The sequence below is a fragment of the Eulemur rufifrons genome, chromosome 21 (assembly GCF_041146395.1).
Source record: "Eulemur rufifrons isolate Redbay chromosome 21, OSU_ERuf_1, whole genome shotgun sequence".
NCBI lineage: Eukaryota > Metazoa > Chordata > Mammalia > Primates > Lemuridae > Eulemur > Eulemur rufifrons.
In genome coordinates this window covers 15,337,000-15,590,355 of record NC_091003.1, presented here as the reverse complement: position 1 = coordinate 15,590,355, position 253,356 = coordinate 15,337,000, and the positions used below count along the sequence as shown (strand labels likewise).

General features: G+C 47.0%; 5 protein-coding genes across 14 annotated transcripts; 3 read left to right on the top strand and 2 right to left on the bottom strand.

The window, feature by feature from the left end:
• The first annotated feature begins 106,989 nt into the window (after window positions 1-106,989).
• Window positions 106,990-111,870, top strand: C21H12orf76 (chromosome 21 C12orf76 homolog). The gene is made up of 2 exons (XM_069497255.1): window positions 106,990-107,262; window positions 110,615-111,870. The coding sequence occupies exons 1-2, from the start codon at window positions 107,130-107,132 to the stop codon at window positions 110,698-110,700; spliced, it is 219 nt and encodes a 72-aa protein (XP_069353356.1). The 5' UTR covers window positions 106,990-107,129; the 3' UTR covers window positions 110,701-111,870.
• A 2,060-nt stretch (window positions 111,871-113,930) lies between these two features.
• Window positions 113,931-144,186, bottom strand: ANKRD13A (ankyrin repeat domain 13A). Its single transcript, XM_069496738.1, has 15 exons — window positions 143,833-144,186; window positions 134,240-134,372; window positions 133,307-133,431; window positions 131,415-131,460; window positions 130,136-130,279; window positions 128,609-128,798; window positions 124,691-124,757; window positions 123,271-123,352; window positions 122,297-122,358; window positions 121,470-121,600; window positions 120,786-120,943; window positions 120,249-120,362; window positions 118,884-119,044; window positions 116,761-116,828; window positions 113,931-116,009 (listed from the first exon to the last, which is right to left on the bottom strand). Exons 1-15 carry the CDS (start codon window positions 143,926-143,928, stop codon window positions 115,817-115,819), a joined length of 1,770 nt encoding a protein of 589 aa, XP_069352839.1. The 5' UTR covers window positions 143,929-144,186; the 3' UTR covers window positions 113,931-115,816.
• A 2,464-nt stretch (window positions 144,187-146,650) lies between these two features.
• On the top strand, window positions 146,651-195,233 carry GIT2 (GIT ArfGAP 2). Of its 10 annotated transcripts, none has more exons than XM_069497479.1 (20): window positions 146,697-146,838; window positions 150,911-151,044; window positions 152,575-152,687; window positions 153,315-153,420; window positions 155,376-155,462; window positions 155,573-155,703; window positions 158,083-158,177; window positions 163,802-163,847; window positions 164,958-165,009; window positions 168,612-168,684; window positions 168,937-169,034; window positions 170,358-170,469; window positions 173,163-173,305; window positions 175,164-175,268; window positions 179,054-179,302; window positions 180,935-181,024; window positions 185,637-185,719; window positions 186,759-186,947; window positions 191,237-191,300; window positions 191,818-195,233. In XM_069497479.1, the coding sequence occupies exons 1-20, from the start codon at window positions 146,787-146,789 to the stop codon at window positions 192,028-192,030; spliced, it is 2,235 nt and encodes a 744-aa protein (XP_069353580.1). In that variant the 5' UTR covers window positions 146,697-146,786; the 3' UTR covers window positions 192,031-195,233. The 10 variants fall into 10 exon arrangements, with proteins under 10 accessions (XP_069353588.1, XP_069353589.1, XP_069353580.1 ...); XM_069497478.1 differs by having other exon boundaries at window positions 175,164-175,313; XM_069497483.1 differs by lacking the exon at window positions 175,164-175,268 and having other exon boundaries at window positions 164,961-165,009.
• An 8,676-nt stretch (window positions 195,234-203,909) lies between these two features.
• On the bottom strand, window positions 203,910-217,530 carry TCHP (trichoplein keratin filament binding). Its single transcript, XM_069497058.1, has 13 exons — window positions 217,469-217,530; window positions 215,932-216,119; window positions 214,661-214,871; window positions 214,025-214,081; window positions 211,956-212,024; window positions 211,206-211,379; window positions 210,259-210,371; window positions 210,052-210,118; window positions 208,484-208,656; window positions 207,615-207,696; window positions 206,062-206,247; window positions 205,394-205,537; window positions 203,910-204,386 (listed from the first exon to the last, which is right to left on the bottom strand). The coding sequence occupies exons 2-13, from the start codon at window positions 216,117-216,119 to the stop codon at window positions 204,354-204,356; spliced, it is 1,497 nt and encodes a 498-aa protein (XP_069353159.1). The 5' UTR covers window positions 217,469-217,530; the 3' UTR covers window positions 203,910-204,353.
• A 14,273-nt stretch (window positions 217,531-231,803) lies between these two features.
• Window positions 231,804-253,044, top strand: GLTP (glycolipid transfer protein). Its single transcript, XM_069497019.1, has 5 exons — window positions 231,804-231,980; window positions 247,166-247,224; window positions 248,286-248,419; window positions 249,892-250,042; window positions 251,882-253,044. The coding sequence occupies exons 1-5, from the start codon at window positions 231,878-231,880 to the stop codon at window positions 252,062-252,064; spliced, it is 630 nt and encodes a 209-aa protein (XP_069353120.1). The 5' UTR covers window positions 231,804-231,877; the 3' UTR covers window positions 252,065-253,044.
• Window positions 253,045-253,356: the final 312 nt, after the last annotated feature.

Genomic DNA, 253,356 nt, shown 5'->3' with positions numbered 1-253,356 from the left:
TAAGAAGTGGAGGTGGAGGGTGGGATGCTCACTGACTGCAAAGACAGGGTCTTTAAGGAGATTTGACCGGGTGGAGAGAGGATTAGGGCGAGACAAAGGGTGACATGTGCTTAACTTTTTCACCAACTGTCGAACTGTTTTCCACCGCAGCTGCACCATTTTACATTCCCACCACGATGCCTAAGGGTGCCAATTTCTCCACATCCTCCTCGATACTTGTTATTATTTTTTTAATTTTTTAAATTATAGACATACTAGTAGGTATCAAGTGGCTATTACGCTGCAGTTTTGATCTGCATTTCTAATACCATGACTAATGATGTTGAGCATTTTGCATGTGCTTGTGGCCATTTGTATATCTTCTTGAAGAGATGCATATTCAAGGGCTTTGCTCGTTTAAAAATAATGTGGTGTTTTTGTTGCTGAAATGTAGGATTTCTTTATATATTCTGGATATTAATCCCTTACCAATATTTGATTTGCAAATATTTTATCCCATTCAGGGTTTGCCTTTTCACTCCCTGGATAGAGTCCTTTGATGCACAAAAGATTTTAATTTTGATAAAGTCCAACTTATTTTTTCTTTTGTTGACTGTGCTTTTAGTGTCATAGTTAAGAAATGAGTGCCAAGCCCAATATCATGAAGCCTGTCCCCTATGTTTGCTACTAAGAGTTTTATAGTTTTAGCTCTTACATTTAGATCTTTTTTGTGTGTGTGTGATAAACATTTTTTTATTTCAGCATATTATGGGGGTACAAAAGTTTAGGTTACTTATATTGCCCTTGCCCTCCCCCCGAGTGCGAGCTTTAAGCATGTCCATCTCCTAGACGGTGCGCATCGCATTCATTATGTATATATACACCCTTTAAATTTTTATTTTATTTCAGAATATTATGAGGGTACAAATGTTTTGGTTACATAGATTGCTGTGGTACTGTTTGAGTCAAAGTTATAAGTGTGTCCATCACCCAGACGATGTGCGTTGTACCCGTTAGGTGTGAATTTACCCATCCCCTCCTCCCCCTCCCACCTGCTGGATTTCCGATGAATGCTATTTCCATGTGTAGACATAAGTGTTGATTGATTAGTTCCAACTTAATAGTGAGTACATGTGGTGTTTGTTTTTCCATTCTTGTGATACTTTGCTTAGAAGAATGGTCTCCAGTTCCATCCAGGTTAATACAAGAGGTATGTATTAGTTCACCATTTTTTATGGCTGAGTAGTACTCCACAACACACACACACACACACACACACACACACACCCCATATTTTATTATCCACTCATGTATTGATGGGCACTTGGGTTGTTTCCACATCTTTGCAATTGTGAATTGTGCTTCCATAAACATTCAGGTACAGGTGTCTTTTTTTGGTGCAGGTGTCTTTTTTTACAGAATGTCTTTTTTTCCTTTGGGTAAATACCCAACAGTGGCCTTGCTGGATCAAATGGCAAGTCTACTTTTAGTTCCTTGAGGTATCTCCATACTACTTTCCATAGAGGTTGTACTAGTTTGCAGTCCCAACAACAGTGTATGAGTGTTTCTATCTCTCTACATCCATACCAGCATTTGTTGTTTTGGGACTTTTTGATAAAAGCCATTCTCACTGGAGTTAGGTGATATCTCATTGTGGTTTTGATTTGCATTTCCCTGATGATTAGAGATGCTGAGCATTTTTTCATATGTTTGTTGGCCATTAGCCTATCTTCTTTTGAAAAGTTTCTTTTCACGTCTTTTGCCCAGTTTTTAATGGGGTTGTTTGATTTTTTTCTTGCTGATTTGCTTGAGTTCTTTATAGATTCTGGTTATTGGCCCTTTAGCAGATGTATAGTATGTAAATATTTTCTCCCATTCTGTAGGTTGTCTATTTGCTGTATTGATTGTTTCCTTGGTTGTGCAGAAGCTTTTAATTTAATCAGTTTCCATTTGTTCATTTTTGTTGATACTGTGATTACTTGTGGAGTCTTATTCATAAATTCTTTGCCTAGGCCGATGTCTGTAAGAGTTTTTCCAACATTTTCTTCTAGAATTACATTTAGATCCTTGATCCATTTTGAGTTAATTTTTGTATATAGTGTTAGGTAATGTTTCAACTTCATTCTTTTGCATATGGATATACAATTTTCCCAGTGACATTTGTTGAAATAATACAGAAACAACTTAATGTCCATCAGCAGATGCATGGATAAAGAAAATGTGATGTGTACCTACAATGGGATATTATTCCTTAAAAATGCAGGAAATTATATGTGACAACATGGATGAACCTTGAGCACATTATGCCAAGTTCTTTCCTCCTTGAATGGTCTGGTATCTTGCAGAAAATCATTTGACCATATATGCAAGGGTTTATTTCTGGGCTATATCCATTTGTCTATATTTCTGTCCTTAAAAAAGTACCAAACCGTTTTGATTAGTGTAGCTTTGAAGAAATCAAGAAGTGTGGGTCTTCCAACTTTGGTCTTCTTTTTGAAGACTGTTTTGGCTATTCAGGGTCCCTTCAGATTCTGTATGAATTTTAGGATAGGTTTTTCTATTTCTGAAAAAATCACTGTTGGGATTTTGATAGGCATTGTATTAAATGTACAGATCACTTTAGGTAGTACAGTATTGTCTTCTTAATGATATTAAGTCTTCCAATCCATAAACATGTGGCACCTTTCCATTTGTTTATGTCTTCCTTAATTTCTTTTAGCAATGTTTTATTGTTTTCAGTTTATAAATATTTCTCCTCGTTAGTTAGCTAATTCCTGTATTTTATTTTCTTTGATGAATGTAAATATGAATTTTTTCTTAATTTTTCTTCTGACTTGTTCATTGCTTGTGTATAGAAATACAATTGGTTTTTGCATATTGAATTTTTATACAGCAACTTTGATGAATTCCTTTATTAGAGCTGTTTTTTGGGGGGGAGAAATTTAAAATTTAGGCATATAAGATCATATCATCTGTGAATAGAGATAATTTTACTTCTTCTTTTCCAATCAGGATGCCATTTAATTATTTCTATTTTTTACCTAATTACTCTGGCTAGGACTTCCAATACTACGTTGAATAGAGGCAGTGGGTTAATTTCTAAAAATATATAAGAAACTCCTACTACTCATTAGCAAAATCCCCCCTAATAACCCAATTAAATATGGGCTAAAGACGTGAGCAGACATTTCTCCAAAAAAGACATACAAATGGCCAACAGGTATATGAAAAAAGGTTCAACATCACTAATCATCAGGCAAAATGCAAATCAAAGCCACTATGAAATATGCCTCATACCTGGCTGGGTGGCAATTAACAAAAAAACAAAAGACTACAAGAATTAGCAAGGATGTGGAGAAATTGGAACCCTTATACACTGTTGGTAAGAATGCAAAATGTTGCAGCTGCTATGTAAAACAGTATGGAGCTTCCTCAAAAAGTTAAGAATAAAACTATTAACACCAAATGACCTAACAGCAATTTCATTTCTGGATATTTATCCAAAAGAATTGAAATTAGCATCTCCAGGAGAGGTATGCACTCCCATGTTCATAAGTAATATTTACAGTAGCTAAGATACAGAAACAACCTAATGTCAATCAGCGGATGGATGGATAAAGAAAATATGGTATCTGTCTGCAATGCAGTATTATTTTTCCTTTAAAACGCAGGAAATTCTGCAATATGTGACAACATGGATGCATCTTGGGGACATTATGCTAAGTGAAATAAGCCAGTCACAGAAGGACAAATAATGCATAATTCCACTTATATGAGGTATCTAAAATGGTCAAATACATAGAATCAATGAATGAAATGGCAGTTTCCAGGAGCAGTGGAGGGGAGGAGGAAATGGGGAGTTGCTAATCAACAGGCATAAAATTACAGTTAAGCAAAATGAGGAAGTTCCACCATCTGCTGGAGAACATTGCACCCATAATTGACGGCACCATATTGTACACTTAAAAATTTAAACGAAGCATATAAGAAACCGAAACACAAATACTGCATGCTCATTTTATGTGATTGATATCACAAATTGCATCTTTGTCTGTTGTGTACCCACTCACATAGATTTATAATTATTTTTAATGCATTTGTCTTTTAAATCCTATAGAAAAAGGAAAAGTGGAGTTACAAACCAAAATGACAACAATCCTGATTTTTATACCTGCATGATCTTTATATATGCATGTATACATCTATAAAAAAATTTAAGCTGCCCAGCGTGGAGAGAGGGTTTACCAAACGCCCTCATTGACCCTTGGGATTTGGCCAGGACTGATTCCCACCCTGTAGACAGCTGTGAAGACTAAGAAAAAAGCAACCTGCATTGGGGGAGAAATGAGTGGAGAAGGGGAAGAGAATGAGGCAGAAGCCCCCAGCTCAGATCCACAGGGCCAAGGACTCCCTGTCCTGCCCTCCGAGCTCCATCTCTACATCTCCCAGCACCACCTCCTTTCCTCCCTGAAGACCTTGCACAGGACACACCTGCCCAGGTCCTTCCCCTGCCCCTGGGCACCACGAGTATCCTCACCTGCAGTAACTTCAGCCTCTGTGCATTTCCAGGTCATACCAGGATTGTGTCTTCTCAAGATGGGACCCATCACCTACTATTACCTGAGGGAAGCTGCCACAACTTCAACATCTCCATATATATCTAAGGATCGTCCTTATATGGGGTTTGTGTCCCTGCAATGAAGTTACACCTGGTAAGCCCAGAGATCTTTTGAAAACTCAGATTGGAGGCTGGGCAAGGTGGTTCATACTTGTAATCCTAGCGCTTTGGGAGGACAAGATGGGAGGATCATTTGAGGCCAGGAGTTCCAGACCAGCTGGGGCAACATAGCAAGACCCTGCCTCTTAAAAAAATAAAAAAATTAGCTGGCATAGTGGCACACACCTGTAGTCCTACCTACGCGGGAGGCTAAGGCAGGCTAATCCCTTGATCCCGGGAGTTTGAAGCTGTAGTGAGCTATGATTGTGCCACTGCACTCCACCCTGGGGGACAGAGTGAAGGCCTGTGCCAAAGAAAAATAAAAAAACAAAACCAACCAAACAAAAACAAACTCAGATTGAGTCTTGGCACTCCTCTGCTTAAAATGCTCTATTAACTGACTCTCCTTTTGCCTATAATGTCCTGCACAGACATCTAAATGGTCAAAAGTGGCTTGAAAAATGTTATGTTTATTCTTAGAATTCTTAACATTTTGTTGTTATTAAAAATGTTATTTTTCCAAATAAAATTTCTGATTATTGGGGATAAAAAACGTGTAACTATTATATGATGCTCTAATTTCAGCCACCTTGTCAAACATTTATTAATTCTAACAATTATTTCTTAGATCCTTTTGTGCTTGGGACTTGAAAGAATCTTATTCCTTTCTTCCTAGTCCTCATATATATATATTTTTTTCTTGCTGGCTGTAACCTGCAGACCACTGTCGTATAGAGTTGGTGGTGTTCATCTGGTGGGAATGTAAAGTGGTGTAGCCAATTTGGAAAGAGTTTTTCCGCTTTTTAAGAAGTTAACATAAACTGCCATTTGACCTAACAATTCTGGCCCTAGGAATTTGCCCAGAAGAAATGAAAATGTTTCTTCTCAAAAAGACACGAATGTTTTCAGCACTATTATTCATTATAGACAAAGGTGGAAACAACACAGGTGTTTGTCAACTGGTGAATGGATAAATGAATATGGTATATCCATGCAATGGAGTCCTACTCAGTAATATAAAGGAAAAAAAAAAAAATCCACAGATACATGGTACAATATGGGTGAAGTTCAAAAGCATTATATTCAGTTAAAGAAGTAAAATTCCATGAAGGAAGTTGTTGGGTGATGGAAATGTTTTTAAACTGGATTGCGATGATGGTCTCTACGTTTATGAAAATTATTGAATTTTACACTATTTACAATTGATTAATCTTATGGCATGACCATACCTCAATATAGATATTAAAAATAAATTGATGTTGTACATATTCTTATCTTGCTTTACCAGAAGCAGAATTATCCCTTAAAGCAACATTAACTACAATGTCTACTCTAAGTTGTTTAAAGATGCTATGAGTAGTTGTCTTATAAACTTACGTCTAGTGTTATCTCATTCTTTTCTGAATTGTATTATTGATTTATTGGGATGATATTGCTTTCTCATTTAATCTCTAAAACAGATGAATTATATTTATTTAATATACATGCATAAGAAATATCTATTGAATTCCCAATGTTAACCCATCACTGCATTTTAGAGGGAAAACCTTATTGGTCAGAATCTATAGTATTTATATGTCACAGAATTCCATTTTCTATTTTTTAAAATCTGTGTGGTCAATAAAACTTACATGTTGTTTATATTTCTGTCTTATGTCATTTTTTTGTCATGGTTTTCCATGCCACTGAAATTAGTTGTGGTGCATACACTCTTGTATTCAGCAGAAAATGTTGTGTCTATTTAGAATTACGTGTTCATTGCATATATGTTAGACTTTCTCTCTTTGGATGTGGGTGTGAGTTGTAGTCCTTGGGAAATCATTCTAATTACTCATTCCATGTCTTCAATGGGTATAGGATTAGTCATGCTTTTTGGTCTACATTTGGAGAAGGAACTTCGCCCCTCTGCAGATTTATCAGTTTGGACTAACTGAACAAACGTCAGTTAGTGCTTGGGACGTGTGCAGGAACCTGGGTGAGGTTACAGCTGGGTCCGTTGAGATTTTAGTATCCTGGCATTTTCAATGACTGAAATAATGTAAAATTGGATTAGGCCTTTGGTTGTTCATACATGTTAACCTTTTGCTTCCTGCCCAGAACCCTTTGTTCTCTCAGTAATCCTTACCTGCTGGGGTACTGGGGTACTGTTTTTTTTTTTTTTTTTTTTTGCCAAGCAGTATGAGGTAACTCCAGAGTCACAAGAAAATTTTATGAGTTTGTTTTGCAGAAGGAATGAATGTCTTTGAGGAGATTAGCTGCCGATGCTTACAAGTCTGGCTGCTCAGGGTGCTACCTGAGACTGAAGAAGCACAGACGTCACCTTCAATCACCTGGGACCCCCTCCTCCTTACTCACAGGTGACCCCCTTCTCCTTAGTCACCACATAAAACCTCCCCACCTCATGCCTGTGACAAGCCAGATCTGAGAGAGAGTCTCTCCTGTCTTCTCACTTTGGCCAAACTGAATACAACTTTGTCTCCAAGCACTGGTGTCACAGTGTTTGTTTTGGCTGCATGTTGGGTACACGAGCCTGAATCAGGTCTTTGGGGGAACCCTGAGAGATGGTAAGTCACCCTGGGAAGGAGGGCAGTGCCACCGCACAGCTGCTATTGATGCCACCTCCCCTAGACTTCAGTAGAAACCTCCAGCTTTAGGCACCCGTGTTTTAAGAAATAATTTCAGGCACATCATGCAGAATTGGGAGAATAATGCGCATGAAAGAGGTCCTGACTGTGACCTTGGGGAAAGACAGCTGTGATGGGACCTTCCCCTAGGAGCACCTCGGAGCTGTGCAGAGGTCTTACCTGCTGAGTGGTCATAGTCTGCCCAGAAGACATGACTCAGTGACATGTGGGTCCAGGCCACCAAAAAACATTTAATGAATGGCAGTGACAACTCAAAATAAGTGGCCGGGCCAAAATCTCAATCAATGGAGGTTTATTAAGCCAAAGGTGAGGACATGCCCACGAAAAATACAAACCACAGACAAATCTGCGGCTGTTTTTCTCAAGGGGAATTTGGAAATTTCATTGTTTAAGGGGAACAGAGCATACAGAAAGGAAAAAAAGAGTGGGGGGTGGGTGGGTAGTGAGACAAATGGTTACATTCTTGTGAGACTCAGGAAAATCTGCATTTTACATAAGACAAGGTGAATGGTAGAAGAGGACAAAGGGAGTGAAGGAAACATCAATTATGTAGATGTCCTTGAGTAGGTGGAAGGATGTTTGATCCTGTCTTGTCTCTGTTCTACACCTGGGAAGATTAATTTGTAATTCACTATTAGTGTGGAATTGAACAGACTTTAGTTTTGGGAGCTGGAGTAGCATGCAAAGATCTAAAGGTACAATTTGCATGTCCTTGCTTGTGGGAGGCCAGTGAGGAATTTCTTTGCTGAATGACCTGTGGGGCCAAGTCCTTCACAGGTGCCGCCTTCTCCTTTGCACAGGAGTTGGGGGGGGAGGTGAACTGAGATTTTTACTTTCTTTTATAGTAGCAGGACAGGCATGTCCCAAGTAACTGACATGAATAACACTATTTATCCTCAAAAATCCCCCCTTGAGGATGGTGGTCCAATACCATCACTCCTCTTTCAGCGATGAGGACACTGACTCGGAGACCTTGATCCTGCCTCAGGTCACATGGCTTTGGTGGCAGAGCTGGGCATTGAGCAGGCCATATACACTCAGATTCTGTACCCTCCCCTCTGTAAACGATTGTCCTCAGTTGTCTGTATCCTGAGAGCCTCGGTCCTGTCTGCTTAACCTGTACCTGGAGGAACGTGCAGTGTGGCACAGGAAAGTAAGAATTTTACATCCTCTGCCTCCACAGGTCTTAATTATTATTGGGAAGATACACGTAAAATAGCCACACAAGAAAAACATCACCTAATGTGAGATCCATGAAACATTTTGTGTATAGCCCTCAGCAGGGAGATCGCAGAGGCTTTCTGGAGGTGCTGACTGAGCCCCCATCTGCAGAATGCCCAGAGAGTGAGTGGGCTGGAGCCTGGGTGATGGCTGCTGGGGGTGGGTGGAATATTTCCTGCAGAGAGAGCAGCATATGGTTGGAAGCAGGAGGTGATAAGGAAAGTTTGAGGAGGAGGGCATGGGAGGCCAGTGTGATTGGAGCTTTTTCTTTCTTTTTTTTTGAGACAGAGTCTCACTCTTTTGCCCTGGCTAGAGTGCTGTGGCATCAGCCTAGCTCACAGTAACCTCAAACTCCTGGGCTTAAGCGATCCTGCTGCCTCAGCCTCCTGAGTAGCTGGAACTACAGGCATGTGCCACCATGCCCGGCTAATTTTTTTCTATATATATTTTTAGCTGTCCAAATCATTTCTTTCTATTTTTAGTAGAGACAGGGTCTTGCTCTTTCTCAGGCTGGTCTCGAACTCCTGACCTCGAGCGATCCTCCCACCTTGGCCTCCCAGAGTACTAGGATTACAGGCGTGAGCCACCGCGCCTGGCCGGAGTTTTTTCTTAATCGGTGAACAACTTGTAATCAATTAACTATGCAAATGGCAGGATTTGCACACTACTGAGACTCAACTGACTCAGAGAATTGTGACTATTACAAATATTCAAGAAAAATTAGTCATGACCTGAGGATATTCAAAAGAATATCATTTAGTGAATGACTTTAGCAGCAAGGGCAGGTTAGAACCTCCAGAAATTCTCTCCTCCAATAAAGCAATGAGAAAACTGAAAAAAAAAAAAGGTCACCATCAACATTTTCAGAGCTCTGGAAAGTAACCCAAATCTGCAACAATAGAAAAGATGTCGATTCCAGGAAAAAAAAAAAATAGCTGAATTTCTGTAACAATTATGAGTTTTGTGCTGTTTTCACTTTTCCTAGCCTTATCCCTCGGGCTACAGTTCCAAAGTAGCTCAGAAAACTAAAAGCCACGTGCAGGGTTGAAAACCAGCAACTTGGCAGCCCCTGGCGGGAGAAGGATGGGTCTGGAGCTCCCGCAAAGCCTCATTCCTAGAGAATCATCGCCAATAGACCTGTCTGGGGGACCCCCGTGAGACTCCACTTGCTGTGTTTACCCTGAGTTGGAGCTTGCCCAGAACAAAAAGGCTTTTCCCCGGTGCAATTGTCACAAATCAATTATAGGCCACTGTTCAACTTTGTGACAGCCTGAGGTGCTGATTGACAGTTGGGGCAAACAATCGACTAATAAAAAGCTGACTCTTGAATCAACTTAAGGGATTGAATTCCTGTGGTGACTTCAGTAGAGTGGGTTGTGTGGGATCATAGTTGAGGCTCAACCCTATTCTCTGGCCCTTTGCCCATTTTGCTGGTGCTGACTGACTCCTGGGGACAGGCAGCACATTTTCTTCACTGAGGATCAATCCTTCTGTGCAACTTTCTTTGAATCCATTCATTATTATCTTTTTCTTTTCTTTCTTTTTTTTTTGTATTCCTGCAGCAAGGTACTGGAAATACATTCAGAGGAGCTACCTGAATCAAAGTAGGGCTTAGGAAGATCTTGCTGTTTGGGTGTCCACTTAAAATATCCCATAAGACTGATTGTGTGGGAATAATCACTTTATTTAGATGAGACAATGTAGAAAGTCAGCACAACACAGTGACTGAGAGTGTGGGAGCTGGTGCCTGATGGCCTGAGATCAAGGCCACGTGTCCCTGAGAATGTCCCTTAGCCCCTCTGTCCTCAGTACCCTGTTCTGGGATGTGGAAATGTGAATAGGGCTTGCTTATTACTATTATGTTAGAAGGTTCAAAATCAGTAAATACAGACAAAGCCTGGAGAAGAACGACTTGTACTCTATAAGCGTAACCTACATAAGTGTTCAATTTTTATATTTCTTGAAGAATAAGCAAGACATGTAGCACTGATGACCTCCAGAGAGGGAACATGGACCGTGACAGGTCAGGGGAGGATGGAGCCTCACTCTTCCACATGAGCAGGGTCTCATTCTTTTTTTTTTTTTTTTTTTTTTTTTGAGACAGAGTCTCACTCTGTTGCCCAGGCTAGAGTGAGTGCCGTGGCGTCAGCCTAGCTCACAGCAACCTCAAACTCCTGAGCTCAAGCGATCCTCCTGTCTCAGCCTCCCGAGTAGCTGGGACTACAGGCATGCACCACCATGCCTGGCTAATTTTTTCTATATATATTTTTAGCTGTCCATATAATTTCTTTCTATTTTTAGTAGAGATGGGGTCTCGCTCTTGCTCAGGCTGGTCTCGAACTCCTGAGCTCAAACGATCCGCCCACCTCGGCCTCCCAGAGTGCTAGGATTACAGGCGTGAGCCACCGCGCCCGGCCTGGGTCTCACTCTTTATAGCTCATGGAAAAAATCTATCTCATGTGCTGTAGGGTGGGCAGAGTAGGGGCTGTGACTACCATTTTTGGTTCAGGGAACTGACGTTTACAGAGAATAAGTGACTTTCTCAGAGTCACGACACTGATGACTGATGAGTCTAAGGCAGAGAATGTAGTTGGTTCCCTGGAGATCCCTGAACACCTGAGACCACTAGGTCACTCTCTGGACACAGAACCTGGAACCCTCCTCATTCCCTTTCCCAAATCCTCCTTCCCCCAAGGATGCTGCAGGGAGACAGGTGATGCCCTGGGGGAGGTGCCTGGCCCAAGAGAATGGCCCAAATCTTGTCTCATCTCCTGGCTTGACATTTCAATCCTTGACCCCAAATGCACTGCTTTCCCCCAAATTTGGCCCTCCGGAGGGACCAGGAGCACCCAATTTTGTGTCCATCTCCCCAGCACTTGACCCTATAAGCTGCCTTGTGGTGAGACTTCCCTGTGATAAGGTGACCTCCCTGATTGACTCGTGTCTCCTCCACTCCCAACTGACGCAGAACCCGGGACATTCCGAACCAACTGCCCACGTGACAGTTGCCCAAAACACAAGCTGTGCCTTCAACTGGCCAAACTGGGAAGATGAGCAGTTACGACCATTTAACTGAAAAACTGGCCTGTTGGGCTGGTGCTTAGGTGGGCCAATGAATAAAGCCACCAAGCTCCCAGTGTCCCTCTGACTCCAGTTCTGCCAACTGTCAGAGCAGCCTGAACCCAGGCCTGGCTGAGAAGGGTCAGTGGCGGCACCAGCTCTGAGTGTCACCTTCCTGCCCACGTCCTTCCTCACCAAAGCTCAGTCCCTGCTGTACAAACTGTAATCCTCACTCTGCTGTCTACCTAAGGGCTTCACGTCCACAGTCCCTTCCATGGAGCAGTTGGCAGGGGATGACATTTGTGGCTGTACCCTGTTGTGTGGCCAGAAGGGGATTTCAACACACTTCTGGGGAAGGGCAGTAGATTTCCTTGACCACAGATCATTTTCTGGTGTATCCTGTATTTTAACCTTTCATGACCTTTTTTTGTTCTATACCTGAGCCACGGTCCTGGGAAATACATTCAAAATAGATATAACTATTGACATCTTATTGGCAGAAGACCACAGGAAAGGGTTAATAATCTTTCCCCAGGTCACACTTTGGTTCCCCAGCTGCCTAGGGGAGCCACCTGAGTCCACGCTGGGCCTAGGAAGAGGGACCCTGCAGTGTGGTGTGCAATTTACACACCCAATGGGCTGATTGTTAGGGGACATAACTCTATTGAGAGGAGACAATCCAGAAAGGCAGCAAAGCCACAGTGACCAAGAGCAAGGGCAGGTGTCTGATGGCCTGGGGACAGATCCTGTCACTAAATTAGCTACTATGGGGGAGGACAGGAGACTCCTGTCTGATTTAATCTTCCCCAAACTTGTCAAGCTCCAGGTCCTCTCTGGGCCAGAGTGAGATCTGCGTATCACGGCCTTCCCAGATGTCACCACGGGAGTGTGCAACAGAGACAGGGGTGCAGGGGTCCCTGGGGAGGCAGAGAGGGAGGAGAGGCTCACTGGGGTGGGTGTGCAGGACCCAGAGAGCTCCTCAGGCCCAGGAAGGGGGTCTTGGGCCCTGACACGCCCAGGGTCAGGTCCACGGGGTACTGAGGCCTGTTTCCTGGCCCTGCCAGCACCCACAGCCTCTCCCTGGATTAAAGCAGCCCGTGGGGGGCTTAGCTGAGCATCCTTAGGGGCTTCTATAGAGCGGGTATCTGTTCCCTGGGAGGATGTTTTCATCCTTCACTTGCCTGCATGAATTTTTAGCATCCTTTGATAAGCATATTTGCAATTACACCCAAGACCAGCGCTCTCCTCAGTCATGCTGGTTTTCCTGCTGGGGCAACAGGGAAGTCTGGGAATCAATGGGAAACACGTACACTTGTTTTCCTTCCCCTCTTCACGCTGCCTACTCCACTCTCACATTTCCTTTTCCTGAGCTGCTCCATCTTTTATAGCCTCCATCTCTTCTCCGGGATGCAGGACTAAAGAAATTCTTGACATCTTGAAGGAGGAGAACAGCTATGCACGTCCAGAGCCCCCAGGGCAGGAATAGCCCTGTCGGGGAGGGCGCCTAGAGCAGACCCACACTCACTGGGGGCCCCTCCAGCAGGGTGGGCCCAGCTCCCTGGACCCCAACCCAGCCCCCTGCCTGGAACATTCGGGCTGCTCAGCTTGGGTCCCAGCTGCAGCCTGTGGGGCAGCAACCAGGGCGATGTAGAGGAAGAGGGGAGGAGGCTGGAGAGAGACTTATGGACAGTGAAGGCCCAAGGACCCACTGCCTGGATGTGACCAGGACCTTCAGGATGACGATCATGAACGGAGGGAAAGAGGGACTGGGGAAGGGGTACCCAGAGGAGATTGTGATTAATAAACAGGAAGTTTAAAAAAAAAAGATGCAGAAAGAGGAGTCATTACTACTGATCACACAGACATTAAAAAGATAATGAAGGAATACTTTGAATAAATCTATGGCCACAAATATAGTATCTTAGATGAAGTTGACCAATTCCTTCAAAGGAAGAAACTACCAAAACTCATGTAAGGAGAAATAGATAATCTGAATAGACCTGTATTTATTTCAGAAATTAAATGAATAATCAATACCTTATCAAAAAAAAAAAAAAAAACCCAACGATAAAAAACCCACACCAGATCCAGACGGTTTCACTGTTGAATTCTACCATATTCTTACAAAGGAGATCACAGTCTTACCATACAAGCAAGTGACCATAATCCTAAGTATTCACCCAAGTAAATTAAAAAATCATGTCCACACACACATGCACAGGAAGGTTCATGGTAGCTTTATGCACCAAAACTGGAAGCAGCCAAGATGCTCCTCAAGAGGCAAACGTGCTAACAAACTTTGTGACGTCAATCCAGGGGCCTGTTAATGAGTGGTAAGAATCATTGAGCTATTAAGCTACAAAAAGATACGAAGAAAACCTTAGGTGGATATTGCTAAGTGAAAGAAGTCACTCTGAGATAGCTGCACACACTATGACTCCAACCATATAAAATTCTGGAAGAGAAAAACTCTAGAGATAGAGCAGATATTTTTGGTTCCTAGGGGTTCTAGTGAGAGGGGAGGGGGATGAACAGGTGCAGCACAGGTGATGTTGGGGGCACGACACTATTTTGTAATATTAATGAATGGCATGAGCGCATCAAAATCCACTGTGCAACCCAGACGCAAATCCTGGACTGTAGTTAATAACACATCAATGTTGGTTCAGTCATTGTAACAAATGAGCACGTTAACGTAAGATGGGTTTTAAAATCGATTTCACTGATCAACACCTAAGTGCACATATAGGAATAACACGTATCGGGCATCGGGTGGATGGGAGGGGGGAGGAGGGGATGTGTGTATACATCGCAGTTTCATGGCTGTGCCCTGCTAACTGGGATACAGCCATAAATCTTCACCCCCTTGCACCCCTAACAAAAAGTCCGAGTAGCCGGTTTTCTAAGCCAGTACTTTCTTCCTCTTTCACTTCTGTGCTGGCCCTTTTTCCATCTGGAAAAAGTAAAATAAACCTTTCCTTTTTCTATCAAAACTCGAATTCACCAGCTCACACCCTAACAGTCCCATATAGGTTTGTTTTTTTTTTAATATGGTACCAAAGATGGTTAAGAGGCAGGAACAGGGCCCAGTAAAAGCAAGTGGGAGCAGATTTTAGCCGGGACAAACAGCTGCTATTTCTGGCTTTTGAATTTTTTTTAACCAAAGATACATTTTAAGTTAAGCTTAACCAAGGTTGTGACTTAACCAAGGCCATAGGAGGTGTTTGCAAAGTGGTGGAAAGCAGTTTTCACGGGATCCAGAAACACCAGAAAACAGCACTAAGAAAGGAAAGTTTTGCCAGCTACAAACGGGGTACAGCCCACATTTCTGCCCTGCCATCACTGAAACCGCCCTTTACAAATTAATAAAGAGGTGCAAGGTGAGAACTGTGGTAAGGGTCTAAACTTTGCAAAGGCACAGGCGTAGCTAAAAGTAAACGATAATGACCAGACCCTGTCCCCTAGTTTGCTTTCGAATAATTGCTACTCAGGAGTCACACAGCTGATGGTCTTAAAGATTCTTAACTTTCCCCATTGACGACGTCACCCTTGTGAAACCCAAGGCTAGTTTTCGCACCCCTTCCAGGCCCTGCGTTCCAGTGGAACAGCTGACCCGCCCAGACCAGTGGCCCATATCAAGAAACTGACTCAACCGCTATTGCGACCCCCACCCAAAAACCGACTCAGCAAAGACAAATTCTACACCCCTATGGTTCTACTCTGAACCCAGCCAACTAGCTGACCCAATTCCCTAGCCCTTCGCCTGCAAAACTATCTTGAAAAACCCTTTCTCCCGAATTTTCAGGGAGATGGATTTGAGAACTTCCTCCCACCTCCTCAAATGGCACCTGTGATCTTAAACCCTTTCTCTGCTGTGACCCCTGCTGTCTCAGCGTATTGGCTTCCTCTTGAGCAGCAGGCAGTGAGCCTGGTTGGGCTGTAACAGGTCTCCAGGGTCTCAGGGTCTCAGCTGACTGTCTATACACAAAAGCCCAAAAACTTCACGTGCCTCCCACAGGCAGAAAAAGCAGGAAATTAAAGCTGTCCAAGGAAAGGAAAAGGATCAATAATAAATGAGTACCTCAAAAAATCAAAAGTTACACAAATACCAAACCAAAAGAGACTCACTCCCTGACTGGGAATTGAACTCAGGTTGTTGAGGTAAATGAACAGAATTTTAACCACTAGGCCACAGGATGAACTGGCCTTTGTCATTATTCCTACAGCAGCACCTCTTCCCACAGGGGCAGCACACAAAGGATTTCATCTTTGTTTTAGGTCAGATTTTTGCTCCTTAATTTTGTCAAGATAAGTTTTAAGGCTGGTCATGACATTATTATGTGTCTTTCTGTTAATAATTCTATCAATACCAATAAAGTAACGGTTTAGAATAAGGATCTCTAAAATCTATTTTTTTGAAATTGAGGAGTCTTTCTTACTTAAAGGATCCATTTGTTTTTTGCCATTAATTTTCAATCATGTATTTATTCCAAAGCAACTTAATCCAATAGCCTCTTCAGAGAAGAAGCAATCCCAAAGATTCCCTTCACCCTCCCAGAAATAGGCTAAGACAGCAACAAAGGTTGAGATGACAAAAGCCCCTTGTGAATGGAACTTCCTGTGACAAACATTCCCCAGAGTTTGACATGTTTGAGACAAACAAACAAACAACCCTGGGTTCCCAGTCATTTTCCTGCTGGCCACCAGATGCCACCTGAAAATTGCATCCACCAGAGGGTGGAGACCAAGAGAGCATTCCCGTATGGTCACAAGTTCTCAAGGACATAAAACAAGACGAGAGGGAACTTTATCTGATATCCCTCTTCATGAGCAACACAGAAAAAAAGACTAAGACGACGGAGATGGCTCTTTCTGGGAGGAAAGGAATCAAACAATGTGACATTATACCACAAAGTCTCAGAAGTACACCAGTCTCTGCAAATCCTCTTTCTCCCATTAGTCAAAACCTTGTAAAGGAGACAAACAGTGATCTTTAACATCTGTTTAACCGGATTGCACAGAGAGAGACCAGGAGCCCGGCTGGTAAGAAACTCTTACCATTTTTCCAGCAATCTGGTTCCTGGGTTCTCCTCGATGCAGCCTTCCAGAAGAGGAGAGCAGCCTCGGTGATCCTGCCATTGTTACCGAAAGCTCGGCACTTGTCCCCGAGGCTGCATCAGAGGAATGAGGACAAGTGCGTGAGGAAAAGGAAAGAGGAGTTTATTAATCTGCCAGCAAATGAGGAGGATGGAGACTCCTATCTTAAAATGCCATCATCCTAATCGTAGGAGAAATACAGAGCTTTTAAAGGGAAGACTTTCGGTCTTAGGGTATTCTGATCTGTCCCATCTCCTGCAAAGACAATCTCCGCCCAGACCTCCGCCCTCCAGGACCTCCTGACCTCACCCAGGCAGTTCTGCTGAGCCATCTCCTGTAGCACAAAGAACAAAGGATGCTCCCCTGCCCCACCCCAAACACTCGCCTGAGGAAGGGATGCAGGTCTTAATTCTCAGAAAGAGTGGGGGAAGTTCTTAAAGAGGCAGAAAACATTTCTGCCCTTTTTTTCAGGCCATTCTCTCTGTTACATATTCCCCATTGTCAATTTTACCCTTTCTCATCTATGGGAGGAGGGGTGACACAGTCATCAAACTACTTCCTGCTGAACTGGGGCGATGTTTTAGACGGTAGGTGTAGATTACCAGGTAAAGAAGGACATATGCAACAATTACAACCGTGAGGATTGACAAGGTGAAATGGACTGTCGCCTTGCACACGATGTCCAGTACAGGGCTGGGTGAGAAGAGAAACACGGGACCTCTAAGTGCAGAGCTATTAGTTGCAGCCTCTAGGTGATCCGAGAGACTAGCTTCTGCAAATTCAGAAATCATAACAAGGGTTAGGATGACAAACCCAGCCACAAGACAGATCCACAGAAGACGTGATAGCCTGGGGAAATCCTCACTAAGGAGGGGTCTCTCCATCCTGTAGACAGAACAAATAATCAAAGAAAGGTTAGCAAAAATACCAACGTTTTCATTTTTGCCTTTCCCTTAAACAGATACTTTAGATCGTCTAAAGGCTGGCTCCTCCACTGGGGGTTGGGTCCTCTTGTTCCATGGAACACCTCTTTCCTCTGGTACGATGGACCCAGAGTTTTCACTCCTGACAATTTTAATGAGGTGGACATTGTTAGAGGCACTCCATAGGTCCCTTTTGCTTCTCTGCTCCCAACCAGGCCAGGGACCTGAAAAGGCAAACTCATGCGTAGTGGTTAGCACCTGACCCGCTCATTTGACATATTGCTTTACTCTGCTTTCTTTACACAGGCTTATATTACCGTATTTACCTCAGGGTGCTAGAAAGGGTCTCCCATTAACTATTTTATCAGGGGCTTAACTTAAGCTTGCTTCTGAGGGTCCCCTTCTCTGGGCGGGGAGCAAGCAGTACACCCAATCCCACTTCCCTCCATCAATTCCAAGATGCATGCAATTTCCGTTCTAGATATAGGGCTTTGCTGATTTGCTGGGTTACCTCCGATGCAAACAGGAGAGTCCCTTATCACTCTTGCAGAATTCCCCGGGGTCCGTGGAGTGTGTTCCTGGGTCCTATCCACAATGCGGCCACCAGTCCAGAGACTGCCAGGTCTCTACGTTCTTGGCCTCGGCTTTCTGCAGCTCGGCCGTGCTGTTGTGGTGCCTGCTGATGTCCTCGCTGTAGGAGGAGGAGCTGTTGAGCTGTCTCTGCAACTGCCTGTCTGTGGTGTCCATCACCAGCATCCATTCTCCATCTGCTTGGCCTCTTTCGCTGGACCCTTGATGCCTGTCATCCTGTCATCCTCTGAGGCTTGTTCCTGCTCTGCACTGGCGTACAATGAGCAGGAACTCGGCGAAGGCCCTGTCCTTCCATTTGGGTGGTATAAGCCTCTACTCAGCCTGAAAAGGTATCTACTAATACAAGTTTAGGCATCTGAGTGAAACTGCCAATCATAAAATGGGTGGGCCCCCACAGGTTGGGCTCCCTGCGCAGTGGGTCACCTTTCTGTCCTTGGACTGCCCTGCGCACATAAACAGTTTGTTGCAAACGGGGTCCTCCCAAATGAAGCCCCAGCAAACCCATCAAGACATCACACTCTCAATGTGCGCCTTCATACAGGCGCCCCACAAGAGGCTGAACCAGGAGGAGGCCTTGGGCAGGAGAACGAGTCCAAGAGAATTCTGTCTCCATTTAGCTCTGCCATCCCAAATGTCAGAGCCCCAGCCTTTAGTTTTAAAGGGGATATAAATCTAGCTGGGGTATCAAGGCCCCGAGGAACAGATCACTTCCAGCGACCTCCGTAGCAGCTCTACCAGTGGTCTGATTTCTTTTTGCCACGCTGGCCGCCTGCTTGCACTTAGCCACAGCCGGTATCCGGGCCATTATTTCAGCGGCATACTTAATATCTTCATGTCCCGCTGTCAGGAGTCCTGTCTCCTTGCAAATGACACCATGAGTATGCACGATCATAAAAGCATATTGAGAGTCTGTACAAATGTTTACCTTTTGCCCCGGGATAAGTGCAGCTCAGCTTCCTGGGCTGCGGTCCCAGGCAGCAGTGCATTCCATGACTGCCGCGTATCCAGCCCTTTGTCGTCCATAAGCTGCTCCCGTCGGTGAAAAGATCTTAATTTGCTCTGGTATCCACTACTGGACAGATCCGTCCTGCTAGAATAGACAGCCTCCAGAACTGCTAAGCAGTCATGCTGCAAAGGCTCATTCATTGTCTTTGGCTGGTGACGGGGTGGCAGGATTGAGGGTCCACGCAGTCTTTAATGACAACTCATGAGTAGCTGCTGTTGCCCGGAGGCAAGCAGGCCATCCTCTCACAATATTGCCCAGTGGCTTTGACAAATATGCCCCTGGCCGTGGGGTGTCTCCCAGCATCTATACTAAGACTCCGAGGCTCATTCTCCAAGTGCCCTGGGTCCTGCGGGTGAGGGCAGGTGGGCTGTTCCATTTCCTGCCACACATTGCTCCTTTCCCAGGGGCTCTAAGGAACCCAACTGCCCGCAAGTCCCTGGCAACTTCCCAGTTAGAGGAGAAGTGATGGAGGGGGTGGAAAGAGCCCTGTGGGCTGTGAGCGGGGTCGGGGAGGAGGTAGGAGGGTCATGGGGCTGGGGCGGGGCCCTGAGGGTCAGCACCTGGCAGGGGTATGTGTGTGGCACGGGGGGTGGGGGAGTGTGTCCAGCGTCCATCAGAGGGTGCTGTGACCAGTGACTTTGCTCCAGAGCTGAGCTGCCCCTTCCCACTCACCGTCCTGTCTCATGGTGAAACCCAGCCGTCCTCAGCGGCCTCCATCTTGGGTGGGAGCCCAGGCATGGCTGGGAGTCATGGGTGGGGCACAGGTGCCGCCTTGGTGAGGACAGCTGCAGGGAGAACTCCAGCTTGGCGAATGCAGGCATCAAGATGAGAGCATCTGGTGCCCCAAGCCTGCTGTGCCTGTCCCAGAGGCCAACTTTGGGGGTGTCTCCACCATGGCCTGGGCTCATCTCTTCCAGACCCTGCTCCCTCTGCCAGGCCGAGGCTCCCAGGGGATCCTGTGAGGACCCCTGGTGGTCTGCGTAATCAGGCGCTGGGCCATGGTTGGGGACCCCCTTCTCTCTGTGTCTCTCCTTCTTACTGTGGCCCCCTGCTGGGAATAAGGTCATAGTCTCCTGACTCCACATTCCTGGTAGCTTGATTCTGCCACCTGCCCTGGTCCCAGCAGGCCCCAGGCCATGCCTGACCATTGCCCGCTGTGCAGTGAGAGCAGCTGCACAGCCACAGTGCCACAAGCCCCCAGAGCCATGAGACAACTCACCCTGGGTACTTTCACTTGGAAGTGGCCTTGACCAAGGCACCAGGGACTGCCTTGTCCTCTTGTGCACCTTAGACTTGGACGTGATGGTTCATGGCAACAGCTCCAGTGTCCTCCCATGCTGGGATTCCTTCCCCAGCGTCCTGCAGCTCATTTCAGGGGCAGGTGGAGAAACAGTGTTACAAGGAGCCCTTGCCATTGAACTTACACCTGACATTGCATTACTCCTGAGCCTGATTTTATTATCTTGTCAGGATTCCATTTTCTAACAAGGGAACATGGGGGTTATGGAGATGTTTATTGTCTTGATAGTGGCATTGCTTTACGGGGGTACACATATGTCAGAACTTACCAACTTGAACACTGTAATAAGTGCAGTGGATTGTAAGTCACCTGTGCCTCAGTAAAAGTGCCATGAGTATATTCCAATCTCGTCACTATCACAGAGAAAGTTCCTGCCCTCTGGCACCAACTGCCCTCCCCACAGAGCCACCTCTATGCCATCCAACCACTGAAGTGGCCCCGTAAGCTTGGCAGTCGCCTCAGCAGCCTGGGCTTTGGTGTCTCTGTGATTGCACACGCAGCCGCCTCGAACATTCCTCTTCCTCTAGGAACATGGTGTGCTCCTTGGCCTCGGCGAGGACAGCTGCTCTCCTGTCACACCCAGGTCACAGTGGCCTCCTTCCCTGGCCCCTGTGGATGGAGCTGCTCAGGCCTTTGCTCCCAGAGTCCTCCCCTCCCTGCACCTTCCTCACATGATAAGGCTGTCCCACTTTCCACTTCATCTTCTAGCAGTCTTTGAACTCCCTCAGTGGCAAAGGCTGCTTATGAATACAGCCTGCCTTGGAACACAGCACGGCTGTGCCCCACGGATGCTGTAGGCTGACGGTCCCCAGGCTCCCAGACCTATGCCCCGACACGACCCCCAGAGAGACTCTGAAATTTGACCAGTGGACAGCAGGGGGCCCTGTGTGTCTTCCCGGGGTCTGCGCAGGGAGCGCCCAGGGCTCCTCAGGGTTGGGGCTTTGATGCCTGTGTTTGCTGATGGGGACTCAGCAGCTGCGACCTCCCCTGGCTGGGCAGAGTCGCCTGCTCAGAGGTCCGTGGAAGGTCCCAGGGGCTGCTTCCTCCTTGACCCTCCCACAGAGCCCACTCTGAGTCTCACCCACCGACCTCATTGGTTTAAATAATGAAAACCCTCAAACTGTAGCCTGTGCTCAGCGTTGTGCAAAGGCGGCCAGGAGAGGAGCCGCATTCATGGGAAAGGCCCCTCCTCTTTCAGTGAAGAAGATATAAGCAGCCTCGCATGACAGAGCTCAGCCTGGGGTGACAGCAGGGCAGTGCCCACGGGGCCTGGACCCCCCCCCCTCGTGCTCCTCTCTCACTGCACAGGTGAGGCCACGTCCTCTGAGACCCCGAAAAGTCCCCCAGGCTGTGTTAGTTCACCTGGCTCAGACCCTCAGGGAGCCTGACTCTGGCCCCTGCCCCATCATTCGTGGGTGTCTGTGTTTGCAGGTTCCCTGTCCCAGCCTGTGCTGACCCAGCCGCCCGCCCGCCCTGCAGCCCTGGGGGCATCTGTCAGACTCACCTGTACCCAGAGCAGTGGCTTCAGTGTTAGTGACTTCAGGATACGCTGGTACCAGCGAAGCCGGAGAGCCCTCCCGGGTACCTCCTGAGCTACTACTCAGACTCAGATACGCACCAAGGCTCCGGGGTCCCCAGCCGCTTCTCTGGATCCAAAGATGCCTCGGCCAATGATGTGCGGGGATTCTGCACGTCTCTGGGCTGCAGCAGACGACGAGGCTGACTACTATTGCGTGACATGGCACCGTAGCACTAACGCTTACACAGCGCTCCGGCCCCTTGAGGAAGTGAGGCCAAAAAGCTCCTTCTACTGTCTTGGCCTGGTGCAGTCACTGTGCTGGTGGCACTGACCAAGTCTAGCTGAGGGGACGAAATTCTGCTGTCAAATCTTCAGCCAGCACCTGCTTGTCTTTGGCCCAGGAGATTTGATAATATACACTTTTTCAGCCCAACTTTTAGAGGACTAATACTTTGTTCATGTTTTCAGAGGAAGACATGCCTTACCGAGACATAAAACCTCTCGATGAAGACTTTGGAGGAAGGCAAGAGAGGCCGATTGGGGTCAAGCCCCGCTCAGCGGAAGCCCCTCCAAAGTCAGCCCAGTGCTCCCAGGGGACCAAGCTGCCCAGAGAGGAGAGCCGGAGTCCAGCTTACCAGCACTGCTTCTGGCCGTGCAACTGTGGACACGTCACTCCACCCGCTGAGCCCGGCCTCCTGTACGGTGGGGCCGTTGCTAAGGCTGGCGCTCCCTAGGGTTTTTGGGAAGTGGGTGGAGCTTGGAGCATACAGCAAGTGCTTCATGAATGTACCCGTCATCATTAACCCTCAGAGTTGTTGCAGGATGGGGAAACTGAGGCCTGTCTTCCACAGATGGGGAAACTGAGGCCCAGAGAGGGCAGTGGCTGGTGCAAGGTCACAGGCCTGTATCTTGCTGGTTTCGGCTGAGGCCCTAGGCATTCTCCCTGCTCAACCCCAAACAGCCGGCAGGGCTGGGTTCCGGGGAGACCAGGCAGGGGTCTCCCTGGGCTTAGCGGGTGGGATGGGTAGAGGTCGATGAGCTTCAGCAGAAACAGCCCCCTTTGCTGAGGGCCCACTGGGTTTCTCACTGAATCCTGAAGACACTGTGAACGCAGTCTCGTTGTCACCTCCATTTTCCACACCAGGGGACTGAGGCCCAGAGGGGTGAAGCCACTTGCTCAGAGCACAGCATGCTGGGAGGGAGGATCTTTACCCAGCTTCAGATCTGTCTGCTGGATGAAGAGATAGTGGATGGTCCAGGGGCCACAGCGAGTGGTTTGGGGGGTTCAGTCTTCTGCCTCCCCGAACATTACAATGGACAGGGGCCACAATACGGGCATATTCCAGGTTTCTGGGTCTTTAGAATCTCCCAAACAACCAGAAAGAGGAAACCCTAATCTCACCCTCCCCACCCCACCGCCCGTGGGCAGAAGCCTTCCCTTCCTGTGCTCAGACCCCAGGACCAGCACATGGGCTGTGGGAGCATCTGTTGCCCCCTGGGATGGGTTGGGCCTGTACTGCCTCCCTGCACCCGCCCCCTGTAAGCCTGTCCCCAGGGGACCCACTGGGCCACCCTCCTCTCCGTGCAACCAGGTCCTCCCTGGGTCTTCCCAGGACTGCCACAGGCGCCCCACCCTGGCCAGGGGCCTTGGCAGCCCGTCACACAGGGGACAGTCTCGTCCCAGCACAGAGGAGGTCACACACTGCCTGCTCCTCCTAGAGCCCTTCTGCCTCCTGTAGGAGGGTCCCTGCAGGCCCCCAGGCCCACTGGCTCCTGTGCAGCCCCCTTGGGGACACCAGGAGCCACCTTGCCTCCGATTCCACTGGCGAGGACAGGCCAGTCCCAGGGTCTGGGGAGCAGAAGGCAGAGCTCCCCACCCAAAAAGGTGAGCACCTTTGGGGGGCTCCCTCCCCTCCACTGGACCTAGAGATTCAGGAGCAGTTTTCCCCGGGGGACATTCATGGACTTGAATTCTCACTGTTGCCACCTGCTCACCCTGTGGCTTCCGACACACTTCTCACCCTCTCTGACTCCCCATTTCCTTAACTCTGGACTCCCCATTTCCTTAACTCTGGACTCCCCATTTCCTTAACTCTGTCATGAGTAGCTGGACTTTGATCTTCCAGCCCTAAAACTCGGACTTCATTTCTGTGGGAGGAGGCTGAGCTGTGGGGCTGTGACCACAGTGTCTGGTCCACAAAAGCCGCCCCCTCCGTCCTACAAGCTGCAGGTGCAGAGCTCCTTCTGGGTTCCAAGGTCTAACTCCCACAGTTGCGCCCCCTCCCCAGCCCAGACAGGTGCTCTTATCCCCATTTTACTGATATGAAAACTGAGGTCAGGAGTGGATGAGGTGCAGAAATGGGACCTCCCCCAGGCCTGTCTGAATTCAAAGCCCTGTGTTCTTTCCACTAAAAACGCTGCCTCCTCAGATCATTTCCTTCAACACTAAGAAGGCTGGATTCTCAGAGGGAATGGCAGGGTCCCTCCTCTTCATGTTGGTCACCGTCCCTCAGCTCTCTGAGCCCACCTTTGTGCATTATCCTTGGGAGTCCCTGGGGAACATCTCTGGTGGGTGGGGCAGCCGATGTGGACCTTGTGTCACTGTCACCACCCAGCACCATGACCCAAGGCTTCCCAACAGAAGGGAGGAGACCCCCCCCACAGAAGGCCAACAGGGACCCAGGATTTGGGAGTTGTGAGGGGAGTGAGAAGTGGGCAACTGTGTTCCAGGCAGATCGAAGAGCTGGTGCAAAGGCCCTGAGGTGCTCCGTCCTCGGCAAACTCTAAGTGAACAGTGTGACAGACGGACAGCCGGGCAGGGCAGTGGGCAGGGCACGGACCATGCAGAGCCTTGTAGGTCATTGTCAGGAGTCCGGACGTGATCCAGAAGCCCCAGGGGACCCACGAGGGGTTGCAAACTATGGACAGATGTGGTCAGCTTTTCCCTCTAGAGCTGCACTGTCCAATATGGTAGCTGCTAGCCATGTGGTTAATTTAAATTGATTTAAATAAAACTGAATAAAAAATTCAGTTCCTCAGTGGGATGTGCCGTGTTTCAAGTGTTCAATAGCTGCCCGTGGACAGCACACGTAACGAGCATTCCCATCATTACAGAAGGTTCTATAGACAGCGCTGTGCTGGGCATCTCTGAGGGTTCTGGGTGGAAGGTGTTTTTCAGAGAAGGAGACCAGTGAGGATGGGCTCCAGCGATTCCGTGAGAGATGCTCGTGGCCAGAGCCTAGCATGGTCCCTGAACACAGTAGGTGTCCTCAGAAATGACAGCCTGTCTCTCAGATGACCCCCAGCAATCCGTGCCTACAAATATCCATGTCCTATGTGATCACCTTCCAAATGAATAGGAGCTGACCTGAGTGGACAACAGAATATGGCGGAAGTGACAGTGTGTGAGTTTCAAGGCTACATCATAAAAGGCTCTGCAGCTTGTCCCTTGGTCTCCTGAGTCTCTCAGTCTGGGTGAAGCCAGCCGCCACGCCATGAGGACACTCAGCCAGAGACCCCAACGGATGAGGCACTGAGGACTCCCGTCAGCAGCCAGGACCAGCTTGTCCACCACGTGGGTGAACCGCCTTGGAGATGGGCGTGGACGTCAGTCAAGCCTTCATCTGACGGCAACCTCACCAGGCACCCTGAGCCAGGACCAGGCAGCTGAGCTGACCCCAGGCTCCTGACCCACAAGAGATGCAAGACGACAAAAGATTTCAGTACTCCGAGCTTCTGTTTCTTGATTTATAGAATAGTTTTAATCAATGTCCTTGTGGGGTCACTGTCCAGATTAAATGGGGCAATGAGTGCACGAGGATGGTTGGGCATGGCAGACCCGTGACATATGGGAGCTGTTTTATTAGTTGAGAAGATGACGGGAAAAGCCACATGATGTGATAAATGCTGGAACAGAGTCTTTGCATAGCTTTGGATGCCTGGACGCGATTTCTCAGGAATCAGGCTATGATCCATGTGTGTAGCCTGGACTGAAAGGGCAAGTCCTCATTTGACCTAAGACAGGAACTCTGGTCCCCAGAGGCAGAGCCCCGTGTGGTGGACAGTCTGGAACTCCCAGGAGTGCAGGGTTGTGACTCAGACTCTGTCAGACCAGGGCTCCCCACTGGCCTGGCTCCACCACTGACTGAGCTTCGTGAAATTAATCAGTGAAGTCACCCTTTGAACCTCAGTGTCCTCATCTGTGCAAAAGTGTTGATGCCGATAGGTAGCCTGCAGTGAGTGCCGGCTACGTGCCAGGTCTTATTTTAAGTAATTCACATCCATTAACTAACTTAGTCTTCATAAAAGCCCCAGGAAGTAGGTGCTGTTACATCCCCATTTTATAGATGAGGAAAGTGAGTCACAGAAAAGTTAGATTGCTCGCTAGCAAATGTCCAAGCCAGGATTTAAACCCAGGCAGAAAGTGACTCCGTGTGTCTCTCAAGGTGATGTTTGAAAAGGCCAAGGACCTCTGCCTGGCTCTCTCAGGTCACTCACCTGGGAAGCCCTTGGCCACCAAATCAGAGCTCTGAGTGCCCTGGGACCTCTCTGCTGCCAGGAAGCCCAGGCCACATGGGGAGGCCACCTCTAGGTCCCCCAGCCAAACCCAAATTCCAGTGAAGACCTGTGAGTGACGTCACCTCCAGATGAGTCCAACCCCTTGCTGTAGACGCGACCCCGGCCAGCAAGGCGTCTCTGCAGCTCCCAGGCACGTCAGCAAGCGGGAAAGAGCCATCTCCACTGCACGTGGCCTGAGTCCCTCTCCCTGAGGACCAGAAGCAAGATAAAACGGTTGTCTGAAGCCACAATATTTTTGAGGGGCATTCATCTTTTGAAGAGAATTTCACAGCGAGAGGACAAGAATAACACACTTGTAGGAAATTCAAAAGGTACAAAAACATGAGCATTAAATCTGGGTTTTCTCCCTTCCCTCTTGTGCAGCCTACCAGGTTCTGCCTCTACAAGTAACAACTGTGAAACTGTCTGTACATCCTCCCAGATGTATTAAATGAGTAATTACACAGCGCTGGCACTGCCGCAAAGCCTTCTAAGGGCTCTGCCTACATTTACTCATTTATTGTCCATCTGTTGCGCACACTCAGGAGGCAGCAGGTAGGAAAGTCCCTTGTTCAGTCGACCAGTTGTCTACGAATGGGAGTCTGAACTGTTCTTGGTTTCTGCTTTTAATGTGTTGTTACTCTGATCAGATGGTTTCTCATTTATTAACATGTCCCCTAATTCTTTTTCATTTTCTCCCTCCTGGCATTCCAAGACCTCTCTCTTATACATAATATCTATTTATCTATCTATCTACACAAACACGCGTGTTATATGTGTGCATGTGTGTGTATATATATATGTATATGTCAAACACTCCCGCATATACACACATTTTTCTATCCAGCTGGGGACCATTAAAAGTCCTCCAATTAGAACAATGTAACACCACCTGTTCCTTCCCACACCCTCTCAACCATCCCCTCAACTGGATAATCCCTGGAGAAAATCTGGCCACATCTGTATTAATGCAGTTTTTATACCTCATCAATGTCTTATTTGATTTATTAGTTCTAGAAACTTGGGAAGAACCGGCAGTGATGGAGGTTTGTACTGAGAGTCTCTTATGTTGAAGGGCAACTCCTTTTTTTGAAACAAGGCAACTGTTTCCTTTTTATCTTAATAATTTCACCTGTTTGTTAGTTTGGGGGCTTTTCCATTCCCTTCCTGTACCCAATATTCATGACCAAATTGTAAGAACAGGTGTGACCAGTGGTTGACTTATGAGCTCGAACACGTGTTCAATCCCAGAGCTTGAGATTATGCAAAACTCTCTATTTAGAAAATTATTAATTATATATTTTCCACCAAGCAAAGGGTGAATGTATGACAATCCTTTTTTTAAAAAATTACTCAGTGGTCAGCCAGTCTTTGCCATAAACAATGACAAAGAAATTGCTCAATGAGTTCACAGAGCTTGTTAACTGCGAGTACATAGTCTTAGTTGCACAGAGCAAAGGAAATATACACAGGTGATAAGGGAAGGATTTATATCATTCGACAACTAATGTGTCTCAGAGAGGCACAATGAATTTTTAAAATCTGTTTATTTATCTACTGGCACAATTTTTAAATTACTAGGTTGAGAAATGTCTGGTGAGTCAGAAATGCTATCAATGGATGGGGATGGTATTTTCAATCAAGAATGGAACTTATTTTTATTTTTAACATGTTAGCTTTGTCCTTCCTCCCCCTGAAATTTTCACTATCAACTTTATTTGGGGGAGGGCTGGTCACTTTTGCTCACGTGTTTTCATAAACAGGGGATAATAATGTGTGAGTCTGAGATTGAGTTTTTGAGGAGAAAAACCCCACATACTCTTAAATGATCCCCTTGTACATGTAAAAATACACTTGTTAGAGAGCAGCAGTTGGACCCCATTGGGTGGCCTTTGTTTACTCTGGAAGTTCTGTGATGACCTGTCGCCATGGTAATGTGGTGATGTATATCTCCCTGACATCTCACTGTTAGTCTCAGCTGAGAAGTTGATACTTCACAGCAGTCCTAGAAGATCTTTCCTTGATCTTTCCTTGTTCATTGGTCCAGAGTCCTTCAACATGGGAAACGTGAATTCCTGTTGGACAGGTGTGCTGACATTGACCTTCTGATTGTCCTTTCTTCAAACGGGCCAGTTATTTATTTTCACTTCCCTTACTTTACTTTGTGTACAGATTTACAGATGTGTGATAGAGTTTTGTCCTATTTCTCAATTTATAGTGTTGATTCTTCTATAGAATTAGTTGCTTTAAATAGTTTTGTAAATTTAGGAAACTGTACTATTTTGTAACGCCAGTTTTGTACACAGTCTTCCGGAGAATAGGCACGGAAAAGGGAAACACCCACACGACCTTCATCAGATTTGGAGAATCCTGACACCAAATACAGCAAGAGACACTACAGGGAAGGGGAATTAAGGCCACACCCTTCTGAATGTAGATGTCAAAATCCCAAACCAATTTTTATTACACTCTGAAACCAGAGATTTTCAAAAGAAAAGAAGCTGAGATTTCATGGGGAGGTATCTAAGGGGTGGATGAGAACAGGGTCATGGGCTGTTTGGGGGCTGCCAGGAAGAGCAATGAGAAGGGACAGTGCCAAGGGGTTAGTGGAAAGGATATTTGGTAAAAAGGGAAGGAGAGCCTGTGTGGTCCTCAGGGAGGGCCCTGGGGTGGGGTTCTCCAGTTTGTATCCATGGCCAGGTCCCTCTATGAGGAGACGGGACTCTGCCCCTACCCCGTAAGGTGGAGGGAGGGATGGGGAGTTTGTGAAGAATTAGTGGGGAAGGGTGTGAGCAGGGAGGTGCACACTCTGTGCTGGCGCAGCCACTGCTCCTTCTCAACCAAGGCTGCTCAGGCAGTGGCTCAGGTCAGAGGTCAGCGAGACAGTGGGGTGTCACACACTTCATTCATCAAACCACTGAGGCACCGCCCAGATGGCCACACTCCCAGTTAATTCCCATGGGCTGCTCCTCCAGGCTTGGCCAGCGGAAGGGAAGTTCATTCCTGGCATAGCCATCATGTGGCAGTGGGTTTGGAACATCCAGGATTCTGAGCCAGCTTGGGAGCCAAGGTGACCACTGGTCACACGGAGTGGCCAACTGGCCATGGCGAGGCTCACGCCAAGGCAGCTGGCGGCGTGAAGGTGCTGGGGGAGGAGGCCACACACTGGGACTTGCCTTTCAGACAGGCTTTGTTCGCAGGAAACTGTCGCATTTTAGGTCAGGGATAGAACCCTAGAGGGAAGAGGCCGAGTCACGTTTTGAGCCCTTCTCTTGACTCAGCCACCTCCTCCAGGGCTTCGACCTCTCTGAAGAAAGCTTGAGGCAGGACGGGAGAAAGAGCGTAAGAACAGCTCTTGCTTCTCATTCCAGGGCATGGTGTAGAGGTCGCAGGTGTTCGGAGATCTCTGTAACCCGAAAATCAACTACGCTCTTGTCCCAGATCCACCACTCATCAGTGCTGTGACTCTGGGAATGTCACTTAAAATCTCAGTTTCACTTTCCTAAACTGTAAATTATGGGTTGTAGCCCCTGCTCTACCTGTCCCTCAGGGCTGATGTTGGGTGTCACGGAAAATCCCAGATAGTCTGCGTGAGCTGGAAAGCATCACAGCCGTGGGAACGATGAAGTGAACTTCCAGCCCGCACTGCCCCGCAGCCATCCAAGCTCCCTCCCTGTGTTCAGCCACCCCCAAGTGTCTGGCTTATCCTTGCACATGTTTGATGATTGAATATTTCCGGGCGCTTATGAAGCACCTGTCGTCTCAGGGCTTTACATGCATTTAATCATTTTTAGACGCATTAACATGTCCACATCTCAGAGCAGGGAACCTAGGGACGGAGGGGTCTCTCTAACTTTCCCAGGTGCATGCAGATTGTAAAGGGAATTCGAACCCAGGCCATTAGGCACCAGCCCTGTGTTCTTGGTCACTCTGCTCTGCTGCTCTCCTACATTGCTGGGTCCACGGAAAGGGATTTGCCTACATAATTAGTCTGTTGGGTTTTCAGTGCAACCCACGCTACAAGATCATCCTAAAGCCCAACTCTGGGTCAGGTGACTTTGCCAAGCAGATGCAGAAAAATGGGATCGAAAGTTCAATCAGTGAATAAATTATTCTAATTTCTCTATGGTCTTCTGCCAACAAGATGTCCACAGCTGTCTTTATTGTAATACATTTCTCTGGATCTCACCTCCACGATATAAAAAGACTCTCTCTTCTAGGGACAAGAAAATCTGCTGGCTCCAGAAAGTGGGTCAAAAGAATCCAAAAGTGGCCATTGAAGAGAGTACACCACAGAAACAAACCAAATGAAGGTACTTTTTAAATGAAATTATTAAGTACATTCAAGAATAGTAATTAGATTTATTCAGTGCCCCATATTTAAGATAAATTCTAAATGTGTGACACTATATTTTTTATTTGCTGTGTGTAAATTTATAATTATGAAAACAATCACTAGTGATACAGCTACAGAAATAAAGATATATTTACAACGTAAGCTTTCGCACACTTTTAATAGAAAACAGCATCACATCTCAATCTAATATTCAGAAATTTGGCTCAGTTTTAAATATGACCTGAAATGAATTTTTTCCTGAAACAGTGTTGCCAGATGTTCAAAAATTAACAGACATTATGTAGAAAGGTTTTAGATTAATGTACAAATTGAACAGAGTGTACAGAAAGTTGTCCTACTCCTCCCCCCATGGCTTTCTTTTTTTAATCATGTCCTTGATTGATGTGGTCCATGTGTTGTTATCAATAATACAATGACTGAGCCTATATTGATACTGAGGACTGAAATAAAAGTCCTAAATCCCTTGAGCAGACTAATGGACCCTCCTTTGGCTAAAATATCCAAATTTTAGAGCTCCTGGCCATGGCAGGATGGAAAGATGGTCATGTTCCATTTTTCCACCCCCCCCCCTTACTAATCATTACCAGGTTTTACTAAAGGCCAGTGTGAGAGACCAAAAGGCAGGAAGATCCCTCTGCTTATGTCATCTGACCTTGCACACTCTTCCCATTTTTATGTGTCCAACATGACATCCATTTTAAACCACAAAGAGTTTCTTCTTAATAAGCAGCTGCAGGTTGTGGAGTGGTTCTGGCTGGTCTCCTGAAGGTGTGAAGTTCATGGACTCATACTGGACACTTGACCCTTTTATGCATAGGACCCAATTATAATGCATTTCAATGTTAAATCTCCATCCCAAAGTGATCACGAGATGTATGTTGATACATGTAAACCTAATACGCATGTGCACAGGTCTCTGTCTTTATCATCATCAGTATTCATAGCTCCTCCTGCAACCTGCTCCATATGGACACCTGACCAGCTTGCTCAGCATAAACTCCGGTCTTACCCTCCCTCCCTCCAAGTGCCTGCCACCTGGTTTCTGCCGAGGCTGCACTTCCCTGCCTTTCATGATGACCCGCCTGCAGGTTGTGAACTTTTCTAAGAAAGAAAGACCCCTTTCTACATTTATAGACTGTGACCTTTTCAGTTGACCATATATTATTATTATTGGCTAAAGTCCAGACTTTGTGTTAAGGTTCACTCTGCGTTGTACAGTCTAATGATTTTGACAAACTCATAATGTCCTTTATCGCCATTACAAAATAGTGTCATGCCCTAAACATGACCCATGCCTTACCTATTAGTCCCTCTCCCCTTTTGCCAGAATCGCTGGCAACCACTGATCTTTTTACTGTCGCTTTAGTTTTTATTTTTCAGAACTGTAGATAGTTAGAATCACAGAGGATGCAGCTTTTCAGACAGACTTATTTACATTGCAATATACACTGAAGATTTTTTATATATGTTCGTAGCTTGCTATGTCAGTGGGTTTTATCACTGAATAATATTCCATTGGACCAATGTAACAAAGTTTGGTGGAACATTCACCTCTTGTAGGACGTCCTGGTTGCTTCTAGATTGGGCAGTTATGAATAAAGCTGCCATAGCTTCCTTGTACTTTTTTTTGTGTGGACATTGTTTTTCAATTTAGTTGGGTAAATACTTAAGATTATAATAACTAACTTGTATAATAAGACTGTGTTTTCCTCTATAAGAAACTGGTAGAATTCACAAGTGAAACCATCTGAGACAGTTGTTTTGTTATTGTCATTGTTTTGAAAAGGTACTAGTTATTGATTCAATTTCTAAAATAGATATAGTCCTATTTAGTTTATGTATTTCTCCTTAGGTGAGTTTTGGTAGTTTCACTCATTGAAGGAATCGGTCCACTTTCTCTAAACCATGCAATTTATGGGCATGGATATTCACAAATATTCCATTGTTGTCTTCTTAATGCCCATGGGATCAGTAGTGATGATTGCTCTTTTATTTATATTATTAGTACGTTATGTCTTCTTTTCTGTGTGGTGAGTGTGGCTAGCACCTTTTCAATTTTATCAATCTTTTTGAAGAATCAGTTTTAGGTTTTGAGAATTTTCTCTGTTGTTTTCCTATTTTTCCATTAGATTGAATTCTGCAATCGTTTTTTTTTTTTGCTTTACTTCTCTTTGCTTTACATCACACATCTCTTTTTATGTCTACTTTCCTAAGGTGAAAGCTTATGTTATTAGATTAAATTCTTTCTTATTCTCCACACAGATTTAGGAATGTAACTAATGCCACTGATGTGTATATTTAATAACTAAAATAATAATGTGCATATTTCACCACAATATTTTTTTTGGCAATCCAACAGAAGTGATAATAACTGCAGGAGCAGCATACGCAGCTGCACAGAAGCCAAATGGTCTTATAACATGTCACGAAATAAATGTGTATTGCCTGGGTTTCAAAATGAGCAAGAGGAGTGAAGAGGCCTGGTCTTTGAATAATGATGTGGATTTTCATATTGGCCTGTGTGTAGAATGACCATTTCACCTTGCTTAGGTAGCCCTAGATAGAAAGAGAAGGCTCTGTTTCACCTTTCCCACTCCTCTCCTTTGCCTCCCTTCACCGTCAAGGACAGCCCAGCCGCAGCCCAGTCTGTGCCGTTAACCACACACCTGCACACACTGCAGCCCCGTGTCCACACCACGCCAGGCCCCCTGAGTGAGTCTTCAGCAACACCCGTGTGCTGACAGTCCCTCTGTGTTTCCCCAGCGTCCCCGGAGGTTGTGGTGGAAGAAGTGGGCAGTGCGAACTCAGAAGAGGGCCTGTCTTTCGTGAAGGTAAGTTTGTCTTTCCTTGTCAGGGACGGAAATGCTTTCTCTTGGTTTCTTTCTTTTTCACTTGAATTAAGATATGAAAGTCTGACCATGTCCATTATAAATGATGCATAAAATTTCTTGGTGGGGAGGAATGTCAAGTGAGAGTTTATTACCAGCTGAACCTGATTGAAGATGGCATTTATAAATGACAACATCAGTTACAAACTGCATGGTAACGAGCATTTTCCTCGGTAGTGGTTTTCCTTCTTGAAAAAGAATTTTGCATTTACCAAAATGGACTTAATAAATCCTCCTGCAAATCTTCTGCTGTTGCGCAAGCATCTTCTGTGCTTTATTCTGAGGCCATGGCCTCAATCACTGTTTCCCATCTGGTTTTCTGATGTTAGCAAGCGAACAAAGACTTCTGCAAGCAGAAGACAGCAAGGGCTGATCCTCATAGTGTTTTCCTTTCTCTACCTGCAGGTGGACTCCAGGGCAAATATAAACAGTACATATTCTGGGGTCAACCTCTGGCTGTGGAAAAATCTAAGTGATGAGAAAAGTGGGACTGGCTTGCTATTGTCTGTAGAGCCATCTGGTTCCGGCTTCCTGCTGGGGACTAGGACTGGGGTGTGGGGCAGGAAACTGATGGTCCAGCAAAGAACTGTGACCCTCGACTAGAGACCCTGCAACACCTGAGTTATTAGCTGGCATGGGCACGTGTGCATGAGGGTTGGGAGGCACCGAGGGGTGAGCTCATGTGCAGTGATTACTAGTGTGGTTGTGAGTGTGTGTATTGCCCAAGATTTGCACCTCCATGCACAGCACAGTGCAAGGGTCACTTTTCTTAAAATAAAATCCCAACATGCCCTCCCACTTTACATGACTCGACTCTGTCATCCCTCACCAAAGACACATTTGAAGGTTGGTTTCATATTGTCCCCCCTTCAGTGGAGATGGTGCAGACATGCATGGCTCAAGATCTTAACCTAAGCAGAGGCCAGTGTGAACTCAGCTCTAGGTCACACTGTTGATGCTCTGGGTCACTGAACTGAAGTCATCACTCGCCTGTAGGGTCCAGTACCTTACCTACATGACAGGGAATCCCAAGTGCACACCTGGAAGTGTTGTAGTCTACAAACATCCCAAAGACTGCCCATCAATATAAGGTGGCCTCGGTGGTCACATCACTCAGGGTAGCAACAGGTGCATTTTACAGCGAACTCGGGTGTGACTAGCAGTGTGAAGCACACGTGGAAAGCTCTCAGGATTCTGATCAGCTGGCAGATTCTGAGCAGTGGGAGGCACCACATGGCAATGCTGAGGTCACTCCTCAACACGTGGGCAAAAGCAGAGAAGCAGCAGGGAGATGCTGTTTGGTACTGAATAACATCATCATCACAAGCCTTAGAAACACTCAAATCCAGCAGTGCACAAACTCCAAGGACGCTTCCAAATAAGAATTCAAAGGACGATGTGGTTGTCAGCCTGGTGCCCAGATGAGATTTCCTAGTTGTGAATGTCCTACAGAGCTGGGCCAGAGAGGGTCCGCACTCCCCACATGCTGACCCCACGCTGCACTGTCCCATGGCCAGAGGCTCCGGTGAGCATGAGCAGCAGCTGATCCATGGACACACACGATATATTGAACAGGAATCCAGAAAGGAAAATGGAGTAGTGGTTATCTCTAAATTATAGGAGAGTTCTGTATTTTCAAATCTTTTTCATTTAATTATCCTTGTAAGAAAAGATGTGTATATTCCAAAATATACACATCATGGAATATTTTGCCTAGAATTGCATCCAGTCACCCAATAAAGATTGCTTGTAGCAAGCGTAAAGTCTGCTAGAGGAGATGATCTAGATAATAGCAGCACGGGTGGATCCTGGGGGAAGACAGGATCTTGGAAGGTATCAATAAGGTAGTGGCATTTACCTCGGCTTCCCAGTGGGCAGGAGGAGCCCTGAGACTCTGTCACTAACAAACAGATTATTGCCCGTTGGTTAGGTGGCCTTCAGCTGGACAACCACAGGCTCTGTTTCTCGAGCCTGTCCTGTTCCATGCATTTGCCTTTTCTCTCGTCCCGTGTCCACGTCAAGCAATGTCCCCTTAATGATCCATGACCGACACCTGCAAGGTACTGACATTCACTCTGTCTTCTAGTTCCATCTGAGGACCCACAGATTGAGCTTGCTGGCACCAGAGCAGACGTAATGACATCTGCGTCCAAGGTCAGGCCACCTGTCTTTGTCTGAAATGAAAACGTTCCTTTCTTGGTTTCTTTCTTTTCCAATTGAAAAAACATATGACAACCTGAAGAGGGATATTTGAGACGTCTTATGTGTTTTCCTTGGTGGGTGAAATTGTGGCTGAGAGTGTATTGCCAACTGAGACCTGATTCAAAGATTCAAGACGTCGTTAAAATATGACGGCATCAGTTACAGACTGTATTCTAGTGAGATTTTTCCTCAGCAGCATTTTTATCTCTTTGGAAAGTTTTTGTAATTGCCAGTCAAAATGGGCTTGAGGGATACGCCCTCCACAGAAAGGCCGTGACTTTAGGCGTGAGCAAGTTTGCTTCGTTCTTGCTTTTGGGGGTCCCTTGCCTTCTTCCCCCCTGTCTCCCGTCTGGTTTTCTACTGTCACCAAGTGCACAAAAGCCCTGTGCAAATAGGACACAGAATGGTCTCAGGCTCATGCTAATTCCTTTTCTGTAATTACAGGTGGCCTCAGGAGTCAAGAGAGAGAGTACGTATTCTAGAATCCCCCATTTGCTAAAGAATGACTAAAGGTGGCACTACCCTGTCAGCCTTCCTGAGGGGAGGCCCCGATTCCAGCTCTCTGCTGTAGGGGAGGATTGGGGGTGTGATGATAGGAATTGATTTTCCCAAGAACCATGGCCACTGTCAATAGTCCTGGAAGCCGCTGTGTTCCCCCTAGGTGGTGCAGGGCTGTGTGCATGCGGTGGACTGTGTCTGTGTGTGAATCCAGTGGTTGGATTTTGAGAGTGTGTGAGTGTGTATTTTTGCATGTTTTAGTGTTTCTCCAGATACATGTTATCCTAGTTATGAGCGTCTACATTTTTTTTTTATTTCAGCTTATTATGGGGGTACAAAAGTTCAGGTTACATATGTTGCCCATGTACCGCCTATCCCCCCAAGCCAGAGCTCCAGGTGTGTCCATTCCCCAGACAGTGTGCATTGCACTCATCATGTAGGTATACACCCATCCCCTCCTCGCAACCCCCCCTCCCCGAGTCAGCACCTTCAAGCGTGACCATTCCCCAGACGGTGCACAACGCACTCATCATGTAGGCATTTTTAATTTAAAAAATCCAATTATCACGGTAGCACAATTATAAGCATTTATAAAAATTCATAAATTTCAGGCCGGGCGTGGTGGCTCACGCCTGTAATCCTAGCACTCTGGGAGGCCGAGGTGGGCGGATCGTTTGAGCTCAGGAGTTCGAGACCAGCCTGAGCAAGAGCGAGACCCCATCTCTACTAAAAATAGAAAGAAATTATATGGACAGCTAAAAATATATATAGAAAAAAATTAGCCGGGCATGGTGGTGCATGCCTGTAGTCCCAGCTACTCGGGAGGCTGAGACAGGAGGATCGCTTGAGCTCAGGAGTTTGAGGTTGCTGTGAGCTAGGCTGACGCCACGGCACTCACTCTAGCCTGGGCAACAGAGTGAGACTCTGTCTCAAAAAAAAAAAAAAAAAAAAAAAAAAATTCATAAATTTCAAGCTTTACATGTTTGCAATTCATTGCATGCAGGATGTTCCTCAATTAACCTTTAAAATGAACCCAATCTACATCTGGAAATTGTTCATTAGTTTCTGAAAGGATTCACCTTGTGAATCCCTGCTCGTGTCAGTTACAACTTCATTGATTTAATAATCTCACTTCTTTATAGGCCTTTCTGTTTCTTCACGAGGTGTGAGTGATCATGACACTTCACTCTTGCCACGTCCCTCCTTCACAAGCCTTTTCTAGGAGTGACCTCAAAATTAACCTTCCAGAACCGTCTTCAGCACAGAGAGTGGGGCAGGCTCCTGCCTTTGCAGTTAGACCCTGGTACAGCCACGTGCTGGACCCAGCTCTTTCAGGAAACTGCACAGGAGGGGCCCGCAGGCAGAGTGGGGGAAAATCACTCCAACTTTCTCCACTGAGGTCTAGCATGAATCTTCAGATATTGTTGCCCAGAATAGGAAATGCCACGTTCACGTGGACACTCAGTCTCCCAACACCGAGCCTCCTCCCACTCGTGGGCCATGGCCGGTCACTGCAAGGGCAGGGACTGGATCCTCCTCATCTCTCCCTCTTCCAGAGCTCAGCCCTGGGAAGCCGGTTAGGCCCCATGAGCAGCTGAGAGATACACCCCTGGGCTGGGAACGAGCTCAGGTGGGGAAAGGCTCCCTCCTCAGCGTGTCCAGCCTGTTGGCCCCACAGTAGTCCAGGTGCTTTCCCAGGTTCCAGTCAGGGTCAGGAGAGATGAGGGTGGGCTCCTGAGGACAGCGAGGTGTCCCCCTACTCTCTGTGCTGCCTGCTGTGATCCTGCCCCGGGAGTGTGTGCAGGGCCATGCTCCTCCTCTCTGTTTGATACAGCACCTCTGCAGGAAACCCCTCTGATCCTGCACGCTGTCCTCACTGTCACAGCGTCCCAGGGTCACAGAGTGCCTGGCCCTGATACTGTGCCCAGGAAGTGCCCATCAGTGAATGACTGGATCAGAGCAGCCAACTGTTCTGCAAGGACACACCGGGGAGCGGAGTCCCGTTTTCGTCATCTTTGGATCCTAGAGCTGCGCTACCCAGTCTGGTCATCTGTAGACAGCTCTGCCTGTTCACGTCTTAATTCATTAAAATAAATAAACTTAAAAATTCACCACTTCATTATACGAGTCCTATTATACGTAGCCAAAAATAGTGTGTCTCTACCCCAGAGAGCAATTCCATCGTCCCAACATGTTCTCCTGGGCAGCCTGGCCCGGCGTCTGCTTATTGAACTCACCTAACTCACAGCGCGTGCGGGAGTTAGGGTTTCAGGTTGCGGAGAGTGGACTTAAGAGCTATGATGCTGCAGTGGAAATGGGGAAGTGAGATGAGGAAGGGGGATCCTCTCACCTGATGGCTTGCAACTGTGAGCAGAGCCTTGTTGAAGCCCTCTGACTCCACTGGGCCCGGGAAGGTCTGAGATCCCAGAGGAAAGAGCAGGCTGATGCCGTGTCATCCAGGTGGCCTTACCTGGAATAGGAGGCATGGGCGTGGCAGTCCCTTGGGCAACATCCTTGCTCATGTTTGTGTCTCTGCAGAGTGGACATACAACATCCAGTATCCCTCCAGTGATGAGGAGGAAGACTCCGCAGGTAGGGAACCACCTTTGAGCCAGGTCCCAAGGAGCGAGATTTCTGGGGGGTGCTGGCTTCCTCCAGCTGCCCGGGATACTGAGGCAGGGGGCATGGAATCCTAAGAAAAAGAGAAATATGAGCTCTTTTCCTACCGCGCTGACATAAGAATAGGAACTGTTATGTCTACGGGCATTGAGCATACCATTTGTAGCCTCTTTTTTGCTTTGTTGAATGATGATAATCTTTCCTAAAAGACCTATTTTTTCTTGTTTCTGCCTCTGCCAAGCATGAGAGCCTTTAGCTTTCATTGGTCAGCAACTCTTGGGAGATGTGCCTGAGACTTTATGGTTTGAATGTTGACTGTTGACCCACACTGGGAAAATCTGACAGGAAACACCTCCCCCACCAGCACTATGGGAACCTCTGAATGTGCCAGGTGCGGGGCAAGAAGTCCACTCTCTCCCTGTGCATCTTCGGTACTTACAGTAGCACCTTCGTGTTCTGTCCTGTCTACTCCTGGGTGAAAAGACGTTCCCGGGATGGGAGAGGTAAAGAATTCTTGCTCTGGGATTACTGCCTATGCCCCGGCTTCCTGGAGACATGAGGGAAGAACACGATCTTGAGCAGATTTCTGGCCTCTGCTCCTCACCCAAATGCCAACTCCTGATCTGGGAATAAAATCCGGATTTGCTTCCATTGGAGAGACCCGTGTCCAGCTGCCTCTTGAGACCCTCCAAGGCCAGGAGGACTCCAGAGGCTGCGTGAGGGGCTGCTGGGCTTGCTGCCCTCACTGGCTCTCACAGTCCCAGTGACCTAATTCCTGGAATAGACCAGGACCAGGACAGAGCCTCAGGGCAGCAGGGGCAGAGGTCACTGCTCCTCTCAGACCCACTGCTCCAGCCAGACAGCGCTGCCCTGGTCCCCACCCTCCAGTCAGACCCCACTGTTCCCTGTCCTCAGGCCTGCCAGGTCCCCTCCCTCCCAGCCCTCCCCTGGCTTGGTACAAACCTTGGCAGGTCCCCTGTATCAATGTGGCAACAACTGCTTGTCTCACTTGCAGACTACGGGAATTTAGACACCCTATTTTTTAAAAAAGTGTGTTCCTCCCCTCTTATTGCTTAGGGAAGGTACGGGGTTGTTGTGAAGATCAAGTGCTTCCAAAGTTCCTAAGGTCATCTCAGGTCAATAAACCGGGTTTGGATTGATCGATAATTGATTATTTGATTGATTAGGGTGGGTGGCAGGGTAGCCTGGATCTTTCCACCAGTGTTCCCATGTGAGAGAAAAATATGATGATGGAGGGAAATGGCAGAGGGAAGGCAGTGCCATGCATAGGAGGCCATGGGGACAGTGGCTGTCTTTGGCAGGGACAGGATGACACAGGCATCCCTTCCTGGCTACAGTGATAGAATTTAAGCTGGATAAGGGGCTCTGGAGAGCCACAACCCATTACTCACTGCAGAGGTGAAGGAATGAGGTTCTGGGACAAGTTTGCAGAGATGGGGAAGAATTGGGTTCTGTCACTGGGAGATAAAACATGAGGAGCAGCAGGGTCCAAGTTCTTACCTCGAATCTAACTCTGCCCTTTCTTTCCCCAAGGCCACCTTGTAACGATCGTAGCTCTGGTGCATGCGGAGGCAGGGTTCTCAGATGAAGAGTAGACCACCAGCTGACATGTAATTTATTTCCTATTTGCATTGCTATTTTATTCTATTTCCTATCCATCAACTCCTGCTTGTGGCTCTTCCCCATGCCCTCTTTCCCTCTTTTCATGACTGTCTCCCTGAAGGGTCTGGTCTCAGCAGGCAGTTGATATACTTGCATCTTTAATGCATATCAAATCTCCCTGTATTCTGAGTCCTGCACAGCCACCACCGAGAGCCCTGCTCCCCATCTCTGTGCCTCCCGAGTGGTCCCTGCACCTGTGTCTGTGCTGCACAGTCCTGGGCCGACACCCGGGCAGGCCGTGATGTGCAGGTGTCAGCCTGGGCCCCAGGGGACCTGCAGCTGGCACAGGGTTGGGACGCTTGAACCAGACACGAGGCCACAGAACAGGGGCCGGTTCCCTGTTGTCCTCCCCAAGTCAGCTGATGTAGCTCCAGCTATTTCATTTGTGAATTGTATGTATTTAGAATTATCTTTAGTGATATTTTATATTTAATGCTCAACTTTGTTTCATTAAACCATATGTATCTATTACAGTTTTTAAAACCTTTTCATAAGAAATAAAATTGATATGTAGAAAAGCACCCAGAGAAAGATCTTAATAATTTATTAGAAGGCAATCACCCTAGTGACCACCAGAAAGATCCCACCCTCTCATATCGCACTCATTTAGACTTCGTTGTGCAAATAACCAGAAATTTAGTACTTGTGATGCATCTTATGTTTATGTCTTTCTAGGCATTTTTTGGTCTGAAGTTTCTTCATTCCTCTGGAAGAGATCATGGAGATAATATTACTTAAGGTCTTCCATGACAATGTGGCATCGCAGGGTCTTTTTCACCTGAATGTTAGTTTTGCTGAATGTGAGATTCACAGCTCACAGTTTCTCTTCTTGAATACCTTGCGTGCACTATTGCATTGCTTTTAGGCACGAAGTATTGCTCTCAAAAAGGTAGATGAGATTCTCATTTGCTTTTCCTTATATGTCACTTATACTTATTTGTCAATAAGAGCTCCATGTTCCTAAGCTTATGAACTCAGAAGACTAGAAGTAACTATTTTTTTTTTTTTGGATTGATATGGGCCAGTGTTAGCATACAATTGATCCGTTTTTGTATAATTTATGATTATTTATTGAGCACCTACTATGTGCCAGCCATTGCACTTGGGCTAGGGAATATTTAGTAAAACAGACGCACGATTTTTTTTTTTTTTTAATTTCTTGGAGCTAAGGTCTAGTCTCCTGAGATAGAAAACAAGCCACATGCATATTAAACAGGTAAATGAGACAGGACCTGGGGAGGTTGCCATTGCTGTGGTGACAGAAACACAGCAGGGACAGGGCTCAGGACAGCCCAGGTGGTCCCGTGTCTTAGGCCCATTGAGGATTGGCTAATGCTCCTGTGGCTTTTCTCCTTCCTGACGCGTGGCAGCATTTTCAACAACAAGGGAACGTGACCCACAATTTACACATCCATCCACCTCTTTCCACACTGTGTCCTAGGAGGCCAAGGTGCGTGAGCGGACAGACAGAGGGAACTGGAGGATGAAACAGCCACAGTGTTTAAAATCCCTCAGCTTTCCCCACCCATGACTGTGCAGCAGAACCACCCATGACGCTGTGTCCTCTCTAGTCCTCTACTTCTAAAGGATGACAAGAGCCCTTGCCCAGAGGAAGATGATATGGCAGCACCATTTCCCTGAACATCAGGGTCCAGCAGATATTCTCTACATTTATATTTAAGACTAAAATTCTGTACCAGATCATTCTCGGATCACCAGAACACACACAGGGAACTCCACATGTTGATGTACAAGTAGATTAGGTTCATCCATGTTCCAGAGGACACTTTTATATTGGAGTGACTCTGGTTTCATTTCTATCTATGCCTCATGGGTCACGGTGTCCGGCCACTACCCAGAGCTTACACCTTCCTCTGGCCCCAGGACTGAGAGGCCCGATGCTTCTGGTCATGTTGGCCTCTCACGATGCCCCTGACCTCCATCCTCAACAGCGCCAGCACCCTCTTTTCTAAGCTTCTACACCATGCTGGCCTAGCATATGGTCTATCCTTAAGAATGATCCATGAGCTGAGGAGAAAAACGTGTGTTCTGCAGCTATTGGATGAAACGTTCTGTAAATGTCCATTAGGTCCATTTGGTCTCTAGTGCAGATTAAGTCCAGTGCTTCTTTGTTTATTTCCAGTTCGAATGGTGTGTCCAGTGCTGGAAGTGGAGTGGTTGAGGTCTACAACAATTATCGTATCAGGGTCTCTCTTTCTGTAGCTCTGGTAATATTTACTTTACATATCTAGGTTTTCCAGTGTTGGGTGTATGTATATTCAGAATTGTTATATCATCTTGCTGAATTGACCTCTTTATCATTATATAAAGGTGTTCTTTCTCTCTTTTATGTTTTTTGTCTTGAAATCTATTTTATCTGATAGGAGTATAGCTACTCTTGCTCTTTTGTGGTTTCCATGTGCATAGAATATCTTCTTTCATCCCATTAGTTTTCGTCTTTGTGTGTCCTTATAGGTGAAGTGGATTTCTTGTAGTCAATAGATCGTTGGCTCTTTTTTTTTATTCATCCAGCCACTCTATGTCTTTTGATTATAGAATTTAGTTTATTCACTTTCAATGTCACCATCAATAGGTAAGGATGATATTACTTACCATGTTGTTCTTTGATTCCTGGTTGTTTTGTGGTCCTACCTTTCCTTCCTGTACAAAGTCTTTGTTTCTCATTTTAAATGGCCTTGTAATAGTGTACAGAGTGGCTTCCTTTTGTTGCTTCACCCCCACTTAGTTACTCTCCCTCCCCATTTCATTGCAGCCATACTGGCCTTCTTGGCATTCCTTTAACACAGCATGCTCATTTCTGCCTCAGGGCCTTTGCACTGCTTCCTTCTTTAATTTCTAAAGCATTTTCATGGTTCTTTCATTGCCCAATGGGGGTTGGGGGGCGGAACTTGGAAGAAATTTCTGAGTTGTAGTCAATGGTTTCTCTGGATGATCAGGAACTTGGAAGGGACATGGTTGGAAATTGCTGACAAGGAGGTCTGGAGAAGTGGTCTAAGGGAGGAACCTCTCTAAATGGACAAAAACCAAGAAGATATTTGGTTGCAATGTGAATGTTCACATCGCAAACAAATACTCATGGAGTTAGGATGTCCTTTTATACTCATGGAGTTGGGATGTCCCTTCCAGGGTGTACTTGTCAGCATCTTATCCCAGACACTCCAGTCATTGCCTAAATGTTCATGGCACAGTGGCCATAGTGATGGGGATGGAGGTGACACAGGCACAATGACTTATACCTCACTTGGAAGCAAGGAGTCAGGATCAATCACAGCCCATGCTCCCCAGGAAGGAGTCAGCAGCACCAAAGCACTGAGAGTCAGGGCTCCTCTTTGCTGCGGCCAGTGGGAAGCTGACCACACACCTGGCCTTGTGCTCGCTCCACAGGAGGATCCATGACCACTGGAAGATTCAATAAGACCCAAAGTCTCATAATATCACTTCTAAAATGCCCAAGATACAATAAAAATAATCACACATCATAACAAGATCCAGAAAAATCACCAGTTGAATGAGAAAAGACAGTCAGTAGACACCAACACTGAGATGCTGGAGTTACTGGAGTTCTGTGACACACATTTTAGGGAGGAAATCATAAAATCACTATGATGAGCAATAATAGACACTTTTTCACATACGGAAAATGAGAAAATCTCAGAAATGAAATATAAATTATGCATACAAAAAGTAGAAATTAGAGGGCTGAATATCATGATAGATAAAATAAAATCTCCCTGTGTGGACTCAGGGACAGGTAACACCTAAATATTATTCCAGAGATGTGGGAAACTATTTAACACAACCAGAGAACAAAAATCACTAATAAGAATTAGCTAAAGACATAAAAAACAGTGAAGCTGGTTTGACCTGGCAAGCGAGGCAGAAATGTTTGATAGATTAAACATCATTTATTTGTTAGAAAATAAAGATGACTTTTCAGTCTGCATAGCACTCACCGCCATTAGCATTCTCTGGAGGGTGTCACCAGGGTGCTACAGGTCTACTGATGGGTGAGCAAGGCCAGAAGCAAGTTCAAGTTCAGTGGGCCCTGGGTCCCTGCTCACTGGCCTGAGTTAGAGGTCACAGCAGCTGCTTCCTGCCCAGGGAAACGCTCAGAACTCACACTCACCAGAGCCTCCTGACACTGGAGCTACAACTGGGCCTGGGGACACGGAACAGTGTGGCTGCGGGTGGGAAAGGGCTCAGACTGGAATAAAGCACCACCCAGAGAGAAACTCTGCCCCCAGGGAGCTGAGGAGAGATAAAAGCCACCACAGAGGCAGCACCAGCTGTGGGGCCAGAGTGTCCTTGGCACATCCCCGTGATGGCCTGGGCTCCTCTCCTGCTGCTCCTCTTCACCCTGCTCAGGTTCATGCAGAGTTCAAACCAGCATGTGGGGTGATCCTCTGTCCTCCTTCCTCACTCATGACATGTGCCTGTTTTTGTTTCAGGGTCCAGCTCTCAGGCTGTGAGGACTCAGGAGCCCTGGCTGATGCTGTTCCAGGAGGAAACAGTCACTCTCACCTGTGACTAATCTCTAATATGCACGATTACTAAAGTTGTCTTTTATTTTTTGACATTAAAATGCCATTGTTTCGTGTTTTTAGCCAACTCTGTTTTCTATGCAATCGTTTTTTTTCTTTTCTTGCCTTAGCATTTATACTTCATGGTCTTTAGGCTACAGTTTTAGCTTTAAAAACTTAAAGCATTATTTTAGGTAAATATTAAAGATAGCAATATATCATAGATTCCAGAATGGACATTAAAGTCATTGGTTCTTTTAAATATTGAAGAAATCTTCCTAGAAGAACTGATGGAAGTAAAAATTCTAAAAATCCTATTCAGACGAGGTCGGGTGTGTTCAGGGTGTATGGCCGTAGACAGTTTTGGATTTTCTTTTGTTTAGATGGGGCTTCCCACCCACCCCCTCCACTCACATGGGGCTGTTTGTAGCTTATGTTGGGTAAGAACCTTTGGCTTCGTTTGTGAGTGCTCTGATGGCGATCCATGTTCCTGACAGATGCCTTAGTTAGGGATAATCCTTAGTGTAATGGTTTTCTCAGGTGCTAGTTGCTCGTATGCTCTAGCAGTGCTGAGCTGTGGGTGTGGACAGAGTCCCTGTCTCTCTTTCATGAGAGAGGATGGAGGCCTTGGAAATCCTTTCTTTCCCCAGCCCTGTGTTCTAATTAGCACTGTGAATCCTACTGGCACAACCAGTTTAATCTCTGAGACAGTAGGGGTGCTTGTGCATGAGAATCGATCTCATCCTGTACGACTGAGTCAGTAAATGTTGTAAAGGGCTGTGCAAGCTGACCTCCCTGTCAGTAGATGGCATTTGCCAGAAGAAACAGGCTGCAGTGTTATTTTTGTGACTGGCCCTACTCCCTCGGGAGAAGCCCCCAATGCCCCAGGTGGTGGGTGGGGCCCTGGAACTCCCAGGCATGTCCTTATTCTCTGCCTCAGAGGCGGGTGGGGGAGTCAGGCTGGGTGGGGCTGGGTTGCCTGGGCTTGCCCTCAGGCTCCACAAAAGCTGGTAAGGTAACTATTTAGGCAGGGCTCAAAGGTCTGCTCCCAGCTTCTGGGGAAAGCTGCCAGGGAGGGGCTGAAGAGACCCTGCTGAGCCGGAAAGTCTGATTGTGGAGATGGGACTCTCTGAGATTCACAATCTGACTGTCCAGCTCTCACACTCCCCCTGGCCTGCGTGCCTGCCCCGCTTGGGTGCCTCTCTATGAAACACCGGCAGGCAGGGCACTCCAAATTGGGCACCCCGGGTCCACTCTAAGTCCACAGAGGAAGAGGCGTGGACCCTACTCTCTGTGGATGACTCAGCCTGGAGTCCGCACCCAGTGGGAGAGGGAGCTGCTTGCCAAATTCTTGGCATGAACTGCTCTCCTGGTTGGAATGGGTGGGAGAGGGGCTGCTGCTCCCGGTCTGCCCCAGGGCCTGAATAAGATGTGCCTGGTTTCCATGGCTCCCAGAGGTTGGGCTCCTCCTCACTGCAGAACCCGCCCCAGTCAAACAGGGTGGTTTTCCTGTGTGTGTGTGGGGGGGGGGGGACATCTCTCAGCTCCCCACCTCCCAGAACCCCACAGTATTCTACTGTCAGGTCTGTGCACACAGGCTTCCTCACCACCCAAGTCCAACCCATACACCTCCCCACTGTGTCTCCAGCAACCAGCTCGAGTCCAGGGGGCAGGGAGTCTGGCCTGCTTGTCTAACCCACTGGCATGTGACTCCCCAAAACATCGCTGGGCAGGGAATTCCTGAATCAGGCACCCCGGATCTACTGCAGGCCCCAGAGCGAAAGATGTGGGTCCCACTTTGCACAGAAGCCTCAGCCTGTTGCAGGCACCTGCTGAGGGGAGGCAGCCGCTTGCCTACTTCTTGGCACCAGCTGCTCTCCTGACTGGCTCCCAGTCAGCCCCAGTGTCTGAATGAACCATGCCTGGTTGCTATGGCACCCGGGGCTGTGTTCTTCCTCTGGTAGAACCCACCCAAATCAAACAAAGTGGTTTTCCTATGGGGGAGGGGTGGGCAGTCTCCCGGCTTGCCATGTCTGCGAGCCCACAGTGTTCTGCTGTCAGACCTGTCCACACGGGGTCCCTCACCACCCGAGTCAGACTCACAGGCCTCTCTGCCTCTTGCTTTTCCCCAGGGGTCTGAAGAACGAAAAGGGGAAAACAAACTGAACGTGGGAGGTGTTTTGTGATGGTCACAGAACAGGGACACTTGTAAGCTCTGTGCTGTCCCCGCTAAGGGTCTGGTGCCGATGGAGCCAGTAGCCACTGGAAACAGCAAAGTCGCTGTAGGGGAGCCCTTCGGACCTGAGAGTAGACGTGAGCGCTCTCTCTTTTCCCCTTCCTTCCCAGGTGCGAGAGATTGACGGGATTTTTCTTTTCTGTGAGCTTGGGAAGGAACCTCAGTGAGGGGCAAAATAGGTTGGCTGTGGGGGTAGGCAGGCTTGCCTTCGAATTCCAGTTCTGTCACTTGTTGTTCCTCACCCCTTCCTGCCCTACCCTCTTCTTGGTTTCCAATGTCCTTTGCATCTCTTTTTTTTCCAAACGTTTCCATTGTTTAGCTCCCAATTATCAGTGAGTACGTGTGGGGTTTGTTTTACTCTATGACTGTACGTCACAGAAGCATCACTATGGTGGAGGGAGGGAGGGCTCCGTGGTTCATGGACAAATTTTGTCCTAAGTCTCTTCGGGTTTGTTAGGAAATTATGTAATCAGGGTCTTTGCTTAGCTATTGCTGTGAGCAGCTGCCTGGACCCCTTATCAAAATCCTTGATAACCAATTTGCCCCTTTTCCCCCCTTTCTCTGCACAAAATTCTCTTGAAATGTTGCATTTCCACCATGGTAGTGTTGTGTGTCTCTATCTCACATGTATGCTGGGCATCGCCCCAAATTTTGGTGCATCAGATGGTGAACAGGAGTAATTGGGAAGAAGGGAAATGCCTCTGAACCTTGTCCTGTCTATAGGTCACTGCTCTCTGCTCAAGGGTGTCCCAGTCAACCACTGACACATCTGGGTCAGTGTGCACCAAGGCGAGGGTGGAAGGGTCTTTGGTGGGGAAGCAAAGTGAGAGCCCTGGTGTGTTGGTGGGCTAGAGCACATAGGAGAGCCCAGGCCATTTGAGTGAGTGTCTTGCAAGCACCAAGAAGGTTTTCCACATCCTCTGGGGACTTGGGAGGAACTGGCACTGCACGGCTGGGATTACCACACTTTGCTAATGGTCATTTTGAAGCCCCTCACCATGCCTGAGCCCCTTGGCATCCCCGAGGGTCATGAGATGAGGAGCTACAGCAGCAAAGGAGGCAGCAGCAGATAAGGCACCTGCCTCGGCTGCACTTACTCTTACAAGGCACACAGGGACTCAGGTGCAGTTACCTAAATCATGGCTTCGGGTTAGGCAATTTGACGCTGGGTCTACTTACTGACAGTGAGACCAGTGTCATGCTACCCTCTCTTGCTGGGGGGAGTCGTTGCTCCCCTGGAGCCTGGTAGCCCAAGTCTCTACCACTGATGAAACAGAGGTAGAGCTCCCCCATCCTGCCCTGCTCACTCTGGCTGGACACGAGGACTTGGCAATGTATATCCAATGCAGTCGTGAGCATTACTGAGACCCCACGTCCCTGGAACCCTAACCCTAACCCCTAACCATAACCCTAACCCTGACTCATCAGCCACCCCCTTCCATCCTGGGCTTTTTAGTGCCCAGAGATCTGTCCCCTCTAAGAAGTGAGGACAGATGCTTCTGGAGTGATTTTTGCCTGGCCTGTAGAGCCAGCACATCCCAGCCCGTCCCCTTACGGCCCCTCCCACCTGCGCAAAGTTACCTACCCACCTATCGAAAGCCAGCAGCTAACCCAGAGAGGCCTCAGCCCTGCCCTACCTCACTTTTTTGGAAGTCCCCCACTCCACCCATCCCAACCAGGACACTGCTCGGGGTCTCTCCCTCCAGTGTTAAGTAGGAGATGGCTTTTCTCGATGGGGGGTTTCAGCTCCTGCCTATCAGGGAGGTGGCATTTGGGCTGGACCAAGATGAGCTGGCGCTGTCCTGGGACTGGCTGGCTAATGAGGGGGCTCACAGAAGTGGCAGTCATAGGCCTCTGGGACGTTCTCCGATCCCCTCTCTGCAGGTTCCTGGTGGGAGGACTTACTGGCCACCATTAATGTGTGTGGACGTGTCTGTGTGCTTTTAAAGATTTTTTTATTCCCTTTCATGTATATGTCATAATTTACAACTTTATGTGGTCTATGTGTATTTTTCTTACATGAATAGAATGTGTAGTGATCAAGTCAGGATATTTAGGGTACCCATCGCTTTGAGTGTTTATCATTTTTATGTGCTGGTATCATTTCAAGTTCTCTTTTCTAATCACTTTGAAATATACACAATATGGTGGCTAAGCAAAGAGGGACAATTTGATTCCCTCTTTTCCAATTTGGAAACCTTGTGTTTCTTTTCCTTAAAACGGATTCATCTGGCTAAGACTTCCAGGGCTATGTTGAGTGGGAGTTGAGAAAGTGGGCATCCCTTTCCATTTCTCAACGGAAAGGCGTTCAACTTTTCCCATTCGCTATGATGTTAGCTGTGAATTTGTCACACATGGACTTCCTTGTTTTGAGATATAGTTCTATGCCTAGTTTGTTCAGAGTTTTTATCATGAAGCAGTGATGAATGCTGTCGAATGCTTTCTCTGCATCTATTAAGAGGATCGTCTGACATTTGTACTTGTCTGTTGAGGTGATGATCTATCATGTTTATTGATTTGCATATGTTGAATCATCCTTGCATCCCTGGAAAATATCCCACTTCATCACAGTGTGTTATATATTTGCTGTGCTGTTGGATTCAGTTTGCTAATACTTTGGTGAGAATTTTTGCATCTATGGTCATCAGGGATATTGGCCTGTAGTTTTCTTTTATTATTTAGTTTTTCCTCATCTGTTTTCTTTTTTTTTTTTTTTTTAAGACAGAGTCTTGCTTTGTCGCCGCAGCCAAAGTGCCTTGGTGTCATCATAGCTCACTGCAACTTCCAACTCCTGGGCTCAAATGAGCCTCCTGCCTCAGCCTCTTGAGTAGCTGGGGCTACAGGTGTGCACCACTGCACCTGCCAGCAGTTAGCTACTCTCTCAGCAAAACAGGTCCCAAGGCAGGATCGTCACAGAGGATTTGGAAATAATAGGAAATAAAGAAATAATATAGACAGAGAAATGATTGAGTTGGAGACAAAGTGCAGTTTAAATGATGGGGTAGTTAGGGGTCCTCCAGCATTCCTGTGAACTGTGAGGCCACAAGTGAAGTCTCGCATCAGTATTTATTGTTACAGCAAATAGTTGTCTTTTGTTAGAGAATTACGTGTACAGTTCATTTTTTGAGGTTTCCAGGGGAACCTTACCTAATTCTGTCTACAAGAATAGACGGTTACAAAATTCTTCTAAGATAAGCATGTTAAGCTCTAAGTTAGAAACAGACCTAGCTGAGCATACAAATTAAAGACAAAATGTGTAAAATGAGAACAACGAGTCTGTGTTCTACTCTAATCTACTTCTTCTAAACACAGAGACATGTAGTCAGGAGTGAAGCAGGAATAGCCTTGAAGTCTGGATAGTTCCAGCTGCACGTTATCTGCTGGGCAGGTATTTTAATCAGCTTCTCCACCAAGGACCCAAACCGAGTTTCTGCCTTGCAAAAAGTCTCAAGGTGATGGCCGGCAGCAAAGAAGAAAGGTTGCTTTGCAAACGTCCTCTGACGATGCTTCCGTTGTTGGAAGCAGCTTCTATTCTGTGAACTAACATGTCCACAGATTCCTTCAAGGCAAAACCCTGCAAAACCCCTGAAACTTTTCACGTCTCTCAGTCTATTTCCCAGCATGCACCTGGCTAATTTTTCTATTTTTAGTAGAGACAGAGTCTCACTCTTGCTTAAGATGGTCTCTAACTCCTGTGCTAAAACAATCCTCCTGCGTCAGCTGCCCAGAGTGCTAGGATTACAGGTGTGAGCCACTGCGCCTGGCCCTCTTGTCTGATTTTTGTATCAGGGTAATAATGTTGACATCTTAGAATGAGTTAGGTTCGGTTTTTCAGAATAGCTTCAGTTTTTCAGAATAGTTTAAAGAGTGTTGATATTAGTTCTTCTTTATGCATTTGGATGAATTCATCAGTGGAACCAATGCAGCACCCGCAGATAGCTCAAAATATCAATGAGGTATTTGGAAGGATGTGGCTGATGAACACACAGTATGTTGATGGTTTGTGAAGTTCTGTTCTGGTGATTTAAATCTTGAAAATGAGCCACGTGGGCGACCTGAGAGCAGGATGGATAATGATAAGCTGAAAGCTGTAGTGGAAGGAAATCCATCTCAACACCTACACATGAATTAGCAGCAAGGTTTGACGTTACTATTCCAACAATATTGGATCATGTGAAATGAATCGGCAAGGTAAAGAAGCTGGATAGATGGGTACTCCCTGAATTAAATGAGCATCAGAAGAGAAATTGTCTCGAAGCTTGCCTTTCTTTGCTGTCAGGACATAAAGGTGAACCATTTCTACACTATATTATTACGTGTGATGAAAAATGGATTTTTTTTTTGACAATTGCAAGTGTTCAACACAATGGTTGGATAAAGATGAAGTACCAAAACACAGTCCAAAACTGAATATTCACCAAAAAAAGCTAATGGTGTCTGTTTGGTGGTCCAGAGCTGGTATTATCCACTACAGCTTCATGAAACCTGGTCAGTCAATTACAGCGGATGACTGCTGCAACCAGTCAGACAAAGTGATGAGGATGCTTGCTGTTAGGGTGGAAAGCCCAGTAGGTGTTTTACCGAAAGCTCGGCACTTGCCCAGGAGGCCACATCAGAAGAACGAGGACAAATGGTTGAGAAGAACGATAGAGAAGTTTACTTTAACGGCAAAAGAGGAAAATGGCAGACTCTATTGTCTGAAAATCCAAATTCCTGTACATATGCAGAAATACGGGGCTTTTAAAAGGTTCAAGGCTATTGTTTTGTTGATAATTCTAGTGGTTACATCTCTATGAAGACAAAGCCTGTGACCTCCACCCACCTGGGAGGCCCACCCAGATCTCTGCCCAGCCAGGTGCTGGGCCTGGGATGGAGCCACAGTTCAGCTGAGCTATCTCCTGTAATACAAAGAACAGCAATAGAGCCCAAGAATTGTGTTCCTGTGGAGGTGTTATATTTCCTTGCTTTTTCTTGCTTGCCTTGTCTTTATGTTGATATCTGCACATCTGGTGTAATAGTTCCTTCTTCCAAGTTTTTGAATTTGCTTTCCTAGGAGAGGACTTTTTCTTGAAGATGTATCAGTGGTGTTGGTTGGGTGGGGCTCTTTAGCTTTGATTCTTGGTGCATGCAGTAGGGTAGTCTTTTTATAACTTTTTTAGCTGTAAAGAGTAGTGTGTGTGATTTCTTCAGACATTTAAGGTGTGGTTATTAGTGCAGGCTATTATAAAGTTTTGCTGGGGACAGGGATGCGAGGTAGGCTAGTCTTCAGGCCCTAGGAGTAGCAGCAGCGGCCTGAGCATTCCTGTTCCTGGGTTTTGAGGTGGTGTACACTGGCATGGGTGTTAGCAGTACTAGGTAGGCCCCTTCTTGCTCGCATACTGGTAGTGGTAGCAGTGAGCTGGAGAGGTGAGCTGGTTCTCAGATCCCTGGGTAGCTGGCATAGTGTAGGCAATGGCAGTAGCACTGGCAAGATGATCTTCTGGATCCCAAGCAGTGCACGCTGGTGTTGGTGGTGGATCCCACAGCGCCTTTGGGTCCAGCAGTGCTATGTTGCTGTGCCTTCTAGGTGAACACTGTGGGATGTCAGTGGGAGATCCCAGGATGTGGAGATATGAGGACTGCGATTCCTAGGGCGGGACGTGGCCCCACGGTGGCAGTGCTCTCACAATGGCACCCTTCTGTAGCCACTTGGGTCTCAGGGGGTGGTGAGCGACCCGGTAAAATTTCTCTGTCTGGTGCAATACCCTCATGGGGTCTCCAAATCACCACTCAGGCTAGTGTCAGGGTCCATGTGAATAGAGGAATTCTCCCATGGTTTGGATTGGGGGCAGGTGAGATTAGAGTGACAGGGCTTCCTCTTTCTGGTTCTTTGGAAGTTTCTAAAGACCCCAAAGCCTAGAATATGCTGGCACTGTGGCCCCTCACCATTGCAGGGTTGGGGAAGGCAGAGTGAACTCCCAAGCCACAGAACTCGCTGTGGCCCCTGGTCTACACACTGTCTCTTTCTTCATTCACCAGACAGATCTGAGGCTGGGTGAAGACCCTCCCTCCCACCATGCTGTGCCCCAACCAAGTGGCTTCACCCTTCTGAGCTTCAGTCCCCTGGCGTGTAAAATGGAGATGACAACAGGACTTTCACAGTGTTTTCAGGATTTAATGATAAAACAAGTAAAGTGCTTGGCACACAGTAGGCCCTCAGCAAAGGTGGCTGTTTCTGCTGAAGCTCATCTACCTCTACCCATGCCACCCCTCAGCCCAGGGGAGACCCCTGCCTGGTCTACTCAGAAGCCCAGCCCTGCTGGTTCGGGGGTTGAGCAGGGAGAATGGCTAAGGCCTCAGCTGAAACCAGATGAGCAAGATATAGACTCTATGACCTTGGAGTCACTGACCCTCTCTGGGCCTCATTTTCCCCGTCTGTGGAAGACAGGTGCTGTCCTGCAAAAGCCCCAAGCAGTAGCAATGATGAGTACATTCATGGAGCACTTACTGTAGGCTGCAAGCTTCACCCACTTCCCAGCAACCCTTTGGGGCCGCCAGCCTTATCAACAGCCCCGTTGTATAGGAAGCGAGGCTCAGAGAGGTGGAGTGACACGTCCATAGTCACACAGCTACAAGCAGTGCTGGTAAGCTTGAATCCCACTCTCCTGTCTGAGTAGTTTATTCCCTTTGGGGCACTGGGCTAACTTCGGAGGGGATTCCACTTCCCCAGTCCTCCCCTCTCCTTCCCACCCTTGTACTTGTGTGTCCATCAGTTAGTTCCAATTTATTAGAGAGTACATGTGGTGTTTTCTTTTCCATTCTTGAGATACGTCACTTAGCATAATGGTCTCCAGTTCCTTCCAAATTGCTGCAAAAGGCATTAATTCATCCTTTTTATGGCTAAATAGTACTCCATGGTATACATACACCATATTTTGTTAATCTACTAATGAATTGATGGGCACTTGGGTTAATCCCACATCTTTGCAATTGTGAATTGTGCAGAAATAAGCATTCGAGGGCAGGTGTCTTTTTGATAAAATGACTTCTTTTTCTTTGGGTAGATACCCAGTAGTGGTATTGCTGGATCAAATGGTAGATCTACTTTTACTTCTTTGGGAAATCTCCATACTGTTTTCCACAGGGGTTGTAGTAATTTGCAGTCCCACCAACAGTGTATAAGCGTTTCTGTGTGCATCATAAGCGTTTCTTTCTCTGTGCATCTGTGCCAGCATCTATTGTTTTGGGACTTTTTAATAAAAGCCATTCTAACAGGAGTGAGGTGCTATCTCATTGTGGTTTTAGTTTGCATTTCCCTGATGAGTAGTGATGCTAAGTATTTTTTCATGTTTCTTGGCCATTTGTCTATCTTTTTTGAAATGCTACTGATTTGTGTACACTGATTTTATATCCTGAGACTTTGCTGAATTATTTATCAATTCTAGGAGACTCTTAGAGGGGGCTTTGGAGTTTTCTAGATACAAGATCATATCATCAGCAGAAAACGATATTTTGACTTCCTCTTTTCTGATTTGAATACCCGTTATTTTTTTCTTTTCCCTGATTTCTCTGGCTAAGACTTCCAGCACTATGTTGAATAGAAATGGTGACAGTAGGCACCCTGGTCTTTTTCCACTTCTTATTAGGAATTCTTTCAACTTCTCCCCATTCAGTATGATGTTGGCTGTGGGTTTGTCATTTATGGCTCTTATGATATGAAAAGGATATGATATCCTTTTATGCCTAGCTTGTTGAGGATTTTTATCATGAAAGGGTGCTGGATTTTGTCGAATGTTTTATGTCTAATTTATTGTATGCAAAGCATACCTCAATAAATAAGAAAAAATACTTTTGCCATACAGAAAAATGTTTGCAGGGTTCTAAATGGACAAATGGTGTCTCAGGATCCCTATTACAGGGCAAATAACAACTTCCTTTAATAATAAATCTCAATTATGAGCAGGCCTTTACATTCCCCTCATGGAATTTTGATTGATAATACGAAAGAAAAGAGTCCATAACTATTTATTTGACTTATGAGTAAAGAGAAGCTTGAGAATGTGGATGAATTCTGCAGAGTCGCACACCCAGCGAATGAGGAACCAGGCATTGAACATTAACCCATTCATTCCAAGTCCCAAGCACGTTCTCCATGCCTCTACTTCCTGAGCGAGACCCTGACTTCTTGCTCCCAAACCTTCCTGTGTGGGCCACTTGTGAGATCAGAGACTGCAAGTACCCCAGAGTTTTGCCCCTCAAATACTTTAGTATTTCAAAGGCTATTTCCCCCCATTGATGCTTCATTCCTGTGCCTCTGCACATTCCCAGAGCCTTTTTACTACATGAAGGCTCAGATTTAATCCTCATCCCATCTCAGAAGCAAGGAGAGCTGGGCAGGGCTCCCCCTTTCCTTCTGCAGGGAGCCCCTGAGGGAGCCACATGCCACCCCCAGTTCTGTCAGAATCTGGGAAAGGAGGAGCCTCCTGGCTGAGTCGGGGCGATTTCAGTCCAACTTTCTCAATTGATGTCTAAAATATTCCATTCCAGATAATGTTGCTGAAAATAGGACATTCCATTTCCACACGGAAAGCCTGTCTCCCATGACTGATACCAACCACAGTTGCTGTGTGGTGGGGCCGCAAGCACTATGCAAAATGAATAGAGAAACGAGAGGGCTTCTTCAGGGACTGGGCGTCCGGGAGGGCACGTGGCTCCCTTCCTAGAAGGAGGACACAGTCGGTCATGCATTGCAAGGTGAGGAAAGGTAAACTCACCCAGGGGGCACAGAACAATCCCCACTCAGGGACCTGTTGAACCTGTTAAAATACTCCTTTGCAAAGAAACAAGTCAAGGTGTTTGTTTAAGTAAACATAAATATAAAATGAGGCCAAGTATGGCTTGAGGATCCTTTTGGATCATGAATACTATGTGAAATACTTTGTATTTTCATAGAATTTGATTGCCCTGGCGTTGCTAATATTTTTTTCCCATGAAACAAAAAGATGGGGCAGCTCAATTGAAAAATGTCACTCCCCCCATAAACATGCTTTTCATCACTAGACTGTCCTAGAAGTCCGTAAACACTAGAACACCGTTTCCCAGTATTCAAATGAGTGATGCCAAGACCAAGGGCTCCAGGACTCCAGAAACAGCCACCCAGTGGATTCCACGGGAGGAAGCAGGGCTCAGGCCCGTGGGCTGGACCTTGAGAGGGAAAAGACATAGAGGGGCAGAAGAAAGTTACAGGAACGCTCAGGCCAGATGAGGATGAAGTGGGGTTGGGAGCAGGTGGATTCCAGGGTTATAAGTTCAGGAGAAGCTGTACAGCCTCATCGCCTGAGCCCAGCCACAGCCGTCTGCACAGTGAGTTTTATGGGCCTTCTGAGTGAGGATGAGCAGGATGCAGGTCTCACGGATCCAATAAGCTCTGCACGGACATCTCGATACAGCGGCTTCTTTCTTGTTCTGTTGTCATCTCCTGTGACACACCAGGCACTTTCCATCGTGGAAGGTGGTAAGAGGCAGAGAATAGGAGCCAGGTCTCCAGTGCTCTCACCCAAACCGGAAGGACGTAGGTCAGCATGGACGGACTCAAGGTCAGGCCAGATGCAGCGAGGTCCCCAGGCCTGTTCTCCCTGGGGCTGGGACAGAGGCCAGTTTCCATTTTCACCCGCTTCTGGAAGGTGCTTTGCAACCATCCCTTGGGTAGACACCATTATCCAAGAATTATCTGGCCCTGAAACACCTTTAAACTCAAGGAAGAGGGAGGGACACCACCCAGCCACAGCAGTCGCCACAAGCTCCAGTTGTAGGGGAGGTGGGGACGAGGACAGGCCACAGGCCCGGGGCGAGCCCCCGAGGGCCTGGAGGAGGAGCCTTTACTGGCCCATCAGTTTCTGACACCACACAGGTCAGATGGGGAGGTCCTGTCCTTTGTCAAGGTAATGTCACCTTTCTTGCTCTGAGATAGAAGCGTTGTTTTCTTGGTTTCTTTCTCTTTCAGTGGGACTGAGCTATAAAAATCTGACCTGGTCCATAAGAAATGACTTCCACAATTTCCTGGTGGGGGCCATGTCAGGTGAGAGTCCATTACCAGCTGACCTGATTCAACAGGGCATTCAAAAGTGACAGCATCAGTCACAAACTGTAGGTAGTGAGCATTTTCCTCAGTAGTAATTACTCCTTCTTGAAAAGGAAATTTGTAGTTGCCAGGCAACATAGACTTAAGAAATCTTTCGTGGAAATCTCCTGTCTTCACACAAGCCTCCTGTACGCTTTATCGGGGGGCATTGCCTCGACCACTGTTTCCCACCTGGTTTTCTAATATCATCGGGTGAAGAAAAGACCCCTGAAAACAGGACACGGCACGGCCTGATCCTCTTGGTTTTCTTGCTCTAATTTCCGGTGGACCCAAGAACAAAGGAAAACGGTACGTTTTCTGGGATCACTCCCTTGCTGTGGAAAAACCTAAGTGATGAGAAAAGTGGGACGCTCTTGCCTGCGTTTGTCTGGAGAGCCACCCCGGTTCCAGCTTCCTGCTGGAAACAAGGATTGGGGGTGTGGTGCAAGGAACCAATGGCCCAGTGAAGACCTGTGACCCTCAAGTGGAGTCCCCGGAAACAGCTGCGCCATTTGGATGGCACGGGCGTGTGTGCACGAGGGGTGGGGGTATCTAGGGGTACGTCTATGTGTCAGTGGTTTGAATGAGTCTGCGAGTGTGCGTATTTCCTCAAAAGATTTGTACCGCACAGTCCAAGTGTCACTTTTCTGAAGGAAAAAATTGCAACACCACTGCACGCTTTGCATAAAACAACTTCATGAGTCCTTCAGCGCAGACACAGCTGAAGGTTAGAGTAATGGTTTCGCTTCTTAGGTGGAGATGGTGCACAGTTGAATGGCCCAAGCTTTTACCCTGAGAAGGGGCAACTGCAAACTCAGACTTAGGTCCCACTGTTGATGCTCTGGGGGACTGAACTGCATTCATCACTAAGCCGTGGGGTGCCCTGTGCACGCGCCATGGAATTCCATGCGTGCATCTGGAATTATTATAGCCAACAGAGACCCATCATTGTAAGGTGGCCTCAGTGGTCACGGGGTAGCAGCAGACACGTATTACGGCAAACTTCGGCATGGTCGTTCATGTGAAGCACACATAGGGAGCTCTCAGGGCTCTGGTCAGCTCACGGATTCTGAGAAGTGGGAGGTACCACATAGGACAGTGTAGGTCAACACCTGTCAGTGCTGAGGTCATTCCCCAAAGCAGAGAGGATCAGGGAGATACTGCATGATCACCACCAGCCTTAGAATGCTCCAGTCCATTAGCACGCACACACAAGGGACAGTGCCACATGACAACTCAAGTGAGCCTGAAGCCCCCCACGCTAGGTGGAAACCTCCTGTAGACCCCGGTCAGAGAGGGGCAGAACTCACCACGTGCTGGACCCCACACTGCACTGTCCCATGGCCAGAGGCTCATGTGAGCACGAGCAGCAGCTGATCCAGGGACACACACACACACACACACACACACGTTATACTGAAAGGGAAAACTGGGAGGAAACATATCACAGGCCCGGTAGTAGTGGTTATCTAAGAAATGCTAGAAGAAGTCAGTATTCCCAAATCTTTTTCATTCTCTTTATAACAAAGGTTTGGCAGATAAATATCATGGAATATTTTGCCTAGCATTGAATTCAGTCTCCCAATAAATGTTTCTTGTATAAAGTAAAAGTCTTCTAGAAGGGATGGGCTATACGGTAGCTGCAGGTGTGGATCGCAGAGAAAGAAATAACCCTGGAAGGTGTCAGTAAGGTAGCGGCATTTACCTTGGCTTCCCAGTGGACAGGAGTCCTGAGAGTCTGTCACTGAGTCACAGGAAGCATGCTAGTGTTTACTTCCGTTTAGATAGATTATTTCCCATGGGTTTTAGGGGCCCTTCAGCTAGACAGCCAAAGGCTCTGCTTCTCATGTCTTTCCTATTCCTTTCATTTGCTTTTCCCTTGTCCCCTGTCCATGTCAAGCAATGTCCCTGAATGACTCATGACCGACCCCTGCAAGGGACTGACCATCACTCTGTCTCCTAGTTCCATCTGAGGACCCGTGGGACGAGCTCGCTGGTACCAGAGCAGACGTAATTACATCAGCGACCAAGGTCAGACCACTTGTGTTTGTCTGAAATGAAAACATTGCCTTCCTGGATTCTTTCTTTTCCAAGTGAAATGACATGTGAGAATCTGAATGTGGGTACTATAGATGTCTTCTGCATTTTCCTTCGTGGGGGAAATTTCCACTGGGAGTGTGCTACTAAATGAGACCTGATTCCAGACATCATTTTAAAAAAAATGGTAGCATCAGTTATAGACTGTGTGCTGGTGAGGTTCTTTTCCTCAGCAGATTATTATTTTTTTCTGTTTTTGGAAAAGGTTTTTGTCGTTGCCAACCAAAATAGGGGACCTGAGAGATTCAGCCCCCAGAAGAGCTGCCGTCTTTTGGCCCGAGGAGCTTTGCTCTGCTCTTGCATTCGGGTTCCCATCCCTCGCCCACTGTTTCCCACCCGGTATTCTGATGTCACCAAGTGAACAAAGGCCCCGTGTAAGCAGGACGGAGCATGGCCTGACGCTCATGCTAATTTTTTTTTTTTTTTTTGTAATTACAAGTGGTCTCAGGAGTCAGGGAAAGTGGAACGTATTTCCGGACTCACTCCCTTGCTGATGGATAATCTAGATGATAAGAAAGCCGGCGCTAGCTCGCTGGCTTTCTTGTGGACAGGCACACTGATCACAGCTTCCTGCTGTGAGGGAGGATTGGGAGTTGGATGGTAGAAATTGCCTTTCCAGGTAGAGAACTATGGCTGCATTCAGCAGGCCCTGGAATCAACTGTGCTCCCTTTAGGTGATGTGGGGCTGTGTGCACAGGGTGGATGGAGTATGTCTACGTGCGAATCCACGTGGTGCAATTCTGCATGTGTGTGTGTGTTTTGGCATGTTTGTGTGTTTCCCTAGATATATGTTCCCCCAGTCACCAGTGTCCACATTCTCAGTTAAAAATTCCAATTGTCACTGTAGTATAATGACAGGCATTTGTAAAAATGACACAAATTGGGAGTTTTACGTGTTTGCACTTCCCTGCATACCACGTGTACTGCAATTAACCTGTGCGAACAAAATCTAATCTGCTCTTAGGAAAATTTCCACAGGGTTCTAAAAAGACAATACTGTACTTCAGAATCCCTGGCAATGAATGTGTCAGCGACAACTTCGTTTATTGATACATCTCACTCCTTTCGATTTTTCTCGTGGCGTTTGAGTGGTCATGACACGCCCGCTCTTGACACTTCCCTTCTTTGCAAAACTTTCCTAGGACAGGCCTCAGGATTAATCTTCCAGAACCATCTTCAGCATGGAGAGTGCGGCAGGCTCCTTCCTTTGCGGTTAGACCCTGGTGCAGCCACACGCTACGCCCAGTTCTTTCAGGAAACTGCAAAGGAGGAGCCTGCAGGCAGAGCTGGGGGGAATCACTCCACCTTTCTCCACTGAGCCACGTTCACGTGCAAACTCAGTCTCCCAGCGTGAGCCCAGTCATGCTGTCTGTGTGCTCTTCCCAGGAAACCCGTTAAAATGGGAAGAGAAACAAGAGGTTCGCTTGAGGGTCTGAGCAGCAGAGAGAGCACGTGGCTTCCTTCCTAGGAGGGGGAAAGACAGGTTGTGCATTGTAAGGGCGGGAAAAGTAAGTTCAGCTGTGGAATAGGAGAATCTCCACAATGTTCCTGCAAAACCTGCCAGTTGAACTAGGTTCTTGTTTGCATCTGAAGACCTTTGTGGGGAAAAAAAAAAAAAGTCAAGGTAGCTGTTTTTAGTCAATATGAACACAAAATGAGCCAAGTGATGGCTTCAGTTTCCTTTTAGAGCATGCATTCTGTAGAAAGACATTGTATTTTTATAGAATTTGATGGTCCCACGAAACAAAACCAAGACAGAGCTTGATTTTTAAATGGCAAAACCCTAATTTGATTCCGTTTGAAAGCCCCATGTCCAGCTGCCCCTGGTTACCCTCCAAGACTGGCTGGAGTCCCAGGGGACGTGTGTGAAGGGCTACTGGGCTTGCTGCACACACCGGCTGTCACAGTCCCACTGGCCTCATCTCCTGGAATCAACCAGGTGCAGGACAGGTCCCCTGGGCAGCAGGGACAGAGGTCACTGCTCCTCTCAGACCTACTGCTCTGGCCAGGTGGTGCTGCCCTGGTCCCCACACTCTTGTCAGACCCCAGATTGTTCCCTGTCCTCAGGCCTGCCGGGTCCCCTCCCTCCTAGCCCTCCCCTGGCTCGGTGCAAACCCTGGAGAGTTCCCTTTATCTGTGTGGCAGCAACTGCCTGCCTGACTTGCAGACTAAGGGAATTTAGACACCTTACTTTGTCTGCACGTGTGTTCATCCCCTTTCATTGCTGAGGGAAGTTATGGGTTTGTTGTGAAGATCAAACACTTCCCAAGTTCCTAAGGTCACCTCAGGTCAGGAAAATTCCTTTCCCATGCCAGGTAGGTTGTACTTCTCTCCCACAGGACCCAACGTAATCCTGCGCCCATGACAGGTGCTCCCTGGGTTTGGACTGATTGGTAATTGATCAATCCATTGATTAGGGTAGGTGTCAGGATAGCCTGGATCTTTCCACCAATGTTCCCATGTGAGAGAAATGTGATGAGGGAGGGACATAGGAGAGGGAAGGCAGTGACATGCCCAGGAGGCCATGGGGACAGTGGCTGCCTCCGGGCAGGACAGGACGACACAGGCATCCCTTCTTGGTTATAGTTACAGGATTCGACCTGGAAATCCTAGACCCATTCCCCATTGCAGAGATGAAGGAAGGAGGTTCTGAGACAGGACTACAGAGATGAGGAAGAATCGGGGTCTGTCATTGGGCTGTAAAATGCCAGGAGCAGCAGGGCCCAAGTTTTCTCCTCAAATCTAACCCTGTGCTTCCTTTCCCCAGGGCCACCTGGTCACCATCACTGCTCTGGTGCATGCTGAAGCAAACATCCTTTTCTAATAAGGAATAGACCCGCAGTCTGCATGGGATTTATTTTCTATTTGTGTCTCTTTTTTATTCTATTTCTCATCCATCAACTCCTCTTTGTGGCTCCTCCCATGCCCTCTTGCCCTCTTTCCATGACGCTCTCTCTGGAGGGTCTGGTCTCAGCAGGCAGTTGATATACTTGCATCTTTAAAGCCTATAAAATCTTCCTCCGTGCTGCGTCCTGCACACCCACCCCGGAGACCCCTGCTCCCCATCTCTGTGTCTCCCCAGTGGTCCCTGCACCTGTGTCTGTGCTGCACATTCCTGTGCCGACACCCGGGAAGGCCGTGATGTGCAGGTGTCAGCCTGGGCCCCAGGGGAGCTGCAGCTGGCACCGGGTTGGGAAGCTTGAATCAGACACGAGGCCACAGAACAGAGGCCGGCTCCCTGTTGTCCTCCCCAAGTCAGCTGATGTAGCTCCAGCTATTTCATTTGTGAATTGTATGTATTTAGAATTATTTTTAGAGATATTTGACATTTAACATTGGACTTTGTTACACTAAACAATATCTATTACAGTTGTCTTTAAAAACCTTTTTATAGAGAAAATAAAATGCGTATGCAGAATAGCACCACAACGCAGGTAGGACTTTATAAGTTATTATGAGATGCTCATCCTAGTGACCGTCACCCCGGTCACACCCTCTCATCACACCCTCATTTAGTTTTAGGTGTACAAGTAACTGCAAATTTAGGGCCCACGATCTGTCCTACGTCATTGTCTGTCTAGGCACTTTGTTGTCTGAAGTTTGCTCATCTCTCTGGAAGAGACCTACACCTCAGCCAATCCAAAATCTTGGGAGTAGGAATAAAACCTCTGTTTGCTGCCATCTGAGAGCCCCATGTCCAGCTGCCCCTGGTTACCCTCCCAGGCCGGCAGGAGTCCCAGGGGACGTGTGGGAAGGGGCTGCCAGGCTTGCTGCACACACCGGCTCTCACAGTCCCAACGGCCTCATCTCCAGGAAAGAACCTGAGACAGGTGCCCTGGACAACAACAGCTGTCACTGCTCCTCTCAGACCCAGTGCTCCAGCCAGACAGCCCTGCCCTGGTCCCCACCCTCCAGTCAGGCCCCCGCCTCTCCCCTGTCCTCAGTCCTGCCAGGTCCCCTCCCTCCCAGTCCTCCCCTGGCTCGGTGCAAACCCTGGAAGATCCCTTTATGTACGTGCCCCAAAGCCACCTGCTGTAGGGCCCCTGTTGCCTCGCGTGCGGTGAATCTGGTCAAGTTGCTTTACCTCTCCTTTCATAGCCACGCTCTCTAATGAGCTAGAAAACTTCATGGGGTGGTTGTGAGGATTATATATTTCCCAAGGACCTAAGAACATCCCCGGGACACGACAGTCACTAGACATGTGCAATTGGTTGTCCTTCTCTTCCCAGAGCTCAGCATAAGCCTGGGACCATGACAAGTGCTCCCTGGTTGCATGGCGTGGGTGATACATCAATTGATTTGAGTGGAGAGGGGCGGCCTCAGGCCCAGACTCGTTCCTCCGATTTTCCCATATTGCAGAACAACAGAGTTGATGGAGGTTGACAAGGAGAAAGGAAACCAGTAGTCATTAGGAGACAGGAAAAGGCCAAGCATAGCGAGAGGGAAGAGAGAAGAGCGAGGGGAGTCCATGTCGTGCACAGGGAGACACGGTGACAGTGGCTGCCTCCCGGGGAACAGGGTGATGCAGCCATTCCCGCCTCCACACAGTCACGGCGCTGGAGGGCTGGAAGGGGCCCCTGGAGGTCCTAGACCCCCTCCCTCATTGCAGGGGCTCTGGAGACCCTGGGAGAGGACTGTGGCGATGGGGACAGAATGGGCTCTGAGGTCAGGCTTTCTCTTGCCATGAGCTCGAGCTCGGGCCCCACGTTCTCACCCTGCCCCCACGCCCCCTTCTCCTCGCCCGAGGCCACCGCAGCACCTCGCTGCAGTTGCACGTGCCGAACTTGACTTTGCAGATTTTGAGGACTCTGACAGAGAAACAGTCTGCCTGGAATTTTTCACCTCTTTTGTGTCTTTTGTATACGTCCTGATCCTTAATCGTAAGCTACTCTGGGTACCCCTTCCCCAGCCCCTCTTTCCCTCCACGTAACTGTCATCCTGAAGGTCCTGGTCACATCCAGGCAGTGGGTCCTTGGGCCTTCACTGTCTGTAAGTCTCTCTGCAGCCTCCTCCCCTCTTTCTTGGCATCGCCCTGGTTGCTGCCCTGAAGGCTGCAGCTGGACCCAAGCTGAGCATCACGGAATGTTCCAGGCAGGGGCCTGGGCTGGGATCAGGGGAGCTGGGCCCACCCTGCTTGAGGGCTCCCCAGTGAGTGTGGGTCTGCTCTGGGCCCCCTCCCTTGACAGAGCTCTTGCTGCACTGCAAGGCTCTGGGCACGCACAGTCGTTCTCCTCCCTCCAGGGGTCAAGAAACTCTTTAGTCCTGCAACCAGGAGAAGAAATGGAGGATATAAAAGACGGAGCAGGTCAGGAAAAGGAAATGTGTGGAGCAGGCAGCGTGAAGAGGGGAAGGAAAACAAGTGCAATTGTTCCCCCGTGATTCCAGGACTTTCTTCTTGAACGAGCAGGAAAACCAGCATGACTGGGGAGAGCACGGCAGTGGCTGGTCTTGGCCGTGACTGCACATGTGCTTATAACATGGTGCTAAAATCCATGCAGGCCTGGGAAGGCTGCCCTGAGAACATCCTGCCAGGAACGGAGGCTTCCTGCATGGAAGGCCCTAAGCCTGCTCCGCTAAGCCCCCCACGGGCTGCTTTAGTGGGGGGAGGGGCTGTGGGTGCTGGGAGGGCCACCATGTGCATGACTTCCCAGGGGAATCACTGTGTTCCTTGTGGACATGCACTAGAGTTGGTCAGTGTCTTCCTCTGCAGGACCCAGCCCTGCCCACCCCACCGCCTAAAGGCAGCAGGAACATCCCCAGTTAATCATGAGGGGACATTAGGTCTGACCCACCCTGACCTCCCCTGTTTTAGGCCTCCTGGGGAAAGTATGGGGACAGAGGCACCTCAGGGCCCTTGTCCTGCAAACAAGCAGCCCACCCAGCCCAGCTGCGCCCGCCTGTGGGCACCTAGTAGGTCCTGGCACCAAGTAGGGCACACTATGGGGTCCCAGACCGTCTGGGATTTTGCCCAACCCCTGGGGCCCCACAACCTCGGTGGGGCACCGTGTTTCAAGACGAGGTTCTATAGATTTTTCACGTGTGTATAAAAATCAAAGGAAACACACACACACAAAGGAAGGAAATGAAGGAAATTCCGTGCAGTGCTTTCTTGGAATATGTTAAGGGGGAAGAATTACAAGTTACTTGTGCTTATTTTATTATTCCTATGTGTCAATAAATATAATGGCTTTTACTGCATTTTAAATAGCAATGTTTTCCGTATCTTTCTCACACTAAAACTCTTTAAGCCATAAAATGCATTTTTTTTAGTACCACAACATTTTCTTTTGGTTGAAAGGCATAGGCAAGGTCTGGTGGTGGTAGCAGAGAAAGAAAAGAGCTCCAGGAAGCTGTGCGTATTCCCTGTGCAGGTCCCCTGCTGGATTGTGTCCAGGGTCCGGGTGGAGGGGCAGGGTCACCTCTGCCACCCCTGTGTCATCAGACCTCCTGCTCCTCACAATGCCCAGGTGCACGGGCCTCTGCCTTTTCACCCTGGAGTCCCAGAGACCTCCCCTTCCTTCTGCACCTGTTTCACCATCCAGGGATCCATCCCCTGAAGTCTGCCCAGGTGAACGCTCATGCTAATCCGCTTCTGTAGGACATTTATAGACACTCCCTACGGACACACCACAGCCTCATCAGAGAGCAGCAAACAGGCCTCCATACCCCGTGACCTGACTCCAGGGATGTCAGGGGCCAACGTCGCTGTCTGGGCCCGAGGAGCCTCCTGGGTCCTGCACACCCATGCCAGTGAGCCCCTCCTCCCTCCCTCTGCCTCCCTTGCAGTCCCCGCTCCAGAGTCTGTGTTGCACATTCCCAGAGTGACACCTGGGAAGGCTGTGATGTACAGATCTCACCCTGGCCCAGAGAGGACGTGGAGCTTGACAAGTTTGGGGAAGATTAAATCGGACAGGAGCCTGCTGTCCTCCCTGACATGGGCTAATTTAGTGACAGTATCTGTCCCCAGGCCATCAGGCACCTGCCCCTTGCTCTCAGTCACTGCGCTCTGCTGCCTCCCTGTATAGCCTCCTGTCAATAGAGCTATGTCCCCTCACAATCAGCCCCTTGGTCAAGTTAAGTGCACATGCACAGCAGTGGCCCTCGTTTGACTCAGGTGGCTCTCCCCTAAGCCACTGCAGAAAGGAAGTGTGACCTGGGGAAAGATTATTAACAGTTTCCCATGGTCTTCTGCCAAACAAGATGTCAACAGTTATCTCTATTTTGAATGTATTTTGCAGGAACGTGGCTCAAGGATGCAACAAGAAAAGACCACGAAGGATTCAAATACAGAGAAGTGTCTGCACTCAAGGAAATCTACTGTCCTTCCCCAGAAGTGCGTCAGCAGCGTTGACATCCCTGTCCGGCCACGCAGCAGGGTAGGGACACAAGCATCATCCCCTGCCAGCTACTCCATGGAAAGTGCTACGGAAACGAAGCCTTGAAGTAGGTTCCAGAGTGAGGATTGTAGTTTGTACAGCAGGGACTGAGTTTTGGTGAGGAAGGACGTGAGCAGGAAGGTGACACTCAGAGCTGGTGCAGCCACTGCCCCTTCTCAGACGGCCCTGAGTCCAGGCTGCTCGGACAGTTGCTCAGATCAATAGTCCAGGGGACGCTGTGAGCTTGGAGACATCATTCACTGACCCCCCTAAGCACCAGCCTGCAGGCCTCTCCCCAGTTAATTACCCTTCACCGCTCATCCAGAGTTTTTCACTTAAGAAGCTGATTCTCTGTGGATTTTTCTTGCGGGTGTGGTGGGTTTGGAGGTCCTGGGTTCTGAGCCCGTGGGGAGTCTGTCCCACCACCAGTCACTCAGGTGGTCACTTTCCCACCAGGAAACCTGCCCCCGAGGCATCTGATGGGTGTGGATGCTGGCAGAGGAGCACACAGAATGCACACCCTGGTCCTATGACGGGCCTTCGTTTGGAGCCAACTGCATCATATTTGGGTCAGAGATTACAACAAAGAGACAGGAGCTGGGTCAGGGACCTGCCCTTCTTTTGGGTCAGATGCCTCCTGCAGGCCATCAGCTCTGCCTGAAGCCACCTTTGCCAGGAAGATGTGGGAAAAGGCATGAGGACAGTGCTCGGACCAGTAGTTCAGAGCATGGGGGGCTTGGGGTTCAGGGGTCTCTGTCCCCCAGGACCAGCTATACTCCTGCCTCAAGTCTGTCACTCCTGTGTTGGGGCTCTGGGCAAGTCACTTAACCCCTCTAAATTTCAGTGTCCTCAACTGTAGAATACAGGTCACAGCCCTGCGCATCACGCCCCACCTGTGGGGATCGCAGGAGATGACAACAGACACCCCTCCGAGCTATAAAGCCCCCGCCCACGTCAAAGCTGCAAGGTGACCTCCCACCTTCCATGACTTGAAGCCATCCCAGCTTCCTCCCGGGAGGCAGCCACGACTCCATGTCTGGCTTCTGCTTCCAGACATTTAACATTTGAACAGTTTGGGAACACTTAGGGAGTGCCAGTCATTTTTATTCCATCTTCATTGGTACGGGCTCCTGATAAGCTTTGTTAACATGATACTGCTATGTAGGCCCCATTGGCATTTCCAAAACACACCGCAGGGAACCGAGGGCACAGGAGTTAAGTCACTTTCCCAAATTCACGTGGCTTCTGAGTGAGATCCAACCCCAGGCCACCAGGCACCTGCCCCTTGCTCCCAGTCCCTGTGCTCTGCTGCCTTTCTGTATTGAGTCCTCTCAGTAACGTCCCCACGCGATCAGCCCATCTGGTATGTTCACACCACCCTGCAGCGTCCCTTTTCCTAAGCCCAACTTCCATTCAGTTGGCTCCTCTAGGCGGCTGGTGACCAGAAGTGTGACCTGGGGAAAGATTATTCACACTTTCCCAGGGTCTTCTGCCAACAACATGCCAATAGTTATCTCTATTTCAAATGTATTTTGCAGGATCACAACTCAAAGATACAAGAAGAAGAGGTCAGAAAGGATTCAAATAGAGGACACACCAGAACAGTGTCTGCATTCAAGGAAACCTTAACTGCCCTTCCCCAGGAGTGGACCAGCAGCATTGTATAACCAGCTCTATAAGCAAAAAAAATATATTTTATAGTTTTTTTATATTTTAAGTTTTCAGGCCAGTATGATTTATTGACCAGAACTTTGTAAACATTCTTTAAAAAATGACTAATATTAACTAAAAATATATAATGTTCTAAAAAATGACCAGTGATGCTCACTGGCCTCCTGTGTTATTCACTTCGCCTCCAAAAAACTGCCCCTGACCCTGTTGGTCAGTGAGGTTGATTTGAGGCAGTTCATTCCTCCCCCTCCCAGTTGGCACATCCATTGAAATAAATCCTTTCTTGACAACCCTCACTGTCTCAGTAATCGGCATTCTGTGCAGCTGGCCACACTGAACCCTCCTGTGGGTTCATTAACAATTGACATCCCCATCTGGCCCCCACAACAGGGCAGAGCCACCAGTACCATCCCCTGCCAACTGCTCCATGGAAGGGACTGTGGACATGAAGCCCTTAGGTAGACAGCAGAGTGAGGACTGCAGGTTGTACAGCAGGGACTGAGCTTTGGTGAGGAAGGACGAGGGCAGGAAGGTGACACTCAGAGCTGGTGCCGCCACTGACCCTTCTCAGCCAGGCCTGGGTTCAGGCTGCTCTGACAGTTGGCAGAACTGGAGTCAGAGGGACACTGGGAGCTTGGTGGCTTTATTCATTGGCCCACCTAAGCACCAGCCCAACAGGCCAGTTTTTCAGTTAAATGGTCGTAACTGCTCATCTTCCCAGTTTGGCCAGTTGAAGGCACAGCTTGTGTTTTGGGCAACTGTCATGTGGGCAGTTGGTTCGGAATGTCCCGGGTTCTGCGTCAGTTGGGAGTGGAGGAGACACGAGTCAATCAGCGAGGTCACCTTATCACAGGGAAGTCTCACCACAAGGTAGCTTATAGGGTCAAGTGCTGGGGAGATGGACACAAAATTGGGTGCTCCTGGTCCCTCAGGAGGGCCGCATTTGGGGGAAAGCAGTGCATTTGGGGTCAAGGATTGAAATGTCAAGCCAGGAGATGAGACAAGATTTGGGCCATTCTCTTGGGCCAGGCATCTCCCTCAGGGCATCACCTGTCTCCCTGCAGCATCCTTGGGGGAAGGAGGATTTGGGAAAGGGAATGAGGAGGGTTCCAGGTTCTGTGTCCAGGGAGTGACCTAGTGGTCTCAGGTGTTCAGGGATCTCCAGGGAACCAACTACATTCTCTGCCTTAGACTCATCAGTCATCAGTGTCGTGACTCTGAGAAAGTCACTTAACCTCTGTAAATTTCAGTGCCCTGAACCATAAAATCGGAGGCATAGCCCCTACTCTGCCCACCCTACATCATGCGCGAGAGATTTTTTTCCATGATCTATAAAGAGTCAGACCCTGCCCATGTGGAAGAGTGAGGCTCCGTCCTCCCCTGACCTGTCACCTCCCATGTTGCCTCTCTGGAGGTCACCAGTGCTGCATGCCTTGCTTATTCTTCCAAAAATTGAACACTTATGTAGGTAACGCTTATAGAGTACCAGTCATTTTCTTCAGGTTTTGTCTGTATTTGCTTATTTTTAGCCCCCTCACATAATGGTAACAAGCAGGCCCTATTCACATTTCCACACCCCAGAACAGGGGACTGAGGACAGAGGGGCTAAGGGACATTCCCAGGGACACGTGGCTTTGATCTCAGGCCATCAGGCACCAGCACCCACACTCTCAGTCACTGTGTTGTGCTGACTTTCTACATTGTCTCATCTAAATAAAATGATTATACCAACACTTTCTACATTGTATCATCTAAATAAAGTGATTAGTCCCACACCGTCACACTGAACTGCAGGGACCTTCCCAAGCCCTACTTTTTTGGTTCAGGTGACTCCGCCGCAAGAACACAAAACAGAAAAGCAAAAGCTAATAATGGATTCAAACGAAGGTTGCACATTGATCCTTGGTGAAGAGAACGTGCTGCCTGTCCCCAGGAGTCATTTGGCAGCATTGCAATGAGCATGTGGCCCAATGACAGGGTTAAGCCTCAGATGCTATCCCATACACCCCGCTCCACTGGAGCCACTGTGGGAATTCTTTCTCTAAGCTGATTGGAGAATAGGCTTCTGTTAGCCAGTCGTTCCCCGCAGCTGTTACCCACCACCTCAAGCAGTAACAAAGTTACACAATTGTCTGTAATTGTTTTTTGACATTTGTGCCCAGGGAAAGGCTTTTTGCTCTGGGAAAGCTCCAAATCAGGGTAAATACAGTCTAGCAAGTGGGGTCTTACAGAATCTACCAGACAGGTTGATGAGTGGTGACTCTCTAAAAGAATGAGGCTTTGGCCGGGCACGGTGGCTCACGCCTGTAATCCTAGCACTCTGGGAGGCCAAGGCGGGAGGATCGCTAGAGGTCGGGAGTTTGAGACCAGCCTGAGCAAGAGTGAGACAGCTGTCTCTACTAAAAAATAGAAAGAAATGATTTGTAAAGCTAAAAATATATGTAGAAAAAAAATTTCTCCCCTTTAAACTCGCCCCTCCATCGTGAAAATAGCCTCAGGATGCTGAGGACCAGCCTCTGCGTGCTCTTTGGAATCTCTGTCTTTCTCCTTCTTACCTAAGCTGTTATATTTTGAGTGCTGCAAATCCCTTCTTTTAAGAGAAATTCGTGTTCTACTGAAATTCTTTCTACTGGCTTCACGTTAGATAAAGCAGGGGTCCCCAACCTTTTTTGCACCAGGGACCGTTTTCATGGATTTCCAGGGGGAGGGGAGGATGGAGGGGAGGCAGGAAGGGGCGGGGAGGGAGGAGGAGGGGGCGGAGGCAGGGAGGGGTGGGGAGGGGGGTGGAGGCAGTGATGTGTGTCATGGGGAGCGGCTGTGAATACAGATGAAGCTTCCCTTACTCGCTCACTCGCCCACCCACACTCAACTCTCCCTGGGCACTTGTGTCGCATGGCTCCTTATATAAAACTCCCTGGAAATGTGAAAATTTCTTGCTATTTTGACATGATGTCCAAGATTTGCATTTAAATTATGTGTGACTGAGTGGTAAAATGAAGCCCCTTAAAAGCTCAGGGCAACCAGAATTTGGCATGAGAAATCAATTATTTCTGGACTAATGGAATTTAATAGTATGTTTAAAATAAAATTGACTTTATATATACTGAGTAAAGCAGATACCTCTGTGTTGCTTTCTAACCTATATCACATATGTGCCCTGAATGAGAATTAAATAAATCTTGGAAACGGGTAGTTTTAAGGATGAGATTGGGGAAATTAATTTAAAATAAAATACAGCTAATTTTATTTTAGATCTATGATTTTCCTTTGCTTCAAGTAATCACTCTCACCAGACAAGAAGTAATTTCCATTTTAATGATGAATTGGGGTTATTTAGCTCTATATGTATATCTGATTTAAGGGATTCCAATATGTTTTCAACCCCAACATTAAAAAGAAAAGATTTTTATTAGATCTCACTTGCTATTTGCAAAACAATGTTGAGCAGATTTAGTGCTGTGTCTGAGTGTGTGTGTGTGTGTGTGAGTGTGTGTGTGTGTGTGAGAGAGAGAGAGAGAGAGCCTCCGTAGCTGGGACACTCCGTAAGGACAAGGCCATGGTTTCCAATCAGGAATGAAGGGCGATCATAGTCTCCATCACCAGTAACTCTACTTGAAACAGGTTTTGGCTTTAGCCTCTCTTGAAAGGACTCTTTAAAATAACTCAGCAGAGTCTACATAACTTAGATTTGTTTGTTTCCAGTGGGATTTCCCGTATCTTGGGGTGATGATTCTGCTGGGGGTTATAGTTTTCTGCATGTGGCCTGTTCCCCAGGTGAGAGTCCTTGTCCCTCGTTGGCATGAAAGGCAGCAGCTGACTGCACTCTGCCAGCTCCTCGAGGCCTCTTGGGCACTTGTGTCCTTTTGCTCAGGGTTGTGGGCTTATGCTGCCTTCCAATTGTGCTTTGCTCAGGTGTAGTCATGTGGGCGAATGTCCCTGCCCAGACGACAGGCTCTGCTGGGCAGAGACGCGTGAAGGCAAAGCTCAGCATTCTACAGAGTCTGGGACAGCAGGACCCTCCAGGTTAACCTTCCCTTTGCTAGCGAAGGAGCATGTCTTACTCCATGGGTCACTTGGAAAGAAAGGGGCTGACTGCGTTGTGGTTCCACAGACCCAGGCCCATCAGAAGGGACAAGGCAGGAATCTGGGGCCGTCTGTGGGAGGCTGGGAGGGGCCCAGGGGCACTGACATTGGCACCGTTAACCACCCGTGGGCTAAACAGCACTTCTGCTGTCCCAGTTGTCTTCCTTTTTGGAGATGTGGAAATGATAAAGCAACGTGTTCTTCTTCAAGCATTTACTGGGAAACATTTGTTGTAATGCTTGGTTCTTTGTGTCTCCAAGGGCTCTGAGAAAGAATATCAGCTGAGTGTCAGCCGTGGCAAGAAAGGAGCCCCACAGCCACTCGCTGATGAGTGTCAAGGACAATCTAAATGGGAGTGACTGGGTTCAACACTGGAACCCTAAAGTCTCAAAGTATTGGTTGTTTAGTCTTAAGCTTAAATACCCAGAAAAGTAAAAGATCTCATGCAGCATTCATTCATACGTTTAATAAATAATTACTAGGCACTTCCTCCATCCCAGGGACCTGACAGCATGTCTTCATTCAGCAACTAATGGTCTGGTTGGGGAGAAAAAGATGAATTTTTCCTGTCTGCTTTTTCACTTGACAAACGGCTTTCTTGACAAATTCTCATTTTTTGTTATGAAATTAAAATGGATAGGGATTTCTTTCACTCTGTGCAATTATTTTTCATATTTCAGGGCTGAAGTCCTCTGTTCCATTTCCTATTTAGGTAACCTCTATTTTGGAAGCATCTTATAAAATCCACTCCTGCCTCTTAATCCAAGTACAAACATTTATTGAACACCTGCTCTATGGGCAGAACTTTTCTCAGCATCATAAAGATAATGAGAGAATCACATTCAGACTCCTGAAGTCTTCCCTGCCTGACCAACCTGTACTTTGCCATTTTTTAGGTGGAATTTTCTAGCATTTTTTCTTGAGGTTATTGATAAATAGATTATATCTCTCTCAAAATAGTGATCAGAACACCTTAGCTAAGAAAAAAATAATTCTTGGATCAGTAAGTTTGTTCCGTGTGGCTATAGACACAGAGAGATTAAAACAAGGGAAGGACAGCACCGTGAGGGGGTGGTTTCTGTGGGAAATCACAGTGTAGACCCTTTACCTGAGTTAGCTTTTGTTTTTATCCCTTCAACAATCCTATGAGGCCATTCCTGGTAATTCAGGATGTTTTCAGGTGATCCGAAAAATCTAAAATACCAAGGTTTTTTTTCTATGTAATATACATCCTAGTCTTAGAATACAGGGAATAACCAAGTATATAGCTGAGGACAAAATCCACCCACTTATGTCATGGGTGTGTTTGTTTTTTTTCTTTTTTTTCTCTTTCATTAATATTGACATCTTTGTAAAAGTGTCAGCAAAAAAAATAGGAAAAAGAAAACAAGTCCTGGAAATATACTTATTTTAATACAGTGCACTAATTTGGATAAAACATTGTCCAGATGGTAGATAACGTTTAGGCTTAGAACAGCTCCACTGGTCATGGCCAGCTCCAAGGGACCCTAAGAGCCGTCACTCACGGTGGCCCCTTAGCCATTCTGAATTCTCACTCATGGATTAACTCCTGGTCATCCTGATGATTTGATTTTATTGTCTTACTGTCATGGAAGCTTCTGTTGCCCTAAAAAAATGAAATTGTTGTAATTTTGTTCTGAACGAAGCATGCCAGACACAAAGGAAAAGCTAGAGCTCACCGAGTTACATGCGGTGATCAATCAGAAATGGAACAAAGAGAACTTTTACTCTATTATTAAAATCTGAAATCCGCGTCACAGTGCGTCATCTACAGAGAGGAAGCAATTTAAAGCACGAAAGTGCAAAACAAGTCCCTTGGCAGGCAGCTCCCGTTGACGGCTGTGGTTCTCCATCATAAACACTGTTTCACACGTTCCTTGCGGGTTGCCGATGTCCTGCAGCCTTCCCTCTGCTGGTCCCTCTGAGGACCCCCAGGAGGGCAGCCGTGGGAGGGAAGGTCCATGGCAAAGGCCCGCTGCTCTCGGGGAGCCCTGAACACAGAACTGAGAAAGGGAAGTGAAATCTCTAGTAAACCTACACCACGTGAGAGGATGGTGATCACAGTGATTCTTGACATGCATAGTCCAATTATTTAAGGAATACCAACCACCAATGATTATTAATGTGTTTTCTTTTATCCTCTTCAGTTTGTGTGATAGGGAGAGTAAGTGTTTAAAATGATGAATGTCAGGCTAGAGGGGTCAAGCAATGTGCCTAAGATATAAAAGTCTAGTCAACATCAAAGCAGAACCCAGACGGCCTTAAATATTCTCAGATGGAAGCACAGCCAAAGTCACCGCCGTGCAGTGCACATGGCGTCCAAGTGAGGCAACACGTTTGCATTTTTCTCTCTTTACTTTCTAAAAGTCTTCTGCTTGCGCACCTGCTTGATGCAGGGTCTCCCCAGCGAGAGTGCACACGCTGCTCACTCGTTCCAGAAGCCCCAGGAGTGCAGCCTGCTCTTGTGTGGTGCACGTGCTCAGGGTAAGGTAGGTTTGATCACACCCATCCCCACTTGCGTGATCTATATTTCGACTTTTCTCTACGTAGGGCATGAACATCCGTACAGCATTGCGCTACACTGTCTTCAGGCCGCTGTGCTCCTGCCACAGGGACCAGGGAAGGCGAACTCTCCTTCCTTCCCGGAGTGGCCGTCCGCAGACGTCCAGGCCCGCTTCGTGCTGAAGCTCAGGCACTCAGCCAGACAGAGGCGCGGTGAGTCCCTTCCCTTCCTCCAAGTGTCTGCTCTGAGCTCACGTCTCCATTCCTGAAAAACACGCATGACACAGAGCTATTCTCCGTGGAGGGAGAGGAGGACAGTACAGGCAGGCACCCAATACCTGCCCAGAGTCAGGCTCAGAGGAACCTCAAAGGGCTGAAGTCAAGACCTAACTCGCTTCTGGGAAGATTTTTGGCATTCCTTTAGGCAGGTGGATGCTCTCTTCTCTGTGTCCCCGGAGCGCTGTGCACGCATAACCACGGCGTGCACTCTGCGGGTCTGGGTGCAGCGCGGTTGCTGAAGGCCTGGGAACTTGCACCGTCCCCATCCCAGGGCTTCGCTCAGTGTCTGGGGCACAGAAGGTGGTGATGAAATGACTGCCCAACTTAGACACACCCAGAATAAAAGATTTTGATTGGAGCAGGGTTATGGAACCGGATTGGAATCTCTTCTGTGCTGGGGCTGAAGTGCCCTTGAGGTCCTGGGTTAAATTAAACTCTCAATGCTACCCCCTCCCCAAGGCCAGCTTCCTTGACAAGTGTGCATCAGATCCAGGTGTAGGCTGGAACTGGCTTTAATGCTTATGGCTGGGGTTTAATTTAATCTTCCTTCTTGCCATTTTTTCCGTACCATCAGAGGATTCTCCCGTCGCTACTGCTTTCTCTGGAGAAAATGTCTTACTAACTTGGAACATATTTTGGCAAGAATAGAATTTCTACTTGAAGTCTTTTTATTGTTGTGACTGTTAGTCCATAAGCACAAAATTTCAAAACTTTAATTTTTTAATATTCATACCCTAATTCAAGCATGAGCAAACCACTTACCCAAATCTTTCCAGGACTGTTGAAGGAAGGCTAGGTTTCTATTTCATCCCCCCATATTTTTCATCGCAAAAACATATGTTTTCACTGTTTACAGAGGCAACATGAACTCTTGCCCCAAATAATGCACATTCCAAAAGGTGCAGCTAAGCCTGAAAATATTTTTTCAGAAAGCACAGGACTCAGTGTCTCCTTTGCTCTCTGGCTTTGTTCACAGAGTAGCTGGATACACAGCTTTGTTTCAAGGGATAGAGCATCCTTTTTAAGAGCATTCTTTTATGAAAGCTAAATAATAGAACACATTTGGATAGTTTTAGAAGCAATAAAATCAGGTTAAGAAGAGGGAAACCAGGTTGCGTACGACAACTCAGCCTCCATATTCACGTGGATTATGTTCAGCATTTGTACATGTTGACATAGAGAAATATCCTTGTGGATTTAAGAATGCATTTGTTTTCATCCTTACGTCGTTAGGAAACGGTAGGGGTATGAATGTCAGGTAGAGTGGTAGCCTCCTTGGTGACCGCACACCTCCTGGAACCCACTAAGCCAGATGGGGAATGGGAGCGAGGTCTGCTCTGTGGGGGGGAGACTGGTGTCCAGGGTGCCTGGGGCCATCTGAGTGAGGAATAAAATCACTTTTATCAAGAATGCTATGATCCACGCTTTGTGCTGAGTAGTATGTTACATTACTCCATCCAGTGAGGCATAGATAGTATCATTGGTGTCACAGTTGGGCAAACTGAAGCTCAGACAGGTTTGAGTCACTTGTCCAGCTGAGTAGCGCAGCAGGAGTCCGTCTTGGCCTCTCTGACCCAGCGCCACGAGCGTCGCCCCAGGCAGACGCACATGGCGATTCACCCAATGTCCCAGAAAAGCCACGTGGACAGGAGTTGAAGGACATTTGGTGAAATGTTGCTCCCGTGTTTATCCTTCTACAACTTGGCTCCTCTGTTGACCTTTTAGTATTTGGTACAAGTAGGTTATTTAAGACAACATTAAGGTACCTTCTTAGGAAAGCATTTGCAGCTGAACAGTAGAAACTTTGAACCCAACTTTTTCTTGCTGATCACCTTCTCTTTGAGAAGTTCTTCTTTCTCAGCATGCCTTTGGCAGGGCTGTTGGGTAGATAGAAATCATCTTTGGGTAGGTTGGCAGGGTGTCACAAGGCACAAGTCCACCTGGGATCTTACCGTACAACCAAGGCTGACTAGAGAACAGGGAGTCGAGTCATGCATGGAGCTGCCTGAGAGCTGCAGCCTCCACAGTGAAGGGGCCAGAGGCCCGCTGAGAAGTGGGGCCAGGCAGGTCATGTCATGCCGGGCAGAAGATCCCTTTGATGGGAGAGAGTTGACCATCGTTGGGCACTCCGAAAGCCAAACAGGAGATCTGAGTGGCAGGGGACTCACAGATGATTATTAAACTCTGCTTGATTTGAATACCAATATTTTTAGCTTTTAAAGTGGGATCTGGCACCTGAACCCACCGATCATACTTAACACAGAAATCTTGTACAACTAGATAATAAATAGCTCACGATGCAATGCACCAGACAGCAGACAGCACCATCTGAGGAGTGTTACCACTGGAAGAATGGAACCTCTGTCTGATCAAGCCTCTAGGTTTAACTACCAGTTGACAAGGTGTAGGGAAGGGGAATACGCTAACACCACGAGGATGCAGTTAGCCAATGTCAGAATGTGGGAGATTCTACACAACAAATGGTTCGGTTTCTCTCTCTTCTCGCCATCGCAACAGACATGCTATCCAATGGCAACAGTGGGAGTAAGGTTAGTGAATTTAACCGCTGCATCTACTGATCCCACTTCTTGCTTCCTTATTCAGACCAGGAGGCAGGTCCAAGCAGACGTTCTGTCATGAGCTGGGCCTTTTGCTGGGGCTCCCGCCCTTCCCAGGACGAGCCGTGCACGGCCCCACCAGCCCCAGCTACACCAGCCCCGGCCCCGAAGCCGGGACAGCTTTTCCGAGTTCCGCTCACGGACCTCTGTGAGGATGGCAGCCTGCCCAGCGCTCTTCTGGTAGGTCTGCTTTGGGGGGTCTGGGAGCCCTTTTGAGGAGAGAGACCTCTGGGGGTCAAGTGCTGTCATCCCAATCTGTGCAGATGGAGAGATCATGAGACAGCCCCTAGCTTTGGCTGGGAAGCTTTGTCAATGTTACTTCCAAGAATAAAAATCTGATTTAGGCATTGAAGAAGCACGAGGCAAACACAGCAGGAAGAGATGGTCTTTTCCTGGTTTCAGAGAGGGCAGGTGCCCTGGCTCAGACACGTCAGGGTGGGCTCTGTGTGTGTGACGCTCCGCGAGTCCTGCTCCTCCTGTCCCCTTTCAGCTTCTGCCTTGACCCCACACTAGGCTCGAGTCTCCTTTAATCGTGTCTTCATCAGAGGCCACTCAGCCTCACGACTCACAATATCCCACGTGTATTTGATTTGTATTGCAAGGACTTAAGCATAAAACCCCCTCCTTGGGCCTGTGTGACTCTGTTAATCCTAACACAATGTTTCAGATTGAAGCCACACAGTTTGGGCTGTGTTATTTCAAGTTAGTGTATACAGTTGTCAGTGGTGACACTTACTGCGTGTCCAGTATCTCTCCAAGCACCGCACTAGATGTCGGGAATTTTATACTAGATGTGAAAAGATTGTATCATTTTAGGTGCACGCTAGATACTGCCCCATCCCTGCACCTTTCACGGCCAGTAGGCAGCTGTGACTGTCATCCCCACTTCACTCATAAAATAAAGCCCCAGTAAGAATGTCCTGTGCCCGAGTCACACAGCAAATAAGTGGCATCATAGGTCATAAATCCCTCCAGTGCCCTGACTGTGACACCTGGTCTGTGTCCACACTGCAAGCAAAGGACGTGAGGCCAGGGCAGAGAGAAGTGAGAGCTGGCGAGGAGAGAACGTGGTCACAGAAGCTTCCTCGTGGGGGAGGCAGGTCTTCAGCCTGGTTCCAGCAGAGCCTGGGAAGTGCAGGAAGGAGGAACGGGGCAGGCAGTCGCCGAGGGGAATAAACAGATGGGACGAGTGTGGCAGGAAGGGTTCCCTGCGTGGGGAAGAACGCCCGTGTGAGGAAACAGCCAGGAAAGGACGGTGAAGTGGGAGAGGGCGACTCAGCAGAGGTCTTGAAGCAGAGGAGTTTGATGTCACAGCGTCGATTCACTGACAAGAAACATCTGGTTAGAAATGTTCAGTGTTTGGCTATAGAGTGCATTGATGGGTAGAAAATATATTGACACCAAAAAGCAAAACAAAATTCAAAATAGACTTCATTCCTTCAGCCTCGGCACTGTGCCCACAACCTTGCCCAGCGCGGCTCTGTGCTCGGAAAGGCCGCAGCTCGTCCTCTGGGCGCGGGCATCTGACACGCCGTGGACTTTTCCTTCCTTTTCTTCCCATAGGATGTGCTGTCCTTTATCAATGAGAAAGGGCCGCCCGGGGAGGGCATCTTCCAGATATCGCCCAGTACAAAATCATGTCGAGCCCTGAAGGAAAAACTAGATTCTGGAGACAAATGAGACTGGGACAGTGAGTCCATTTGTGTGGTGGCATCTGTCTTAAAGGTGGGTAAAGTTCTAGCGTCATCCACTCACAGCGCAACTCTGATGCTATACGATTGGCTCCTTCACCGCGATCGCCCAGGAACAACAATAGCTATGACAGAGAATCTGAAACACTGGAAAATGCATCACAAAGTCACAATTTCAGGAAATTAGTTTCCTTGATTGTTAAAAGCCCCATACGTTAGATGTGCTTTCCTTTCTCATCACACACCACCCCCCATCTTCACTCCTGAACACTCATACAAAATGATAATAATGATAATTAGTAATAATAAGAAATTTTAAAATACACACTTACATATACAGAGTGTTCACCGAATCCAGCATCCTGCATTTGATGACTTCCCACTGCCTTCCTGATGAAGGAAACATTCCCAAAAGAAAATTCTTACAAAACTAATGAAAATAGTTCTAATAGTTACAGAAGTTTTCCATAGTCAGCCAACATTTACCTCGTGATGAATCAAAAGAAAATGCTCACGGGGGTCACCAAAATCTCCATTCGTTTCTCATCATTCCTTCTCCGCTCTCTTAAAGCCTTTACTTTAAAAGTGAGGTAGGAATGACTCCACTGGTTCGTGGCTTCTGTCACCTTCACACCTTTTGGCATCCTTTGTTAATATTTGTTTTGCTGAACCCACCACCCACAGTGACAGTTATACAGCAACCAGCTCCTACCACAGGCCTCCTAGAAATCTGACTTTTAAAATGTTTGGAATTCTGAAAATCAAATCAATTTATATGAAAAGCAGGTAAGTTTTGAATGGATACCACTAAATCACAAGGATCCAGGTACATTTCCATAAGGGGAAACAATAGAACAGAAAAAGAATTTAATAACTCTATTTTGATTCCTGTTAACAGCTCTGAATAAAAATATGGTAAGGTGGTAACCACTACAAACAGGTTTTTAAAATTGTCTTCGGGCCGGGCGCGGTGGCTCACGCCTGTAATCCTAGCACTCTGGGAGGCCGAGGCGGGTGGATCGCTCGAGGTCAGGAGTTCGAGACCAGCCTGAGCAAGAGCGAGACCCCGTCTCTACTAAAAATAGAAAGAAATTATATGGACAACTAAAATATATATATACAAAAAATTAGTCGGGCATGGTGGCGCATGCCTGTAGTCCCAGCTACTCGGGAGGCTGAGGCAGGAGGATCGCTTGAGCCCAGGAGTTTGAGGTTGCTGTGAGCTAGGCTGAAGCCACGGCACTCACTCTAGCCCGGGCAACAGAGTGAGACTCTGTCTCAAAAAAAAAAAAAAAAAAAAAAATTGTCTTCGAATCTCAGTTACACTTGGTCTTGATATTACCATGTCAGATAACTGGAGTGTTGGCCTAAACCAGAAATGAAAATATGATCAGCCCCGCATTGTGTTTGCCATTGAGCTGTCTATGAGCAGAGGTCGAACAGCAAATGCCCTTGGCGTCCTCTGCTGGGGTCATGCTCTGGCTTCGCCACGCAGCTCCCCTGATGGACTCTGCAGCTCAGGGTCCAGGAAACCAGAGAGGAGACACGTGCTCTGAGTGCGAGCAAATTCCGTACACATGAGGCCAACGTGTTCCTCCCCCTCCCAGGCTCCCAGAGTCAGCCAGAGTCTCTCCAGACACACTGGGACCACCCCATGGGAAACACAGTGAAAATCCCTAAGTACCATGGGCGGGTTTTGTACACCAGTGACATAGCAAAGGTGTAAAAGGACTGAGACTTTGTCCATTTTCTTCTAGCACAAACAGCAGCTCCATAAATATTAGAACGAGTGAACCATTCCTGCACTATAGTCACGATGGCTGCCTAGAGGCATTTCCTGAACTAGTTACTGTTGAGAGGAATCTTGGGCTATTTAGTGAGACCAGTGCAAACAAGGTCTGTCTTTGAAGCTAGCAAGGTGCTATGACAACCTTCCCTCATTCTTGCACCCAAAAAATTAAAAGCTTCCTAACTTTTAAAAGGCCAAATTTTGTAGTATTAAGACTTCTTTATCAGCCATATAAAGTGACAGATTCTCCAGGCCACCACAGGGGAAGCTTGCGTCTGCATGCCTCGAGCTCTGGCACTCAGGGACCCGAAGTCGGGAGTGATCTCGGTTTCGATGAGGCTTTCTTTGTGTGCAGGGGATGTGTGTTCCAACCCAAGGGGTCGTTAAGGAGTAACATGGAGTTACCCATTCACTGGGGCTTTGGGTGTGTAGCCAGCAACTTTATACTTACAAGTTTAAAGAGTTGATTTTTGTATACAGTTAAAAGAAATGGGGCCGGGCGTGGTGGCTCACGCCTGTAATCCTAGCACTCTGGGAGGCCGAGGTGGGCGGATCGTTTGAGCTCAGGAGTTCGAGACCAGCCTGAGCAAGAGCGAGACCCCATCTCTACTAAAAAATAGAAAGAAATTATCTGGACAGCTAAAAATATATATAGAAAAAAATTAGCCGGGCATGGTGGTGCATGCCTGTAGTCCCAGCTACTCGGGAGGCTGAGGCAGGAGGATCCCTTGAGCTCAGGAGTTTGAGGTTGCTGTGAGCTAGGCTGATGCCACGGCACTCACTCTAGCCTGGGCAACAGAGTGAGACTCTGTCTCAAAAAAAAAAAAGAAAAAAGAAATGAAGAATGAAGCTATAATATTAGAAACATTTTCTCTTGAGGAGCTCACTTAGCCCAAGTCAGAAGTCCCCGTCCTCTCATAATATTTGTGCTTGAGCGCACAGGTGTGTGTTTAGCTCATTTGTCTCAGAAATTTTCTTGCTAGAAATTAAAGGCACTGTGTTTAAATAAACAAGCAAAATGTGTACGTTTATTTCTTTTCATGAAAATAATAGCTTTAAGGATGATTTATCGCCAGGCCTTGTCAGTTGGTACTGGTTTGCTAAAATGTACATCAGGAATTTTCAGAGGCTGGGAGGAAACTCCATCTTCATTCCCAGCACTGCCCAGACCCTCCTTTGATGCTTCTACTTTGAGCTGCAAAAAATCCAAGCCTGTGCCTCTGAGTGTGCACGTCAGCAGAGAGTTGGAGCCAGCCTCTGTGTAGGTCGCAGGGTAGCTAGGGAAGAAAGTAAAATACATCTTTGAATGCTGGAAAATAAATTTTGCCATTAAAAATTTTCAATTAAAAAATTTTTCAATTAGATGTTTTCTCTGTAATTTCCCCAACGTATATTTGTCATGCGAATAATATTTTTTTAAATCTATGTAAGGATTTCCTTCGGAATATCCAAGGGAGCATATTTTCATCCCATCTCTATGATAAATGGCTGGGTGTTATGGATCACGAGGACGAGGAGGAGAGAATAACTGCGATCCAGAGGTAATGATGCTGCTCTGCTTACAACACTACGACCCGCGTGTTCCTTAACACACATCAGCTTGCATTTTACAGTTGTGTTCACTAAAATGACGACCAACGCCAAAGGGTTCCATTTGGTCCCCCACACAGAGGCCAGTTTAAAAATAGATGTATATGTTAGTATGCTTCTTGCTTTTCTCCCAATATTATTAATATGGAATCCTTGGTAACTGTACATTCTGAATATATGACATTGACAGGAGATGAAATCCATTGCTCCAAGAAAAATGATAAAGGACCGATCTGGCAGCGGTATGATCTTAACTGTGTCAAATAGTGAACTAGCCAGAGACGTTCATATCTCATGCAGGAATTGCATTCAGTGAAACATTTTTGTATGCATCTGTGCCTGGGATGAGTATCTTAGATAACAGATAAGCACTGGGCTCTTAGCACAAGACAGCATTCCTGTATTGCCACCTTAAAAAAAGAAGTCTTTTAAGATTAATTGTGGTTTAATTCCATCACTAAACCCTTAGCTGAGCACACATTGAAATGTTACATGAGTTTTAAATATATTTATATGCGATATTAATAAAGTTTGTCCAAGTGAAAACACATTGTAGTGGTTTCAGGGAAATATCCTCAGCAGTGTTTTTAAGACCTATTTCTCCATTCTTTCGTATTTTCATTGGGTTGTATAAATGGCATACAATAAAAGTACTCTGTTCTCCTCCTCTGTCTTTACAACTTCTTGTGTAAAATTACACGCTTTAAGTGTGCGTTTTTCTGTGTTTAGCCTTTTAGATCAGCTGCCGAAAGTGAACGTTGTCCTTCTGCGACACCTTTTTGGAGTGCTACACAGCATCGAAAAACATTCCACTTGGAATCTCATGACATCCTATAATCTTTCGGTCTGTGTAGCCCCAAACGTCCTGCGGCCGGCTGAATCCTACGGCTCGGCTCGGAATCCCAAGATGAACTCGCAAAAAAGGTAATGAGATCTCTCACGCCCCGGGGAACAGAGTCCCCACTTTGAACAGGAAATTCAGGAGAATAACTCTGACAGACGTTGGTTTTGTTTTTAAAGTGCACACTTTAATTACACTCCTCCGGAGTGACAGAGCCATTTAGCCTTTGCTTGGGGTGGGGGTGGTGTGGGAAGGTGGGTTCAGCAGGAAATTAGGAGCAGCGAGTCATTTACTCTTTGCCATCCTGGAGACAGAGCACTAGACTGACTGAACCATAGAGATAAGAAATGGGTGTGATATGACAGAAAAGAAATTGGGACTTTGGAATTCGACAAACCGAGGTTCAACTCTCGGTCTCAGCACTGAGGAATGTGGAACTGTGGACAAAGATTCCAAGCCACGGTTTCCTCCTCTAAACCATGGCAGTAGTTGGTCACGCCCAGCTCCTCTGGTCACGACCGACACTGCCCAGATGGTCTGGGTGACAGGAGCACCCGTGGCTCCACACGTCGCTGTCCTCTGTCAGTTGTGGCTGACAGTTGACATTCAGAGAAATACGTGGCTGCAGTTTTGTCTCTGCTACTGCAATGAGAAAACTAGGGAAAGATTCCAGAACATCCTCATGGAGCTCTAGTGTGCCTAAATAAGATGGCGGCTCTTCCCCAAGCTCACCCAGAGAGCCGTCCTGAGGCAGGGCGGTGCCTGGGCAGGGACTCCCGCTAGACAAGAAGACCTTCTCTCTTTAGCCACCTCCTTCCTGCACAAATGACCACAGGGCAGCTCTGCTTCCCAAGTTCATGATATTTCACTTAAGAAGTGAACTTCACAACTTTCCGTCTATTTGGTTGCTTTGTAAATTTTAGTTAGAGAATATATATCTTCCCCCCAAACATCCTATGTGAGTTACTTGAAAATTGTCCTACTTTTAAAGATGTGGCCATTGATATGAAAATGTTAGCTGTTGAGCTAGACCACAAGTTATAACTCTGGTCCACTGATGATGAGTATTTTAAGATCTGTGCCCTAAATACTCATTCAAGTATCATGTTTGTTTCTGTGAGAAAACAAATTCAGATGTTTTCATATCAACTCTGATTTTTTTCTCAGAATTCTGAATTTCATGTTTTGTGTAAGCTCCAAGATTCGTGTATGAAATGTGATTTATGACTATGTCAAATGAAAAAGAGCCCCCTGCTTTTGCCGTTTTGTGTTACAGATTTCTCTGATTCAATTTATCATTGAAAAATCCCTCTGGGTATTTGGAGCGGACATGGCGTGCCTCTTGGGAAACAGCTCAATGAGTTGTGACGCCAGTGAGACGACGTCAGGTACCTTCACTAATGTGGCTGGCTTTGGTGACAGACAGCAGGGCTGCCAGGGACCTTAGGAGAGACGCTCAGGCGGTGGCTGTCTGGAGCCGAGGGCCTGGCATGCCCCAAGGGCGGGGACAAGACGCACTGGCTCATGGGTCAGGGGAGGTTTTCCAGTATCTTGAGACCGAAGACGGGATAAGACGAGGTTCTTGACTTCAAAAAGTTGCTGGTGCAAATCATACCAGCATCGAGAGACATCACAGTGTGACCCAGTGTTTGACACTTTCTCAAACAGAACTTGAAATGGAACCTCATGTAGCTGTAATAGGTCCACCGTGGGTGCAGCTGGCGTGGGGGGCCTGTTCTGTTTCTCTTCCCTCTCCCCGCTCAGCGGTCCCTCAGACCCCACAGCGTTACAGTGCTCTCTGAAACGGTTAGAAAAGAGCCGGCGTCATCGAGAAAAAAGGAGTCAAGCAGTCTTTCCCCAGTGTAGACCCCTGTGCCCCCGTTTCCCAGCTGTGCTCTCTTTGGCTGACTATTCTAGCTCAGCCCGTTTCCGTATCTCTAAAATATGGTTCACAATAATATCTATTTTAAGGATTAAATAAGATAATGATGTAAAATAAATTGGGAAAAAAAAATTAAAAGGGCTAGAAAAGGTTTCCCTGAGACTAGAGCTAGTATTCATTGGCCTTGGCTAATCACAGCTCACTGCCAGCAAGTGGTTCGTAGGGCAGAGTTTAGACCCAGAACCTGGGGCTGTGTGTCACGAGTCCCTTCATGTTTCTGCCATTTCCTGTTTTTATGACATTTCCATGTCATTGCTTTGAGGACATCTTTAGGAAAATTCATTTCATCAGGAATCTGAGAATGTTTACACCAAGACTTTTTGTTTTTCATTCAACAGTGAAAGCAGAGCAACCTCTCGAAGGCTCGGAGACCTCCGAAACAGGAGGAGCCACAGGCATTAATCCCAGCGCACAAGTGCAGGATGACGCCGAGGCCCCACCTAGCCTGGACCCTCCCAGTTGCTCGTCCCCCGTTCTCCTTGTTACTGAAGATTAGAATCTTCATAATCACATCCAACCCCTCCTTTTCCTTTATTTCCTCTAGTATCCCACTGAGAACAATTTTTCTAACCTGTTCGCAGGATTTTGCTGAATTTGGATGAAATTCTTAGGTTCTGTCCAGCAATAAGTGAATTTCTTGGTTAAAAATGAACACGAGGCACCTTAAACTAAGACAACCACTTTAGGTGGTGGTTTTGGATTGTTTTTAGTTACACACTGAATGAGCGCCTTCCAAGATCCCAGCCCATCTCATTTGAGCTTTTCTTTTCCTTATCGCATGTATCTATGTATCTATTTTTTTTAAGATTTAATAAAATAATTTATTATGAAAAGCTATTTTGTGACGTTCTCTGTTGGTCCATCAATGGGGAAGCATTACAAACAGGTGGTTCATAACATCACACCATCTGGGCAAATCAGGTATTTTAGAGGGAAAATGACTACTTTCTAACCAGCATCATTTGTGATTCTGGGGACAAGGTGGGGTGGACAGGGAAGGGACAACAAATACGTCTTAAATACAAGCATTAATGTAACTTCACAAAATGCAAGTTGAATAATTGGGTAAATGACTTAATGTGTAATTTTATTTTGTATTTACACAAATGTTAATCAAATACTCAGTGGGCAGGCAGATAACAAGAAGCAGATGAAAAATTCTCTAGAGAGGTTACATGCAAAGTTTCTCAGATTTTTAGCATATCTGATAATTTCCACATATCTGTTTTTAACCCGATATAATCCCATCTGTCTATTTTTGCTTTGGTTGCCTGTGCTTTTCAGGTCTTGCCCAAAAAGTCTTTGCCCAGGCCAATCAATGTCCTGGAGCATTTCTCCAATGTTTTCTTCTGGTAGTTTCGTAGTTTCAGGTCTTAGATTCAAGTCTTTAATCTATTTCGATTTTTGTATATGGTGAGAGATCGGCGTCTAGTTTCATTCTTCTGCATGTGGCCATCCAGTTTGCCAGCACCATTTATTGAAGAGACTGTCCTTTCCCCACTGTGCGTTCTCAGTGCCTTTGTGAACAATGAGTTGGGTGTAAATGTGTGGATTTATGTCTGGGTTCTCTGTTCTGTTCCATTGATGTACATGTCTTTTTATTCCAGTACCATGCTGGTTTGGTTATTATATTATAGTTTTGTATGTTTTGAAGTCACGTAGTATGATGTCTCCATATTTTTTTTTCTGAGAGAGTCTCGCTCTGTTGCCTGGGCTAGAGTGTTGTGGCGTCAGCCTAGATCACAGCAACCTCAAACTCCTGGGCTCAAGCGATCCTCCTGCCTCAGCCTCCCGAGTAGCTGGGACTACAGGTGCACACCACGACCGACACCCAGCTGATTTTTTCTATATTTAGTTGCCCAGCTAATTGTTTTTTCTGTTTTTAGTAGAGACGGGGGTCTCACTCTTGCACAGTCTGGTCTTGAACTCCTGAGCTCAAGAGATCCTACTGCCTCGGCCTCCCAGAGTGCCAGGGTTACAGGCGAGAGCCACTGCACCTGGCCCTCCAGCTTTCTTTTTGTTCAGGATTTCTTTGGATATGGTGATTTCGTTCCATGGTGTTTTGTGGTTCTACGTACATTTTAGGATTATTTTTTCTATTTCTGTGAAGAATTTCACTGAGTATGTGAAGTCTTTCTACTTTTTTGATATAGGCGTTTATTGCTATAAGCTCCCCTCTTAGTACTGCTTTTGCTGGATAACAAAACACACTTCCAGTTTCTGATTCTACTTGTAAGGAGCCGGAAGTCACCATTCTGTCCTAACAACAAGCACAAGACAAGCAGACTGAGAAGATGAACAACACTCCCAGGATTCTTAAGACATGAGGACACAGGGCAAACCACTGCCCCAAGACTGTAGAGACAGGCGAGAGCAGGAGTCGTAGCTAACCAGCACAGACTCAGGAAACCTCCTGGGAAACACTTCTGGGGTAAGAACACTGGACTAGAATTGATAGATGCTGGAGGCTCAGCGTGGGCAACTGTGAGGGTTAGGAGCTCCAGGTGTGCCTGGTCACAGGGTCAGGAGCTCCTCCAGGTGTGCCCGGTCGCAGGGTTAGGAGCTCTAGGTGTGCCGGGTCACAGGGTTAGGAGCTCCAGGTGTGCCTGGTCACAGGGTTAGGAGCTCCAGGTGTGCCTGGTCACAGGGTCAGGAGCTCCTCCAGGTGTGCCCGGTCACAGGGTTAGGAGCTCCAGGTGTGCCCGGTCACAGGGTTAGGAGCTCCAGGTGTGTCGGGTCACAGGGTTAGGAGCTCCTCCAGGTGTGCCGGGTCACAGGGTTAGGAGCTCCAGGTGTGCCCGGTCACAGGGTTAGGAGCTCCAGGTGTGCCTGGTCACAGGGTCAGGAGCTCCTCCAGGTGTGCCCGGTCACAGGGTTAGGAGCTCCAGGTGTGCCGGGTCACAGGGTTAGGAGCTCCAGGTGTGCCTGGTCACAGGGTCAGGAGCTCCTCCAGGTGTGCCCGGTCACAGGGTTAGGAGCTCCAGGTGTGCCCGGTCACAGGGTTAGGAGCTCCAGGTGTGTCGGGTCACAGGGTCAGGAGCTCCTCCAGGTGTGCCCGGTCACAGGGTTAGGAGCTCCAGGTGTGCCCGGTCACAGGGTTAGGAGCTCTAGGTGTGCCAGATCACAGGGTTAGGAGCTCCAGGTGTGCCCGGTCACAGGGTTAGGAGCTCCAGGTGTGCCTGGTCACAGGGTCAGGAGCTCCTCCAGGTGTGCCCGGTCACAGGGTTAGGAGCTCCAGGTGTGCCCGGTCACAGGGTTAGGAGCTCCAGGTGTGTCGGGTCACAGGGTTAGGAGCTCCTCCAGGTGTGCCCGGTCACAGGGTTAGGAGCTCCAGGTGTGCCCGGTCACAGGGTTAGGAGCTCTAGGTGTGCCGGGTCACAGGGTTAGGAGCTCCAGGTGTGCCAGGTCACAGGGTTAGGAGCTCCAGGTGTGCCTGGTCACAGGGTCAGGAGCTCCTCCAGGTGTGCCCGGTCGCAGGGTCAGGAGCTCCTCCAGGTGTGCCCGGTCACAGCGTCAGGAGCTCCTCCAGGTGTGCCCGGTCACAGGGTTAGGAGCTCCAGGTGTGCCCGGTCACAGGGTTAGGAGCTCCAGGTGTGCCTGGTCACAGGATCAGGAGCTCCTCCAGGTGTGCCCGGTCACAGGGTTAGGAGCTCCAGGTGTGCCGGGTCACAGGGTTAGGAGCTCCAGGTGTGCCGGGTCACAGGGTTAGGAGCTCCAGGTGTGCCTGGTCACAGGGTCAGGAGCTCCTCCAGGTGTGCCCGGTCACAGGGTCAGGAGCTCCTCCAGGTGTGCCCGGTCACAGGGTTAGGAGCTCCAGGTGTGCCCGGTCACAGGGTTAGGAGCTCCAGGTATGCCCAGTCACAGACGACCCCCCGGCTCTGGGAGCTTGATCTCCAGGAGCTTGACCTCCAGGAGCTTGACCAGGTTCTTAGTGATGATCAGAGAAGAATTCCCTCCTGTTGCCAGCAGAGGGCAAGGAAGAGCCGCCCTTTTTAAGTGCCCCCAGGCAATGGTGCTGTCAACACTGCCTGCTCTCAAGAGAAACTAGTTACCACCATGGAAGGTTGGAGACAAACTGACTGCAGGAGATGCCAACTTCGCTCAGCTCTAGCCTTCCATGTGGGAAAAGGGAACTGCCCTACTCTAACCATGCTGACCCACCCAAGAGAGGAGGGGAGCAAAAAACAAAAAAACTTAAAATACTTGTAGAGTTCAGTCCAAAGGCAAAAGCTCATTAAGAGAATGAGACCAAATTACAGGACTGTAGAACCCCTCCCCTCTCCCCACGCCTTCCCACCACTTTACTAAAGGCCTCTTTACAGCGATCCTTTTACCTAATATCTTGTGTCTGGCCAAGGGGGAGAATATTATAAGACCTCCAAAGGCAAAAATCACAATTTGAAGAGAGAGTGCAAACATCAGAACCGGACAAGGCAGCAATGTTGGAATTATCACTCCAGAAATTTAAAACAACCCATGACTAATGTGCAAAGAGCTCTAATGGATTGTTAAGAAACCTGTTAGACAAATTAAACAGTTTATTTGGCAAAGAATGATTTGTAGATTCGCCAATTCTCAAAACCAGGAGAGGCTTGGAGAGCTGTGCTCTGCAGCGTGGGCAGGCAGCACTTATGGTGGAAAATGGAAGTGAGGTTAGAATCAGCCTGATGGGTTACAGCTTGGTTTGCAGTATTTGAACATGGTCTGATCAGTTTGCTGCCCATGATTGACATGAGCTTATCTGCTGTGATTGAGACTCAGCTAGTCCCCCACATCTGGGGACTGGGGCAGTACTGCCTGCCCAGGGATCCACCCAGTAGAGCCCTCCAAAGGACCCAGAGGAAGCCAAACCATTCCACGTGCCTGGTAAAAGGCCTGCAGTCTGTGGGCCCCAAAGTGGACCCTCATCCAGCACCAGCCCTATTGGCCAAGGCCCAGGAAACAGTCCAGCCCACCCAGGGACTAGGAGAGATCCATGCCCACTACAGCCCTTGTAACAGGCCCACTAACTGAGATGTCCACTGTGGACCCAACCCCAGCCACGTGACCCTGATCCAACCCAGTCAGCTGTGATGGCAGGGAAAATTCCATCAGCCCAGAGACCTAAGAGCAGGTGGCCTTAATGTGCCAAAACTGAAACGAAATACCCATTGAACACCGATTCTACCCTTCCTCCCACCCCAGCCCTTGGAAACCACTCTTGTACTTTATGTGTCTATGATTTTAACTGTGTTGGACACTTCATGTGAGTGGAATCCTGCGGTATTTGTCCTTTTGTGACTGTCGTATCTTGCACTACCATTATGAAGTTCTCAGGATACAAGTTTTGTACAAGCTCTGATTTTTTTTAAAAAAATGTATGTATTTTTTTAAATTTTTTTTAGATTTACACCTAAGTATTGTATTGTCATGGCATTATATTTTTCATTTCAGTGTCCACGTTATTGTTTCTAGTGTACTGAGATACAAATGACTTTTGTATACTAATCTCACATGCTGAAATTTTGCTGAACTCACTTATTACTTCTATGACTTTGTTGCTGTTGTTGTTCAATTCCAAAAACATTCCTCTGCAGACAGTCATGTCCTCTGCCACAAGGCACAAGTGAGCATCACCGGAGCCCAGGAGTTTGAAGTTGCAGTGAGCTAGAGTTGTGCCACTGCGCTGCAGCCTGGCAACACAACAAGACCCCGTCTCCTCGGCCCTGGGGGGGAAAAAGCACAAAGTGCATTCACGATTATAGGGACAAAATATTTAATCTTTCACGTTAAGTATACTGGTAGCTGTAGGTTTTTATAGATGAACTTTTTGAAATCGAGGATGTTCCTCTTGATTTCCAACTTGCTGAAAGTTCTCTTTTTGTTTGCTCGGTCAGTTGGTGTTTTACTCATGAATGATTGTAGAAGTTTGCCTAATTATTTTAAGAGTGGATTGATATGATCATATAATGCTTCCCCTTTAATCTCTTAATATGGCAGATCACACTGATTGATTTTTAAATATTCAGCCAGTATTGCTTCCCTCCGATAACCTCAGTTGGCCATGCTATAAAATAATCTTTATATGTTCTGAATAAAACTTGATAATAGTTTCAATTATTTTGTGTTTATACTCCTGAGGGATATTGTCCTGCACTTTTTCATGTTCTGATTTCCTCTGCTTTGGGTATCATGGTAATACTAGCTTCATAAAATGAGTTAAGTGTTCCTTCGTCTTTTATTTCCTGGATGACATTTTGTAGAATTATTTATTCTTATAGAAACTATGGTAGAATTCTCCAGTGAAAACTTCTATACCTCAAAATTTCTTTTCTGTGAGGTGTTAGAATACAAATTCAATTTCTCTAATATGTAGAGGGTTATTAAATTCAACATACAATATTTCAAACAGCATGAGTTTGGCTAGTTTATGTTTATTTTTGAGGGTTGGTCACAGTAGTTGAAGTGGTGGGTGCAGAGGTGTCCATAGGCTTTCTTTATCATGCTTTCTGTGTTTGCAAGATCTGCAGTAACATCATGTGTGTTATTCCGGACATTGGTAACTTGTCCCTTCTCTTTTGCCTGTGAGATTTGTATTAAGTTTGACACTGCTACCGATCTTTTCAAAGAAGCAATTCGTTGTTTCCTACATTCTTCCTATTCTTTTTCTATTTTCAATTTCAGTCAGAACACACAGTGAATTCTACATTTTGAAGTTATCTAAAATTTTGTATCCAGAAACACTTTAATTATATGTACTCACCCAGACTGTTCACTCTTCAAAAGATGCACCAGTGAAAATATAGTGACATTTTCCCCCTAAATTACCCAGTGGATGGCCAGCCGCGTACACACACATTGATAAAGAAATTCCTCTGTGAATTCACAGAGCTTGGCATAGAACTAAGTGCACAGTAATGTATGTATATGTATTTTGATGTGGTTTGATAAATACATTCTTCATTATGACTTTTTATAACTAAATATCTGTTAATGCTGTCTTTTATCTCATCCTGAAAAAGGTTTATTGGTTCTAGGAATACTTGGTGACTCAGGAGTGGTAGAAATGTCTGGGGATGGTATTTCAAATCAAGCATGGATCCTCTGTTCTCAACATGTCAGTTTGGCTTCTCTTCCATTTGAAATCCTCACTATTGACTATATTTGGGGAGACACCATTTCTCCTCCTATAACTTGTTTTAAGAAACAGAGAATATGCTGTGTACGTTGAGGATTCAGTTTTTGAAGTGAAATACTTAACCTTCAATGACATTTTTGTACGTGTAGGAGCACTCTTGCCTGCACGGCAGCGGTGACAGCTCACAGTGTGGATTGTGCATTCACTCTGAACGTCTGTGATGCTGATCGCCGTGGCGACGTGATCCTATATATACGGCCCCCAGCTCTGGCCGGCTCTGTCTGTGCTGAGTTTTTCAGACTGAAACAGGCAAACCCTGACGTAGCGAGATATGGGAAACACGTGCTGCCGCGCGAAAGGTACGTTCATAGTGGCCTGTGCAATGCTGTCCTCCCTCGAATGGACCAGTTAGAGGGTCTCTCAAAATGTTTTATTCAATATGTGCAAAATTATCCTCTGCAGTTTTCCATAGACAGTGATGAATGGGTTTTGCAGTTTTGTTTTGTTCCTCAATGTAGGTATTTGATTCTTCCGTCAAGCAGGTTGCCTCTAAACTTCTCCTCCTTTAAAAAATATTATTTGCTATTACAGCCAGAACCCCTGAAACTTCCCCCAATTAGGTGTCCGCTTGGGGGAAATATGGGAAAGTCCATTTTCCTGCAGTTTGTACTTAATTAAGGACCTATTAGAGTCATTAATTTTAAATTTGGAGGGAATCCAGAATGGTGGAGACACTCTTGAGGTTTTTCATATTATAAAACATATTTTCAACACATCTTCCCTCTCTTCTCCGTTCTCAAATGTGTACTTAGTTCAGTAAATTTGGGGCGTGTCATGTCCATCGATATATTCATTTAGAAGCAGCAAACAAGAATGCGTGCTGCCGCTGCGTCAGCGCAGGGAAGGAGCACACGGTTCCTTTCATGCTGTCGCGACTGCTCCGATCAGTAGTCGAGGGGCAGTGGGGAGACAGACTTAATTGATTACAGTGCCAGAGCACCGGCCAGTGCGGCGCTTTTCCGGTTCATGCACATCAGTGGCCGGCTCGGGTGCCGTCAGTTGAAGCGAAGTTTACTCTTTGCAGAACCATCATGTGACGGTTTTGCGACGTCCTGCAGTCTGAGCACCCTTGGGAGACAAGCAGACGCCGGTCACTCAGTGTGGCCACCTGGGGACACACTCACTGGGGACAGCTGACAGGGGGACGGCACTGGGGGAGGAGGCCACAGATGTGCACGCGCACAGGTCCCTCAGAGGACTTCCTTTAGGGGAAACGGGCCGTTTTGGGGTAGAGGATAAGAAACGTTTCCTGATTAGGGACCTGCCCTGGCCTCGGGCACCTCCTCCAGGGCATCAGCTCTGCCGCCCTGTGACGCTTGAGACAGGAAACTGGAGAAAGAGTGAGGGGAGCTCTGGGCTCCGGAGTCCAGGATGTGACCTCGGGGTCTCAGTCGTCAGAGATCTGTGCCTCCGTGGAGCCACGGACATTCCCGTCCCACATCCCTCACTTGTTGATGTGATTCTAACAACCACGGAGCTTCTCTAAATGCTGAGACCATCAGGTGCAGAACGGGAGGCGCAGCCCCTCCTCTGTCCGCCCCGGGGGACGTGGGAGTCACAGGACACAATACCAGGTGTTCTCTAGCAGCCGTAGAGCATCAGACCTGCGTAAAGGGTGAAAATAACCCTCCCTCCCCCACTGCCCTGGAGCGATCCAGGCATCCGACCTCGTGTCCAGTTCGTTCCTCCCAGTTATAGCGAACACAGAGAACGCCTGAGACGCCAGTCCTCTCTCTTATGATTTCCCTGCATGTGGTCATTGTCGCCTCACAATGCCATAGCAGTAAGCAGGCCCTGTCACAATTTTAATATGACAGAGCAGAGAACTGAGGGCAGAGGGATCACATGACCTTCTCAGGTCCACGTGGCTCTAAGTGGGGTTGGACCCGTCCCTCACTCTGCGCCAGCACCCCTGCTCCCAGTCCCCGGGCTCTGCCGCCTTTCTGCACTGCCTCATCCACATGCCGGCGTGGCCCCCACAGCCCACCTGACAGGTGCGGCAGGCGCTGCCCGAACCCTGTGATCCTCCTGAAACCCAAGTGTGACTCAGACGGCTCCACTTGGAAGCCAGTGAGCAACGGGATCAGAACTTTACACTTAGAATAAACGTTTACTCATTTCTCTCTGGTCTTCTGCCTTCAGCTCTCTCTTTTGTGAACGAATTAACCATGTTCTTCTCTAACAGAGACCCTGCCAACACAGAGGCTAATACAGATCGAGCCTTATGAAGCCCCTGACAAAGGTATTGTGACACTGAAGGTTATTCAAGAATAATAATTGTGTGTGACTTAATGTCCCATATGTAAGTGAAACTGATGAAGAGCTTAAGCCATATAAGTATTGCTACCACCACAGCATTAAATACACATTTTAAAGTCAAGATTTGTTCACATTCAATGGTAGACAACGACTCAAGCTAATGTCTAGACATTACCTGATTATTGAACATTGGCATAAAAAGGTCTCCCTGAGCCATGCGTGGTGGGTCACGCCTGTAATCCTAGCATTTGGGGAGGCTGAGGCCAGAGGCTCACTTGAGCCCGGGAGTTGGAGACCAGCCTGAGCAAGAGTGAGATCCCATCTCTACAAAATATAAGAAAATTCACCAGGCGTGGTGGCTCGTGCCTACAGTCCCAGCTACTAGTGAGACTGAAGCGGGAGGATCCCTTGAGCCCAGGAGTTTGAGGTTGCAGTGAGCTGTGCTGACGCCACTGTACTCCAGCCTGGGTGACAGTGAAAACCTCTTCAAAGGCTCCAAGGGTGCTGTCCCAATGGAGTCACACAGCAGACATCTAAGTTCTCCCGCAGTCGGCGTGAGAGCATGTGAAGTGTTGTCTGCCAGGGAGGCTGAGTGGAGACCAGTGTTCCCCGACTTGACTGGACACTTGTCGTGTAGATACCCCCTACCTACCTTGGACCAAGGTCCCTCGTTCTCAGGCAAAAGATGTTCAGCATGAGCCATGCTGTTTGCACAAGCTGTTTAGGCGCCGTCTGCTGCTCTTATTAACGCTGGTAACAGTGGGAACCCTCCAAATCCCTTTGTGGTATACTAGGCAGATATTTCTTCATATTTGCCATGTATCTTTTGGGTTTAGTTTATTGAACTTTATGTCATATCAAAGTTTTCTAGTTTCCTATGACACAATTTAATTCTATGTTGCCAGATGTCCTTCTGACACTTGGACGGCCTTGCGATCGCTGTGGTACAGTCATCTCGGCTACAGTGACAAAGGACAGCTAGTGTCAGTTGAAACAGGAGCTGTGTCTCCCTTGTTTTTGGTCAATTGTTTATCTGTGTTTGTTTCAGAAAACCGTACAAGCCATTTCCATCAGGTGCCGGTGCACCCACGCCGCGAAGAATGGCGTGAGAACCGTGCCAGCTCCTCCCACCGCCGCCGCTGCCGCCCCTGGAACGCCCTGCGGGCACTGTTCGCCCACCTCAGGCCCCGGCCTGGAAACATGATCCCATGCAGGTCCCCTCCTGGCCTCCGGTACCTGCCCAAAGACACCACATCACGGCTCCCACCCTTCTTGGCTGCCACCAGGTCCAACCGCGCGGTGCCCTTGCCGCTGCCCTGGTGTCCCCCTGCACCTTCAGGGGACCAGAGCTTTCAAATCAATCTTTTCCCTGGGGCTCCTGTCGGGCCTCACCGCCATGAACTCCCACAGGTCAGGAGACAGGGAAGGAGGCAATCAGCTGACCCCGCAGGTGGAGGTGGCCTGGTGCATGATGACCCCTGGAACTGGCCCGCTTCCTGCCTAGAGACCCTCAGAATCCTGGAAGAGATATATGGGGGACCCCCGCCAGGGATCCCCACAGTCCTCGTTTCCTGCACCACCCAAGCTGGACTTCAGGGTGGGGACGGCATGGGGTACCAGACCAAAGGATTGCTTGGCAGTAGCAATGGTCCCAGTGACACAGAGAACGGGATCTGTCTTCTGGCACCTATGGGGCCACTGGTCACCGCTCTCAGCACTGCAAGCAGCTGTCCGTGGACTTCACCCAGCAGGTGCCATTTTTAGGTTGAAAATGCCCCTCCAGCAGAAGGTCTCGACTCCACACATTGACACTGTTCCCCGGCATCCGAAAATCACGGCAGCATCAGGACAATCCAACACAAAACTGAGAAGTCTAGTTGCTGTTGAGCTTAAGACTTTTAACCCAAAGGTACTTTGCTGGACTGGCTGCGACATCCAGCGCACAGGTGCGTCAGACGCAGCTTTACTGCCAAAGTCCCAGAGGGGGCTTCCTGGCAGGACTGGCCTGGAGGGCATCTCCGGGGTGGCGAATGGCCGTCTGCACTTCTGGTGGCCGTGCAGGGACCTCACGTCTCCCGAAGAGCGTAGTCATCCCTGGTCCTTTGAGCTTCACGTGTCCTTCCAGGGCAGCTGTGTGTGTTCTGAATGGAGAACTGAGGGTCGGAGGACTCCACTTAGTACACAGCAGAGATTTCCATAGTTCCTTCCCTCCTGCAAACCCTTGTCCCAGTTTCAGGTTTTTAATTGTTTTCTGACAATAAATTTAAAATATGTTATTGAATGGAAATTATTTACTCACAACAACTCACTGTCCAATGGTCCACGTCCCAGAGAGTCCATAGTCATGAAAGCTTTGAGAATTCCTTCCTTCTTAGCCACTCAGTGGCTTAGAGCCCTGATACCTTTCATAAGAAGGAACACTTTCAGGGCAGGGGACAGTGCCAGCGTGGCTTTGTAGTTGGCTGTAAGGATGCTGCACATCCTTAGCAGAGTTTGCAAGTTGCTTTCTCTTGCATGGGCTCCCCGAGAACCCCCCAGTTCCAAGCCATTCTGCTAACAGATCCACACTTGGGACGGACAGTTCAACAGGAGCACACTCATCATTTATAAGCCAAATATGGGCAGTTTTCTCCTGTCAACCACGTTTGTATTAGGCGGAGTACTGATGGTGAATTCCAGTAAACACTAGCTGGAGAACTTCAGCGGAAACTGGTCGCACTGTGGAAGAGGCCACACACAGGAGACAGCTAGGATATCTGGTACAAGTGTGGTTTCAGGAAAATAGGCAATAAAAGTCCTCATTGTAGATCTCTAATTTTCAACTCATTGGCATTTTCATCTGAAATTGAGAGAGTTAACTGTTCAAGGTTAAAGGGAGTTTTCTGTCCAAATAATATTACTGAAAATGCGAAAGCCTTCGATATTTAAATATTGTAGCAGTGGGGGTGACTTTGAACATCACCCAGCTGTACTGAGGTTCACACCTGAGCACAGGTGAACTAGGCTTTACCACCAGCTGTCTCCCGCGCTGCTCACGCGCACTTGCCAGATGGGAACTGGCTGCACCCTCGGGGCTCCCTGTCATCTTCCGGTCACTCTTCCTGCTCGCTGGTGTTTGGTTTCATGCCTGGCTCCTTCACATCCTGATAGCTGATGGCATCAGATGCTGAGGTCGCCAAGGCTGTGAGGGACACCACCTCCCTGCCAACTCCACCCCCACAGCACAGAAGGGTCCTGTGCAAACTGAGCGGGGTCGTCTGTCCTTTCCAAAGTGCAGGTGACTCCCCCAAAATGAGTCAGGTGACATTTACAGCCGTGGGTTCTGAAGAGGCTGAATTGTTACAAAGTCCCAAGGGTCTGAATGACGTCAACATTCACGGTATTCTAGAAAACCATTACTGCGCTGGTTAAGGCCACCAGTCAATGTTGCCAAACTTTTCACAGAGCGAGGGGAGCAGCATCCATCGGCCCCCACTCCAGCCTCACTGTGCTGTGACAAGCCCTCGGCACACGCAGAAGTTCTCACACGCACAAAATATCAGGCTTTGGGACTGAAACAGACTCTTTTCAACATGAGATGTGGAGGGAGCCAAACATCCAAACCATATCAATTATTTTTTTTTTCTATTCTGTATTTTATTTATCTCTACTCTTACTTATTTCCTTCTTTCTGTTGGCTCTGGGTTTAGTATGTTCTTCTTTTTATTATTATTTTCTTAAGGTATAGGGTTAGGTTATTGATTTGAGACTTTTTTTCTTCTTTTTTGATGTGTTGACAGGTATAAAGTTCTCTCTTAGCACTGCTTTCACTGGATCTCATACATTTTCATATGTTGTGTTTTTGTCTTCATTTGCTTTGAGATATTTTCTAATTTCCCTTATGATTTCTTCTTTGGTCCATTAGGTGTTTAAATGACTGTTGTTAATCTCCAATATTTTTAAATTTTCTAGTTTTCCTTCTGGTATTAATTTCTAGTTTCATTTCATTGGATACACAATACAGGACTGATTATTGGCTCACGTATATAACACCCTGCTCACCTCTAGTCTCTTGTATTTTCTGTTTCTCCACACAAAAAGCCAAGAATTTATAGTTCCTGTATCTGGATTGGCCTTCCCTTGGCCAATCAACTCCTTCTTTCTGCCACTTGCGAAGCAATGGCTTTCCAGACCCATGAATTCATTTTTTCATTCACCCATATCATGATTTAGACCAAGAGTTTTACCAGTGAGCTGTGTTTAGGCCCAGCAAGGTGAAGGATCTGCTAACAGTCACACATGGAACAGAGGCAACTGAAATGAAAGCCTATTCTTGGTCCAGTTACTATTGGCCAAGTCAAATTCTATGTAATCCATGAATTCAATCCACTTTTACTGGAAGATTCTGCATATCAACAGAGCACACAGAATATTTATGCAGTCCTGAGTCATAGTCATATTCTAGTACAACATTGGGCTTTAAAGAAAAAAGAAAAATCTGTGGGCTTCTCGACCAAAAAGTACAAGTGACATATAAGGGAAAGAAAATTAGAATCTCATCTACCTTTTTGAGAGCAATACTTTGTGCCTAAAGAAAATGGAGTAGCAGATTTAAGATACTCGAGAAACTGTGAGCCATGAGTATTATATTCAGAAAAATTAATGTTCGGGTATAAAAGACCCTGACATGCCACGTTGTCATGGAAGACCTCAGGTAATATCACTCCCATGATCTCTTCCAGAGGAATGAACAAACTGCAGACAACAAAATGCCCAGAAAGACACTGACATTAGACATATCATAAGAACTAAATTTGCAGTTACATGTACAGCTAAGGGTAACTAAGGGTGATGTGAGAGGCTGTGACCTTGGTGGTGGTCACTTGGGTGATTGATTGCCTTATAACAAGTTATTAAGTTCAACCTCTGTTTTGGTGCCTTTCTACATTTGCACTCTATTTGATACAAAAAGGTTTTTTACAAACAATTATAACAGTTAAATATTGTTTAATGTAGCAACCTTCAATGATGAATTTAAAATATCTCTAAAGATAATTCTCAATACATACAATTCACAAAACAAATAACTGGAGTTAAATTAGCTGACTTGAGGAGGACAAGCAGGGAGCCGGCCCCTGTTGTGTCGCCTTGTGTCTGATTCAACCTTCCCGACACTGAGCAAGCTCCAGCTCCTCTGAGACCCAGGCTGAGATCTGCCCATCACGGCCTTCCCAGGTATTGGTACAGGAATCTGCAACGCAGACACAGGTGCAAGGATCACTGGGGAGACAGAGGGAGGCGAGGCTCACTGGGGTGGGTGTGCAGGTCCCAGAAGGCTCTGCAGGCCCAGGAAGGTGACCTTGGCTGCTGACCTCCCTGGGGTCAGGTCCACAGGGCACTGAGGCCTGTTCTCGGCTCTCTGCTGAGGGTATTGTCTGTCCACAGAGAGTGTCTATCTGTGTCCTATTAGAGCAAATTAGCCCAGGCATTCACCTGAGCAGACTTCAGGAACTGGTTCCCTGGATGGTGGGGTGGCCTTGTGACTGCCCTCTTCTCCAAGGTAAGACAGCCAGTGAAGGGCTTGGCCTAGCAGCCTTAGGGGCTGATATGGAGTGGGTATATGTTCCCTGGGACATGTTCTCAGGACACTCTTCACTTGCCTACACTGATTTTAACCACCCACTTATCTCTCCTTGCATGGTCCTATGCAATAGTGGCCACCCTGATGTTCTTGGTCTTGTTGCTTTCCTGAATTGCTAAAAACCAAGTCAGGGATACGATGGGAAATATATGCACTCTCCACACTCACATTTCCTCTTCCCGTTCTTCTATGTCTCCTTTTACTTCCTTGATCCCTTCTCTTGGATCCAGGACAAGTGGATTTCTGGAACCAGATTCCTATTGGGAGAATTTGTTTTTTAATTGTGTAATCTTGACATCTGGAAGGAAGATAACAATTGTGCTTAATGCCCAGAGCCCCTCAATGCAGGAAAACCCCGGTGAGGGGGTTGCCCAGGGCAGACCCACACTTCACTGGGTCCTCTCCAGCAGGTTGGGCCCCAGGTCCCGTGAACCCAGCCCAGCTGCCTGCCTGGAACATTTGGGGCTGCTCAGCAGGGGTCCCAGCTGCAGCCTGCAGGGCAGAAACCAGGGTGATGCTGACAAAGAGGGGAGGAGGCTAGAGAGAGATGTTACAAAGAACGAAGGCCCAAGGACCCCACTGCCTGGAGGTGACCAGGACCTTCAGGATGACAATCATGAAAGGAGGGGAAGAGGGAACAGGGAAGGGGTACCCAGAGGAGTTGATGTACAGGAAATAGAACTAAAAAGAGACGAAAATAGGAAATAAATTACATACAGATTGCTGGTCTATTCTTCATTTGAAAAGGATGCTTCAGCATGGACCAGAGCACTGACGGTGACTAGGTGGCCTTAGGAAAAGAAAGGATAGAGTTAGATTTGAGGTCAGAACTTGGGCCTTGCTGCTCCTGGTGGTTTATAGCCCAGCACAGACTTAATTCTTCCTCATCTCTGCAGACCTGTCTTAGAACCTCATGACTTCTCCTCTGCAATGAGAAATGGGCCTAGGATCTTCAGGGCCCCTTTTCTAGCCCAAATTCTATAACTGTAACCAGGAAGGGATGCCTGGGTCATCCTGTCCTTCCCAGAGGCAGCCCCTTTCTCCATGGCCTCCTGTGCATGGACAAATGAAAGAGAAAAAACCCCAGGCCCTTTCCCTTTCAGCCCTCTGGAAGCTACTCAGCTGGCAAGGATTGCAACAATGGCTTCCCCACTCTGCATCTACACCGCCATGATCAGAAGCAGGAATCTGCATTCATAACACAAATCCCCAATACTTGGAGGGAAAAGTTTTTAATACTCATTGTGGCTCCCCCAAGTGGCTCTAGAGGTGGGCTGTATAGCTTCTTAAATGAGGAACAACCTTCTCTTTGTATCCATCAGGTGAGATCCTGGAAGATGTATTACAATAGAAAGAGCTATTGACATCTTGCTGTCGCAAAACCATGGAAAGTTAGTAATAATTTCTTCACAGTTCAAATTTTGCACCCCCTGTTCACCAGCTTGCCAGCAGAGCTACCTTCACGGGGAAGATCTTGCAGTGTGGTGAGCACTTAAAACATCCAACAGGCTGATTGCATGGGCAAATGCCTTTATTAAGATAAGGTTATTGGCCGGGCGTAGTGGCTCACACCTATAATCCTAGCACTTTGGGAGGCTTAGCTGGGAGGGTCACTTGAGGCCAGGAGTTCAAGACCTGCCTGAGCAAGAGCAAGGCCCCAATCTCTACAAAAATAAGAAAAATCAGCTGGGTGTGGTGGCGCACCCCTATAGTCCCAGCTACTCAGGAGGCTGAGGCAGGAGGCTCGCTTGAGCCCAGGAGTTTAAGGTTGCAGTGAGCTATGATGAACCACTGCACTCCAGCCCAGGCAACAGAGCGAGACCCTGTCTCAAAAAAGATGAGGTCATACAGAAAGGGAGCAGAGCATAGTGACAGGGAGCAAGTGGAAGGTGCCTGATGACCTGGTTTCTGATCCCACATGAACCTAGGAAAGTTAGTAGTCCTCATCCTCAGTTCTCTACAAGGCCACATTAAAATGTTAATAGGATGTTCTTGGTATCGTGGTATGAAGCTAAAAATGAGTGAATATGGGTAAAGGCTTAAGAAAATAATTGATTTGTCATTAGTGCTATGTAAGTGTTTAATTTTTCAATGTCTGGAAGAATAAGTAGAAAATTGGTAGTGGATGAATACAGAAATGGTACTTGGATGGCTACAGGACAGGGGAGGATGGAAGTTTACTTTTCATCACTTGTATGGGTATGATGCTTTATAGCTCTTGGAGGACAATATCTGGTATCATCTCATTATCCCCAAATCAGCCCTGTGGGGTGGGCAGACAAGGCAATGCATCTCATATTTTATTAAAATTTAAAGAGGCTAAATGACTTTCCCAGAGTCACAATGCTGATGAGTGATGGGTCTGGGATGGGAATGTAGTCGGTTCCCTGGAGACAGAGATCCCTGAACCCCTGAGACCTCTAAATCACACCCTGGAAACCTGATCCAACCACTCCCCTCACTCTTTTTCTCAAATTTTACTCCCAAGATTTCCCTGGAGAGAGAGTTGATGCCCTAAAGAAGGTCCCTGAGCCCATAAAAGAACCCAAGTCATGACCCAGCCTTCTGCCTCTAGGTTTCAACCCCTGACCAAAATATGACAGTCTCCTCCAAACAAAGCCCCTCTGGAAGGACAAAGGGAAGTCCAAACTTGTGGCTTTCCTCCCCCAGCATTTTCTTACTGTCAACTGCCTTTCGGCAAGCCTTCCTGATGACCGATCATTTGATCACCCCAGGTGACCAGTGGTCTGCTGGGCTCCCAAGCTGGCTGAGAACTCAGGACATTCCAAACCAACTGCCACATGACAGCTGTGCCAAGAATTCACTTCCCTTCAACTGACAAAGCCTGGATGAGCAGGTAGTGGGAATTAACTGTGAATGTGGCCATCTGGGCTGATGCTTCAGTGGTTTAATGCATAAAATCTGTGACCCCACTATCGTCTCACTGACTATTGATCTGAGCAACTGTCTGAGCAGCCTGGACTCAGCCCTGGCTGAGAATGGGCAGTGCTTGCACCAGGGCACAGTGTACACCTCCCTGCTCATGTCTTTCCTCACCAAAGCTCGGTCTCTAATGTTCAAGCTCCTCATCCTTCCCTAGAACCAGCGGGGACAGGGGACAGAGTCCCATCTCCTTTTAGAGGGACCTATCCATAGTCACAGCCTGGAGACCCTCACCTGAGGGCTCTCCCTAAGGATCACTCAGACTTCTTTCCCTCTGTCACCAAATGTCCATTCCACTAACTTGATGGCACTGTCCCTTCTCAACACTCTTGCAGGTAGCACCCAAACAGACAGTGATTCTGTCCCCTTCAACCCCATGGAAATCTCACCACGAAATCCCAGTTCCGTTCCTTTCTAAAAATCTCTGGATATAGATTGCTAATGATTAATATAAGATTCTGGCATCATGATTCAGTAGAGTTTGGCCTATAATTTCCTTTTCCTCTAATGTCTTTTGCTGGGTTTGGTATCAAGATTATCCTGAGCCAATGAAAGCGGTGTAGGTGAATTCCTTCTGTATATATTCTCTGTAAGTGTGTGTACAAGACTGGCGTCATTTCTGTCTTAAATATTTGATAGAATTCAGAGGAAAACACCAGGGCTGGAAACTCGTTTGCTTTGCAAAAAAATATTCTTGGTATTTCTTCTTTTTGATGGGTGCTTTACATGGTTATACAATGCACAAATATTAAGTGTACAGCTTGATGACTTATAAATATAAACACCTGTGTTGTGAACATCGAAACCAATATACAGAATTTTTGAAAGAGCCTGGCAATACCTTTTTGGCTACTTCCCAGTCAGCTACTTCCCATAATAGATACCTACCATTCTGACCATAATCACCGTATTTTAGATTTCTCTCTTTTTTAACATCATATAAATGGAAACATACAGTATGAACTATTTTGTGTCTGGAATGATATTATGTCTGAATATTGTTTGAATTTCATCTATAACAAAAGTTTATTTTGAATTGTATCAGCATATATAACCTTGAAGTATATAGCACAGTAAATTTATTCCCTCTACGTTTTACATACACTGTGCTGTTTCCTATGATGGTTACTTAGAATCATGCTGTTGTGAAGATTCTGTGCAAGCTTTTGCATGAACGTTAGCAACCCTATCTCATGCATGGCTCTTGGATTTAGGTGGCAGGAGTGGGAAAGAAGATAAAGTTAGACACTTCAACAATCCACAAGCTATTAGACTACATGATTTCTAGGGTTCATTCCAAACCCGTTCTTCTGAGACACATTAACCAGAAGATTAATATTAATAGCCAACATATAGATCACTCGCAGTGTGTGACGTCAGTTACATGCATTATCCCATTCAATCTTCTAACAACTCAGAAGTCAATTCTCTTATTATCATCCCTACTTTCCAGATGCAGACACTGAGGCTCAAAGAGGTGATGTAGCAGGCAGCAAGATTGGGACTGGAAGCCTTGCCACTATGTTCTATTACCTCCTTCTACTTTTACAGACATCACGTACCCACCACTATTAGCATGAACTGATTGGCCCACCTGGAATAATTTCTAAGAGAAGAAGAGAATGAGTCAGGGCCTTGATCTTGTCTAAAGAGAAGATTTCTCCTTCCTTCTCTCAGACAGAGGTTCTTTTCATGCCCCACATTCCACCAGTTCCTAGAGCCAGATCTCTACAAAGAAAATCCACCAGCTTTATGGGAATACGCCTCCCCAATGCCTAACCTCAGCACCCTGTTGTTATTATTTTTGTTTAATAGCATCTATCACAATTTTGAATTATATAATTTTCTGTGTGGTTACTTGTTGAATATCTGTCTTCCTAACTACACTGGAAGTTATTAATATATGAGGGAAAGGGAGCAGTAGGCCGTTAATTTTTTTTTTAATAAAATGAAGACACTCCCCTTCTGGACCTCATGAGTTTGGGCATAACATTCTAGAGTTGACAGAACGTTGTCCATGTCCTCTTTGAATTTTACATCCATCGTCAGGTAGTTATTACTACAAATCAAGCCTTCGCAATGAAGTGAGGCAGGCAGTGTGTGAGGTGATAAAGCCTCCAGATTGAGAATTATACTTGGCTCAAATTCCAGCTCTGCCACTTACTGTGTGTACCGTTGGGCCAAACACTTAACTAAGCTCGGTTTCCTCATTTATTCAGCAAACATTCATTGAACATAATATGCTACTCTCCTAGTCTCTGGGACAGAGCAGTGAGCAAAAACAAAATCTCTACCCTTGTGAACTTTACATTCTAGCAAGGAGAGGGGGTACTAAGAAAATTACAAAATGTACGTTAAACGCATAAGGTAAAGACCAATGAGGATAAAAGAGAGAATGAGGATAGGTACTATGTACATTGAGGGAGAAGGAGGGTTGCAATTTTCGAAAAGATGTCCAGGTAAGGGCTCCCTGAGAAGCTGGCATTTGTAAAATGGGCATACAGCGTCTATTTCTCAGGCTTATGGTGGAAATTTAATAAGAAAATGCAGGGATTCGTTAAAAACCTTCGATAGGTCCAAAATGGATCTATGTGACCTCTAGAGACGCCCAAAAGATGGGGTAACGTTGGTCATAGCGGAACGGTAATCACGGCGGAACGTTGTCCCGGACGGAACACTGATCACAGCGGAAAGTTTGGTCCGGAAGGAAACATTACTTACGAGGGAACGTTAATGCGGGACGAACCTTGGGCAGGGGTGGAACTTCAGCCCGGGGGTACAGTTACTCTGGCAACGGCGCGCGCCCAGCGGACCGAGGCAACGACGGAACCGGTGGCGACAGGGGCGGGGGTTGCGGCGGAAGTGGCCTTTCCGCTACTACGGACCGGGAAGATGCTGCGTCCGTTGTTAACGGGTCTGTACTTTGGCCTGTGCAGCCTCTTGGTGGGGCTGGCGGAGGCCCCGAACCCCATAGATCCGTCCAAGTGGAGCCGGCCGTACGCAGTGCTGCGTGGGCAGAACCTGGGTGAGCAGCCGGGGCCTGGCACGCGCGGGGCGGACGGGGGTTGGTGGGGGCACGTGTGAGGGCGGGGGAGGGGGTACAGGTGGGGCCTCTCAGGGAGCCCCGCGACTCCCTCTCCGAAGGCCTGGGGCAGAAGGCCTGAGCTTTACCACCCCGCTCAAGGCATGGGACCCAGTAGGCTCTCGGTACGTGCTGGTTGCACGTGAATGAACTGGGATCGGGAGACGTAGGTCTCAGTCTGGTTCCCCTCCTCTCTGGCCGTGTGGGGTCAGGCTAGGCCGCATCAAATACCCCACTCTCTTTTCCTAAAATGGCCAGTATTCATAGTAATAACGATAATTGACAGTTGTATGACATTTCTTACATATAATGTGTTGGGCTAACTTTTTATAGGCGAATGCATTTGAGCCCCACAGTTCTTTAGTGAGAAAGGTACGGTTTTTCAACCCTATTTTACAGATAAGAAAAATGAAGCTCAGAGTGGTGAAGTTATTTGCCCAAGGTTACACAGCTAGGAAGAGGTGGGGGCCAGTACCAGAACCTAGGTTCTGTGGGGCTTGAAACATAAGTTTTTAGAGAATCTCTTCAACACACACACACATACACACGTGTGCCCATGCTTTGGAAGGAATCTTGAGGCTTAAAGCTTGAAGAACTTCACAATAAATACGTCTCTTGTCAAAGTCCTCCCTTCCCACTATAACTCATTAGTACATCCATATATCTAGAGGGTGGCCGCGTAGTATCATTTCTCATTGTGTACCTAGCCCTCTGCTAAGTAGTTTTCACACATTATCCCACTTGATCCTTTAGAACAGGGTTTCTCAACTTGGATACTACTAACCTGTTGGATAAATGATTCTTTTTTAGCGAGATGGGGGGCGATCCAGAGCACTTTAAGATGTTTGGCAGCATCTTCAGCTTTTACCCTCTAGATGCCAGTAGCACCCCACAGCCCCAGTCGAGATAATCAAAATGTCTCCAGATATTGCCGAATGTCCGCTGGGGGCAAAATCCCCCTGGTTGAGAACCACTGCTGTTGAACGGCGCTACTCAAAGTGTGGTCTGCAAACTATTAGTATTTGTTATCTGCAAAGAGATGGCTACAGAAATTGAGAGTAAGGGTTTTGGAACTTAACAACTTGACTTTGTTGCAACATTCAACAAGTAGAGACCAGTTCTAGGTGTCCCTGAACTGGAATATTTCGCAAGTGAAGGGAGCTGGTTATTAGTCACACACAATAGGACTATGTAGTGGTCTGGGACAGACTAGAAATTATAAAAAATAGTCCTTTACCACATAGTTTGAGCAACACTGTCTTAGACAATCCTGTGAAGTGGACATTTTTTGGTCTCTTTTTCTAGAAGAAGAAACAGAGTTTGGGTGACTTAAGTGAGGTCAGATAGCCCGTAAATGTACATAGGAACCCAAAGGGTCTAACCCCAAACCCTAAATTCTTGACTCCTGTGCTGTGCTGCTTGTCTTGATCATAATAATGTCTCTCATTTATCATGTGCTTGTTACTGTGTTAGGTGGGTTTCATTTGTCCCATTTTATGGATGCAGAAAATGAGGCTGAATGATGGGAAGTGACTATCAGGATAGACTGAAATAGTCTTTTAAGGTCCTGTCTGGGCCTGCCATTCAGGCAGCTGACACTACATGCAACGTACAGGAAGAGGTAAATAGACTGAGGGGAAGAATTTGTCAAGCCCCAGATGGATAGCAATCCAAATGGATATCATGTACATAACAACTCATGGTTTTAAGCTCTTTTTTATTTTTTTAAAGCAGATTTCCAGTCCCCTGGATTCTTACTTTGGGAGTTTTAATTTTTTTTAAAGCCCTTCCAAAATGCAAAATACAAGAAAATGGCTTAAATGGAATAAGACGACCTTAAGTCCAGTTGTAGTAAGACCATTAGAAACTCAGAATTCAGGACTTTTGAAAATTAGGGCAGGTATTTAGTTAACAAGGGCTATTTTGAGACATGACATTTAGCTTACGTAGGTCACAGATTTTGTTTAACAAAGACCTTAAAATTACTTCTGGCCCTCTGGAGTTATGACACACTGTCTTTGTCACTTTTTCCTTCCTTCCTCTCCCCTAGTCACCAAAAAAGATGATCTTTCTCTATAGTCAGTTTTTTAATAATAACTGGGTTAAGTGTAGAAGGTGGGTAAGGGGGTCATGGATACTCCAGAATTACTGACTTAAATATAAAACTATGGTCAAATCTTGTTTTTTTCCAGAGGGATAGTAATCAGACTAGAGAATAACCATGGTTAGGCCCCAGCTGGAACCTGGGATTGGGGCCACATAACTTAAAAGCACTTATAAATGTACCTTTGCTTGTTAAAGGTAACATCATTTTGAGTGCTTCTCAATATCTCTGAGATGGTCACAGAAACAAGATTGCACATCCCCGCTGCTATTGAATAAATCTGACAGGTTGCTGGTTATGTTAGTAGTTTAAAGTTAAGGTTCTTATCGTCCTGTACCACCAGGGCTCAACTTGACAAATCAGTTGTAGGTTCCATTTCTCACCTGAGCACCTTGAAAATTTTAGATGTGAAATTAACTCCCCAAAGCATAATAGGTTTGTGAAGTTAGTTCATTGCTCCTTTGGTCAGAAGGTCCTTGTCAAGACTCATCTAGAGACCAATTGAATCTCCAGTTTTTATTAATGGCTTTAAAGGTGTAGCTGGGCTCCCTGCTCCTATCCTTGTCCCCCTGTGATTGGATGGTTCTCCACACAGCAGCCAGAGGGAACTTTTTCCCAACTAAATCAGACTATGTCACTCTTTGCCTACAGCCCTCCAATGGCTTCTCTTTAAACTTGTAATAAATCCATGTTTCCTTCATGGTCGTCAAGGCCCTGCGTAAACTGGCTCCAGCCTTCCTGTCTGGCTTCCTTCCTGCTTGCCTCCTTTCTGTTCATTGAGCGTGCGGGTTGGTTCTGGCCTCAAGGCCCTTCCTTTGATGATCCTTGGGCTGTGCCCTCTCCCTGCAGAGGGTCACATGGCCAGATCCTTCCTCTTAAAAGGTCTCAGCTCCTCAGATGCTTCCTTCGCTGCCCTGCCTCCTGTTGCCCACCCCTCCCCACCGCCCCACCCCCACACGACTGTTTGCTTCATGGCACATCAAGCTGTGTGAAATGCTCTTACTTGTTTCCATTTCTCTCCCCCACATACATGGAGACAACTCGAGAAAGGGTCTGTCTGTTCGCTGCTCTTTGCCCAGCACCCCGTACAGTGCCTGGCAGAAAGTGGCATTTGGTAAATCACTGTCAGTGAATGGATGAATTACAGAGCCTGAAGCTGCCATCAGGAGGTAACCCATTTTCCCTTTGCAGTGTTGTTGGGAACCATTTTCAGCATCCTGCTGGTGACCGTCATCCTTATGGCATTCTGTGTCTACAAGCCCATTCGGCGTCGGTGACAGCCAGGCGAACAAGTTCTTCCATGAGTACTCGGGAACAGGAGAAGTTGGCATCAGAACTTCCCTCCTTGGAAATGACCTTCGGTCTGGACAGTTGGTAAATGCTGAATGATTTAGAAAAAACATCTATTAGCAATTATTTGTTTCCTAACACTATAATGTAAATAATCGGCCACTGAGTCTGCTTCTAAGTGTTTCTTTTTTTTTTTAATCTGGCTGTGCTTATTAAAAGTAAGACCTGAAGCCCAAGGTTCAGTGTAAAGATGGAGTTCTCATGAGAAAGAAATGTTAACCCTGTGAGTGTCTGTAAACCACACTGGAAAAGACTAATCGTTGATGCTTGAAAATATTAATAAGAGGAAAACTTACCATGTAGACATTCCCTATTTAAGAACCAATCAGTCACAGTGGGTTGGGGATCACAAATGTTTTTCATTTCATCTGAGCTGGACTAGAATGCTCTGGTTGCAAAGCAGTAGCAGCTGTGGGGGACTTAGGCTGTCACTGCTCACCTGTATCCGGCTCTGCGCTCAGGTGCCCCCACTGAAGTCAGGGTCACATCCGGTAGACCTGTTACCTTGTGCACCCTTGGCCTGGGGATAGACTGAAGTATCACTAGTTGGCCCCTCTGAAAAAGAACTCCATCCCACTCAGAGCTCCCCCCTGTACTGCACTGAAGGCTTTCCAGCCCACAGCCTAAAGCTTGTGGTACCTTTTCAGATTTGGAATCTAAAAGCGGCTCAGCAGAAGCTCCTTTCAGCCGGGGTGGGGAGGGCTTAACCAACAGGAAGTGCATGTTCACTGTGCTGGCCAGTGTGTGTTTACACAGATTTAATCTCAACTTGGAAAACGCTGCTATTATTTTGCACTGTTAGTGAACTGGATTTTTTTCCCCCTATTGAAGTGATACTTGTACTTATAAAGTGGTTATCAATATTTATTTTAAGGTGCTAGGTTTAAATTAATTTTGTTATTAAATGGAAATGCTTATCTTGTGCTCCATTCAGGCACCACACTGATCTCTTTATTTTTAACAGCCTGCACTTAATGTGAAGTAACTGATGTGGGATACTGTAACCGTTTAGGAATTTGTGGTAACATTGAGCCATTGAAGTGTTCATTGTTCTGTGCTTTTGAGCAAAGTGTCAATTAAAGTAAAATCCTACATGCTGTTCTACTCCTGCTAATTACTTCCCAAGTGTTTGAGATGCAGGTATGTGTGTTTGATCTAATCTCTTAAGGAAGCACTGTGAAGTGAAATTCTAAATTCATGTGTGAAATAACACTGTTGCCTCAAGGCAAAGTATTGATTATTTCAGAAAACTGAGCCATCATCAAACTTTTAGGCTGGGCCAGGGGTAGGAAGACCTGTATTCTCATCCCAGCTCCAATTACGAACAGGTTTAACTTCTCCAGAGCCTCAGTTTTCTCATCTATAAAGTGGTGATACGCACACTGTTTCTTAATTGTTGTGAAGATACAGTGATGTGAAAACTAATACAGAGGTAGAGGAATCAGCCCCGTTGGCCTGTCCCATGGAAGTTCGTGTTTACCGACTGTAGCATCTGGCGTTGGTGACAGAGTTCAGTCCCAGGAGTACACATCCCCTCCTCATCTGGAACACCAAGTTTTGATCCGCTGCCATAATATTTACTGTCATTTTTAGGATTTTAAAAGGAAACAGTAAAAACTTGCCAAGCCTATAATCCTTGCTATTTGCTCAGTAATACGAGCCAGATAGTTGGCTCATATTCGTTTTCTGAAATAACTTTGCAGTTCCACACACAAATCCAAACCCCAGTCGAAACCTTCATCCCAATTTTATCAGCTGTTTTGTGTGAGATTTCAGGCAAAAGTAAGACAAAGAATAATCTTTGTAGAAAGAGGCTTATTGCAAAGAGATGCCTAAAGATAAAAATATCAATTCTGGGAAAGAGAGAATTATATTGAAAACTTTGATGCACCAAAGACCTGCCAACTAGTACTTCCAAGTGGAATTATTTTCCCTGGACTTTATCTTTGGGGGTATAGGAGGTGGTAGCCAAACCTTAAATCTCATAACCAAACTGTACTCAGAATACCAATCTTATACCCAGATGAACACATCCAATCAATTTGCATCAGTCAGATAAAAATGAATTATATTAGCAAACACTAAACTTTCTTTAAAGTCTCCCCATGCTGCTTGTGATGTAGGAGATCTGGGGTGTTATTAGCATGTTATATTGTTTCCAGCTGGACCTCAGTCTTAAACCCACACATTTTTCTAGACACAGGGTGGGACTTTGAACTCCATCACCTTCCGCACCAGAGTCACTTGAAATTTCCATAGTCCAGTTCATCTTCCTTCATGTCATCTGTGGTCAGCAGGAGACTGGGACCTGGGCAATTCCTTTTCCTGTCATTATTTAGGGCAGACTCTTCATTTCCTTGACATGTCGTGCTACATACTGCGTGAGAAGCTTGTTCACAGAGCAAAGTCCCTTGGGAACTTTGTTACACTTAGTTCCCAGCAGTGTCTAATACGCAAAAGTTGCCCAATTAAAGTTTCTGCTGACATTGGGCCAATAAGTATTAGTGAACCTAAAGATAAGGAAAGAAACTATTTGGTTTTCAATTAAATAATCCATAGATATTGCACCTCTTGACCTAACAAGAGGAACCGTTTTCTTCATGGTGTCCTCGTGGCTCAAAGGATTGATTGGTATTTACTGTCCCCAAAAGCAAAGCAGCTCCTTCACATCTTCCTGGAAGTACCAAGGCCTCGTTTTTGGAACTAACACTTTTACTGGCCACTGCCCCTTTTGTTTTTAATGCCAACATATTTAGGTGCAGAATGAGTTTGGAAGCCCTAATTTCTAAGATCCCACTCACAAAGCACTCTGGCTTGATACATTCACTCAGATTTGATGTTGGCTTGGCCTCCCTAAACCCACAAGAGCCAGTCCACCTCCAGGAGGAGGGCCGCAGAGGTGTCTCCGAGCAGCCCCAACACTGGCTTGCTTTTAGTGTCCATTGGAAACAAGTCACCTGGGGCTCTCGGACTCTGTAACTTGGGCAGGAAGGCTGAAAGGACCATGCTACCTTTGGAATAATGTACAACAGCAATGCGAGGCATTCTCATGTTCTACTGACAGCCGACAGGAAGTGTGGGTACATCCAGTGACTAGAAAAAACAAGGTAAAATAGAAAAAAAGACTCCAAGACTGGCATATCGTATGAGCACCCTCTAAGGAAGCAGGCTTTATTTGCATTTTAAGAGTGAACACATATATGGAAAATGCTACAACAGGTTGATATGATGCTCAGTCCCTTTTTAAGTGACTCAGTGGGGAGAAAGTCAAAGACCTCGGGAAGCAGAGCAATGGAATGCGAACACAGGAATTACCTACGGTTCACCTTAGTGAGTAAACGACATGGCCTGACTGCAGCCACTCCTAAGAAGTGTCTTCCCGCCAAGGAGTGTTTACTTCACGCAAACGCCAAGTAAACAAAATGCCAAGCCGCGTATGTGAAACAAACGTGAAGTTGCCTATACTGGCCTCGTGTGTACAGAAGGAACTTTGGTCAGACCGTGACAAAAAAAAAGGCAGGTGGTTATGTGGAATTCAAAGCACAGTTCTTTGTGTCTAGGAACGCCTTACTGGCGACACTAACCGTATAACAGGACATTAACTGGGACAGGAGTTTATGTTTCTCTTCCTATCCTAAAAAGAAGCGCAACAGAGGAAGTAGATGCAAAACAGAGGAGGATATTGTTTCCCGGGTTATTTCAGTGCACTGTGGAACTGCATACACGGGCCAGAGCGAGGGGGCCCTCGGCTGTAGCCCCCCCGAGTTCTGCGTGTTCTGCGATGGTTATTTACAGGAGGGTTTGACAAAACAGTTAACTACTAAAGGTATCCAAAAAAGGCCTGAGAAAATCTGGTTAAAATGCATAACCTTGTATTGCTACTGATGGGAGTAGTCGTTTTTATATCTTTTAAAAATAATAAAAATTCTGTTAAAAAATATATTTATCCAGAAAGATGTTGATTTGAACTCTAAAAAGCAATGTGGAATCATCATGTTCCCTTTAGAATGAAGAGCCATCGAGCTCTGTTGTAAGCTCCCTTTCGGATTTCAAATCCCTCTTTCCTCCCAGGCGAGACGAGGGCGCGTGGTGGGTTCTTCCTAGGCTTCTACGTGGAAATCGATCACTAGGGCAAGAGTAGAACACGCACTTGGTTTGGTTCTATGCTGTTCTAGTATTTTGGCTAGCTTGCCCACTTCAGGAACAAGCGCCAGGTTCTTCTAGCTGCTCCTTCAGGGACAGGATTAGCTGCCTTTGATTTAGCCTGGAGGATCCTGCTCTCAAAGGAATTGCCTTTATAAATTCAAATCAGATCCCTCAATAAGTGGAGTGAGGCGGTTTGAAACTATTAGTAATTTTTAAGGCTAAGGCAACAGCCGTGGTCATTTGTATATCTTAATTTGATGCAAATAGTTAACCACAATCTAAAATAGATCCTATACATATCTCCTCTTTAACTTTAGCTGGGGGTGGAAGGAATGGAGTAAGGTGGAGATGGAGGAGGAATAATGACAATGTCCTAGAAACCCTGTATAAAGGTAAAAATAAAGAGTAGATCAGCACAGATTACCCATTTCTTTGGTGAACAGTAAAGAAGTGTCTCAAATCCTCATAAACCACACCCTACGAAGGCTGCTGCTGCCACCGCCGCTGCTCTCGTATAGAAAAGCACCCTGACTCTGCAATAACGTGTTTTGTTATCACTCCTTAATAAAAATTTATCTACATACCCGCAGGGATTGGGGTTTTGTCTAAAGCTGGTAGTAAAAACGTGACCTGCAAGCCAATACAGCTAATGGAAAGTGACCATGCTCTCCTCCCTGTAGCCTGGAGATAGGGCCTGCCGCTCCCCAGCCCCTTCTCCACCCCGGGGGAGCATCCTGGATGGGCCAAGGAGTCCCTGGTTCTGCACCTGCATGGGAAGGGACAGCTGCCATCTGCTGCACACACTGAGGTGCAGGCCCTTAGCCCCGAGGTCCTGGTTGACACAGCGTCCGTGGCAGCCCAGAGCCTCTGCTTTGTGCAGCCCGTGGGCAGAGGGGTCTATTTCTCAGTGAGTGACAGCTGTAGGACTTGCTGGAGCTCAGCCTCCTCCTCCTGCAGCCGGAGCTCCCGTTCTTCCAGCTCTTTGGCAGAGAGCTCCATGGCCAGCTGCAAGTCACTATCAAAAGTCGTGTCGCTTGGGGCACCGGCGCACGGGCCTTCAGTGCTGGTGAGGAGGCTCTCCTGGATGGCCCTGGGTTGGAAAACAGGAGAAAACGGGCCAGTCATTACTATCATCATGGCGGCGGCAGCAACTGCATTTCTTAACTGCTTTGCAAGTGCACACTGTACCAGATACATCATGTGCATGGTGCCATTTAACCCACATGGCGCTGGGGGCATAGGTGCCAAATACAGGTGAGAAAACACAGGCTCAGAGGGGTTAAGAAGCCTGGCAGAGATCACCCAGCTACTGAGTGCTGGTGCTGGGAACTGAACTTTGATCAATTTTCAAGGAAAACCCAGGCTCTTGTAGCTGCCTAAAGTATTAATACAAGAAAATGCTTTGTAAAATGAATCTTTGCTGTTTTTCCCCCTTAAGAAGATGAGCTAATCATCTCTGTAGCTTTTCCCCAAATTTCCCCATCTTTAAAATTGTATGAATTTTCCACTGAGGACGTTTAGACCCTGTGATCATCTCTTCTTCACAGAAGATCAAACCAGTCAGGAAGCATGGACTTGGCGCTTTTCTGCCAGTGACAATGACCCTGCGAACTCGTCAGCAGTTCTATCCCCAGAGACTGGCTACCGAGAGTTCAGCGCTACTTTCCTAACTGCTACGAGAGGAAGCAGGAGAGCCGACGCTCTATCTAGTCTCTCCTTTCTCCTGCCAAGTGCACGGCGTCATGCGTCTGCCTGGGACCAAACAAATGCATGGCGCCGTGCACCTGCCCCTGCACTGAGAGCCGTGTCAACCTCGATGTAAACAAAGTCACGTCAGTCACCTCTCATACTGGTCATCATAGGCTTGGGTCTGGTTGATCCCGCCATTCGAAGCTGGTCCTAGAAGTTCCTGGAAAAACAAACACGACAGATGTGAATACCTCTTAGAAGAAACAGGTGTCACACTGATAAGGAAACAAAAGCAACAGGGACAAAATTAAAAATATTTGCATACCCATTATTGATAGTACTGTGTAAAGAACCAACGGGGACTTGGGTTACCTCGAAAACAACACCTGCATGTCAGATAGTATACGCCACAGCCTGACTCAGCCATGACCTCCTCTCACGTTCCACAAAATCAGTATATTGCAAACAGCTCACCTTGTGCAAAGCTTAAATGACCAAAGCAGGTGATTCTTTTAGGGCAAGATTAGAAGACAATTCAGTGTCAGTAGTCTTTGGCTACTCCCCCTATCAAAGCTTAGGGCCACAGGGTTTATGCAGATACTGAGGGGAAAAGCTAAGGTCAACGCACGTACGCAGGGAAAGGAAAAGCACGCTGAGCTGACCGAGCTGGCCAGGGCGGGGTCTTCTCCCAGGAGGCCTCCCAAAGGGAATCTGCCTGCTCCAGGGTTTGGCCCTCGGCCCAGCAGCCTCAGAAAACGGAATGGGTCTGGGAGGGTGTCCGTGGTGGTGGCAGCGGGGAGTGAAGGAGGGGGACTCACATCCCCTGAGCTCTGAGACTCAAGGATAAAACCGGAAAGCCGGCAGCCTGAGCCAGTGGGGATGCTAGAGTGTGGGTACTGTTCTCAAAGCTTAGCAGCCCGGGAAGAGCAGGGCTGGGGGCTGCTTCCGCAAAGAATTCCCAGTGCCTGGCAAACAGCAGACACTCTGCAAACGGCTGCTGAATGAATGATAGAAGAAAAAACCAACAAACAAATAAATGGACTGCAAGATCCCAGGACACACCAGAGGGTGGTGGAGGCAGACCAGACCCCACCCTAGTGGAGCCAGGAGCCATAGGAGGGAGGGGACAGACACAGTTGATATAGGGGAAGAGGACCTCAAGCCAGGCAGGTGAGGCCCTGGAGGGAGAACCATATAAAAGGTGATTGTTCTGCTGGGTGTGGTGGTGCAGACCTGTAGTCTCAGCTACTTAGGAGGCTGAAGTGGGAGGATCACTTGAGCCCAGGAGTTCAAGGCTGCAGTGAGCTATGATTGTGCCACTGTACTTCAGTCTGGGCAACATAGTGAGACCCCATCTCAAAAAAAAAAGGCAGGGGGAGGGCAACTCTTCTTAGACAGGTCTGTCCTGTCCTTAGCTCTGTATTTCACTAGAGACCTAGAGAGAGTTTAAGGAGGTGATACTCCCTGGAGAAGGAGTTGGGATTAAAATCCACAACACTACTTTTATCTAAGGCTACCAACCATGGATAATATTCCAGAAAAAAACATGACAGTGTGAAATTAGCATGAATTTACTGCTCCAGTACTAGAAAATTATAAAGTACATCTGGAAAAATACACAGTGCGAGCTACCTGGGTGAATATGAGTAAAAGCAAAGTCTTTCTGAAGACATCTTGTGACTGTGCTGACTGGGGTTATGCAGATGGTCTCTTACATAACAAGCTTTTGTAAAGACACCAGGTGCATGAAATACAAAATAGTCTAAGTGGCTGGGCGAGGTGGCTCATGCCTGTAATCCTAACACTCTGGGAGGCTGAGGCAGGAGGATTGCTTGAGCTCAGGAGTTTGAGACCAGCCTGAGCAAGAGTGAGACCCCCCCACCCCCATCTCTACCAAAAAGAAATAAAAAAAAATAATAATAATCCAGCCAGGCATTGTGGTGTGCGCCTGTAGTCCCAGCTACCCGGGAGGCTGAGGCAGATGGATCGCCTAGAGCCCAGGAGTTGAAGGTTGCTGTGAGCTACAATGACGCCACTGCACTCCCACCCGTGGTGACAGAGTGAGACTCTGTCTCAACAACAACAACAAAAAAAAGGCAACTGAACACCCCTCCTCACAAAAATTATAAAAATTATTTTTTTTAAAAAAAGAAAAAAATCAAAATAATCTAATACCATGAATGCGGCAAACTAGTTATTTAAAGTAAGTCTCCTGGGTTAGCCAAATCGGAGGGTAAGCCCTCCCGAGCCCTGCCATTCATTCTGCCAAACGCACCTGGCCCCTGCTGGACTCCAGCAGGCTCTGCTGGATGGCGAACTGCATGATCTCGTAATCTTCGTCCTGCAAATGCACATTTCTGCCATTGTCTTGAATGTGGTAAGATTCGGGAATTTCGAACACGGACTGATCGACCTCAAAGTTTGTGACCTGGGAAGCTGAAACACAAAAGGCAAACCACCCACTGTCTGAGTTCATTACAATTAATTTCTACTCCAACTTTTTGCAAATTTTTTTTAAATTAAAAATAATGAAAGGACTAAAAGGATAATAATAAAGTTTGTGATTATGTGAAAGATTTTGAGGAAGAATCATGATGGAAAAAAATACCAGAATATGGCTTTTCTGGGCCTGGATTTTTTTTTGTGTGTGTGTGAAAAAATAATGCACAGTCATAAAGTCTAGACTACTGTAAAATGAACAGTGAAGATTTCTCTCCCTGTGCCCGTGCTACGATTTCCAAACTCCAGAAGTAGCCCTTACTCACTTGTGTATCCTTTGAGGAATGCGATGTATGTAAGTGTGGGTGGGTATATAAGTGTGAACATAACATACAGTCACACCAATGTGTATTTTCCTTTCGTATTACGAAATGTGGTAAACATAAAACTGACAGCTGACATCATAGCTAATGACGAAACAGCCATGCCTCCCCTAAAATCAGGAACAATGCAAGGATGTCCATTCTTACCACCTTTATTCAGCATTGTACTGGACATCCTAGCCAGTGTAATAAGGCAAGACAAAGAAATAAAAGACTTAAAATTGGAAAGGAAAAAGTAAAACTGTCTTTATTCACAGGGATGATCATGTGTGTAAGAAATTCTAAGGCATCTACAAAAAAGCTGCCAGAAGTCAAGTGAATTCAGTAATGTTACAAGATACAAGGTCAAAATACAAAAATCAATTATATTTCTATATTCGATTAACTGGAAAATAAAAATAATAAAATCAATTTACAAAAGCATCTAAAAATATGAATTGGATTAATGGCAAAGGAGCATGAGGAAGTTTGGGGGCATATAGAAATGCTCCCCATCTTGACTGTGGTGGTGGCTACAAGATGTATACATTTGTCAAGATGCATGGAACTGTCACACTTAAAATGGGAGCATTCTATTGTGTGTATAGTATACCTCAATAAAGTTGATTCTTAAGAACATGCTGTCTTTTTACTACAAGTGGGATCACACATATTCTACAAGTTGTTTTTTACTTAATCGAAACTAAATCTAAAATTTCCTTTCATCCATCTGACGTAGAGATCTATTTCATAAGATACTCCAATTTCATGCTGAATAATTAGTATAATGACTGGATGAATTAAAAAAAAAAATCACAAAACAATTTTTTTTTTTTTACCTGAATCGGCCTGGGTCCCTTCCACATTTTGAGATACGTTTTCTTCGGCAGTGCTACAACCATTGACGTTTCCAAACGTAATCCGTGCATTTAAGACATGAAACAAGGGAATTTCTAACAAAATAAAAGCTCTTATAAATAAACTTTATGAGAATAACAATAGTTATTTATTTACTGAGTACTTATTATGCTAGTGCTGTGCCAAGCACTTTTTAGAAATATAATTTCATCTAATCCTAATAAGCCTCCCCAATATATAGATGGGAAAACAGACCCAGAGACTTAAGTTTCACTTAAGGTTTGACACTAAAACAATGACTGTGTCATATTTTTATGCCTTTTTACATCTGAAAGCCAAGAATCATGACATTTCTTTAAATCATATTAAACCAGAGGATAATTCTGACCGCCTCTATTATGTCTATTATATGATATTAATACTTTGTGCTTAAAGTGCTCCGATTCTTAGAAGCACGTTCTTCCCCCAACAAAAACAGGCAGAACCTACAAGTGTTCCTGAGGCGTATGTAACAGTACCTATTTTGACAGGAAATCCAGGCGGGAATTCTAATTTGATGAAATCTCTCAATCTTGCAAAATGAGCACTAGTTCGAGCCATCAGGTCAATGATGGGAATGACCTGTTCCACGAGAGAGAGGGGAAACTCTTCACACATCCATAGCGTTGCTTTAAACCTGCAGGATTCAACCGAGAGAAGACTGAGGCCATCTCTACCGGGTGGGAAAAGGAGATTACCGTTAACGCAGTAGGCTAGACAACACCAGCCTACCTACTCCACACTCTGCCCAGTGATCTCCTAATTCAGGGCTATTGGGGGTCTATAACCACAATGAATTCAGCTCCCCCTGAAACCTGGCAATCGGGGAAAATGACCTGCATTACAGCTTCCCACTGCAGCAGCCTTAATTGACGGCAAACAAGGTGACATCGATAGCTGGTGGGAACCATTTCATCTGATCAGCTGAAGCTCGCTGACAGTTAAAAAAAATAATAACAAGGAATTCCTACATCCAATCTATATTCTATTTGGAAAATGGCTAATAAGATGGGCAATCCACCATTAAGTATCATGGCATAAAGTAATTTAAAAATTATTTTTTTTAAAAAAAGGGGCAGAGGAATGGCCAAACGTAACACCACAAAACAGCACAACTTCTGGAACAACCCATGAGCTGAAAACGGCGGCTGACTCTCTCTTACTTCTGTGTTCTAATCGTCAGCTCTTTCGGCCTTCCGATGTCCCTGTCTTTCAGATCAAACTCTTCGTTGAAGTACTCGTCAGGCGTGATGGCTGTCGGGTTGTTTGCGGTGGCACATTCCGTGGTGAGGTCCTGCCGAGTCAGAAATGCCAAGTGACACTCACAAGTGGAGGCCTAGCGCACTCGGTCTCAGAGGAGGACATGTTAACCAGCTACGGGGCAGGAAGTTCTAGTCATTAACTTATTTTTATTAAGTGACTGCACAGAGCAAGAAAATCTACAAGTGTCACCAAACTCCACGGCAAGTCTAATGGAGTTCTCCACTTTAAAATATTTCTCCGCTCTCCTTCACATTTTTATCTCCCGATTACAGAAAAGAGAGAAAGAAATATCTAAAAGTACAAGAGATTTGGAAGACTTAGAGTTCTAGCTCTGTCACTGTCTAGCTTTGACAATGAAAAGGTAATTGCATTTTTCTGACCCTCAGGGACACCCATTGTATCAATTTCATACAGTTATTGTGAAGATCCAGTAAGAAAATGTTTGCTAAGGTGCTCTGTTACTATATAAAGTCATGAGTCCTTTTTAAGTTCCATTTTTATAGAGAGGCCCTTCGTTTATAACAGATGAGAAAGAAAGCACCTGATTTCTATCATCACTACCCCTCACTCATCTAACTCTCTTCCAAAATCCCCAATTCCAGCTTGGGAGCACTCTTTGACCTTTTCACAGAGAGTGGCCTGCTCTGGAGCCAGGAATTGCCATCACAAGCACGGGAAGTCATTTCCTGTCCTTAAACTGCACTGAAAGCTCATTGCTTCAACTTACCCCTTGAGCACCAAACTGGTGTTCCACAGTCCCCAGCAAAGATTCCAGTGGGTTCCTGTCCGCTACAGAGGATGGAAAAGTTTAGTGTCTATTATTACATCTTACTTGTGGCTATAAAAAAAAAAAATCTTGATCATATTTTGAAGTTTCTGATCTATGCTATCAGCATTAGGGAATCCATTTATAGACTGGCTGATAAAATCATCCGCAATAACCCAAAGGTGATTTACCCTTTATATACTACGCTTTTTGTGAGAATCTCTAAACCAGATGAACAGTTATAAGGATTAAAGGAGAACAGTGGAAAGAGTCTGGTCTTCGGAATGAGCCAGCTCTGGCTGCCAGTCCCACCCTGGCCAGGCACTCCCCAGGGGTTCTGTCAAACTGCAGTAACAGTAGTGGTGGTGGTGACCACACGCTCACCACATACTGCAGGCACCATTCTGCAAGTTCACATGTCATAGATCACCTAACTCTCTCAACAGCTCTGAGGAAGGTCCAGTATCACCTCCTTTTCACTGCTGAGGAAACTGAGGCACGGAGGGCAGGTAACTTCACAAGGCCACAGAGCCTGTGGCTGGGCTGGGGCATGCCAACCACATACTGGCAATGTTTTGGCTCAGAGCCCAAGTTCTGTCCAAATCTTTGATTGTGATAGTTTGGACTACATGACTCATTCCAATGATAAATAGTCTCCAATATCCTTATCTATTTTCTTCGGCCAAATCCAACAATTGTTCTTCATAACATATAAAACATAAACAAGCCCTCAAGAATGGCTTTAATTACAGCCGACGCCAACTCGGGGGGAACACCTCCAAGAATGAGTCAGACTAAGGAAATTTTTATAAAAAAGAAGTGAAGATTAGCACATCTTGATCGCATTAACCCCAAACTTAACTGAGCCAACAAAGGCTCTCTCTAGGCTCATTAAAAAAAAAAAAAAAAGGAAGTGGGAGGGCGACGGTGATTACCTTTATATCTCTTTTTCTCCTCCTCGGTCAGATGTTCTGTGCGTATTCTAGTGATCACACTCACATTGTTTACTGTGTAAACCTTGAGAGATGTGTGCAAAAGAAAACAGTGACACAGGGAATCAAAACTCAGAAAATAAGCATTTAGCAAGAGCAAGAATGCTGAAGCCAAAAAAAAAAAAAAAAAAAAAATCCAGCAAAATAAAAATGAGAAATGGTTAACGATCATTAGGATCCTTCAGAGAAAAACATACAAACTATCAACTTAGAAATGCATCATCAACAGTTACTTTCCATATCTGACAGTTTTAATGCTGAGGAGTTGACAGGGACAGGCTGCATCTTCCTACTGGCCCTGCTTGTGGCTAAACAATCGCGAACAAATGTTCTGCAATGTACGTTTCCCACCTGGACTTCTGTACTGTACCCGAACCTGTATCACGCCCTGCTACTGACTTGTGGTAATCTTATAATGGTATTGACTTAGATGGCCATCTGCTGGGCAGAAGGAAAAGGGATGAACGCAAGGTTCTCTAGACCTATCAGATTTAGAGAAAACGAGCAAGTCACTATTTAAAAGGTACAGCATGCATTGACCAAAAATTATGTAGCTGCCAGAGTAAATGCTCTTTCTCAAGGTTGACTACAGAATACGGTGGTCTGGAAGATCAAATGTAACAGTTAACGGGGAGTTAACTGTACATGCCCTAAGTGGATTCCCTGCCTTCGAAGCTGGGGAAAACACACTCAGCACTAGAACGACTGTTTCTAAATGCATCTTGCTGAGCGTGGCGTAAAGCTGTCTCTGCGCACTCAGAGGCCACCAGAGGACCCTGCAGCACCTGGCTCGATCGCTGCAAGCCATCAATCCCTGCAGCACTGCGGGACCAAGGCAAGGCCACGTAATAGAGCTTTTCCAGCTGACAAAATGCCAGATGACTGAATAGACAGTCGTCTCCCACTATTATTAATACCAACTATTTTAAATTTGTGGATGTCATGTTAAATGAGCTAGGAGCCTGCCGGCTGCAATTAGCCTGATTTGAAAAAAATAGAGACTCAAAAGCTACTATGCAATATTTGAACAAACATGTTAAGTCTAATCCTTCCTCTATTTTCTTTCTTTCATTTTTTTTTTTTTTTTAAATTAAAGTCATTCCCACTGGCACAACTGGTACCCGTACTCATTTCTCTATGCTGTTTCTCTTTGGCATAGCTAGAGACCTCCTCGGGACGTGCCATCCTATTTTCTCCAAGTCAAGTAAGATAAAATAAAAAGTCCAAGTGAGAGACACATAGACAGTACTGATTCCCCAGAGCATCTTCATGGCACAGGTGCATGAAAAAATCGGAACAGACTCCTCGTTTGCATAGAAGCTAAATAGCTATATTAAATCTTATTTTAAGAGTTTCCTTTTACCTTTGCTTCGTAACCATTAACAACTTCTGCTTTATCTGTCCTCCAGCCCCAGAATCCGGATTTAGTTCTGATAAAAAGTGAACACCACAAATTTCTACATGTACAATATGCCATTGAGATTCATTCCTGCAGCCTTTAGTTTCCTTCCCCCAGCTTAAGTTAGTGAAGGACACTTGGAAACCATGGTCCTGTTGTCCACAAAAGGATGCTATCAATGACAGATGGCTTAAACATCGCCCGCCCCCCTCCCGCAGTTATTAATCAATTGGCCTCACCCTGGGCATAGAAAGCCTCCCTTCTTGGCTTCTTGACAAAAACAGCCAGCATAGAGGACAAAGGTGGTGACATTTATTGGACAGCTGTCCTAAGGAAGTGAATGAAGATGACCAGTGTCTGAGGGCTCGCCACAAGGTGGTATCTGGGTCAGAGCATTTATCTGGGTCATCTTATCTGCGGGCACAGACGTCAGTGCGCTATCTCCATAAGCAGCTGCATCTCAGTCAAGGAATCCTTGGAACAATGAGGCCCAGACCATCCCGCTCCTCGGAAGAGAGCAGGTAGTCCAGGAACTCGGCACTCTGGCGAGCTGCTTGGAGAAGCCATTAATGCCTGTGCAATGGCTTGTGCGTCACATGTATTGTCGGGTTTGGTGCAGCAGGGAGAAGGGGAGAAAGGGTGTGAGAAGCAGTTTTTCAGCCAGGCTGTTGAGCCCGGCTCTGTGGAACTGCTTTGAGAGTAGCCCCGCACTCCAGCAGCAGCTGCAGCATTGAGACTGTGCCCCCAAACCCAGTTCGGCAACTCAACGTTCTCCTGAAAAAAATGTATCTAAGAATCAAAAGCAGTCAAGAGGCTCTGATCCTTTTCCAAAGCAGCTTGCCCTGGGAAACACTACCCCTCCTAGGGGACCCCCGACCAGCCCTGCCCTTTGTCTAGGACATCACATCCTAGCTCCGCTTGGCCCTGTGCAGGGCAACAGCCTGCCCTCGGCTCTGACCCCTGAATGAAGTGGGATGTCACGCAGTGAAGCTCAGGAAGTGGCAGCAGGTTAGCTGTGTCACAAAGAACATACGTGGTTATTTGCATTTTGTGTCTCCGAACCGTTTTTGCCTTTCTTCTAATGGGATTTGGTAAATGAAATTAGTCCAGATGGGGTATAATGAGTTTATATATGGATTTTAGCCCCTTGGAAAAGGAGGGCTTTCGATTTTCCTACCAGGTGTCTATAATGAGCACAGCATGCCCCATGGAGGGAAACAGAGGGAATCCTAAAGAGATTGCATCAAATGCTAGCTGTCTCCAACGTACACCTCGGAGACAGAAAGCCGCCGGGGCCGGGGACCACACTCAACGGATTAATAAACCAGTCTCCTGTCAGCCGTCAGTACGTGAAAATCAAGATATGCCTTTTCATTCAAACCTCGGTTCCTTGTTTGCTTAAGTCACTTGGCATGTTGGCCCAGGAAATCACTGTTTTCTGCCACAGAGTCTAATGAGGGACTAACGGAGGGCTGCGTCTGCCCCACCTCGTTCTTCACGCACGCTGAGACGGAGCTGCGCTTTTCTCCCCAGCAACCCGCGAGCTCCTCGCTCGGCTGCCCCTGCTCTAGGGGCAATCCTGCCTTCTGCTCCCCTTTGCATTCCCACTCGCTGACAGCACTTTAGTTATTAAACTCAGCGCCTACACCCTGTTTTCAGACCAAGATCGCAAGGACTCCTTGGCTCTTGACTAACTCTGCATGCAGAAGCATCTAGAGGTGACAGAACACCCAGCTCCCCGTCTTGCGCCATTTTTACCTCTGTCTCCACTGAGACCACCACACCAAAGGCCACTCAGCAGGCACCGTGTCTTGGTGGCTGCTACGTAATGTGGAGAAAGGCTCTGGAGGTGGCAAGGAGGGAATGTTCTATTTGAGATGGGCAGAGCATAATTTTTCAAAGAAAAAAATCCAAACTTGCAACCAGAGAGTATATATTGAAGGCCGAAAATTCATCGGGGGAGGGTATCAATTTGTAAACATCAAGCTCCAAGTAACACATGAGAAGGCATGGACAAAAGTGACTGTCATGAAACAAGACAGCCACACCTTCCGAATTCAATCAAATGTACACTCACGCCTCTGGTTAGAAATAGACATGCTCACTTTTCGTACTAGCAAACCTCATACTCAAGAGTGGCCCCAATCCTGCCTCGATGCACAAGCTCACTGAGCGCACACTGAATTCTGAGCACTGTAAAAAAAGCAGCTGTCTTCCAGAGATTCTCTCTCAGCAACACACTGTCAGTTGCACAAGGAGAATTAGCTCCAACAGCTTGAAAAGCTTGTACCCATGCCGATACAAAACATGCCCCAGCCCTCAGCACAAATGGAACGTGCTATCATTTCCCATCTATGCTCCGTGGGGCAGCAGCCAGTGACAGTCACATTCTCTTCATAAATTATACTTAATGACAAACAATGACTCTAGCAACTCTGCTACTGAACTAAATAGGGAACAATGTCTCTTCTTAAGACATCATAGAGTCACAGGCTTCAGAGACTTCAGCTCCGGGTTCACTTCTTTTTTTCTTTCAGCTAAGGAAACAGAAAACCAGAGAGGTTAGGCCACTTGCCCAAAGTTGCACAGCTCTTTAGGAGCCCTGCTGATGGCGTTCAGTTCTTCCAACTCTCATCTCTACCAATAGGCAGTGGCAGGGAGGGCAGCCTCCTCTATCTTCCGGCCTCACAATCAGAGCCCTAAGCTGAAGGTGCCCTCACCGTCTGCAGAGGCTGAAGCCTGAAGATGTCTTTCCAGGACCCTCCCAGGTAAAGCCAGTCAGTCCCTGAGCTTTGCTAACCCTGGCAGACCACAGAGACTGGCAAAAGAGGACTGACCCTGCCCCAGGGCATGCAATGCTCCTATCGAAGCAGCAGTGGCACCTGGACGCCACACCAGGCTGGACATTCTGGGGTTTTTTTTTATTCTGCTAGAAACAGACACCCTCATTCCACAGCTCGGTCTAAACTAGAACAGCGCACTTAACAAGTGTTATGCTTGATTGAACAGAAATCTTTCAGTTTTATTAACCAGTTTTATATTGGAAACAAAGAAGAAAAGAAAAAGAAAATGTGAGGACAGTTAGTATATTCACTGAGAGAACAGAAAGCCTAAATCTAGGATAATAGTGACATTTTGGCTCAGGTTACGCTACTTTGCTTACGGAGAGCTGGATGTGACATCCTAGGCAAACACTGGAAGGGCTCTTGCGGACCCCCTCAGGTCAGCGTGTTCCAGAGCAGAAACACTCAGACAAACAGCTCTGACAGCCTCCGCTTCCTTTCACCCAGGGGCCCTCCACATCCTGTGACCCAGAGGACGAGAACCAGTGACGGTGTTCTCATCCGGATCAACCCAGGCACAGACCTCCCTAGAGAATTATTCTCATAGAGTCTGGAACAGAACGGAACGCCCCCCCCAGACTCTTGCTCTAAGCTAGTAAGTCTCACAGTTGGGAAAAAGAACCACATTTAACTATATGGTGAGTGTGACTTTGACTAATATCAGTACCTTCAACACTGGGTCAATTCTAGCTTCCAGAGATGCAAAGCTCCATGGTTTGGGACTAGGGAGTGTTATGGGTCCACAAATAGCCAGACAAAAATAAGATTCAAGTAAAATCCACTAGAGAGGGGTCATAAAGGAACATGAAGACATTTCTCCGAGACTTAACCCATGTGCTATAAAAGTGACAGGCAACGTAGAATGACAGCTACGGTTTCTATTTGGTTAGAGGAGAGATCAATCTTAAAACCCACGAGTATTTGTTGTGTCATGTTAGAAAAGTCCTGATCCATCCGTCATTTGCAATTAATGCAATACATGTCACTAAAGATGGCAGCACGGGGATTAGACATTAAAATTCAGAGTCTAAATTCGTACCTTTCAAAGGCAATATTTTTAGTATCGAGGCTGGTGTTAATGACTGGGCTTGTGAGCCGCCGCTCAACTTCCCTGCTTTTTGGCTTCATCAAGTCCAGGGTGAGGCGCTCCATCTCTTGGGAAAGGTCAAAGTGTTCGGTGGTCACGACTTTGTCATCGTGGTTGACTTCCATCAACTCCGCCCAGTTGTCTGTTAATGGAAACAAGGGCATAACTAAACACAAAACAAGGAGGATGCAAAACAAGGAAGCCTCACATGTGCAAATGCATCATGTCACATTTTTCCTCCCAGGTGTTATGTGATAAATGCTAAAATGTATTGATTACTGATTACCTAGCTGCACCGAGATTATCTGGCCAGCTTTCCACAATTCACAGGAGGCTCTGAGCCATCTTCCCCAAAGATGCAAAATGTCTGATAATTCGCATTTTTTATTAGCAACACATTTCATCTATGGCCTTTATGCAATACATTATTACATAATTAATATAATTTATGCACGCACAACACTGGGTGGGCAATGCCTTTCTCACCCTCCATTAGGAGGGCCACGCCTGATGATGGCGGGAATACACAGACCACCACAGAAGGCTTGTGCTCAAAGGCTCAGGAAAGTCACGTGTCACAAGGGTAACATGTTGGGCAGTAAAGGACACATGCAGGAGAACTAGCCAGAGCTGAATAATTAATAAGAATAACCAAGAAGGCTGGGCACGGTGGCTCACGCCTGTAATCCTAGCACTCTGGGAGGCCGAGGTGGGCGGATCGTTTGAGCTCAGGAGTTCGAGACCAGCCTGAGCAAGAGCGAGACCCCACCTCTACTAAAAAAATAGAAAGAGGCCGGGCGCGGTGGCTCACGCCTGTAATCCTAGCACTCTGGGAGGCCGAGGTGGGCGGATCGTTTGAGCTCAGGAGTTCGAGACCAGCCTGAGCAAGAGCGAGACCCCACCTCTACTAAAAATAGAAAGAAATTATATGGACAGCTAAAAATATATATAGAAAAAATTAGCCGGGCATGGTGGCGCATGCCTGTAGTCCCAGCTACTCGGGAGGCTGAGACAGGAGGATCGCTTGAGCTCAGGAGTTTGAGGTTGCTGTGAGCTAGGCTGACGCCACGGCACTCACTCTAGCCTGGGCAACAGAGTGAGACTCTGTCTCAAAAAAAAAAAAAAAAAATAGAAAGAAATTATATGGACAGCTAAAAATATATATAGAAAAAATTAGCCGGGCATGGTGGTGCATGCCTGTAGTCCCAGCTACTCGGGAGGCTGAGACAGGAGGATCGCTTGAGCTCAGGAGTTTGAGGTTGCTGTGAGCTAGGCTGACGCCATGGCACTCACTCTAGCCTGGGCAACAGAGTGAGACTCTGTCTCAAAAAAAAAAAAAAAAAGAATAACCAAGGGAAAAAAAAACATGCCCCAGAAAGGATCAAGCAGAAAAGCCACATGAACGTGAACACGTATTGATGGTTAAAAATCACCCTGTAATTTAGCTGGAGCAGTGATTACTAGAACAAAATTGCTCACCTTCTCCCTTAAATATAAAACTACGCCTCCCTCTTATCCAGCTCATGTTTTCAAATCCCAGCAATGTGATATCGACTCGCAGTTTGGCACCGCTTTTCCAAATGCGACAGACGTCATTCGGGCATATTCTGGAAACCAAGGGCACTGGAGGAGAGAAGCAAACTACTGAGAAAACCCAAGGGCCACGCGCAGCACCCGGGCCTGGAAATCAAGACGCTGACTTTAGTAAAAGGAGGGGACTGGCAAGATGGTGACTGTCAAATCATAATAGAATTGGACTTCTTGGTGCCACACTTATCATACAGGAAGTCACTCTTAAAAAATAAAAATGGGCCATCTATTCCATTTGTCGGAGTAAACTCTACAACAGATTTCCCAAGGGCATTCTCAATCCCCAAATGAACCCCACTTATCGACCCCCACCAGCGCTAGAGAGCACGTCCATCTGGCCCTCCTCATTCACATGTGCTGCTCTCGCCATATGGCTCTGGCCTACCATATTGTCACATCCGCCATGCGGGATATCAAATGTCTAAAATAATGCCACTTCTTAACAAAACCTAAAGTTAGAGTGATTATTTGCATTAGGAAAGAACTCCTTAGTTCCTCGGAACAATCTGAAGTTCTCTTGTTTTATATGCTTTTTACTTCGTTTAAATGTTTCCTTACAAATATGACTTCTTGCCTGAAAGGGAAGTCTGGAAATGGACATGGCTGAAACCCCAGGAGTTAGGAATTAACTCATCTACAAGAAATAAAAGTAGAACATCTATGCAAACACTCTGTTAGTCAATTGCCTTACATAATACTTTGCAGAAATACATCCATTTGGTACAAAAAAAACAAGCTATTCCAATATTCACCTCTTCTCCTTTAGAAACAAATTTAAAAGAATTAAGCTAAACCACATAAGGAAGTGCGTAAATTACGGTAAATCTACTTACTAAAATTCCAGCAATTTAAAGTCACATTTTAAAAATTAATAATATGGATGTCATCTATAAGCAATGAAAGGAGAAAAGAAAACTGTCCATATACTATATTTATCGATGCTTAGGAGAAAAAGTCCCATGCATGGGGGGTGAAGACTAGAAGAAAAACACCCAAAGCATTAACAGTAATTGGATTTAAATGGGACTATCTTTCCTTATTCTTCTCTATGCATTTGCTAGATTAAAAAAAAAAAATACATGTAACTTTTATAAAGGAAAAATAAACTTACACTCAGGCTAAGTAAATTTAGAAAGAGAAAGAAACTACAAAGCCCACAGCCACTCACCCCAGCTGGTGAACTCCCATTTCATCTGCACATAGAAATCTGGAGCCTAAAGGGCAGACAAAGGTTTAAAATAGATTACTCTTGGCACTATTAACTAAACACAAACACAGCGAGGGTTAATAGGGTTTTTTTTTATAAAAAACAAAACAAAACCCGGGCTTAAAAAAATTAAGGGAGAACAGAGAAAACAAGAAGAAATTAAAATGTAAGCCCATTACTTACTCTGTATTCAGGCTGTTATTTTACTTTGATATAAAACATATCTCGACAGTTAAGAAAGTTAAGAGAAAGCCACGATCTCGGAGGGGGCCAAAACCTGGTTTGGGGTGCAGTCAGGTTCCTGCCAGTAACAGAAAGACGAGCGTGGGAGGACGGCCTTAAGCACTGCCACGCAATGTGGGCAACAGCCTATTCTAAGCAAGAGAAAGGAATGTCAAGTCCATCTATTCTACAAGGAACTTTACTGTAAAAGGCTGTATATTTATCGGACTACGCCGTGAAACCCAAAGAGACTGCTGGACATCACTTCCCCAGGATGTTGCCTTTCCCTCCAGTTAACAGAAAATTTTGCCCGACTCTCTCTTAAACTTGTAGAATTTGGCTTTTTGAAGTTTTATACCATCAGAGCAGCCCTGTTTAGGATTATTTTCTTACCTACTGTGAATTCTTATGGAAAGTTATTTTTTTTTTAACCCTTTTTGTTTGGTTTTTCTTTGATAGTCTCTCAACAATAGAAGGTTCTTAAAGATTAAGAAAGCCAACAGTTATCATCCAAGAAGAGAAATGCTAGAAATTCCAGGTGTTTTCCTGTTCCCTAACACCCACACCTTCGCCATGGTTTGTACAGAAGCACAGGGCAGGAAGGCCAAGAATCTACCCTGGAATAAAACCAGCCAGGATCCCAATGATGGGCAGAGACAACCTCTAAGAGCTAGCTGATAAGAAAGGCTGACACCTGTTACAAGGAGACACAGCTGAAAGCCAAGACTTCAACAACAGCCTCTGGTGCTATGGGCTGTCTATTGCTTCATGCAGAGAATACAATTCAATGCAGTCCACTGACGTGGATCAATACGTGTTAAAAAAAAATCCTTTACACTGAATTTTTTAAATGAAGGGTGACCCCATGTTAAATAAGTCATTTTCTGATTTGTCAAAGGGCAAATGATGTAGTTCCTCCTGCAGTCAGTTAGATGACAAATCCATATGATCTCTGCACGCTCATAAATACACACCTATTTTTAAAACAATGCATACAACTAGTGCATGTTTCATGGGAGATTTCGTTGTGGTATATGGGAAATGAATAACTTAGGCACGATTTAGCTTAAGTACCGTAGAAATTGTTTTTAAAAGAGTGCTCAGATAATGAGCAATGATTGTCTTACTTATAACAAAGTTGTTCCTTTTCTGATAGAGTTATTGATTTTTTTCAATAAATAAAGGCAATGGATTAAAAGTTGCAAAATACTAACGGCTAGAAGTGACAAGGTTGGCAAGGATAAGCTGCACACAGACCTCTGAGCCTCAACAGATCCTGAAAATCCCTGTATGGTCACGGATGCTTAGCACAACTTCCTCAAGATTACCTATGCTTAGCTTTTAGGAAAACAGGCACCTAGATAAATGGTGTTTGATGTCTATTTTCCTTAACTTATATATTTTAAATAGCACTTAAAAGGGTAAGCCCAGTAACCCAGAAACATAATCTGCGGAAGACCCCACACTTCAACAATTGGAAAGGCAAAGCATAATGCGACTTGGTACTCGATATATCGTATTCACTATTCACAAAATTCTTTAGGAAGGCACGCAAGGCTGTCACGCTATGTCTCCAGTTATTGTGTTGGCATTTAGCTGAAACTATGGCATGGTCACATTTTTATGGATACCTCGAGAATTTTCTGGAGCAGCTCAGGGACTCCCTCCAGGGCCATGGATGTGTTGTGGTAGTCTCGATGTTGAAGAACCGTGTACACCATCTCGGGATCGCCGGTGCTCACGGCCTCGTGTAAAACTAGAAAACAAAAGGGTGACATTTAATCACTTTCGGACAAATTCCAAAGCCAGTCTGAGAAGTATCTATATAAATCAAACACCAAAATTTTCTTCAAAGCAGGAGATAGGCTGTAGCCCAACCTTATCATTTGCGAACATGACTTCTGATTCCTAGCTCTTAACTAAGTAAAGAAAAGAAAACAGGGCCTTCTTAGTATCTTGATCGTACCCCCCACCACCCTCCCCCTCCCCATTCTCACCACTGGTTCTGAAACCCCCCCGACAGTGTTTGAGAGAGCTGGCTTTAACCCTACGATGACACAACCGTGATTACGCATGGATCTGGTAGGCAGGGCTTGTGCTAGGAGTATCCCTGCTCAGTCAACACAAAATTATTCTGATCAACAGTAAGAGAACTTGCAAAAAAAGTGAAATGTCAGGATTTCACAAGAAGAAGCTACTTCTAAGTATAATTTCTTTTTGATTTTTGCCTATCCTGATGGATTCACTAGAGTGACCGCCATATTCCTCAAAAGAAAACTGGCCTCCATGCTCACATATGGTGGAAGAAGTTTGCACCAAGAGCCGTTCCTGGATGAAGAGTCGCTCTCTCTATCAAGGGCTCTGGCCCAGGACACAACTGGGGCCACTGTGTTGCAGATCAACAGCATCCTCCCTGGCTCTCATTTGCTCATCCCAGCCCCTAATCCCAAGAGAGGAAGAGTCTTAAAAAGATGACTCTTGAGGAAAATGATGATTGAGACTGGCCTTAATTCAGAAAGAGAAACCAAAATGAATGATTTTCAATTATTTAAAAGTATACTTGCCTGTCCATCCCTGGCGATTTTCTTTTGTCACATCTGCTTTATGTCGGAGCAAGACTCGAGCAGATTCCAAATGTCCCAAAGAAACAGCAAGATGCAGTAACGTTCGACCTCGTGGGTCCTGAGCCTCCACATTCTGTGAAGTAAACACTGGCATTTATACAACTGGATATGTTATATTAAAATGTAGAAATGTGTTTGAGGCATATATAAAGTATAAAAAATAGAAAACGGTATTCGCACATTAATTACAGCATCATAGGCCAAAAAGGTATGTTTGCATTTAGGCATGGTTGAAATATGAATCTAGGCACCATAAGTAAAGATGATAGTTATTCAGTTCCTTTCTTCTGTAAAGTTAAGTGCCTAATAAATAAATGTTGGCAACAGGCCTCAGATCATCCAGCACAACTTTAAGCTCTCAACAGCACTCAGATTAACTCTAAATAAGGCCAAGGCTTCCATGAAATGCAATCAGCCTATAAAATAGAACATGGAGGATTTCTCAAGGACATATCAGCATTCAAGTCTAGAACAGGAAGTGCAGGACTTTAATCAAAACTGAAAGTACAGAGGATAATTTGGGTCAGAATAAAATTACATTCTCTGGCTGGATTCCCACCAAAACACCACTCTTATTGTGTATTGAGTTCCAAGTGCCCTGAAGTGGCACAGAAATCCAGCAGCCTCTGCGGGTCCTACAGACAAGGAGCGTGATCTGCCAGGCATGTATGTGGATATATTTATAGAGAAATGTACAAACACACACGTTATTTCAGTCCACCCCGCTCCGGGGTTTTCTTCCCCGTGCTAGACAAGCACATTTGGCTTTCATCCCTTCATTCCTATCCTGCCACTCTGGCCCTCCTTTCGGCACCCGCATCGGGGCTGCAGAGCCACGCAGCAGTTTTTCTGGTGCGAGCTAAGTCCCGATGACTGGGTAGTGCCTGCAAAACATGGCTCTGAACGTTCTCTCAAGGACACAGTAAACTGCCGTGGGACTTTTGGAATGTAAAACCTTTTTTAATACGTCTTAGAAAACGTGCTTTATCTTGATTTGAGATGCTAGTTGTCCTGGCACTAACTGCAGTCTCCAAAGAGATACAGAACGTGCCACTTAGGAGGGACGGTAAAGCAGGACTGTGGGCAAACAACCACAATCCTACAGCTATTAAACCTCCTTGCTTTGCTAAAATCATATCATGGCTATTACACAGTGAAGATAAGAACTGTTCTCAAGGAATAATAGAAGTGGCTGAAGGCATTCTGCTATCTGAACATGAGTCCTCCTGGACCAATCCTAGGCCTCAGTGTCCTCCCAGGTGCTGAAATACCATCATGTCCCCTGGAATGTGGTCCACACCACCTCCCATGATTCTCTGACTTTTCCCAAGGGTGTGGCTTGTCTATGACACCAAAGAGATAGCGAATTCCAAAGAGTAGGGTCCAAGTCTTATATTTCCCAGTTTCTGCCACCCTCGTCTCTAACTTGCATTAAATAATTGCTTTCTTAAAAGTAACAAGGCTATGAACTTCTGAACTCTGACCTTAGTTCAAGTTTAGCAGGAAAGAATTAGCAAACTCATTATCTTCCCACACATCTATTATATAAACTAAGTACTGTCTTACCTAGCAAATTCAATCTAAATGAAAGGGGCTGGGTTTAGCACACTGATTGCCAATAGGGGACGATTAGCAATATTTATCACAGGAAAGGTTACCTGCAGATGGTGATTATAAAAAAAAAAAAAAAAAAAAAAACCCACAGCACAAGAAAGGGGAAACTCTACTTACTACAATTCATACTCCAGAACAAAACTAACATCTCAGACCAGGTATTAACACTCAAACTACAATGTACAAAATAAAAGCCAATACATTAACTTTCTCTAATTTTGGACCACAGGGAAAAACATATACAAGTCACAGAGCAGCACACTTTACATGGCTAATTAAAACTCTTCAGAGGGTCCCATTGCTTTTTCCTCACTTGAAGAGGGGGTGACATCCCATAACGTCTTATAGTGACAATGTGATTTAAAAACAATGGGTGAATAAAGATTGGAAGGGAAATGAGTAAAATAGAGAGTTGAAAAACAATAGAGAAAAATCAACAAAACGAAAAGTTGGGTCTTTGACAATGTCAACAAAACCAACATTTAGTTAGACTGACCAAGAAAAAAAGAGAGGAGACTCAATTACTAAAATCAGGAATGAAAGACGGGATATTGTTAGCAACTCTACAGAAATATTAGGTTACCTAATAAATAGGATTATAAAGGAAGACTATGAACTGACTATATGCCAACAAATTAGATAACTTAGATGAAAAAGACAAATTCCTAGGGAGACACAAACTGGAAAAACTGACTCAAGAAGAAATATTAAATCAGAATAAATTTCCAGCAAGAGAAAAAAATCAGTAATTTAAAAACTACCCACCAGGCCAGGCACGGTGGCTCACGCCTGTAATCCTAGCACTCTAGGAGGCCGAGGCGGGTGGATAGTTTGAGCTCAGGAGTTCAAGACCAGCCTGAGCAAGAGCAAGACCCCGTCTCTACTAAAAATAGAAAGAAATTAGCTGAACAACTAAAAATATACAGAAAAAATTAGCCGGGCATGGTGGCGCATGCCTGTAGCCCCAGCTACTCAGGAGGCTGAGGTAGGAGGATTGCTTGAGCCCATGAGTTTGAGGTTGCTGTGAGCTAGGCTGACACCATGGCACTCTAGCCCACCCAACAGAGTGAGACTGTCTCAAATTTTTTAAAAAATAATTTATAAAAATTTTTTTATATAAAAATATTTTTTTAGGCCGGGCGCAGTGGCTCACGCCTGTAATCCTAGCACTCTGGGAGGCCGAGGCGGGTGGATCGCTCAAGGTCAGGAGTTCAAGACCAGCCTGAGCAAGAGCGAGACCCCGTCTCTACTAAAAATAGAAAGAAATTATATGGACAACTAAAAATATATATATAGAAAAATTAGCCGGGCATAGTGGCGCATGCCTGTAGTCCCAGCTACTCAGGAGGCTGAGGCAGGAGGATCACTTGAGCCCAGGAGTTTGAGGTTGCTGTGAGCTAGGCTGACGCCACAGCACTCACTCTAGCCTGGGCAACAAAGTGAGACTCTGTCTCAAAAAAAAAAAAAAAAAAATATTTTTTTAAAAAGTTCAAAAAAAAAAGTAAAAACTACCCACCAAAAAGGGCAAGCCCAAATGGCTTCACTGGTGAATTCTATCAAACATTTACAGAATTAATACTAATTCTTCACAAACTCTTCCAAGAAACAGAAGAAGGAAAACTTTCCAACTCATTATATGAGCCCAGTATTATTCTGATGACAAATGCATCATAAGAAAAGAAAACCACAGACTAATATCCTTCATGAACACAGATGCAAACCAGCTACTCAGGAGGCTGTCGGGGGAGGCTCTCTTGAGCCTAGCAGTCCAAGGCTGCAGTGAGCTATGATCGCACCACTGCACTCCAGCCTGGGCAACAGAGCAAGACCCTGTCTCAAGGGGGAAAAAAAAAAGAGAGAGAGATGCAAAAATCCTCACCACTATATTAGCAAACTAAATTTAGCAACATATAAAAAGGGTTGTTACACACTGTGACCAAGTGAGATTAATACTACAAATGCAAGAGTGGTTTAACATCTGATAATCCCATTACCTTAATGGTAATAGGATAAAACAAAAAATACAAGATCATCTCAACAGATGCACAAAAAGCATTTGACAAAATCTAACACCCATTCGTGATTAAAAAAAAAAAAAAAAAACTTCCTCAACACACTAGGAATAGAAGGGAACTTCCTTAAAGAGCACCTATGAAAAACACACAGCTAAGATCATACTTAATGGTGAAACACTGGGTGCTTGCCCCCTAAGATAAGGAACAAGATAAGGATGCCCTATTTCAGCACTTCTGTTCAACATTGTACTAGAGGTTCTAACCAGAAGGGAAAGAAAGAAAGAGGAAGGAAAATAAAGAAGAAAAAGAAGGAAGGGAGGGAGGGAGGAAAAGAAAGAGTATCCAGATTGGAAAGGAAGAAGTAAAACTACCTCTATCCACAGATGGCATGCTCTCTTTAATAGAAAATCCTAAGGAATCCTAAAACACTTTTAGAACTATTAAATGAGTTCAGCGAAGTTGCAGGATACAAATCAATATACAAAAATCAACTGTATTTCTATATACTTGTAACGAACAGCTCAAAAATGAAATCGAGAAAATGATTCCATTTACAATAGCATCAAAATAGCTGGTGGATCCACAAAAAGTTAAACACGGAGTAACCATATGGCCCACCAATTTCTCTCCAAGGTATACACCCAAGAGAAATGAAAACATACACCTATACAAAAACTTATAAATATGCAGAGCAGCATTATTCAATGATAGCCAAAAAGCGGAAACTCAAATGTCCATCAACTGACAAATGGATAAACAAAATATCCATAGGCTGGAATATATACTGAGTCATAACAAAGAATGTGACACATGCCACAACATGGATGAGCCTTGAAAACATGACGCTAAGTGAAAGAAGCCAGACACAAGAGGCCACATATCATATGATCCTATTTGTATGAAATGTCCAGAATAGGCAACTCTAGACAGACAGAAAGTAGATTAGTGGTCAGCCTAGGGCCAAAGGGGTTGGGGAGAAATGAGGAGTGGCTACTAGGGGTATGGGGTTTCTTTTTGGGGTGATGAAAACGTTCTGGAATTTGTCAGTGGTGATGGTTGCACAACTCAGCACATATACTAAGAACCATTGAATAGTAAACATTAAATGGGTAGACTGATGAGTGAACTATATCTCAATCAGTAAAGATGTTTTTTAAAAATCAACACGTGTGTTTTGTGTAATACATAAAACTAACCTATCATCTGCATACTGTTTGACAAGTTGCTTAATCTCTCCTGAGGTTCAGTTTGCTCGCTTGTAAAATGGGAACAATAAAAAACCTCCACCTCACAGTTCTTACAAGGGTAAAGGCCTTAACTTAGCGCGATGCTTGACACACAGTAAGTGCTAAGAGTTAGCTCTTAATATCACACGCCCACACTGTGTAGCTTCATATAAGCTGTCACTTTCTTCCTAAAAGGGATTTGTTCACATGTCATTACACTCAATAGTGGGGCTTAGGATCTTCAACTAATGGTATTACTGCAGACAGCACGGCCTTCAGAATTCAACTGGAAATCACTTTCGAAGCTGATCGTTTAGGTTCTTTAAGTTTCTTCAGCCATGAGCTGTATCAAAATTAAAACACCCATCCCTTTTTAACTAGGAGTGTCCCAAAGACGACAAGGAATGAGATTTCTGCACATCTCCTTCCTATTTGGTAACTGAAGCCCACGACTTTTCTTGCTCAAAAGCCTTCTTTACCGTCTTGGAGAGAAGGCTGCAGACCAGGCAACCAAGCCCCACTCCAGCTTCCTCACTGGCCTTGGGTGAGTTAGCAACCCCCTTGGTACCTAGAACACGGTAAGGGCTTCCCAAACTACCACTGTGTGTTCTCTCTGGGGGGCCTCCAGCTAACTAGCCCAGCTTTCTCTCAACAGAGTCGACCACCCTCACTCCTTTTCACTCTCACACTGCCCTGGTCCCCTGCAGCTGTGGCCCCCACTCCAAGTCAAGTAGGAAAAGGTATCTAGAGGCAGGTTTTCTAAACTGAGCCTGAATCCCAACAGCCGAGGGGAAGCACTCTGGGAGCAGGCTCCAGGCTCTTTGTCTTGGACACCCAGCCCCTGGCTCACCGCAGCCCTCCAGCCAACGGGCACCCACTTAAACATGTGCCCCGTGGCCTCAGCTGGCCTGCCCCAGGCTGGAGTGAGAACCCCAGGGTGGCGTCAGGCTCCAGGTGTTGCCACTGCGTGGAATGTCCTCTTCCTCTTGCCTGCACGCTGTGCTTTCACCTGCTGGCTTCACATGCGAGGTTGGGGTTGGCTCTAGAGGCAGGCCTCATCGGCCACCCTCCGCCTCACCCTGCCCCAGGGGTTTCCCTACCCTGGCTACGGTGAACTGACTCACCTCGGCATGCATCCCCTGAAGTGCTCAGTCATTTTCCCAAGTCAGTAAGAAGGCCAGAGGAGTTTAACAGACCTCTCTAGCTAGCTAAGTGACAAATGGCATAACCAGAGCACAAACAGTTTCAATTTCAACAACCAACTTCAAGGCCTCACTCAACATGAAAGAGGTGATGGGTTAAGAGGCACTTTGTTAAGTGCCTCTGCTGAACAAATGAAGGCCTGAAACGATCTCTTGGTAGGCAAAGTGACACAAACGCTCGCCGTTAGCATGGCTGTAGGGCTGGGCTGGTTCACACACACTCAGGAACATGTGCTTATCCTCTTCATTGGATAAACTTGATTCTTTTTGTGCTGCTGTTCCTGGAGCAAAATAAAATTCTTACAGCTATCAGTGTGCGCGCTTTGAGTCTCACCTGTGTGACAGCAGAAACTCACCGACAAACAAAACATGAAAGGATGCATTATTGCTGGGGTGATGGCCATTTTTTGTTTTTAATTGTGCAACCACTACCTGTTCCTTGCAGAAAAATTGTTTGGAACATACATAAAAGCAGTGCAGTTCCTGGGTTTATAAATGATGATTCTAAGAACAACAGCAGCAGCTGCTCCCGTGACTGTGTGTCTGCACTTTCAGGCCCATTACCTTATTTATGCTCCACAATCCTGAAATGGAGGCATTTTTACTAAAGACACACGGCGGAGGGGTTAAGAAAACAGGATTCGGACAGAGTCTGACTTTCCAGGTTGCAATCCTGTCTCAGCCACTGGCTATGCACTCAAGTGACCCTCTCTTGACCTCGCTTTCCTCACCTGTAAGATGGGAATCATAGTAGCACCCAGCCCAGAGAACTGGTGTGACAATTAAATCTCTAAGACTGCACATAATATGCTTCAGTACAGCGCCTGCTAAAATAATAATCTTTCGGTGTTCCTCTCCCCCTTTTTCCAGGGGACGAAACAATTCCGAGAGGGTAAGTAACATGCTCACAGGTTCATCAGCATTAGTGCTGGCCATGAAACCCAACTGCCTCCATGCCACAGAGGTGGCTGGCTGTTTCATAATCAACAGAGGATCTCAGTAAATGTGAAAGCAACAAAATATTTCCTGCCCTGTATTTTAATGATATCCATTTATCCACTTTTTGACCCTGAACAGTTACATAATCTGCAGGGCCCAGTGAAAACGAAAAGGCAAGGCCCCTTATTCAAAGATATAGAAAAGGATTTCAAGACAGTGACAGCAAAACATGAAACCAAGTACGGGGCCCTTCCAAATTCAGGGCCCTTGGAAGCAACTGCGCAGGTCACACACCCATGAAGCCACCCCTGTCTGGATCCCTTTAATGGCCAAATTTCGGGACTGAAATTGGATTATGTGGTCATGAATGTCAAGCTTCCACACTCAAGACGTTCCTTAGGAAAACATTTCACCTATCCGTTCCTCAGACGGAACTGGTATACTGTGAAATGATCCAAAGTATTAATAATAACTAATAAAAGCCAAAACCAAATAATTAGCAAGTATGAATATTCTTCCCTGACCTCCCTGACAGTCAAGGGCATTAAGGACCAATTTACTCTAGGAAAATCTGCTGCAAAATTATACTCCCCTAATCATGAATGCCCCTAACGTTTTCAAGGTGAGAGGCACAAAGAACTCTTAATGAACACTTCTATCACAGCTTGCAGGAAAAGGAGCTACCCCAACTATGTGACACTTTAGATTATCTATCAAGACTTCCCTTTGTTCCTGTCTTATCAAACATTTAAACTCCTTTTTTCACCCCCAATGAATAGAAAGCCCCCAGTTTTCAGAAATCGGTATTGAAAGAGCATGTATTACAGTTTAATGATGAGGAAACCCTCTGTCAAATAGGATTTTCATTTTGAGACTTTCTTTATACTTTCTCTCAACATTTCACAAGCTGGGGAGCCACAGCACTGAGGAAGTGCAGATGCAAAAAGCAGCAGACACATAAAAAACAGAACTAGTCATTTTCATTTTGAAAGTGTCCCAGGTGAGCCTTAGAGATAGAGCTGAGAATAAAATGGTGGAGGATTTCCTCTGAGCCACGTCTAGTAACAGAAAGGGGATTAAATTATCAGGTATACTGGAATGCCAAATGGTGACTCATTTAGTCTGGGGGCATGTGTCATATCTCCTTAACTCTTAAGTAGTTGCCCTGTCATCTAATTAAGGAAAATGACTCTTAACAGAAGTTTATCCTGCCTGGAATTCCTTTTTTTTTTTTTTTTTTTGAGACAAGGTTTCACTCTTTTGCCCAGGTTAGAGTACAGTGGCATCATCATAACTCACTACAACCTCAAACTCCTGGCCTCAAGTGATCCTCCTGCCTCAGCTTCTGAAAGTGCTAGGATTACAGGTATGAACCACTGCACTCAGCCTAAAATTTCTTGACAATTATAGGGTCAATTTTGAGCCATTCAAAAACCAGGTCTTTAACATACTGCATAAAAATGAATGAAACCAACAAGAACAATTACACCAGATTTCAGGGGTAATTACAAATCCTTATCCTAGCTGCTAAGTTTGTTAGCTTGTAACTTGAGGGCATCAATACCTCCCAGAATTATTGGGATTCTTTTAAAGCGGGGTTTCTCAACTATTAACTTTGGGGGCCAGATAATTCTTTATCGGGGGGGCTTTCTTGTGCACTGTAGGATGCTGAGCAGCACGGCTGGCCTCTGCCCACTCCCAGTAGCACCCACTCCCCACTTGTAACAACCAAAAATGTCTCTACATTGCCAAATGTCCCCCTGGGGTGCGGCATGGGGGAGGGGGACAAAATCACCTCCAACTAAGAACCACTGCTTTAAAGAGATGGCAATAAATAAAAGACAAAGAAAGCACTTAAAAACAGGAAGGGATTTTAAGGAGCTTGAGAACCAGTGATTCTCAAACTTTACTATGTATCGGCTTCTCTGAGCCCCTTGTTAAAATGCTGATTCCTGGACTTCCCCCCAGACCTATCAATACAGTCAAGCACTGGTTTTGCCCACATCAGTAAACAACCTCATTCTACAGATAAGTTAATGTGGGCCAGAGAGGGAAAACGCCTTGCCCAAGGTCACAGGGCGAGTGAGAACCTGGACTCCCAAAGCAACCAAGCCCTTCCTTACAGCCAGGAGTGTGTGCTGTCCTTAAGTCGTTGAGGCAGCAGAGCCTAAGACACTGCACTCTGGGGACAGGTAGCCTCAGTTAAAACCCCGACTTAGTATTTATTAGCTGGGCCGTCCTCGCACAAGGCACGTAACCCCTCAGGGCCTCAGTTTCCTTGTCCGGCAAGTGGAATAGTAACAGCCCCTACCTCCCAGGGTTACTAGAAAGGTTAAGGCAGATGATGTACACAATGCCCCGGGTACAGTAAGCACTCGATACATGTCCTATTATTATTACTGTCCCACGACTGCAGAGGTGAGGGGGCCTGGGGGATCCGGCGGCAGAGGGCTGGAAACGGGTTCAGGAAGGCGAAACGACCCCCGACTGCCCCCGTCCCCACCGGGGACCGACCTCCGCCCCGCCCCGCCCCTCACCTGGCCCCGCAGCTCCTTCTCCAGCTGCCGGTAGTCGTTGTTCCACACCAGGAGGTGCAGGGGGAAGTGGCTGCTGGCGTCGCAGGCCGAGGACATGTCGAGGAGGCCGCAGCCGGGCCCTCGCCGCCCGCCTGCCAGAAACCTCGGCCCCGGCGGGGTCTCCGGCGGCCGGCGAGCGAGAAAACGAGGCGAGCGAGCGAGCGAGGGGCGCGGGACGCGGCCGGACGGCCCAGCGGGCGGCGTGCGGGGCGCACGGGAAGTCCGGGGTCGCGGGCCGGCTCCGGGACCGGGTCGGCCGCGCCCACCCCGCGCCCCGCCGCGCTCCCTCCCGCCCTGACAGCTCGCGAACCGACTCTCGCCGACCGAACTGCCCCAAACAGGGAAGTGCGCGGAGCGAACCAGCGCGCCCGCGGCGGGAGGAGGCGAGGCCCCCGCGCCCGGCCCGGAGTCCGCCCGCCCCCCCCGCCGCCGACTCACACCGGGAAACTCGGCCGAACCCGCAAACCAGAGCTGCAGTTCTTCCCCCTGGCCAAGGATCTCGACGTGGAAAGCTCGTTCTACCTGTCACCAGCTTCACTCCCCCTGCTCCAGCCACCCCAGATGGTTCGGTCCACAACCGAGCCTCTTCCATTGGCCCCACAGTCAGGGGGTGACAGCAAGGGCCGGGACCAAACCATTCCAGCTACTGACTCCCCGGCTGCCTTTTTGGATCAGGGCAGATCTTTCTCCGATTGGTCAGAAGCCATTTTGGAAGTGGGCAACACCAAACAATTTTCAAGAAGGAACTCTACGTCCTGGAGAAGTGGCTTCCAATACAGTATTTGCATAACAAGCGGATAATTATTAATCTAGCTCAGGATTTCTCAACCTCTGCACATCTTGAACTGTCTAATTCCATGTGTGGGGGCTGTCCAGTGCTTTGTAGGATGTTGAGCAGTTTCCCTGGCTTCTCTGCCCAGTCAATGCCAGAAGCATTCCCCAGAACATATCTCCAGACATTGCCAAATGTCCCCAAGGGGAGAAAAATCGCCTCCAGTTGAGAAGCACTGTTCTGTCTGAACTCCAAACTTGAGTTATAACTCAAAGCTACCTATGGTGGTGATGTAGTTCATGTATGTCATTTTTAAGATAGCCATTTAGATTTTGGGGTTCTGGCTGAAAGGACTAATATAGAGACCCAGATTGGACCACAGTGTGCAAATATGAAGTTCATCCTTTGAGTTTCAACCTCAGGCACTATGCTTCCTTGCTTGACCCAATGAAGAACCAAGTCATCTTAGAGCCACTCACCAACTTGAGCTTTCTGCTGATGCTTCAGCTCAGCTGTTCACAACTAGACCACATAGCTGGGCGAAGTTATTCAGCGCATCCTGAAAACATTCCTTCTGCCTTCTCTGCTTATGCACATCCAGCTTTTCAGATGCCTGCAACAACAGCTGTTCAAGAATCCTGGCCTAATCCATTCGCCACACGCGTGGAGCCCAGAAGATCTGTGAGTTGTGGAACCAACAATAGGATGCAAGAGCACCAGGATGGCACCCGGAGTCTCCAACTATGGAATATGTGGGAATTACGTGGTTGTTCCCATATCACACAGTTATCACACTGGGGAGATGGACCCAAGACCAGTGTTTCTGAGGCCTCTTCCAGCATCTCCCTATTCTTTCAAATGACTTATGCATCTTAAAATTCTTCCTCTTCATCATCCCATGTTTATTGAACATCTCTCCTATCTCATTAGTCTGAAAACTCCATAATGGCAGGGACTACATCTGTTTTGCTTACTGAAGTACCTAAAACCAAAGTACTACTGGCCCACAATACTACTGGCCCACAATAGGCATCTAATAGTTGCCGAATGGAGATCATAGTTGTGTTTCCATGTAACACATACAGTAAGTATTCATTAGTATTAGGATCACATCTGTTTTCTCCTTCACACTGATTAACCTAATTTCATTATGTTTATCTCACACCATCCTGTAAGTTACTGTAGGTTAGCTATTCTTATTCTCAAATCCCAAGTGTATGAAAAAAGTAATAATTAGAAAATAATGCTAATATTAATAATTACAGAAGCTACTATTTATTGAGGGCTTACTAGGGAGCAGGCATTGCACATTTTCCCATAACTTATTCCATTTGTCCTTAGCCAGATGGTAAATATTTAGCTTTGCTGGTCACATACAAGTTTTGTTTCCTATTCTTCTTCCTCTTTCTTTCCCTCTCCCTCTTCTTCTTTTTCTTCTTGCAACACTTTAAAAATGTGAAAATCATTCTTACGTAGCAGGCCACACAAAAATAAATCATGGACTAGAGGTAGGCAACAGGTTATCTTCATTTTGAAGATGAGATTAAAAGTAAAGCCTGAAGAAGGAATTATCTAATATATTCTTACTTTACTTGTGTTATTGTAGATCTACCCTAGTAGAATGTAAGCTTCACAAGGCCTGGAAACTGTGCCTTCTTTGCTCACTGTTCTTTCTCCAGGGTGTGCAACAGTGTGTGGAACATGATAGGGCCTCTATAAATATTTGTTGAATAAAGGAATGAATGAATGAACTTGACTTAACCACTGATTGCTTCAGGGAGGTTGTAGCTGCAGCGTTCTGGTCACAGATTTTGCTGGTATAATTCAGTGCTGGGACGAGGGGAACCTCTGCCAAAGAGGGAGACCCAAATTCAAGATTTTAAGGTAGGTCAGAGCATGCTGGGCCAGTCTCTTGCCCTCACTCAACATGGTCACCGGGCAGCTTGCCCTTTCCGGTCACGTGACCTGACAGTCGCAGAAGGGTGCCTCCCCGCGCGTGCGTGCTGCGCCAAGGCTGCGAGGCACTGAGGGAAGCAGCGTCGCCGCCAGCGCCGCCGCTGGGACCCGTTAGAGCGGAAGCGCTGCCGCCACTGCCTTTGCGGTCCCGGGGCCTCTGGTTCCCGGCAGGTGGGAGGCGGGAGCCATGTCGAAACGGCTCCGGAGCAGCGAGGTGTGCGCTGACTGCAGCGGGCCGGGTGAGTCGCACCGGCCGGGCCCGCTCCCCTCTGCTCTCCCGGCCCGGACCCCTGCCCCGGGGCCGCCCCCTCGGGTCGGACGGGTTCCCGCAGCCGAGCCCCGCAACCCCGCGGCGGGGGTTGCAGCGAAGGGAGTCCCCGGGCGGCCTTGTGGCGGGACCTGTCCCGGGCCTGTCAGAGCCTGGCGGGCAGGGGGCCGCCGCCCTCCCGTCCCGCTCGGCCCTCCCTTCCCTTTAGTCCCCTCCGTCCCAGGCCGGCTAGGGAGGCGGCGGGGGCCGGGAACGCTCCCCTGACAGGAAGGGGCTTGGGCAATCCACAGGAAGGCCAATTACAGAAGTAAAATGCGCACGTCCTCCCGGCTGCAGCCCCCAGAGGCTGCAGGTGTCACTTTCCACCGAACCCCCGCCCCGCCTGGGGGCCCTGCCCAGGGTGAGCGGTACTCCCTGAGACTCTCCAGACGGCCCCGGTGGATGATTTCCCCGCTCCTGACATCCCGACAGCCACTCCACTGCAAAGAATCTCCAGGAGGTCCGGGGTCTCGCAAACACAACCAGCACTTCGGCAGAGCGTGTCTCAAGTTTGGGAATTAGAACGGCTTGGGTTCGAACCAATTTTGCCTATGGGTGACCTTGGGCTGGTGACTTCACTTGGTCACTTGGTCTTGATTTCCTCATTTTTTTCTATGGGGATAATCGGAAGTACCACGCTCAGTGGTTAGGAAGATTCCGTGAAAATTCTTAGGATCATCTCATCTAAGTTTTTTTCTTCTTTTTTGTGTTAAGTTATCTAGTATAGAATCCTTGCAGTCCCTTAAAGCTAGGGTTGACTATCTGTTCCCTGGGCGAGTGCCATGGCGTCAGCCTAGCTCACAGGAACCTCCAACTCCTGGGCTCAAGCGATCCTCCTGCCTCAGCCTCCCGAGTAGCTGGGACTACAGGCACTCACCACCACGGCCGGCTAATTTTTTTCCGTTTTTAGTAGAGACAGGGTCTCGCTCTTGCTCAGGCTGGTTTCGAACCCCTGAGCTCAAGCTATCCTCCCACCTGGGCCTCCTAGTGTGCTAGGATCATAGGCGTGAGCCACCTTGGCTGGCCAGGTTGATTATCTTAATCATACATTAATTACAGTTTAAACAAACACAAAAAACCTGGGAAAATTAGCATAGAGGGGCATCAAAAGGCAAAAACTATTCCTCCATAGTAATGCATAGACATTCATACATTGTATTTGAGTTTAGAGATCCACTCTGGCTTAGCAATCGGAACTGAATTGACAGGTCTCTAGAGAGAGATTATATGCTCTCTTAGGTGTTGGATTTATCTGCTTTGAGTTTGAAGTCATTGAGAGGTAACATGGCTTCCTTGGCACAATAGCGTCCAATAAACAATCTTAATTAAGTCATTGAACACCAGTGGCCTTGCAACTGTAAGGTTCTTCATCTTGTCATTTGGAAGCAGGGGCCGATTTTAGATAGCACTGTTGTGATAATTCAAGTCTTATGTGGTTATTTCATGGCCTGTGTAGTGCAGGTGGTGTTGCCAGTTTCCTTTGAAGATAGGGAGGGGGTGATGGAGGAATTTAAAAAGAGGCGTTTTATAAACCAAGTTAGTGTGTGTTATACAAACTCCATCGTTTTCTCTAAAAATGTTATTTGTTCCACTTCCTTATTTTCTTGTCTGTTTTCAGTTGAACTTTCTGTGATCTGTTTGATTCACATGTGTCTAGCTTCTAACTTCCTCTTGGACTGCATATTCTTAACTTCTCAATGGACGGTATGGGGCAAAGGAAAACGGTTTCTCCATTGCCACCCTAAACACTATCTTGCACTTTTGCGGCATTTCATGCATTTCAGGACATTTTCTCTTCCAGTGCATCGTTTTAGTTGTTGTCTCCTAGCCTAATCTACAGAGACTTGAGTCATTTCCTTCCTGTTTTGAATATAATTAGGCTACCTTGAAATGTTCTTTGAACTTGAGCAGCTAGGAATTTGTGCTGCTTTTTCTGCAAAGCCCTAGTGAAAGAATTACCTGTAGGGTTAGGGACCCCTTTGAATGCTAAAGCCATCTCCTCAGCAAATGCACATGTACTTACTCTTTCACCGTGAGTTTATGTGAGATTTCTCAGGGGGAGTCATAGATATCTTTTGAAGTCCATTTGCGGTGTTCACGGAGCCCTGGCATAAAGCATCCGGATAAACTTGAAGGGTTTCACCCAGCCTCATTCATACAAACTCAATATTTATTTTACTGTATTGTTAACTTTCTCATATTTTTTCCATGAGATTCTGATCCATGATGTTGAAGTGATTAATTGAGAACCTCTCTTAATATGTGTTAATTCCTTGCTGTCTTGTTCCTGTTTAATTTCCTCCAAGAATACCATGACTCCTCTCAAAACTGTCTTTCTTTGTCATTAGTGGTAGAATCATACCATAGAAAGCAATGCTGTTATGTATCTGTGTAGGGACCCTTCATCTTGATGTTTCCAATCTTTGCTTTTTAGAATGATATAGTAGTACTGAAGACAGTTAGACTTTATTCAATTATTTCGTTTCTGTTTTATTTCACGGCCAACATTTAACCATTATCACATCTTCTTATATATGCGCTTCTTTAAAAAACAAATGTAGCTCATTTTAAATACATCGTACTCTGAGTTCAATTACGTGAAAACTCTGAGATTTCCACTACAGTGGTACAGTGTTCACCTGAAACATTCAATGTTTTGAGTATTTCCAATCAAAGACTTTTTCCAGTGATTGTGAATTTCAGTAGGCTCTTGAAACTATCTGAATACTTAGAAAATAATTTAGGAAAGATCTGACAGCTGACATTACTGAGCACTTACTATATGAAAGGTACTTTGTTTGTTACATCCTCACTGTCCTGAGATGTTGTTATTCCCATCACCCAAAGAAGTAACTTGTCTGAGATCATTGTGCAAGAAGTGGCAGAATTGGGGTTCAAACCTTGGACTGCTCATCTCCAGAGCCAACCCTCTTAACCACCACACTCTCTGGCTCCCAGAATTTGTCTTTCATTGAAATTCCATAACTTTTCATTATATGGTTGGAAAGAGTTTGAATAAACTGTTTAAAATGGTAAAGATGGTGTACATGCATTTTAGAGATTTTCGTGGACATTGAAGAATTTTAAAATGTAAACCAGGCAGGCAGCCTGAGTGGCACCTATTGTCACCCTATTGTGAGTCTGATGAAATGTAGATCTTTCTCTCTTTGGGGTTTCGAAGTGCTCTGTTTACTTACCCAGATCCGTCCTGTTTACCAAATATGAATTATTCCTTATTTCAAAGGATGTCTAATGAAGTTCTGTGACTTCAAAGGAAAAAAACTATTATATGATACATGCACTAAAAATATTACTCATTTTTATATTACATCTTTGCCTCTGTGAAGCCACTGGTATTGCAGCTTCTTTTCTTTCAAATCAGTTACAGACTGGACTCAATAGTTTATCTGAAACAACTAATGGATATCATAAGAACATTTCCTAGCAGAAGAGGCCAGCTTTCCCTGTCCTCAGAGCCATAGCAGCTGAGCAGTTTTTCAATTCTGTCACTTGCAGCTTTCTGCTAAGCTTATAGGCCTGTTGATTTGTAGCAGTAGATTTTGGCAGCAGTCTTTTAACCATTTACTTCAGATAAAGCTATGTGGTTAATGCACTGTCAAAATTTATCTTGCCGTTTGTGGAGATGGATTCGAAATGATTCATCTGTACCCTCTCAATTTGCTTCTCTTACATTGGATGAGAAAGCATGTGTCTGAGATGGTAGAGCCACATTAGGGCTACGAATTGGGGCCCCGAACCAGAAAGAAGGTAACTGCTGATTCACGGCTTCAGCTCATGTTTTTAGTCTCAATTAACATTGAACCTAATCAGCCAAGGTGGGTAGTATCATCAGGCAAGATCCCAGCTTGATATGTTGACAAGCGTACTAAAACAACAAAAAATGTCTTGTTCTTCTGAAACACCAAAGCTAAGTCGTCTTTTGCCATCTGGCAGTATAACAACCAACTGGTCTCCTTGCCACTGAGATTTCATTCTCTTTCCAGATCCTTCCTGGGCATCGGTAAATAGGGGAACTTTTATATGTGACGAGTGCTGCAGTGTCCATCGGAGTCTAGGGCGCCATATCTCCCAAGTCAGGCACCTTAAACACACACCATGGCCTCCCACACTGCTTCAGGTAAAGGACGAGAATTCTTCTCACGGTTTATAATTTATGTTTTAGCAACTAAAATTTCTCCTGCTATACTTCTTAAATCTTACAAAATTGTTTGAATCATAATTGAATAAAGGTGCTGTGCTCATCAATGCTATGTATAAGTGTTATCTTTCTTGAATTAATCATTTAAGGTTTTTTTTCCCCCTCCTAACATAAATCTTGTCCCAAAAGCTCGATTTTATACATATAGACAAATAGTCATTAGAATGTCTTAGTAATGTTGCACGGCCAACTTTCTGGACTGTCACCAGCAATTGTTTTTAAATAGTCCATCATTTGCATGTACCGTGATGACTGTTTCCAAAGGTACTGCCTGAGAAACTTTTCATTAATGTACTTATTCCTGAGTACCGGCTAATACCTTTAGAAAATTTTTTCCTGCTTTGGTAGAAGCATGGACTGGGATTCCTCAGAAATTTCTGAAACATCTTAAGTTTTCTGAAAGCTCTTGCTGCCAGTCAGGAAGACCACATCAAGTTAACATGTTTTGATTGCATGCCTAACACTCTGTTAAGTGTTAAATGGGCTCTCTGTTTTATTTTGGGTCCAATGTCAAGTTACCTGTACTTCTATTTTGGGGCACGTATTCTCCAGATTCTCTTGGAATTCAGGATTAAGCATGCATTTTGCCCTCATTTGTCTTGAGTGCATACTTCACTAAATCTGTGGCAGCTGCACAGCATGTCCCTTCGTTAGTATGAACTAAGGGACCAAAACAAGTGGGTTTGGATCGCTGATGTGAAAATACCTCCACTAACGTCAAAAACAGATGGGGCTGTTTCAGGAGTTGTGCTTTGAAATGAAATTAGGAGATACAGTTTTATTGGTAATTTTTGCTTGGACATTTCTAACGGCTCATTTTCATCTGAAAGTAGGTGTGTCCTGCTTTCAGGTCTGTCTGCGTTTACATTATAGAATCTGAATAAAGTCTGGAAGTGAGTAGTTTAAAGTGCCAGGGTTAACTCTAAAGCAACGATTCCCAAAGTGTGGTACATGAACCACCAGTGGTACTCCAGACAGATGTAGGTAATACTCAAATATTTATTTTAATGGTTACATTGTTTTAATGTGTATAAGAAAACTACGGCACATCAAACCATAACTGTTAATAAAAGTTTTAAAAAGTGAGTGGATTTAGTGAAAAATATTAAGTTGAATAGACAGTACATGGGTTGCGTTAGGACTCTTGAAACTAGTATTTGATCAGGCTTGGGAAACACTGCCCCGAAGTGTCAAAGTACTTTTCCTTAGTAATCTATAAGAACAATGCAATCCAGCCCATTTAGGCATTTAGCTATCCTGCTGGTCAAAGCCTGGATCCTGTATACAGGTTCATCTTTCTCATTCTGAAATCAGAAAACAATGTTATGAGTGATAATCCCAAGCATCTTAGTGTTGGTAATGGACTTTGTTTTCCCGGTTCAGTCACTGATTCCCATTGAATATTTGTGGAAAGAAATTAAAATATGTTTTCCTACTGCTTGGTTTTAGATGGTTGAAACATTGTATAATAATGGTGCTAATTCTATATGGGAGCATTCTTTGCTGGACCCTGCCTCTATTATGAGCGGAAGACGTAAAGCTAATCCACAGGATAAAGTACAGTGAGTGGAATGTTTATAAATACTTTTATTTCTTCATAACAAGCGGGGCCCAGTGACAGGAGTGCAGCTATTTTTGATCAGCCTCCTCAAGGGCAGCACAGGAGGTGGTTACCCCAATTGTGCATTGGGCTCTTTGCTGTCAGAAATGTAGAATGAGGCGGGGCAGGGCCATCTGTTTTGCTTGGTTACCCAGCGGGAGTAAATGGTTTCTCCAGTTGGAAACCAAGGCTTGGAGGCTGTACCTGTAATCAGATTTAAACTTAGTTACTCAAACAAGAGGCCGTCAGACCAGAAATCTAGGGTCTGGGCCACCAGTCTGCCAGATGCCTCACCTATGAGATGGGACTAAATGCCACTTCCTCCTATGTTGCTAGGTCAATTCAGAAAATTACACACAGAAGAAAGATACTATAAAAAGTAAATATTCTGCAGTCCCAGCCATTATAATGCCTAATGTGTGTTTTCAGACTTCAGATCCTTAAATACCACTAAAACTCACTTGAGCATTGTTCATTTTGTTCTTGAGTAGGGGATGTGGGTCACTTCCTCTTCTTTTCACAGTACAAAGAATGGGGAATGTCGCATCTGAACTGCAAGTGAACTGTTTTGTTTTTGTTTTCAAACCAGTCCCAATAAAGCGGAATTCATCAGAGCCAAGTATCAGATGTTAGCGTTTGTCCATCGCTTGCCCTGCCGGGATGATGATAGTGTGACTGCCAAAGATCTTAGTAAGGTGGGTCACACCTTTTAAAACCCCTAAAAGAGCTGGCTGAGACAGCATGTTGTTCTATTTGAAAAAAACTTTAAAGGTAGAAAGAAAAACAGGAACTCACTTCTGTACATTAACTAAGTAATAACAGCTTTTTTTTGCAATTGGTTTTCTCGTTAATCTTAATTCAAATGGCAGCTGTTCATGTCAGTGGGGGTACAAGGACAAAGAGGAAAAATGAGTATCTAGAAAACTATTTGCATTTTTCAAATACGGTTTTTAAATTGTATTTCAATAAGTTTTTTGTTTAACTTTGAAATTGGAACCATCTCAGAGTTTGTTTCTAAAAGGGAATGGAAAATTTGAAGGGCAATCATTTGTTTCTACTAAGGACTAGAAAAAGTACCAAAGGAAGAGGGCTAACTTTTTCAGGTTTCCAGGTTGCAGACTGAGTTGGATCTTCAGAAAACAATGTGTGACTTAAAGGTATAGTGCACAGAATGATGTATCATACTTGTAATACGAGTAGATGGATTTCTTTATGCGGGCCTTCACGTGTTTTTGAGAGATGCCATGAGAAATGCACATATAATTTCAAAGCACTGCTTTTGACAAATGCTTGCTTACACAGAGGATGGGCACTCACAATTCAGAATTTTAAATTTTGCATAGAAATGTATATAATTGTTACTTCCGTTAATTAATAAGACTTGGTATGGGACCGGGCATGGTGGCTCACGCCTGTAATCCTAGTGCTTTAGGAGGCCGAGGCAGGAGGATCACTTGAGCTCAGGAGTTCGAGACCAGCCTGGGCAAGAGCAAGACCCTGTCTCTATTAAGAAAATAAAAATTAAACTTTAAAAAAAAAGAAGAAGAAGGAGACTTGGTATGTGGTGGGGTTTTTTAACCAAAATTTAAAAACAATTGCCAGATGCAGTGGCACACATCTATAGTCCCATCTACTTGGGAGGCTGAGGTGGGAGGACCACTTGAGCCCAGGAGTCCAGCCTAGGCAACACAGTGAAACCCCAACTCCTTTTTTTTTTTTTTTTTTTTTTTTTTTGCCAAAGGCTGGAAGAAAGGGAGTCCCTGGGTCTGTTCCATCCAAGAGAAGCAAGAGACAGATCCATGGGACCGCCAAACATGCTACCAAAACCCCATCTCTTAAGGAAAAAAAAAAAGCTATATAAAAATTAATCAAAATAAGACTTAAACGTAGATGTTAGAGTAGATTTTTCCATTCCTGTAATAAGGGTTATCGCATCTTAGACAATTCTAGATTAGACTTGAAGGAAGGCAGCTCATCTGCTAAATGTATAAGAGCTTTTCCACAGTATACAGAATTTGGTATGTCACAGGCCTGTTCCCCACCCTGAAAGCATTATGTACAGGCCAAGAATAGCATGGTGGAGAGAATATGGTATAAGACAGAATCTTATAGCTTACACAGTGTAGAATTTGAAGTCCCAAAGCCCTAGGTTCAGTAACAACACCTAATAATAATATTCTTATTGCATCATTGATAACCCTGTGAATGGGTAGCATTATTATCACTATTTGAGAGATCAGGAAGCTGAAGTTGAGAGTGCTTCAAGAACTTTCTGAAGGTCACACAGCTTCAAAGGGGTAGGGTTTGAAATTCAAGTCTGTCAGGCTTCAGAGCCATGTGTAGCCACCTCCTCGTACAGTATGGCCTGTCACTCAGGTTCCGGTTGTGCCACTTGCTTGGACAAGTCATGCATTGGGGCAGGTCAGCCTTTACAGCCCTAGTTTCCTTATCAGTAAAATGGGCCTGATCCCACCTTGCAGCCCAAGTGTGGTTGTGAGCAGCAAAGGAGAGACTGCCCCATCCACCTTCCTGAGCCAAGTAAAAATTCTGTGTTGCCAATATAACATATAGTAAAATGTTCTGCCAGCTGCCCTAATACTTCTTTGTTTATACTTTTAGCAAATACCCCTTTTTTGTTTGTGTTTTTCAGCAACTCCATTCAAGCGTGAGAACAGGGAATCTTGAAACCTGTTTGAGACTATTATCTTTAGGAGCACAAGCCAACTTCTTTCATCCTGTAAGAAAACATGAATTGATGTAGCTATTAAATTGAAACTAAGTTGTGTTCATATAGTCTTTAGTTTATTTAATTTGCTTTTTTGTCTACTTTTTGTTAATGATTCTTAGGAGAAAGGAAATACCCCACTCCATGTTGCCTCCAAAGCAGGACAGATTTTACAGGCTGAATTATTGGCAGTATACGGAGCAGACCCAGGCACACAAGACTCTAGTGGAAAAACTCCTGTTGATTATGCAAGGTAAGGGACCTACATTCTTGCTGTTTCTCTCTGTTTGGTATTTTTTATGTTGGGTATAATTCATTGTTACATAACTAAATTGTGTATGATTAACATTTAACCTGGCCAGTCACGGTGGCTCACGCCTGTAATCCCAGCACTTTGGGAGGGTGAGGTGGGAGGATCGCCTGAGGCCAGGAGTTCAAGAGCAGCCTGGGCAACATGGTGAGACCGTGTCTCTACAAAAAAAAAATAATAATAAAAAAAATTTCTTTTAATTAGCTGGGCATGGTGGCACACAGCTGTAATCCCAGATACTCAGGAAGCTAAGGTGAGAGGATTGCTTGATCCCAGGCCTTCAAAGTTACAGTGAGCTGTGATGGCTCCACTGCCTTCCAGCGTGGGCGATAGAGGGAGACCCTGTCTCTAAAAAAACAGCCAGCCTTGGTGGCTCACGCCTGTAATCCTAGCACTGTGGGAGGCCAAGGCAGGAGGATCGCTTGAGCTCAGGAGTTCTAGACCAGCCTGAGCAAGAGTGAGACCCTGTCTGGAAAAAAAAAAAACAAAAACAAAACCATTTAATCTCTTTAAAAGTAAGCTCAGACTGGCAAAGTCAGGGAAGGTAGAATCACAAACCAGTGTACTTAGTCAGCTTCTAATCTTTTACTTGATCCTTTATGTCAGAATCCAAATCAAGTATCAAGAATTATAGAACCCACTCTTCAGTTTTTTAATACTGTTAGTCTTTGCTTGAACCTAAAAGCAAATTTATGGATAGATATGTGATTAAGCAAGTATGGTAAAAGTTAATTGTAAGTTTTAGGTAGCGGACATCTGGGTGCTCACTATGAAATTCTTTAAATTTTTCTTTATTTGAAAATTTTCACTATGAAATACTGGAAAAGTAAGTAAATCCATAAGTTGGTGTTTAATATCATTTAAATGACTAACGATCAGTCATCTTTCCTTCTTTTTCCAAATTACATTTATTAACTGTAAAGTACTGCTCCACAGAGGATAAAATGGGTCCAATGACAAAACTTTTTGTTTGGAAAAGATGCTTCATAAATGCCCGAAAGAGTTAAATGAGGCAAGATTATACATGATTCATTGCCAAAATGGACAGTTGGTCTTAAAAGGCATAGACAGGGTTTCTTCATTGTGGCCCAAATCATTAAGAAATTTCTTTAGTTGGTTCTTTAGTAGGTTGAATTTGAACATGTGGAGGAGGAACAAAAGCACACCAGGTGGGAGGAAGGGCACAGTCAAGTTCTGGAGGCAGGGGTGACCAGGGCATGCTCACCACAGCAGGAGGCCTGACCCGAGAGAGCAGAGTGTGTCAGGAATAACAACAGGAACACCGTATTTCGTGAGATCTAAGCCTGTGTCGATTGTACAGGGCAATATTATTTCACATAGCACTAAAAAAGAAAAATTCAGCCAATTAAATTAGGATGTATTGTCAATCATGGGATATTTCCTGACTTTGCAGATGTTAAAAAATGAGGGAAAAACAGATGTGCATCTTAAAAACCAAAGCTATGTGGTAGGTTGGAGGGTACTATGCAGTGGCTTGAATAGTGGGCAAAGAAACTGGCTGAAACTAGATTTGACCTTGGAAGAGGAAGAGAACCTTCAGTCAATGATGCTTATTATCACTTACCTTGGAATTTTCTCATTTGTACCTTGCATGTCATAATCTCTCTGTGTAATAGTTTATTTATATGCCTTTTACTAAAAGGATTCAGAGCAGCTTCAGTATTTATTTGATGAATGAAGAAAGGCAAACTTAATATTCTCTGTTATGGAAATTGAAGGAACAAAAAGAGGCACAGGTAGCTGCAGGTGTGAGCTGTTCCTTAGTCTGGTCTGTCCCTGATTTGAGGCCCTTGAAGTGGTGACCAGACTCTCATCCAGAGTAGACTGCTGTACCAGAATGACCCGGGGGTGGGGAGACCTTCTTCAAAATACTGATGCCTGGGCCCATCCTGTCCTTACTGATTCAGAATTTCCAAGGGTGGGGTCTGGACATTGTACGTTTCTAGAAACACTCTAGTTTAAATTTTTGAGACCTTCTACCCTAAACCATTTATTAATTTTATTTTTCTCACCTCATTCAATGAGGTTGTGCTTTATCCCTCTCATAACTCTTTGAATTCCTCATTAAGTATTCTATTTTGTGCATGCGTAACAGAAAGGGAGTAGCTCAGATGGTGAAAACAGTTTATAAAGGTGGTACTCAAAGTAGACTTCATCAGCCTTACACAAAAAGGCTGATGATTCTAAAATAATCACGTTTGATAAACTGCTCAGGTGTCTTGGGAGACGTCTTTGTACCTTTCTGTTCTAAAGCCAGTGAGTGGCGAGCACGATGAACGGTGCTTTGTTTTCTCTTGGCAGGCAAGGAGGGCACCATGAGCTGGCGGAACGCCTCGTGGAAATACAGTACGAGCTGACGGACAGACTAGCCTTCTATCTCTGTGGCAGGAAACCAGGTGAGTGAAGGGATAACAGCCGCTCTACACCTCCAGTCAGGAAGGTTCTGGAAAAACAAGTTGGGACCCTGTTTTTTCTGACCTCCTCTGCTTTCACATATCCTTGAGAAAGTTGGTGAATATGGGTTTTTGTTTGAAACGATGATTGCAGAATTTTCAGCTATATGTAAAGGATAGCAAGTTGGTCAAATCTTGAATTTTTAGTTCTTAAAACTTTATTTCAGCTCTAGAGCAGTGGCTGTTTCAAGAGTCCGAGAACATAACTGAACCAAAATTGACTGTGTACCACAATTGTTGAACATCACGGGACTAGGAGTGGAAGAGCAAAGCAATAACCTTTGTAGTTATTTGACGAGTTCTACTATCTAAGGAATGGGGAAAAGTCCAAAAGTGAACTTTGCCATCAGCCCAACTTGGTTATTTGTCAGCAAAGCATGGTCTATGGGCCAAATGCCTCCTATCACCTGTTTTATTGCAGGAGAGCTATGCCCACTCATTTACATCTTTCGTGTGGCTGCTTTCACACAGCAATGGCAGAATTAAATGGGTTAAGCAGTTGTGACAGAGACCACGTGGCCACATAGCCTAAAATATTTACTGTTCGGCCATTGACAGAAAAACTTTGCCCAACCCCTGGTGCATAATACCTACAAGCAGGTATGCAGTGCTTCTCAATCCTGATTGTCTGATAGAGTTAAGAGCCCCCCCTTGTGGTTCCAGTTCTGGGTGAGATGGAGCAAGCACGCCCCACCCTGTGTTTCCTACAGAACAGAACTAAAAACCCTGGACAAAATGCTCAGAGTAGCTATCTAAGGACTCTGAAAAGTTAATCCTAGCTGGTAGATTAGGGAACTCAAAGCACCATCAAGCTGGTGGTGAGTGTCCTGTTTATTTTGTTTCTGATACGGCTTCAATGACAGTCTGAAACCTGGAACTGCATGACGTAGGCACAAAGAAGCCCTTTTTGGGCTGAGGAGCAGGACATGGGACTTCTGCAGGACAGAGAGTAGCAAGGGAATTCCCCTGGGGTTTGTCCCTCTTCCTTCTTCCTTTTTCTGATCTCTCCCACCCTATTCCCCAGGCGAGCCTGTGGCTGCAATAGCAGCAGTAGCAGTGGCAGCAAAGGTGCTTAAATCTCTGACCAGGGGCATGAGAGGGATCCTGATTGCTTTTCTTTTTCTATTTACTCACCCCCTGCCGGGGAGGCAGAACCTACCCTGGTCAGTTGCCTGCTAAAACAAAAATAGTAACATCCTCCATAGAACTTAAAGAAGACCCAGACACAGTGTAACATTCAAAATGTCCATAATACTATCCATAATGATTTGACATATGAAGAACCAGGAAATCTCATAGACTTGCAAGGGGAAAGCCGACCCCAAGGTGACACAGATGTTGGAATTATCAGAGATTTTAAAAGCAGCCAGTAAGACCATGCTCGAAGAAGTAAGAGTGAACATTCTTGAAACAAATAGAAACATAGAAAGTCCCAGGAGAGAAATATTAATAGAAGATGCAGAAAAAAACCAAATAGGAATATTAGAATTGCAAAATATAACAACTGAAATTTTAAAACTCACTGGCTGGGCTTAATAGCAGAATAGAGATGACAAAGAAAAGTCAGTGAATTGGAAATAAAAGCTGGGCTTAGTGGCTCCTTCCTATACTCCTAGCACTTTGGGAGGCCAAAGCAGGGGGATCACTTGAGGCCAGGAGTTTGAGACCAGCCTGAGCAACATGGCAAGACCCCATCTCTATAAAAAAAAAATAGAAAAATTAGCCAGGTGTGGTGCGCTCACCTGTAATCCCAGCTACTCAGGAGGCTAATGGAGGAGGATTACGGGAGTCCAGGAGTTAGAGGTTGCAGTGAGCTCTGATCATGCCACTGTACTCCAACCTGGGCAACAGAGCGAGACCCTGTCTCCATAAAAAAAAAGAAAGAAAGAAAGAAAGTAGATCACTAGAAATTATCTAGTTTGAACAACAGGGAGTTTAAAAAAGAAAAAAACCTGAACAGAGCCTCAGGGACCTGTGGGAAAATACCAGAAGTCCTGACATTTGTATCATTGGACTCCCACAAAGGGATGAGGAAGAGTATGATGTGAGGAAAAAGTATTTGGAGAAATACTAACAGAAAACTAAATCTGGCAAAAGACATAAACTTACAGATTCAAGAAGCTCAGCAAACCCCAGAGAGGATAAACTCAAATAAATTCCCACTGGAGACACATTAAAATCAAACTGTTGAAAACTTAAGTTGAAGAAATTTCTGGAAAGCAGTCAGGAAAAAGCAGCACATGTATAGAAAAGCAGTGATTTGAATGATGTTGGATTTCTTATCAGAAACCATGGAGATGGGAAGGACGTGAAACAATATGTTTAAAGTGCTGGAAGCAAAGAACTGTCAACTCAGAACTCTATATCCAGTGAAAATAACCTTCAAATGAAGGCAAAACAAAGACATTCTAAGATAAAGAAAAAATAATAGAATTAGTTGCTTTAACAGAAATGCTAGAGAAAGTTCTTTGAGTGGAAGGGAATGATGCCAGAGGGAATCTTGTAACTTCAGGAATGAAAAAAGAACAACATAAATGATAAATATCTGATTAATATAGTAGACTATGTTTTTCTCTTAAGTTCTTTAAGATATGTATGACAGACAGTTGTAATATCATCTAGTGGAGTTTTCGGCATATGTCAGGGTAATACATTTGACAACTACAACATAAAAGATGAAAGGGTAAAAAGAAATATGAGGCCAGGCACGGCGGCTCACACCTGTAATCCTAGCACTCTGGGAGGCCGAGGCGGGTGGATCGCTCAAGGTCAGGAGTTCGAGAACAGCCTGAGCAAGAGTGAGACCCCGTCTCTACTAAAAATAGAAAGAAATTATCTGGACAGCTAAAAATATATAGAAAAAATTAGGCCGGGCGCGGTGGCTCACGCCTGTAATCCTAGCACTCTGGGAGGCCGAGGCGGGTGGATCGCTCGAGGTCAGGAGTTCGAGACCAGCCTGAGCAAGAGCGAGACCCCACCTCTACTAAAAATAGAAAGAAATTATATGGACAGCTAAAAATATATATAGAAAAAATTAGCCGGGCATGGTGGTGCATGCCTGTAGTCCCAGCTACTCGGGAGGCTGAGACAGGAGGATCGCTTAAGCTCAGGAGTTTGAGGTTGCTGTGAGCGAGGCTGACGCCACAGCACTCACTCTAGCCTGGGCAACAGAGTGAGACTCTGTCTCAAAAAAAAAAAAAAAAAAGAAAAAAGAAAAAATTAGCCGGGCATGGTGGCACATGCCTGTAGTCCCAGCTACCCGGGAGGCTGAGGCAGGAGGATCGCTTAAGCCCAGGAGTTTGAGGTTGCTGTGAGCTAGGCTGATGCCACGGCACTCTAGCCTGGGCAACAAAGGGAGACTCTGTCTCAAAAAAAAAAAAGGGACTTCCTTAACCTATAAAGGGTATCCACTTAATGATGAAAGACTGCTTTTGCTCTCAGATTGGGAATAAGTCTTGGATGTCCACTCTTACCACTTCTATTAGAAATCTCACTGGAAATCCTAACCAGTCCCACAAGGCAAGAAAAGAAAAATAAATAAAAAACATACGAATTGAAAAGGAAGAAATAAAACTGTCCCCATTCAAATGAGATGAATTTCTATGTAGAAAATCCCAAAGAACCTACAAAAAAGTTCCTAAAACTAATAAGTTTAACAGAGTTGCAGAATACAAGGCCAACAGCCAAAAATCAATCATGCTTCTTTAGACTAGCAATGAACAATTGGAAACTGAAACTAGAAAAGCAATACCACTTACAAAGGCTCCAAATTAAATACTTAAGTATAAATCTAACAAAATATATGTAGGATCTATATCCTGGAAACTGCTGATGGAAGAAACTAAGGAAGACCTGAATAAGTGGGGAGGCATACTATGTTCATGGATTGGAAGATTCAGTATAATTAACATGTCAGTTTTCCCCAAATTAGTATATAAATTTACTTCAGTTTAGGATTTTTTATAGACATAGACATGCTGATTCTAAAATTCAAATGAGGCCAGGCACGGTGGCTCATGCCTGTAATCCTAGCACTGTGGGAGGCCAAGGTGGGAGGAGCTGAGGAGTTTAAGACCAGCCAGAGCAAGAGTGAGGCCCCATCTCTACAAAACAATAGAAAAATTAGCCGGGCGTGGTGGCTCACATCTGTAATCCCAGCTGCTCAGGAGGCTGAGGCAGGAGGATCATTTGAGCACAGGAATTTGAGCTTGCAGAGAGCTGTGATGACACTATTTTACTCTGGCCCAGGCGACAGAGACCCTGTTTATAACTAACTAACTAACTAAATAAATAATAAATTTCAAATGAAAAATGAACTAGAATAGCCAAGACAATTTTGCAAAAGAAGAGTAATGCGGAAGGAAGCACACCACCTAATTTTAAGGCTGTAGTACTTAAAATGGTGTGGTATTGATGAAAAGATTGACACATAGATCAATGAAACCATATAGAAATTCCAGAAGTAGACCCACACAAATATGTTCAATTGGTTTTTGACCAAGGTGCAAAGGTAATTCAGTGGAGGAAAGATAGTCTTTTAATACATTATGTTGGACATCTATGTGCAGACATCCACGTGCAGAAAAATGAACTTCAACCTAAACCTCACACCTTATCCAAAAAATTAATTCAAAATGGATCATAGATCTAAATGTAAAACCTAAAACTATAAAACTTCTAGAAGAAAACATACATTGATGGCAAAAAAATAAGCACATGGAAGACAAGCTCAGCATCATTAGCCATTAGCACAGTGAGATACCACAACGTAGCTATCAGAATGACTAAAATTTAAAAAACAAAACAAAAACTGACAATGCAAGTGCTGGAAAAGACATGGAACAACTGTAACTCTCATACATTGCTGTTTGGAATACAAAATGATAGAGCTACTCTGAAAAAAAGTCTAGTTAGACACATTTACATATAACCTAGCAGTCCGACTCCTATGTATTTACCCAAGAGAAATACAAACATACGTTTACGCAAAAACCCGTATATGAATGCTGTTGGTGACTTTATTCATTAGAACATGGATCATTGTCCTCCAGAAGCTAGATTAGGACTGGGTCATTAAGCTTTGTAGGAGATGGAGTCCCTGTCTTCAAAGTCCTTAGATCTTCAAAGGCCACCTGCCCCAGCCCTGGCTGATTTGTACTAATAGATTAATATGAATGAGTCACCAGAGCTCAGGGAAGCTCTACCATCCCACGCAGTGAGCTGACAGAAGCCTGCTCTGAGCGAATTCAGCTCCCTGAACACTTTCCATGGCTGAAGATCATCAGCTATCCTGAAGCTAAACTGATCCTAAGGATTGGGATGAGCATAGGTTTCTGTTTAACAATGTCTGGACCTTTTTACCAGAAGAAAACAAGGATATGATTCTTGCTACTGGCCGAGTCTTTAGGAATTTGTAGCCAGTCTGGCAACTTCTGTTTTCCCACGTGCCTCATAACTAGGCAAAAATACTAATTGCAAAACTTAAATTGAAAAAGTAGTGGTGGTGTTCCTTTACAGATCTTATCAATATTTATATGAACAAAACTTTGACTTGGTTTCTGTTTCAGATCACAAAAATGGACAGCACTTTATAATACCTCAAATGGCAGACAGGTAAGGCCATTAAAATACCAATTTTATCTGTCACTAATAACTTGGTTGTATAGTGTTTATGCATTATATTTTATGTTTAACAAAGCCCATACATTTTTCTCTTTTATGGCTATACAATTTGGAAATAAGACGGCTGTAAGTAAACCATCATATAAAACTTAAGTTCGAAAGGGCACACAAGTAACAAGTTTACTGATAAGAAAATTGGAATCAGTGATATTGTCACTGTTTTAGCCAGTTGTGACTATATATTATATCTGTATACTTACAGAATATTTCTGTATTGTAAGAGGTTATATTCTTTGTCTATGGCAGGGGTTGGCAAACTTGTTTGTCAAGAGCCAGATAGTAAATATCTTAGGCTTTGTGGGCTTTACGGCCTCTGTTGCAGCTACTTAACTCTGCCATGGTAGACAGAAGCATCTGTGGATACTATGTAAATGAATGGGCATGTCTGTTCCAATAAAATTTTATTTCTGGACACTGAAATTCAAATTTCATACAGTTTTCACATGTTATGAAATATTATTTTTCCCCCAGTCATTTTGAAATGTAAATCATGAGCTGAACAAAAAAAAGGCCGTAATTTGCCGACCCCTGCTCTCTCTAAGGTTAGACAAGTTCATTGCTGCAGGAAATGAACCTTAAGCCTTTATTTTATCAGTTACCTTTGCATAAATCCTGTCCAGAGTTTATGAAATGATTAGCTGCTATTGAGGATGCGATCTTATAATTCCGGTTTTTTACATCTTCCCTTTTGTGTTTTCTTCTATTGTGCCCTTTTTCTTTTTTAAAACTTCTAAAATTGTGACTTCTCACATAAGGGCTAAGACATCTATCTAGTAATAGCTTTTGTCATTTAGTTGGTAGGTGATTTTTTTTTTTTCTCTTTACCACGTTATGTGATTATGTTATTTCTAGAAAGATTTACTTTCACTAAATTGTTTTGTTTAAAGTTTCCTCACTGACTCTGTTGAGCTGTAAAATGATTGGCTCTGACAGTGTCCACAAACCGTAATTAATATTTTTATCCCTTGCTATCTTAATCTTCTACAGAGCTCATGAACATGGTTTTATTTATTTGCTTATTAGTTTTGTACATTTTCTTAGCAGCCTGGATTTGTCTGAGTTGGCAAAAGCAGCTAAGAAGAAACTTCAATCTGTGAGTATCTCCCTACTGGTGAACTCCAGTATGGGAATCAGTGTATCCTACTGATACTTGTTCTCAGTGCAGGTTACCTGTTGTGTCAGATGACATTATTTCATACCTTTAGATGTTGTTAAATTAGAAGCAGACCATTGAATAGATGGTAATGAAGACCAAAGGCACTGTTAAGTTTAGTACATCCAACTTTGGGAGGCCAAGGCAGGAGGATCGCTTGAGACCAAGAGTTCACGACCAGCCTGTGCAATAGCGAGACCCATCTCTACAGAAATGAAAATTTAAAAATTAATGGGATGTGGTAGCACGCACCTGTAGTCCCAGTTACTCAGGAGGCTAAGGCAGGGGGATCCCTTGAGCCCAGGAGTTCGAGTCTGCAGTGAGCTCTGATCATGCCACTGCACTCCAGCCTGGACAACAGAGCGAGAAAATATCTCTTTTTAAAAAAAGAAAAAAAAGTTTAGTATATCCAATTTGGCTCTGCTTCAAATAATCCCATTTTTATCTGCCATGTTAAAAGCGAAGACTGTGCCTTTGACATTAGGAAGTTGTTTCTCCTCGGTAGACTTCCCTGGTTGCTCTCAGTGTGATGCATAAGTGGGGCACACTTGCCTGGGGTTACTTCCTGTGCCACAAAGGATGCTAGAGAGTGATAAAAGCTGATGCTGGAATGGTGACGAACCCTGTAGATTCCCCCACTGCTATTTGGGATCCAGCCACAGTTGTAATTCTCTTGCCCATCCTGTGCCATTCATCAGAACTTGTTAAGTTAATGCTGTTAAAACTGGTGGTCCTGGCCCAAGTATGTGCTCAGAGTTTGCCGGCTCTGCATGCCAGGGCCTCCCTTTAGTCTACGTCTTTCTTTGCAGCCTGCCCACCTCAACCATGGTCAGGGCCCCAGGAAATCCGCTTCCCTGGGGACAATTTCTCTTTGTCTAGTTCACTCAAATGACGCCTCACCAGGGCACTTCCCAGCCATTTTAACTACCAGCTTACACTCCTCAGCTATTCTCATTGCTCTCTGGATCAGAATCAAGACTCTTAACTTTTCATAACCTTTAAGGGTGTCATTCAGCTCTCACCTTTCAGAGCTTGCCCCGCTTCCCATCTGGTTCCGCGTGTGTGTGTGTGTGTGTGTGTGTGTGTGTCTTTGTGGATTAACACTCTCTGAGGCCACGAGCTGCCACATTCAAGTCTTCTTCCAGGATCCCTCCTTTGCCTGCAGCGTTTGCCTTTCCCAGCATCCATCCCTCTGACCGTTCAAGGAACTGAGCTCTGAGCACCTTCACGATGTAGGTAGTAGCTTTCCCGAAGTTTGGCTCTGAAATCACAGCCTCCCTAAGTTCTGACTCTCTCCTCATCCCCTCTTCACAGAAGACCCTTTACTAGAACTTCATATATGCTATTAAGTATTACAGAAAATGAATTTATCCGTGCTAGTATTTAACTGTATTATGAAATAAATGTGTTTTATGCAATTTGTTTGGTGTCTCTGTGTTCTGTATCTACAGTTTTGTGTGTCTGTGTGTTTTATTGCCTTTCTTAAATTAAGGAAGTCATATAGTAAGGTGATTAAGACGGTAAGCTTTGGAGTCAGATAGCACTAACTGTTGTGTGATTTCCTTTTAATCACTCATAATCTGTAAGCAAATTTTTATTACCAATAATTCAAGGCTAGATAAAAACCCAGGTTCGGTTTGCCTGTCCTTCGTTTGCTAGGCCAGAAGCTGCATGAAAGCTGAGGTTGTGTCTGTAGCATCTCCAGCATGTGGCAGGCATTAAATAACTGTCCGGGACGGAGTGCAGCCCAGCTCTCCAGAACTGGGGCTCTGGTCAGACTGGCCAGCACGCAGCCGGCCCTGCCACGCTCCTTAGCCTCCCTGTGCCTTGGTGTCTTCTAGAAAAGGGATCAGGTGGAGCAGGGTCTGCAGGTCAGACCAGTCCAGCTCAGCAGGGGTGAGCTGCCACCGTAATGTGCCGGCCCCCACCCTGTGGCCTCCCAGGTGGCTGGCATTTATCCTCCGTATCTTCCTCTTCTCTCTCCTTCCTTTCCCCGCTCCCCTCCCCCCAATGAAAAGCTGAGAGAAATACGACACAGGCTAATGTATTCATTGAATTAGTAAATGTTAACATTTTGAGAGACTTAACCTTGGATGTCAGGTCTATCACTTACTAGCTTTGTGACTTTAGGCAGGCTATTAACTTCTATGCCTTGATTTCCTTGTCTGTAAAATGGAACCATAGTAATTCCTGTCTTCATAGAGGTGTTATAAGAATTAAATATGATAATATTAGCACTATTAGCACAAGGCCTGGGATATAAGCCCTTAGTCAGCGTTGGCCATTATTATAGTTGTTGTTAGTAATAATAACATTAGCAGGTAGTACTCTAGAGGAAAAAACTGGATATTTATGAAGCAAATTCAGGCTCCTGGTCCATCATCTTATCTGGCAGCAGGCGCTCAAGGTTTATTTTTAATTATAAATGTAATGTGACCACACTAGAAAAAATTTGGAAAACAGGGGAGAACCATCCCACATCACTGTACTCTTAACGCAGTCAAGCTCAGTATTTTGCTACATTTCTTTCAGTTCTTACTGCATATGCATGTCTTTTTTTTTTTTTTTTCTGAAACTGAAAATCATAGTTGTAGAGTTTTATATCCTGCTTTTTCCATCCAACGGTATATTGTGCCTATTTTAACGTGTTCCCGTGAGGCCTGTGTAGCCAGCATGTTTAATTGCTGCATAAAACATCTTCTGGTCAGTCTGTGAGTGGCTGTTTCCTGAGCCCCTCCTGAGCGTGAGGCACCGTTTGTGGCCGAAAGGAGCACAGTAGGGAATACACCAAATTCTGCACCCGTCCTCCCAGAGCAGGGAAGCAGTTAAAAAAGTCACAGCTGTCAAAGTGTCAGGGTGAGTTTCCCAAGGCAAAGAGGGCAGAGGGAGCCAGAGCTGCCCTGGCAGGGGCTTCACCTCATCCGGGCTGGGAAGACTTTGTCCTCCTCATGCCCGGCCACGGCCAGGTAGGCACTTGAGCCTGCGCGGGGCTTGTTTTGTGAGCTGACGCCACACAGCGTACTGATGAGTCAGGCCGCGCTTTGTTAGGGAAGCTCCATTCTCCTGGAGGTTGAAGGACTGCTACCCAGGAAGGTAGCAAAGAAATGCAACTGAGGTCTGGGTTGTATTTTTGTGCAACGGCTCATTTTATCCTCTCCAAATGGCAAGTTTTCGTTCCTTTATCCTGCCCAGGATTTAGGATCCCTTACATGCTGGGTAACGGGCCAATGCTGTCCAGGGTGATACCAAAGGAAGAGTAGAGAGCTGGCACCTGCTTTTGAGATGATGCCCTCTAGATACCTCTTACCTCCTTAATAGGCCCTGTCTGCGAGTCATAAAGTAGTGAGGCTGCTGTGGGCGGCAGATGTTTCTAGAGGCTCTGTACAATTTTTGAAATGTTTTGTCTGTTTAGCAGTGGGTACTTCCTAAGCACTGGCTTTGGATAGGCAATGGAGATAAAAGGGTGAATAAGTCGCAGCCCCCTCTCGTCACTCCTGGTGTTAATCGTTGTCCCTTGTGTTCCTGATATTTTTTACTTTCAGCTAAGTAATCATTTGTTTGAAGAACTTGCCATGGATGTGTACGATGAAGTTGACAGGCGAGAGACTGATGCAGGTGACTTAACATGTGGCTTTATCTAATAAGCTTCTGTTATCAGTGGGCAGTGTCCAGCTGCCAGCCTCAGTGTCTTACTAGCCCAATTTCTCCTGTCCTGATAACGCGTGTGTCGACATTTACCTTTGCGTGTGTTGGCTTCAGAGTGTGCTTCCCCAAGTCTCCCTAGTAACGCGTGAGCCGTGCCTCTCTGAGGAGCAGCGGCACACCTGGTGTGATGAGATTCTGTCTCTGGCTCTTTCCTTTGGCTAGTCTGGCTTGCCACGCAAAACCACAGCACCCTGGTAACCGAGACAACCGTCGTCCCCTTTCTTCCGGTCAATCCTGAGTACTCATCAACACGAAACCAGGCAAGTGGCTCCATTTGAAAATAACTAGTATTATAGCAATATTGGGGGAATGGCTGATGTCATGGTATTTCAATTTCCCGGGACGAGTATGTTAAGTTTTTTGATTGATTAAAATTGAACATCTTGGGGCCAGATGCAGTGGCTCTTGCCTATAATCCTAGCACTTGAGAGACGGAGGCAGGAGGATCACTTGAGTCCAGGAGTTTGAGACCAGCCTGAGCGACATAGTGAGACCCCATCTCTACAAAAAATAGAAAAATTAGCCAAGCGAGGTGGCCATGCCTGTAGCCCCAGCTACTAGGAAAGCCGAGGCAGGAGGATCACTTGAGCCCAGGGGTTAGAGGTCGCTGTGCACTATGATGATGCCACTGCACTCTAACCCAGGCAACAGAACAAGACCCTGTCTCAAAAATATAATAGTAATATCTTTTATACACACACCTACACACAACTCACAAAATGATAAGAAAAGCAATAGATATAAATAGATGTCTGGGAAAGAATATAAAACAATTCACCAAAGAAATATAAATGGCTTACGAATGTAAAGAAATGTTTAACCTTATTAGTCATCAAAGAAAGCAACCTAAATGCATTAGTGAAAGTTTCATCAATCATATTAATAAAATATATAGTAAAGAATATTCCAAGCTGGTAAAGATGTGGCAATTTGGGCTTTGTCATGGTACAGATGAGACAAATTAAAGTTGCTGTAGATTTCAGAAAAGCAGTTTGTTTACCAATTTCAGAAGCCTTAAAATTAAGTACATCCTTTTACACAGGAATTTCTCATTTGGGAATATGCTCTGAGAAAAATAGATTTCTGCACAGTGATTTTCATCAAAGCACTGTATATAATAACAGAACTTTAAAAACAGAATAAGCACCTATCAAGAGGAGAAATGTGGAGTAAAGTAGGAAAGTGTTTTAGCCTTCATGATTAACGGCTATAGATGAGGATATGGCCACATCTAGAGGGTAACTTTTTCTTGAAATTTAAAAATTTCCCTCCAAATTAATTTTCATTACTGAGTTTACTTCAACACCGAATCCACAGTAGATGAAAAACATTAAGGCGAACCATTTTATTTTTGCTCACAAAAATAAATACGCATTGTGAGAACTTGAATGTTATGAAGTTCTTTTATATAAATGGTTTGAAACTGTTCATACGGAAAACATTAAGGTTTGATTCGATTATGGCTGTGATTGACTACGCTTTGATCATGCTGGAAGGTCTTTGGAGAAGTCTGACTTTTGTGTGGCCGTTTATTCATGTACTTTTACACTGAGGAATATTTCCAATTATTTTCTCGCCCTCAGGGCAGGCAGAAATTAGCTCGGTTCAATGCCCATGAGTTTGCCACCCTGGTCATCGACATTCTCAGTGACGCCAAGAGGAGACAGCAAGGCAGCCCTCTCTCTGGTTCTAAAGGTAACAACTGCTCAGACCTCTAAGCGTTTGCTTTTTTGGCCTTCTAAACTTGACACAAGTGTTAAGTTTAAAGTTATAAACTAGTTAAAGCAGTCAACAATATGACAGCTTAAAGTCCTGTAAGTTTTATTGGTAGTACACTGTGTACAAAGTTTACCTGTTTGAACCCTGGTAAATTAACAATATTTCAAGTTTATCTTATATGATTGGGTTTTTTTCCCCGTTTGGGTCACTTACCTTCCCTGTGAGATTGCATCCTGAAATGAACCCAGAAATCTGACTTAGATCTTGTTAAAGAATGTAAGAAAATGAGCTCTTGATCGAAATTGCATCTCCCCTGCTGTTGCTTACCTACAAAGCTGAGTTCTAAGTAATGGAAATTTGTTGCTATAAACTTCAGATGTCTACAGTGAGAATTATTGTGATTTAAAATTATAGACAGAGCACTGGGCATCTGTCTCAGAGGTGCCCTGTTGAGTCTAGTTCAGTGCTCAGGGTCCTATCTACACGCTGAAGAATGTACTTGTTCACCACCCCTATTACTGTATCCTTATTGTTTGTTTCTAGTTATAGAAACCATACTTTTTTATTGAAAAGCATTTAAACAAAAGAAACATGTACCATAAAAATTAAGCCTTCAGTCAGTATCACATTCCCCAAAGACAGTCAGTAATCGTTAACTAACAACAGTTTGTTCTTTCCTCTTGCCTGTTCAGGCATCTGATTTTTATCAGTTCAACCAGAAATAAGGAAGTTCTGAAAAGCTCTATTACATTATGCTGAAGGCTCAGTGACAAGTGTCTTTGCATAAATTTGAAGTCTCAAAATGTGCCTGCTCTTTGATTTGACAGTTCCATTCCTAGGTGTTAACTGAAAGTAAATAATCGGAGATGTCATATGCATGTTATCTATAACAGCAAAAACATTAGAAACAACTAACTAATCAGTAATAGAGGAATAATTAGTCACATATTTAAATGGTACGCAGATATCTTTTTCAGAGAATATTTAATGATATGGGATAAAGTAATAAATTTTTTTAAATGTTTAATATAAAATCCCAATTTTGTAAGGAAAACATATATATATACACACACACATATAGAAGTGATCGTGCCACATGTAAATATAAATATATAATTGATCCTCATCTGCACAGTCCATATTTGCAGATTCATCTACTTGCTAAAATTTTTTGTAACCCCAAAATTAATACCAAAAGCACTTTCAAGGTCGTTCCTGGACTTGTGCAGAATGGCAGAAAATTTGAGTCACCCAAAGCCCACGTTTCCAGCTGAGGTTGAACAAGGTGATTCCCTGCCCTCTTATTTTAACACTCACACTATAAAAAAGTGTCCTTTTCCTGGCCTATTTAGTGCCATGTTTTTCACATTTTTGTGCTTTCTGTTGGTGATTTAACTGTTTAAAAATGGCCCCCACGCATAATGCTGAAGTTCTGTCTAGTGTTCTAAGTGCAGGAAGGCTCTGACGTGTCCTGTGAAGAAAATGTATGTTCCATAAGCATCGTTCTGGCATGATTTATAGTGCTGTTGACCATGAGTTCAATGTTAACGAATCAACGATATGTACTAAATAAGGTGTCTTTAAACAGAAGCACACATAAAACAAGGTTACATTTTGATCAGTTGATGCAAATCTGACCAGAGGCTCTCAGGAACCTAACGCTGTATTTCCCCAGGAGCACTGATACGGCATGGACTAACTCAGTCTTCACAGCAACTTTTTAGAACATAACTACTAAGAATAATAAGCATTAACTGTGTGTGTATATATGTGCTTTAAAAAAAGACTAGAAAGAAATAGATCAACATATATCAATGGCTGTGATTACTCTATCTTCTTTGTTCATTGGTTTCCAAATTTTCTATATTGAATTTTTGTTACTTCTGTAATCATTATATTTATATGCTTTTAAATATTTTAAAATTTAATATAGGACCTAGTCCTTTTAAGTAACCATAATTAATCACCCAGGTATCATCCATCAAGATATCTAGGAGACAGTTTTAGAAATCAGAGGTTAGCTTGAGTTGCCTGAAAGAAATTGGAGAGACTTAGGTAGTTTGTCAAATCTTTTATTCAAAATGCTTTAGAGCTTGGAGAATCCTCCCTGTTCCCCTATGGAATAGACACTCCTAATGACATAAATGTGTATCCTTTGGATTTATTCTCCTCTCTTCTTCTCTCTCTGTCTCTGTCTCTCACTCTGTCTCTAGGATTCAGGTGACTAAATGCCAATGTTCCTATTCTTTGAACCACCTAGTTTCTAGGCTCCAGTTTTAAAAATTTGCTTTCTGTTTTGACTTGACATTACCTTATAAGCAAGTTGCAGGCATTAATCAAATTACAGTTTATCTTATTAGTTACAGCTTTATCTTGGTGATCTGTCTGTAGAACCTTAGGAGCCTACCTCCTTAACCTGAGCAGCTCTTTCCTAAGCCATCTCCTTAATTTGCCCATATTTGGCAGGTAGATCAGAGGAATGCTGGAATCTCTCTATGCAACTGTCTGTCTGATGGACAATTTCTTCTGTTATCCCTATATTGGTGTGAAAATAACATTGCTATTTCTATCTTCTTCTTTCAGTAAACCAAAAACTCCTTGCAATCATTTTTTGGAAGGAAAAAAAGATGTTTTAAGCCTAAAGTAAAGTTATTTGCTTCCATTGACAGACAATGTGGAGCTCATACTGAGAACAGTCAGTAACCAGCACAGTGTTGAGAGTCAGGACAATGACCAGCCAGACTATGACAGCGTGGCCTCAGATGAAGACACGGATTTGGAAACCACTGCAAGCAAAGCGAACCGGCAGAAGGTGAGAGGACACACTTCACACAGAAGGGCGAACGTGTTCCTTTTAAAAATCTTTCTCCTGCAAAATTGCCTTGTCAGTCACATGAGGGCTAGCTGTACGAAAGGTGCCGTGGAGGTAAGGTTGGGTTTATTACTAGGTCGGGCCAAGCAGGGGTGAAACAAGGTAAACGGTTTTAAAATAGGGGATCCTTTGTCCCTGAGTCACAGCCCTGCTGCAGTCATGACTTTATAAAACTTGTGAGGAGTGACTGGTGTGCTCTGTTCATTCAACAAATGTTTACCGAGTGCCTTCTCTGGATAACACTCTCCTGAACGAGGCTTAGTCTCTTTCTCGTGAGGAGTCGCTGCCCAGCAGAGGTACCTGCAGAAGAAGGCACAAAGTGATACGTGTCGTACGAAGCCCAACCAAAAGCTGAGTGAGAGGAGAGGGGCTTGTAGCTGAATCCGGACAGGCTCTGCAAATGGGATGGCTCTCAGGGTGTGCCTTAAAGGACGCATGGGAGGTGGCATGTGGAGGAGGCAGAGAGTGAAACCTGCGCATCTGGGGGCAAAGCTGGGCATGCAGAGGGACACAGGGATGACCTAAAAGGGGTGGGACTCAGAGCTTCAGTAGGGGGACGTGACGCCAGACTGAAGAGCCTGGGCCTTGCAGGCCATGCAGAGCCCAGGAAGCTTTAGGCAGGGCGGGAGGGCAAAGGCCAGAGCTATGTCTAGGGAGGACTGTTCTGGTGGGTCAGAGAGTGGGTTTGGGGTACTTCTGAAGAAGTCCGAACAGGAGCTGACACAGGCCGCCTCAGGGCCAGGGCTAGGCAGGCCAGGCGAGAGAAAGACCTTGGCACCAGAATGTGAGCCTGGAGAGAGGGTGGCAGGCCCTGGGTGCTCCATGCTCTGCCCGCAGAGGGGCCCAGCAAACCTGTGAGAATGGATGAATGAGAAGGTAGAACAGAGAAATCTTGGCAGTAAGTTGGAAGGTTCAAGTGGGGAGGTAGACTTCTAGAAGATGTGTCCAGAGTTTTCTGGCTCACACGACTGTGAAAATGGTCAGGCCATTGGCAGATGCAGGGGACACCCCTGCCCAGACTCCCTGGAAGTTGCCCTGTTCCCTCAGTGAAAGCCAAGGTCATTTCAGGACCCTCCGTGACTGCCTGGCCTCCTCTGCCCTCCGCCCTGCACACCTGCTCCCTCCAGATGAGCTCTGCCGCTGCTGGAACGTTCTTCCTCCACACCTGTCTGACTGATCCCCTCACCTCGCAGGCTCTGCTCACCTCTCACCCACTCACAGCTCACCCCAGCTCCTAACTAACACGCAGCCCACCTTCAGCCCTGCTTCAGCCCCTCAGCCCCCTACCCTCCTCCGTCTTATCTTTCTCCACAGCACTAATCACCTTCGATCATACTGTGTATTTACTTATTTTTATTTTTTCCTTCTCTCACACTGCTGGGATGTAAACACCATGGAAGCAGGAATTTTTGTCTCTTTTCTAATATATCCCAAGCATATAGAACACTGCCTAATGCTCGATAAAAGTGTTGGAATGAATGAATTAATGAAAGAATGAATAAAAAAAGAAAAATAAGCGAGAGAAAGGCTTTTAAGACAGGACAGACCTCCTTAGACAGTTGTTGTCAGCGTGTGTAGCCCCACTGCCTGCTCCATTAGAAAATATTGCCTTTTAAATTGTTGAAATATGACGTAGTGACCCTACTTCTGTGTTTAGTTTTACGTTACTCTCAGAGGCCTTGATTTGGTTTAACTTTGCAATTCAGCTGGCGTAGTCAGAATTTGAAATTCTTTAGCTGTTAGTCTTTCATGTTATCATCATCTCAGATTGTGAACATTTTCCCCAATTTATTTTTAGAGCCTAGATTCAGATTTATCAGATGGACCAGTCACTGTACAGGAATTTTTGGAGGTCAAAAACGCTCTAGTGGCTTCTGAGGCCAAGATACAACAGCTAATGAAGGTGAATAACAACTTGAGTGACGAGCTGAGAATTATGCAGAAAAAGGTAACATGTTAATCAATGCCAGGAGGGTTGACTCTTTAATCCCGTAGAATGAGGAAGAACCCCAGGCACCATGCTTGTGGTCAGAGGGAAGAAAAACAGTTACTCTAACAGACCTAGAAATCCTTGGGCCAAGCTGTCATTTTGGAAGCAGGGTGTGTTTGGATATTTGAAATAAAATAGCTTTGATTAGAAATATATCTAGAGTAAGCTCCCCAAGGAGGAGAAATCTGACAACCTATTTGTTAAGTGTTTGTATCAGTTATAATAACACTTGCACTTTTCTGTGCTTCCTGGGAACCTGGATGTGATTCTTCCTATCGCTAGTTCTAAAGGATAATCACACCATGGAGAAAGAGCAGACGAAAGCCCTGGACAGGTGTACGTGTCTATCAGCGTTCAAACCCTACCCCACACCAGGCAAGGTGCTCCCTGTTCACTCTGACCCTGAGTTATTACCCACCTCTGCCCAGGCCTCCCTGTCCCACATCCCTGCCTTATTTTTCACTGGTTCTTGCCACTTACCTGTGGTATCCTCGGAACCTAGAGCAGGGCCTGCCTCAGAGAGCAGGTTCTCAGTAAATAAGAGAAAACATGTAGTTTGTACTAGCAAGAACTGCATGCTAGTAAGGAACAATCTCATTTGTTCAGCATTTTCTCATGACCTTTTGAGAGAAGCAGAACCATGTGAATACATTAATCCCTAGAAGGAGAATGGCTGATAGTAGCAAGGAATACGCCAAGTTGGGGCATTCCGTATGTACCTCTTTATGAGAAGGCAAAGAAAAAGAAGTTGCAAAATTCCAAATTTTGCCCTTGACTTCGTGGGTATTGCATCATTCAGTTCTCTTCAAAAATGAGATCCCCTTAAACAGAAACAAAGCGAAATACGTAATCTGTGTCTTTCTGCTGTCATTTGAGGAGTAACGTTTCCAGATCATTTTCAAGACCTGAGGACATGGTGCATTTCATTTGTGGCTGGATCTTTTTCAATGCTGCTTCCTAAAGAAAGGCCCAAGAACTAAAAAGGGGCCCACACTCCTCTACTTCCCAGGGAAGTACATTGCTGTGCACCGTCGCCTGGGGTTTGGTCTAGGATTCCTTCGGAGTTGAGCTCTAGATCTTTTTTGAGACCTTTTGAAATAAATGGCTCCAGTAGCTGTAGTAGAAGGGGACAAGAATGCCTGAAGATCAGTCAGCTTTGAACGAGCAGACACTTGCTCTGCGCCTCCCAGCCATGTCTAGCGCCCCTTCGTCATAACATACAGGACTTGCACTTCCTCTGCCTTTTCTGAAATATATTTTGTTTAGCGGATTTGTAGTAGTTTGTCCCATTAACTGGACCGATAATTTTATTGAGGTGACTTTTTCTGAAACATGCTGATTGTTGCCATTGTGTACCAATCTGCTACACACCACTTTTTGTTTTTTTCCACACCACGTTTTTTAATTCTGTAATGCTCCTTTCAATATTTATAGAACTCACCAGAGAAAGCAAATGTCTTGAGCTTCCTTAAGAAACACAGAGTGAAATTGCCATTGCCTGTTGATTATCCCTTTAATTCTTAGAAATGCTCTTGATTTCGGAAACTGTTGAATTATCTGTAACGTTTTATTTCCTGTTAAATTCCTTCCAAACAAAAAAAAAGTGTAGCCTGGTTTTTATTAAGATAAATACCATTAAAATTTATCCGAGGACATCTCTCTAAATACAAAGTACTAACGTTTTTAAAAATTGAAAACAGGAACTTGTGCTCGTGAAAACACGAACTTGTGCTCGTGAAAACACGAACTTGTGCTCGTGAAAGCACATTCAGACAAAATCCAGGCTGGATGTTTTAGAGGCACGAGAAGTGTTAGGACAGAGTTTCAGATTTCAGGGCCTTAACTGAGAAACTGTGACTGGGGCTTTTTCCATAGACAGACAAGCATGTGACCAGATGCACCAGTGCCCCGTCGAGGGACGTGGATCAGTCATGGTCCTCATTCTTTGGACGCTAAGCCCTGGGTTCCCTACGAAATAGTTTTGACAGGCCCCTCATGCCTGTCTGTATCCTGGAATGTAGGGATTTGCAGCGGCTGCTTTGCCCGTTGCAGCTGTTCTTTCTCTGGAAAGAGAGTTGCGGATATGAGGTCTGCCCCGGCAGCCTTGGTGGTGTAGAAGCAATCTATCATTACCTAATGGCTTGCTGTTCACGGAAACTGAGGATGAGTGACCTTTCTGAGGAAGAGGCAGCAAGTCACACTTTCACAGAGGTTTGGCGCTGTTCGTGTAAAGTATGTGGAATTTGTTTACTTAGCAAAGATGTATTGGTTTTCTTTCAAAGTTAGGTAAAGTTGTTTTTTTTTTTTTCTATATGGAAAATTGACAAAGTAGCATGATTTATATCTGATCTTTCACATTTAACAGTTGCTTGGAAAAGATGCTAATTAATGAAGAGGAGCAACTACTATTGGTGTATTTTTCACAGATCGGTGCTTTCTAAATAAAAATTTGAAAGTAACTCCCAACATTGAATGGGTTTGCTCTTGAGAAAGTAATGATCTTCTGGTGCAGACAGTTGCTTATGGACTTAAACCTTGGCCCTGGTGGGGAATTTGGTCAGATTTTACAATCTCTGTCAAAGAGTAGACAGCTGAACTCACACCACACCCAGCTTGTAAAATGTCACGGAAGATGAAGGAGCACCAGAGGGGAAGGACGCTGTGCAGAATGGACGCAGCTAATTGTGTTTAAAATGCCAGATGCTAAAGAGTAACACGATTCCTTGCCGATCCCTTAACTCTAATTCATCAAACACCATGAAGCTGCCTGCATGTGAGGAATGGAAGGAGCGTTCAGGGCCTCCGAGTGACAGTCTCTAACTAAAATGGGTGGTGCCAGACAGAGTAGCGTGTCCAAAGCTGACACCACCGTGGTCGTGTTTTTTGGGTGAAAAAGCCAAAGGAGAGAAAGGCCAAATATTCCAGCCCCGGCTGAAAGATGATCGATCACCAAAGGGAAGCCAGCATGCCACGTGGAGCATTCTTACGAAGATGTTAACATAGTTCCATAGGTTTCCAGTTTTCTTCGTGATATGTTAATATAGCAAACTTCCATGATTCGGTTCCCTCTATATTTTTTTTTTTAAAAAAAGTGCTGAATTGTTTGGAATATCAAGAGTACTATGTAATAAAAACCTATTAATCATAATTTTTCTTGTTGGCTTTTTGGAAAGCAATAGCTGATCTGATTTTTCATAAGCTGAACTTCACTGTCTTTCTTGCTTTGCAAAGCAACTCTAGTCATCTTTGTGCTGCTTCCATGGTGTCTGCTGTCATTTTTGGCATTTGCAAATTGCTCAGGGCTCATTTGAAAAAGCAGGTTCCCTAAGTGATGTCTTAATGATCTCAAGCTCTTGCTCGAGACTTAGAATAACCCAGAGTACAGCTTGCCTGCAAACATTTCCCAGCCCCGCCATGACAAGTGTTTGAAGTGGTTAGACATTTAGTTTTTTAAAAGTCCAAACTGCAACTTTCCACATTCAGAAATTAAACTATTTGCTTACGTAATGAGGTGAGTTGATTGTGTTTCACTCATTCCAGAAGAAAGAGTTCTCGTTTGTTGTTGCTTTTTACTTTCAACCTAGCTAGCCATTGTTATCCTTATTGTTTAAAGCTGGTGGTCGTATTCATTGACTTGGTGTTTGCTTTTTCTGCTTGCTATAAGAAAACACAGTCCCACTGCCAAACATTTCTTTCAGCTTCAAACACTCCAGAGTGAAAATTCGAACCTCAGGAAACAGGCCACAACCAATATATATCAGGTGCAAACTGGTTCTGAGTACACAGACCCTTCCAACCACTCTTCCTTAAAGCGACGTCCGTCTGCCCGGGGCAGTAGGCCCATGTCCATGTACGAGACGGGATCAGGTCAGAAAGCGTATCTCCCAATGGGAGAAGCGAGCCGTCCCGAGGAGAGCAGGACGAGACTCCAGCCCTTCCCCGCACACGTAAGTAACACCACTGGCGCTTTCGCTGTTCACTGTCTGTGTCGCCTGACTCCTCTGTGCCCTGTTCTGAACCCGCAGACCCCCGCGCCTCTGCTTTGCCAAATTGGGCTAAGAGAGTTGCCGTTGTGTTTGCTGTATTAACATGTCCACAGATGCTTGCTATATTCCCACAAGCACACAGGGCCACGGACTGAAAGTTTTTCAGCCAAGTTGGGGATTCTGGCTCTTGTCAACTCCCACTCCCCTTTTTCTCTCCCGTATCCATTATATATTTCCCAACCAGCCAGTATTGGAATTATTTTTCATAAAACTTCCCTCCTTCCCCCTTCACTTCCAAAAACAGTAACAAATTATAAAGGTCACTAGCAGAAAGAAGTGTCATCTTCTTTGAGGTGGCAGGGATGTGCCCCTTTGTGAACTGGAGCCCTTAGAATCCCAGATGCCTTTTCAGCATCTCCCACTTGAGCAGGTGGCCTTGCCTCTGTGGCCCGGATCTGCAGGCAAGTCTGGAAGGCTCCAGACCTCTGCAGCCTGTCCACGTGCACTCAAGTGTGTCTGCTAGGTTAGCTTCTGCATCCTCCTCCTCCCCTTCATGGGAGGAAGTGTGGCTTTGTCATCTCATAAAAAGGAAATGTCATACTCTACATCAGTCTTACAAGTGTTGAATTCCGATGATTACATTCTGTCGCAGGGTTCTAACAATCTTATTTTGCAATGGGATAAATATTGTGTTGTGGGGTTCTCAGATATTATGTTTCTTCTGGATTAATGTATTATAAGAATCTATGTTTTGACAAAATGTTAGACATTTTAAAGTTTTTTATGTGGTGTTTTTCCAGAGAATACTATTTGAGTGTCAAAAGATATTATTTCTTTAGTCAAATTTGATAGGAGTTTCAAAAAAGTTTTCAAGGTAAATGCAAAGTAAAGGATATGATCTAGTAAATTAAACCCTACTTTAATTTTGTCAAACTTTAATGTAGTAAAATTACAGTGTTGTTATATTGTATAATAATTGGGAGTCCCTTATCTCAACTTTTTTTTAAGTTGTTTGGGTTTATCATTCGAAGGCAATTGATTCAATACATTTGGTGTAATGAGAATGCCATGGAACTAAATTAAGAATCTTATATAACTGAAAACGGAATTTAGGACAAGCAACCTTTGTTAGTTTTTACAGTATACTTTTTAATTTTTGAAAAATTTAGAATGTAAGGATGTCATACTAGTACAGAAGCTCTATAATCATACTAAAAATTGGACTAATAATGTATACCAACTTACAATCATTTGTATAGTTTCTCATTTCATATTGTCAGTCCTGATTAAAAAACAAATGTTCACTTTAGGCTACCCATTAAAAAAACTATCAGTAAATTTGACAAATTACACTAGGTATTGTCTTTTCCCTTATGGAAAAGTAGTCTTATTAAATTCAGAGCAATTTCTGGGAGGTGTTTCTCTAAGGGATTAAACATCCCTGGGGACCTGTTCACCAGCCGTCACTAAGATTTTAGCACTCATCTCACATACTAAGTTATTTTCTAGAATTCTTTACCAAAGCCAGGTGAGATGGTAGGGTTTTTTGTCTGTTTTGTATTTTCCCGAGTGTGTTTCTCTTTCCCCTTCCAGATCGGGAGGAGTGCGCTTGTGACCTCCTCTTCATCACTGCCCTCCTTCCCCTCCACGCTTTCCTGGTCGAGGGACGAAAGCACCCGAAGGGTTAAGTACACTCTGAATGGTCTGCTCTCTGGAGGAGGGGCAGTGCTCCTGGGCGCTTCGTGCTTGGGTCCTCCTGTCCCTTGCTAACTGCCCTTCGTCCTGCATGAGGCAGCGCTTCCCTCCTGGTTTCTCACAGCACGTGGGGTGCACACGCACGCACGCCTGTCGAGAGGCGGCCTCCCTTTTGTCTAACTCCACATTGCTCATTTTCACATCATATTTAACAAAGTTCACAAATCACCCTATAGCGTTTATTCTGAGCATACCGTCTTTTTAAACAATCAAAAAATTAGCTGGCTGCTGGTTAAATATGGTAATAGGGTAAATCTGTTAAATTTGTTAAGAGCTATGGTTATCTGATTAAAACTGCTATATTTGAACTAGCTGAAGCACTAAAACGTCATGCCTTTTTTGTTTATTTATTTTATGTTTTTATTTTTATTGATTTTGAGACAGTGTCTCACTCGGTTGCCCAGGCTAGAGTGCAGTGGCACAATCATAATTCACTGTAACCTTGAATTCCTGGGCTCCAGTGATCTCCTACCTCAGCCTCCTGAGTAGCTAGGACTACAGGTTCACACCACTATGCTCAGCTAATTTTTAGATTTTTTTTTGTAGAGATGGGGTCTCGCTATGTTGCCCAGGCTGGTCTTGAACTCCTGGCCTCAAGCCATCCTCCTGCCTCAGCCTCCCACAGTGCTGAGATTATGGATGTGAGCCACCACACCTGGCCTTTATTTAAACCTATGACACATTTTATATCAGCAACATACTTGACAAACAAAGGTTTTACAGTCCCTGCATCCTGAATCAGAATTGTTAACACCTAATGGCTTTGGAGGCATGCAGGCAGCTATTAACAGAAAGCTGTTCACTTGTATTGGTTGATCAAACCCAGCCTGCCAGTGTGTAACTTACCTTCTCCATAGCAGTGCATGATTCAGGTAAACTCCGTTTATTGTAGCCAGGCAATAAGTATTAAGCACCTCCTCCATACCTAGCCTTTTGGTGAGTCAGTTAAACAGTTCTAAGGAATTAGGTGGCACAGTCCCTGCTTCCAAAGTCATCATCAATAAATAATTTCATGCACAAAGAGTACATGACTGCAACCTGGGAAAGTCATGGAAAGAGCACAGGCTTTGAAGACTTGTGTTCTGATTTTGGCTCAATTTTTTTTTTGATAGAAGGATAGCATAAGGAAGATGGCTGTGGGTGAAAGACCACCTTTACAGACAAGGTGGGATTTGCACTGGGTCTTTGCCCATTCCCTCTACACCTAGGAAGCATTTAGGAATGATAGAGAATCCTTCTTCTCCACTGCCAGTAGCATATGGTTCACAAAAGTCCTTTTGGGATTCTTTTTTTTTTTTTTAAGAGATGGGGTCTTGCTATATTGCCCAGGCTGGAGTACACTGGCTATTCATAGGCACAGTCATAGCTCACTGCAGCCTTGAACTAGCCTCAAGCAATCTCCCCACTTCAGCCTCCTGAGTAGCTGGGACTAAAGGCATGGACCACCGTGTCTGGCCATTTTGGGATTCTTTACTAAACTTTTGAAGTAGTGTATTAAAAAGAATTCTTGATAAGAAGTTCTGAAATTGAACATTACAATGTTTTCATTACAATAATTCCAGTTAAACTAAAGAACATTTGAGGCTGGGCATGGTGACTCACGCCTGTAATCCTAGCACTCTGGGAGTCCGAGGCAGGTGGATTGAGCTCAGGAGTTCGAGACCAGCCTGAGCAAGAACAAGACCTTATCTCTACTAAAAATAGAAAGAAATTAGCTGGACAACTAAAAATATATATAGAAAAAATTAGCCAGGCATGGTGGCGCACGCCTGTAGTCCCAGCTACTCGGGAGGCTGAGGCAGGAGGATCGCTTGAGCCCAGGACTGTAAGGTTGCTGTGAGCTAGGCTGATGCCACGGCACTCTAGCCCGGGCAACAGAGTAAGACTCTGTCTCAAAAATAATAATAATAATAATAGAACATTTAAACAGTAATGAAATATCTTGTTTGAAATTTTGTTAGTAAGAGTCAAATAAACTTCTTTTGTCCACTGTGAAATTTGTTTTTTTAAAAAATTTTTTTTGGTAGCTTTGAAAATCATTGCCAGGACTGCTTGCTGAGACCAAGTTTGGTCCAGAATTAACAGTTAAGTCGCTTAAACTGAAATCCTGATTGTTCCTGACGGCTTCATCATGGTTTTAGATTTTTATGGTGTGTGTGTATTAAGAGAGAGCTGCAAACCTATTAAACAGACTGAACCAGCACCAGCTATAAGGTAACTTTTCTATTAACAGCTTTGAGAGAGCAGCACTTCTAACTAGTAACTCTTGGCTCTGCATGTTCACAATAATTTCCATAAAATTAAATGCTGACTACACTGGGATCCTGTACATATGCTTTTGTTGACAACAATGAAGAACTTAAAGTGTAAGTAACTGATTTCCTGGGTGGTTGCTACAATATGTTGTTTTCTGTACCTGAGAAACATTTCCTGAGTGCTTTTATTAGGTATATGAGTCATTGCTGTTCTAAAATGTTTAAATGAAACTTTGTACATTTGATCATTGTGAGTAAGGCGTTTGATTTGTAATTATCAAATTTGTGTCAAGGAAGGCAAAAGGATACATTATAAAAATGTTGAATTTGGGGAGTTTAATTCTTTTATAGATTTTTTCCACTGGAAACAGCTCTGGACAAATTTTCCAGTATAATTATTTAAATGCAAGTTTTTACCCATTCGTGTATGTATATATACACGCAAACACACATATATATATGCCCCTGTGTGTGGGCATATATAAAAAAAAGCTAAAGGAAAATAAATGTAAAGCTTAGACATTCCCTGTGAAAGATAAGAAGAGTTTTGGGGCTTTTTGTTTGGTTTTGTTTTTTGAAATCATCTCTAGAAGACCCTCGTTTCTCTTCCTGCGCTGGATACAGTATGTGCCTTTGGTCTTCCATTGAGACTTCTAGTAGCCAGTGACTCACTAGTTTGTTCATAAAGCCAGATCAAAGCAAGGCAGCAAGTGAAGCAGAACTGCTTACTGTAGGATATAAAAACAAAGGCATCTTAAAAGTCGTAGTAGATTTTACAGAACTTAGCTTTACAGACTCGCCATATGGCTCTAAGCCAACACTTTGCCATTTGCCTAATGAATTTGAGTAGGTAAAGTGTGACGAGTTCATGTAGAATTTTAGGAGCCCAAAGGAGGTGTCTTCTATTAGAGTGTCTAGGGACCAAATAGAGCATTTGGGGAAATGTGAAAGACCTTAGCAGACAGAGAAAAGAGAGCATTTGCCACGGGGGAGGAAAAGAGAGGCCATGGGGGATAGGAAATGCAATGTGGCATGAACAGGAGACGCTCCACCTCGACCTTGCCTGTACCAATGAGGATTATTGCTAATGAGCAAATAATTAGACCTATGCGGGCTCGCTTTAAACTGACCTGCTCAAAAGTAGCCATTCTTTTCAGTGAAGCTGCCGGTCTCCATATGTTCAAACAAGCCTCTTAGTTTATATCTATAGCAACGTCTATATCCTTAGCAACACTTTATTGCAGATCAGTAAAATTCCTTAGTCACGTGCTTTGATTAACTTGGGTTAAATTCAAGGTATAGAGCTAGGAATAGCTTGTCCTTGTATTTTACGATATAATCCGTTTGAATCAGCTTCTGCCGATTTCTGTTCTAGATAAAGAAGTTCTCGAACATTATGGATAAGATAAATACTGAGGGGAAATAATTTTTACTAAGCACTCCAGAACGTGGTCCCCTTCAAATTTCGTCCCCCTGGAAGGCCCTGTATTTAGCAGTGCTGCCATTTGCTCACAACATTTTTAGGATTCCTCTTTTGAATCTGTGTCCCATTCTTGAATCGCCACAGTTGCCTTGAATCTTTACATTTTACGGGATATTTTTGGAAACATAAAAGTGATTTGAAACCAAGTGTCATACTGGGTTAATCCACTTTGGTTCACAAATAACATGTGGCTATAAATCAGTAATACTGGGTTTTCCCAGGGGGCTCATAAAAGTCATCTCTGGGGGCAGTTCTTGGAGAGCCGTGTTTTGAGGAGTGGCAGTTGTCACAGCCCACATGGAATATTGCAGGAGACAGGAGATCTGGGTGCTTGGTCTTGTTTTTCTATGGACTTTGTGGGTCACCCAGCGTTTTTGGCCCCACATCTCCTCATCTGGCGTTAAACCAGATAATCTGCAGGTGGCTGCCGGTGCTGAAGATCTGTGGTCATATAAGTGCCGGCATGTTTGTTTTTAACTGGGTCTCTTCACGTTACAATCTCCATATTCCTTTGAGAACGAAATGAGGGTGTGTGCCTTGCATGTGTGTGTGAGTTTGTACCAAGGATCTGTTTATGGAGTAACCACTGAGCTTAAGAAGAAAATGGTGCAGAGAAGGAAAGGAACCATTTCTGGATCCGTTGCTCATCGTTTACTAAATTTTCCCTAATGAGTTGACTCCTGTCCCAAACGAGATCTGGCGCTCGAAGGCCAGCAGCCCGACAGGTAATGATTCCTGGGGAAGACTCCCAAGACGTGTCTCGCGTTCTGAACTCATGGGGGTCCCCTCTCCCTTCCTGCAGGCATCCAGGCTGGAGAAGCAGAACAGCACACCTGAGAGCGACTACGACAACACTCCCAACGACATGGAGCCAGACGACACGGGGTACATCTGCAGGAGGAGCGTGCCGGAGGGTGGGCGCTCAGACGCCGGGAGCCTGGCAGGCCTTGGCCAGCAGAGGCCCTTTTCTCTAGTCTCAAACCCATAAGCTCTTTTTTTTTTTTTTTTTTTTTTTTTTTTTCTGAAGAGAGCCATGAGTGTACCCATAAGGTCTTTTTTTTTTTTTTTTTTTTTTTTTGAGACAGAGTCTCACTCTGTTGCCCAGGCTAGAGTGAGTGCCGTGGCGTCAGCCTAGCTCACAGCAACCTCTAACTCCTGAGCTCAAGCGATCCTCCTGTCTCAGCCTCCCGAGTAGCTGGGACTACAGGCATGCACCACCATGCCCGGCTAATTTTTTCTATATATATTTTTAGCTGTCCATATAATTTCTTTCTATTTTTAGTAGAGATGGGGTCTCGCTCTTGCTCAGGCTGGTCTCGAACTCCTGAGCTCAAACGATCCGCCCACCTCGGCCTCCCAGAGTGCTAGGATTACAGGCATGAGCCACCGCGCCCGGCCCCCATAAGGTCTTAAAATAGTCAGAGACTGGCTCTTGTTCCTTACAGTCATAGTTCACATGTCTTTCTTCTCATCTCACATTATTGCCAAAAGGCCTTTTTTCCTTTTACCAGCATGTTAAATGTGTCTCTCTAGATATCTTCAATGTGCTTAAAATCAATACTCCATTGTTAAATCGACATTAGGTTACATTCTGCATTTGTACCCCAAGGAATTGGCTTAACCAATGTTGGTTTCATAACCATACACCCTGCCCACTCCAGTTATTCCCCCCTCCTTCCCCTCCTTCACTCTTTGTGTAGGAGTCATGACTTCCAGCCCCGTGGTAGAGTAAAACAGCCTCTGCGTGAACCGTAGCTGCCAGTTGGTGAAACAGCCTTACATGAGTCTCCCGCGAGACAGGATAAAGGAAACCACAAAAACAGCTTGCGCGTGCAGGCAGCCAGTGCATACAAAGTGGCTCACGGAAACAGAGAAGCAGCCAGTAAGCGCCTGTTGCATTCGGCCACATCTTTGATGTTTACAGGTCCAGCCGAAAGGGAAGGCAAAGAAGTATGGTGTGGCCGGGTGACAGCTCAGCGGCAGACACCGCAGAACCCCATGTGGCCCCAAGCCCCACTCTCCCCAGCACTGAAGACGTCATCCGGAAGACCGAACAGATCACCAAAAACATACAGGAGCTCTTGAGAGCAGCCCAGGAAAATAAACATGACAGGTAAGGGGGACTGAAGACCCACGTGGGGAGAGCGTGTGGACACGCTCCGAGAGGGTTGCGGCTCACGTTCCAAATGGTGGTCGTTTCCAACGTGCTGACTTTAAGGTCCTTGGAAACTTCGGGTTTATAGAACAGGCTTGAGAACAGATGAATCCATTTTGTTTTGATTTGTCTTGTATACATGGTATTGTCGTTTTTTTTTTTTTTCATCTTGTTATGGAGCTTTCTGAAAGTAAGTGTCTCTAGAAATAGGACTGCGGCGTATCTGGGGTGGTGACAGCGCCAGTACTAGGACAGGGGAAGGGAGCTGCCTCGCTACCTACTCCCAGCCACTGCTGCTCCCTGCTTCCCTCAGCTAGGGACACGGGTGCCCACACCAAAGGCATCCTGAAAGGAACCTGATTTATCTGTGTATGTGTGTGTCAGTATGTGTATAGACTTCTAAGAAACAAGTGGTTTAGAGATAAAAGTTGACCTAATCGTCACCCAGATAATTCTCTGGCCATGAAAGGAGAGTCTGCTTGGCCTGAACGGAAGCACATCGTGTAGCTATCTCTTGCTCTAAGGAAGGGACTGGCTCTTGTTCCAACTTACCCTTTTGTTCCCCAAGAGTGAGTTCTCTGAGAACTCCTGGTAAGAACATACTGCTCTGGGTGACATCCTTGTTTCCCACGACTGGCCGGATCTAGACACGCTCTTAAAACGTTGTTTAAAATCATCCCGTCGAGGTTGAGGAAACAACAGTGTGGTCAAACCCGAGAACAGTCCCATTCTTTTCATTAGGTCAGCAAAGTTTAAGACCTCAGCGAAGAACTTCTCTTTGCGCCTTGCACGAGCAGAAGGTGTTCAAGGGACACGTACTATTCGTTCGTTCTTCTCTCTGTTCTCTTCTCGCACATAAAGATGCCTTCGTGCCTTTGTGTTCCCTCCTTTTCCCTGCCCTTTTTCTTTCTGATCCAGCTCAGACTTCTCCCAGTGTCACCATTTCCCATTAGGCAAGAAAGGACTCATCCTCATTTATTGAAAGGCGAGAGCTAGTCTTCATGGCTGGACTGCTGGAAGAGGAACCTGCGTAATTTCTCAGCCTTCTTTCACAAAACCGTATAGCGATTTGTCTTCCCCTTTCCCGGGCACCCTCTTTATTCCGAGCCTTCCGGGCCTCACGTGTTGTCAGCGCAGTATCACTTAGCTCGGGGTGGTAGGCTGGGCAGAGTGACTTCATATCTGATGACATAAAGCAAAGTGTTCCACAGCTTTCCCAAGTCCGTGTTTGACAGTGTTTCAAGTAATCCCGGTACAAGAAGAACCCTTGAGCACTCGCCCCCGTTTATCAGTGCGCTTCACTTTTCATTTCTCTAGTTCAGAAGTGCTGTGCTTGTATTTCAAACTAAAAAAATGTGCTTACCTTGTATTGCTCTCTCTGATAGTTGTCAAAAATATAATTATTACCCTGAGGCCATTTCTGGCTTCAAAAATTGCAATGTGGTGCTTGGTGCAATTTGGGAAGTTTTTTTTTGTTTTTTTTTTTTTTAAAGATGTACAAATCCATTCAACACATTTTGTGATCTGATTATTTCTTTTTTTTAAGACCATGAGAGAATGATGCAGAGATTTTCATCAGCAGCTCATTTGTTTGGTTTAAAACCAGAATTGGCCTAGAGTATTTATATTTTATAAAATGTTGAATGTTCTATGAAAATCTCTGCTTACTTAGATATCCAAGATGCTTTTGTTTATAACCTTGCGTTGTGCTAATTAAACCCATGGCTTTTTCTCATTTGCTCCTCTTGTTCATCTGAGCCATCTCCCCCCAGCTCCTGACTTTCCTGCAGCCTGGGCCAACCTCCTGGGCCTCCGGTGCCGCTCCCTACCTGCTCTCTCTCACACACACAAACACACACACACTTCAGGAATTGTGACTTACACACAAAAACCTTTTTGAGGAAAGATACCAATTTTTTTATTTTGAGATAGGGTCGGTCTCTGTTGCCCAGGCTAGAGTGCAGTAGTGTCATTGTAGCTCACAGCAACCTCAAACTCCTGGGCTCGAGCGATCCTCCTGCCTCAGCCTTCCAAGTAGCAGGGGATTATAGGTGTGCACCACTGTGCCTGGCTAATTTTCCTATTTTTTTGTAGAGAAAAGGTCTCACTGTGTTGCTCAGGCTGGTCTCAAGCTCCTGGCCTCAGGCAATCCTCCCACCTCAGCCTCCCAAAGTGCTGGGATTATAGGCGTGAGCCACCATGCCTGGCCAGGAAAGATAACAGTTTGAAGTTGTGAACTTGAATTCCCTTTGATAAAGGAGGAGGACTTCCTCATTAATCTGCATGTGCTTTGTTTTGTGGTGTATTGAGGACTTCCCAAAACAGTGAGTGAACTTAGAGAGGCGGCCTTAGGAAAAATGCCTTCTCTATGTAGCAGGGGAATGGGTAAACTGTATTTCTCCAAAGGAAGCCATGACCAACAAAACATAAAACTCCTAGGTATGGTTCCTAGTTACTGTGATGTCAGTGGACACACGAGTTCAGGAAACATTCATGCGTGATAGAAGCGATTGCTATAGACATTGCTTTTTTTTTTTCTTTCTGGGTGTCTGTGTGACCAGATTGTTGTCCCTTCATATTTACTCCTTATGTGTTGGCATTTCTGTTATTTGGTACATGGTTCTAATTGCTCTCAAAGGTAAAGGGATTTCCCATTTGAGAACATTTTTAGATAATATAAACCATTTTCTTGAAGTGTAATAGTTTAATTAAAATATAGTCAGTCTTCATTAAAATAGTTGTGATACTAGATTTCTTACAGAGATGAAGTATGTATGTTTATAATGACAGCTTTTACTCAGAAGCCAAGTTTTTGGTTTAAAAGGGAGGGAGGGAATGTTACTTGAGGGTTTTAAGTCATCATGGATGCTGAATGGCACTTGGTTCAGTATCTTAGAAGGAAAATTTTGAATTTACAGCCACATGGCTTCTTGCGTAAGACCAAACCTGTGGTCTTCACAGCAGTGTTTCCTAACGTGCTAAACACGGACTCCTAAAGGGCTTTTCTCATATCCCTTTTCCCTCCTGGGCTATGGGTCAGTCCTCCTAGAAACAAAGCCCAGGCTTGGTGGCAACGTGGTCTCTAGGAACTGTCACTTAATACCATCATCAGTTTGTTCTTTCCTCTCCGCATCTTGTAGCGCGTACTGTCTGGGGTGCAGACCTAACATTTGTGAGGTGCAAGAAACTAGCTCCATGTGTGGCTTGTCACAGTACTAAGCATGAGAATCCTGGGTAAAACCACAGTCTTAATTCTCCCACAGTGAGATCACACTCAGCAGGGGGAAGAGGCTCGCGGTGAAGAGCTGTGTGAATCTGCTGTGAGTTAGGTATCAGCAGCCAGGCTGGGGCGGGGGCGCTGGGTGCGAGCTCAGCCTTCTTCTTATCTGCATCTGTTCTTCTCCTTGAGGAGGAATTTCAGTTTCCTCATTTGAGCAGTGGGTGTGAGGACAGTCCCAAGCTCAGAGGGCTGTTGAGAATATTACGTGAGTCTGCAAAGTCGGTGCTCCTCAAGCTGTAGCTCTTGTGGTGGCATTTATGGGGCCACTAGAAGACCAGGCAGCCTGGAAGAGAGGATGAGGACAGGCGAGTTTTATGCACGTTGTTGCTGCAGAGAATGTGCTAACCGCACTGATAGCATTTGATGCAAACAAGCACGTGGTGACTTTGTAGATAAGGGTCTGTACAAAGCAGACCTTGCTGCTTTCTCTTTACACAGAGTCAAGAATTCTGACTCCCCAACAGCTCACGTGTGTTCGAATGGAAGGAATTTAGAAGCGTCCATTGGTTAGCTGACACATGGGTATTGAGCTGTAGTCTCCAATTATAATTTTAAGGAATTTTTTTCAGTCCTTTATTTTTCACTTCTGTGGCCTTTTGCATGGAAATGCTTTTTTCTTGCTAGAAATTAGGAAGATGAAACACATGAGAATCTGTAAACGACCAACTTGAGGAGGTGTGAATATCTGTGTATACATGAATAGCTTTGTGGCGTCACCTGGCCATATAGTAGTGTGTGTTGCCACATTTCACACCTAGGTCTGCTTTTATCAGATTGAACTTTCAAGAAAGGATGGGCACCCTGCTTTATAACTGTGTGCCTTCTGGTGGTGTGAGATGCACAGCGGGCTGGCCACAGCCTCATCCCTTCATTGAGGGAATGTGAACAGAATGTTCTAGAACTTGAATATTCTCTGCCTCTGAATCTTTTGTACTGTCTCTGAATAATCTCTTCAATATTCTTGCAGTTATACTCCCTGCTCAGAGAGGATACATGTAGCTGTTACAGAAATGGCAGCGCTGTTCCCCAAAGTAAGTCACTTTCTCCTCACTTCCTGTAGATCCTTTTAAATGGACTGCAAGCAATTTCTTTATGACGTGTGTATTTATTAACCTTTCTGTAGCACACAGAATTTGTAAATATGCAAAGTCATTAGAGCTTTGAAGTATTTTTATTCTACATGAATACTGATTTTAATAAGACAAGGATGTACAAGTCAAGGGCTAAAAGGCAAAAGCTTTAATAGGATAAAATTTTATCTGGAATATTTCACCCACATGGCTTAATGTTTTTCAAAAACTACCTCAAAATAGCACATACGATTAAAATTACCCTGCTTGCACTTTGACCCTTGGGTAAGAGCATTTCGGCATCTCTTAAACCGTGGGCTGCCGAGCTCGGGGAGCGCAGAGCACCCTCATTGAGAAAGTGCATGGCCAAACTGCCTCTCTGCGCAGCAGCTGGGGTTGTTCCCAGAAGAATGCCTGTCCCTTGCTCTCAAATGTCCACCCCGCAGTTCATGGCGAACGGCTGTGTTTTTCTGTTTAGAAACCCAAGTCTGACATGGTGAGGACGTCCCTCCGCTTACTGACATCCAGTGCCTACCGACTCCAGTCCGAGTGCAAGAAGACCCTCCCAGGGGACTCCGGCTTGCCCACGGACGTCCAGCTGGTCACGCAGCAGGTGATCCAGTGTGCATACGACATCGCCAAGGCCGCCAAGCAGCTGGTCACCATCACCACCAAGGAGAACAACAACTGACAGCGAAGCCCCGCCACTTCTGTTTTTCTAGGCTTTTTCAAGTCCGATTTCAAACCTAGACATGGAACTCTTCAGATTTTTACAAAAACAAACATTTAATGACGGTTTAAAACTTTTTAAGAGAAAACTCAGTATTATTTTTGCATGTTTTCTAACAAATTTTCAACTATTAATTTAACCCACTTGCCTTATTTTGTGCCTGTCTGCCAGTTTAGTTGATGTTCTGTCGTGGTGTCAGCGACTGTTGAGTTAACGATCGTGTACATCCAGAAGTCTAGTTTCATTGTTTAAAGTTCGTTAAAACTTCTCCATCCTTTAAAACAGCCTGCCTATGGCTAAAACTCTAAATGAGATTTTTAGTAAAACATTGTCTTGAGAGAGTTGGGTTAAAAAAAAAAAAACAAAAAACGGTCAGCATTACCTGTTCCCTGCCAATCATCGTGCAATAAGTGAATCTTCCAGCCTACTGCAAAATCTCTAAGTTTGGGGTATCTCCAAGCGTGTATGTAGAGAAAGGACTTTGCCACTTTCTAAAAGTAGTGTTAACAGTCTCTCTCAAAAGGAAACAATGAATTGATCCATTTCTTCTAACTGTTCTATCACGTTAAATGTTCTGTTATTTAATTTTTTTTATCTCGATCTTGTATCTCTTTATATGTTACTATCACCCTGAGGTCTCCGTGGAGTCAGATAAAGCATTCACCTTCCACGGTGTGTCTCGTTAGACCAGGTGCGGGGTAGGAGCACCCGTTGTCAAGGGCTCTGCCTTACCCCGTAAGCCAGACGGCTTAATTCACAACGTGCAGCGAACAGAAGCCTCGTTCTAACAAGCCGTGGCTACGTTCGCACCACCTGTTCAGATGTCACTGCCGCCAACCGTGAGGAAAAGAGGTAACTCCCTGACATCGTGTCGCACCTTTCATCCAACTCTCGGTTCCGCCCGGAACCCCTGACAGCTTTCTCACTTGAGTCGCTTCACGTGTTTTGTCACCTTTAAGGACTTCTTATAAGGTAAGATGTACGCAGTCATCTGAGTCGGCTTCCCCTCCGTTCCCTCACTGGTACTTAGCGATTGGGCATCACCTTTCGGGGCTCCCTCAGAGAGTGCGCTCCAGCTGGCCGCGGCCCCCCCAGAGCTATGAGAGAGCAAGACTTGGGTGCCGGAACATGCCGAGATCGTTGCAGTTACTAAAACGCCCTTTCTTGTTCTGAATGCGAGAGCATCTTCTCTTTCCTGCCGCTGCTGCAGTTCTGTGTGGGTGTGGTGCGGCCCCGACCTGACAGGGCAGGCGATGGCACGTGAATGAAGTGAGCAGGTGCGCAGCAGTGGGGGGCGGGGACAGCTGGGGAGCCCATGGCCCACCCAGTAGGGACAGCAGCTCCCCAGGGCCACTCATGTTGCCACGTGGAGAAGTGGGCCTAGGGTTGTCAGAGCTTTGATATTTCAAGAGACACCAGAAATCCAGATTTTTATTTTATTTTATTTTATTTTTTGGATATAAATGCTCTCTCTCCATTTATAAATGTTGGCAACCACTTGAAACCTTTGCAGAGAGCACGTGCAGGTGAGCGGTGCGCTCTAGGCTGCCCACTCACGGCCTCTGCCCCAGGGCCCTGTAAGCTGTGCAGCGGGAGCGCCTGGCTTCGCTGCACACACCTGGATCGGCCTCTGAGCCTTACCTGTGATGAAGCCGTCCCACCCTGTGTGAGGTTGCTGCCGCTCCTCTTCTTACCCGTGTGTCCTGTCCCGTAGTGCTCATTCACACGTGTGAACATGTCAGACTAATCCAAGTGCAAGTTGCCTCGATGCGCGCTAAGTCTATGTTTCACGGAAGTGGTTCATACACACCTTTGTGGCCTGGCCGGTTGCTGTCCTGAAAGTCATGTCCCGATGGTGTTCGGTTTACTAAGTCCCGGTGTGTGGGTGCTTTCGCCGGGCTTTGCTGTGCTGTGTGCAGCATGGGAGAAGGGTCCACATCTCCAAAAGACTCGTCCCCTGGTTTGTCACACAGCCTAAGTGCTGTGTGGCTCTTGGACGTTCAGGGGATGCCGTCTGGAAGGGGACCTCCTACTTTAAGTTCAAGTGCCATCTGATACCCTTTTCTGCATGTTTCATGTCCTGCGGGGGCTCCCCAGGGCCCTCGGGAAAGGCCTTGTGGCAGTCCTGAGCCAGTGCCCCTGGCCTCCCGCAGGGACAGGCTTTCGTAGGGGCTTCTGGGAAATGAGTTGTCTGTGGAAGGTGAAGTCATGTCTTCCCGTGGCACTTGAGGACCTGCAAAAGAGGATGTTGTTTTTATGCCGCTAGAGAAAGTCAAGGAACGTGGGGGCCACAAAGTGTTTCCAGTTATAAGAATACTACAGAAGAGTTTGCTGGGTTAACCCACAGTGCCAAAACTCCGCAAGCAGTCCCCAGGTGGAGTGACATGTGGCAATCAGAGGACTACAGGTGGTCCCTTTCCTGCCCCGTGCAGTTCCTTAGCCTCAGCTGCGATCTGGTGTCAGAGTTCTCTGCTCCTGTTGGCGAATCGCACCTTGTCTGAACGTTTGTTCGTGGCCACCTTTTGCACATGGATTCCGTAGCCTTGCACTAGTGACGTCTGCATTCTGTGATGTTTCTTACCCTTTGGTCTCAGTTACACTTCCCTGCCCCTGGCCGCCCCGTCTTCCCCCGAAGCTGGTGGGACAGAGTCGCACTTTATGAACTTGGCACTTGGCCGACAGAAGGAAACAGCTCTACCCCGGAGCTCCTTTCACAGACATCGTCTTCTGCCTCGGGATGCAAATAGTTCTTATTTGCCAAAGAACAATGAATTGGGCCCAAAGATCTAGCACAGCGCTTCGTCAAATTGGAACTATAAACGCACAACTCAGGAGCTGTCGTACGACTCCTCAAGCGACTTCAGTTGCAGACCCAAGAACGGAACTCACACGGTCTTGTCCTCCACAGCATCCGTGAGGTCTCCAGTAGTGCAATTTCCTCCCTTTCCTCGTCCCGGTTAAAGGTAAACACTTGTTCTCACAGAAGAAAATGCTGCATAGGAGAAAGGAAATGCCTTTTATCCCAGTGTGTTTGATCCCTGTCACTCATTCTGTACTTACCTTCCATTTTTATTGTACATTCTATTCCTGTAATTACTGTGCCCTTGAAGTGTTGTAAAATTGTTTTGTAATTCGTGCCTGCCAGTTATGCAATAAACAGGCTCTCCAAGTGCTTTTGTGGTCACGCTGTGCTTTCCACCAGTTACTCAGTGTTTCCGGACACCGAGTGAAAGTTCTGAGAAAGCTCTCACATACGGCCATCGTTAGCGAGAGACCGTTCCATGTGCCTCCTCCCTGGGGGTTCCAGCAGTTTCACAGCAGTGGTGACCTTTTTCTTCCTCTCCGCTCAGCAAATAGCTTCCTTAAAAGAAATCCTGCATCAGGATATTAGTTCCGTTATCTTCATGTATCTATCCCTAAGTTTATTTATTTATTTTTTGAGACAGGGTCTTGCTGTGTTGCCCAGGCTAGAGTGCAGTGATGTGAGCCTAGTTCACAGCAACCTCAAACTTCTGGGCTCAGCGATCCTCCCACCTCAACCTCCCAAGTAGCTGAGACTACAGGCTCATGCCACCATGCCCAGCTAACTTTTTTTGTTTTTTATAGAGATGGCTGCTCTTCAAACTCCTGGCCTCAAGCAATCCTCCTGCCTCGGTCTCCCAAAGTACTAGCATTACAGGCGTGAGCCGCTGCGCCCAGCCCTAAGTTTAATTTTTTTAATTCAGCAAAAGCCAGCCCAGTGCATATACCCCCGCTTCTTCCTAGCAGGTGATGGGGTTGTAGAATTAGTTCCGTCTCTTAAGGCCACTGGTCTTTTTTTTACTTTCAGAGAAAGGCCCACTGTGCAGGTTCACAGGGGAAACCGGTGTAGGTTTACACTGGGGTTCATCAGGGCCGCCCTGCAGTTGTGCCGTGGAGAGGTGACTTGGGACTCTCCTCCCACATGGAAGGAGGGGTGGGGTAGGACCCGACCATCACGGGTCCGTTTCCCAAGTGAGAAGTCAGAGAGACGCAGCATCCTCACCTTGTGATCCAGCTCGTCTGGGAGAATGTGAGGGCCGAGACCAGCAGGTCGGACGCAGCTGCTGACACCCAGAATGACCGCCTGGGGCAGGGGTGCTCGAAAGAGCCAGCCTCAGACCCCTGGGGCCCCGAAGGGCCTGCTGAGACACAGCCCCCCGGGCCCGGCCCCCACAGTCTGGTTCCGCTGCTCTGGGGCAGGGTCTGGCAGTTGGCATTTCCGGCAGGTTCCGGGTGCCCCTGAGCCACGGGGCGGGGACCACGCTCAGAAGCGCCACTGTAGACCGTTGCCAGGACCTCCCACCAGGTAGCTCCTTGCCTTCTGCTCGTAAACAGGTTTTATATGACAACAATTACAATTGTGGCCAACACTCCCCCTGTGCCGGCTGGGCCCTGTGTTAGGTTCTTGACATGTCTTAGCTCAGTTTATCCTCACTACAACACGGTGAGACAGGAGTGTTTATTCCCATCTTACAGATGAGGAAGTTTACACGTGAGGAGATGAAGTCCCACAGCTGAGGAAAGAGGCAAAGTGTGTTAGTTACTGTTTTTCAAGTTTGCATAATAATATTCCAGTAACCAGCCAAGGCGTGTTGTCATGACTCCAGCGGAGTCCGGAACTAAGTCTCAGAGAATGTGGCCTCCGTGTGGGGCTGAAGCCGCCAGCCGGCTGCACCGCCGTGGCCTGAGGCCCGTTCCCCTTGAGTCTAGGTAACTAGGGGGCAGGGGGCAATGGAACCACGTGAACAGACGGCTTTTGCAGCCTGGTTAGCCGGTGCCCCCGTGGCCTGGGGTCCCTCCTGCACCTGGACCTCTTCAGCAGGGGCCAAAGAAGTGGCCTGAGCTCCTCTGGTCACTGGCTCACAACACTGTGACAGTGGCATCCTCCCTCCATGAGGTTGCACACAGGCTGCCTCAGTGACCGTCTGAGGAAGGACCCGCTGCCCAGCAGGCCAGGCGGCCGAGGTTGTCCAGGAGCTGGTGCCTGGGGTCCACAGACTCCAGGGGTCCCCGCCTCTGCCAGCCGGCCACAGCGCCAGAGCCTCCTTCAGCCCAGCCCGTGTTACAGGTACGTGTGTCAGTTTCCCCCGGAGGGGTCCCAACTGGAGGGACCACTGGAGATGAGGGCGTGAACTCATCGTCATGGCCCACACCCTTGCTGGGCTCGCAGCTTCCCAGCGCAGGTCTCTTCCTAGGTCCCCAAACTGTTCAAAGCACTCTCAACCTCCCAGCCCCATTTCTCTCCCAAAGGCAGCTTCTCTCCGCCACCCTGGCCTTCCAGAGCCCAAAGTCATTACCCCTCTGCTGGCCTCGGGCTCTTCTCTTGGCTTAGTCTTGTGAGCCCCGTCTCTCACCCAGAGCACCTTTCAGACACGGAAGTTTTGAAATCGAACTTGGTCTTGCAATTTGTACCCACCGGGCCTGAGGTTGACACCGTGGCCCTCCCCAGAACCACATATTGCTGTCTGCCCTCTCTTCCAGCCTCCCCTGCCCAGGACATCACTCTCTCACTACTTCACCACCCCAACTTGCTGCATTTAGACCAGAGGGGCTGAGTTAGTGCTAGCACTATGTGCAGCCACTGGGCTAGGTGGACGTTCTCCAGTTGATTATCCAAGCAATCTCATAGGGTAGGAATTGAAACTATACCCATTTTGCAGATGAGAAAACCGAGGTCCTTAGAGCTCAGTTAGTGAGGAACAAGTCAGAGCCCGGGCCCCGTGCTCTTAACCACGGGGCTTTACAGGCACAAGTGGACGTCCAGGCTGAGGACAGCGGACCTTCTGGCACCAGAAGAGAGTGAGGAATGGCCACGACCTTGGCGGAGGTACAGTGGGGGAGAGGTGTGGAGCAGAGACCGGCCCCCTTCCCCTCCACATTCCTCTTCCCTGGGGGAGTCAGAGCAGGGAGGCCCCGGGAGGTGTCGCTTGCTGTGAGGTCCTCTAGGCCTTGGGAGGAGGCTGAAAGGAATAGAGCCTGGGTGGCCGGGTTTGTGTTTTGTCTTCCAATTCCTTATTTTTACCACAAGCATTTCCCATCTTTTCTGTTTGTTCCAGACCGAGGTATTCGGTAACTGCTGCTCAGTGAGACTCTGATCGTGGCGTGGAGGACGCAGCCCAGTTCAGCTGTGGGAATGATTGGAGGAGCTCACGGACCCCACAAGCAGATTGACTTTTCCCCAAGTCAGACGTTCTGGAAGCAGGAGGGCTCCCTTGGGGGCTGTCCGTCCCCTCCCCAGAGTAGGGGGAGAGCCCCACAACCAAGGGTCGGGGAGCGGCTGGCTCAGTGACGGGGAACGAGGGAAGCGCGTAGCGAGTGTGACCTGCTTCCAGCTGAAAGGATGGCGGCGACAGGGTCCATTCCACCACAGGCAGGTGGTTTCCTTGTCGGGGGAGCATCCTCCTGGCAGCAGTGGCAGGGCCACTGGGTTTTGTGCTTTCTGTACTGTATCGTAGCACATCGTCATGTCTCCCTTCTCCACGTTTCACCGTGGAGATCTGGGCCCAAGAGGGGTCACCCCGCCGCTAAGTGGTGGGCACAAGACTGGAACCTGGGCCAGCCTGGACCACAGGCTCTTCTTCACCCCACACTTCTCCTTGGCTCGAGCGCACTCCCGTCATCGTGAGCTTTAGGTACAGAAATGTGTCTGACCTATCTGTGTGGAATTATAAAGTGGCCACAACAGAACGGCGCCTTTGTCTTAGAAGTCCCTGTGGGCCCCTCCTTCCGCTGAACTTTAGTGACTGTCACGTCCTTGCGTTTAGTTGAACCAAACCCTTTGTGCACATCCCTAGTAACAGCTTAGCTTTGCCAGCTTCCACCATGGAAATGGAACCCCACCGATGTATTCTTTCCCTCACTGTTGTGAGATTCAACCAGGGCAATGTGTGTAGCCATTAATAGTTCACTCTCAAGGGGTAGCATTCGCTGAATGAGCACACCAGTTTCGCTAGTATTTTATCGATGGACGTTTGAGTTATTTTTAGTCTGGGCTGCTGTGGAAATTAAGGCTTTCGGTGCATGCATAGCTGTATTTCTGTAGGACACACACCTAGCAGCAGAGCGCCAGGGGAACAGTGTGCCCCTCTCCAAACCTGTGACACTGTCCACACCGTTTCCAAAGTGTCGGACCGGCAGAATATGAGATTTCCCATCGTTCTGCCTCTTCGTCAGCCCTGGCGTAATTAATTTTGCCAACCTAGTGGCTTTGTTGTGGCATCTCATTGCAGTTTTAATTTGCATTTCTTTGATAACGATATATTTGCCTGCTTTTCCGTGTTTGTTAGCCATTTAGGTTTCCTCTTTTGGGAAGTGCCTGTTGGAGTTCACACCCATTTTCTGTTAGATTCTTTTTTTTTTTTTTAATTATTCTTAGGAGTTTTTAAATGCTCTGAACACTCCTCTTCTGTTGCTGATTTGTGTTACAAACATCCTTTGCATTCTGTAGCAAGTCTTTTCTCTCTCTTAGGTATCTTTTAAAGATAAGCTTTTGTAGTGTAGTCAAATTTACCAATCTTTTCCGTTATGGTTAGTGCTGTGTGTGTCTTAAGAAGCCTCCCCTACACTAGATTGTTTTTTATTTTGAAATAACCATACAGAGAAGGCCGTGTGCTCCGCTCCGTTTCTCCCCATGGTAACATCTTACGTGATTGTAGTTCAACGTCAGGATTGACATTGACATTGGTACAACCTCAGTTCTTATTCAGATAACACTGATTGTATTAACATATGCACCTGTGTGTGTGGTTCTATGCTAGCTTACCATGTGTGTGGGTTCCTGTGACCACAGTGAAGGTACAGACCTGCTCTGTCACCACAGAGAGCTCCTTTGTGCCACCCACTTAGAGACACACCCTGTCGCCTGCAACCACAAACCTGTTCTCCATCTCTGTAATTCTGTCCTTTAAGAATGTCGCGTAAATGGACCACACAGCATGTCACCTTCTGAGACTGGCATTATGCACCCAGCAGAATGCCCATCCAAGTTGTTCGGAGACAGAGGTCTGGAGAGGGACCCCGAAGGCCATCGTAGGACTTGACCCTGACCAGAAACCTCCCACGCCCATATTTGGGAATGGGTCCTTAATTTTCTCTGCTGTGGGATGAAAAACATCTCCTTAAAGAATACAGGCTGGGTTGCTTAGTTCAGATTTATCTTGTAACTTTGTTCATTATTTCTAGTATTTGCTTTTTTTTTTTTTTTTTTGGTTTTATTTTTAAACTAACATTTCTCTTCCTTTCAAAGGTTATGTGTTCTCTGTGGAAAACACAGAAAAGCACCCCAAAGGAAATTCCACTCCCCATGCTCCCATCTGTTGGAAATAACCAAAGGTAACATTTTGTTTCCTTGAAGTTCGGATTATGTAAATACTGCTTTTGAGCCTTTTAACACAGCAGGGACATTTCTTCAGAGCTGTTTTTGAGCTTTCCATTCCATTTTAATGCACTGCATGATATCCCAGACTCAAACAGCCTCCTGGTGGCGGACGTCTAGGTTATGAGTTTGCTACTGTAACTGATGCTGTGAGCAGCATCGCCGCACCAGTCTGACAGTTCCATTCTCTGGGCCAGGTGCGGTGGTGGTTCCCGTGGCCTCTGCAGAATTGCAGGAGGGTTTCCGCGGGACCAGTCAGTACGGGGCCTTGTAGGCCAGGGAAGGATTTGGATCTTGGTCCCAAGTGCAGTGCGAGGCCACTGAAGGAGGTGGAAGATTTTTATTTCAGGTGTGTCTTCATAAAAGATTTGACTGTAGGACGAAGAAAAAACGGCTAGATTGGTGACTTCAGGCAGAAGTCAGAAGTGGCCATGGAAGGATGGTGACGGGGGAGCAAAGCAGACGGCCTTGGAGATTTTAGGTCAGCAACGGGGCTCGGTGCCCTGGGCCTGTGGCATGTACATACAGCTGGCAGGATGGATGGTGACACCATTCACTTATCGGAGAACACTGGAGAAAAAGCCAAGTGGATTTTGGGGTTTTTTTATGGGAGTTTGGGGGAGAAAAGATTAGTCTGGGCTGTGCTAAGTTTGAGGCACCTTTGAGACACGGCGGCGATGTCACAGTGGTAGGAATATGGAAGTCTGGACTAGGGCTGGAGATCCAGCAGTCACTGACATGGGGACGGAACTGGAGCCAGAGGCTGGCTCTCATCACCTAGGAGGGCCTGTGGTGAGGAGGTCTGGGCCTAAAAGGCTGGCTGGCGCTCCTTGGTCGTGACTGGCAGAGGCCACAGCAACTGCCAAAGTACCCCATTTTTATCAGCAACCCACATAGATCAAATGTGTATGTGATTTGGAAGCCACAGTTGGTGGCACAGGTAAGTCCTTAGGTCCAGATGCTCAGTTGTCTCAGGAGCCACAAGTCAGCGGCATGAAGTTCAGTGCCGCATGGTTTGGGCCATCCCACACAGGGGGCCTCCCCACCACCCTCTTCTAGCGTAAATGTTTCTATATAGAAATGGAGGGGTGGTTTAGGGGAAGAGGGAACAGTAGGGAGCTGCAGCCTTTCAGATCAGCTCAGCAGAATGAGAGAAAAGTGCTGCCGCGGCGTCAAGGCAGGATCTAGACATAAAACCAGACTTTTCCATTGTGACCCCTGATCACTGTGGTGCTGAAGGAGGCCACTGCTCGCCAGCCCGCTAGAGGTCATCTGGAACGTGTGCCCTAGAAGTTATGTAACGTACAAGGTGGTTTCTAGAAACACAATTTTATTAGAAAAAACTGGAAACCAAACAAATGAGAATGAATAAATGATAGTATATTTACACAGTCAAGTATGTATAGCAGTGAAAATAAGCTACGGTTACATGTTGGAAAAAACCACACGCATGTGTCCCTGAGGTAGACATTGTTCTCTGGGTGATCATATTAATAACATCAGGTCATAAAGTAAATGCTCCTCTAAAATGAAGGCATTACAATGTCAAACAAACACCCTTAAAATCAAACTCCACGTGGCTTCATGGCTGAAGTTAGTCATGGTCATCAAGAACTGTTAATGGCAATGTTTTTAAAGGTATTACAGAATCTTTTAAGTGATGCTCTGTATTTTATGAACACTGAAAACACCTAAAAACCCAGATGGTGAAAAAATATTCATAAAGAAATATGGATGTCCTGACTCTATTACATAAATGGTATCTTCAGCCCGAGTTACACTGGCTTTGTGTCTGCCAGTGATGTCTGCGTGTCTGATTCCCGTATCTCACCCCTGTCTCTGTTGTTAGCTATGACCTCCCCAGGTTGTACCCCCGCCAGAGAAAGCACGTGCTCAGCGAGGAGGCGAAAAAGAGTACGAGTCATCGTTTATGTATCAGCACAAGAATCATTTCACAGCCGCGGCTCAGAACCGTCTGTACTAAAGGAACTGACCTTTGTAGAGGAATCTGCCAAAGATTAATCTAGAAATCATTAATTTTAGGTAAGTAGGAAAATGTACTTAGAAAACAATAAAACTGATATATGTATGTATCACCACAACACAAAGCACACGTGCACTAAGAGGCGTATGGGCTGTAACAGAAAGAGTAAGACAGGGGAAGCTCTAAATTTAAGAACTATTTTGGCCCAGTTGAGAGCAGACACATTTATTCAATATATTAGGGTAGAGAATCAGTGTGACATAATTTTAATGCTAATGAAATTAAAATATTCCAGAAATGTTGGAGTCCTTACTTCCCAGGCGTTCTGCCCACGTGGATTCTGCACTGGTGCGCAGCGAGTGTGGTGGCTCGTAATTTCCAGTGGTTCCCATGGAGGTAAGAGGGGAGAAAGCACCCCTTGCCCAGGAAAAATGAATATAACCTATAAAATGTGGCCAGTCACAGAAAACATCCAAACCTACAGGAGATGTGGATTGAATCAGTAAAAATCTATCACTGACAACTCACTTTGCAGCAATAAATAAGAGCAACAGTAAGAAAGCCTGGAAGCAGTGCCGTCAAACCGGAACTTTATTTCACAATTAATGAACATCTCAAACGGTACAAGCATGCATAATCGAAGTCGTGCTCAGGGGACCCTAGCCAAAGAATTTCAAGACAAGAAAATGAAAAACGGATTAAGGACGCGGTTTGCAGCTCAATTTGTTTCTACAGCACAATCAAAGTGAAAGGTAATGCAGCCCTTAGACTCCGGATTTTTTAATAAACTCTGGTTTATAATAACCATGGAACAACTCCCTGTAATTAGCTGTAATTTACTGAGATATGCAGTCATGAACACAATGTAATGAAGACTGAAACCTCAGAGGAATAGTATGGAAAAAATACAAGGTATAAAAGTATGATTATTGCTGCAAGGAACTTCTAGCTAATTGTAGAGATTAATCTAGAACTGTGTCGCGCTGATATGACTGTGGGAGAGAATTTTTTGGCCCAGTCTGTGGCTCTGAGTCTGATCTAGTTTTTTTAGGTTAAGTGCCTCATCCTCTGGGCACATAAAGCCCAGAAGGCTGTTTGTAGCCAAGAACTTCCCGAGACACTAGAGGTCCCAAGTGTCACACCCTGCCTTTAAAAGGTTAGCCAACCAGGTGACCTTTTGCGGCTCAGTAACATACATGTCGGGAACACTCACCCACACACCGTGTCTGTGGAGAGCCTCCCAAGACGCTTCCTGACGGAGGAAAGACTCATTTCTTGCCACATTTCTGAAAATCGTCCACAGACCACCTCGAACTGTTTCAGGGCTCTAATTTGTTCATAGTTCTTTTCTTCCAGAATACAAAAGATATGATCCTTTTGGGACCAGTAAATTAATAAACCCTGAAATAAACTATACCAAGACCTACAAAAGTTTGTTCTCAATAGAATAAATATCAACTTTAAAAAACTGAAAAATGTCCCTCGTATCTCTAGCTGGAGTCTTTACTGGAGGTTGACAATGAAGGGTGAGACAATAGGAAACCATGTACCCTGTGATGGGATACTACTTTACTTGTGGCTCTCAACGTTGATCTAGAATTTTACATTATTTATAAATCTGTCACAAGACTACTCGACAGCACTGTAAACGTGCTTATATAAGACCCTTCTTTTTTCCTGGGTAAGAAAGGCAGAAAGGGCCTCTTGCAGGGTACCGCGTATCCGCAGCACCTTACTGTCTGGCCACACCCTCAGTGCTTTTGACGACAAACCTCAACAGGCATCGCTGAACTATTTGAGGGTGCCCTCAACACGGACGACCAAGAGAACGTCGTCCAACTGTCCGGCAGCCGAGTGTCAAATGTCTCAGCATCCTTGTTCTCTGTGCTTACGGGACCAGTGAAGTCAGTTCCAAGCAATTTTGGGATGTCCGTAAGGCTGAGAAAGGAAAGAAACATAAGACCGGTCAGACAACAGTCTCTAGAGCACTGAGAATTAACCTCATTTTAAGTAAGAGCTAAAAAGCACAATATAAATGGCTATTTTCATTTATAGTTGAAAAAACTTTGACCCTAAGCCATCAATGAGGCATTTTATAACTGTTTGGTTTTTTTTTTAAAGTACCAGCCCAAAGAAACATTTTCACATGTGCTCTGTAGAAGCCTGATCCTGAGACACTCAGTGATCCGTGGTCAAGTGCGGTTAGAAAATGCTGTTCCCTGCACCCGAGAGTCACAGCGTGTTGGGCTGCTACACCCCACAGCAGATGGAGGGCCTGCCCTAACTTTGTTTCACTCGGTTTCCCAGTTATCTGACCACCAAGGAGCCTGCCCTCTTTCTGCAGCACGTGTCCTGGGGACGCACTTTAGAGCACCAAGTGGCCCTGGGCAAGGGTGGGCAGAGGCAACAAGCCTGGTGTGCCCTCAGCGCCCGGGTGCTTCAGTCACAGCTCCCTTGGGAGGAGCTGGCAGCCTTTGCTTCTCCGTGCTCCCTGCACGGGGGGTCACGCACGTACTCTTGAGAGACAGGGAAAGAGACACACACGCAGGAAGAGGGAGGGATCAGATGCGGGGGAAAGGAGGAAAGGAGGGATACGGGTCTCCTGTTCACATGGCTGTACTCTCTGAACAGCTGTCACCTCTCGACAGCTGTGGCCGCAACTCTCAACTTGCTCTGTCCTTAAACAGGGTGGACACACCACTTAGCCGGCAGGAGCCAGAGCAAGATCACCTCCAAGGCTGTCTGAGGCCCAACCAAGGACTGAACAAGACTGTGTGTCAAGGTTCTCTACGAGCTGGGAAAGAGATGCAAGAGGAGAGGAGCAAGGAACGACCTGGAAAGCTGGAGAGCAGAGCTGAGCACAGAGCGACGGACAGGCCCAGAGGAACGGGGCCAGACTGAGTCTGGCTCAGCTGTGGTGGCCTGTCCCCTGGCAGGCCCCCTACCTTAGGCCGGTAGCCCTGCTCAGCCATCGTCTTTGCCTCCTGCTGCAGCAGGGCGTTGGTGAGCTGCTCTGCCTGTCTGGCCTCCTCCTCTTCCTCCTCCTCCTCCTGGTCTGCTTCCCAGGCCTGCAGCTGGCGCTCCGCGACCTGGACACCAAGAGCAAAGTTAGCGTGAGACAAGGCGCATGGCGCAGAGCCCTGCCTCTGATCAGGAGAGGGGGCCTGGGGTCCTACCCTGGCTGGAGACCAGAGCCAAGCAACGGCGATGGCAATGCCACTGGGAAAGGTTGTGTGTACCGTACCACGCACCTTGTCAAAAGCTCTGGGTGAGGCTGTGTGTTTGGAAGACAATTTTGTGTTATGTATTAGATACTGAATGGAACAGATAGAGAACTGTGGCCCAGTAAGCCAACTGCCAACAGATGCAGCAATAATGCCAGCCTGGTGCCACCCGCGAGAGACAGGTGACCCGGAGTGGAGCTGAGCCACAAACAAGAAGGTCAGGACTTCAGCGGGAAATAGGAGGCGGCACTGGCTGTCAACTGCCAGCGAGCTCTGGGAGGCAGCAGGGGCCTGTGCACTCCGCCCTACGGTGATGCGAGGGCCACGGCAGGGCCTGCTGCCTCCAGGGTCCCCTGCTGAGGCTGCTCCCGCCGCTGGGCGCAGCCTACCTGAGCTTCCAGCTCCTGTTTCCTGGCCGATTTCAGTCCTTCACGCTCCTCTTTCTCACGGCGAGCTGACTCTCTTGCCTCCTCAAGACTTTGGATGAGTTGCTCCCTGTGTTTTAGGGATTCCTCCTGTGCCCGTCGGTTTTGTTCAATCTTCTCTTGTATTTGTTGTTGTCTCCCTGTCAGAACCTATCCTCAGCAGAGAGGAGGAGGAGAATTTGAGTCTGACTCTAACAGATACCCATTCTGCAAGCCTTGGACAGGCTGCAGCTGTACCAAGACCCAGCCCGATTCTCGGGCCTCAGGCCTCAGCATGCCAGAGGGAGGCCCCGACGACAGGATTTTGTCCCGTTGATGTTGGCCACGTTTGCCAGGATACATGAGGCGTTTCCCACCCACCCCCAACACACAGACTGTATACAGATTTTGTGCTACTGAGACAGCTGAGCACCAGAGAGATTAGCGGAGTCGGGCCGAAGCCCTCTCCCCAGGGCAGAGAAACTTTGCAGTGACAAGGTGCATTGCCCCCCACTCTGCCAGGTTCTGAGAAGCAGAAGAAAACCACAAGGCACACAGATAAGGAGAGGGAGAGTCTGGGTCACTCCCCTGACCTTTTGGATTTAAATCTGCTCAAAGCAGCAGAACCCTGCCGTGTTTCAGACTGAGACCCAGAGCACCGTGATGGCCCACCACCAGCCCGGACCGCAGTCAGGAGTCGGGACCCAGAAGGGAGGCAGCCACCTCACCACCCAGCAGCTGTGCTGGCGGCAGGGCACGTAAAGGGGTCACAACCAGGAGGGAAATTTAAATGGAGAAAACCAAAAGCTGCTCGAGAATACCTGATATTCCCAACAGTGAAAAATCCCCAACTGGGACCCAGTTTCCCAAGGATTCCAAAACACAGCAAGCTGGCAGACACGACACAGTTCTCACTTTAAACCGCTTTAAAATAACTTTCAATACGTGGATGATGGAGACCGTCTTCCCCCAGCAGATTTCCTTGTGACTGGGGTGTGTCTCGCACACAGAGAAGGAGAACAGTGACGCTCTGCAGGTCCCGCCTGTCCCCGAGCCCAGGGAAGAAACTGCGCTCTGGAAAAGCCTCGTGCACCAAGACGCTCCCGCAGCGTGTAAGTAGCGGCTCAGAACTAGGAAAAACCCAGAACACCCACAAGGCAAACTAGGGCACACTGGGATGGCACAGGACTGTCTATGGTGCGGCCGTGAGACAGTGTTCACAAAGGGGTGACAGCAGGTCAGAGTGCCTGAAGTCACACAGCAAGTATGATAAAAAAAAAAAAAAATACGTAGGAGAAAACCACAAGCCTAGAAGGGAATCAAGTAATCGGGGCCGTGGAGATGACGGGGCTCTGGGGACATTTTTCGTGTTTACCTTGCTGTACTTCCGAATGTTTTTCTAAGAAGCTTGTAATTACTTTTCTAATGATATTCGAAGCCCACTTAAAATGACCAGAGTCAGACTCTGTTCCCAGAACAACTCCCAGACACCTGCCCGGGACCCGACGACCGGCCCCCTCCGGCGCCGCTGGGATTACCTCGTGCATCAGTCTGTCCCTCGCGCTCCGCTCTCGGGCCCACTCTGCCTCTCTCTTTTCCCACATCTCCTTGGCCTCCTCCCTGGGCAAACACAAAAGGGATGACAGCAAGCTCCTTCCCACCCCGGGCTGCGTGGTGCACGTCTTCCGCGGGGCCAACCTGCAAATCCACTTAGCTACGTGCTATCGTAAGATGACAGCTGAGGACGGCATTCACAGAAAGGGTGTTAAGTTACCTTCCTAGTATCCCATCTCCTCACAAGAACACCTGTGACAACCTGCACTGCAGCCACTTAACACTGAGGTGACTGAAACCACCAGGACGCGGAGAGGAGGCGGCACGGCCTGTGCCCGAGCCCATCACCGCACGGCTCGGGCCACCACCAGCTCACCTGGCCAAGCGAGTGCCCTCAAGTCCCCGTGTCCCACGTCCCGCCACGTGGCTGGATGTCAGGATTCAGTAAGGACCGTAAAGCACTTAGCACAGTGTCTGGCAGCTGTGAGTGCTCAATGTATGTTACCTATTGATTATTTCAAGCTACTAGTTTAATTCTTAGGGCCTAGGCCCATTTTTATAGACCTAAGAGGCATTCAACATCTCCATAATTAATAAACATTTCCGTTCAGATCTCTAAGCTTTTAGATGAACAGATCATTCTCTAAACCTTAATGATTTCCACCTTAAATGCCGTAAGGGCAACACCACCACAAGCCAGGTCCCTTAGCAAAGATGTGTTCCTTAGCATGATGGACAAATCAGCAGGGACAGACACTTCACTAACAGGTGACCCTCCTGGTGGCCTGAAGGCATTTCAAGGTACCACACTGGAGGCCAGGAGTGTCCCGCCCAGACCGCTGCCACCTCTCACCTCAGCAGCATCTGCAGCTCCGCCTCCCGCGCCTTCTCCAGCTGCAGCTGCTCCTCGATGACCTGCTTCATCCAGACCACGTCGGCCGCGGCCTGCTCCCTCCTGGCCAGGTGCATACGCTGGTTCTCACCCTCCTTCTCCAGCAGCGCCTGCAGGATCCGCTTGTCTGCCTCCTGCAGCCAGCGGGGACGGCACGTGAGTGGGCGGGACAGAGCCCTTCTGCCGCTGCGACCTACAGAGAAGCCCACCCTCCTGCCCGCCCCTTTGCTTTCTGCAGGGACATCTGTGACCCTTCACAATGTTCGCAACATGGAGATGGGAAGATGTTGGATTGTCCTGGAACAGACCAGGGATCATCACATAGGGATGGTTTAGACACTGTACAAGCCCAGGAGCTCTTCTCTGGCTGCAGGGAGAGACCCCAGGCCCTTGGACACGTCCGGCAGCACAGCTGTTTAGAACACACCTTGGCAGCAATTCCACTTCTAAGAATGCAGACTGCAGGGACACAAATGCACAAAGATACATGCACAAAATGCCCACTGCAGCCTTTCTGTGAGAGGGAGAAACCGGAAACAGCCCAAAGGCCCACTGGCAGGGAATTAGCTACTGTGTGTTAACACATCTCCACAGTGGAACCTGGGAAAGGACGAGGGAAAGACGTCCTAAGGGAAAAGCTGACAGTGACGCCGCTCTCCGTCATCTGCCCTGACCGCGGCAGGCGGGGAGCAGCGGGGGACTTGGGTGTGCTGGCGCTCTGGTCCCATCTCAGTGAGGGAGCTCATGGGAGTACGTACAGAAACACGGAGTAGCTACGAAAAGGACCACGTTCAATCTAAGTACAATGATCTTTTTAATAATTAGAGATTTACTGTTAAATATGCCGAGGAATGCAGCTTCAATTACACTTTGAAACAACCCAAAAAACCCCGCCTCTGCATGAGCGTGTGTGTGAATACATCTAGAAGGATATGCACCAACAGGGACACCTCTGGGGAGGGGCAGAGACTGCAGGGGCTGCTCAAGAACGAAATCTCATTTTGTGCTGTTTTTCTTTTCTTTTCTTTTTTGAGACAGAGTCTCATTCTGTTGCCTGGGCTAGAGTGAGTGCCATGGCGTCAGCCCAGATCACAGCAACCTCAAACTCCTGGGCTCAAGTGATCCTCTGCCTCAGCCTCCCAAGTAGCTGGGACTACAAGTGTGCACCATCACGCCTGGCTAAGTTTTTGTTTCTGTTTTTAGTTGCCCGGCTAAATTTTTCTAGTTTTTTTAGTAGAGACAGGGTGTCACTCTTGCTCAGGCTGGTCTTGAACTCCTGATCTCAAGCAATCCTCCCACCTCAGCCTCCCAGAGTGCTGGGATTACAGGCGTGAGCCGCCGTACCCGGCCAATACAGCACTAACTATACTCAGCATGCTGTCCATTAGATCCCCAGAACTTACCTCCCCATTCCCCTGACCCCTCAACTTTGTCTTTTGATTCTCACGAGAATGCGCTCATATACTAAGCAGTGAAAACATTTTTTTCAAAAGAGTGCAAAGACAGCCAGGCTGTCTCTTCAGACTTACCAGTTCCTCCTGGATCTGCTGTGTCCGTCTGTTGAGCTGTGCATTATACTGATGTCTCAGAAAGCGCCTAAAAGTGAGTAAAATGCGGTTTGCCTTCAGTATCTTACAAAGAACGAAACGGCGGTTAGACGACTGCTTACAACAGGCTTTCTGCGTTCAGAGACGCCAATCCCAAGTCTGAGAACCAGAGGCCCTTCCCACACCTACCCCAGCTCCGCCTTCTGCCGGAAGGCTGCCCTCTGCTTCCTCTCTTCCTCCAGCCTCTCCAGCTCCCACCGCTGCTTCAGCAGATTCTCCTGCTCCTTCTTCAGTTTGGTGGCCTGTGGTTACAATGACGGGAAACCCGGCTGCAATCTGAGATCGTAGGAATCAGATCTTCCTCCGTCCTTGCCTCCATTTTTGGCAGACACTTCACGACGCGGGTGGCCTGGGTGCCCTGGTGATCACGATGCCCTCCCACCTCTGCGGCTCTGAGCCCCTCGGCCCATTCGTTCCATCTCAGCCGAGCCGCTTCCTACCACAGCCCTTCCCAGCTCCATGCTCTGAGCTCCCACAGGACCCGCTGCTGGTCCATGCTGACAGTCACCGACTGTCTGCCCGCCTGACACGGCCCCGCCTTGAGGCCAGGACTGGGGGTTTTGCTCAGACTCAGTCTCTCCCTTCCAGCCCAGTGCTTAGCACCTGGGATAGGCAGTGGGCAGTAAGTGTCGAGTTACTGAATCACTTGGGCCGGGGGAAGGGGTGAGGGGTCAGAGGAGCACGGGGCTTCCCTCATGTGAATGGGAAGAGCCAGCCCTCTCAGACAAACCATGCACAGTGTTCTCAAAAGACGGCCTCCTGGACCAAAAGCCCTCACAGTTTATGCCTTGAGACCCAACACCTGCTGGCCATGGAGAGCTGGGCGCTAGACCATGTGACTAGGTCATGTCTGCTCAACATACTGGAACATCCAAGGTCTGAAAAGTCTCTCCAACAGCAGGTCTCTAAACGCATCTAAGAGAACAAGCACTGTCTCATCAACGTAGGAGGGGGATGCACGTGAGAACAGAACCCAGCTGCTGCTGCCCTTTGCAGAGTCACCGCTCCCTGCTATGAGGCCTAAGGGCCCGTTTTATCCTAACGGGCAGCTGCAGGGAGGAGGGGCCCGCGCTCACCTCCACCTCCTTCAGCTTCAGCTCCTCCATCTGCTGCCGCAGCGCCTCGGCCTGCAGCTTATCCTCTAGTTGCCGCCGCTCCTCTTCCGCTCTCATCCGCTCGAGCGCTTCCCTTCGGGCCCTTTCGTATTCATTTTCATACCGTTTCTTCTCTTGCTCTTCCGTGGCTTCTTGCTACAAGGGGCCAAACGAACCTGGAGGTCAGTATCCGTACCATTCGGCCAGCAAGGGCCAACTCCCTCCAGCAGGCCGCAGGGCCCGGGCAGCAAGTGCCACGTGGCAGTGCCACCCTGGGGTTGGGTGCGTCTTCCTGGGCTTGAGTGACACTTCCCCCAGAGACCAGGGGAGGGTCTCAATGTCAGGATTCCTCCTCCTCCAACAAAATACTTTGCAGAGATGTGACGGGTGCATGGAAGCGTGGACGCTTGTCCCCAGAGGTGCCACTGTAAGCCAGGCTGGAGAGTTTATGATGCGAATTTCATCAAAAGAGCAACAGAGATGCCCTTAAAGACACTTGCTGCACCTACTACCTCCCAGCCCCAGTCGCCTGGCATTACTCTGAGCCGGGTATGATGACATAGGATTCTAGTACGTGTAAGAGCAAACTTCAGTTTTAACACGTGCCAGATAAACTGAGAAAGTCTCTTCCTCAACTGGCGTCATTCATATTGAAAACAGGAAACAAATTCAAAGACACGGAGACAGTCACACTACAGCATGCGGGGCTATTTCCGGAGTGACATACCACACCTGTTTTTTTTCTTCTTTCTGCGTTTCCCAACAGTTTACCACATGCTTCTTGTGAAGGTCCAGCTCGATCTGAGGGTGAGAATGGGGAGAATATTAATGTCCTCACCGGTTCCTTGGACAGATGTTCGCTGTGGGGGACAGTGCTGCCTTCTGTGCCACACACTGGAACGCGGCCATGACTTCCCCTTTCGAGGACCCAGATGGCTCAGGTGTCCAGTAAGGGAGCACGGAGTGATGCCGACATACACAGTCTGGGCACAAGTCAATCCGAGAGCCAAAGGACCAGGCACTTCTAAACCAATCACTCGAGTTGGAACAAGTAACAGAGACTTTTCTCCTAGTGGCCCTGGGGTTGAGTGGGAAGCATGTCAGCAGACACCGGAATGGAAACAAAGTTTCACAGGCCACCTCTGCTCGGTCTACAGCATGCCAAGCCCCAGGTCCAGGAAGACAGCTAGGTGAGAGGCAGACTCCACCCTTGCCTGGCTCCCCGCAGTTTCCTGTGCAAAGCGGTAACTACAGAAATAAGCAGTCACTGTTCCGAGTGATACACTAGTAGTTGTGACAAGTTTGGAGCCATCAGTAAGAGAACCGAGAGTAGAGAATCTTCTATATCAGAATTGAATTGCAACACTCCATCCAAAAGCTTTTATTTGGGAAATTGCTTAAAATTTCTTTCCTGTTTACAACCGTGAACATCTACAACTATCTTGAATGTTTTGTTTTGTTTTGTTTTGTTTTTTTTGACAGTCTCACTCTGTTGCCTGGGCCTAGCTCACAGCAACCTCAAACTCCTGGGCTCAAGCGATCCTCCTGCCTCAGCCTCCCGAGTAGCTGGGACTACAGGCACGTGCCACCACGCCCGGCTAATTTTTTCTATACTTAGTACAGACAGGGTCTCGCTCTTGCTCAGGCTGGTTTCAAACTCCTGAGCTCAAGCTATCCTCCCACTTTAGCCTCCCAGCGTGCTAGGATTACAGGTGTGAGTCACTACACCTAGCCAGTCTTGAATGTTCTGAACAAATCTTTCTGAGTAAACAGGCCAGGGAGTCCTTGCACAGGTTGGTACTAAATGCACAATACTCAAAAGCACCTAGATGCTTCATGACGTCGTGTCTGGCAATTTCTAAATGTAACTACAAACACAGAAAGTAACAGAACCGAATGTATGCAAAAACTAAGTTAAAATAAATCAATGGTATCAGTGATGGGACCATCTCCCTCCAACCTTATATCTGCTGAATGACGCCACCCTCTCTCCTGCAGCTTCGTCCTCCCATCTCCTGCCACCCCAGTTCAGGCCTTTGCCATCACTCGGCTGGGCTGCTACAGCCCCTCAACTGGCATCACCCCCACACACCCCGACACTGCTGCCAGAGGGAGCTCTTTGAAGTGCAGCTGGGCTCCCATGCGCCCCTGCTTAAAGTTGTCTAGGAGACCCCCAGCGCCCCTGGGGAAGGCCACACAAGGCTGTCCTGCATCTAGCACCATCTACCTTACCTCGCTGGCCTCAGCTCTTGGGGCTCCCCCTCCCTATCTGACATCCCAGCCTCACCCAGGCCATTTGCAGCTCCCTGGACTTGCTCTGCTCTCGTGTCTCAGTCCCGGTTCTTGCACAGTCACATCTATCTAGAACATCCTCTCCTCACCTCCATACCCTCAAGTAACACCCCACGTCCTTCCAAACTCCTCCACCCCAGCAACTCCTTTGGGACGCCTCCCTGACCCCGGACTGGGGGAGTACAGGGCCCTCCGCCCATCTTGCCAGGCAGCCAGCACCCTGCATCCTGCACTGACGAGCTGCCCGCTCTCCCCTGCTGGACAGCGAGCTCCTTGAGAGCAGGGACCACGTCTAATCTCCACGCAGCAGAGGTCCCATTAGCATTTGTTCAACAGAGTGCAGCGCTCCGCGCAGGCCGCATCAGATCCGTGTGGTGCTCTTTTCAGGTGGCTGGGGTTGCCCTCCTCTGTCTCAACCCAGTAAAAGATGCAGTTGAAAAAAAGAAAAAATGTCTGGAAACATGATTTCATCTACTTGGGCAAATCAATGGAAGGTTCTGGATTGTTACCTCTCGAAGTTTCGGGTCGTTGTTCTTCCAGTGTTCATACAGAAGCTGTTCAGCAATCTACCAAGAAAACACCAAAAGGGAAGTTTGATGTCGTTTTTCATATCCATGCACATTTCAGATGATGCACGGTGGAAGGCAGCTCGGGCTCAGGGGACCTCCGCTCACACGCTGTCACTGCGCTTGCTGTTCAAGCTGCCTGCCTTGCACCCACAGCTCTGGGAGCTGGACTGCTGAGCAGAACCGGAAGGCACCGACAAGTGACTCTTACAATCGGTGACAAAAAGGGGGAAAAATCTGATGCTACAGATGGGTCCCTTCTAGGGGGTCTCAGAATATAGCAGGCTGAAAAACACAGACTGGTGCTCACTGTTCCACACAACCACTTTGGAAGATAAATATACCAGTCCCAGACCTTTGTGGGACCACAGAGCTGGAATAAAGAAAAAGGACTTGGACGTGAGGATTTAAGGGGCCAAACAGAATAAACTCATCCAAAACACATTCCCTGCACGAGAGTAAGCATTTTCCCCACCGGCATCTCAGGACTGGAGCGCCCAGGAGTGACCCCTTCTGCAACACCGACAGGGCAGGGATGCTCCTGGCCCACAGCCTCCTGAAGGTCTGTGGGAAGCTTACCAGTTTCCTGTGCTCTTCTCGGGCTGATTTGAGATTCCTGTGCTGCTCCCAGAGTCTTCTTTCCCGAGAGTTCATGCTCAGCCTCAGCTCCTCCAGCTCTCTGGCCAGCAGGTCCTGCTCCTCCAGCATGAGCTGCCTGAGTTTCTCTCGTCGGGCCTCCAGACTCTTCCTCTTCTCCTCCTTCATCTTCTCCCGCTGATAGGCATGCATGCTGGGCGAGAGGGAGCCCACGATAAATCAGTCGTGCTACAGCCACAGGGAGAATGCTCTGCTGTGTGGGCAAAAGAGGCTGACATAGACATATCATGGTGACATGGCAAGGTGTCCCCCAGCCAAAGGGAAGAGAGCAGGTCACAGAATAGCATATGAATAGAAAATCTTGGGCTGGGTACCGTGGCTCATGCCTGTAATCCTAGCACTCTGGGAGGCCGAGGCGGGAGGATCACTCGAGGTCAGGAGTTTGAGACCAGCCTCAACAAGAGCAAGAACCCGTCTCTACTAAAAATAGAAAGAAATTAGCCGGGCAACTAAAAATAGAAAAGGTTAGCTGGGAGTGGTGGTGCATGCCTATAGTCCCAGCTACTCGGGAGGTTGAGGCAGGAGGATCGTTTCAGCCCAGGAGTTTGAGGTTGCTGTGAGCTAGACTGAAGCCACAGCACTCTAGCCTGGGCAACAGAGCGAGACTCTGTCTCAAAAAGAAAAAGAAAAGAAAATCTTGTTTTTGCAAAAAGAAAATGAATGGGTGGTTTTATATTACTTATCACGTAAATCCTACAAAGTAGGTTCTGTTTTAGTTCCACTTTACTGATGAGGAAATTGAGGCTCATTCATGCAGCAAGAGACACAGGATTTCTGTCTAGGTCTGTCTGACTCCAACCCTATGCTTTTAACTCCCATGTTTTCACAGGTATTTCTATAAAAATGGTGGTACGTGTGTGTGTGTGTATATTTAAACGCAAACACAAGTGGGAAGAAGCATGAAAGCATATGCACCAGACTGTTGACGGTGGCTCTCTCTGGGGATGAGACATTATAAGGAGGCTTCCAGATTCGACCACATAACACTTCTGTATCATTTTATCTTTTTCAGTGTGACTATGTTACTTCACTGAGGATCTTTTTTTAAAATTTCCAGCTGGAAAAACATCCCCCTGCAGGTAATCCATGCCCAAGAAAACATGCAGTCAAGCCACACTCCCTGGATCCTTAAGGCTGCATCCGACCAGCCAGCGGCCCCCACCCTAGCCAGCCGGCAGCCACTGCACAGTTACCTCCGCTGGTAGGAGGTTGTGGAGCTCCATTCTGCCTGTTTGGAGCTGCAGATGTCAGACGTCCTGAAGTAGCGGCTGTTCTCATCCCACTGCTGCCGCAGCCGGGCCTCCTGCTCTCGCTGTCGCGCCATCTGCTGACTCAGGAGCCTCCGGCTGCACCAGTAGGAGGGCAGTGTGGGGAGAGCCATCTGAGGACAGGAATGGCAGGAAAATGAGCCAACTGCTAACTCCAGGAACCCTCACAAGCTTTGAAGGAGTGGTCCTCACCCTCAGACTGCACAGTGGAATCACTTAAAAAAAAAAAAAGAAAAAAACCTCACATTTGGGCCCCACTCCAGACCAGTTAAATCAAAAAATCTTACAGTGGGGCCCAGGCATCAGTATTTTTAAAATGAATTGTCACCAGGACTGCAAATCGTCAATTTTAATAAACCTGGACTGCAGCCGGTGTGGGCCAGCCATCATCAAGGACACAATGGACAAAGACAGGGATCGTCCTAGCAATGCTAGTCTAGGAACACCGGGGACTTTTATGCTCTGCTTAAAATAACAGGGACAATAACTTAGTAATCACTAGCAATAATTAAGCGCCAAACACTCAACATATGTGAATTGTTTCATTGGTACAATCACCTCATTATTTAGCAGGTGGGGAAACTTAAGTGCACAAAGGTGAAGGGACTTGTCAGAATCACAAAGCCCAGAAGGAAGAGAAAACGAGAGCTGGGATCCTAGTTCACGTCAGTCTGAGACCAGAGCCCAGGCTCCATACACTGCAAAAGGCTGCCTGTTGGGAGGGACACACCCTGGCAGCCCCCAGGGAGGGGGCTCACCGTAGCCTGGGTGTCACACTTGCAAGTATTTCGGGCTACCAAGAAGGGCAAACCCTTCATCTTACAGATGGAAGAAACAGAGACTCAGAGAGAGGAATCAACTTAACCAGAGTCACGGGGCAATAAGGGGACACAGCTGGAGCCTTGAAAGCAGACAGCAGAATCACTCCAGATGCCATCCCCCTCACCCGACCCAAAAGCTGCCCCAATGTGCAGGGTCTACACAGTGCTTGGCTAGGAACGTCTGTTCAACGCGCGAACACGCCTGGGTCCCGACAAAAATCTCAGAGTTCTTCAGGTCGTGGGGACAAATAATCTCGTCTGTGGGCCAAATACCGGCGGACTGCCAATGTGTCACCTCTGTCTTGGAGCTGTGGCAGGCCTAACCTAGTCTTTTGCTCGTCCCGTAAAGCTGACAGTGGGCAAATCTTTGTACCGAGAGTCAAAAACTTAAGATTCCGGTCCCAGATTGGCCACCAAAAAGCGGGGCTGCTCCCTGAACAAGTCGCATCCCTCTCTCAGCCTGGACATCCGCAGCCGACGAAAGGGGTTACAGAGGAAAGCGTCGGACCCAGCTCCCGGGCCCCCAAGCGCCTGAGCTCGAGTCCCCGGACTCCCGCCCGCGTTCCAGCCAGCGCGGGCCGCCTGTGGCAGGGCCCTGCGAGTCCCCACTCCAAAGCCGGCTTCTGGCCTTCCCGACTCACGTTCCTCTGCGCCCCGGAGTTTCCGAAGAGTCCCCGGGCCCGAGCTCCAGCACGCCCGGACTCTGCCGGCCAGTCCTTCTGCCTCCCTCGCAAACCGCGCTGCCGCAGCGCCGGCCGTTTCCGCGTTCGTTGCTCCGGCAACGGGCCCGACGACGGAGCGTCGCGAGGGCCAAGCCGCCTTCAGCGCGATACCAGACGCGCAGAGAAGGGAAAGGGGACCGTGTTTTTTCTCTGGCGCCCCCTCGTGGTGGGCGGGAGATCAACCGCACACGCCGCCAGTCTTTGAAATAGGCAAGGTGGGAAGAAAAGAATCCATTGAGGACACAAAATCCAGAGTGGTGGTTACCTGGGGGGCATGAAGGTGAAGGGGAGGGCAGAAACCAAGGGGATAAGACAGGATGAGAATCACCTGGGGGGCTCTTAGCATCCAGGTGCGCAGACCGACCCCAGACAAATGCCCGCAGGCTCCCCGAGAGCGTCTGTTTTTCACAGTTCTCCAGGTGCTTTCAATGAGCAGCCTGGGCTGAGAGCAGGCAGATGGCACACGTTTTTGGTAACTTTCTATTGTAGTCTTATATTGGTGTGGGGTTCTAGGGTGTTCATTCCATTGGCGTGTTTTATAACTCACGTGGGCTACATGTATTATTTTATGTATCAACTATTCCGTTAAAAAGGAAAGAAAAATATTCCCTCATTCATTCTCTTCTCTTTCGTTTTCCCATTCTTCATTTTTTCTTCCCTTCCTTCCTCCGTATTCTATGCTTTTCTCTGTTTTTCCCGGATGCAGTGTGGGATCAGCTTCCAACCGACTCGTGCTAGTGTGTGGTCTTGGGCAGGTCACTTCATCTCTCTGTGCCTCGGTTTCCCCATCTGTGAAAGGAGAGTAACTCCTTCCTTTCTGGGGTGGTATAGTGATGCTTTCTAGGGTCGCCCGTGTGGGAGTAAATGGTTTAAACGAAGCACCCCCCAGGAGCAGAGTGTCTGATGCCTCCCAGGTGAGCATGAACTTGAGCTTTCTTTCCCATTTCCTTTTGGTCGGCACATGTTTACTCAGGGTCTGCCCCGGCCTCTACAGGAGAGTCCCCACGGTTGCCCTCTCGTGAGTCCCTACCCACTTAGCCAAACTCATGGCCACTCTTCCATGTTGTGTCCCCAGTGGACAGGAAGGGCAGCAACCCACTGTAACCAACCCAGCAAGGACCACCCAACAGAGGAGCCCAGTACTCGCTGACGGGACCCCGAGTGTGATAGGAACATGAGAAATATGGGAATTGGGTGGAAGGAGACCTGTCCTCAGGTACTGATTTTATGCCTGTTGGGCAAGGCCACTCCACTCTCTGGGCCTCAGTGTTCTCATCTGTATAATGGCCAAAACGACCAAATATACTCCACTAGTGGGACTCTAGGGTTTAGGGCTTGACCAGCCTGCCAGAGTGCAACCATTCCCAAGTGGCCTCATCCTGGAAGCCTGAAGTCTCCAGGCCATGGCCTCTGGGCCTCTTCTGTGGAACAGGCATCCTCAGGGGCCCTCCCCAGTTCAACTTTTAACCCCATGATTACACAGCTGCTGCTTATAGCTCATTAAGCATCTTTACAAGTATTTTTTCCTTCGTTCCTCCCAGACATTGTATGAGATATTTTATTGTCCCCATTTTAGAGTTGCCTAAACTGAGCCTCAGAGAGGTAGCATCACCTGCCCGAGGAACCACAGCTGATAGGTGGTCGAGCCAGGATTTGAATCCAGTTCCATTTGATTCCAGGGCCTGGGGCTTCTCGCTGCACCACGAGGGCAGGGCTCACTATGTCCCCTGCTGCAGTCCCAGTGCCTGATACTTGGTGGGCACTCAATATTTCTTGAGAATGAAAAAGTGAGTAGGTCCCCAACTTTAATTCCCTTCTCCTCCTTTTCCAAAAGAAAAAGGAAAATACGGTGTTGAGAGACGATAAAAAGAAAGAAAAGGAGCTAACGTTTCCTGAATACCTTCTACGCGCCAGATGCTTTGAGATATGTCACCTTGTCTGAGCCTCCCTCCAACCTGGGAGGGAGCTGTTCCTGCCTCCACTTTGCAGATGAAGACACTGAGGCTCTGACAGTGAAATTTTCAGTGACAGGCCAATGACAATGGCCCTCAGAGGGCTGAAAGGGGATGCCCTGGCGGGGAACCCTCAGGTTCGGAGGTGCTGCTCTCGGACTTGTGTCTTTGGGTGTCCTAGCACAGGAGGAGAAAACAGGAATGGGGAGAGGGGGTGACGACATGGGAGCAGCTCTCTAGTCACTGAGACGGGACAGTGCCAGAGGCCATGTGATGCCGTCACTTAATTAGCAGGTGGCATTCTCAAGGCATGTCTGGCTACACTGGGTTTTCGTGACATTTCAACATCAACCACTCGGGCTTCTCTCTTCATACCTGGACTGGGCTTCTCACCCTCCCTGAAGGCGACATTGCAGAAGTAGACGGCCATGGTGCTCAGAGACCCTGGGGCTGCTAGGCTGCCTCTCAGAGCCCCAGCTCTGCGCTGTAATAATAATAACAACAGGAATATTAAGCAATGTAAGCATCTAGGAGAACAAAGTATACATAGAAGGACTCTCACCCAAAACAGTGGGTATCGCAAAGGGGCAGGATTAGGAGTGATTTTCATTTTTATTTCTGAGTTTATAGTTTTATGAAGGTCACGGTTACTTACGTAATTTCCCTTCAATAAAACACTGGTCGATTAATCATAACAACCTGCGTTTCCATCACGCTTCATACTTTCTGAGGTGCTGCCATGCACGAGTGACGCTGACCCTGGCCGCACATGGGGATCACCTGGGGAGCTTTCTAAAATCCCGACGTCCATCAGTCCCCGCAACGGAAGTTTTCGTTAGTGAGGGATGGGACCTGGGCATGTGCGTTTCTTAATAAACTTTTTATTTCAGTGTAGTTTTTGAGTTACAGGAACATTGCAAAGACGGGCCTGGCTCAGTGGCTCACGACTGTAATCCTAGCACTCCGGGAGGCCGAGGCGGGAAGATCGCTTGAGGCCAGAAGTTCAAGACCAGCCTGAGCAAGAGTGAGATCCCATCTCCACAAAAAAAATAGAAAAATTAGCCGAGTGTGGTGGCATGTGCCTGTAGTCCCAGCCACTCAGGAGGCTGAGGTGGGAGGATCGATGGAGCCCAGGAGTTTGAGGTTACAGTGAGCTGTGATGACACCACTGCAGTCCAGCTGGGGTGACAGAGACCCTGTCTCCAAAAAAAAAAAAAGAAAAGAAAAATTGCAAAGATAGGATGGAGCGTTTGCATGCACTCCACACCAGTTTCCTCTGTTATTAATATTAATACCTTACATACAGTATATTCTTCTGTAGGACAGAAGTCCGACATGGGTCTCATGGGGTTAAGATCAAGGTGTCAGCAGGGCTGTGTTCGTCTCTGGAGGCTCTCGGGCAGAGTGGGTTTCTTTGCCTTGGCTGGCTTAGGGAAGCTGCCACCCCCCGGGCTCACAGCCCCTGGCTCCGTCTCCACAGCCAGCAGCGTAGCGTCTCCCTCTGACTCTTCAGTAACCGCGTCTCCCTTGGCCCACAGCCAGCAAACTTCTTCACTTGCAAGGATCCGTGTGCCCGCCTGGATCATTCAGGGTGACCTCCCCGTCTCCAGGTGTTTGACCTTAATTACATCTGCCCAGCCCGTTTGGCCATGTCAGGTAACGTACCCACAATTCCTGGGGATGAGAAGGTGACATCATTGGAGGTCATTTTTCCACCCTCACCGTGGTTCGCTTGTAGTTATCGTCCCTCGATTGTATTTGTTTCTGCACCTGGACGCTGCCCCAGAACGTGTCCCTGCAAGCACCTGCAGAGGCAGGCGGGCAGAGCCTGTTCTCACCCACCCCCACCTACCTGGCAGACGCTCCCCTTGGAATCCAGAGTGACAAGGGGCCACGGGGGATCTCTGGGAACAAGTTACAGTCTCCTGGCCGACAGCACTCAACTCATCCTTCCCAACGTAGAGATCACCACCCTGAGAGAGACCTGTGTGGGGAAGCCTGCCCTTGGTGGCCTTCTCTGGGTATGTGGCCGGGACCTCCTGTTGGACGCCTTACCTGCAAATCAGGGGAGCTCATCAGAACTTGTTCTAACAGGCCTGCTCCTAGGTGCAGAGGAGGCTAGAAAGGGAATTCTGTTCCAGAATCTTCCATTCAGAGCTTTCAGGTGGCTCAACCTGTTCTCCATCTGCTACTGTAATGGCACTAACATATTTTTGGCATCAATATTATTGTTCCGGACCAGCCTGCTAGGAAGAATGAGGCCTCTGACTAGCTTGGAATTATTTCCAATCTCTGAGCTTCAGCTTTCTCATTGATAAAATGGGGCGAATAGTACTGGTTTGTCATCAACGGCTCCCTTAGCCGGACACAACTGGACACGTTATCGGCACTTGGTCTGTGGCAGTTGTTGGTATAATTGCCACCATGCTGACGATTTTCTGCATGGTGCCTATCTCAATAAATGGGTTTAGTTCCCTTTTTTTTTTTTTTTTTTTGAGACAGAGTCTTGCTCTGTTGCCCAGGCTAGAGTGCCATGGCATCAGCCTAGCTCACAGCAACCTCAAACTCCTGGGCTCAAGCAATCCTCCCGCCTCAGCCTCCCAAGTAGCTGGGACTACAGGCATGTGCCACCATGCCCGACTAGTTTTTTCTATATGTATTTTTAGCTGTCCAGATCATTTCTTTCTATTTTTAGTAGAGACGGGGTCTCGCTCTTGCTCAGGCTGGTCTCGAACTCCTGAGCTCAAAGGATCCGCCCGCCTCGGCCTCCCAGAGTGCCAGGATTAACATGTGTGAGCCACCGCGCCAGGCCTAGTTCCCTTTCTCCTAAAGGAAGGACCTGGGAAATTGCTGCCTACTTGCTCACCACCGGCTGCTGAGTAGCCATTCCCCCAATGTCCCTGCTGAAGCTGCGCCCTGATTGGGGTGTTGGGGTGTCTACCCTCTTTCCATGCATGGTTCAAGGTGAATCCCGAGTTGTCCAAGCCAGCTGTGGTGGAACCATGCTCCTTGTGAGTGACTGGGCTGGGAGCGGGCTTGAAGCCCAGTTCTACCCAATGACACCTGAGGGACATCTGCCGGGGGGAATGGTTGCACTGGGTGTTGTCCTGTCTGCACGGGACCTGTGTACGGTTGCAGCTGTCATTTCACCAGGAGGAAGCCACATGACATGGCCTTTCAAAGAGTAAAATGAAGGAAGAAACTGGTCCTTAAAGATGATATCAAATACAGAATCAACCCACCCCAGTGGCCTCCACCTCATGGCTTGGGATTCCTTTCTAGAAGGTAAAATAAAGGATCGTAGTGCTTAAGTCATTTTTCAGTCACCAGGGAGCATTGCCATTCATAGACTTTTCTAGAACAGCATTGTTCAATGTGTAATGACTATTTGGGGTGGGGGTAAAATACACATAGTATAGAATTCACCTTTTAACAATTTTTAAGTGCGCAACCATTAAGCGCATTCACAATGTTCACCACCATCCCAAGTGTAATTACCCCACCTGGGGAACCGTGGTGAATTCTTACCATTTTATGTTGCCAAGGATCCCTTTGGGATATGAGTTGGCCTTTCTCATACAAGAAGCAGGGCTCAGTCACCCTTGACATGGTTTCCATTTCTCCACCTTCCCCAAGGTGGTCAACCCGGATGCCTGCCTTGTACAAGCCCTCCTGGTAACCACCTCCCCATGGGGCGGCCAGAGAAACCTACCTGGCTTGCCCCACTGACTCCCCTGCGGGGATGGCACAGATAAGCCACGGTGACCCCGTCTCGGTCATAGCATGACCTCCTGCAACTCATACCTGTTTGCTTGAAATCCACCATCTAAGCTGGGCGCAGTGCCTCACGCCTATAATCCCAGCACTTTGGGAGGCTGAGGAGGGAGGATCGCTTGAGGCCAGGAGTTCAAGACCAGCCTGGGCAACATAGCAAGACCCTACCTCTACCTAAATTTTTTTTAAATAACCAGGCATGGTGGCACACGCCTGGAGTCCCAGCTACTCAGGAGGCTGAGGCAGGAGGATCACTTGAGCCCAGGAGTTGAAGGCTGCAGTGAGCTATGATTGCACCACTGCACTCCAGCCTGGGCGGCAGAGCGAGACCCTGTCTTAAAACAAAAATCACCAGTTATAACTCCCAGTGGGAAACCTGCTTAGGTAACACCCTGAACCTCAGTAAAGGCTTTGGCCAATGAGTCCCTCACTCTCTCTCTCTTGCTCCCCAGCCACTAGCTGAGCACACGTGTCCCAGACGGCTCCCCCTTCCTGCCGGCCCTCCAAGGCATGCTGCTTACTGTCTTCTGTCTGGGCTGCATAAGTAATACACCGCTCCTGTTAATTCCTCTTTTGTTGTGCTGTCTCCTCCTTGTCTCCCTTGACTGACACGCCCAAATCCAGCTCCCCTCCCAGTCCGAGCTCTCCCAGAGAGCGGCTGTATTGGTGGGAATAAACTGGGCGTCAGTCGGTATAAACAAGTTTCCTGCGAGAGGGACGCCTAGTCACGAGTTGGACACTTAGGCATTAAGTAAAGGATAAAGGATAAAGAAGGATCCCATGAAAGGCACGCTGCAAACACCCACGACCACCTCCCCGGGAGCCTGGGCGGGACAGGGCTAGAGTTTACAGCCCGTCTCCGGACCAGACTGGAGGAGAAACACAACAGGGAGTGATGTAAAAGCTTCCTCCCCAGACCTGCTGAGTTCTTTCTCCCCGGGAGAGAGTGACCATCAGTGACAAGTTCCCCTGCTGGACCTGCTGCTCACCACAGTTTGCGACCCACGTGCCCCAGCTCGGTGGTGCTCACCCATCCAAATCCTTCGCTTTATAGAGGGAGAACCGAGGCCCAGGGAGGGGGAGGGCGTGCGGGAGGAGGGAGGTGGCAGAACCAGCGCCACTAGCGAAAGCAGCTGGTAGCCTCGAGCACGCAGGTGGAAACTGACATCACAGAGAACAGGAGACTCGGCCAACACCTGCTTAGCAGGTGTCGAACATTGATTGTCCTGTGACCGGGTGACCTCCCTTCATCCTTGCAGTGTCTCTAGGAGGTATGAGCAACTGTAACCCCACTTTTCAGGTGGGGAAACTGAGGCTCAGCATGCTTGAGCAGAGCACTCTCATGGCCTTCACAGGGAATCAGGATCCCTAGCCCAAAGGCAATGCCAGGTCCCTTCTACTGGGCTGACAGGTATGAGCACAGTCCACCAAAATGGGACGTGGAGCCAGCTCTGTGTTTTCTACGACTTTCCTTCACAGACACCCGCTGGCCATCCCCGGATGACAGAGAGCCTCCACTTTCTAAGTTCCTATGTTTAAGGTGACTGGTAGATGATGCCAGACCAGCTCCATCCTCTGCTCACCCTTGAACCTTCCATGGCTACCCATTTCCCTCAGCATGAAGCCCACACCATGAACGAACCACTGGACTTGGCCCAGTCTGGCCCATGCCAACCTCACCAGCCACACTGGCCTTTCCTTTAACTCTCATCACCACCAGTTCTGCCACGCTTTTCCCTCCGCCTGGAAGGCCCTTCCCCTCTGCTAACTCCTACTCAAACTTCAGGTCCCAGCATAAATGTCCCTTCCTCTGAGAAGCCCTCCCTGATCCCCTCTGACTAGATCAAGTCACTTGGTCTCAGAACACACTGCATTTTTCTTCCATAGCATTCATTGCAGCATTAACTAAATAATTTTTAAATATTAACACCTCCCCCTACTAGTCTGTGAACTTCATGACAACAGGGACTTTGCTGTCTCATCTCCTGCTGTGTGCCCCAGCCTCTGCTGTACCCTTTTGGTACACAGTAGGTGCTTAATAAATATTTAGTGAATGAATGAATGAAACTATGACCAGTGGGGCATTACCCCAAGTGCCCTCATGATGGGGGTGCAGGGGAGTGGCTGGGGGACCCTGCTCTGCGGGAGAGGCTTGTCACAGAACCCGGACAATGAGCCACGACCGGTTCCTTAGCGTGAAGTTCAGTCCCTGTTGAGCAAGAACCTGGAATGTTCCCAGACTCATATACTGGCTTCAAAGAGCCTTTCTTCCCCGAGGAAAGCGTCACCACTAGGCCCTGTCGCCTTGGACTCTCTTCTACTCCACCCTCATCTGGTCACTAAATACTCCGGTTACTGGCCAGGGGGGTGGAGAAAGGCCAGCTGTCGATGGTGGCAGGGGAAAGGGCCACGACCCCCAAGATCACCACTGGAGTTAGAAGGCACACGCATCCACAGAATTCATCCTGCCAGATCTATTTACTTAACAGATGGGGAAACTGAGGCCCAAACCAAGAACTAGGGACTTGAAACCAGTCGATGACAGAGTTAGGAGGAGATCTGGCATCCCCTGACAGGTCAGCCCTGGTGCTTCCTACTTCACTGACTCCCCTGCTTTCACCCAGAATTACTGGGAGCTGGGGAGGGCATTTCTGTGATCATCAACGTCCTCATCTTCAGCATCTTCCTGTGACTTAGGTCTAGTGCCAGTCTTTGTCCCAGGTAGAATCCTAAATGTGCTGTCCCCTTGAATATCCTCCTGGATGCTTTGAAGGAGATGTTATAAGGATTCTCATTTTACCACCGAGGTGCTGAGGCTCAGAGAGGTTCTATCATTTGCCCAGGGTCACACAGCTGGGAGTACGAGAGCCGGAGTTTGATCCCAAGTCTATCAGACTCCAGAGTCTGTGCTCAGATCTGCTCCCTCGTGTCCTCATTTTTGGATGCCGGGAGGCAGTACCTGCTTCATTGCTGTTACAATACGGGGGGCTGTGAGTTCTTTGAGCGAGGGCCACCTGGGACCCCCCATTGTCTGGCAAAACCGGGTCTAAGAGAGAAGCTCCAGTCGTGACGGCGGAACTGAATGGAATGAAAAACAGCCAGCTTTCTTCATTTTTATATTTCTCCAATTTGATGACAATGGCGCTTCGCCGTGACACTGTCTTGGGATGGTGACATGGTCAGGTTTCCTTGGAACATTTTTTTCACCTCCTGCCCCTGTGGACACGAGGATGAGATGGTATTTCCTCCTCCTCTCCACTCTGTGCTGCTTCAGTGACCAAAATACTATTGTCATCCAGTCATTGAAAAAATCTTCAAATATTTGGCTGCAACCTGCTTGGCTGTTTCCCGGGACGGCAGCGAGGGGCCCACTGGGGCGTGTGACCTCACGTTCCCCAGGGAGAAGCGCCGGAGCAGGCAGGTTGGCAGGGAGGCTCAGAGGAGTTGGCTCAACAAAGCCCATTTGGCACCTTCGATCCTGCGGAAAACGTGCCAGCTGGAGCGATGACGTCACTGGAATCAATGACTCCCACGATTGCCGGTCCTGGGTAGAAATAACGTAATAAATAGATCCATAATGGCCACGCCATTCATCGGAGGGCTGGCTGCCGGCCTGGCTTACATTATCCCATTGAAACCTCCCATCAGCCCTGGGAGGGAGTCACCATTGCTGCTGTCCTGATTCCGCAGAGGACACACGAGGGAAGACACACACACACACACACACACACACACACGCATATGCATGCATGCGCACACACGCAAAGCTCTTGTGAAGATGGAGGCAGGTACTGGAGGGATGTGGCCATGAGCCAAGGAACATCTGGAGCCACCAGAAGCTGGAAGGGACAAGGAACGGGTTTTCTCTTTTCCAGAACCTTCTGAGAGAGTGTGGTCTGGCCGACACCATGATTTTGCCCCAGTGATATACTGATTCTGGACTTCCAGCCTCCAGAAGTATGAGAGCTTAAATTTCGGTTGATTTAACTCGCCGAGTGTGTGGTCTTGTGTTACAGCAGCCACAGGAAACTCATACAGGACGTGATATGCCCCAGGCCACACAGCTAGAGAGTGGAGGTGTTTGTCGGGCTCTACACATAGTAAGTATTCAATAAATGTTAGCTGTGATTGTTATTATTACTTTGCTGCAATGGAGAGGCTGAGTTTATAGGATGAACTGTCAAAAAGACCGTGAACTTGGCCTACATTATTCATCCCAACAGACGCTACTGGGAAAAGACAGTCCGTGTAACCAGGATCGGGTGATTCAGCTGGGGAAGATGTTATTAACACTGGGTGGAGCTGATTCAGGAAAATGATGAAACTTTGCAGGGTGAATACCTCGCCCCCACTGAGTCAATCCCAACCACTAGAATTAACTCCATTGTCAAGTTCATCCTGCAAATCAGTTGGAGAGGGGGTTTGCAACTCATGGAGACAGACGTGTGGTGGCCCAACCATTGTTGCATATGGGGGGTTGGCGAAATAAGGAAACGTATGGAAAACAATGGGAACACCAGGTTCCTCGGTTCAGGAGAAGAACTACAAATATGGAAAGGGAGAAAAGTAGAATTAGCCCTGTGGCGTTAGATGGAATCGGATCTATCAGGGTGAAAAACTATGGTTTCCAATATAGACAGATGACACAGAAACATGCACCTAGGTGTACGAGTGTGTGTGTGTGTATAAAACTCTGTCCACTGAGAAGATCTAGGAGCAGTGACACCCCAATAACGAGCACATCTAGATCTTGGTTTCTAAATACCATTCTCCACTAAAAGGCTCTTTGGGGAACTGGCTGATTTCAGGACTAGGGGAGGGAAAGTACAAGATAAGTCCAGAGGCCGGGCGCTGTGGCTCATGCCTGTAATCCTAGCACTTTGGGAGGCCGAGGCGGGAGGATCGCTCGAGGCCAGGAGTTAAAGACAAGCCTGAGCAATAGCAAGACCCCTGTCTCTACAAAAAACAGAAAAATTAGCCAAGGGAGGTGGCCTGTGCCTGTAGTCCCAGCTTCTCACGAGGCTGAGGCAGGAGGATCATTTGAGGCCAGGAGTTTGAAGTTGCAGTGAGCTGTGATGATGCCACTGCACCCCAATGCCGGGTGACAGTGTGAGACCCTGTCTCAGAAAAAAAAAAAAAAAAGATAAGTCTGGAATTTCTTGTGCCAGAGTGTAAGGAATTCCTTAAAGAATAATGGGGACCTGTTGACAAAATACAGAAGCCAGCTTGGAGAGGCTATCACAGGCCAAATCTGGGACAATTTGAGCACCCAAACAAATCGTAATAGTAATGGATTTGAACCCATGGAATCATGAATCCACACAAGGTAAATAAATAAATGGAAAGTTTGATGAGAGTTGGTGTATTTATCTCATGTCAAAGTACTTCCCTATGAAATATTTAGGAATTTCAAAGAGGAAGAGAGCAGCTTTACAATGGAGACCCCTGGAAGACACCCCCTGTATTCAAGTGATCAAAGTTAAGATCTTCAATGATGGAGCAAATCAAAATCATGTGCCATCTGCTATGATACAGTGAGGACACGGCATCGCTCCTGCAATCGTTTGTGATGCTCGGAATCCACAACCGCATCTAATCTAAGACGCACAACCTCAATCTAATTGCGAGGAGCCACCCAGCAAACCCAAACTGAGGGACATTCCACAAAGTAACCGTCTTGTCCTCTTCAAAAGTGTCAAGGTCATTGGTGTACAGGAAAGACTAAGGAACTGTTCCAAACTGAAGGAGACTCAAGAAACTGGACAACTGGGGTCCTGAACTGGACCCTCATCTACAAAAGACATTATTGGGACAAATGGCAAACTTTGAATAAGGTCTGAGAATTAGGTGATACATGCATCAGCGTTAATTTCCTGCATTGACGGATGTATTATGATTCTGTAGGGGAGCGTCCTTGTTTGGGAGGAAATACACATTAAAGTGTGCAGGGTGACGGGGCATTGTGTCACCAAGTTATACTCAAATGGTTCAGGAAAAAAATGTTATTTGTGTTATACTTGTAACTTTTCTATAAGCTTGAGATTGTGTCAATAGAAAAAAGAAAGAAAGAAATGTTTGGTGTGGCCTCTTAAAATTTGAATTAGTTGCTGACATTTAAAAATTAAGCAATTTTGACCTACAAATCTAGGTTTCTGGTTTCCCCTGGGGAATATGAAAAGCTGATGATCCTAGCCAATGACTAGCCCAGTGATAGCCTAATAGTGTGCTTTAGATGGGCTACGGGACCCCAGTTCTCCAAAGTCCCCACTCCTCATTATGTCATACCTAGCCCACAGCCTCCATTTATGCTACCAGCCTGGCCCCTGTCATAGCTATGGAAAGGCAAGAGCAGGCACTGAACACATCTGTTGGATGGATGGATGGGCGGGTGGATGGATGGGTGGATGGATGGATGGGCGGATGGATGGATGGGTGGATGGATGGAAGGGTGGATGGATGGATGGGTGGATGGATGGATAGATGGATAGATGGAGGAAAAAGACACTCCATTAACCCAGCAAGGACCTATCTCAGCATATCAAGCCTGTGTTCTATGGGAAGATGCTTCTTGTATCAGCCATAGTTTCTGAATAGTTACGCTGGAATGGAGCAAGTTGAGAAATCAGGGTGTTGTCTGATGCCAGAGGTCCCCATGTAGGCTGTGATCTCTCTGTGGAATTGATGGAGGCGTCTAAAAAGTGGGTGGGGTTCTGGCACTAGGTCGGGGTGCTGGGTGGGCGGGAGAGGCTTCAAGGAGATGGTATCAGAGGATGCCCCAGGTGGTGAGGTTGGGTGGGGCGGGAACAAACCGGAGTTGATGGTTTAGGATCCTATCAGTGGGAGATCTGACTTGATGGGGCATGTCAGGGTCTGGGTTATGAGCAAGAGGTGATGTTAGCTTTGTCTCTCCCAGCGCCTCTCACTTCCTGATTCTACCTGGGCCGTGCCCTTCATTTGGAACAACTTCTCATCTGCCACCTGAAAGATTAAATTGAATACGTTCAATAAGGTTCAGTAGATAATTTTCTTGTGCTAGTGATTTCTTATTGTCTTTCCTATAAAATCCAAACTCTGCCACGCCTTACCTGACCCAACAGCCCCTGCTCACCTCCTGTCATTCCACATACCTCTTGCTCTCACTACTCCACTCCCATCCCTTGCCCTGGTCACCCTGGTCACCCTGGTTCCTTGCACACACCAGGCTTTTTGCCACCTAAGGCTTTTGCACCTCCCACCCTAAGTCTTTGGCCTGGCTATATTCTACTTCTTCTCCAGGTCTCAGTTCAAATATCACCTCTTCACAGGCACTGCCCCTAATGCCCTAGGTCCTATTCCTCAGTCATCCTCTGTCACTATACTCTGTTTTTATATTCTTCACTTATCCTCACCAGTGTCTGAAATTGTCTTAGCACTTTGTGTATTGCATTGTATTGTGTCCCCAACTCGAATAGCAGCTCTGCGAGGGCAGGGATTTTGCTGTACTGTTCATCGCTTTATCCTCAATGCCTAGCACAGTGCCTGGCACATAGTAGGGGTACAGCAAATACTTATTTTGGAATGAATAAGAGGCTCTCTCCACAATGGTGTGTTAGATTTTTGGATATGCTGGGCGCTGGGTTTTAGGACGCGAGCATCTAGGTAGGTTGTGGCTGAGATGAATTGATTAAGGTTGTGAGAATCGTATACCCTGGGTTGTTGGGGTGAGGTTAGGTTTGGGAAACAAGCGCCCAGTCGGGTGCTGGTCGAATTGGATTATTACTATAAACTGGGCTGGCTCCAGTGGGGTACATGAGACCGCTGAGGTCAGACTGGATCCCAGATTTTGGGGAGCAGGAGTCCAGATGGGCAGTGGCTGAGTTAGCTTGTGACTTAAGCAGTGTTTAACTGTCGTAAGGTCATTGAAGGCGAAGAAGCAGGCAACGAAGCGTCCCCGTCGGTTGCAGCTAAAGTGAACCATGACCTGAGCAGTGTCCGATAGGTCACTTGGGGCTTTTGGAGGACAGGTCCCGTTTTGGAGGAGACAGGGGTCCTGAGGAGCGCTGGCTCGGTTGGGCTGTAACCTGGGCTGGTGGGTGGGCTGTGAGCTGTGATCTGCGAAGCTCAACGCTCCCATCCGGCGAGGAGCCGGTGGGAAGTGGCCCGCCCGCGTTGGGGGGCCAAGCCGGGGGCGGTGGGGGGAACACCCGGGGAACGCTCGGCTGGGAGCGGCTCACCCGGGCGGACGGGCACTCACCAGACCGCGCGCTGCCTCTCCGCCCCGCCCCCCGGCCAATGGCGGCGCGGAGGCCCACGGCGGCGGGCGCGGATTGGGCGGGCCGGCGCGGCGGCGGGCGCGGATTGGGCGCCGGCGGGCGGGGGCGGGGCGGCGCGGGAGCAGCTTAGGCGCTCTGCCGGAGGGCGGCGCTGAGCGCTCGGCTAGGCGGGCGCGGCGCGGGCGGAAGTGGCGACGCTGGCTTCCCCAGAGTCCGCGGAAGGCGGCAGTGACGGCCCCGGCGGTGACGGCCCCGGCGGTGACGGCGCCGGCGGTGACGGCGGCGGCCCGGGGGGTGGCGTGGACGCCCGCGGCGCGGGCTGGGGCATTACCGCGGGCCTCGACCCCGAAATGGCGCTGCTGGCCGAGCACCTGCTGAAGCCGCTGCCCGCGGACAAGCAGATCGAGACCGGACCCTTCCTCGAAGCGGTGTCCCACCTGCCGCCCTTCTTCGGTGAGCCGGGATGGAGGGGGGAGCTGGTCCGCAGGGCGGACCCAGACACACCTGAATCTTCCTTCTCCAGAGCATCCCCAAATCATCTCTCCCCTAGGTACCCCAAGTCCTATTTCCCCAGACCCCCAAGATCCCCTTTACCCTGAACATGTCACCTCCTCCATCTCTTCCCACACAGCCCAGACACCTCACATCTCTCCATATGCCTCAGATGCCCCCAAATCCTCCACTCCCGCCTGCTGCTCCAATCGTCCCTCTCCCCCAAAGCATCCTGCCCCCTCTCCCCCAAAGTCCTTCATCCTTAGCGTGACTCATCCTTCCCTTCTTCCCTTTCAGAATGGTTCTCAAGTCCCCCCGCCCCCAAAACCCATAAAATGCGTCCTCCCATTTCATAAACACTCTTCTTTCCTTAAACTCTCCCAGCCGCTCCCTCGTGGGACCTATGAACCCTTCTTCCCTCAGAGTTCCCACGTTCCAGATCAAGGACTCCCCACCTCCCCTCCAAGGGTAGGAAGCCTGAAGGGGCCAGGCAGGGAGGGGATTTTGAAGATGGAGTTGCGAAACTTCCCCTTTCTAGGAGAAGCCACCTAAAGTTTTTTCTCCATTTAGGACAGGGGTCCGGGTCAGGGCAGCTGCTTTGTGGGGTGACATCTGACACAGGGTGCTTGGCATGAATCCCTCCCTCAGTTTGGGCTCTGAAAGAGCAAGACCCCTCCCCCTTATGTCATGTTGAAGAAGTTCCTGGGAGTATTGGAAAGGAAGCCCAGTTTCAGACCCTATTTCCTCCCCACCCCTGGGCCCCCCTCCCCCAGTCCAGCCCAGCCCAGCCCAGCCCAGCCCAGCCCAGGCCCTGGGTGGAAAGTGGGAAATAGAAGCCAATACCATCTGCCCCTTCCCTTTGCCTTTTAGGTCCCAGGTAAAGGGTGCAACCTTCTCTTCCATGCCGGCTCTGCCCTGCCCGGCTCGGCCCTGCCCTGCCCTGCCCTGCCCTGGTGCTTCACTAGGTGGCCTTGCAGGATGATACCAGCCCCTAGGGCAGAGTCCAGCTTCAGTCCACAAACCGGAAACCTTACGACTGAATTGGACTGGAGAGATTTGGGACCCAGGGTAGTCACTCGGTTTGCCTGTCGTGGGCGATCAGGGCTTGTTGGGGGCGGTATTTCCCACAGTGCCGTGAGCTTTGGGGTGGTTGTAGTTAATGTAGAGTCCGCAGTTCTCCCTCTCTACCTCCTGAACCTCAGTGTCCCCATCTGTGAAGTGGGGATGCTGATCTCCTAGGCTAGCTGTGAGGAGTAGAAAAGGCGTTGTCTGTAAAGCACAGAGGCCGTAAGCGTCAAATAGGTCTTGCTGTGGGGGGAGTGGCGCTGTCTGTTCCTGAATCCAGTTTGAGTTCCTTCCTATGGCAGGTAATTCATCAGTGTTTGAGTGAGAGCAGTTGCCTGGTTTGTATCCTTCTCAGACCTGGGTGAGCAAGCTGAGAGCAGGGGCGTGGTCTTTTACACCCACTGCTGTGTCCCCAGTGCCCAGAACAGTGTCTGACACATAGTAGGTGCTCAGTCAATGCTGTTGAGTGTACAGAACTTTCTTATGATCAGTATCACCATCTTCAGAAAATGCTGGATCTCCAGGTAGGGAGCTAAGTGGTTTTAGCATTGAGGAATTATTTAATTTTGTTATAGTTTTGTTTTGTTTCTTTCTTTCCTCTTTGGTTTCATGAATATTTGCCAGCCAGAGCCAGCTTGCCCTGGCCAGGGAATCAGGATCTGTTTAAGCCAGTGCTTCTCAACTGAGCCAATTTTGGCCCCTTTGGGGACATCTGGCAATGCCTAGAGACCTGGCACGCATCCTGTCCTACTGTGCACAGGATAGCCCCCACAACAAAGAATGATCCAGCCCTGACGTCAGTGGTGCCGAGGTGGAGAAACCCCAGGTTAAGCTCTGTGGCCTTTTCTGTGCTTATCTTCAGCAAGGCTGCACGTCCCTTCTGCGTCTGGGGACACCATCATTCAATGCGATCATCTGGCTGGTTTTAGAGGAAAAAGGGCGGTGGCAAGTTGGAGCCAGCAGTAACCTGGTGCCAGGGCTAAAGAGCATGTCCTCCTCCCTTTCCCTGGTCTCAAAGGACCCTTGTCTTTGCTGCAGTCCCTGTGCTGTGGGGAGTCACATCTGTCGACAGAAGCACCATTTATACAGAAGCCTCAGTGGGGTTGGCCCACCAAGGGTTAAACACCACAGGGCTCTCTGCCCATCAGAGCTGTGTACTGTTCACCAAAGAGGATAATTCTTAGCACTCTAAAAAAAAAAAAGTGATAATCCGTTTTCAACCATTATGCTGTTTTCGGGAGAATTTCTTCTGAGGGTTTAAGAAGCAAGCTTTAGGAGTCATCTTCCACCAGTGACTTTTCCCCAGCACTCAGTGGGTGATCAGGATCCGCTGTCAGCTCTAAAGTAGGGGCTCCGTCTGGATCTGGGGAGTGTCTGTTACCCGGATGATCCTGGGTAGGCTTTGTGTCTCTCAAATGGAGCAGATCTGGGGTGACAGACGCAAGGCGTCTGAAAGGCATCGCAGTGACAGTTTCCTCCAAATCAGGGTTTTTCCTCCATGGCACTGCCAACATTTGGGGCCAGATCATTCTTTGTGGTGGGGGGTGCTGTCTTGTGCATGACAAGATGTTTAGCAGCATCGCTGCTGCTACCTAATAGAGGTCAGTAGCACCCCCCCCCAAGTTTTGACCAATACAACTATCTCCAGAGACACAAAATCACCTCTGGGTTAGAACCATTGCTGTAGATAAAAATATGGCAAAGAACTGAAGGCTGTGGTTTTAAAAAGTATTTAATCCTGCAAGGAAGATCTGTTGATTGAAGGAAAACTGAGCAAAAACAAATGCTATATAAAAACAAAACAAAACAACAACAAAAAAACCTCCCTGTCGTTTATTGAGCACTTACTATGTGCCAAGTACTCTGTGTAGATTAGGCCAAATAATCCTCTCACAACCTTCTGTAGTAGGGTTTTAAAGAAAGAATCTCTGCTGGCATTTCAGAGTGTTTTCCTTCCAGACTCATTTACATCTGTCTTTTTTTAAAAAAAAAGTATAACTTGCTTTTCTATCTAACAGTATAGCATGGTTATCTTTTCATATCAATCATCATCATTTATAGCTGCTTGGGATTCTATTGTGTCAATGTGGCCAGAATTTATTTAATTAATCCTCTACTGTTAGACATTCACCTTGCTGCTTATTTTTTGCTCTGGTAAACAGTGCTGCAGTGAGCATCCTTGTGCATGTTTCTGTGCACACTTCTTTGGTTATTTCTCATCATTATTATTATTATTATTTTTTGAGACAGAGTCTCACTCTGATGCCCAGGCTGGAGTGCTGTGGCGTCAGCCTAGCTCACAGCAACCTCAAACTCCTGGGCTCAAGCAATCCTTCTGCCTCAGCCTCCCAAGTAGCTGGGACTACAGGCATGTGCCACCATGCCCGGCTAATTTTTTTTTCTATATATTTTTAGTTGTTCAGCTAATTTCTTTCTATTTTTAGTAGAGACGGGGGTCTCAATCTTGCTCAGGCTGGTCTCAAACTCCTGACCTCAAGCGATCCACCCGCCTCGGCCTCCCAGAGTGCTAGGATTACAGGTGTGAGCTACCACGCCCAGCCTATTTCTCATTTTAGAAGTGAAATTGCTGGATTGAAGAGTAGCCTATTAGAGTAGCCACATGTTTTTTTTTTTTCTTATTCTCCCCTTTTATTGGTGCTGGGAACCACATTTCTTAAACCCTTGTCGGGTGTGGAATGGGTTGGGCTTGGTGAAGGCGGAGTCTTTCTGCTGCAGTGGGCGGTTTAGAGCATCCGCCATCCTTGTCTCAGACTGGCCCCTCCTCTGTATCTCCAATTGGAATCTCTCGAGTGGTACAGGTTTTACTACATCCACTTAGAGGCCAGCCCTCTGTCCATCTTCTTTCTCTTACCTTGACCCAGTAATCGGATCTCACCTGAATGATCAGTTTGCAAGACTGACTTCTGTGAGGCCTGCTGTCTCATTTTTTAGGTCATTTTTGCAGCTATTCTAGAGCATTAACAACTGGAGGTCCTGGCTGAGCATGGAAGGGGGAAAAAAAAAATTGGAGGGCAGAGATGGGGACACTTAGATGTCATTTAGTCTTGCCACTCCCTGCCTAGAAGCCTCAGTAACTCCCTATTACCCCACCTTGAAATCTGTGCTGTAGCCTTTCTAAATGGCTTGCAGCCCCACACATGGCACCATGCCATCACTTGCCTCCAGAACTTTACCCATGGCAGTCCCTCTGCCTGGTGGACCACTCCATTTTCCAGCCCCCTTTGCCTTCGTTTTCCTCCTTTTTTACCTTCCATTTGCCTGGCTGGGTTCCACTTATCCTTATGGAATCAGCTTAGTGGTCACCTTCTCCAGAAAGTCTTTCCTGACTCCCTTGAACTCCCATGGAACCTACCACATTCTGTAACTTTGAGTTATTTTAGTGCCAGCGCTTGGTGAGCTAGTAGTATGTGCTGAATGAATGCTTTTAGTTCCATTTCCATTCTTCCGAGTTCTTGCTGAAGATGCTTTGCCTATCTATTGCTTTCTGAATTAAAATGCATGACTAAATTAAAATACATAACCCCTTTCATATCCTGTACCTGTGGCAGACATTATTAATCAATCATGATACTATTTTCCCTCTTGAGACTAGATGCAGCCTCCATCTTAACACAACCACTCCAGGTTAGTTGGTGTTGGTGCATGAGATGACACCCGTTTGCTCTCACTGTTTAGGGAGAAACCGGAGGGGGAGGAGCTGAAGGTAATGTTGTTTTTTGATACAGTGTCTCACTCTGTCACCCTGGGCTAGCATGCAGTGGTGTCATCATAGCTTACTGTGACTCCAAACTCCTGGGCTCAAGTGATCCTCCTGCCTCAGCCTCCCGAGTAGCTAGAACTATGGGCGCATGCCATCATGCCCAGCTAATCACCTCTCAGTTCTTAAGATCCAAATTCTGGGCCGGGCGCGGTGGCTCACGCCTGTAATCCTAGCTCTCTGGGAGGCCGAGGTGGGCGGATCGTTTGAGCTCAGGAGTTCGAGACCAGCCTGAGCAAGAGCGAGACCCCATCTCTACTAAAAATAGAAAGAAACTGGCCGGGCGCGGTGGCTCACGCCTGTAATCCTAGCACTCTGGGAGGCCGAGGCGGGTGGATCGCTCGAGGTCAGGAGTTCGAGACCAGCCTGAGCAAGAGCGAGACCCTGTCTCTACTAAAAATAGAAAGACATTATATGGACAACTAAAAATCTATATTCCAAAAATTAGCCGGGCATGGTGGCACATGCCTGTAGTCCCAGCTACTCGGGAGGCTGAGGCAGTAGGATCGCTTAAGCCCAGGAGTCTGAGGTTGCTGTGAGCTAAGCTGACGCCACGGCACTCACTCTAGCCTGGGCAACAAAGTGAGACTCTGTCTCAACAAAAAAAAAAAAAGAAAGAAATTATATGGACAGCTAAAAATATATACAGAAAAAATTAGCCGGGCATGGTGGCGCATGCCTGTAGTCCCAGCTACTCGGGAGGCTGAGACAGGAGGATCGCTTGAGCTCAGGAGTTTGAGGTTGCTGTGAGCTAGGCTGACGCCACGGCACTCACTCTAGCCCGGGCAACAGAGTGAGACTCTGTCTCAAAAAAAAAAAAAAAAAAAAAAAAAAAAAAAAAAAAAAAGATCCAAATTCTGGGGGTGATTTTTCTTCATTCATGTTTCTTATCTTTCTTAGATGGCTATCTGTAGAATCTGGCCTAACAGGTATCTGGCACTCATTACATAGTCCTAGAGTGAACCCAGAAAGAGTGGTTTTCCATCACTTTTGGTTCAGTGCTTGTTCTATTTTGGGGGGCCTGTGGCAGCCTGGAAGCACAGAATTATCCTTTTGTTTTTGCTGCCCAAAAACCTAGACCAGAGAGGTTAAGTGACTTGCCCAGGGTCACACAGCCAATGAGTGACCTATAGAGCAAGACTAGAACTCAGGCCTCTGGACTCCTTATGCAGTGCTCTTGCTGTCTTGCCTCCCTGCTGTCCTGGCTTCCTCTCCAGTACAGGAGAAGACCCCCCAGTGGAGCCAGCCTGGTTGACCACTGAGGAAATTCAGTGGCTCTGCTGGCACCATGGTGACTTGTCCACATGCCAAGTGGCATGGAAGCCACTAACCAGATATGCAGGTTTTCTCTGAGGTGTGTAACTCATAATCAGCCCGCCAGGCTGGGCCCATAATTGCTGCTTATTTGAATGCAAATTAGAATGACTTACGTGTGGAAACCCCAAATAAGTTGGCTTTTCCTTTAGTTGGGACATCGGGCTAATTGCCTGGGAACCAGCCCCACCTGTACCCTTGGATCTGTAAATCAGAAGCATCCCCCACCCCCAGCCCTGCAATGATTTGTTTTTTTAAAGTTAATACAAATAAGTGTTTGTTGTTGTGTTTGCATAGAATATCCCAAGAAAGACAAACAAGAAACTGTATTAACTCCCCTAATATAGCAGGTTAGTTAGCATTTTGGTTGAGTGCTGAGAGCTGGGTTCTGTAGGAACGGGGTGTGGCTTGTGTGCCTGGGAAGAAGCTGGGAGGAAGAAACAATGTCTTGGGTGGGGGAAGAAGCCAGACACTGTCTGCAATAGGTTTACGATTTTGAAACTGCCCGCAGACCCCTGTCATCACCTGGAGTTGCATTCGCAAGCAGTGAGTGAGGCTGATTAGCCTTTGGGAGCACCTGCTGTGTGCTGGCATCATGCTGGTCACGCTCATGAGCCCACCTGGCCCGGGTACAATCTGGAAAGGGCTGCCACCTGCCCTGTTGCATTTTCCCATCAATCTGCAGAACAGCCCATGAGTTGGCTGTTTTTGACGCTCAGAAGGGAGAAGTCACTTTGAACCTGATTGTTTTTCTCTGACATCTGGGCCCTGAACACGTGGACAGATGAGTGGAAAGAAATAAGGACATTGGCCGGGTGTGGTGGCCCACACCTTTAATCCTAGCACTCTGGGAGGCCGAGGCGGGTGGATCGTTTGAACTCAGGAGTTCGAAACCAGCCTGAGCAAGAGCGAGACCCTATCTCTACTAAAAAATAAAAAGAAATTAGCTGGACAACTAAAAATATATAGAAAAAAATTAGCCGGGCATGGTGGCGCATGCCTGTAGTCCCAGCTACTTGGGAGGCTGAGGCAGAAGGATTGCTTGAGCCCAGGAGTTTGAGGTTGCTGTGGCTAGGCTGACGCCACGGCACTCTAGCCAGGGTGACAGAGCAGGACTCTGCCTCAAAAAAAAGAAAAGAAATAAGGATATTCACATCAAGCCGAGCCAGCCTAAGCTTGAGTTCCACGGGGCTTTTCCACCCACAAGTTCTTCCCCCACCCCAGACTGCGGCCCCGGCTGTAAAACGGGGAAACGGAACCCTCAGGAGGGTCGATGGGGGTGAGCTCACAAAGTAATTTTGGTGCTCAGGCCTGGAGTCAGCACATCCTTGCACAGGTGGGACGGACAGCCCGAGGCCTTTAAGGGACTGAATCTGTTACCATGCAGCCCTTGGGAAACAGCGATCTGCCAAAAAGAAGCCACCTCTGGGTCTTGGTGACCGACTGCCAGGGCATGGGGCCAGCTGCCTGGCTGCTTAATAAGTCAGGAATCTGTCCGGCCCCCTCCTTCATAAGGCCCCAAGGCCCCTGCAGGTGACAGACCAATGGCATGTGCGCTGTTGCTTGCTAACTTGTCCAGCCCCTCCCTCATCAGCCGCGCAGGGGGACCAGGAGGGACAATGCTGCACTGTGAATCCCTTAGGGGCAGAAGTGGGGCCCTCCCGGGGCCCAGCAGAGCGTAGGTGCCCAGCCAATGTCAAAGTGAAAGGGAACGGGAAGAATTCATGGCAAAGGGCCTTGTGAACTTGACCCTGATCACAGCTCACGCAGCCCCAGTGTTGAGTGGCTCCTAGGGTCAAGCATGGAACTGGGCAGTCACTCACTGCTAATCCTCGTGACGACCGTCCTGCATAGGAGGAAGAGGCACCATTTTACAGAAGAGGAAACTGAGGTGGACCAGGTTGCGAAGCTAGCAAGGGGCCCACAGGCTGTGGAGCAGGTCCGGCCCTGTCGCAGGGGAGGCCCGCGCCACCTCAGGAAACGGGAAGATGCTGGAAGTCCTTGTTCTAGGGCAGAAACGGGCCCCTTTCTCCCATTTGTGCTGTTTGTGGGGGAGGGGAAAGAATAGGAAATTTCTGTCTGGCCTGACAATGTGCCTACTTCAATGAGCTTATTAGAATGGAAATGCTGGGTTCTGGTCTTAGGCTTCATTGTTTCCGTTTAAAAACCTGCCCTGGTGCATGTTAATTCCTTTTATTACGTTCTTACAGTGTTACTTGTCCAGCCACCCCCCCCTTTTTTTTTTATTGCTGTAGTGTTAGCTGTATCTGAGCTTTTCAAAGTCATGGCAGCGGATCATCCCTCTCCAGGGCTCTGTAAAAAGCTCCGCTTTCTACCCTGGTGGTTAAGCAGCCGACTCACACTTCCCCATGCGCAGAAACGATTCAGCTTCTGCACTGCTGTTCCTCCAACTTCCCTGCTTCACTCCGTTCTGAGATCTCTGCTTTAATGGTCTGGAATGCATTTGAAGTCATTATTTCATGACTGGAAGATTTCTGCTAATTTTACCCATATCAATCAATCAATCACTCTTGCTCTCCCTCCACCCTCTCTTTTTTATTTTTTAGAATTTTTTTTATTACACATGATGCTCTGTGGCTACAGCCTTCAACTCCCCGGGCCGTGGATCGGTACTGGTCTGTGGCCTGTTAGGAACCGAGCTGCACAGCAGGAGGTGGGGGGGGGAGCGTGAGAAGCTTCATCTGTATTTACAGCCGCTCCCCATCGCTGGCATCACCGCATAAGCTCCGCCTCCTGTCAGATCAGCAGGGGCATTAGGTTCTCATAGGAGCAGGAACCCTACTGTAAACCGCGCATTCGAGGGATCTAGGTTGCGGCTCCTTATGAGAATCTAATGCCTGATGATCTGAGGTGGAGCTGAGGTGGTGATGCTAGCGCTGGGGAGCAGCTGCAAATACAGATTATCTTTAGCAGAGAGGTTTCACTGCACAATAAATGTAATGTGCTTGAATCATCCCGAAACCACCCTCAACCCCCACAGTCCGTGGAAAAATTATCTTCCGTGAAACTGGTCCTTGGTGCCAAAAAGGTTGGGGACTGCTGTTCTGTGGAAACCCGTCCTCTCTTTCCCCTTTGATTTCTTAATCACTGGAATCATTATTTTCTGGATTTCCTCTCTAAAGGAAAGCTTTGCCTGTTGTGAAAGATGAAGATGATGATAAAATATATATCCTCATTTATTATAATAAGCATAAATAATAACACCTCCTTTTTTATTGAGCATTTACTAGGTGCCAGAAACTGTGCTAAGCCCTTTGTCTATACAACCTCATTTAAGCCTCAGAACAACCCTGTGAGGAGGGGGTCCTTCATTAGCCTCATTTTATGAAAGAGGAAACTGTGGCTCAGAGAGGTTAAGTAATTTCTCCCAGGCCCCACAGCAAGTAAGAGAAATAATTTCCCCAGCTGCATTCCCAGTTCAAGGCTGTCTTTGGCTGAACAGGGCAACTGCGGACAAGGCGTCGGCATGTCATAGGGGGCAGTTTTTAAAGCAATATTTTAAATTGTTTTGTAAACATTCTTTCCTCTTTAGATAGTAGAATTGAGAGCAGGAACCAGTTTTAGGAATGTGGGCATTCTCAGGGTTCTTATCCTTAAAAATAGGCCTCATTGCAAATTGATCTGTGATAACCCCCACCCCCGATTAATAAATGATTCATCTCCGTCAGCCGTAATTTGAGTGTCTCCCATTATGATCCTTGTAACCCAGGACGTGTAAAGTTAACCTGCCCCGTGTGTTTAACAGCTGGACTTTATTATCCAGCTATGAAGAAAAAAATTGAATTTGAATTAGAACCTGCGCACACCAGGCTGCTGGCACCGCGGCGCAGGCATCCTGTCCTTCCTTTTTGGAAATAATTATTTATGAATCGGGTTAGGTGCGGCCCCTTCTGAATCACACGGGCTGAAAGTGAAGCTGTGCATCTTTAAAGCTGGATGCTTTTTGTCCTTGAAGGGAAATTATTCCTGAGATGAAATGAGAGCGTGGGTTAGGGCGGGGCGACTTGGTCACCTTGTCACCCAACATCACCTGTTGTTGAGAGATGGTGGTTTAAAGAGGCAGACAGGAAGGGGCAGCTTGGATGGAAATTTCCAGATATGTTCCGTGGTCTTGCTCAGAGCACAGCGACCGTCCTGTGCAACTCTGCTGCGGTTAGGAAATGAGGAAACGAGGATTCTGTGTGGCATATGATGACTGCTGGCTCGCGGGGAATTCTGCTTTCTGGGCGATGTCACCCATCTGAATTGTGGCAGGGACCCAGGCAGGAAGCCCAGCATGGCCCTTGTCCAGACAGAATTGTCACAGAGGCCATGCTTGGTTTCTAAACCTCTGCTTGGTTTCTATCTCCTCTTATTTGCAGGTGATTCTGACACTGTCAGCTGTTTGCATTTTCGATATCTAGCAGAATCGCAGCACTGCAGACAAAGTGGCCATCAACCATCAAGAGGAGTTTTTTAGAAATACACAAAGTTGTCCTAAAAACCTGAAGACACACTGTCTAGAGCCATTTAATGAAGGTTTGAGGGGGCCTGTGACATTACTGGGTCACACCTTTACCATAATTCGTAGTTTTGACAATGACCCTGCTTAGAAAGTTACAATTGGCTTTTTGTACGAAAGCAGGAACATTTGTGTTACTTTTTTTTTTTTTGAGACAGAGTCTCGCTTTGTTGCCCAGGCTAGAGTGAGTGCCATGGCATCAGCCTAGCTCACAGCAACCTCAAACTCCTGGGGTCAAGCAATCCTTCTGCCTCAGCCTCCCGAGTAGCTGGGACTACAGGCATGCGCCACCATGCCCGGCTATTTTTTTTTTTTCTATATATATTTTTAGTTGGCCAGATAATTTCTTTCTATTTTTAGTAGAGACGAGGTCTCACTCTTGCTCAGGCTGGTCTCGAACTCCTGACCTCAAGCAATCCACCCGCCTCGGCCTCCCAGAGGGCTAGGATTACAGGCGTGAGCCACCTCGCCCGGCCTTGTGTTACATTTTGATGAGTTCCATCCAGAATGGTTGAACTAGAGAAGATTGCTGTGTTCATAAAATTATTTGGTAGATGAAAGACATTTCACTGTTTTAATTTTATTTTCTTTTTATTACTGAGATTAGGCATCTTTTCATTTCTTCTGTGAATTGCCCATTGTCCTATAGGACTTTTTTTTTCTTATTGATTTGTACGAGCTCTTTACATATTAGGGATTATAGCCTTTTTTTTTTGTGAGACAGGGTCTCGCTCTGTCACCCAGGCTAGAGTGCAGTGGTGTCATCATAGCTCACTGCAACCTCAAACTCCTGGGCTCAAGCAATCCTCCTGCCTTCCCAAGTAGCTGAGACTGCAGGCATGCGCCACCCAAGCCTGGCTAATTTTTCTACTTTTGTGGAGACGGGGTCTCGCTCTTACTTAGGCTGGTCTCCAACTCCTGACCTCAAGCAATCCTCCTGACTCGGCCTCCCAGAGTGCTAGGATTACAGGTGTGAGCCACTGCGCCCAGCCAGATAATAGCCTTTTATCTGCTATATTTATTACATACACTCTACTCCCACCTCCACCCTCCTCCAGCATTTGTTGTTTGGCTTTGATTGGTGGTAGGATTTCCCCCTGTGCCATCTAGGAAGTTTCTGTTTTTTATAATCAGATTTGTTGGTCTTTTCCTTACATCTTCTGGCTTGAGTAGCATGCTTAGAAAAAAATCTCCGCTAAACAGCAGGGGCCATTTGCCCGAGGTTCCAGATCACCAGGGCTTTGCTGTATTTAGAATCTGTGCTCATTTGAGTGGTTCTGTGAAATAACATGGTGGGGTCGTATCTGGAGGTAAGATGCTGAACTAGAAAACCGTCCAGGTGCCCTCCCTTCCTCCAGGCAGACAGGTTCTGGGTGGCATTTTAAAGAACCTGTTTGCTGACAATAATTAAAAAAAATAAATAAACAAGTTTGGGGTAACTGCAAAACTGGTCGAGCAAGACGGGTCGTTTTGGGGCAGGGCTGCATTCTGTAGGAAAGGTAAGGCTGGGCAACCTGGTAGAGTTGTGTCGTGCTCTGCCCAGAGCAGGCACAAGCTTGAATTTAAACTGTTATCAACAGAAAGGCCACCGTGTGCTTGGGAATTAAAATCATCCTAAGATGTCAGAGTTTTCCCGTTTTCCCTGAGTACACACGAACAGATGGAAACATTCTAGAAAGAAAGGTGAGGGTGTAGCGGAGCCAGCCTTGGCTCTGTGAATGTGTCTGAGTTCCTGGCACTCGCTCTGTCACCCTGTGCAAGTCATTTAGGGTCCCTGGACCTGGTGTCCTTGGACAGCACCAAAGACAAACACAACCAGAGAGCCTTCGGTGGATGCCGTCCAACCTGGGGCACTTCCTGTTTGCGCAGCACCTCTGGGCGGTGGGAAGGGAAAGGCCTGAGCCTGGATGGTTAAGTCACTTGGCCACACTCACACCGGGAGCTGGTAGAGCACGACGCCGCTGCTCTGTGAGTCACGGCAGCCCGCTTCCAGATGCTTCCAAACCGACTTCCGTGGGCATGCTGATGTGCACAGAGGTGCTCTTCCTGCTGGCGGCTCCGCTGGGTGTGGCATGGAAGCGGATTCTGGGGTCACGTTCCCAGCCCCCGCGTCGCCTCCCGTCCCCTCTGTTCTGGGGTCCCTCTCGCCACCCCTCTCTGCTTGGGCTGGGCCTCAGCCTCAGAAGTTCCCCTGCGGTTGAGCAGAAGCCTGGCCCTGGGGGGTGGCCACGACACACAATGACAGCTGCTGTGGGGGCCCAGCTCCTGCTGACCACGGCGGCCTCGTGACCCTCGGAACGCACTGTCAGGAGAACACAGAACAAAGAGCCTTTCTCCCCGCCGCCAGGGCGGGGCCCCCCAGAACTGCACGAGAGCCATTTTCAGAGCCAAGGACGCCGAATAACATTTTTCTGCATCTCTGAAATGCACGTTGAATGACCCAAGTCATGAAAAGCTAATGAGCCACCCATGGCTGACGATTGTCCCCAATCCCTGCTTCCCTCTGAACACTCACTTCGAGTGTGGGACGCCTCTGCCCCTCACAGCAACACTGCAGAGAATGTCCTGCTAGGATTCCCATTTTATAAGCAGGGAAACTGAGGCTCAAGTCCCTCCACGTGTCCTCTGCCATCTTGGTTGGATGGGTGCTTAAAAGCACTGGGCTGGGTCGGTCTGAACTACAGGAGGATTCGCAGACAGAGAACCTGGCAGGGAGATACACCCGTAGATGCCACGTTCCTCACAATCCTGCCACCCATTCGTTCCACAGATGTCATCCAGGCACCTTCCGACGTCAGGCACCAGCTGGGCGCTAGGGGCATAGCAGGGAACCGGGGCAACCTGGTCCCTGTTGTCTCAGAGCTCAAGTCGGTGACACATCATACAAGGTTAAAGGGTAGGGTGGACTAGTCACCTCTTTGATGCTCCTGGAAGGCCTGTGTGGGGACCAGAGCACCCAGGACCAGGCTGCCTGTACCGCTGGCCCAGCACCTCTGAGCAGCTTCTGACGGGGCCACCCTGGGGGACATTTGCCCCCACAGGCATTGGAGGGAGGCTCTGTCGCCTAAAGGAGACAGCCCTGGAGCCTGCAGCAGGGCCAGACAGCCGCCCAGGCCCAAGGAGGGACCTTAGAAGGAGAGCGGAGACCAGCAGGGGGCACAGGGCACAGGCCGAGTGTGATCCCCACTCAGCAGAGGCTCTGGGGGACCTGGTGGCTTCCACGCATGGTGACATTTGCTGGACCACAAAGCCTGACCCTGGTAATGAGACAAAGTCGTAAAAATGATTAAAGTCCATTTATTGAGTGTTCACCATGCACTGGGCACTCTGTTAAGTGCGTTCAATGGCATGATTTTATTTTATTTTTTGTTTGTTCATTTGTTTGTTTAGATGGGTCTCGCTCTGTCGCCCAGCTAGAGTGCCATGGCGTCAGCCTAGCTCACAGCAGCCTCAAGCTCCTGGGCTCAAGCGATCCTCCTGCCTCAGCCTCCCGAGTAGCTGGGGCTACAGGCTCGTGACACTATGCCTGGCTAATTTTTCAGTAGAGACAGGGCAGGGGTGGGGATGGAGGGGCCTCACTCTTGCTCAGGCTGGTCTTGAACTCCTAGCCTCAGGCAGTCCTCACCCGGGGTGGAATTCGGCCTGCAGAAGTTCCATCCACGTGCGGCCAGTCGGCGCCCACACCGAGGCCCCTGCCCGACCTCATGGGCATTGGCATCTCCCTCCTGTGGGTTTGGCACCCACCTCTGGCCTGCTCTGGGGTCTTTGTCGCCCGGGGCTGTGTGTCAGGCTTAGTGAACCCACTTTTGTGGACTCAGCAGTGAGGACAGTGAGAGGGACTGGGGCAGCACAGCTGTCTGTCCTCAGGCTCGAGGGGGACGTCCACGTGGAGCCTGCTTAGTAGAGAACCTGCGTGTTTCCCCCATGCCAGGCCTTGTGAGGCGCTCTGAGTGGCATGATGTCCCTGGCGCCTGGGCCAGCCTGCCGCGGGGTAACGAAGGAGGAAAGGCAGGCAGCGGGCGGCTCGCGTTTCATGCGGAGCCCTGGAGTTCCGGGCACTGCGGCAGTTTCTAGGCCTACGTTTCATCAACTCAAAGGTGTCGCCTATGGAGCAAGGCTCCGTTACATGATGACCCACCAAGAAAGGGAGAGTGCCTCCACTTAAGGACATTCTGATTCCGGAGGTGAGCAAAATGCAGATCTCGGAACGGGGTTGTTGCAAGTGATCCTCGTCACACCTCCGTGGCAGGTTCTGTCGCCTCACGTGCCGAGTGGGAAACAGCAAACTTGGAAAGCCCAGGGGCCATGTCCCGCCCACACTGCCCTTGTCACACCTGTGGACAGCTCTGCCTTCCCCCCAGCACACCAGGTGACCTCCCCTCGTGTCCCCAGGCCTCCATGGCCCGCGGTGGCCCTGGATGTCGTCCGTGTTGGGAAGCTGACTCTCTCTTCCCGTTTTGTCCCCAGATTGCCTCGGGTCCCCAGTGTTCACGCCCATCAAGGCGGACATAAGCGGCAACATCACGGTACGTACGTGGCCTGGCAGCCGCAGCCCTGGCCCCCGCGTCAGGATCTAAACCCGCCTCGGGTCCCCAGCGCCCTGCTCCCAGCCGCGAGCGCCCCAGCCCGAGGAAGGGGCAGGAGACATGGACACGGGCTTGGCCCCAAGCGCAGTGACTCGGGGCTCGGGGTTCCCGGTCCTGCGTCGCCATCGCGCCGCCTGGTCACAGCCTGACTGGGAGGGGGGTCTGAAGGGTCGGCCCCGAGGAGGACCCTGCGGATTCTTCCATCCACCCCAGTAAACGCCAAAGCCCACGTGTGGCATCGGCCTGGCTCTCCCCGTTCACAGTCCTGGCGTCCCGATGCCGTGTCCCCGCCCATAGACCCTGTCCCCATGGGGACCCAGTTAGGGCCCAGCCGAGGGCTTGGGAGACACCGTGTTATGTCATTTCTTCATCCCAGCAGCGCTTAGAGGCTGGTTCTGTTGCTGTCCCCTAATTACAGGTGAGGACGCTGAGGCTCAGAGGGCTCTCGGGCCTCACCTGAGGTCACACAGCGAGGAAGTGGCAGAGCTGGGACTGACCCAGGCCTGCCCGGCTCCAGCTCAGAGAGGCCTTTGTTCCTGGACGTCTGTGAACCCCGCAGCTCTTTCCAGTTGTGCACAAAAGCGACACTTGGGACACTGGGTGTCTGAGGCAGTGGCGGTAGTGCTCGGAGAACGTGGACTCGCGCTGGCTGCGGCTGGGGCCCGCTGCCACCTGGACCTGCTGTGTGGCCTTGGGCACGTCACTGCCCCTCTCTGAGCCTCAGCGCCCTCATCTGTAAATTGGGATGACAGAGCAACATCGGGTTTGTCGTGGGGGTAACATAAGGTGCCCGTCGGGCACCTCGCACGTCCCAGCTCATGGCAGGTGCTCCACAAACGCGCACAGTCGTGGTGGTTATTGTTGCAAGTCTTGTCCCCGCTGTTCCTGGCAGGCTGGGAGGAAGGGGACGCGCCACCCAGGCGCTCTTCCACCCCCGCCTGCGGGCCAGCCGCCTATGACGGCAGCTTCTCTAAGGGGGAACCCCACGTGCTCCATTTCAGAAAATCAAAGCTGTCTATGACACCAACCCAGCCAAGTTCCGGACCCTGCAGAACATCCTAGAGGTGGAGAAAGAAACGTACGGAGCAGAGTGGCCGAAAGTGGGAGCCACGCTCGCGCTCATGTGGCTGAAAAGGTAACGGGCCCAGTGACGGGGCCTCGGCCGCCTGGGCCGCGGAGGGGGAGGCAAATCCTGCTGCCAGGTGTCTGCTCTGGCTGGCAGGGAAGGTCACTCCCCAGCCCTTCCAGCGTGGTGCTCATCGATGGCTGAGAAAAAGGCTCCCAAGGGCCAAGGCTTGCCGCACAGCGACACTTCCTTGTTGCAGTCCCATCAGAGCGTAGCAAGCGGGCTCATGCTCCATGCTGGGCATTACGCTAAGCTCTGGGCGCCTGATCGAGTTTCCTACCCTGTGAGTTAGGTGTGCTAGCTATCCTCATCTCACTGCGGGAGCCACGGGGGCTTCTGGAGGCCATCCAAGCACAGTTGTGCATGTTGTGCACTGCACAGTCCTGTTCTGTTTAGGGCTGGTCATATCATGTACAAGGTGGATTTGTATATTATGACAGCTTGACAAAAATACAATATATTGAGAAGAAGGAGTTGTATCTAATTTGCACAAATGCATCTTATGGGCTGGGGGTGGGACATTCTGATTCGAACCCACGCTGTTCCCTGCCACCTACAGACTCCTCAGTCCTTAAGCCCAGTGCTCCTACCCCGACCTGATCCCCACCCCGCTGCAGGAAGGGAGCAGAGCAGCTCATCTGGGGACCCCAGGGGGACAGTAAGGGGCAGGGAAGGAAGGAGCCCAGCTGGGGGGCGAGGCAGGCTGGGTTCACGTCCTGGCCTGTGACTGAGCCTCTTGGGGGAGCCTCAGTGCTTCCCTCTGTGAAATGGCCTGACTGTGCTGAGCTCAGCTTGACAGGGCCGAGGGGAGCAAGAGATGAGACCACGTGCACGAAGGGGCCGGCACCGGTCAAGTTTTTGATCTGGGCTCCCGGCTGGACCCCACCCCCTGTGGCTCTCGGAGCATCACCCTATTCCCTGAAGAAGGGCTCAAATGGCCGTGGGAGGACACGAAGGGCTCAGGGCAATGAGGCCGTCGCGTGGTCTCAGGCAGAGGAGCCATGTAGCAGATTCAGAAAGATCCTCCCCACTGCAGCAGAGCAGCCGGGAGCCCAGGCGGGCACGGGGCCAGTCTCGCCAGTGTGTCCACGGTCTCTGGGCCACAAGTCCTTTGATAGCCAGCGCTGTGGCTTCAGTCCTCAAGCAGTGATGGCCGCCTGCCGCATGCTGGCCCACGAGAGGCCATGTGGACGCACAAATGGACGAGGCAGACCCAGACCCTACCCTCAGGGATCTTATGGCCAGCGGGACCGTTGTCACAGGCCAGCCAGGCCCAGTGGAGAGAAGGTGCTGGAGAGATGTTGAGTTGGGCTGCTAAGCAGGTCAAGGTAGCAGTTCAGGAACAGCGCCCCCTTCTGTGTGCACGTATCACTGGCTTAATTCAGGGCACCTTAGGGCCCTTAGGGACAGGGGTGTGCGGGCTCACTGCCCAGGTGGGAGCACACAGGGCCCTAAGGCACCGTCTCCTCTCGGGGCCGCAGAGGCCTCCGCTTCATCCAGGTCTTCCTCCAGAGCATCTGTGACGGGGAGCGGGACGAGAACCACCCCAACCTCATCCGCGTCAACGCCACCAAGGCGTACGAGATGGCCCTCAAGAAGTACCACGGCTGGATCGTGCAGAAGATCTTCCAGGTGAGCCACCCCCGACGGCCCACAAGGACGGCGGCTGGCGGGCGGGCCGTGCCACTGCTTGGCCGTGGCCTCCTGGAGCCTGTGTTCGCCCCCCTGGGTTCAGGAAGGGCTGCCCTGGCTAGCTGGGCTGAGGCTGGTCTCCCTCGTGCGCACTCGGCCAGCCCTATTCGTGGCCGTGGTGGATGTCATCGTAGGTGCTCCGCGGTGTCTGTCTAGGTGCCGGAGCCCGGGAGGCCTGACTCCAGGTGGCTGGGAGAAACCCCGGTGAAGAGCGAGGACTCAGGGTGATGGTGGCCGCCTCATGGGCCCCTTGGATTGAGCCTTGATTCTCACACTGGGCAGGGAGGGCAAGGGGGGCCTCTGTCCCCATGGGGGCATATGCTGAGAGGACACCAGCCCTCGCGGGGTTCTTGGTGGCTTGTGTTGGGGTGACATTGGCCAGGGCTCCTGAAAGTGGGGGTTCAGCATCAGCCTGGTTGGCTGAGGGCCCCTAGGGCCACCACCAGGCTGAGAGGCCCACTCGGGAGCTGTCAAAAGGCCTCGAGGGTGACTTATATGCTGCTGCCGGCCCCCTGCCTCTCACCGCGCCCTCGTCTGAGTCTGCGTGACTTCACCCACAGGCGGTAGGCACGCTGGGTTGGGAGCCGGGCAGGAAGAGCTGGTCGTGGGGCAGGTCACATGGCCACCTCGGGGCCATCCATCCAGGTGGGTGCCCCACCCCCCCCGCCGACTGCAGCACGTTGGCCCTGCACACCGTGGCATCCACCCCCTCAGTAAAAACCACGTGACCTGTGCCCCCGGCCCAGGGCAGCTGCCCACGAACTGTAATCTTCACAAACGCACCACAAGGTGGGCCCTGCTCTCACCCCCACTTCACAGCTGGGGACAGTGATGCCCAGACCAGTTAATTATCTTGCTCGAGGTCACATCACACAAAACTGGGGGCCTGCAATTGTCCCTCCGTAGGCGAAATTCCCCATTTCAAATAGCTTTGAAATAGGCCCTACCTCCAAGGGTCATGGTGAAGGTTAAACGCGTTACCCTGTCAAACGTGCAGGACACGTGTCTACACGCAGTACATCAGGGCTGTTGCTACTTTTATTAGGAAAGACAACATTATTTATACTTTCATCGTCCCGTCAAACTCGTAGCCTAGGCTTTTTATCCGGTTGCATGTTTTTTCTTCTGGCTGTGAAATGCTGTGAATTTCTGATTCTCCACACTTTTCCAAGTAGTAGAGCAGCCCTGAAATTTAGGGACGTGTCGCCCCCCTAAGGACAAAAGAGAGATCACAGCACGGATTAGTGGTCATCTCCCTGCTCAGAAAGTGGGTTTTCCCCAAGAAGCAGTTCACCTTTTCCAGAGCAGGGAACCCAGAAGAAAGAGGTGTACCTACAGTGGGCACCTACTGTGCGCCTGGTGTTGTGTTGAGCACCTTCTGTATGCCTGGTGCTATGCTGAACGCTTTGCACGACCTCCCTAATCCTAATAAAAGCGACCTGATTAGGCGGGTGCCATTATTATCCCCATTTTGCAGATGAGGAAACTGAGGCCCAGAGAGGCTAAGTAACTTGCTCAAGGCTCACAGCTAGTCGGCGGCACAAGCTGGAATTTGCACTCAGGTCTGTCTGTCCCCAAAGCTGATGTCCTTCCTGCTGTCCTGCACGGGGGTAGAAGGGAAAACACGTCTTCCTTTTCCTTTCCCTTCCAACGCCACGAATAGCACAGACCCCTGCCCGACACAGACCTTGGGCATGTCCCCTCCCAGACCCCCGAGTGCTGGCCTGGTGTCTCGGCCCCGGCTAACGCTGTGCCTGCCCGCCTCTCGCCCGTCTCCAGGCAGCGCTGTACGCAGCCCCCTATAAGTCTGACTTCCTGAAAGCGCTCTCCAAGGGGCAGAACGTGACGGAGGAGGAGTGCCTGGAGAAGATCCGCCTCTTCCTGGTCAACTACACGGCCACCATCGACGTCATCTACGAGATGTACACCAAGATGAACGCCGAGCTCAACTACAAGGTGTAGGCGCGCCCAGCTGCCGGCCTGGCCCCCGACACAGGGCCACTTGCAGAAACACGCAAACCCGAATCACTGTGAATCAAGCCGGCGGGCTGCCCTGGCCCGCGTCCCCTCGAGCTGCCCAGGGTCCTGCTGGGGTCTGCAGGGGATGGCCCTGTTTTTTTTAAAAAAAAGTCCTTTTTTGGTATTCTAACAGAGCAATAAATAATGGCCTTCCTTCCAAATCTCCTTCGAATTTCACAGCAGCACAGACTGACTTTCTACCTTCGTTTCAGTGTGGTAGAAATCGATTAACGTTTCTAATAAATCAAGTCCTAGGGTTTTTTTTTTTTTGGTTTCGTTTTGTTTTGTTTTTTCTCCAACAAGGAACAGGACTCTGGGGGAATGGTGTCATCCATCTCACTTTAAAAATAAGCACGTGCCCCGCTGGAGCTCTCACTGAACGATGTTTGGGGTATTTTAAGGACTATGAAGAGTTTGATTTGAAATGATGCAGGGCTCCTATTGTGGGATTTTTTTAAAAAAGCAAACTGGTGTGTGTTCTCACGCGGTGTGCACAGCCCGACCTCACCGCAGCGTCATTATAAACCCTGCTCTTTCTGACTGTCTTTTGCCAGACAGTTTTTTTTTAACAGCTGAAACCAACCAGCAAGCCTTTGATGACCAACAGGCGTTTCCTTTAAAGCAATGGGGCACACACGATTGACCACAGATGACTGTATGTGAATTCTTCTGCATAACTTATTTTCTTCAGGGACAGCTTTTCCAACCTAAGAAACTACCTACTATGTGCATTCTCTCGAGGGGGAGAGATGAACCTTCCAGCGCTCAGACCCAAGGAAACGCCTCACTGCCTTAACTGTCCTTCCTGGTGTTAAAAAGAGCTGTATTTTTTAAAGTGTTGGGGCAAACAGAGCAACCCCAAAAGAATTGATGTGTATGAAAAAAAAAAAAAACCCAATGAGGAACAATTGGTGATTTTTTTGCAGAGACTAAATAATCCTTAATAAATAAATCTCTATTTTGGAAACATATCTGTGTGCTGTTTTGGTTCTTGATTATTTTTTGTTTTTGTTTTTGTTTCCTGCATCAGAGGTTACAGCTGGTGACGCTTACAGACCAAATTCTGCCAAGGACCTGTTTTCTGGCCTCCATGGTTTTAAAAAATAGAACTGATTGCTACACTGAGAAACTGGGGGATTTCATATAAAAAATCTTGGGTTTCTAGCTGCTTTTGAAAAACCAGTCTGCCGGCAGGAGCTGAGAGATAACTGTCCCCTTGCCTGGGCAGAGGGAGA

Excerpts from the sequence above, each read along its gene's own strand:
- C21H12orf76 (XM_069497255.1), top strand. The coding sequence starts at position 107,130 with ATGCTGCGTCCGTTGTTAACGGGTCTGTACTTTGGCCTGTGCAGCCTC. Across the intron at positions 107,263-110,614 it reads GCTGCGTGGGCAGAACCTGG|TGTTGTTGGGAACCATTTTC; the intron begins GTGAGCAGCCGG and ends TTCCCTTTGCAG.
- ANKRD13A (XM_069496738.1), bottom strand. The coding sequence starts at position 143,928 with ATGTCCTCGGCCTGCGACGCCAGCAGCCACTTCCCCCTGCACCTCCTG. Across the intron at positions 122,359-123,270 it reads GGAGAAAAAGAGATATAAAG|CGGACAGGAACCCACTGGAA; the intron begins GTAATCACCGTC and ends CATCCTCTGTAG. Across the intron at positions 116,010-116,760 it reads TATGATGACCAGTATGAGAG|GGCCATCCAGGAGAGCCTCC; the intron begins GTGACTGACGTG and ends TTTCCAACCCAG.
- GLTP (XM_069497019.1), top strand. The coding sequence starts at position 231,878 with ATGGCGCTGCTGGCCGAGCACCTGCTGAAGCCGCTGCCCGCGGACAAG. Across the intron at positions 247,225-248,285 it reads ACATAAGCGGCAACATCACG|AAAATCAAAGCTGTCTATGA; the intron begins GTACGTACGTGG and ends GCTCCATTTCAG. Across the intron at positions 248,420-249,891 it reads GCGCTCATGTGGCTGAAAAG|AGGCCTCCGCTTCATCCAGG; the intron begins GTAACGGGCCCA and ends TCGGGGCCGCAG.
- GIT2 (XM_069497478.1), top strand. The coding sequence starts at position 146,787 with ATGTCGAAACGGCTCCGGAGCAGCGAGGTGTGCGCTGACTGCAGCGGG. Across the intron at positions 155,704-158,082 it reads ACTCCTGTTGATTATGCAAG|GCAAGGAGGGCACCATGAGC; the intron begins GTAAGGGACCTA and ends TTCTCTTGGCAG. Across the intron at positions 170,470-173,162 it reads CCCTCTCTCTGGTTCTAAAG|ACAATGTGGAGCTCATACTG; the intron begins GTAACAACTGCT and ends TTCCATTGACAG.
- TCHP (XM_069497058.1), bottom strand. The coding sequence starts at position 216,119 with ATGGCTCTCCCCACACTGCCCTCCTACTGGTGCAGCCGGAGGCTCCTG. Across the intron at positions 214,082-214,660 it reads GAGAAGAGCACAGGAAACTG|ATTGCTGAACAGCTTCTGTA; the intron begins GTAAGCTTCCCA and ends TTTTCTTGGTAG. Across the intron at positions 204,387-205,393 it reads AGCAGGGCTACCGGCCTAAG|CCTTACGGACATCCCAAAAT; the intron begins GTAGGGGGCCTG and ends TTCCTTTCTCAG.